At 37.7% G+C, this 262,755-nt stretch overlaps 8 protein-coding genes and 1 long non-coding RNA gene across 21 annotated transcripts; 5 read left to right on the top strand and 4 right to left on the bottom strand.

The window, feature by feature from the left end:
• Nucleotides 1-17,734: 17,734 nt before the first annotated feature.
• EFCAB1 (EF-hand calcium binding domain 1) lies at nt 17,735-29,314 on the top strand. Its single transcript, XM_039357700.1, has 6 exons — nt 17,735-17,893; nt 18,194-18,349; nt 22,685-22,789; nt 26,257-26,408; nt 26,743-26,847; nt 29,046-29,314. Exons 1-6 carry the CDS (start codon nt 17,836-17,838, stop codon nt 29,094-29,096), a joined length of 627 nt encoding a protein of 208 aa, XP_039213634.1. The 5' UTR covers nt 17,735-17,835; the 3' UTR covers nt 29,097-29,314.
• Nucleotides 28,269-32,303, bottom strand: RBM48 (RNA binding motif protein 48). Of its 2 annotated transcripts, none has more exons than XM_039357693.1 (6): nt 32,028-32,303; nt 31,080-31,270; nt 30,757-30,902; nt 29,602-30,143; nt 29,309-29,445; nt 28,269-29,098 (listed from the first exon to the last, which is right to left on the bottom strand). In XM_039357693.1, exons 1-5 carry the CDS (start codon nt 32,142-32,144, stop codon nt 29,353-29,355), a joined length of 1,089 nt encoding a protein of 362 aa, XP_039213627.1. In that variant the 5' UTR covers nt 32,145-32,303; the 3' UTR covers nt 28,269-29,098; nt 29,309-29,352. The 2 variants fall into 2 exon arrangements, with proteins under 2 accessions (XP_039213627.1, XP_039213628.1); XM_039357694.1 differs by having other exon boundaries at nt 31,080-31,286; nt 32,028-32,146.
• A 7-nt stretch (nt 32,304-32,310) lies between these two features.
• On the top strand, nt 32,311-77,288 carry PEX1 (peroxisomal biogenesis factor 1). Of its 3 annotated transcripts, XM_039357686.1 has the most exons (24): nt 32,311-32,590; nt 34,054-34,197; nt 36,997-37,080; nt 37,254-37,368; nt 37,455-38,218; nt 39,190-39,309; nt 41,266-41,383; nt 42,076-42,182; nt 45,500-45,594; nt 45,830-45,962; nt 46,947-47,043; nt 50,187-50,357; nt 53,615-53,769; nt 54,030-54,219; nt 54,945-55,111; nt 55,580-55,714; nt 59,641-59,705; nt 60,656-60,798; nt 64,896-64,999; nt 66,043-66,219; nt 68,621-68,851; nt 70,417-70,614; nt 72,985-73,115; nt 76,947-77,288. In XM_039357686.1, exons 1-24 carry the CDS (start codon nt 32,456-32,458, stop codon nt 77,026-77,028), a joined length of 3,861 nt encoding a protein of 1,286 aa, XP_039213620.1. In that variant the 5' UTR covers nt 32,311-32,455; the 3' UTR covers nt 77,029-77,288. The 3 variants fall into 3 exon arrangements, 2 of the variants coding, with proteins under 2 accessions (XP_039213620.1, XP_039213621.1); XM_039357687.1 differs by lacking the exon at nt 36,997-37,080; XR_005558464.1 differs by lacking the exons at nt 70,417-70,614; nt 72,985-73,115; nt 76,947-77,288 and adding an exon at nt 66,680-66,746 and having other exon boundaries at nt 68,621-68,695.
• Nucleotides 77,289-81,658: 4,370 nt separating this feature from the next.
• On the top strand, nt 81,659-98,135 carry LOC120314510 (1-aminocyclopropane-1-carboxylate synthase-like protein 1). Its single transcript, XM_039357691.1, has 14 exons — nt 81,659-82,449; nt 83,883-83,942; nt 84,334-84,404; nt 85,301-85,370; nt 86,302-86,368; nt 86,845-86,942; nt 87,150-87,227; nt 90,162-90,262; nt 91,636-91,722; nt 93,525-93,570; nt 94,523-94,664; nt 95,949-96,091; nt 96,899-97,052; nt 97,726-98,135. Exons 1-14 carry the CDS (start codon nt 82,300-82,302, stop codon nt 97,905-97,907), a joined length of 1,449 nt encoding a protein of 482 aa, XP_039213625.1. The 5' UTR covers nt 81,659-82,299; the 3' UTR covers nt 97,908-98,135.
• A 5,585-nt stretch (nt 98,136-103,720) lies between these two features.
• GATAD1 (GATA zinc finger domain containing 1) lies at nt 103,721-115,848 on the bottom strand. The gene is made up of 5 exons (XM_039357699.1): nt 115,595-115,848; nt 113,061-113,186; nt 111,477-111,536; nt 107,239-107,422; nt 103,721-105,172 (listed from the first exon to the last, which is right to left on the bottom strand). The coding sequence occupies exons 1-5, from the start codon at nt 115,811-115,813 to the stop codon at nt 104,982-104,984; spliced, it is 780 nt and encodes a 259-aa protein (XP_039213633.1). The 5' UTR covers nt 115,814-115,848; the 3' UTR covers nt 103,721-104,981.
• An 85-nt stretch (nt 115,849-115,933) lies between these two features.
• Nucleotides 115,934-151,623, top strand: LOC120314512 (protein lifeguard 1-like). Of its 4 annotated transcripts, none has more exons than XM_039357696.1 (10): nt 115,934-116,018; nt 124,818-125,156; nt 128,055-128,133; nt 129,655-129,708; nt 130,802-130,892; nt 138,145-138,182; nt 138,269-138,356; nt 146,273-146,362; nt 147,467-147,514; nt 148,402-151,623. In XM_039357696.1, the coding sequence occupies exons 2-10, from the start codon at nt 124,829-124,831 to the stop codon at nt 148,549-148,551; spliced, it is 966 nt and encodes a 321-aa protein (XP_039213630.1). In that variant the 5' UTR covers nt 115,934-116,018; nt 124,818-124,828; the 3' UTR covers nt 148,552-151,623. The 4 variants fall into 4 exon arrangements, with proteins under 4 accessions (XP_039213630.1, XP_039213629.1, XP_039213631.1 ...); XM_039357695.1 differs by lacking the exon at nt 115,934-116,018 and adding an exon at nt 120,906-122,416; XM_039357697.1 differs by lacking the exon at nt 115,934-116,018 and adding an exon at nt 123,893-124,439.
• On the bottom strand, nt 151,161-216,716 carry ANKIB1 (ankyrin repeat and IBR domain containing 1). Of its 3 annotated transcripts, none has more exons than XM_039357688.1 (20): nt 216,350-216,715; nt 204,951-205,213; nt 196,876-197,176; nt 187,720-187,902; nt 186,194-186,311; nt 182,587-182,795; nt 179,917-180,005; nt 179,103-179,247; nt 177,546-177,712; nt 173,618-173,706; nt 172,431-172,561; nt 171,959-172,093; nt 170,718-170,804; nt 170,554-170,620; nt 169,405-169,550; nt 166,889-167,067; nt 165,040-165,091; nt 157,383-157,494; nt 154,032-154,165; nt 151,161-153,834 (listed from the first exon to the last, which is right to left on the bottom strand). In XM_039357688.1, the coding sequence occupies exons 2-20, from the start codon at nt 205,136-205,138 to the stop codon at nt 153,124-153,126; spliced, it is 3,243 nt and encodes a 1,080-aa protein (XP_039213622.1). In that variant the 5' UTR covers nt 205,139-205,213; nt 216,350-216,715; the 3' UTR covers nt 151,161-153,123. The 3 variants fall into 3 exon arrangements, with proteins under 3 accessions (XP_039213622.1, XP_039213624.1, XP_039213623.1); XM_039357690.1 differs by having other exon boundaries at nt 153,205-153,386; nt 154,122-154,165; nt 216,350-216,716; XM_039357689.1 differs by having other exon boundaries at nt 153,205-153,386.
• Nucleotides 216,717-216,771: 55 nt separating this feature from the next.
• KRIT1 (KRIT1 ankyrin repeat containing) lies at nt 216,772-260,053 on the top strand. 5 transcript variants are annotated; one of them, XM_039357718.1, is made up of 18 exons: nt 216,782-216,850; nt 218,614-218,689; nt 219,962-220,100; nt 221,643-221,802; nt 222,594-222,683; nt 223,974-224,103; nt 225,053-225,296; nt 225,385-225,500; nt 226,629-226,772; nt 230,347-230,503; nt 231,304-231,411; nt 231,884-232,040; nt 233,311-233,462; nt 236,629-236,795; nt 236,979-237,066; nt 238,099-238,305; nt 256,596-256,712; nt 257,904-260,053. In XM_039357718.1, the coding sequence occupies exons 3-18, from the start codon at nt 219,996-219,998 to the stop codon at nt 257,967-257,969; spliced, it is 2,208 nt and encodes a 735-aa protein (XP_039213652.1). In that variant the 5' UTR covers nt 216,782-216,850; nt 218,614-218,689; nt 219,962-219,995; the 3' UTR covers nt 257,970-260,053. The 5 variants fall into 5 exon arrangements, with proteins under 5 accessions (XP_039213656.1, XP_039213651.1, XP_039213652.1 ...); XM_039357721.1 differs by having other exon boundaries at nt 216,789-216,850; nt 219,977-220,100; XM_039357722.1 differs by lacking the exon at nt 218,614-218,689 and having other exon boundaries at nt 216,772-216,850; nt 219,977-220,100.
• Nucleotides 231,049-233,422, bottom strand: LOC120314521. Its single transcript, XR_005558466.1, has 2 exons — nt 233,285-233,422; nt 231,049-231,341 (listed from the first exon to the last, which is right to left on the bottom strand). It is a non-coding gene; the product is annotated as an uncharacterized LOC120314521 (long non-coding RNA).
• Nucleotides 260,054-262,755: the final 2,702 nt, after the last annotated feature.

The raw sequence follows: 262,755 nt of genomic DNA, 5'->3' as shown, positions 1-262,755 counted from the left end.
AAGCCCAGTGGCAGACAGTAGAGACGCAGCTTATCCCCTCACCTCCTCTTGCATCCACATCAGGGGAGCATCGACCTTCCCCTCTTACACAGGCTTGGTCTCCCGAGCAGACCCTGGACCAGGGTTCCTTGCTGGGATATGAACGGGACCATCTGTCCCTCTTTGACCGAGAATTGAGATTACAGGTCCAAGATTCAATTCCAGCTGCTGAGCCAGGACCTTCCTCAGTATCTTGTGGGTCTCAGGGGGAGGTTACTACAGTCGTCCCTCTCCCAATCCCTTCAGCATCTTTCACGCTGATGGCGGCGGGTCTTCGGGGCCCCGAACATCCTTCATTTACTGTCCAGCTCCAAGCCATGATCTCACAGGCGGTGGTTCAGGCAATGGCGGCTTCAGGGAGGGCCATTCCAGTCCAAGGACCGTCAACCCCCCCCCTACGCCCACGTAAACTAGGCATCCCAGGGAGTATGTGATTTCAGATCACGGTTCTCCACCTCAATCTGAAGGGAGCGAGATATCAGATTTTTCTGCTCAGATTCCGGAAGAAGGCATGTGGTCAGACGGGGAAGACATTCAGGTGGAGGCCACTCCTATGGTAGGGGTGTTTAATCCAAATTCCTTCTATCCTCTTTTACAAAAGGCCTATGTCACCGGAAAAATTGAACCCGTGAAACCACAGACGACCGATCAGGACTCTGGACAGAGTTCTGACCCACTGTTTCTGGAACCGGTCAAGAAGAACCTACAGATACCTTGCCCCCCTATGTTTCTCAAATCCATTCAGGATCAGTGGGGATCTCCTGGAAGTTTCTCTGCTCTTGGGGGATTAGATCGTAAGCTCTTAGATATGGTCCTTCCCTCAATGATGTCCTCGAAGTTCCGAGTGTAGACGAGGCTGTCGCCCCCATACTGTCAGACACCAAAATCCCAGGAGATATGTCGGAGGCCCTTAAGGCTGAGGACAAGAAGTCTGAGATTTCCCTCAAAAGGACCCATCAGGCATTGGCTTGGGCTATAAGAGCCTCAACATCTAACTCCTTTTTCGCTAGAATTGCATTAATCTGGCTCAGGGAATTACAGGCCAGATTATCCCCAGACGAGGTAAGGGTTCACCAGGATGTCACTAAACTAAGGGCCGCACTGGAATACATGGCGGATGTGTCTCTGAAGTCGGTCAAATATTCAGCTCGGGCCATAGCTTCCAACGTGGCCGCACACCGGTTGTTCTGGCTAAAAAATTGGAAGGCCGATACCAGGCACAAATGGAGAGTAGCTGCGGCACCATATCATAAGGGTCGCCTTTTTGGAGAGGCTCTCACTCCTTACCTGACTGAAAACAAAGAAAAGTTGAAAGTACTAGCTCATGTTGTCAAAAAAACGGGCAGACGTTTTTCTCCATACAACCGGCGTCCGTCGTTCAAGTCTGGCTCAGACCGAACTACATGGAGCGGGTATCGGCCCTTTCAAGCAGGGCCGGACCGCTCATCGGACCGGTCCGGCTACAGAGACAAGCCAAAGCCACAATTCCAGGCTAAGAGGCCCCTTCGCGGCAGAGGAGCTCGTCCTTTCCGAAAGTCAAAGTGACTTGAGGCGGATTCCTCCCATTGGCGGAAGACTGGCACTATATTTCCACAAATGGGAAAGTACCACCACGGACAATTGGGTTCTAACCACTATCAGAGACGGACTGTCTCTGGAGTTCCTCACACTCCCCCCTCGGCGCTTCATCTCCTGCCCCCTATCCAGAAATCCCGTGAAACAAGGTCTCAAGGTTTGTCATCTGTTAACCATAGAGGCAATAGAGTGGGTACCCCCAGATCAATGGGGACTGGGTTTCTACTCCATCCTGTTCGTGGTACCAAAACCTTCAGGAGGATGGAGGGCAATCCTAGACCTCAAGGCTCTAAATCAGTACCTAATTTACCAAAAATTCAAGATGCAAACTCTTCATTCTATTCTGGGCAGTATTCGGCCGGGGGGATTTTCTTACATCCATAGATCTGACAGAAGCTTACCTGCACGTTCCCATACATCCAAATCACAGGCGTTTCCTCAGATTCAGGTATTCCAACCATCACTATCAGTACAGGGCCCTGCCATTCGGCCTATCATCAGCTCCAAGGGTTTTCACCAAAATCCTGGCGGTTCTTGCCGCACAGCTCAGGTTGGTACCAGTTCGCGTTCAGTGCTACTTGGACGATATCCTAATCCAGTCGTCCTCGGCACTGAACGCCCGTTCAGACGTGGCACTGACGATCAAGACACTCCAGGATCATGGATTTATGATCAACTTCCCAAAGAACCATCTGATCCCAACAAACCGTTTGCTCCACCTAGGCGCAATAATAGACACCAGCCAGTGCCGAGTTTTCCTGTCTCAGGAGCGTCAGCTCAGCATACATACGATGGTCACCAGGGTGCGCAAGGAGAAACGTGTAACCCTGCTCCTGCTGTCACAGCTGTTAGGGAAACTGATCTCATGTATTGCCATAGTGCCTTGGGCCAGGCTTCATATGAGACAACTACAGTGGTTTCTACTCCCTTACCAGAAACGGGGTGTAGCATGTTTTCCACAGAGGGTGCGAGTCCCACCACAGACACTCACGTCCCTCATCTGGTGGTTGTCCCCAGCACTGTCCAAAGGATCCCTGTTCAGAGAACCAACTCGGGTAACCTTGACCACAGACGCCAGTCTGTTTGGATGGGGGGCACATCTGCAATCTCAATTCGCCCAGGGACGGTGGTCTCAACAGGATCTCAAGAAAAATATCAATTGGTTAGAACTCAGAGCCATACACCTAGCACTTCGCCATTTCCACAAGGAGTTGGTGGGCCGCCATGTGCTGGTTCTGACAGACAACGTGGCGGCAAAGGCCCATGTCAACAGGCAGGGCGGCACTCGATCACGGATTCTAATGTCCGAGGCCCAGTGTCTGGGGTCATGGGCGGAACAGAATCTGTTGTCCCTAAAGGCAGAACACATTTCAGGGGTGGAAAATGACCAGGCAGATTTTCTGAGTCGATCTACGATAGATCATTCAGAGTGGCGTCTACATCCCCATCTCTTTCGGGAGATAACTCACCGTTTCGGTCGGCCCAAAGTCGACTTGTTTGCATCCCCGAAGAACACCCAGCTTCCCCGGTTTCTATCTCGGTACCCATCCCAGGGTTCGGAAGGAGCAGATGCCCTCCGCAGCCTTGGCCGGCGGGTCTTCTATATGCATTTCCACCCCTTCCCTTGATCCCGGCTGTCATTAGGAAGCTGTTACAGGAACAGGCGGAGCTAATCCTTGTGGCCCTGTATTGGCCGAGGCGTCCATGGTTCGCGGATCTCGTGAACCTCGCCGTAGCCCCCCCTTGGCAAATCCCTCCAGAGAGGATAATTCTAACCCGGGGCCATATGCCATCTGAACCCACAGTGGCTACAACTAGCCGTCTGGCATCTGAGCGCCAGTTCCTGATGTGCGGATCTTACTCTTCAAGGGTGATAGCTATGATCCAAGCTTCCAGACGGCCGGCGACGAAACGAATCTATGATGCCACTTGGAAGAACTTCTGTGACTGGTGTACCTGTAAGGGTTTGTCTATCTCTTCTGTCACTATTCCAGTGATTCTTGAATACCTCATGAATGGAGTGGATAAAGGCTTAGCGCCCAACACCTTGCATAGACAGGTGGCCGCTCTTTCCACGGTGTTCACCTGTGCCAACGCCACTCCATTGTCCCATCATCCCAAGGTCCGATCCTTTATGAAAGGAGTCTCCAACACCAGACCTCCGGTAGTACACAGGTATCCATCTTGGGAACTACCTCGTGTTCTGCAGGCACTCACTAGGTCTCCCTTTGAACCTATAAGGTCTTGTCCTCTTCACATTTTGTCCCACAAGGTGGCTTTCCTAGTAGCCATCACGTCGGCGAGACGCGTGTCAGAGCTGGCTGCTCTTTCAGTTAGGGAAGACCTGTGTACCTTCTATCAGGACAGAGTGGTGCTGAGGTTAGATCCCTCATTCATTCCCAAGGTGAATACCCTGTTTCACCGGGCTCAGGACATTGTACTACCAAACTTTTGTCCCAATCCTTCTCACACACTAGAAAAGCAGTGGCATTGCCTAGATGTACGTAGGGCATTATGTCATTACATTAAGAGGACAGCTTCCTTTCGCAAATCGGAGGCATTGTCTCTTTGCACTCAACTTCCAAGGGACAGGTTTCCTCCTCTACTATAGCCAGGTGGATCAAGGCCTGTATCGCTCAATCTTACCAGGCTTCCTCTTTACCTGTCCCAAGCCGCCTGACAGTGCACTCTACTCGTAGCGCTTCCACATCGGCGGCGTGGCAGACTCAGGCGTCCATAGAGGACATCTGTAAGGCGGCTACGTGGTCGTCCCCTTCACCATTCATTCACCACTACAAACTCGACAAGTTTGCTTCCGCGGAGGCTGCGTTTGGCCGTCGGGTTTTACAACAAGTGGTCCATTTCAGCACCGACACTTAACCAACCTGCTTCCCACCCGTGGGATCATAGGGGCTTTGGTATGTCCCTTGCGTGGAGTCTACATTCCTCTACATGCTGGAGAAGGGGCGTTGTCTTACCTGAACGCCTTTTCTCAGCATGAGGAATGTAGACTCCACCCCTCCCTGATTATTACTAGCAGCTAGGTTAGTGTCAGCAGTTCGGAGCCATCTCGTCACACAATCATTCGCTTCGCCCTTTCGAAAACTGGGGCATGGTCAGACCCTGCAGAGGCATCGCAACTTTGATTGTTTGGTCTGATTGGGCTAGAAGACTAAATCAACCCTTGCGTGGAGTCTACATTCCTCATGCTGAGAAAAGGCGTTCAGGTAAGACAACGCCCCTTTCATTTTTCTCTCCAAAGCAAAAGAAAAATCACTTATGAACCGGAGGCAGAGTTCTTGAATTTCCCTTAATGACAGTACTAACTGCCTGGATGTAAAGTCTCCTCTCTCACACCAGTCAAGGTTGTGCATAAAACACTTCCATTTTACCTTCACTTCTCCCACAGGCTACATTTTTTCCAGAGTCTTCCAATCTTTTCATCACTTTGTGATTGATCTCCAGTTTCCCGTTCCTCAGCATGGCTCTTAATGTCTCCTGATTTTGCAGCTGTTACATAAAAGAAAGAATTTTTTTCCTGTTGAACATCCCTTCTATCTCAGTACTGCTGACTGCTCAGAAGCTAGTTTGTAAAAACAATATTTCAGATGAACACACTGAAAAGAAAAACTGCCTTATCAATATTTACACATTAAAGAAAGTGGGAAAGCAAAAACTAGCACCAATAATATTAATATAATAATGATACATCTAAATTCAGCAGAATATTGATTTAAAAGACTTATAGGTCTTTTAAAGGATTTTTAAAACATAGTTTGCTGAACTAATGGTGGATACAATATCTTTAGCTTTACATGCAAAATGACAAAGTTTTGTAGCTATTACGTTCTTGGGCAATAATTTTCTAAAACTCAGTATTAAGCACAGATACTAATGAATATTTGAAAATATATTATTTTCTAGCAATGCAAAGCAACTTATTTTCCTGAAGGCATAAATTGACTGTTGGTTTTGATAGATCATTTATTCAATTAGTTTATGGTAATGAATAAGAAAAAACAATAAAAAATGAGAAGCAAAATCCAAACAGAGAAGGCCAATTTAGAGAGGAGGGAGGAAGGAAGGAAAGTGTGATCGAGAAAAAGAGAAACAGACCAAGAGAGCATGTGTTATATTTTAGTTGTGTAGTGGGAACAGCGAGGCATTGAAGACACCGGTTTGAAATAACAGCTCTTTATTTAGTTCTCACAGAAGCAGCTTTAACAACTGCTTGACTCATATTTCTATGGACCGCCACTAGGCGGTGGCCAATGATTTTAAAGTATTCATTCCCGCCTAAAACAAAGGCTTACAGTCAAGGATTCAGACTGGACAATCAGTTAACCGTTTTTATAACAAACCTTATGCATTGTTTTAATACATAACATTAGTATTCCCTAGAGGTCAAAAGTATCCCCTAGGAATAAAAAAAAAAACTCAACGTGGCAGACAAAATTATATAATCAAGGCCCTGCCCCTTTTATGTGCATTGTGAGCTTTTATTCACTTCCTGGAATGACTCACTTAAGTTCTTTGCAGTTTCAGAACATAGTACTGCTGTCCAAGGTAAGCTCTGGCAGTCTGACGTTTTTAACAAGGAGAAATTTTGTTTTTAATTTGATTTCCCACCCTACTCTTCCCTATAGGCATAGTTAGGATAGTAATGCAGCAATAAAAAGAGAAGTGCTGACATTGGGTTATTCATTCATTTTTACGATTAAAGCTCCCAGGTTTCAACTTCTGTTTGAAATGGTTAAAAATATATAGCACAGTCCTGGACTGATGCTGATAGCTGATATTGGACAAGTCTTCTCTGTAACAATACTGTAAATACATAACAGACAAGCAGATAGAAGGGGAACTCATCAAATTTGCAGATGACACTAAACTGGCAGGAGTATCCAACTTCCCAGAAAACAAACTCAAGATCCAAAAAGATCATGACAAACTTGAACAATGGGCCCTATCCAACAAAATGTGTTTTAATGTGGGGAAAAGCAAAGTTTTACATTTAGGCAGGAAAAATCAAAGGTTTGAGTACAGATTAGGTGAGACCTGACCCAAAAACAGTAACTGTGAGATGGACCTTGGAGTCCTAGTGGGCAATCACTTGACTATGAGCCAGCAGTGTGCAGCAGCAGCCAAAACAACTAATACAATCCTGGGTTGTATAAACAGAGGCATAGAATCGAGATCACTCAAAGTATTAGTACCACTTTATAAAACCCTAGTCCAGACATGTCAAACACAAGGCCCAGGGGCCGGATGTGGCCCGCAAAGTGGTTTCATGTGGCCCGCAAAGCCATCCTGGAAACAGTGAGGGAACGGCCCCCGCTGCCTTGTCCCTGGCCCTGGCCCAGGCCAGCCGGGAGCCAATGTACAATTTTGTGGTGGCTATCTATGCTGAAATGCATTCAGTCTTAGCTCCATAAGGCCGTCTGGAAACAGCGAGCAACCAGCCCCTGCCACATCAGCCCCGCCCCCTGGGTGCATGCTGGGAAGGTGAAAAATGAAGAAATGCACCATCACCTGGAAGTGGCCAGCAAATGGCCCTCGCCTACTTCACATATCTGGCTTGATGGGCTCTGCCCTGGTCCCCTCCCCTTCTGCCAGAGACCCTCAGATCTGTCCCACTCCTGCCCAGGCCCCCACAGGCACCCTTGACGCGAATGATATAGAGCTGGTCACACCCACCCAGTAGGCCACACCCACTCCATCCATGCCCACCCAGTAGGCCGCATCCATCCTGGCCACGCACACCCGAGGGCAACCGCAATGCTGATGCGGCCCTCAATGAAATTGAGTTTGACACCCCTGCCCTAGTAAGACCACACCTGGAATACTGCAACCAATTTTGGTCACCATACTACAAAAAACATGTTGAGACTTTGGAAAAAGTTTAGAGAAGAGCAACTAAAATGATCACAAGCCTGGAGACTAAAACATGTGAAGAATGGCTGCAGGACTTGGGTTTGGCTAGTCCACAGGTCGGCAACCTGCGGCTCCGCAGCCGCATGCGGCTCTTTGAGCCTTCCCCTGTGGCTCCCAGCCTCCTCTGCCTTTGCAGAGAGAGACAGAGACAGAGAGAGGCAATTGCGCTTCCCTGCTTCTCTCTCTTTCTCTCTCTGTGTGTGTGTTTTTGTTTTTGTGTGTGTGTGTGTGTATGTGTGTATGTGTAAAAGAGAGTGCACTCACAGTATTCTCCGTGGAGCTGAAAAGCTTACTGGGCGGAGCTCCTCCTTTTGCTGCATCTCTGCAGGAAGCAGGAAGCAGGAAGGGCAGGAGAGAGCTAGCTAGCCCAGCTAGGCTGACTCAGGAATTCTGGGAGTTGAAGTCCATGAGTCATAAAAGAGACGAGGTTGCTTGTTGGACAACAGTTTGAAGCTTGCCAGGTGAGCAGCAGATAGGAGGGGGGGGGAGAAAGAGAGAGAGAGAAAGAGGGAGGGAGGGAGAGAGAGAGAGAGAGAGGAAAGAGAGAGAGAGAGAGAAAGAAAGAAAGCGGGGGAAGAGGAGTGGCAGACCAAGGGCAGATAGAGAGGGAGGGAGAGAGAGACAGAGAGAGAGAGACCCTTTTGACATCTAAAATGAAGATAACACTGCATATATCCTTTTTTTACCTGTGTGTGTGTGTGTGTATATATATATATATATACACATACATATATACATATACATATATATATACACACACACACACACACACACACATACATACACAAACAAACACACACACACACACCTATAATAAAGGTAAAAAAGGATATATGCAGTGTTATCTTCATTTTAGATATCAAAAGGGTTGTGTGGCTCCCAGTGTTTTGTTTTTGGTGGGAAACGGGTCCAAGTGGCTCTTTAAGTGTTTTGGGTTGCCTACCCCTGGGCTAGTCTAATAAAAAGAAGAAATGGGTGACATGATAGCAGTATTCCAGTATTTGAGGGGCTGCCACAAAGAAGAGGGCATTAATTTATTCTCCAAAGCAGCAGGACAAGAAACAATGGTTGGAAACTGACCAAAGAGAGAACTAACCTGGAATTAAGGAGAAACTTCCTAACAGTGAGGACAATTAACCAGTAGAACAGCTTGCCTTCAGAAATCGTGGGTGCTCCATCACTGGAGATTTTTAAGAAGAGACTAGACCATTTGGGGTCGAACGATCTTTTCACGGGGGTCACCAAACAACGCAGTCTGCCATTTTTCCCCCTTTTCCTTAGCTGTGCTACTCTTGAATAGAGTCTAATTCTATTGGCTTTCAGAAGCCAATAGGAATTGTTCAGGCTGTCTCTGCCCTGCTGAGCCCGCCAAAAGTCCCATTCTGCAAACAGTGCTGCAAGTTGTCTGCAGCGAAGGCGAGCTGTCTGGAAGTTTCCACTCCTCCCTGCTGAGCAACTACTAAAAATGTAAGTAAAAGAGGGCCAGGGGTGGGAGGTGGGAGGCCAGCGGGCGCAGGGAGGGTTGCTGGTGCACGTGGGGCCCGGTGGGTGCCTTACCTCCCTTGGGCTGGGCCAGCTGGTGCCACGCATGCACAGCGCTCCCGGGCAGGGAAAGTCCTCGACTTATGACCGGTTGGGTAGTCCTCAACTTATGACCAGTTGGGTAGTCCTCGACTTACGACCGGTTTGGTAGTCCTCGACTTACAACCGGTTGGGGGTCGTGGCATTAAACAGGTTGAGAACCACTGGACTAGACAGTCACTTGTCTGAAATGGTGTAGGTTCTCTTGCTCGAGCAGGGGGCTGGACTAGAATACCTCTAAGGTCCCTTCCAGCTTTATTCTATTTTAATTCTAATTCTATTCTAATATTCCTGGACTCCTGCCCCTGACAGCATGCCCAAGAGTTGGTAATGTGTACTCCAGTAATATTGGAGGCCCACAGATTCTCCACCTGAGATTATACACTATTCTCATAAATATTATTCTTAAATCCTTACCACAGCCATATTGAACAAATCCATCTTGTTCCTTTTATAAATGTGCTGAACTAAGAGATCATAGCTTGATCTCTTAGATACTCTAAGATATTTTTCAAGTTCACAAACAGGCCATTTACAGAGTTCCTGATCCATAACCCAATCTTTTAGTTACAGAATTATCTCATTTGGATTATGCCTGTGTAGGATAAATTCAAATGGAAATGTGTCATACTGGGATGTATTCTTTAGGGGAAAAGTGCTTAAGTCTTGATAAAACATGGAAACACAGATATGCATAAAAACATTTTTTGTCAAGTACTTCCTAATATGTTTCCAATTTATTTATTTGGCGAGCTTGATGCTATAGTAATAGCTCTAGAAGCAGCAGAAATGAGAGACACCTCTATGCCGAGGTGGTCCTGGAAAAATTGAATCTACCTCTGGATTTAAACTAAGAATTCAGTATTAAATTAATATTTAATTATTATAGATGCTGAAAAAAAATAAAAGACGCCATCAACTTGCCCCATAAGAAACACAATTTCTCCATTTCTGTATTTTCAGGATGAGATCCAATGGAAGAGAATATCTATAGCTCAGGATTGAATTGTGGAGTTCTTGGTACTCTGAGCTTGATTCTTTACTTGCTTACTAGGTAACATCATCAAAGCCAACGTTTGGGGGGTTTGCTCCCACTTTCTATACAGTAATTTGCCCTGCCACTGTTGAGGTATTGCTTTCTTTTAGTTGGTACCTTGATTAGGATATTATATTCTGTTTGGTGTTAATCCCTGCTTATTGGATGTAAGCTGTCAGAATTGATTTATTTTTGCCTTTTGGTTTGCTTCTTAGCTTTTTATATTCTCTTTTGAATGGTGTGTAAATGTGGTTTATCTCTGTCAGTCAATAGGAATGCTGATTAACCACTGCCTGTCAGGTAGTTAGGAGCTGTGGCAGCACAAGGAAACAACAATTAATGATTTTATATCAACACCCTAATTAACAATTTACACACAAACAGGGGCCATATAAATACAATGGATAGAATAGCACTGTGTACATATTCTGGAGAGAATTTTTTGATGATGGGCTCCAGAATGAGCTTGAAAGCTTAGAAAAATGAACTTTGGTTCCGGTCACTGACTCAGATTGAATCGTGTGAATTTTTCTCTTTCTACTGCTTTACTTTGAAGCACTTTTCCTTTTGCTGCATGGAGCTTTCCCCTGAGTGGTGAAAATGATACATTTACATCCGATTTTCCCTGCAAGGATTTTGCATTTTAGTTTTGTATATATTTCTGGTCTCCCCCCCCCTTCTCTCTTTTTTAAAGAGACTGAAACTTTCCATTTTTTTCTATTCACTCTTTGTTGTGGGAAATATTATCTCAATCTTTCCTGCACTCAGTTTGTAAGGGAATATCTACTTCTTTTGTCTTTAAAAGGAACTATCTACATTTTGTTGTGAAAGTGCAGCCTCAAGACAGATTTGGACAATATTAAAAAATGAAAACAATAACAAATTAAGGATTTTGACTATTATACATCGTATATTCTTTACAATGTCGCTCTAATGCCAACTAGAGCTTTTTCATTCTGATACTGCAAAGTTAGTAAAGGTCTGAGACCCAGCTTACTCACAACACAGTATAGTCTAATATGTACATAAAGGGGGGGGGGAGAACACTGCCAGAAAAATGAGTCCATAAGTCTTCAATATTTGCCCCTGTTTTTTTCTGAAAAGAATAGAGAAAAGAAAACAGTTCGTTAGGAAACCTTGACTAATTCACTCTGCCGACTAGTCTTTGGATACTTTCCAAAATATATCATCTATATTCAACCAAACCATGTTAGTTAGGAATTGTAACCCAAGATACCTGGAGGGCATCAGATATAGCCTGACCAAGTGCTTCTCAACAGGGCATCATAGGGAAAGGGCTCATTCCTAATATACTTTGGGGTCCACTATGGTGGGAAGTTAAGCATCAAGCCATAAGGAGGACTAAAGTGGTCTCAAGAGCATTAATCAGATCACCTTGTGAAAGAATAGTTAGCTCAAATGTAGCATCAAGCATGGAGTAGCATCACTCACAGGAAAGAGAGAATTAAGGAGAAAACTTTCATTTCCAATCCAAACATACTAAGCGATAGGGACATTTCTAAATATTTAGAGGGAGAGCAAGGCATGGCAAGGCAGGACAGGGAAATATACTCAAGCCAGGAGTACTAAATCTATATATGATTACAGCCCATATTGGTTAGAAAAAGACAGTGGTGGCGAACCTATGGCATGGGTGTCAGAGGCGGCACTCAGAGCGCTCTCTGTGGGCACGTGCACCATTGCCCAGTCCTAGGCCTTCAACTGGGTTTTATAAAATCTTTTTGCTTTAGGCCTCCGCCACCATGTAGAAAAAAAAAATATATAAACTTTTCGCCATGGGAGAATTGGCAGATGGAGTCACAGTAGTGCAGTCTTCCAAGTGCCCCAGCCACCAGCCCTAGTATAACTCTCCTGTGGCTATGTGGACAGAGCCATGAAGGGGGCCAAATGGCCGAAACCACCAGCCCAGGGACAATGGGAGAGCCTAACACTGGCCTCCAGAATTGCTACCATTGCAACCATACAATGCAGGCAGTGAACAGGGAGTAGGCAGGGCAAGGCTCCGCTGTAGAACCCAAGCAGCAAGTGGCAGAAGAGAGGGAAATCACCGCTGGGCAGGTGATCTGTGGGGTGGGGTGGAGCAGGGAGAAGCAAGGGTGGCGGGGACAGAAGAACGCTCCTACAGTGGTGAGGTGGCTGTTGTGCAGTGGTAGCAGAGGTCTTTCCCCATCACTCCCCCCCCCCGGAGTGAGAGAGACCGGGTAAGGGGGAATGAGCCTCCCCTGCCCATCCTCCATAGCATGGCAGTCCAGCTCAGGAGGAGAGAGAAAGGGAAGAGGCGGGCAGGCAGCCAGGTCATTGAACACGCAGGGGTTCGCCAAGCAGGGAATGGCCTGGCTGTGGGGGCCCTGAGGTGCATCAATGCAGGGCGCATGGGGCAGCTCCACATACACCCTGCCACCTGCCTCACCTCATCCCGTGGCAGTCGCACCAGAGCGCCACATGGCCTCCTGCCCCATTGCAGCAGTGAGCAACCAGACGATAGGATGGAGTGGGCAGGCTCTTAACTAGGGCTTATTTTGGGGGTAGGGCTTATATTAGGCACAAACTAAAACCATGCTAGGGCTTATTTTCTGAGTGGGTCTTATTTTTGGGAAAACATGTAATAACAAATTCTTAAACATATTGCTCAGAAGAATACTGAAATGTTAACTGGAGCTTTTAAATCCATAAACCCTAATATAATTTAACAACATACAAATGAGAACTGCAAAAATTATTTTAAAAATTATTTCAGAAAGTAGTCTAAGGCATGAAAGATAATGATTTAAATGTACATTTAATTTACAAGAATGTACTGAATACAGTCCTGAAAAGACCCCACAGCTACGGTTTTGCAGGACCATGCGTTTACAGCATTAAATAAAATTAGTATTTCTGTTTTATTTAAAAGAAAATGCTATTTTGCCATTTCTGTCATTGAGCTGATTCTGCTTAATATTGTTGCATTAGTATAATTAGAGATGCAATTGGTGATTGTGGCAAAAAGGATAATTAAGAGTCTGTACTGTACAAATCTGTTATTAAAAAGTTAGATAAATTTATTAGAACTTACTTGAAAATTTTATTAATCAGTTTGACAAATAATTTTGTAGGGATAATTTATTTGATAACACTTATAATTCTTATAAGCAGGCTATAAGCAAACACTGTCTTTGGGCATTCTAAAACCTTGTGTAATCTTGATGGGAGTTGTTTCATTGCTGACAAGCTCCTTCATTTTACATTACAAAGTAAAATAAAATACCGTATAGACACTATACCTACCCTGTTAAAAAATCAAGTGCGTCTTATATAAGTGCAGCGTCTTATACACAAAAAAATAATGGTAACCTCCGCAGCCCAGGGCATGCCTGTGTGGGTTCTTTACATGCCGCTGCCATGCCGCTTGGTGCAGGAGCATATCACTGGCCCGAGATGCTGCCTGGATGGGGAGAAAGCTGGCCCAAGATGCCGCCTGGTGCTGGAGGATCGCGCTGCCCCAAGAATGCCACTGGTCCCACTGAAGCCTTCTATGACCCATTTTTCACCAGCGCAGCTCGGGCTGAAGCTGCAAGAGGCCCTGGGAAGCCGCCTCAGTACAGTGATTGACAGCCGAGGGGATGAGCGGGACTAAGCCTGCAGAGCGCCATCTGATTGGAGGAAGTCACCTCCGTTGTGTGATGGTACTGAGAAATACCAGTAATTGGGGGGCATTTTATACAAGGGTGTGTCTTATAGACGGAAAATTATATTATATTGATGCCAAAACATGCTAATGTTCATGTAATCATCAAGATTCAAGCTCAACTCACAAGACAACTAACTGTTAGATCAGGTTCCCAAAATGTCAATATTGACTTCCAAGGGTACATAAAAACATCCAAGGGGTCAACGTTATTGTTCATATTATTAAAGTAGGTTTCATTAAATTATTTTTATGTAATAAATGCTTGAGGGTTGATGAACAATATTAAACTTCATGAAAGAGACAATGAGCTGAACAGCTGGGACACCTGGTTTAGATGACCTCTGCCATTGTCATTGACATTTTTGGCAGCTACAGCACACTTCTGGCTCATATTTAAGTGGTTGTCCACTAAGACCCCTAGATACCTTTAATAGTTAGCGCTACTGAGCCACATACTACTTATTCTATACTTGTGGTTTATTTTTTCTTACCTAAAACTTTATTGACTTGCATTTTGTTGGATGGGACCCAGTTTTAAGTCCATCAAGATCCCTCTTCTAAACTGTTAGCTATTCCCCCCAGACAGGTGTCATCTGCAAATTTGATGAGTTCCTCTTCTATCCTCTCACCTAAATTGTTTATGAAGGCATTGAAGAGTATTGGGCCTAAGACAGAACACTAGAATATCCTAATGGGTGCTTCCCTTCATATAGATGTTATTCCATTGAGGATTACATGCTAAGTGCAATTGGTGAGCGAGTTACAAAACCACTGTAACTTTGTCTATCCCACATTTTTCTATCTTACAGAGAAATAGGTTGTGGTATGTCTTGACAAGAACAAATCATGCCAAACAAACCTTATTACATTCTTTAACAAAATATCTGAATTAGTGGACCAGCATAATGCTGTGGACATTGTGTACCTGGGCTTCAGTAAGGCATTTGACAAAGTAGATCAACCCAAGAAGCTTGGGAAACTTTGAAAAGTGTGATTATAAAAGTATAGTCTAGCACAATACTACTGGGGGGGGGGAGAGATCCCAGAAAAAACAGCATGGTTTCATAGAAAACTCTCTGATAAATTGAAAGAGAAAAAGGACAAATATACAAAACAGAAAGAGGAACACATAATTAAGGCAGAATATCAGCATATAGTCCAAACCTGCAAAGATGAGTCAGGAAAACTAAGGCTCAAATGAATTAAAACTTGCATCAAATGTCAAAATAATAGAAAAAGTTTCTTGCAGCATATAAAAAACAAGAAAAAAGTAAAGAAACAATTAGTCCGGTAACAGAAGGATAGCAATAGCAATAGCATTTAGACTTATACACTGCCCCATAGTACTTTACCTCAGTCTTTAAGCACCCCCTTCCCCCCCCCAAATCTGAGTCATCATATCACAGACCTTGGAATGATGGAAAGCTTACTCAACCCTGAACCTGTTGGGATCAAACTCCAGATTATAAGCAGAGTTATCCTAAAATCTGCATTCTAACTACTGTGCCACCAGTAGTTCTACAAGTATAGTGGTAATATCTTTGGCTCTTATTCAAACAAAAGTCAGAACCCAGAGTCATGTGTGTGTCTATGGAGAAAATAAAATTCAGTCTATGGTATCTCACACTAAAATATTATGTAGTCATTGGATCAAGAATCTCTACCTGAGTCCTGAGAGCCAGTGCTAGACATTGTGCATCTCGCATATACCGTAGTATTTTTCTACATCTTTTATTATTTTCACTCAGAATGTATCAAGCAAGACTGTTGTGCAGTACTGAGGAATGGGGGAATTCTAGAATGCTGAAACTCCACATGTTACATAATCTACTATTCTTTGGGTAAAGTATACATCATCTTTTAGGGTTAAACCATGTGGAAATGAGTTCTAAAGGAGCTGGAAGATATGATCTTGGAGGATCTTTGGAACTATCAGAGGACTGGGAAAGAGCTAATATGGTTCCCATCTTCAAAAAAAGAAAAAAAATGGATCTAGGAGACTACAGATCAACCTGACATCAATACCTGGGAAGATCCTGGAAATGATAATCAAAAAAAAGATCTGCAAACACCTAGAAATCACAAAGCTATTACTAGAAGCCAACTGCTCTCATGTACTAAGATTTCAAGTTCAACCTTTTTGTTCCTCATACTTTGAGCATTAGTCTACTATAAGCATTGGATATTTCTTTTGATCTACCCTGTGTTTGCTTCCTACATTTCCATGGCAGTATGCTCCAGCTGCCAAAAAAGTCGGTGTAGTTCTGAGCTACATCAACAGAAGGGCAGTATCAACATCATATGAACTGCTAGTGCCACTTTATACTGCTTTAGTAAGATCACGCTTGGAATATTGCATCCAATTTAGTCATCATGATACAAAAATGATGTTGCAATTCTAGAAAGAAGGCAAAAAAGAGCAACAAAATTGATTGAGGACTGGAGACTAAAATATATGATAAATGGTTGCAGGAACTGGGTATATCTAATCAGGGCTTTTTTTGTCGTAGAACACCCAGAACGTAGTTCCGTCACCTTTTTGGGATGGAACCTTGTAGGATAGGCAAGGCAGGTTGTATGACATATGTGAGTTCTGGCACTTTTTTTTTTTTTTTTTACAAAAAAAGCACTGTATCTAATGAAGAAAAGGACGAGGGGTAGATATCAGAGAAGATTGACCTGAGGACAAGACAACAAGTAACAAACAGAAACTTATCAAGGAGAGATCCAACCTAGAAGTAAGGAGAAATTTCCTGACAATAAGAACAATTAATCAATTATCAGTGGAACGGCTTGCCTCCCGAAGTTATCGGTGCTCCACCACTGCATGTTTTTAAGAAGAGATTGGACAGCTATTTGTCCAGAATGATATAGGGTTTTTTGTTTGAGCAGAAGGATTGGCTTAGAACAGGGGTATCAAACTGCCAGCCCGTGGGCTGGTTTCATCATACCGAAGCTGCGCCCACCCTATTGCCGACAATGCAAAAAGAGTCACAATCCGTGGCAAGTTTGACACCTGTGGCCTAGAAGACCTTCCAACTCTGTTATTCTGTATTCATTCTGGATTGGCCTGGATGGTTTCTTTTTCCAAGGATGATGTCAGCTCTAAACTTCTAGCAAGATTGAACTTCATTAGTTGAATGGAAAACCACCAGGAAATCCTATAACCGAGGATCAGTGTTTTGGGATCAGCATCCTAAAACACAACAATGGTACTTCTATATTAGCAAGGAATCAAGGATAAGTGTTCAGCTGGACTCCGGGAAAATCTTAGCAATGTCTTTGTTACACAGCAGTTCCAGGCTAGTCCATTTGGGAAAAATGGAACAAATCAAATAACCAAGATCTTTCCTGAAAGGGGAGGGGAGGGAGGGTCAGCTCAAATATTTCAACAATAGTGATGAAGTTTTTTCCTAATTACAGATAGTCCTCAGCTTACGACCACAACTGAGCCCAAAATATCTGTTGCTAAGTGAGACAGTCGTTAAGTGAATTTTGTCACATTTACCTTTCTTGCCAGAGTTATTGAATCACTGCAATTGTTAAGTTAGTAACATGCCTCTTAAGTGAATCTGTCTTTCCCATTAAATGAACTGTTGTAAGTCGAGAACTACCTGTACAATCATTTTTAAAAATCTTCAATTCATGTTCGCTTCCAATTCGATGCGGAAAATGCTTTTGCCTCAAGTCTCTGCAAAAGGCCCAGTCAGGCGAATTGGATCTCCCCATTTTCTGCCTCTCTCGTCTGGCCTGGGATTCTTCCTTACGGAAAATCAGAGGAATGAGCCAGATCAGAGCCCCAAAGCCGGGTTTTGCCTTCTCAGAAGCATAAATAATAAAACGCACCGGAATTTGCAGGTCCGGCCCACAGCTGCCTTTGAGCTCGTTACATCCGGGCCCGGCGGCAACGTTCGCTCTGTTGTTGCCATGGTAACAGTTTGGCTTGTGACAACCGGGCGCAGCGGGAGCCAGAAAGCTCAAAATGAACAGAAAGAAGCTGCAGAAGCTTACCGAGTCTCTGTGCAAATCCGCTAAACATTGTGAGTGAAAAATGGATCTCCTCTTTCCTCTTACCGCTTTAAACCCAGCCGCTCCTGGGTTCATTAATAGATCAGAGAATTCGTGACAATTGTTTTTATATTGTTACCTCGACTGGATAAGATTGAGCTTTCCACCCAAAGATGCTGAAACTACAACTCCCAGAATTCTTTGTCAGCGGAGTAACCTTAATTGAGAACGGCAATATTAAGAATACAGGGGAAATACATATTCAAATTTGTATTCGATGATGAACAAATAAATCTTCATTGTTGATTTTGTTTTACTGTTTCCTTTTGTAGTTAATAAATTTGAAGTGGAATGTCTCATAAAACTTTTCAACAACCTGGATGTGGAACCCAGCGACAGACATGCTGTTGTTGGTTTAGATCGCAACTCATTTCGCAATATTCTACATGTGACATTTGGAATGACAGATGACATGATTATGGACAGAGGTGAGATTAAATCAACGCTCATAAATTATTGTATTTTAAAATATTTTTGAAAAGTTATTTCAGATTGCAGTTTTGAAAACATTTCTATATTGGTTAATTCATGAAGTTTGAAAATCGCATGGAAGTCCAAATTGTTCCAGTTTTATTTAACATGATTCACTGTTCATAATTGATAAGCCTTGAGTAGGATTTATTCTCTGCAATACTGAGTTCTAGTGTAATATTATTTGACCCTCTTGTAGTATTTGGGTTTCTATATCATTTGGCCTTTTTAATGTCTCCACATGTAACAAATAGCAGTAGCTCTAGTAAAATATTTATATTGACCCAGAGCTAGAAGTGCAAATTGTAATTTTAATAAAGATCTGGAAATGCTTCAACTATAGATAATATCAGCTAACTTTGGACAGTAATCAATATTTACTGTTTGTACATTGTTGGGCAATATATGGTGTAAAATATAAAACCTCCTTGGAGTTGAATTTCTCTCTTTGAGACTTCCATATGCCAATATGGAAGAGATTTGCTATTGATTTCTGGGATATTTTCAATTTCCTAGTCTAGCCCTCAGACCTAGTATTTTCTAGTGATCTCCCATCTAAAGCCCTAACTATATTCAACCCTTTTTTGCTTTAAAAAAGGAGAACATAGCAGTATTAAAATGTCATTAAAACTATGTTTAAATGTTATGAAATTGCTTTTTTAAATTTTCCAGGAACTTGAGATTCAGTAAAATTTGAACAGCAGATCTCCATATCATATCAGAAACTTTAATTCAAGCATGAAAGATTATGAAGATAGTCTTCTTTTGCAGAGGCATTGGAAGAATTACTTAGGGGATGTCTGATTTGAAGACTGGTTTCAGCTGCTTAATGATTAAGATATATTTATGAGATTTTTATGATGTAATGTTACAACTGGGGATTACTCTATACTGGAATTCAATATAATGCAAACACAAGCAATAGAAAATAATTCAACCAGTGTCTTAAACTTCAAAAGAGCTGATTTTAACAAACTCAAAGAGAACCTAGGAAAGATTCTATGGATGAAAATCCTGAAGGGGAAAACAACTGAAGAAGCATGGGAAACTCTGAAAAATGCTATCATAAAAGCCCAGTCCAGCACAATACCCCCCAAAAAGAAAAACAAGAAATTTAAGAAGAAACAAGCATGGTTGCACAAAGATCTCTCTAACAAACTAAAAAACAAAAAGTACAAAAAATAGAGAGAGAGACATATACAGGAACTAAGGCTGATTAGACAGCCAGAACATGCAAAGATGAAGTCAGAAAAAGAAATGCTCAGAATGAACAAAGACTTGCAACAGAAATCAAGGATAATAAAAAAAAGTTTCTTTCAACATGTTAATAACAAGAAAAAGGTTAAGGAAATGATTGGTCCATTAGTGGGAGAAAGTGGCAAGTAGGTGACAAGCAACAGGGAGAAAGCAGAACTACTTAACTTGTTTTTGCATCCATCTTTACACAAAGGGAAAAAAGAGTCCAACCTATCAAAAACATTAGTGTAAAAACAGATTAGAAAGATTAACAGATTAGTTAAGATAGGCAAGAAAATGGTAACTACCTGTCCACTTTAGATAAGTTCAAATCACCAGGACCAGATGGACTACACCCCAAGGTTCTGAAGGAATTGGCAGATGTGATCTCAAAACCACTGAACTATATCTTTCAAAGCTCCTGGAGCACTGTGGAACTACCAGAGAACTTTAAAAAAAAAAAAAGGATCCAGAAAACTACAGACCTATCAGCCTGGCCTCAATACCTGGGAGATTCTGGAAAAGATAACTAAACAGTGAATCAGCAAACACTTAGAGGCAAACAAAGTCATTACTAAAGCCAACATGGGTTTGTCAAGAACAGATCATGCCAGACAAATCTTATTGCATTCTTTGATTAGGTGACAAAATTAGTGGACCAGAGGAATGCTGTGGATATAATTTACTTGCACTTCAGTAAGGCATTTGATAAAGTAGATCACAATCTACTACTTGGTAAGATAGAAAAATGTGGGTTACACAGCATCACCATCAGAGGTATTTGTAACTGGCTGATCAGCCATACTTAGTGTGTGGTCCTCAATGGAATTGCATCTACATGGAGGGAAGTTGTAATGGAGTGCCCCAGGACTCTGTTCTGGGCCCAGTGCTCTTCAATATCATCAGTGATTTGGATGAGGGGATAGATGGGAAACTCATCAAATTCTCAGACAACACCAAGCTGGTAAGAATAGCCAACACTCCAACATTCCAAGCTTAAGGTACAGAAGAATCTTGAAAGACATGAGCATTGGGCACTATCTAACAAAATGAAATTCGGTGGTGAAAAAAGGTTCTAAATTTAGGCAAGAAAATGTACAGGTATAGTATAGGGGGTACCTTGCTCAATAGTAGTAACTGTAAGAGGGATCTTGGAGTCCTAGTGGACAATCACTTAAATATGAGCCAGCAGTGTACTGCAGCTGCCCAAAAATTGCAGTGCTAGGCTGCATTAATAGAGGGATAGAATCAACGTCACGTGAAATGTTAATACCACTTCACAATGCCTTAGTAAGGCCACACTTGGAATACTGCATCCAGTTTTGGTCACCATGATGTAAAAAAGATGCTGAAACTTTATAAAGTACAAAAAAGAACAAGAAAGATGATTAGGGGACTAGAGGCTAAAACATATAAGGAACGGTTGCTGGAATTGGGTATGTCTAGTTTAATGAAGAGAAGGACTAGGGGTGACATGATAGCAGTGTTCCAATATTTCAGGGATTGCCACAAAGAAGAGGGAGTCAAGCTATTCTCCAAAGTACCTGAAGGCAGGATAAGAAGCAATGGATAGAAACTAATCAAAGAGAGAAGAACTAAAGAGAAATTTACTGAGTTAGAACAATTAATCAGTGGAACAACCTGCCTCCAGAAGTTATGAATGCTCCAACTCTGGAAGTTTTGAAGGAGACTGGATAACCTTTTGTCTGAAATGGTATAGGATTTTCTGCCTGAGCAGGGGGTTGGACTAGAAGACCTCTAAGGTCCCTTCCAAATTATTATTATTATTATTATGTTATGTAACAGGCAATAGGGAGAAAGCAGAGCTGCTTAACTTATTCTTTGCATCAGTCTTCACACAAAAAGGAATTATAGCACAATATACAAAAAAAGACAAACTAGAAACAAAAATTAAAATAAGCAAGAAAATGGTAAAAGAACGTCTATATGACCTTGAGGAATATAAATCACCAAGACCCGACAGATTACATCCCAGAGTTCTGAAGGAGCTGGCCGATATCAACTTAGAAACATTGTACCATATCTTTTGAAAATCCTGGAGTACCTGGGAAGTATCTGAGGATTGGAAAAGGGCTAATGTAGTTCCCATCTTCAAGGAGAAAAAACAGATCCAGGAAACTACAGACCAATCAGTCTAACATCAATACCTGGGAAGATCTGGGAAAAGACAATCAAGAAACAGATTACGCAAGACCTGGCTCAAATCAGTAACTGTGAGATGGACCTTGGAGTCCTAGTGGATGATTACTTGACTATGAGCCAGCAGTGTGCAGCAGCAGCCAAAAAAGCTAATACAATCCTGGATTGCATAAACAGAGGCACAGAACTGAGATCACGCAAAGTATTAGTACAGCTTTATAAAACCCTAGTAAGACCATACCTGGAATACTAATTTTGGTCACCATACTACAAAAAATATGTTGTGACTTTGGAAAAAGTTCAGAGAAGAACAACTAAAATGATCAAAGGCCTGGAGACTAAAACATATGAAGAACGGCTGCAGGAATTGGGTTTGGGTAGTCTAAAGAAAAGAAGAAATAGAGTGACATGATAGCAGTATTCCAGTATTTGAGACACTGCCATACAGAAGAAGGCGTCAAACTATTCGCCAAAGCACCAGAGGGCAAGACAAGAAACAATGGTTGGAAACTGATCAAAGAGCGAAGCAACCTGGAATTAAGGAGAAACTTCCTAACAGTGAAGACAATTAACCAGTGGAACAGTTTGCCTCCAGAAATTGTGGGCACTCCATTACTGGAGATTTTTAAGAAGAGACTAGACAGTCACTTATCTGAAATGATATAGGTTCTCCTGCTCGAGCAGGGGGCTGGACTAGAAGATCTCCAAGGTCCCTTCCAGCTCTATTCTATTTTGGGATTACTGTCTCATTACTTTTATTGTGTTGTCAAGTCTCAGACATTCAGATACTGACCATATACACAGGTATAGGCAATGTTCATACTCAAGATAAATCATTTAAATACAAATGCCAATTCTGAAATAAAAGAATAGAATAATCTTTGTTTTTCTTTCAGTGTTCCGTGCTTTTGACAAAGACAATGACAGCTGTGTCAGTGTAACAGAATGGGTAGAAGGCTTATCAATATTTCTTCGAGGGACTTTGGAAGAAAAGATGAAATGTAAGATTTTCCTAGTAAAAATTGATTTTCATATTAATTTGAATTTAGGGAAAATTCATTATGAAATACATTATAAATTTACACTATATTGTACATTTTCTATCTGTACATGTCAAACTCACGACGTCACGTGACATCACACGACATATCGGAACTTTTTCCCCATTGCCAGCAATGGGGTGGGCACGGTTTCCTCATGACGCATCCGGCCTGAGGGCTGGCAGTTTGACACCCGAGCTATACGATACATACTGTACAGTCTAATTAGTCTAATTTTTTTTTTTTTTTTTTTTTTTATTGAAAATTTTTACATTTTACAAAAACAAATCCCCTTCCCATACCCCCCCCTACCTCACCCCCCCCCTTCCCAACCTCCCAAACCCTCCCCTGGACTTCCCAGAGCTGAGTACAGGCTTAATTAAAAAAAAAAAAAAAAAAAACTTAAAACACTTTTAAAACCTAAACAAATTTAAATACAATCATCATTCTATATAAGCTCCCTCCAAAAACACAAATTTAAACATTACTTTCTTTGAATATCTATATCTATAATATAAAATCTAATTTCTCCCTCTTTCTTTATCCTAAAACGAAAAAATAAACATACAAATCTTTGTTATACCATTAAAGCTAAATACTCTTAAAGAACTTAAAGTAAGTACATATTTCCTTCAATCTTCATAATCTTCTCTCCTATCCAAAAAGAAAAAAAAAAAAAAACAAAAACTTAAAAAACCTATAAGTCCTAAACAAATCTAAGCACATTTAATTAAACAAATTATTTTGTCTTAAAAATATTAATAATAATATTTAAAAACTAAAAACACTTTTAAATCCTAAACAAATCTAAATACAATCATCACTCTATATAAACTCCCTCCAAAACCACAAATTTTTAAAATTTAAAATATTAGAATCCACTCACTAAAATAAGCAAATTATAATCCCTTCAAAACACAAATTTAAACAATATTATCATTAAAGGTTCAAAACTTAAAACAACAAAGTTAATAAACACATTAAACATTTCAATCTTCACCAATAACTAATTCCATCCGTAAAAAACTACATCCTTATCAATCTCAATTATATTAGTATTATTAATTATTCACATTCCAGTTTTTTCCATTCTCCATTCTTCCATTCTTCCATTTCCCTTCTCCATTCTTGTATCAAACTCGTAAGAAATGCTGCAAGTTCTGCCTTAGGAGACTGCTCCAAAATTCCTGAATCTCCCATCGACTCCGAAGCCAATAAGGGTTCCTTAAATTCCTCCTTGTATTGATCTTTACAATTGTAAGTTGTACAAGTTATCCTCTGCCCGTTCCTCTCTTGTTGATGCCCCTCAGACTGAGATTTCCCAGTTTCCATTTCAGGCAACAATTCCACCCTTAAAGATTGCTCCAAAGACTTTGTAGGTCTAACATCTCCCAGAGATTCAGAAACCACTAAATATGAAACTTCCTTAACCTTCTTCTGTTGCTGCTTTTCTTTGGGATTATATACTGCACAAGTTGTCTTCTGCTCCTCAACCTGGACTTGTTGAGGCCTCTCACACAAAGATTCTCCAGTTTTCATAAATATAGGCTCTTCAAACTGTGATTCTACATTCTTTTCTTCCAAAGCTTTAAACTTAATTGATGGCGATGCACATACCCCCAGGACCGAAGTATAAAAATCTTTTGCTTGAGAAACAGTATTAAGTCTATAACATGTCCCCAGGTAATTCACCACCATTCCAATCGGAACATCCCATCTGAATGAAATTTTTCTCTTTTTAAGTTCATTTGCTAAAAAAGCAAACTCCTTTCTTCTTCTTAAAATTTTAGATGGGATCTCTTTAAAAATTATAACATCTTGTGAAGCAATTTGAAATCTCTTCTTATAATAGGCTTGCACAATTTCATTGCGTAAAGATCTTTTACCAAAGTAAATTACCACATCTCTTGGCAGATTCTTCTGTGCTGCCACCACAGAGTTAACCCTAAATAATTTTTCAATTTCATTAAGTATTCCCTCTTTTTCTTTATTCAAAATCAATGCAAAGTCCTTTGCAACCATCTCCTTCAGATCTCCTTGCAAAGACTCTCCCAGGCCTCTAATTCTTAAGGCATATTCCATTTGTCCATATTGAAGCATAAGAATCTCATTTTCCATTTCTTTTTCCATACTTTCAATTTTCCCCTCCATTATGTCCACTTTTTCAGCTACCTCTTCCACATGGGAGTTCACCTTTTCAAGAACAGAAGCAACACCTTCTAAAGCCAAAACAAAATCTTGTCTCAAGATCTTATTGTTTTCCTCTAAAATCTTTTTCATTTCTGCCCTAATTTGAATTATAACATCTCCCATCATGTCTTGCAAGTCCTTCATAGTTATTAGCTGACCCCCAGAAGAGGGTGAAACTGTTGATTTAGAAACTGTAGAAATCCCTGGACGCTTTGGAGCCATCTTAAAGAAAAACCTTTAGTCCTTCTTGAGCAATTATAAAAATTCCTTCAAAAATATAACTCCCTCCAAAGAAGGTCATTATAATAAAAAGAAAAAAGGGAAAAAAAGGAAGAGAAAAAGAATTAAAAAAAAGTTTTACTCCTTCTTAAAAATTACAAAAAATTAAACAGAAAAAAAGTCCTTCAAAAAAGGGTCATTACAATAAAAAAAAAAAGGGAGTTCAAAGGAAAAAAAAAGGGAGAAGGGGAAAAAAAAAATAATTAAATAAAAAAAGTCCGTTCCAAAAAAAATACTTAGAGATACCAAAAACAACCATTCCAATCATAAGGAAATAAAAAGAGAAAGGGAAAGGAAAGAAAGAAAAACACCAAAAAGCCTGCCGGTCAGCATTCTAACTTCCAGAAAAAAAAACACCGAGGAGTTTGCCGATCGCCATTTTACTTTCCCTTTCAACAAAGAAAAAAAATAAAAAGAGAGAATAAAAATAGAAACAAATCTTAAAACTTAAAATCCAAATAAGTCAAAGAAAGCAAAAACTAAATCCTCTACTCAGCTCTGTCCATTTAAAAAAAAAAAACTCACCAGTTCTCTTTAAGCACGGAGGTGTTTGCGGCGGCTCGTTTTGTCCCTGAGGACAAAAACAGCTGGGAAGCGGAGACAAGTCTGAACTCCGTGGGAGCACTCCTTTCACCCCCCCAAAAAAAAAAACTTGGGGGGTGCGAAAGAGGCTCTACCACTATTCAGACACTCTCTACCCCCCCCCTTTGCCCGGGAGGGGGATTTTGAACCGCTGAACAGCTGATATCTGCTGTTCATAGCGGTTCTTACACTTACCCAGGAGGACGGCTACAAAGTAGCCGCCATCACGCACGCAAAATCCACCGGAAGTCTTTTCTAGTCTAATTTATTACTAAATACTTAGCCTTCTTTAACTATAATTTAATTACTGTTATTTTCAATTATCTGGAAGGCATTTTGTTGGACATATATGCAGTTAATGCAGTTATCCCTTTTAGACTGCTTTGAGGTTTATGACCTGAATGGTGATGGATATATTTCACGAGAAGAAATGTTTCATATGCTGAAAAACAGTCTGCTAAAACAGCCATCAGAGGAAGATCCAGATGAAGGAATTAAAGATTTGGTAGAAATAACACTGAAGAAAATGGCAAGTATAATAAATTTAAAAATACAACTTATCGGATTTAGATAATACCAATAATTTACCCAATTAACTCAGTTGGGCTTCATTTATACACTTAATGGATGAAAAAACCCAAAATGAAATAAATAAATCAGCAATGCCAAATTAGAGACTGGAACAATACCAAAATAATATTTTTAAGTAGATAAATTACAGTAGGAATTATATGAAATATGACTGGCATGCCAATAAAAAAATCATGCATGTAATTCAATTATAATTTAGCCCCAAATAATTATATATATGGCTTTAGTCTAAATATAGTGATTATATGGGTTTAAAATATCTTATTTCATAGGACTATGATCACGATGGCAAAGTCTCTTTTGTGGATTTTGAAAAGGCAGTAAGAGATGAAAATCTTCTCTTAGAAGCATTTGGGCCATGTTTACCTGATATGAAGGTACTTATGAAGTCTATATCTAAGTATATTAATAATCAATTAATTTATTAGTAATTTTATCACGAACAATTGCTTGAATGCTATAAAATTGTATTCCTGTTCTATGTTTGAACTAAATTTTCTCAATATAAAACTAAAGTTATTAAACTGCTTTTTTCGAATGGTCACTGAATGAGGCTAACCAAAATCATTATATATGTATATGAGAGACTTTTAATGCTGATCGTCAAGCAATTGTATTTCAGCATGCTTTAACTAGTCTTCCCTTTGATCTAAAATAACTTTAGCCTAGGATTAAGCGACTATGCTTAGCTATGCTCTATCTATAGATTATACTTCTCAAACCTGAATATACATCATCAGTATGCCACTTCTGACTATTTTAACCAAAAGTTCTGGATTTGTTTTAGCCAAAGTATTTGCTTTTTCTAATTTTTTGGGAACAGACTATTTTCTATTTTTTCTGAACAATGTGAACAATGGCTCCGTCAGTTCATGCAGCTACTGGTTGATCAGATTCAAATATATAAATACATATTGAACAGTGAAATGCTTTTTATCTGAAAGGAAGATTTAATTTTTTCCAGATAATCTATCTACTTGCTATTAAAATTCTTGTTCTTATTGTTTAACTGTGAAACAATGCAACATTTTTTGAACCAAGGTATCTCAAATGCATCCAAAATGTGGGACATTTGACTCCTGTGGAATTGAAATTTGGCAAATCTTATAAAATTTTATGATATAAAAATTATCATAAAACAGATATCATATACAAAAAGTCATAAAACATTTATGGTGATATTGTTTGACTGTTAAATAGCTCAACATATGCTATTTTCAAGGCAAACACATCTCTGAATGTATCCAACTTTTCCAGTGAAGGCAATGCATTAAAATTTCTGTCATTGCTAAAGATTTTGAGGAATTTCTTACTAAAGGAAAAATCTCAAGAGATGATCCAAAGGATCACAGGTTATCTAGTTTACTGTTAAGGAAAATATCATCTAAAAGATTGACCAAGTAAGGTAATAAGGAGACATGTTTCTGGGGGCACGGATAGGGGATTAACTCTTATAGAAGACGAGGTGGCGCAGCAGTTAGAGTGCAGTATTGCAGGCCACTTTAGCTGACTGTGTTCAGCAGGTCAGTGGTTCAAATCTCACCGGCTCAAGGTTGACTCAGCCTTCCATCCTTCCGGGGTAGGTAAAATGAGGACCCAGATTGTGGGGGGCAATGTAAATATATATATACATTGCTTACTGGTGTACACCGCTTAGAGAGTGCTTGCACTTAAAGCGGTATATAAGTCTCATAAATAAATAAATAAATAAATAAATAGATAAATAAGACATATGTTTTGTATAAAATATGAAATACTTCCATGTATTATCAGTACTCTTGTAGAAACAAATCTGTTATAAGGTTGACTATTTTAATCATTCATTTAGGCTTTTGACTCTTCTGAAAAAGTACATCATCAAATACTAATGCGATGACTTACAGTGTAGGAACTCTTACAGTAAATTTCTTGTAATAAAATTTTCAATTAATGCAATTAATTTTTTTCCTGCGGCTATATTAATGTCTTGTTATATAAACTGCCTAACTACATGCATTTCTGAAAACCAGAGTGTTTCAAAAATAAAAGCATCAGAATATCATTTATGTTTATGGATCATTTGATACGAACAAAAATATCAATGTACAATAGACCCAGAGAATGATGTAACTAGCTTCACATACTTAGGGAAATCTTGATCTTTTTATTTCTCAAACAATCAGAATTTTGGCAAATAATTTCAATAAAATATGATACAACATGATTATTATTACATTTTTATTCCATCTTTTTGTATAAAATACAAGGGGATAAACATACCTATATTCCAGTCTCCTATTTTCCCCACAGCTTCAACCCTTTGAGGGAGGGTTGGGCTGAGAGTGACTGGCCCAGAGACATGACTAGCTCAGCCATCATTCTTGCCTAAGGTAGATTTAAAACTCAAAAGTCTCTTGTTTTCTAGGTCAGCATTTTAACCATGGCACCAAACAGGCTCTTAAAATTTTCTATTTAAAAGTGAAATATTGGACTTAATTTTAATATTTTATTAAACATTTCCAGATATATAGACATTGTTCTTTGGACATATGTTTGTTATAGCTTTTTAAAAAAATGTTTATTATTTCCTTTACAGTGCAGGATGTCCTTTGAATCACAAGCTTTCCAAGATGCTCCTGAGTTGTAGATCTGCAAGTAGAATACAATGAATGAAATGTAATATAGCTGGGTAGAGCCAATGCTTGCATGAGAGGATATCATTAGGAGCACAAGAAATAAGGTGATAACATTCACAGCCATCAATAACTTTCAATATAATAGATAATAACTTTAAATTTACAAGAACTGTTTCATATTAACAAATGAAGCCATATTTTTTTGTCTAGAAACAGAGCCTACCTGTTTGTGAGTCAAATATAAATGTAATATGCAAGCAGAAATATTCATATTCGCCGCCTCTGCTTTATTACTGGCTTTGTTTGATTTTCCACTAATAATTCTTCAGATGAACTCAAAGTTTGAACTGGATCAGCAATCTAGTTTGAAAAAGAGAATTTACAGTTAGCATATTATATGCATCTATAATGGAACAGAAGGGATTAAGCTATTGCAAAATAATTCATATATACAAATTCTAAATGATGTTAGAACTACATATTTTCACAGCACTGAATGACAAATTATTGGCCCACCTTCTTTAGTCTATTACGAATTAAGTTTGCTGAGGTGTTCAGTGAATCATCATCCATATCTATTTTAGGAGTTTCTGGTAGCTTTGGGCCAAAAATGATTTCTTCACCATTAGGCTCTCTTCCCAAAAGGGCAAGTTTGTTGTCTTCATCTCTTCTCCTCTTTCGTTCCTGAAGTTGAGTAGTTCGGGGCATGAATCTTGCAAGACCTTCATCACATGCAATCTTTCTTCCTAGGTTCCAGCAAGCCAATGTGTCATGCTCTTTTTGCTGTGGCTTTTTATCCATTCTTATCTTTTGGCTAAAGCATGCAGATGTTGTAGCACAGTGAGGTGCTACTACCAGACTCTGGCAATGTTGTTCTAAAGGAGATGTAATATGTTTCAGTAATAATGTGGAACAGGAAGATTGACAGGGGTCCTGTGTATATGTTGCTGGATTCCATTTGCTAATGGCTGTTGTTTTAGATGTCCATGATCGACAATCCAACGGCATGATCTTTGAAGAACGTATACAACAATCCTGTTTTGTTTCAAGTGATTGCTCTTAAAACACACACAAAAATAATGTGTTATATTAGTGCATAGTAAAAAAGGCATTTTTGAAGTGAACTTTAATTTTGTTAACAATTTACTGTGGTAGAAAATAGAGAATAGGATTTATTTGATGAGAAAAATTGTTTTAATGTATTAGTTACAGAAAAAAATTCCTCCAAACCATCTTTGTTCTGCTATGCTTTGGATGAGGAATTGGAATATTTTAATAAATTACAAGATGTCCATCATTCCGGGATTTTTTTGGAGTTGTGCAAAAATGTACAATGAAATAATAGGCAAAATAAATACATGAACTAAGAAAAAAAAAGAAAAATTAACTACATCCAATTCAAAGTAAATCCTGAAAAAAACTTTTTTTTTCTTTTGCTCCCATATTTTTTTTCACGCCAAACTATTTAGATCTGAAATAATGCAAGAGGTATTTTTAATGAGAATATAAAAAGAAAGAATATAGCTTTTCAAACAGTAAATGTAAAGTCCTCACTGACTTAAGTTTGACTTGATAATACCCTTGGTGAATTAATATTGGAATTTTGGGGGGAATTATAAAAGTTGTTTGCTCTTGCCTTTCTACTGATTTAAAATAATAAAAGCCACAAACCTTTACAACTGGTTGCTTTTGCTATATATTTTCGTCTGTCTTTTAGTTTGTCTCTGGTCTCTTGTACACTCTCAAATTCTGGAGCATAGCATATATGTAACAAACTGCCAAAGAAATTCCGCTCATCCAGTTTTCTTTTGGCTGCCCTAAAAGAGAGCAAGAGTGATATTCAATGTTGTTGAAGTTAAGTTTTCTTTAAATCCAGTAAGTTAAGTTTTGACTATAAAAATAACTGTTGTGGTCTATATAAAACTGATATATGAAAGAAATTACAATATTAAACAAATGGGGGTTTTAGGCACAACAAAAGCAGTATTTACTACCTTGCACTCTGTATTTTTAAAAACTTGATCAAGTACACTTCAGTAAATTCTTCTGCTGGATATCCATTTAGTGGATTATATTCCTCGACAGTACCATATAAAGCAAAAAGTTCAATTAATTCCTTCATAACTCCCAATGCAGGAACACCTTGGATTAACAAATATCGAGACTCTAAATTGACAGTGTAAACCTGAAAAACAAAATTACTTTAATAATGTTTTAATATATGTAAGTGAGCCGTTCTATTTTGAAATTAATTGTTTACAGTAATACAATATCACTACTTTAAAAGAATGTGCCAGAAGTTAAATATTTTAGGATTAATGATCCAGTTCATCCATGATAGTCCTTACCTATGAACACAATTGGGACCAGAATTTCCACTGCTAAGCAATGCAATTTTTAAATGAATTGCACCCGATTTTATGTTCTTCTTTATCACGGTCGTTAACACTGAACATTTTGTGGTCTCCATGAAATAAAAAAAATGTTGACCCACTAGAAAGAGTGCATAGAAGATCAACAAAGGTGATTGGGGGGTTGGAGGCTAAAACACACGAAGAACAGTTGCAGGAACTGGGTATACTAGTCTACTGAAGAAAGGTGACATGATAGCAGTGATCCAATATCCAAGAGATTATCACAGAGAGGAGGGGATCAACCTATTCTCCAAAGCAACCGAGGGCAAGGACAAAAAGTAACAGAATGAAACATATCAAATTGAGATTCAACCTAGAAATAAGGAGAAATTTCTTCAAGGTCTTCCTGTCCTGTTCTGTCCTGCATAGGTGCTGCGAGTGTATATGTAAACAAAAAAGGGAGGGAGGAAAGGAAGGCCAGATCTGCTTTTATTCGGCTCGTAGGATTCCTACGGAGAGACCAACAAAGTATCTATATCACAGAGCACATTTGAAAAGACGAGGACATCGCTAAAGCGAGAGCTTTACCTTCACTGCTCTTGGCCGGCGCCCTTCGCGATACTTAGCGCGCGATGCACATATCGTCTGCTGTGCGTGATGCTGGCAGACGCCACCAACCTCCTCACCAGTGTCAACCGCCGCCATCTTCACTCCCGTAGTCTCTGTCGCCTCTTCAAACCGTCACCCAAGTCTTCCCCGCCCCGAGGGCCACTCAAAGGAAAGGCGGAAATAAATCGATGAAGAACCCGGCGAGGGATCGAAGCGGAGCCCTGGCACTTTATCCAATCACAGCAGGGAAAAGCGGCTGAACGTCCAACGACATTACGCTACTCCAAAAACGGCACGATACGGTGCCGGAAACCGGAACAATAGTTCTGCCAGTCTGATGACGGTCAAGAGTCGCGACGTTTTGTGGTTTTTGTCTTAAGGTGTCCGATTCTGGTACCTGGCCTTGGATGGCCGGAGGTTCGGCTGCCATGTTGGGGCCGGGAGGATTCGGAGTAGCCGCGGCGAGCGTCTCTTTGAGCGGAGTCAAGAACTGCTTTCTGCACTTGCCGCCTGGGCTGGTTTCCTATCTCCGACTGCAGCAGGTACAGGAATTCAGGAAGGCGGACATCAACCTCCATTCCGGGATCGCGCCTCTTTCACGGCGCCTCGTACTCGTTTTATGCTCCATGATTACTGAGGGCGAAGTGTTCGTTCACAGTTACAGCATACTTTTCTTAGTAACATCATTCTGTATTCAAGTATGGGGCTGTTAGCACTTTAGACGAGCCACCGAAGGGGGCTCTTGCCTGGCTAGGGACCTTGGAGGTCTTTTCATCCAGCCCCCTGCTCTAGCAGGAGACCCTTATCCTCTTCATTAGCTGTGCTAAGTAAAAACAGTTATTCACTCGAGACGAAAAGGATATTTGCAGTAGAGGTGCCTGTGGAGGTTTCTTGGCAACACTACAGGAATGATATGTTATTGTCTTTTTCTGAGGATGTTCAATATCACCTGACATAGGATATCTTGGTGCTGTCCCTGATCTTGTTAGTCATTGTGTTTTCGAAATTTGTCAATAGTAGGTGCTGCTGCCCACTGGGGATTACTTGCATATGACATCAAATATTATGAAATTGCTATATTTTTCAAGCATTGCAGTATTGAGAATAATCTGAAATTAATTGTAACTTTCTGCAGCTATTAAATTAATAGGAGTTTTAAATCTGATATAGTTAAATCTGATTTTTTTTTCTGTAAGGCCTGTGGATTTTTTTTCTCATTGTGATGAACACTGTTAAAAATGTATTTTTTTATCATTTGGAAAAATGCCTTATAACATCCAGGAGATGGTATCTTAGTGCAGTGTAATAATTAAGGACTGTGAGGGATGAGTTCTGTATTAACTTTGCAAATACTCTGAAAACAAAGAGCTAAAGCTGAAATTAACAAATTCCAGGCTATCAAACTATTAACTCTCTGATTCAACCCCACCCTAATTCAGTGCTGGCCGGTCTTTAGACCTTTCTCCTTACTCCTTTCCAGATTACTGACAACTGGAACTGGTCTTATAAAGGCTGAATCTAGCAAAGCTAAAAAAAAAAGCCTAAAAGTTTGAGTTATCTATTTAAAAGCCGGGATAAAATACTACTACTACTACGTGGGTTCAGGTCTTATGGTATTTTAAGATCCAAATCAACAAGCATCTTGTCGATAGATGCCTGATACAATAGTTATTGGGGGGAAAAGTTTGATTCTTTGATGTTGCTGTAGTAGGTGATGCTAAGATTGAGAAAAAAATAGGAAAAAATTAAAATCTGTGATTTACAGATCAAATTTGAATACCTATGGAAAAAATATTTTGTTATACCAATTTGATTGGAGCCCTCAGATTGATACCCAAAGGACTTCCTCAATTTCTGGAAATCCTGAATTTATTAGATCTGAACAGTCTAATTTTATAAAAATCCCCACTCTTGCTTGGGCCTTGTCTATATGTATTTATCTGTCCACTTACATGAAATATCCCCTGTTCGTTTAATATAACTTTGTTCTCTTTGAAATTCATAGGATCAAGTTGTGAAAGCTTCTTGGGGCAATCAACCAGTATTCTTGGGTTGGATGGAAATCAAACATTATCGTCAAAGAGAGGAAAACATTGTTGAAATAAACAGACAATTAGCAGAAAAGCTTGGCATCAAAGATGGACAACAGGTTTGAAATGCAATCTTCTATTTGTACACTTAGAGTAGGATATGAAGTTAATACATATGGACTGTATCAGTTTCTAGTTTCAAAATCTGGCTTCTTATTAAATTATCAAATTGTCTACAAGTTATGCTTAATAAAATACCGAGGTCCAGGCAAACATAGTTCAAATGACATAGCTAACTTTTGAAATGATTGTTGTATACATTCACTATTAATTCATTTGCTTTGCACCTGGAAAACAGATACACATCAAGTGCTTTTCTTATAGGATATGCAGACACTGTGCACAAACAAAGAACTGCACACAACAAAGAATATTGCTTGAAAGAAACATGCAGAAATAGTACAGGTAGTCCTCAACTGTAGACTGTAATGGAGCTTGTCCATTACATTCAGAAATCATGATGGCCATTAAATGAAGTGTCCATGTGATCGCTTCATTTACAGAGCCCTGTTCTTTCTTTTTTCCAGTGCAGCCATTAAATGAATAAACAGATTGTTAAGTGAAGCACAGAGTCCCTCAGACCTAGCACAGGCCTCCTAGGTCTGGGGCTCCTAAAATTCTCCCATCTCCTGAGGCCACTTCCCATCCCTTGGAATCCCTGCAGGATTTATATCTACTTAATGCCCCACCATGTCCCACACCCTTGTCATCCCATGTCATCCATTGTGCACTTACCTTTCAAAGATCACTGGAACTTGGGTTAGGAAGAGGAAGAAGGGTAGGCCGCTTTGTTCCTGGCCATGTGGCGCAATCCTGAAAGCTGACATTTGGGGCTAGCCACATTAAATTGTGGGTGCTCTGAAAATGATGGTTGCTTCTGGGATCAGCCTAGGAATGGAGTGGTTTGCCCTCCTTCTTTAACATGAGATCTAGATTGTTCTGATGGCCAGGGAACTTCCCAGAATTTGCATTAGGGAAGCAGAGCAGGCCTCTTCATTCAAAATACAGAATAACAGAGTTGGAAGGAAACTTCTTCTAGTCCATCCCCCTCAAGCAGGAAACTCTGTAATGTTTCAGACAAATAGTTGTTCAATCTCTTCTTAAAAACGTCCAGTATTGGAGCACCCACAACGTCTGGAAGCAAGTCATTTGAGAAATGGTTCTAACTCTCGGAAAATTTTCCTTAGTTCTAGCTTGGTTCTTTTTGGATTAATTTCCATTCATTGCTTCTTGTCCTGCCTTCAAGTGCTTTGGATAATAGATTGACCCCCTCTCCTTTGTGGCAACCCCTTATATAGTGGAATACTGCTATCATGTCATTCCTAGTCCTTCTTTTCATTAAACTAGACATACCCAATTCCTGCAATTGTTCTTCATATGTTTTAGTTTTCAGTCCCCTAATCATCTTTGTTGTTCTTCTTTGCACTCTTTCTAGAGTCTCAACATCTTTTTTATATCGTGGCAACCAGAACTGGATGCAGTATTCCAAGTGTGGCCTTACCAAGTCATTATAAAGTGGCATTAGCACTTGATGTGATCTTGATTCTATCTGCTAATGCAGCCTAGGATTGGGCAATGTGGCTTGAACCCAGAAGTGGATGCTATTTTCTGGTCAGCCTTATTGAATTGTGGTCAGCTCTATAAATAATAACTACTTCTGGGATCACACCCAGGTGCAAAGAGCTTTGCTCTGTTTCTCTAATTCAAGTTATAGAAAGCCCTGTGTTGTGTCAGAGCTCATGTTAAGCAAGCAGAAGTCTATTCGTTCTTGGGCCATGTGGCATAATCCCAAAACTCCCCATCATTTTTAGGGTAGCCACAATTCAATGCAACTGACCAGAAAACAGTGGCTATTTCTGGGATCTCACCACGCAAGCCAGGAATGGAGTAGCCTCCCTCCTTTCCTAGCCCAAGCTCTGGAGATTTTCAAAAGGTAAATGAAGAGAGTGTGGGACCTGATGGGATAGGAAGCAGGCCCACCGAGACCCAGGGTAGGGAGGGAGAGGAAATAAGCAGGGGGACTACTGCAGTGTCCCAATAGTCGGTCATAAGAATGAATGACTGGGGGATGCAGCAGCAGCTGTAACTTCGGAACTGGAATGTAAGTAGCTTTTGGAGGGTCTGCTGTAACTTTGAGCAGCCGCTAAGCAACCAGTCGTAAGTTAAGAACTAACTGTATGTTGAATTATTTTCAATGTATCACTTATACCTCACCAGTTTTGTGACCCCCTAGATGAGATCTTAACTCACCCTTTTGACTTTCTGAAAGAGCTTGAAGACCTGCCTCTGCCACCTGCCCTGGTTCCCCAGTGGGGGCATGTCATTCCGGAGATGGTTAATGGACTAAGATCCCAAACTCCTCCTCATTGCATCTAGCTCCCTTCCTTCCCATCTTTGTCATTTTCTAAATCAATTTTAGTGTTAATATTTACTGTTTTAATCTTTTATATTAGTAAACCACCTACAGTTGCCTCTACATAAGATGGGTGGCATTTAAGTTTAATAAATAAAATAAAATATTAGAATATTTTTGCTTAGGATTCAGTGAGTCAATCAGTGGAACAATAAATAAAAGTTTGCATGTACTAATATTGTTGCCAAACTGTTTAGTTTTTGTTACTGTCAGAATTGAATAAAATACCATTTATTTATTTGAGGATGCCAAAAACTTTTACATTGCCAAAGGGAATAAATAACACTAATTATATGGCCAAAATATAGTTTGAAAATATATATTGTCAGTACAGATCAGTAACCATGTGATTCTTATATCAGATTTTCTTTTCTCATTTAGAATTATTTTCAGTGGTCTGTGTGAAAATTTTGAAATTAACTTAATTAGATTTCTTATCTGCCAGGTATTCCTTGAACCCTGTTCTCAGGTTTTGTCCTGTCAGCAAGTAGAAGTAGAACCAATTTCAGCAGATGATTGGGAAATACTGGTAATTAAAGAGGTTTTTTTTACATAATACTTATATTTTTTCCCCTCTTATCTGTTTCACATTAACTAAACATGCATTTTTATTTGATAAGGCCATTTTTGTGTATACATTTGTTTGCAATCTTCTCAACCAAGATCAGATTTTTTTTTTAACACTCTGTAAAATGATTATAGGAGCTGCATGCATTGTCCCTCGAAAGGCATCTTCTTGATCAAATTCGAATAGTATTTCCAAAAGGTGTCTTCCCAGTGTGGGTTGAGCAACATACTTGTATCTATATCCGAACTGGTAAGTGGTTATGCAAGACTTTATCAGAATTAGAGAGATAATTATAACTTAGGTGTATATATTAACATTTCCATTTTTTATTTTAGTTGCTCTAAAACCCCCAGCTCTTTATGGAAGACTTGAAGCTTGCACAGAGCTTCTTGTATCTCCTAAATTACGGCAGTGTGAAGACAGTTCTGCCATGTTGCCTTCCCTGAAAGATGACATTATGCAGGATGATGTCCCTGAAAGTGAATTAAAACCAAGGAAAAGAAATGAGGAATCACACTCCAAAGAAACAAATAGGCAATTTCAGCAAGATCAGCCAAATGCAAAGGGACCACTGAATGCAAATATTTTTCCAAACATTTGGAATTTACTTGGGAACATTTTTTTTTATAATTCCGAAAAGAAACACGAGCTTTCTGGTGGTATTGATGAAATGAACACTGCTAAAAATCATCTGTTAAATTTGATTCAGGTGGATTCTGTTTTTAGAGTATGTCAGAGGCAGCTTCCCAGCATGAAAAATATGCTGGAAACATGTACATTTCAGAAATATAACACTGTCTTTGTTTTTCCATGGAATGAGGTATTTCCTGTTTTAGAAGCTAATACTCAAGTTTCTTATGGGAAAATTAGTAAACTGCTTTCTCCAAAACAGCAGATGCAACAGTTAAAGTATCATCTAACATCAAATAAAGAGAAACACTTGTCTAATACAGAAGACCAAAAGCAATTTGCTTTGAGTAAGAGTCAAGAATCTAATGAGTTTTCTATTGTGCAAATAATATGGAATGGATTTGAGGATCTAAAGGATGCCATAATGTTCAATAACAATGTGGAACAACTGCATGTTGGAAGAATTTGGGTTAGTGAAATTTATGAAGGATACGGAAAAATCATTACATCAGACTCATTAGCATTTTAAATCAATTTTTGATGAGTTGTTGAATAACATTAGAGAATTAAAATATTTTACCTAAAAACCAAGCTGTATTAAATTGTGCTTATTCAGAATAATGTGCTTATGGTGACTGCTAGACAGCAATCTCCAAACTATAATACATAAGGTAGTGTTTTTGTATTTAGTGAGCATATATCCTAATCCAACTTTAAATAAAATAAATTCAAATAATTTCAATTTAAAAATACTAATTTAGTTTGCTTTATTTACTTCAAATATTTACATATCTTCCTAAATCAAGTTTATAAAGTGGATTAAAGTAGCAAAACAAAAATTAGTGTATTTTTCATTTGTTTTTCTTCACTTAGGCAACATTTATTTCTGCTGCAAAAATAGGGTTATAAGTTAATATTATTGCCATAAATAATGTGAGAGCCAGTTTGGTCTAGTGATTAAAGCACAAGGCTAGAAAAGCAGGAGGCTGTGAGTTCAAGTCTTACCTTAGCCATGAAAGCCAGATGGGTGAACTTGGACCAGTCATTCTCCCTCAACCCAATCTACCTCACAGGGTTGATGTTGAGAAAAAAGGAGGAAGCTGTGCTAGGATATGTTTGCGTTATTTGTGAAAATAATAAAGGGGATACAAATAATTAAACCAAAATCAACTCAATAAATGAAAAACAAAATGCAAGGAATCCCCTTTTTCCTTGAGAGAACTGAGAAAGCTGTTAACATTTTAATTACAATTATAGTCTTTGAATAGCTTTGAAATCTTAAATTGTCTTAATTTATTTTTTGTCAAATTTCTGCACCATCTCACCTAAGTGATTCTACACAAACTCTACTACTACACCAGTGACTGTATCTTATGAAATATTAAAGTTTTTCTATATTAGAGAAGGAATTGTTTACAAACTGTTTATTCTGCACTTCAGATACCTGAGTGGTTGAGAAAGAAGCTAGATATAGAAATGCATGCTGCTGTCAGAATCACGTCAATCAGTTCAGATCCTAAAATTCCAACCTCTCTTAGACTACAGCCTGAACGGATTTTGGTGAGTTTGACCTAATTACTTGATAAACTGCTTCCAGTATCTTATTGTCTACTTGCAGATTTCACTTCAACTCTCCTCACAGGCATATCTGTGCTCTTTTGGCTACCCTGAAAACAACACACCTTGGCAGCAGTGACAATGCCAGTGGTTCTGGGGCTGAAGTAGAAGCCTGGGACCTTCAGCAGCCGGCTGCTGCCGCCCCTAGGCCTCTATTGCAGCTCTAGCACCACCATTGCCACCAAGGAGTGTCACCTCAAGTCCTGCACCTGTAGCTAGCCACCTCAGCATTGCCTCATAAAACCTTCCAAAACATTGCAAAAAGTGCCTGCATGATTTGGAGAAAGGCACACAAAATTTGGAAAAACAGCATTCTCATGAGGTTTTGGAGGACCTCCAAAGCATCGTAAGAAGGGGACATGTGGCACTAGGGAGAAAAACTGTCATACCTAGGGTCAGGCCAGACATGCTTTATCCGCATTGGAAGACGATGGCAGAAGTCGTCATAGGGCAATGGAGCACAGGGCAGCAGGGGCAGCCGAGTCCTTGCACTGTGGAGATAGAGTGGCCAGGGCTTGAGTTAGCATGGGGCTTGAGGTAACACTACCTAGAGGTACTGGTGGCTGAGGTAGAGGCCCAGGCACCCAGTGGTGACTGCTGAAGGCCCTGGGCCTCTCCTTCAGCCCTAGTGCTGTTGCCAACACTATCACCAAAGAATGTCACTCTGCAGGGCAGCCAATAGATGGGGAGGAGGTGGGGGTGGGAGGAGTTGAAGCAACTCTGTGGTCATAAATGTGAGCAGACTGACAAGTGCCTGAATATTGATCACATGACTGTTGTATCAGTTGTAACTTTGAAGACTGGGCATCATTATGATTCATTCAGTGTTGCCATAACTTCAAACAGTCACTGAATAAATGATCATTAAATGAGGGCTACTTGTCACTATATTTTTCTATTAATTTCTGATACATTTATTCTTAGTTCAGATGTTTCATTGGTAGTTATATTTTTCTAGCAACCTCAGTCACATTCAGTCTCAAATTATTCAAAGATAATATCTTAATTATGAGCCATCATGTAAGTGTAATGGATTAAATCTCCCTAGAAGTTGTAATTTTTTTAATGAATTCTTTTTTCCAAAGTTTTTCCAAATGAGTATTTGTATATTATTATTTATACACTTGAATTTACTGAACAATCATAAACAAATGGCTTACACTCCAAAAGTGCTTCATGGGCACAGAAAGCTCTTGGCTTTCCAAAGATTCCTCAATTGCTATTTGTTTCTGCTTTCATCCTTCATGATCTATCTCACAAGTTGCCCACATTTCTCCAATTCTTACTAACAATTTTGTAGTGTGGTGAAGAGAGTTATGCTGATTATTTAAAAGGAGCATGGCAGGAATTCTGCCAATATAACTATGCTCCCAAATATTTAATTCAACAATGTTGGTAGAAACCAGTATGTTTACTTTAGTTCATATGCTGTATTTTATTTTTTTAGACTGTATTTCCCTACAATTCTGAGTAATATCCATTTGTTTAAAGCTATTAAGTCAATGTCCATTTTTGGGATCTACATTGCAATTGGTACCTTGGAAAAACCCAAGCGTTTTATATTCTTTAGTTTCCAAAACAAGCATTTAGAATAAAATTGATGGGATGCTTGGATTGATTGAGGGCTTACTCGCTGTTGATAGAAACATAATGCCAATATGCCCGAAATTGTCATTTGGTATAAAAGGCGTGAACCCTACCAAATTTATATACTTTTCCCCAAAAAAACATCACAGTTCCTTAGAAGATAACAAAAATTAGATCAACTTGTGGGATAGTGTTGTGATTACTGGTAACCCGTCAGCTAATAGGTAACAGAATGAAAAAAGCTCTTCATAAAAATCTTTTTTATTAGAAAAAATATTACTGAATTAAAGTCCTCACCCTTTTTCATTTTAGAATAAAGGAATAAGTGAAGAAGACATTAAAAATGCATTTAAGTTGTGGCTAGAGGATTACATTAGGCTTCCCTTGATCACAGCAGAAACAAGCTATCTACAATTAGCACTTAATTTTGGTAAGCAAAACTCAGCTACAATTGAATGTTGCAGGGTTTTTCCTATAAATCAGTTTTAAAAGATTTAGCCAATTACAATTGGATTTCCGTTAGTTTATCTACATCTAATATATTAGATTAATAATTAATTTTGCCATAAGTATTTTTTGATATTGCAAAGGAAATGGGTAATGTTTTATTTATTTGATAGTAGCACATCCAATCTGAGCTAACTATAAAGGACCTTTCCCTCTGCTCTGTTTAGTCCTTTAAAATTGTTTAGTTTTGTTTTTGTAAGTAATGAAAATGAACACTAAAAATAATATTCACCAGCGATCCCCAATCTTTTCAGCTTTGCAGACTGGGGGGGGGGGAGGGAATGGTTCCACCCGCTGTTCGCATAGGCAAAGCTCCATTTGCAGGTGTGACGGGCACATGCAACTGCCGCTCGCATAAATGGAGTTTTGCATGAATGTGCGTACCCACCCGCTGCTCACACAAGTGGAGCTGCATACACACATATGTTCATATGCACCATTTCCACAGCCCAGTTCCAAACGGGCCATGGATTGGTACTGGGCCGCGGCCTGGGGGTTGGGTATCCCTGATGACACAATGAAACTCATTGTCATACCAACTAGATTTACAAACTTAAAATATGTCATATTTTGTATTGAATAATAATCAGATTAATGCTTATTGTATTATGGAAGGCCTGGAAGACTTTGTCCTCAGTATAATCACTTCTGACACAGAAGAAGAGAAAGCTAAAAATGCTTTCATCCTGAGCCCTAGCTTGCTGCAGAAAGCAAATATACAAGTAAGTATAACTAATTTCAGACAGTTAATAATTTAAAATATTAATGCCACTTACTAAAGATTATTGTTTGTATCTGGTTTTCTTGATATTATCTTAATATAAACAATAAGAAAAATTAAGATGATAATAAATTTCACTATTTAGAAATTTGCAATAGATTATAATATTTGAAGAGAATTCTGGAGTGACCTCCTCATTGCAAAACAAGCTCTTATATTTGAATTTGCTGTTTCTGACTCCATAGTTCTGTAATTAGTAGCAGGTAAAATGTGATGTTTTAACCTGAAGAGTTGAAGTTTTGAAATACAAGGAAATGTGAACCTTATTTTGAATGCAGTATTGTAATTTGAGGTATGCACATCATTGTTTAAGTGCCTATTGTTATTTAAGTGCATCCGTCCATATAATCAAGAAACAAAATCATCCTGGGCAAACTGTGCTCCAGTTCTGAACTTCAGATCTCTTTTACAACGTGGGTAAGACCAACATTTTCAGTTCTTTTTTTAAATAAAGAACATTAAAGCATAATGTGTGTGAAGTCTTAGGGCTTAGTATTTCAGTTCTTAATACTTTCCTTAACTGAATCACTTTTTCTTACTTCATAGGAGTTAATAACAAAATGTATGCTTTATATCAGTGGTGGCGAACCTTTTAGAGACCGAGTGCCCAAACTGCAACCTGAAACCCACTTATACATCACCCGGTGCCGGGGGCATGGCCAAGTGGGTGTGGCCACCAAGTGGGTGCGGCCACCAAATGGGCGTGGCAAGAAAGACAGCCCCGGCCACCATTAATGCTGTGCCGCCGCTGCATGTATTTTAATGCATGTTTATCCTGCCTTTAAATGTGGGACCAAAATTTACAGAAAGTTAGTAAATAATAAATAAGAACAGGCTGCTTTCATTTGAATCATAGATTATAGTGGAGACCTGGAGGGATTTTCTTTCAGTGAAGATGAAAGAAAATATATGAAAGAGAGGGAATAAAAAGCAAAGCAGAAAGGAATAAAAAGAGTGAGAAATGGCATGGAGGTTATAGGTTTCGTGGATCAGAAATAAACAAAACAATTAAATCAGTTTTAAGAGAATAAATGGCAACAAATGGAAGATTCAAACTAGTTTTAAGGGAATAAAAGGAAATAAATGGAAGTATTAAACCACTTTAAACAATAAATGGAAGAATCAAAGCAGTTTATAAAAGGAAATAAATATCAGCAAACACGAATGCTTTAACCAAATTTTTGTAGCCCAGATGTGATAGCCTCCTCAGAGATTACATGCAGTTGTGCAGTTGTGCATTAGAATAGTGCAAAATGTTGGTTTCAAATAATTTTATTGTGCAATAAATGAATGAATAAATGAAGCAACTTTGATCAACCCCCCCCCCGACCTTCCCATTTGCTAACAAAGTTAATAGCACGTGGGAATCCACCCACCCTCCGCTATCAGGTTGGCTTCTCTTAACCTGCCTAACCCACAGTCAAAAGCTGCAGCGGCTCCTCCTCCTTCCTCCTTCCTCCTTCCCCGCCTCAACCAGGAGGAGGTAGGCAGCGCTTGGCACCGGAGCCTTGGCTAAGCTGACAGCTCTACTTCGCTGGAAGCAAAAGCATGGTAAAATAAGTGGGCTTGACCTCTCTAGGCACCAGGCTCCACGGCAACGTAGCTCTGCCCCTTCTCTGGCTTTGGGGGTCTCTTGCTGAAGAGAGAGACAGAAGCAGTGGATAGGCGACTGGCTCGCTTATCAGAAGAGGACGGACGGACGGACGGCAGGCAGCCAGCCCGGCTCACCTGGGCTGTCGCGTGTTGCCTGCAACATTCAGAAAGCTCTTCTTCCCCCGCACGTGCCGCTTCTCCTTACTCCCTGCGCGGCTGAGGATGTGAGACTCCCGCCTGGTTGGCTGCCTGGCTCCGGTTTCCTTGTTTGCCGCGACCCCTCGCCCCAGCCCGCCATGCCAGCTGCTGGGCTGGGCGGGGGGTTGCTGAACCCTTTGCATGGGGTGGCCACCGCCGCTTCCAGCCTTGGTCTGTCTCCGCTGCTACGCCTGCTGCCGGGAAAAATGCCCCGGCAGGAGCTGCCTTTGCCCGAAGGCTGGGAGGAAGCTCGCAACTACAACATCGACCACACCACCAAAACCACCAGTGGGTTGACCAGCGGGACAGGTGAGGAAGGACAGACCGGAGGAGGCCGACCAGTCAGCTGGGGAGGAGCCTGCACTCTAAGGGCGACAGGTGCCTGGAGCAGGTTGTGCCTTGGTAGGGATAGGAAGGGAAGAATTTGGCCGCGGAAAGTACGTGGGCCCGGGAACGCGTGTGCATATTTGTCTGCTCATCAGGTCGCTCTCTCCCTCCCCCTAGTATTGTTCCTGGCAGGTCAGGATGGTTTGAGAGCAATCTCTGAAGATTTGGGCCAGTATTAGGCAGGCGGAGAGCGTGCGGGGCGGGCTGCACGAGGGGAAGCTGGCTGCAAATTTATGGGAAATGCCGGTGGCCGCGGGGTGTTTTCTAGCCGCTGGGCCGGGCTCTTTGGCCTCGGCTTTCCCCGGTGGCCCCCGGCTTGTCCGCTGCGATCAGTGGCAGGCGGAGAGGGCGCGGGGTGGGCTGAACGAGGGGAGGCTGTCTGCAAAATTATGAGAAGTGCTGGCGGCCGCGGGGTGTTTTTTAGCCACTGGTCCGGCTGCAAAATTGCAGGAAATGCGGGCAGGGTGTTCTGGGGCCGCTGGGGTGTCCGGTGCCAAGCAGAGGAAGCTCAGCGGCAGGCCAGAGACGAAACTTACCGCTTTTGCTTGTTCTCTCTCTTGCTTTCTGCCGCTTGTTGTCTGTCTCACTTTCTGCCACGTGCTCCGAAACCGAAACTTCCTTAGTTTATATAGAAAAATTTGCGTGTGCGCAAAGAGGAGGGAGGCAGGAACGGCTCTGCGTGCCACCTGTGGATGCGTGCCATAGGTTCGCCACCACGGCTTTATATCTTCCATTTTTATAGGTGCCTCCAAACAAAACTAAGCTCCAAAATTGGTCCTACCCACTTTGTGTTATTTTGATATCACTGATCACAAGCTCCCCATTAATTGTTCAAAAAACCATTTTTGAAATAAAAAATCTGCCTGTCCACAAAATAAGATGCCTGTTCTTATATTACGTGCTTCTAAACTTGGATAATTGCTATTTTTTATTTTTTTAATCGTATGTCATGACTTCTTCAGGATATTACTTCTGACTGATCAGAAATAAGCCTTATAGAACTTAATAGGACTTACATCAATATAAATGTGGCTTCTCCTTTATCACTTTTTCTGCCCTAACAGTATAATCTTTCTGCAGGTTTTGTTACATCCTATGCCTCCAGGATCCAGTGGTAGTAACTTCCAATATTGTTGTGAACAGCCTTTTCCATGGCTCAGTCTAAACTGCTTAGGGTGAGTCATTTTAATAACAACACAAAGGAAAGAAATGAATGATGAACAGATGAATTTTTAATATTCATTGTGCATTCATTGTACATAATGTTCACCATCTTCATTTTCAGAAACATCATAAGTGTAAGCATACCGTGTTGGATTGCTTTATACAGTATTCTGAAAACACTGGGCCTTTATTTGATACGTAACTTGATTAGGGTGAGATGGTAGTTCTCAATTTTGTTCTTTGCAGAGGAGTGGATAACATTGGATTATCATCTTTGAAACACATATCGCATAGCCTCTTGATACATCCCTTGTCTCAAAAACTAGCTCCCTTTTGTGCTGGACTATGCAGTGGGGGTAATCTAATTACTGGAGCAAAGGTAAATAGGCTTTCAATTTTCCTTTTAGCATGCAGGACATTTTCATTTTATTTATTTTGTCTTTTTATGTCAGGCAGTCATGAAATTATTTCAGTTTGCTTCTTCTAAAGGAGTATTTTATGCAGTTCTTTGACTTGCCTTCATGAGGACTCTTAAATATCAATGTATAACAAAGATATTTCTTTGCTGCATTTAGTATTATGCAGCCTTCTATATATGCCAATAAAGAATAGGGGAAAGTTTTAAAATCTCTTATAGAACCATGAAACAGGTAGTAAATATATAGATGATACTTGATCTTTCATAACCTGGGTTGTGTAAATTCTGCCTGTTCTCATGGATCTGAAATTTCATTGAATTCATATGATTCCAAGGTTTTCTTAGCAACCAGAATAGGTTTTACTGTGACACAGGGAATGCAAACATGAGGGGTTGAATTTGCATTACATAGAAATATAAAAACAGATCTTCTTAGTCCATAAAACAGTAGCTGATCTGGTTCCTTCAGATAAGGGAATGGCAAATAATAAGAAATTATAAGATAAACTAAGTTGAGCTTAGTTCGTACAGATAGATGCTCGGGTGTCAAGGGAGAATCCCACAACAGAGCACTCTGAAATCTCTTTGGAACAAAATAATCCCCATTTGACTAGTTGCCAGAGGCTTTAATTGGTAATAAACTGAGTAGTTACAGTCATTAATTTGATAAAAGCATTGATAGAAAGCATAGGAAAATAAAACAACTGAAATGATATATAATAACATAAGATATTTGAGTTCAATGCTGCCATTACTTAATCAAGCAGATATTTTGCAGGTGGCTGAAGGAATTATAGATTTCTGAACTTATTAAATTTACTCATTTTATCAGTTTATATTAAATTATTAGAATGTATTTTCTAAGAGAAAATTGCCAGTTATAACAAGACAGTAATTTCTATAATTTTCAGTATGAAGTAATTTCAACCCAATTTTCTTTTACAGGGAAGTGGCAAATCAACATTAGCAAAGGCCATTTGCAAAGAAGCATTTGATAAATTTGATACTCACTTGGAAGTGATTGATTGTAAAGCTTTAAGAGGTAAATGATTGCCTTTCTCTTTTCTGTATCTTTTTCAGTGATGGGATTTAGCCGGTTCGTACCGGTTCAGCAGAACCGTTACCTACTTTCTCTTGAGTTCAGCAAACCAATTGTTAAAATGGCACTTGAAAAAAGTGGACTTTGTGTGCGCATCTCTTTCGCACTCGCCCCACGTCCCCCATGCTCTCCACAGCATGCTGCAGCTGGCTCAAGGTGGCCAGCCAGGCACTGGCTTGAGGCAGCATGGCAATTGGTTGGTGGACACACCACGAATGGGGATTCACCATCCACCAAACCCTGCCACTGCCAAAGTGGATTCTGGGCTGCAATGTGTACTGCAATGGAGAGACAGCAAGTGGAACAGCCAACGAGAGGGAAGGAGGAGTGAGGAGAAGAAATAGGAAAAGCAGCAGAGTGAGAAGCGCTGCTGAAAACAGCAAAGTCTGTGTGCCTGCCTGCCACATGCTGGCCCTGCATTAGCCATGCTCTCCACAGTGCTCTGCAACTGATCCGAGGCATGAAGAGCATAGCTGATGGGTGAGTATGTAGCAGGCACACACACAGACTCCACTGTTTTCGGCAGTGCTTCAGTGCCTGGCCAGCCAGGATGGCCCCACTTCTCACTTGGCCGCTTTTTTTTTTCCTCCCCGCTCCATCTTCCCTCATGCCAGCTGCTCCACTTCCAATCTCTCCATTGCAACACATATTGCAACCCGGGATCCACTTTGGCAAACTTTGTGAAACTGCACACGGCAGTGGAGGAATGTGATAGAGCAGTGGTTCTCAACCTTCCTAATGCTGCAACCCCGCAACTGGTCGTAAGTCGAGGACTACCTGTATTTCCCTGCCCAGGAGCGCCACGCATGTGTGGTGCCGCCCCCTGCGCCGGCCGAGGCGTAGCTGGCAAGCGGCAGTGACGGCGCAGGCCGACCACTGGCTGGGCCACCAGCTGGCCCAGCCCAAGGCAGGTAAGGCACCCGCCGGGCCCCTCATGCACCAGCAACCTTCCCTGCACTCGGCCTCCCACCTCCCACCCCTACCCTCTTTTACTTACTTTTAGTAGTTGCTCAGCAGGGAGGGAAGCTTTCCAGAAAGTTCACCTTGCAGCACCGTTTGCAGACTGGAGCTTTTGACAGGCTCACCAGGGCAGAGACAGCCTGGACAATTCCTATTGGCTTTTGAAAGCCAATAGAATTAGACTCTATTCAAGAGAGTCTATTCTATTGGCTTTCAAAAGCCAATAGAATAAGAGGGAGTAGCACAGCTAAAGAAAAGGGGGGGGGGAAATGGCAGACAGCCTTGTTTGGCGACCCCCGTGAAATGGTCGTTGGACCCCAAATGGGGTCGCGACCCACAGGTTGAGAACCACTGTGATAGAGGAACTCATAGGGGAAGAGGGTCTCCCAAGCACCTTGGTGGGCGCAACACGGCTCGGCCGAACGCGGCCGCAGAACAAGTGGGGCGATGTGGGATAGATCCCCCCTCACCTGCCCATCCCCGTCTTCCCTTTCATTCCCCTTCTGAGCCCTTTTCGCAGCTCTGCCCACACAGCCACCAAAGCGGCAGGTGGAGTGCCGGAACCATAAAGTGCCTGCTTTCCAGCTGCCGCAGAGCTGGAGAGCTTGCCCCATCCACCACTGCCCAGATGCCCTCCATTCCCAAAGCATTTCTATGCTAACCTTTCCAACTCTGACGCGGAACTCCATCGCTGCTGTGGGTAAACTTGTGGGACTAAATTTTTTTAAAAATCAATCAATTCCAACTTCTTGCGAAAAAAAGATCGCAGCGGCAGAGGAATGCAACGGAGGAACGCATCAGAGCTGGAAAGAAGGTTAGCATAAAAATGCTTTGGGAAGAGAGGCATCTGGGCGGTGGTAGGTGAGGCAAGATCTCTAGCTCCATGGTGGCAGAGAAATGCGATGGAGCTGGAAAGCAGGTTCCAGCACTCCACCTGCTGCTTTGGTGGCTGTGTGGGCAGAGCTACCCTGAGGGCCAAGTGGCCGAAAGTGCCAGCAATCTGGTTCAGAAGGAGAGTGAAAGGGCAAACCGCTTAAGGGCACCAGGCACTGAAACGAGCCTGTCGCTCTCTAGCAGCTGCCCAGGCCTGCCAGAGAGTACCGGTACTTATGGTAAACATGGCAGCTTTGGTGTGGAAGGGGCAACCGGCATGGGCGCTGCACGCAGGACACTGGCTTGCTTCAGCACGCTCCCTGACCTTTTGGCGCGCTGCCGGCGCTTTGACCTTAGGCCGCCATGTGCACAAGCCATGCCCTGCCACTGAGCGCTCACCACATGCTATAATGTAAGATATCCCCCGAAAATAAGATCTATATTTAAAATTTGGATTGCTAACAAAGAATTAAGGGAGAATGGAATAGCTATTTCGAGCTAATTAGCTCTCATCAGCCAAACATACCCTTCTGAGATTCGAACCTGGGCTGCTTGCACTTTAGGCAGCTGTGTTAACCTTTAGGCAGCTGTGTTAACCTCTAGGCCACAGGCTCTTTCTCACTTTGTCAGCTGTGTCAGGGGAGGAGAATTACCTTGAGTGTTTTTTGATGCACCCTGTCGGCCCAAATATGGGAGAAAGAAATCTTTTGCTTATATCAGCTCAATTTAGAGCCATCCACAGGCAGCAGTTGCAACTGCGACATCATTTATATATAAGATCCAGTCTTATTTTTGGGAAAACATGGCAACATAATCTAGTTTTGTGTACCTCTTTTATTGTTCTTATTTAAGTATTAAATACATGAAATAATAAACTACTTTTCGGTGTATCAGTTTTTTATACTTAAAATGGTCATTAGGGTAGAGAACTGGTTGTTACAGTAAATTATTTGAATCCCACCACTGATCTTTTCCTATACACTATAGTATATAGGAAATAGCGTTTGTTCAACCTAACAATTCTTAAGAATGAAATATATTGAACCATATGATTTTAACCAGTCTTCTGTCCAAATTATGGTTTAATGTTTATATTTTGCCTTATAATGAGTGGGTATTTGTAAGTGAGCAGTGTTAACACTTGTGGATATGACCAAAACTGAAACAGAGTTACATAAGCATACATTGATAACTGCATTGAACTGGAAGCTGGTCCATGTTTTTTCTATCACTGACAATACATAATATTCCAGGGAAGAGATTAGAAAGTATACAGAAGAAGCTGGAAGAAGCCTTCCTAGAGGCAGCATGGAGACAGCCATCTATCATTCTATTAGATGATCTTGATCATATAATGGGTGTTCCCCTTGCTCCAGAACATGAGAACAGTCCTAAAGCAGTCCAGAGCACTTGTCTTGCTCATGGTAAATGGCTTGTTTTTTTTAATCATGCTGTTAAAAGTATTCAAGTATATTAGTATTCAAGTATATTAGCATATCTGATTCTAAATGTCTTCCTTGGTTAAATCAAAATGTGTTGCTTATTGCTTTTAGGAAATAAGCAACTTCTGGAACTATATTCATTAATTGCATATGTTATGGGATAAAGCTGCAATTCATATCCACCAAATCTTATTGTAATTACTGGTTTCTTTTCCTGATATGCTGTAGTTTCAGCTCTGAACTAATGTGTCTGTATACCTAAACTCCCCTAACTTTTTCATATTTCATATGAACTAGTAATGTAATTTTCAACTATGTATTTATTATGTTTATTTCACACCTGACATTCAGGGAAATATTCATAGTGGTGCTGGTCTACCACAATCCAAGTATAACCAAAACTGGTTATTTGGTTAGTGTGAACTAGATGGCAAAATTGTATACCAACTATAACCGATCATCAGCTTTTACATGTTGTGAAAGGGAAATGCCATAACCAGAACTGTAGCTCTATTATAAAACTAGTCCTCAACTTAACAACTGTTCATTCAGGAACGGTTCAAAATTACAGTAATGCAGAATGAAGAGATTTACGACCCCCTACCTGTACATATGGCTGTTACAGCACCCCCATGGTCACGCGATTGCAATCTAGGTTCTTGGCAACCTGTTCACACTTAAAATGAGTTGCTAAGCCCTATGCGAATATGTGATCACTATTTGCAATCTTCTCTTCTGGTTTCCTCCGAAAGTCAACAAGGAAGCCTTCAGGGACAGTTACAAGCCTTTGCCACACAACTGTCTCTGGTTCCTGAGGCTAGCTGGAAAAGGTCCGTCAAGCCCCATTTTGAGATGGACCTTTGCCAGCCAGCTTCTAAGAACAGAAAGACTGTCTGCTAGATTGATTATGCCTCACATGGGTGGCGGACTCCCTCTAAGTGGCCTCACTCTCAAAGACTCTGGGTTAAAAAAGGGCTATCCACTTTTCGGAAATAAGTATGAGAATGAAGAAAGGAAGAGAAGAGAAGGAGAGGAGAAGAGAAGAGAAAATAGGAATAGGATATTTTATTTGGCCAAGTGTGAGTAGACATGCAAGAAATTTGTCTCCAATGCAGAAACTATAGAGCAGTGGTTCTCAACCTGTGGGTCGGGACCCCATTTGGGGTCGAACGACCATTTCACGGGGGTCGCCAAACAACGCAGTCTGCCATTTTTATCCCCCTTTTCCTTAGCTGTGCTACTCCCTTTTATTCTATTGGCTTTTGAAAGCCAATAGAATAGACTCTCTTGAATAGAGTCTAATTCTATTGGCTTTCAAAAGCCAATAGGAATTGTCCAGCTGTCTCTGCCCTGCTGAGCCCGCCAAAAGTCCCATTCTGCAAACGGTGCTGCACCAGTTGAGTAGTCCTCGACTTACGACCGGTTGGGGGTCGCGGCATTAAAAAGGTTGAGAACCACTGCTATAGAGATAATAAATATTGCATTAAATGGCTTTTTAGCCAGAAAGCTAGCAAATGTAACATTTCTAAAGGCTATCGCACAGAGGGGAGGGGAGCTGCCTATCTCTCCCCTCCCTGCCTGGACTAGGCTAAGTCCATGGGAGATCTTTTTTCTTCCAACCATTTTGAGAGCAAAATGCTACTTGTAATGTAGAAAGGCACAGTCCCTCCATCAGGCAGTGCTATTAATGAGGTTGAGCAAAGAAGTCCCTCTGCGAAACAATCCTTCTGTTCTCAAATGTTGACTTCAAAAGTCCATGGTGAGACCCAAGAGGGATTTTAATCCAGAGTGTGTGCTTCATGGCACTTCAAAGTTCTCACACTTCCAGGACTCCATTTTTGCTTAGTATTTGAGAGCATCCAGGTTGCCTGTCAGATGAACCTCATCCCACGTGGGTCAGAGTCCCTCTATAATCAGCCCTGTCGCTCTCAGTTGCTGGTTGGCAATGCCACCCTCCCCCCTTTCAGAATGGTCCCTTATGCTAGCTTCCCAGGAAATCCAGTCTTTCTGAAGCAGAATAAAGGCTTTTCCCTGCTTCAGAAATAATCCTTTTGAAAGGGGGTGGGGCACTAAATCATGATTAAGGAAATGATAATTTAGCTCCCTTATGAATTGAAATGGATGAGTAGTGTTAATAACATGTTTGCATCTGGATGCACAATGATACCAAGGTTAGGAAGTCAAAGTGCAAACATTAACAACTGGAGACACAATGTTAAGGTATAATCCCAAGTGTAGGGATAAGATCTTCCTTTTTCTCATAATCAGAATGTCTTTGGCCAGTGAAAGGAAGCTTGAATCTTTAGAATCCAAGCTCCATTTCTCCAGCCCACTGGAGGAATTCCCTTCTCTTTTGACAGGCAGCTCTTTCCATATGTCTATTTAATGACCTACACCAGTGATGGCAAACCTTTTAGAGAACGAGTGCCCCAAAACTGGCCCCACCCCTGCTCTACTCTCTGTCCCGCCCCCATCCCCCACCCCACCTACCCGCAAGGCCACTCACCCGCCTCCAGGGCCCGCCCCAGATCGGCCAGGCAGCCCAGCAGCGCCATGGCAGCCACGCCCTCTGCCTCCGCCCCGCAGCATCAACTGTGTGGGATGGGGTGTGAGGGCAGAGTCTTGTCTATGCTGCCTAGTTGCCATGTCCTTGGCTGCACTGCTCTGTGTAGGCCACGCTCAGGGGCGACTCTCCTCCAGGGGGGCTGCTGGTGAGGGGGTCGTGGGGGGAGGCGAGGCTGGGGCAACGGCACGTGTGTCCACAGAGAGGGCTCCGAGTGCCGCCTCTGGCACACGTGCCATAGGTTCGCCACCACTGAGCTACACAGTTGCTTAGCAACCACACCTGGGAGAGTCAAGATAGTGAGCAAGGCAATCACATGGGTACTTTGTTTAACGACTGTCCTGATTTGCAACTGTAACAGACCGGGTCCGTTATGGTTTTAAATTGAGGACTACTATAATTGATATGTTATATATTGTATCCATATTTGACAATATAATAAATACACAAAATGTATTAGTATTTATTTATGGTGCAAAATTAACATACTGTATAGTTTGTAGGTACATGGGACAAATGTCCATTAGAAACAAACAGATTACATAGTTTCAACGCCAGAGGTCTTATGGAACAAGCAGTGAACTTTAAGAAGTTCTTGTGAAAAAAATTAATGGTCATATAAATTCTATGTTATATATTTGAATGCATAAAAGTTGAACTTTTTTTAAAATTCTAGTTCTGAAAGAAATGATAAAAGAAGTTACTTCCATGCCCAGTTTGATTGCACTTATTGCAACGAGTCTATCTGAGCAGTCCCTACATTCTTCCATCATTTCTACTCAAGGAATTCATATATTTCAGTGTTTCCAACATATTCAAGTTCCAACTCAGGTAAAAACCGTAATGCAGCTTGATTCAGAAGTTATTTAAAACCACAGAATCTTATTCTGATTAATTTTACTTGAAATTTAAAATATGATAAATGAAATGCTTAGAGTTGCATTTTTATCAACTTCCAAATTTAGTTCTTATACTTATGTTTAAAATTGATGCCATTTGTCTTTGTCGTGGTTCAGTTTTTTGTAGCTGGCATAGAGATAAAATTGAAGTTTTAAGGAGCTTCCTGGCTAAAATTGCTGTTTTTTTTTCAGGGGCAAAGATATGAAATGCTTGAGTCCATAATAAAAAACAAATTTGATTTCAGTTTAGAGAGATTCTGTGATCTTGATCTCCATCAGATTGCAAAAGAAACAGAAGGATTTGTAGCTCGAGATTTTACAGTGTTAATTGATCGTGCTGTCCATTCATGTATTCTTAGGAGGAGAACTTGTAAAAGAGAAGGTATATGTTGTGTGGTTTTATTCTAATATACTTTAAAACATTTAAAGGATTTTTTAATGCAAAGCCATTAAATGTAGAAAATAAAAAGAAAGAGGGTTTTTCTTTCTTTTATTCAATTGTGTCTGATTTTTGGAGACTGTCTGGACAAGTCCCTACATTTTTCTTGGCAAGCTTAAGAATTAAAATAATGTAAGATTGCATTCATATGCTTATTGAAGGCATAAATACAAAGATATTGGATCGTTTCACAAATGGAACGTTATGATATCCTTTGCCTGAACTGCTGGAGCAGTCCCTCTTTACAATTATAGTCATTTACATCTTGCAGATAAATTGTAGGGTAAGGAAGGGGTTCTTAAATTTTGTAGAGCATTAATCATCCAACATAATAAATAAAGTTGTCTGAACCTCAATAAAGGAAACTGTTGGCTTTGCTCTGACATGGCTTCAAATGCAAGAGCTATTGAAAGAAAATTCCAGTATTGGTATCCCATTCATAGCTCTATCCAGTGCCAACAGCTCAGTCAAGGCTGTTCATGTTCAGATGGAATTGTGACTCTATCCAAATTTGCTTGCAATCGTTTAGGTGATCACAATCCACAATTTCGAAATCTCTAGGATAAGCCATTAAACTAGTTAAAAACTTCATGGTATGAGATATTCAGAAATACTTTGTATGTGGCTTAATATTCTAATGTAATACATGTTCTTCTCTGTTTTAATAGATTTGGTTCTATCAACTTTAGATTTCCAAAAAGCTATACAAGGTTTCACCCCAATATCTTTGAGAAACATTAACCTCCATAAACCTCAGAATTTGGGCTGGGATAAAATTGGTGGTCTTAAAGAAATACAGCAAATACTTAGAGATACCATCCAGTTACCTGCAAAGGTATTTCTGTATCTGTGTTTTTGTAATCCAAGACAATTTCTTTATCATTCTATTTTGTATGTGAAGAATGAGAAAGATTTCTGAAATGTCTAACTTAAGAAACATCTGTTTCATAACCAAAAAAGGGCATGGGTATGTATAAGTTGCATAAATAACTGGTAATTATTGGGCTAGTTTATAATGCACATTAAATCACATTGAAGTAAATGCAAAAATATTTATCCTCAATGGAAAGCAAAAACATTTTTGTTATGTTTGAAAGAAATATAATTAAATAAGAGTTCTAGTTGTTTAAAAGAAGCTTCATTTTTTCCAGAATTGTTACTTGTGGAGATTGTTATGCAAATTCTATTGATAATTAGGAAATATTCTAACAACACACAGAAACACAACAAGAGTCAAATGAATGTTAAGCAGAGTTTTTGTACTTTTAAAAGCAGGTAATATTTCTGATATTTCTATTTTCAGTATCCAGAATTATTTTCTAATCTGCCCATACGGCAAAGAACAGGAATCTTATTATATGGAGCTCCAGGAACAGGAAAAACTTTATTAGCAGGTGTTGTTGCCCAAGAAAGTGGAATGAATTTCATCAGTATCAAGGTAATAAATTGAAGTTTTATGTAATTCCTGAAAGTACTAAGATGTAATTGATTGGTTTCCAAGTAAAATACGTAATATTTGTCAAGTAACTAAAGCCGTTTTTTAAAATCTGTAGGATGCAATTTTGAATCTGTTTTGCAACCATCTGTGTATACAATTAAGGTACATTACATTGATTATAGAAAGGCCTTTGATTGCAATCATGTCAAGCTAGAAATACAGAAAATTGGTGGCAGAAAAAGACACAGTAGTTCATTTTATCAGTCCTTCGAGGATTTTTTGTTCGTTTTGTTTTCTTTTTAATTTATTATTTTTTAATTATTAATTATTATTATTTTTATTATGGTCTGTCCACAATCAGCCACATGTTCAGAGTGAATTTGGCATTTTTGTCTGCCCATCAAATCCTTCCCAAGTACCTGGGATAGGCAAATGTGTGGCTGTTTGATGGGGTTACAGATATTGTCACAGGATGTATTTATTGTATTTTATTTTATTGTATTTTATTATTTTAGTTTGAATTTGGAATTAAAATGCGGAATGTGCTGAGAAAAATGGGCATCTCAGAACATGTATTCTCCTTGTGAAGGACTTATGTTCAGGTCGGGAAGCCCCACTACAGATAGACCATGGTGAAACAAACTGGCTCCAGGTTGACAAAGGAGTGCGACAAAGCTGTACACGTTCTCCTTATTTATTCAACCTATGTGTTAAATATACATTAAGTGAAGGTCGATTGTAAGAAAATAGCTATGGTTTTAAAACTAAAAGAAGAAACATCAATAATCTGTGCTATTGTGACAACACTTCCCTGATAGCCAAAAACATAGGTATCCTCAACCTATAACCATTCAGTCAGCAACCATTCAGAGTTATGGTGTTGCTGAATAAATAGTTGTTGCAATTGGTCTTCAGAATTGTGGTTGTCCCAGCGACCCCATGGTTACATTATCACAATTTGGCTTTATGATAACTTGTTTGGACTTAAGCCAGGTGGCCAAGTAGTCAAAATCATGTGATTGCCACTTGTAACCTTCCCTGCCAGCTTCCTCAAAAAGTCAGTAGAAAGGGAAGGGCAGAGAAGATCACAAATCGTTGGGGCAAGTCCTCCCACTTGTGCACACTTCCTCAGTCCTCTGTGCTTGTGCCATGCCAGCCATTCATGTACCCCCTTACCTCTATGCACCATTCCCAAACCACACAGCACCTGTCATGGACTTCTCACTTTCTTACACCCTCTCTGATCTGCATAGCATCTTTCACTCAGCCTCCCAACCTGTGCAGTGCCACTTATACACCTCTCACCACAACCATACAACTGCGTGGTACCTCTTACACACTCCTCGCTCCCCAACTATGCAGTAGCTCATTCACATCTTTGTGCACCCTCCTCATATCATGCTGTATCTCTCATATGCCCTTTCCAATTTATACAGCACCTCTCACACAGCCCTCAGACCTTCACACACCCTCCCCAATCCACATGGCTCCTCTTATACACTTACTCGTACCCTTCTCACTCCATCCCCAATCTAGAAGCAGGCATTTACATGCTTGTTCCCTGCATGCTTCCCCAGACTTAAGTTGTAGGAAGTTCGCAAAAAGTTGCCTTACCTAGCAGCTGAGAGATTCAGTTAACAACAGCACTAAGTGATGAAGTCATCCTTTACAACCACATTGCTTAGCAATGAAAATTCTGGTTATTTATTTATTTAATCCATGATGGGAATAGAAGTTAAACCTATATACACAGTCCACATAGTTATTGTATAAGTAAAACCTCTATGGGGGTGTAGCAATGGCCTCATAACCAGATGTCCAGTTCAGCTATCTAGGTGATCACCTCTGGCGTTGCTTCATGCAGAGCAACCATGAAGGCCTTGAAAAAGATATTTAAATACTGTGATGTGTAGATAGACAGATGGATGGATGGATAACCCTTATTATCATTTTTTTTACTGTGGGCACAATGGCACACATTAAAAATGAAATTTAGTTGCTTGCTCTCGAAGTGTACACATACATAACACACATTTAAACATACTATATACAACATATGTATAGACTACACCCTTATATATAAGTAACATATAAATATTAATCACTGTCCATCTTGAATACATAAAGGAAGGAGGAAGCTTGAGAGTTCACAAGGTTAATACTGTATGGAACAAAACTGTGACTGAATCTGGATGTTCTGCTTCGGATACCATGGAGCCTCCTCCCAGAAGGTAACAAGGAAAACAGGTCGTGAAGAGAATGTGTGGTGTCCCAGACAATCTTGCAGACCCTGCTCAAGCAACGCTTATGTGCTGTGTCCTGGGTGGGAGGGAACTGCCAATGATCTTTTCAGCCATCTTCATCACTCTCTACACCGCCTTCCTGTCTGAAGCAGGGATGCTTCCAAACCAGACTGTGATGCTGTATGAGTCATGGAAGCCTTGTGACACTCTACATAAGTGAAAGTTGGATTTGAAGAAGTGTAGAAAGAGTATTGATGGTTTTGACTTCAAATGATAGTGTGGAGAGCCAAGAAAACACAGTGATGGATTAAGAGAGTCCTAGTAGACAGTCACTTAAATATGAGCCAGCAGTGTGCTGCAGCTGCCAAAAAAGCCAACACAGTGCTGGGCTGCATTAACAGAGGGAAAGAATCAAGATCACGTGAAGTATTAATACCACTTTACAATGCCTTGGTAAGGCCACACTTGGAATACTGCATCCAGTTTTGGTCACCACGATGTAAAAAAGATGCTGAGACTCTAGAAAGAGTACAGAGAAGAGCAACAAAGATGATTAGGGGACTGGAGGCTAAAACATACAAGGAACGGTTGCTGGAATTGGGTATGTCTAGTTTAATGAAGAGAAGGACGAGGGAGGACATGATAGCAGTGTTCCAATATCTCAGGGGCTGCTACAAAGAAGAGGGAGTCAAGCTACTTTCCAAGGCGCCTGAAGGCAGGACGAGAAGCAACGGATGGAAACTGATCATGGAGAGAAGCAACTTAGAACTAAGGAGAAACTTCCTGACAGTTAGAACAATTAACCAATGGAACAACCTGCCTCCAGAAGCGGTGAATGCTCCAACACTGGTAGTTTTTAAGAAGAGATTGGACAACCATTTGTCTGAAATGGTGTAGGGTTCCTGCCTGAGCAGGGGGTTGGACTCGATGACCTACAAGGTATCTTCCAACTTATTATTATTATTGTTATTATTATTATTAGGAACAAATCAACCCAGAGTTCTCACTAAAGACACAAATGACTAAGCTCAAATTATCCTACCTTAAAAAGAACATGCAAAGACTTTCTGGAAATGGCTGTAATGCCAAGAAAGGAAAGAGAAGAAGAGGATGACTAGCAGCAAATTGGATGGACTCAGTTAGGTGCCAATGGGTGCATCATTTAAATATCTGAAAAAATAGATTATGGACAGATTATCATGTACATTATCTATCCATGTGGTCGCTAAGAGTTGACAGTGATGTGATGTCCCATAATCATCAGTCAATCAATGCAAGGAAATTGTACAGGCAATTTTCTATAATCATGCTAGCAAAACTCAGCAGAATATTGAGAGTAACATCTATTTTAATGTAGATCTATTGCCTAATTGTATAAAATATTTCTATATAATTTATCTTTTATATATTGATTTTTCTCAGTAATTTTAACCTATCCCAGTAGTTCAAAATTTAAAAGTACTGCATTATTGTTATATTTATGACTCAAAAGAATCCTTATTCTTATTTGTTCCTCTTTTGTCATCTTTGAGAAGTATGAATCCTTGATGTTTGAACATTATAGTAGAAAAGTGTGTTAGAAATATTTTAAATATATTTAAAATCACTTACTAGTGCAATTGCTTTTCATTTGTACTATAATAACTTAGGTTTTTGGAACATTTACCATTTTGTTTTTTGCAGGGGCCAGAACTGCTCAGCAAATACATTGGAGCAAGTGAACAGGCAGTTCGTGATATATTTAACAGGTTGGATTCAGAATCATGGTGTTGTTTCCCGATTTTTTTATGATTATTTGCTAAAGGGTGAAGTGAGAAAGATAGGGCAAGAGGGCTATGAAAGAGATGAAACACAGCTAGCCCTTGACTTACAGCCATTTGTTTAATTATAGTCTAAGTCAGTGGTAGCGAACCTATGGCATGCGTGCCTACGGTGGCACTTGGAGCCCTCTCTGTGGGCACACGTGCCGTTGCCCCAGCCTTGCCTTCCCCCATGACCCCCTCCTCACCAGCAGCCCCCTTGGAGGAGAGTCACCAAGGACATGGCAGCCAGGCAACGTAGACTAGACTCTGCCCTCATGCCCCATCCCGCACAGTTGATGCTGTGGGGCGTGGGCAGAGGGCATGGCTGCCATGGCGTTGCTGGGCTGCCATGGCGATCTGCAGTGGACCCTGGAGGCGGTGAGTGGCCCTGCGGGCAGGTGGGGTGGGGGACGGGAAGGGGCGGGTCAGGGCAGGGGGTGGGGCCAGTTTTTGGGCACTCAGTCTCTAAAAGGTTCGCCATCACTGCTCTAAGTTATGTCACTAAAAAAATGACTTATGACTGTTTTTTACACTTACAACCATGGTCAAAATTCAAAAGTTTGACAATTGGCATATTTTTGTAATAATTGCAGTGTCCCAGGATTATGTGATCACCTTTTACGACCTGACAAGCAAAGTCAAGGGGAAACCAGATTCACTTTACAACCATGTTATTAACTTAACAACTGAAGTGACTCACTTAACACTTTCACTTAAGAAATATCGTAAAATGGGGCAAAGCTCACTTAACAATTGTCTTGCTTAGCAATGGAAATTTTGGGCTCAATTGCGATCATAAGTTGAAGACTACCTGTATCAGGATTTGCTAATTTCACATTTTCACTTTTAGCCAATGATATTTTGTTTCTCCAGTCTGAAGTGTATTTATATTGCAGAGCTGAAGCAGCCAAGCCATGCATACTTTTCTTTGATGAATTTGATTCTCTTGCTCCTCGAAGAGGTCACGATAACACTGGTGTAACTGACCGAGTTGTTAATCAACTGCTGACTCAGTTAGATGGTGTAGAAGGTTTAAAAGGTATGTATGTATTGTCCCAGACCAATCGTAAAAGCAAATTAAATATAGTAAATACAACAATAACATTACATTGTTAAAAATCCTGAAACAGTAATTTGAAGGTGCACTAGATAGTTTCTAGAAACCATGGTTATTGATAAAAATTTTTGCAACCTTCTGAGAATTTAATTGCAAAAAGGAAGAGCATAAATCTCATAATCATAAGAGTAGTTCAAATAATTGACAACTGGGGTTGTGAGTTTTCAGCCCTAGTTTTGCATATAATAGGCATTTGAATAACATAACTGCAGCTTTCATACATAAGTTTAGTCTATCTGCTAGGTAACATTTTCAGTGGGGTTTTGAGTGAAGAATCTTGTTCGTTTATATTGGTCCTGGCTGGTCCGTTGGCCTTGTGAATGGGTGACTGATTGAATCACAAGACTGGTTGAATCACAAGACTCATTCTGATCTTGTGATTTCTGACTGGTTGCTGTGAGGTTTAAAATTCAGCTGGTGAGGGGCAGTCAGTTCTATCATTGATTAGTGATTTGGGTAGTCCACTTCCTTATTAGTTCGTATGCTGGTTCTAGTCAATGTATTTGTTGATAGTCCCATTGGTAGAATGCCAGGCTTCGATAAACTTGCATGCCTGACAGATTTTGGCGTGGCCAATGACTTCCTTCCGTGTTCTGTCTTTGATCTTTATAGGTTCCTGTCTGAGTATGAATGTGGGTTTGTGGGCTATTGTTATTCCAAGAGATTCCTGAGAGATTAATTTTTTTAACCTGAAAAGGTGAAATCAGGCCTGTCAGGTAGAGATTCATCAAGCCTGAACATGGGGTTTGCTGCAATGAGATATACTGTAGATAGAAATACAGTAAATAGATTCATTTAATAACTTTAAATTTAAAAAAGTCTCCAGTCCCTTGTAGCTGTGCCAAGGTTTTGCAATTCCAAGCGCTCTCTTGAATTTAAGAAAAGCATAAAATGACATAGTATTATAAAAAACAAATCTGTCCCTATTCCTCAGCCTTATCCTAAAGTCACTCGCAATTACTACTACTAAATTTGGAAATTGGGAGATGAAACTTAATTATTGTTGTTGTTGTTGTTGTTAATTGCGAAGTTGTGTCCGACCCATCGCGACCCCATGGACAATGTTCCTCCAGGTCTTCCTGTCCTCTACCATCTTCTGGAGTCCATTTAAGTTCACACCTACTGTTTCAGTGACTCCATCCAGCCACCTCATTCTCTGTCGTCCCCTTCTTCTATTGCCCTCAATCTTTCCCAGCATTAGGCCCTTCTCCAGTGAGTCCTTCCTTCTCATTAGGTGGCCAAAGTATTTGAGTTTCAACTTCAGGATCTGGCCTTCTAAAGAGCAGTCGGGGTTGATCTCTTCTAGGACTGACCGGTTTGAACGCCTTGCAGTCCAAGGGACTCGCAGGAGTCTTCTCCAGCACCATAGTTCAAAGGCCTCAATTCTTTTGCGCTCAGCCTTTCTTATGGTCCAACTTTCACAGCCATACATTGCAACTGGGAAAACCATGGCCTGGACTATACGCACTTTTGTTGGCAGGGTGATGTCTCTGCTTTTTAGTATGCTGTCTAGATTTGCCATAGCTTTCCTCCCCAGGAGCAAGCGTCTTTTAATTTCTTGGCTGCAGTCCCCATCTGAGGTGATCTTGGAGCCCAGAAAAATAAAATCTGTCACTACCTCCATTTCTTCCCCATCTATTTGCCAGGAATTGAGAGGGCCGGATGCCATGATTTTGGTTTTCTTAATGTTGAGTTTCAAGCCAACTTTTGCACTCTCCTTCTTCACCCGCATCAAGAGGCTCTTTAGTTCCTCTTCACTTTCTGCCATTAGAGTGGTATCATCTGCATATCTTAGGTTGTTGATATTTCTCCCGGCAATCTTAATTCCAACTTTTGATTCATCTAGCCCTGCCTTTCTCATGATGTGCTCTGCATATAAGTTAAATAGGCAGGGCGACAGTATACAGCCTTGCCGGACTCCTTTTCCAATTTTGAACCAATCAGTGGTTCCGTGTCCAGTTCTCACTGTTGCTTCTTGACCCGCATATAGGTTTCTCAAGAGACAAATAAGATGGTCTGGTATTCCCATCTCTTTAAGAACTTGCCACAATTTGTTGTGATCCACACAATCAAAGGCTTTAGCATAGTCAATGAAGCAGAAGTAGATGTGTTTCTGGAATTCCCTAGCTTTCTCCATGATCCAGCGTATGTTGGCAATTTGATCTCTAGTTCCTCTGCCTCTTCGAAATCCTGCCTGTACTTCTGGTAGTTCTCGATCCACATACTGCTGGAGTCTAGCTTGTAGGATTTTAAGCATAACTTTACTAGCATGTGAAATGAGTGCAATGGTGCGATAGTTTGAACATTCTTTGGCATTGCCTTTCTTTGGAATTGGAATGTAAACTGACCTTTTCCAATCCTGTGGCCACTGTTGAGTTTTCCAAATTTGCTGGCAAATTGAGTGTAGCACTTTTACTGCATCGTCTTTTAAGATTTTGAATAGCTCAGCTGGAATACTGTCACCTCCACTAGCTTTGTTGTTGCTCAGATTTTCTAAGGCCCATTTCACTTCACATTCTAGGATGTCTGGTTCGAGGTCAGTGACCATCTCATTGTGGTTATCTGGGATGTTAAGCTCATTCTTGTATAGTTCTTCTGTGTAGTTTTGCCATCTCTTCTTAATCTCTTCTGCCTCTGTTAGGTCTCTGCCATTTTGGTCCTTTATCATGCCCATCTTTGCATGAAACGTTCCCTTCATATCTCCAATTTTCTTGAAGAGATCTCTGGTCCTCCCTATTCTGTTGTTTTCTTCTATTTCTTTGCACTGTTCATTTAAGAAGGCATTCTTATCTCTTCTAGCTACTCTCTGGAATTCTGCATTCAATTGGGTGTATCTTTCTCTTTCTCCTTTGCCTTTCGCTTTTTTTCCTCAGCTATTTGCAAAGCTTCCTCAGACAGCCATTTTGCTTTCTTGCATTTCTTTTTCTTTGGGATGGTTTTAGTTGCTACCTCTTGTACAATGTTGCGAACTTCCATCCATAGTTCTTCAGGCACTCTGTCTATCAGATCTAATTCCTTAAATCTATTTGTCACCTCTACTGTATATTCATTAGGAATATGATTTAGTTCATACCTGAGTGGCCTAGTGCTTTTCCCTACTTTTTTCAATTTAAGCCTAAATTTTGCAAAGAGAAGCTCTTGATCTGAGCTACAGTCAGCTTCTGGTCTTGTTTTTACTGACTGTATAGAGCTTCTCCATCTTTGGCTGCAGAGCACATAATCAATCTGATTTCTGTGTTGACCGTCTGGTGATGTCCATGTGTAGAGCCGTCTCTTGGGTTGTTGGAAAAGAGTGTTTGTTATGACCATCGTATTCTCTTGACAAAATTCTATTAGCCTGTGCCCTGCTTCATTTTGTACTCCAAGGCCAAACTTGCCTGTTATTCCGGTTATCTTTTGGCTTCCTACCTTAGCATTCCAATCCCCCATGATGATAAGGACATCATTTTTTGGTGTTAATTCTATAAGGTGCTGTAGGGCTTCATAGAACCGGTCAATTTCATCCTCTTCAGCACCAGTGGTTGGGGCATCGATTTGGATTATTGTGATATTGAATGGTTTGCCTTGGATTCGAATTGAGATCATTCTGTCATTTTGGGGATTGTATCCCAGTATTGCTTTTCCTATTCTTTTATTGACTATGAAGGCTACTCCATTTCTTCTGAGGGATTCTTACCCACTTAATACATAGATTCAAAGCAAACTTAATACATAGATTCAAAGCAATCCCAGCCACTATTAATTTGGATGATGTGATTGTACGGTGGAAAATAAACCTCTATCAGAATCTGATTAGTTTGATCAACTCTCAGAGGAATAGCCATAACTAATTGTTCATACAAAATAGGTAGAGTATGAAAGTATAGCATATCAGAAATTAGATATACCAGTTAATATATATAATTAAGTAGATAAAGTATAATTAAAATAAAATTAAAATGTAATTATTACATTTTCATGTCTGATACTTTCACAAAGTTGGCAGATTTTTACTAAAAATATTCTTCATTTGATTTTAGGAGTTTATATATTAGCAGCCACTAGTCGTCCTGATTTGATTGATCCTGCTCTTTTGAGACCTGGTCGATTGGATAAGTGTCTATACTGTCCGCCTCCTGATCAGGTAAAGAAATAAAATACTATGCCAGATGTTACATTAAGGAAAGCTTGTTTTCCTCTGTAAAATAAAAAGGCAGAATGAAATATATTTCCTAACAATCACTAGTATTTCATGAAATCAGTGATAGTATGCTCTTCTCTTAACCCAGGGGTCTTCAAACTTGGCCCTTTTATGACTTGTGGACTTCAACTCCCAGAATTCCTCAGCCAGCGTGCTGGACCAAGTTTGAAGACCCCTGTCTTAACCTGTTGTATGCATAAAATCAGACTAGTTATTACATAATTATGACCTCCAAGTCTACTGATTGTATTACCATCTCAGATGTCAAGCACGCAACCAGGTCATTATAACCCAATGGCTCAGGCTTTGTAGATACTAATAGTTTTAAATAGTGTTCAAAAATTAAGCCTTAGTATTAAATATTTTAACTGAAAATTTCCATGTTCTCCAAAATCTTATGAATTCATTTAAATTATTCCTAAAATGTGTCACTGTCACAACACCATACTCTTAACATTTGATAAACTAATTGAAACATTTTGATTTCCAGATTTATACCAGATCTTTTCAATTGGGTTAGGCTCTGGATAGGCCATGCTGTGTTCTTTTATCCAAAAGTGTGTTTTTAAAATACAGTACTGTATAAATATTCTTACATATCATCTTTAATACAGTGCATCACAGGACAATATTGACATAAATGGAGAAGCTGCAGTAGCATATATGTTTCTAAGTAGAGACACAAAGTTTAATTTCACTCACTAAACATTTTGTTTCTGTAAGTAATATTGGGGATGTAGTCATAAGAAAGAATGTTATATCTTGTCAGAATTTTAAGTTAAAGATTAATCATTCTTATTTAGATCTAGGTAAGCTTTCAGTTGAGAAAAAAAAAATGGAAATGTTTTTACGCTACAGAATAAGTCATTTATTTCCTGCATCTTTCTGTATGCTACAGCAAAGTCCCTTTTCCTAGTAGTTGACAAGTATTTCTAAGGATAAGAATCCTTTCTTTTAATAACAAAGTTTCTTCTAATTTTCTAAAGGCTTCCCGATATGAGATTTTAAAAGCTCTGAGTCATTCTCTTCCTTTGGCGCATGATGTGGATTTTCAGTATTTGGCAGCAAAAACTGAGCATTTCACTGGGGCAGATTTAAAAGCTTTATTATACAATGCCCAATTAGAAGCAGTGCATGCTAACGTGAACTCAGCTTTGCCCCATGTAAGTATATTGAAATATTAAAAAATTCCTTAGCCTTTGGTTTATAATTTCTAAAATGAGGCAATGGTTGGGAAAATCTCAAATATATAGGAGCCAGAACATTTAAAACGTACTTTAAATGTTAAGAACATTTTGCATTTTTAATATTTCCAAAATATTATTTTGATTTCCCTGCACTGTAAAATAGTTATGAACTCAAGGTGAGTATCGTAAACATTGGCTTTGAAACACAAATTTCATACAAATTTCTATGAAAATTCCAACGATTTAAAAGCCTCACTCATAACTATTTTTGTACTGAATATTGTTCCACCGCTTAAAGCACTGAAAATATGCTGGCAGTAGAGTTGAAGAATTTATTGCACAGCAGCAAAACATAAAACATTTCAGTGACAATGCAATGTGATTGTATTCCCTGATTGAGATATTTTCCCTCCTTTCTGGGACTGACCACATACAGTAGTGTCTACAAGGAGCTCAAAACAGGCAAGATGGCAGATGGAGGTTTGGAGTTTGGATCCCATATGGTATATATACTGTTGATTACATATTATATGGTGAATATAATGCTTTTTTACTGATGTGTATTTCTGTTTTAGCTTTATTTAATAATGGGATTTCTTGATTTTAATATTTTCTTTCTTAGTCACTTCAAATAAATATACAAATACAGTATACATCTTGCCAGCTTACCTATTGAACATTTATTTTCTTGTTGCTTTGAAATGTTTTGCTGCTTATTCAAGTAGCTTCTTCAGTCTGAGCAAGTGGCTCAGACTGAAGAAGCTACTTAGATAAGCAAAGAAACCAACAAGAAAAAAAGTTCAGTTGCCATGAATCAACTTCCAGACTATTGATAGCTATTTACAATTGTTATGCTGAATGATATTCAAATCTGGCATAGAATTGCTTTCTAACATATAAAAATTAATATATACAGTACATTAATATACTTATTTTATTCCAAATTGTTTATAGCTCTAGACGTTTATCCAATGTCAAACTGTTTGTGTACGTGATCTCCATATAGTTTGGTCAGTCTTTAGTCCAACAACTTAATATTCTTTTTTAAAGAGGAGGTTAAACATAATTAAAAATAACATAATTTGTTTGGGAAATATTATTTACTATTTGGCGCTAAAATTCTGAGCAGTATTATTTAGTACAGGATATAGAATAAAGAGCAGAATTGTTCACTATTAAATCTCTAAGCGTGCTTTTCTGCTAATTTATCAATCCTTATTGCTCTGCAATAAACAGACACCTAGTTTTATTCAGTATTTGAAAATTCACCAATTATCTTTACTCTGTTTGCATATTATAAATAAATTCATAAATGTTTATATTTTCATTTTTCTAAATTTATGGAAAATATTTTAATCCAAGGCAGGTGTTTTCTTACAATACTTGCAAAGGTTTTCATATAAAATCAACAAGTGCTGAACATTTGATTTTTTTTTCTAATTAAAACCTAGTTCATGCTAATTAAGAAGACCCATTGATATAGTCAGATATTTCTGTTTGATATACCTTTTATCTGTGATTTGATCATAAGATTTTGAAGGCAATTTGTAAGATTGTTAAAATAGAATTAGCAATTGAAACTGAAACAGCAATAACACAAATCATACCAGCAAAGAGGAAAATGTAAAATGCTCAAACATGAGCATTTGTATTTAATGTTATGGTATTCATGTGGTTTTTATGTTTTATCATTGATATTGATTTACTTTTTGATTGTGAGCTGCCCTGTGTTTAGTACAGTATAAGATGGGTGGCTATATAAATGGAATGAATGAATGAATGAATGAATGAATGAATGAATGATTTTATCACCTAGTCCAGGGATCTTCAAATTGGGCCCTTTTATGACTTGTGGACTTCAACTCCCAGAATTCCACAAGTCATAATAGGGCCAAGATTGAAGACCCCCGACCTAGTCCAAAGCCTAGAAGGGAAGGAGGAGACCATTGTTTCTTAGGGAGGAGATCATATGTTCTAGGACAGTGGTTCTCAACCTTTTTAATGCCGCGACCCCCAACCGGACGTAAGTCGAGGACTATTTAACCGGTCGTAAGTTGAGGACTACTCAACTGGTGCAGCACCGTTTGCAGAATGGGACTTTTGGTGAGCTCAGCAGGGCAGAGACAGCCTGGACAATTCCTATTGGCTTTTGAAAGCCAATAGATTTAGACTCTATTCAAGAGAGTCTATTCTATTGGCTTTCAAAAGCCAATAGAATAAAAGGGAGTAGCACAGCTAAGGAAAAGGGGGAAAAAATGGCGGACTGCGTTGTTTGGCGACCCTCGTGAAATGGTCATTCGACCCCAAATGGGGTCCCGACCCACAGGTTGAGAACCACTGTTCTAGGAGATTCTGATTTTATTTATTTTCTCCTCAGGAGACAGGTTCCAGCTCAGATAGTGATCTTAGTCTATCTTCAATGGTTTTCTTAAACCAAAGTAGTGGGTCAGATGATTCTGCCAGAGATGGAGAAGGAGGCTTGGAACAATCATTAACTTCCCTTGAGCTGTGTGACTTGCTTCCTGAGGATCCAAGGTCTAACATCTATCGCCTTTACTTTGGCAGTTCCTATGAATCTGAACTTGGCAATGGAACTACTTCCGAAATGGTAACTTTTGCACTTTGCTTAATTGCTTGTTTTCCCATTGATTTAAAAATCATACAATTGATTTGGAAGGGATATTTAATTTATCCAAATAAAATTCAGGTTTCCTTTTTTTGGAGTGATAAAATAAATAAAAATAATTCCATGTGTATAAAATCAACAGAAGGAAATTTGAGTTTGCTTCTCTGGATCAGTACTTGTTCAAAAAATTTTGTATTCCACTCAACACTTTGCATTGTTGGGACCAAAAAGTTGCATATTTTAAAAATCAGTAGACCTTTTTGTATTTGCACTTTTCCTCCTCAGCTTCTATTTCATTTTAAAAAAGAAAGCTCCGCATTGAATCTGTTTCCCTGAATTGTTGATTGAAAAATGCTGTAACATAGAACAGTAATTCAGATAAAGAACATACAGTATATCAAATGCAACAGGGGTCTCCAATTCCCGGGCTCCGGTCTGCTGGGAACCGGGCCGCTGAAGCAGCAGACGAGCATGCAGTGCTCCATTTGCATAAGCAGCAGGCATGCACATGAAACCATCCCTCCCCCCCACTACCATGGCCTGTCCACAGAACCAGAAAGGTTAGGGGCTGCTGAAATACAATTAGGATTGGTCTTTTCCTAGATGTTTGTGCTATACAATGAAAATAAAAAAACTATACAAAAACTGTGATTAAAAATATGGATATCACTATGTATACAATACTAGTTATCCAAACTAGTAAGACAATGTGATATTATGATCCCCATTGATTATATTAGCACCTTTAAGTGCATAGATAGTACTAATACAAATAACTTTCATTATAGACTTTTAAGTAAATTTAAAATCTTGATCAACAATCTTTTCTAGCCATCACATAGTTCTATCCAGCTCTTTTATATCTTTTCATAGATAAAATAAATAAGTTGTTCTGTTTGACCAACTACAGTTGCTTTATGCTTTGAGCAAAGTGGTGAGAAATTAAGAAAGTGAGTTGTTTCTTCTTGTCTTTCACTGTTTTTCCTATTCTTTTTGTCCTAATGCACTCTCTGATATTTCTGAATATGATCAAATTATCCAGTCTCAGAATGCTCCTCTGTTTCCTACCCTGCAATTTGCAAATTCAGCTGACCCTACTCTTTTCCTTCATTACTTTTTCTGTAATAGGAGGTGATCTTTGGTATTGTAGTGCCAAACCACATCAAAACATTGAAAATCTCTTCTAGAAGACTCATCCTGGAATGAGACAACCCTAACCTCAGAATGGTCAGATTAGTACACTCTGGGAGAAGAACGGAGTTCTCTTTTGGAAAACAGAACATTTAGGCACTAGAACATTTAAGATTTACATTTTTTTGCTTAACTATTTCCTGCAAAAGAATATAAATATAATATATTTATATAAATATAAATCACATATTCATATTTTAATTATTTTGCTTAAAAATGAGTAGTTGGATAAAACATTTCCAAAAGCTTGTCTTACTGAATATTCATTATGGTAAAACTTTTATTGAGATATTAATAACTTAAATGACAGGGCTAACTGTTTTTAATGTATAACTTTCCCCTTCTTCTCTCCATAGAGTTCTCAGTGTTTTTCAGGATCAAACTCCATAAACTATGAATTAACCAGCCTAACTCTGAAGGATTTAGTATCTTCTCAACCTTCAACCTTAAGAACTACTTTACAGGAAGGTTTCCAAGAATTTAATCAGGAACAGATAGAACAACTCAGGGCAGAAATCAATGCCATCAAAGCTAACTACAAAAGCATGAACGGAGTATGTGAAAAACTATAATTTTCTTCTCATAGAAATATTTTTATTTATGGTGTTACTATCTTTGAGTCTGTAATTACAGTAAAACCATGGCCTAAACTATGTTTTCACAGCTTCAGTTTATAAACATGTTATCTTAATTCAGACATTAAAACAAGCATTTAAGACTGAGCATTTGTTACTCATAAAGATTCAAATTAGTGTAGTGTATTGACCAAATAAGAATTGGAATGTCTTTGAAGTGAGGGAAGAGGAATTGTCTGCCTTTTAATGTGGCTTTAATTTTTTCTTTCCTTCTGGATCAAATTATTTGTTCCTTTGTTTTTCTTCTCTACTTCCCTTTCTCTTCCCAGTACAACATCTTTCTATATATCCTATCTCAATACAGCTTTCTTCCTTTTCTTTGTCTCTGCTGAAATGAGAAAGAGAAATATGTGTGTATTTGTATGGTTGTATGACAATGAGGACAGAAAATTAATATTTGTAATTAATTGACATCACCTAGCTGAAACTGACAGCTATGCAAGATCGTATCAGGTTAATAACTGAAACGGATACTGGTAACTTCACAAATATTCCATGTTATTTCATTGTTGCCAAGGAAATAACATGGACTATTTATGAAGTCACAAAGAATCAGGGTTTACTCAAAGAATTTCTTTTTAATTTTAATTATTTTTTTTGTATTCACCCTTCTTTTGGGGAAGAGAGTTAAAAGTAGCTCTTGGCAGGCATATATACATATACATGTGCAAATGTATCACAAGCATATATTTTCTCCATGATTGCTGTTCAGCTAGAGTTGTCAACCCTAATTTGATAAGATGGATAAGCTGGCTATTGCACAGGAGTTATTTCATAACTGTGAGGTTTGTCAACAAATATCCTGTCACATCAGGCCATCATATAGAATTCTCAGAAATGTTCAGAGGGAGTATTGAGTAATCCCACCTCAGCTGCCCATTTCACCTGGTCTCACAACTTTACTTTAGTCCACGTTGTCCATCTGTCCTAGTTTTTAAATTGGTTCTCAGTTAAGAGCTAAGATAACAAAAGTGCACAGATATTCAAAGAACAACTATTCATTGACTATTTTTCAACATTTAACCCTTATCTGGGCTAATAATCCAAGATATTTTTCAGCCTAAGACAAAGAATAAAATACACATTTCCCACTTCCTTTCAAAAATATCCAACCTGATTGCCTTTTTAAAGTAAGATTCAGCTACCAGTTGGAGTACCACTTGTCTCTGAATATCTACCAGAAATAAATGCCTTACTCTATATCAGACATGTCAAACACAAGGCCCGGGGGCCGGATGCGGCCCGCGAAGTGGTTTCATGTGGCTTGCGAAGCCATCCTGAAAACAGTGAGGGAACGGCCCCCGCTACCTTGGCCCTGGCCCAGGCCAGCTGGGAGCCAATGTACAATTTTGTGGTGGCCATCTATGCTGAAACACATTCAGTCTTAGCTCCACAAGACCATCTGGAAACAGAGAGGAACCAGTCCCTCCCGCGTCGGCCCTACCCCCTGGGTGCATGCTGGGGAGGTATCATCCTTTGTGAGAAATGAAAAAATGGACCATGCCTTGGCACTTGCCCCAGTCCCACCCCCTTCTGCCAGATCTGTCCCAGGCTCCCACAGGCACCCTTGATGCGAATGATGTAGAGCTGGCCATGCCCACCCTTAGGCCACACCCACTCCATCCACGCCCACCCAGTAGGTCGCACCCACCCTAGCCACACACACCCCCTGAGGGCAACCGCAATGCTGATGCGGCTCTCAATGAAATTGAGTTTGACACCCCTGCTCTATATAATGATGAGACTGGTTCTTTTACTATGTATTTTCAGTTCCTAGCCAACCTCCCAAATATAATATTTCTAACATGCTCATCTCCATAGTTAGGCAAGAATGTTATTTTTTTCTGTAGCTCTATAAAATTCAAGTATAATTACCTATATTGCACTGAAAATGGGAGTGACTGCATCAGTGAAATGGTGCTGATAATGGAAAAATACATTTTTAAAGGTGGGGCACTTCTTAAATAAATGCTAAAATTAAAAGGAAAGCATAGTTTGGCTACAAGTGCCTTGACTGTAGTGCTACTTGAATCACTACAAGATTATTCAGTGTCACTTTTATTATCATTATGGTAGCTCAGGATAAAATGTTTAGCAACTTGCTGTCTCTAGTATAAACCTGGATTTGACTATAACATTTGGAAAATATAATCTGTCTTAAAACCATGTTTGGTAGAATCTTCAAGCTCAGTTGTCATTATCAGGCGAATTAAAAATTTAGTTTTTTTTAAATATTTAAATTTAAAATTTTTAATACATTAAAATATTTATCCTTAATTTGTTTTCCAGGAGGAAGGTGCTACTTGCATGTCATCAGTAACCAAGAGAACTTTAAATATTACTCAGATTCATCTGATGGCTGCTCTTGAAAGTACAAAGCCATCCATTAGTCAAGAAGACTGGAATAAGTTTGCTGAGCTGTAAGTATCTGAGGAACATATGAATTATTCTTTTTAATGTTGTCTGTAAAAACTCTGAAAAACTGATTAATTTACTCTATTTCAGAAAGATCAGAAACATATTTAAGGATCTTAAAATTCACAGAAAAATATGCATATATTTGTACACATACATGCAAGGACAGACACCAACTCTTGTATAGCTTTTCATCCTGTAAAATTGATTTCATGGTGGCACAGATTATGATCACTGTTTATTATACAATATATATAGATTCAGTGTTTTGTGCAAGGTTTGACTAGAATGTTTCAGAGAATCTAGGCAAGGGGACAATCTTCCTATCAATTTCTCTTGTATAGACATTCAAAAAATGTTCCCATTGTATTCTCTTCCACTCTCAGAATAGCAGAACTATGAAGGCCGTTTCCTTTCTTAACATTTGTTATTTGTACGTTCAGTCATTTTTGGCTTTATTCTACAACTTGCATTCTTTCTTTTTGCCCTTGGGATGTGTGTGTGTGTGTGTGTGTGTGTGTTTTAATTACATGTGGACTTTGTCTTTCATCTGTTTTGCTTAGGGCCTCAGAAGTGGAGTAGAAAGTGCTCTAGCGGCACTGAATTAATAATGAACAGACATTCCAGCTGTATTTTATACCTTATTGACTATTGTTCATTTGCAAAGCTTTGTTTTTCCAATACCAAGAATACTTGTTTGGCTCATGTTTCTGATTTTGTAGCACTGTCAGTGGATCTAACTAAGTTGATATTATCTAGTTAAGTTTCAGCAAATTCCATCCTTAAGAATGTTTTCATAATTATTGGTGGAACATATAATAATTTCACTCCATTGCTCTTAAAATTTTGGATCTCAATGATAGTAAAGTACAATAAATCCTTGGCCATTAATTTGAATGAGATTGGTATTATTCACTTAGTTTTTAAGTATTTATATTAGATTTAACATACAAATACAATATAGATAAGTAATCAAGATTTTAAATCTACCTCCAAAATTGAAATCCAGAATTTGAAAGTTAGATTAAAGATGCCCATGCACCCCTATCAATGCTATTGCTATTAAGAAAAGGATCCTACAGATATCTGAGCTGTGAATATTCTGGTTTTGTGAAACTAGAAACTATAGAACTGAAAAGTCCATTAAAGCCACGAGGTCTAGTTCCCTGCTTAGTACAGGAATCCAGTTGAAGCATCCAGGAAATACGACTATCTATTTCCCTATCTGTGGTCCGACTAAATCCAGTGGATGTAAGTCTTTTACCAATCCACATTTTGGACTGTTGTTAAAAAGTTTTTTTTTCCTCCCAAGATTCAGTTTAAATCTACTTTCCTATAACTTAAATATATTATTTCTGTACTCTTGGGGAGAGAGGGACAGAGAGCAGGACTTGGCTTTGTTCTGGTGACAGCCTTTCAAGTATTTGACTAGTAGTGTTATCATATCCCAAGAACTGGACCAAGCTGGATATCAACTATCCTGTAGCTCTGCACTTGATTTCTGCAGTTTGCATCTTCTGCTATCTGGCTATCTTCATTTTACTAAATAGCCCATAAATGAATCTTAACATTTTATCATCATTGCTCTAGCCCAGTAATGGCAAACCTTTTAGAGACCGAGTGCCCAAAAACTGGCCCCGACCTGCCCACCCCGCCCTACCCCACCTGCCTGCAGGGCCACTCATTGCCTCCAGGACCCACCGCAGATCACCCAGGCAACCCAGCAGTGCCTTGGCAGCTACACCCTGTGACCCTGCCCTGCAGCATCAACTGTGCACGATGGGGGGTGAGGGCAGAGTCTTGTCTATGCTGCCTGGCTGCAATGTCCTTGGCTGCGCTGTTCCGTGTGAGCCATGCTCGGGGACAACTCTCCTCCAGGGGGGCTGCTGGTGAGGAGGGGGTCGCGGGGAGAAGCAAGGCTGGGGCAACGGCACGTGTATCCACAGAGAGGGCTCCGAGTGCCGCCTCTGGCAGCCGTGCCATAGGTTCGCCACCACTGCTCTAGCCAGTTCTCTTCGCCTTGAGCTAATTATTTGTGACTCAGAAAGTTAATGTCAGAATCTCTCTAGGCCATTGCTATACTGCATCTGTAAAATATTGTTGCTTCAATGGATGCATAACATTGACTTTGATCTTCAAGATGGCACCATCCCAGTGGGTATTTGCCCCGATAGTCCTATTTTCCTCTAACCAGTTGATACTAATAACTTTGTGATCACTTCCTATTACTTGAAAACTTCCCAGACAACCAATAATTGTTTATGTTGATACTACAACCTACTCCACCTTCATCAGCTATTCAATTAAGCTATCTCGAAAACTGTTTTCTTCCATTTTCTTCTGTGCTGCTGCCGTTTATTCTCCAGTGCTTAAATCTGTTGGTTTTGCTTTCCAGGGCACTGATAGGTACTTTAGGATTGGATATGACAGAAACCATCCATGGAATTGGAAGATTGTCAGTTGTGCTGCAGTTTTGTTTCTTGATTGATAGGCTTACTGTATCTTAATGTAGGATATTAATGATCCTTTATTACCTACCAAGATATCCAATATATGAATATACAGTATACGGTCATATATGACAGCCCCTTTCTATGTCAGAAATTAAATTGCACTGTCTCCAGATCAGTGATTGGATATCTAGCCACTCCATTAAGACATTCCTTGCAATTGACCATGTTAGGATTTCAATTATACTGAAATCCTGGAAAACCCATCAAGTGGGTTTGCTGATTATCTTCCTGTACTATACTGTCATCCCTTTGAGGTATGCCAGGTGAGGGAATAATCTCCACAGGAAATGCTCTGTTCTTTATTGATGTAGGTTATAGTAACACAATTTTGAAAGCCAAAGAGAATTAAGGAAGAGCTGGTTTGCATTTCTTTCTTCATTCCCAGGGTTAAAATTAAACTTAAAATTAAGTTTTGCTCACTGTCCAGAGTCATCTTAATAATTCTTTATGTGCATAAAAAAAAATCAGAGCATACTATTCAGCTGTAACTCTCATTCTTCATATTGTCACTGAGCAATTGTGCCTTATTAATCAGCATGTACTGTTGCTTAGTGCCTATATAATAGTGACTCTGAGTGCTGGAATATTCTGATTGATATTCTGAGTAAATTCAGAACTCATATGAGAGGCAAACACTGCTCAGATGTTCTCTTAAATATTAATGGTTTCATATGAGCAGTTTGTCTTCTTCAGTTCTGGACTCTTTTGAATCCTCTTTCAAGCTGGGATGATCAGTAAAACCATAGAAATACTTGGAGCCAGACTCTGCTCTGCTATTCCTGTGAGGAGGGCTTTGGTTCCCTTCATTCACAGTTGCTATTTAGCGATGACAGACAGTTATATTTCAACCATAAAGGTAGTCCTCAAATGCAGGCCAGTTGCCAAGTACCCAAAATATGGTAAAGTGACTACAGGGGCTGTCAGAATTTTAAGCCTGGGTCATAGGTAGTCCTAGGGAAATCTGCCAGAACTCCAGTCCTAAATCGAGGTGACTTGTATAATATTCTAGCTTCAGCTCAGATATTTTTTAAAGTATCAGCCCTTTTCTTTGTAACGTACAATAATTTTGATTATTATTTTATGTTATATTTTTACTATTTATTTTTTAATATTAATTATAATGAAATATTTTTATCTACTCTGGATTTCTCAATAGAAGCTGGAAAAAAACAGTAGAAACATTTCTGTGACTTTCAAAATGCAACAGCAATTAATTAAAAATAACCTTGGACTGGGTTTAACCTGAACCATTTACTTCATACAGCATATTCTTCGTACTAATATGCTCCTGTTTTCTTTCTTTTCTTTTCATTCTTTTTCAAGTTATGAAAATTTTCAAAATCCAAAGAGAAAAGAATCCAGTGGAGCAATTTTCAAACCAGGACAAAAAGTAACATTAGCTTAGCTGCTGTTAAAGTAGTAGTAATCATGCTTACTAGTAATTTTCTGGCAAAGTGTTTATTTGTTAAATTGTATCTATGAACAGTCTATGTTACTATTAACATTTTAAAGAACATTTGTTTACTTGTTAAATTTTATCTATGAATAGTCTGTTACTGTTAATATGACAAAGAACATTTAATTATTAATTATTTCATGATTATTTTGCATCATTATTTTCAAAGTATGTTTTACTGAAAACTATTAAAATCTTTTGAAATATTACTTTTAATTTGTATTTAGTTTTTTTCTTCTGGGGGGGTTGGGAATTTTGGCTTAGTCATTCTCTTGCTCTAAAATTAAACAATTTAACAACTGGCAGACTTCTTTGAATAAATAGACTTATTGCATTTAAACAAATGTGTAAATGAAAGCCTAATTCTTTATCAATATTAAAAAAAATATTCTAAGCAATGGCTTTCTAAATCAACTCACCAATTTTTGTAGAGGGCAGATTATTGTAATGGAAGACTTTGAATACCTGCTGAAAAATTGATTCATCCAAGAGTGAGGCATCTGACAGATCTTGCTGACGATTTCATTTTTCAAATGAAAATAAATTTAGTCCTGTTTATCAGGGAATATTTGGTATGTATTGAAATTATCAGGCTCTTTGGATGAAAGCAGTTATGCCATGTTGGTAGTTCAGATTAATTGGAGAAGAAAATCTGAGAACTGAGGGAAAACAGGTTTGAATGAATCAAAGTGAAGAGTGATAACATACTGCAATGTAGTTTGGAAATCTAAAAGAAGAACAAGGTGAATAGGGCTAAGAGAGTCTGGAAAATGATACATGGAAGTAGAGATACAAATGAGCTCCATGAAATCTCCCTCAGATAGGTGCTCTGGGTGTGTACAATGCAATCAATATATAAACAACATAAATTAACATTAAAATATTAAAATCAATGTAAGATTAAAAATGTTTAAAACTACATAACATTATAAAATTTCAAAACATTATCAAAAATTTCAAAAACGGGACAGCTTCTGATGGAGTCAGCCAGCTGTACAGTTGCATGGTCCCCTGTGCCCCCACGCAAGTCTGTGATTTATTACAATCTAAAAGGCACCTTCAAACATAAAAAGAGTTAATATTTTTTATTGGCTATAGCCAGACAGGTAGAAGTTGTTAAGGTTCTAGAAAACAGGAAAGGATTTGAATATTGCTATATGAAAAAGCTGGTTGCCACAAAGTAAATCACTATAAGATGGTTTTTATCTACTTTCATCTGGTGGAAACAATAATGGATAACAAATTTCTACTACCCAATTCATGGTTTCTGGATAATATAATTAAATAAAATTAAATGTTCTTGCTTCTATATATTGTTATATAGAATATTGCAATATTGTTAATTCTTAATTGTTAATAAAGTTTTAAAATTGTTTGGTTTTTATTTCATAAATCTTCATCAAAACATAAACAAGCTATATTTAGCTTTGGACAAATCTCCCAAACGATGCTAGTGGTATCAGCATTACTTATGACACTGTACCTCCACAGGATGTAAATTTATGTCAGTGTCTTATTTCAAGCATGGAGCCAATTATTTCTGCACAACAGCATCTGTATCTGATGTAACCAGCAAGTCAGCATTCCATGACTAAATCCCTGTATCTCACACACTGTTCATGTGATAGGGCAAACCATAAATTCAGTTTCTCAGTATTTATTTCAGTCAGTAGATACTGGCATGCTATCTTTTCCTTTCACTGATCTAATGGCCTACGCTCTTCTCAATTGACCTAACCAACTGACCGTAAATAACCTTTCCATTGCTAGCTATTATTTTTTCTCAAAAATTAGCTTATTAACTCATGCAGACACTCATTTATATTGTTGCCTTTTTTATAATCGGTCATTGAAAAACAATTCTAATATCAAGAATCAACTCAGTTGTTACATCCACTTATATTTGCATCTATGGTTGGCAATTATGTCAACAGCTGTTATAACCACTTATATTTGCATCTATGCTTGGCAGTTATGTCAACAGCTGTCTAAATTTGTAATCAAGATTTTTATTGTAATTAATTGAAGTGTTTAATAAAAATAGTAAAAACTAAGATAAACTAAAACAAAATGAAAAGTGCAGAAAAAAGGAGAAAGAATAAAAGTAGAAGAAAAAAAGGCAATAATAAAACGACTTCTAACTTCATCACACCAAGCATAAACTAATATGCTAACTTTTCACCCTTTTTTAAAATTACAAATAAAAAAATTCTTTTCCTCATAGTCTAATTGTAACATATACACAATCCAAAAATATTTTTTTCAGCTGTGGTTCAGGAAAAAAATCTATTTGGAGTTTACCAGAAATATCAAAGAAATAATTTATCCCTGGTCAAATAATCCAACTTTATATTTCTTTTTTTTTCTATGCACAATCTTGACCTTTCAATCATTCCTATGGCACCACAGAAATTAATATTTCATTCTTTGCATTTAAAAGGAAACTTAAAAGTTTATCAGTTGAAATCTTTATCATTTCCAAGATTCATATTTCAGTAAGCTGCTTCAGTAAAGAAATGTTATTTCCAAATTAGCCATTTTAATCTTTTCTGCCTAGTTGTTTAAATTCCTTCTAGTTTTCATCTGTAAACTTTCTGAAATCTCAGTAATATGGGTTTAGTTCCATTTCAATTATTTCCCTCAAGTATATTATTATATATTTGTTTTTCAAATTGTATAGCAAAGTAACTAAAATTCCATTTTTCCCTGGAATTTTAAGAAATTTTGTTCTTAAAACAAAAAAATGCTTTTTGCAATTGTGTATTATTATTTATTATTATATGTGTTATTACTATAAATGCTTAAATCTATTTTTAAATTTCATAAATTAGAAGATAAGTCCATGTGTTTTGAAGATTTTTAATATCCATAAAGTGGTTAAATTAAACATCTCTGAATGTAATTAGAAAGTGAATTTGGCTGCTTTAATGTCCTTATGAAAGGCTTAGACACTGCTAAGAACAAAAATGTTGTCTTCTCTCTGCAGGATTCCTTTTCTGGAGAAATTTGAAGGACCAGTGGATTTCACTGATTGCATTGTCTCTGCTCATTACAACTGTCATTACATATGACTCATTCTGGAAACCCATGTAATAAATATTTTTTAAAACAAAAAAATTCATAGTAACTGCATACATATTTTCAACTTATCAAGTGATAGTCTTAATGGTTTTAAGTTATAGTTGGTGGATATTTTGCAATGACATTAGATTGTTAGCTAATTTGCTGGCTAAGTTGCAATTGTCTTATTGCCAGGAAGCATGCAAACTCAATTCCATGGAAAGATTATATAAAAGTGGATTTTTTGTTTCCTACTTGAGTAGTTCTTAAAGGATTTTAGATTTCAGACCAACCTGCTTGTCTAATCTAAATGTCTGAGGAGATTCTCATGATCCAGCTGATAGTTGCCACAAAGGTAGTTTTTTTCAGAAGGCCAGAACTAATCCTTCCAATCCAATTGCTTTCTAAAAAAAAGCACCTTTGAGATCTCCAAACTATAAATCACCTTTTTATTCAGTAGCAAATTGTAACTGATTGTAAAATATTCCGCACTGCAAATAATAATTCCACTTATTTTATTCTATCCCGTTCCCTATTTTCATGCCTATCAGAGATTTCCTTATCATTCCTAACGTAATATTCTTCAAGGACAGAAGGGTAAGAATACTTTTTCTACTCCTATAGGGATTATTTTTCCTAGTCAGTTATGTAACTAGTGGAATTATCTATCATGCAAGATAGATATCTGTTTACACTAGCTATGTTGAGCTTGTCCAGTTTCCAAAAACAAGTCAGCTAGCTCAAACTGGAAATGATTACTATTTGTTGAACTTAAGAATCTTTAGATGTGATTCAGCAAAATTGCTTTATTTAGCCTAGTGATTCAACAAAGCTGCTCATGATATATTTGGAACTATTAATAATTATTACCTCAGTTCTAATGATAAAATCAGACAATAATGCAATTTTGGTTTATTTACAATATATGTGATGGGTGTGCATGTACATGTTTCCATGAATTAACTTTGATAAGTTATAAAGTAGTATGAAAAACAAAACAGACAGCATTGATGAAGTTAGTATTATTTCTATCTAGGTTTCCATGCTCATTCCAACTTGCTAAAAATACAGTCATTGAACATTGCTTGAGGGAATAAGTCACTATATAGTGCAAAAGCGTCGATATGTTTTTCTGGAAAATATAAAATAAATATTTAAAATACAAACATATGTTTTATTAAGCAAGAATGCAATCCTCTACTTAACCGATTAATTATGTTTCAGTCAATATTTTTTCTTGATTAAACTACTTTCTTCTCAAATTTACAAGTGAAGATTAGGATTCTGAGTATTTTGCTGCTTGTTTATCTTTTCCTTATCTTCTAGACATTCTTATACCACTAACAATTCTTAAATAATAAACGAAGAATTTAGAAACGGCTCAAAATATACCTAATCCCCTAATCTTAAATGCATTTATGATGTGCATTTATCCTTTCCTGCCAGCTCGAGATGTGGTATCTGCAGTGCTTTTTTTATAAAAAAAAAAAAAAAAAAAAAAAAAAGTGCCGGAACTCATACACGTCATACCACCCGTCTTGCCTACTCTACAAGGTTCCATCCAAAAAAGGTACCGGAACTCCGTTCTAGGCCTTCTATAAGAAAAAAAAAGCCCTGTGTCTCTGGCAATAAATGCAACCAAATATAGCCATAATTCAGCGGTCAGTTGCTCGAAATGTCACTCAAGCTTTTCAAAGTGGACCGACCGACGCATTTCAAAAGCGCCTGGTTTCCGCGAAGTTATTTTGTTGGCGGTGATGGTTGCTGGAAGGTAGTATTTTTTTGATTAGGAAGGAGCTAATCTGGGTGGGTAAGACTTTTTTCCATTCTGTTCCCCTGCAACAGAAGAGACAAGCCGCAGAAGAATCCGTCCCGCCGCTCAGCATCTCTTTTGCGCCTCCACAGGACGGACCAGAGTGACAACATCTCCCCTCCAATCCCCGCCAAGCAAAGCCGGGAGGCGAGGGGCGGGCTAACCGGAGGCTTCGGCCACGCCCTCTAAACCGGAAGAAACCGGCTCGGCCATTCAAAACGGCGTCACCGCCGCAGCTGCCTTCTGAGGCGGATTTGTTCCTTTCTTTTACCCGGCATTGCTGGCGCTGCCTTCTTTCTTTTGCCTGTGAGCCTCAAGCCGGCCGGGGAAGTCGCCTTTCCCACTGCATGATGACCGACTTCGGCGGCGGCGAAGCACCCCATCAGGGAGAACTATCTGCTCGCGGGGTCCGCATCGCTGAAGGCTGCGTGGGGCTCCTGGACAGAGGCTTCGATAGGTATCTCGACGACCCTTTTGACGCGGACCAAAACCCTCAGGTGACCGCGACATTTAAACCCGCTCTCGGTGGTTTGCAGCATTTTCTGGGATATTTGCGTCGCATCCTGGCATCTTGGGCTGGAGGAGGGGGAATATAAGTCGTCTTTGGGGACGGATGGATGATCTTTAAATGGATATCCTTCCTCTCTGAGTAAAATGTCTGCGGGAATAAAATGGTGGGTTTCAGAGGTTTTCTGGCATGTTGGAAGGGCCTCTGCCGGGTAGGTATTACGTTTTCAAGGAAACAAGGGAAGCCAGGACTTAACAGAGCTCTGTGATCCAGTTTTAATGTTTTTGTAATGTGATGGAAAAACAAAAGAGTACGCAACAGGTTGTATAAGTTGACTGTGGTTTATTGGAAGTTTAAGGTGGGATGGAAGAATGTGTGGAAGGGGGGCCTTGTGTGCAGGTAGTGGAAAAACTAGAATGAACGATGCATATTCAGGTAAGACTATTAGGTAAATTAGGTGAACCTAATGATGTAGGCTTTGAACTATTTGGGGAGCAAAGATATAAGAAATAAATAATGGAAAACGGAGAGGCAATGAAATGATATTTCACATATGCAAGATGATGTGAATAAAGACAGAAGGAAGGCCTGGAAATGTGTGATGTGCGATTTTTCTCCTAGAGGTGGAGAAATAAGGCAGTTATTTTACTTCCAAGTTATCAGAAGATGACTTGCAAATTTATAAAACCCATGAAGCTTTTCCCAAATTAATGCCTCCTAAACTTGTGGGATTTCTATTCTCAACCTTTGCAGCTAGTGTGCTTATAGTAGAATCAGTGCTTTTTTTCTAAAAAAAAAAAAAAAAAAGGTGCCAGAACTAAGGTTCCATCCAAAAAAAGGTGCTGGAACTCGGTTCTGGGCATTCTATGGGGGGGGGGGGAAGCCCTGGGTAGAATTATCTCAAAGGACCAGGCTAAGGAAAGCTGCTATAACAAACCAAGATATTCAAGAGGAGAGAATTGGTAGCAGCTGCAGTTTGTTTCAGCTGAGCTTTATTAAGTAAGATGCAAGTCTGGTTCAATCTGGTTAGTTCCAGTATCTCAAATTAACCCTGTGTCTGATATCCATTAGAAATATGTTCTTAATCAACAGAGCAATTGTTTAGGGCTGGAACATTCTTACTGGATCTATATATAAGACAGTACTGTCTGTGCAAAAGTTTATAGAGAAGAGGAAAGAAAAATTAGATAAGTTGATTTTAAAATACACAAAGTAAATAATTCTATCTTTGAGAATCAGATAACTAGTTGCTTCTTGTCACCTATGGCAAGTAACATGTAATATTTGCAAATCATTTTCATATTGCTCTTTGGTTTAGTAGACTAACATCTCTGATGGGAAAATGTATTACTTTAAAACTTTGCCATATGGAAATGGAAGATGATACTGGTGACTTGCTGAATTTGTTATTTTTATTCTCAGGGCATTTTGAATTTTGGAACAAGTGAGAACAAGCTTTGTTTTGATTTACTACAGGAAAGGGTAAGTTTGGATTCTTATGAAATGTGTAGGTTTCTAAATTTTAGAAATATTTGACAGATTGGTGGCTATGATTTACTATGTTTAAATAATATAATATTGACTATATGATGCACAATAATATGATTACTAGATTGGAAATAACTAGTAAATAATCAGGTGGAAAAAGATAATTATTGACACACATTGTTGTATTGTAATTTCTTCCTACTGATAATTTAGGTAAGACAGAATTGCCATCAGATTAGTCTGTTGGGTACAGCTCTATATAGTTATTAAAAAAGTAAAATGAATTGAGTTCGTGTAAATGAGCTCATTTACATATTAAAAACATGTAAATCAATAGAATCAAGTGACATAAGTATTGTCTCTCTTTCTTTAAAACAATGGATAGCTTTCGAAACCTGACATGAATTATTTGGAGCCTCATTTACTCCAGTACTCGGATACCCAAGGCATTAAAAGGTACAGTATGAAGAATCATTTCCCAACTAATAAAACATGTTTTCAATCAAATTAAATTATCTATATTTCTAATTCCACCTGGAATTAGGATATACTGTGTGTACGGTTGCTATTTCTATCTTCACAATGTGTGGGATGCACAGTAAAAGGCAGGGAGGTGGGATTCCACTGATATTCCATTGCTTCCTAATAGTAATGGTTTTGTAATAAAGTTGGGTTTTCTTTCTGTGGATATATTGAAACAAAAGACTGGATAAAAATACGAAGATTTAGGTTCATATTCTAATTTATCATCATCTAGGTTGAAGCTTAAGCAGCTTTTCAACCCTATTCTACATTATGCACTTATAATTACTATGATCATTTGATAACTATTAATGAACAATAATGGCTATTCAGTAAAAATGATTAAAAACTATAATATTTTTAAATTAATAATTACATATATTCAATGTTTTTTTCTGAAAATATATTTCTTGTATGTTCCAAAAATTTAATTTTAAATTTGATAGCTATTGTACTGGATTTGGCCTCCTGTTGTAAGAGCTTTTTCAGAACTGCAGTTGTGGTGATACATCCTCAGTAAGCTTTTGAAAAGTCTAAGAGTATTAATCTTTTGCTCTTCTTTGTTTTTAATTCTGCTTCATGCTGTTACAGATATTTTTGCTTTTAATGGTTCAAAGAGGGAAAATGAACCAAAATTTAAGTTTTTCTGTTCTTGCCGATGTGAGCTGCCAAGGTCTTAGAAAAATTTCAAATTTATGCTCGAGACAAAATCTGCCATATAATGTTTGAATGCTAGCTGTATAATTTTCCATATAACAATAGATGAAATGTTATGGCAAATTATTTGATTAATGTATTAATTATGGAAATATATTAATTTTAAATTTTAGCTTCCGAGAAGAAATTGCCAAATTTCTTACTGAATATGCAAATGCTTCAGTACCACTAGATCCAGAACATGTAAGATGCAGGGATATTCTTTTCTTTCTTTCTTATTGGTAACATTTGATGAATCTTATCTAAAATGTCTTTTTTAACAAAGTTGATTAAATTTATTACTTTTAAATTGGTTTGGAAAATATGCTGGGATATGTCACAGTATTTTTATGCTCAAACCAATGTCAAACTATTTAGATAATTTTTAGATTCTTAACTTCTTCAAGTAATCAGTCCCAGCATAGATATATTTATAATAATAATTTGGAAATAATATTCAGGTTTCTTAACATTTCTGAAAATGTTCTATTTCTGTTCGAATTATTTTCATTCATAGCTCTGGTACCATCACCTTTCATATTTAGCATACTTTCCTATCAAATTAGCATGGCGTTCTCTATGGTTGCCTATCCATTGTAACATGAAAATATTAGAGGTAGTACTTACTTACTGACTGCCTGGACTGTTCAAAGTTACATTGGTTGGTAAAAAAACAGCTTTGCAATCCTTACATTAATGTCTGTCAGAGCAACTTTTGGTCTCATGATCAACATTTGGGTGTTTCACAACCAACATTTATAGCTGTCATACATCCCACGACCACCATTTGCAAGCTTAACAAACAAGCAAAATGTACAGAGAATACAGCAATGAAATTGTGAGTTGTAATCATGTGATGTTTTGCTTAATTACTGCAGTGATTTGATTAATAATGAAGTGGAAGTGACATCATAAAATAGGCATGTCTCATGAATTTTCACTTGGCAAACAAATACTTAGCAATGGAGTTGCCAGTCCCAACTGTGGTCAGTAAGCAAGGACTAACTATAATACCAAATTTAATAATTTCAAATAACATTATAATCTACCAGGCATTTATTGTTGTTTTTAGACTGGTCCCTTACTATTTCAAATGATTAGCAACGTTGTTAATTTTATCTTGTCATTTGTCTAGATTATTGTGATGAATGGCTGTTGCGCTGTCTTTGCAACTCTTTCAACTGTGTTGTGTGATCCTGGAGGTAAGACAACTTTAGTTTGCATATGTATGTATATGTTTGTATGTGGTTTTGTACAACTTATTTGTACCATAATAAGTTCCAGAGTGGTTTTTTTTTTAAAAAAAAACATATCTTTTCCATTGGCTGATATCAAGAGATAACTTTTTCTGTCAGGTAATATTCACAGTTAACACCACTTCTGTGCTTTTTTAAAAATACTGCTAAAATTAAATTGTTGGTGTGCACTCTTAAATACCTGAATGTAATTCTAATAGTCTCCTTAGTTAATGGCTTTTCAAAAAAAAATGAAAAAGAATAAAATACTGCTAAAATGTTTAGTAAGCTAAAAATAGCATATTAATAAATAATGTTTATTTAAGAACCATTAGGACTTATGGGACACTATAATTAAAATGAAGCAAAATAATATAGTGCTTATAACAGCTATTAAAAGTGTACTGAAAAATATTTGTGTTTTCTTTGTGTTTTTTTTATAGATGGATATCTAATTCCAACTCCATATTATGGTGGCATAAATTCCAAAACTTGGCTATATGGTGGGATGCAACCTGTTCATGTACCATTATTCAGTGAGGTATTCTTTTATTAAATATAAATAAGGAAGTGTTTCATTGTATTTATCCCTTTCAATAGAGGAAAGTTCTATCAGCATGCTTCTATATGCCTAAATCATTGACTACATTGATATTTCCTCATGTTTGTTCAGGTTTATTTTTATTTTTTTTTAGTAATAATTGCAATATCTTATTGAATTACTAACATTTAGAGTTTTGGATTTTAGGTAGCTGACGAAGGAAGCCAACCTTTTCAACTAACAGTTGACAAATTAGAAGCTGCGTACCAGGGAGCCAGGGGAAAGGTAGAAATATTTTTGTTTGAAATTCATATTCTAATTTTAGATGAATACTATTTCTAATGGATTTTAACCTTTCTGGTAAAATGCATCCTGCTAAAATACAAGAGAGGCAAATGTGTGGAAAAGTGGGGAATTGATTGAGAAATCTTTTTTTATTTTTATTTTTACCCTTCCTGTATTGCCCCTGTTCTGCCCAGCCTGTTAGCCCAGTAGGCACATTTGGAATTTCTAGAATATGTCATGAGTGCTTTCCCCAAATGGCTGAATAATAGCTGAATATGGCCAGCCACAAAATAGGCCACTAACACAACCATACCTTCTATCTTTAGGATGATCCTTTATCTTTTTTTTTTTTCAAAGTGGAAGAGGTATTTCCAGACAAACTGCTATGCAGCTTCAGCACACCACTTTTATTTTCAAAAATAATAATACAATAGTGGCTGGTGGATGCTTTTCATTAAGCAGCCTTTCAGTTATTTTTAAATTTTAAAAATATCCCAAATATCCTAAAATATAAAGTATTAACAGGAAGAATCGTGTGCAGGTGTCTTGACTCATCATTCCCAATACTTCCCATAGTTCACGGAGGACCTCTGGGCTTCTGAAAAGAGCTAAAAGAAGACTAGAGCACCGCTGGAGGAAAACGAGGGATAAATCCGAACAGACAGAGCTGCTATTAAGGCCTACCTTGCAGAAAGAGCAGTGAAATACCATTATTTCTCCATTGTCCAATGTCCCCTTGCAGCCCTGTTCAAGATCACCTGGTCCCTCCTCAGACCTGAGGGCTCAGATGATCATCTCCAGGCCATGCAGGGAAATTTTTGGATGGATCCGATGGACAAAATTGCTCTGATTCATTCCTACTTGGAACCAACCTGTGATGCCTGTTCTATTAGAAATGCCTGGGGAAAAGTCTCACCTTGTTATTTGGGAATGGTTTGATCCTGTTGGACTTGAGGAAGTGAATAGGGCCCTTGATGCTGTCAGGGTAGTGACTTCTCAGTTAGAACCCTGTCCCTTCTGGCTGGTGAAAGGTGGATTCAGGTGGATTCAGGCAGTGATAAATTCTTTACTGTCCAGGTGGGCATTTCTAGGACCTTTCAAGAAGAGCCCTGCTTTGCCCTCTCCTCAGAAAACCACCTCTTGATCTCATCTCTCTGAACAATTTTTGTCCAGTTACCATCTTCCCTTTCTAGAGAAGATAGTAGAAAATGTGTGGTGGCTTGGCAGCTTCAGAGGGTCCTGGATGAAACAGATTATCTTGATCCTTTCCATTCAAGATTCATGCCTCGTTATGAGATAGAAACAGCATTGGTCACACTTGTGGATGGACTCTGGCATGAACAGGATGAGAACAGTTCATCCATCCTTGCCCTCTCAGTGGCCTTTAATACCATTGACCATGGTATCCTTTTGGGTAGGCTATGAGGTTGGAATTGGGCAGTGCAGTTTTGTGATAATTTGGCTCCTTTCTCCAAGACAGGTCCTAATCAGTGTTGATAGGGAGTGAGAGACCCACTTTATAACTGCTCCTTTATGGTTTGCTGTCCACTCCTTTTTAACATATATATAGATCCACTGGGTAAGATGATCTGCCACCATGGAATGAGTATGCTGGTGATATTCAACTTTAAATCTTCATCCCCAGTGACCCAAATGCATTGCCCTCTCATGGTGCCTGAAGGCTATGGAGGTCTGGATGGGGGCATCGGCTTCGTCTGAACCTTGGAAAGATTCTGCAGCTTTGGGTGAAGCTTGGAGTGCTGGAACTTTAACATTTTTAGCTCTGGATGGGGTTGCATTGCCACAGACAGACCCAGTGTACAACTTGGGGATCTCCTGGACTCAAAGAGCAGGTGGCAGTCATGACTTGGAAAGCCTCTGCACAACTTTGTTTAGCCCCTTCCTGGATTGGGATTCCCTACAGCCTATCATCTCATTCTTGGGGTATTGCAACATGCTGTTGAGGGGTCTATCCTTGTAGACTATTTGGAAGCTACAGCTGGTACAGAATACAGATGCATGACAGTTCTTAGGTTCCTAGGATGACCCATAGTTGCCAGGTTGTTTTTAGGTCCAAGGTGCTGGTTATCACTTTTAAAGCCCTTCTTTGCATGGGTCCAGGCTACTTGAGGAAATTTGCAACCATTCTTTTGGCCTTCTGAAAAGGTGTGAAGAACTGACTTGGGGCTCCAAAGGTAGTGTGTCATTCTGGAGATAATTAATGGACTCGATAAGATTCCCCCCCATGGACATCTTGCTCCCTTGTTCCCCCATCCTTTTCAATTTTAAAATAATTTAAAGTTATTTATTATTTTAATTTGTATTGGTTTTTAATGATTGTAACACACCTAGGTAATAGGAGTCATTGTCTGGAACTGCAAATTTCAGGATTGTGAAGTGTGAACACTTCACACAATTTTTTTAAAACCAGTAGAATTTTTACTAACAATAAAATAACTAAAATTTCAGTAGCCCACTGTATATTTTTGTGGAATAGTATGTATTTTCCTTCTTTTGATTATTAAAATTATTCTCACTGTTTGAAAAAATGCCATGTATTTATTTATACAGAAAGTTTTCAGGTTTTATTTATTTTCAGTTATTTTATTCATTGTTTTTAATCTAGAATCAATTAAAAATAAAAATCCAAATGTTCTTGTTGGCTGTAACTAGGTGAAAGCAATATCCATCCTTGGACTTTCTGAAATTTATGTTTTTAGCCACTGATAAAAGCTAAGAAGAGAAAAATGCTGCAATTTTAGATCATTTTCTTGAGTTACAGAGACTGCTGTTGCAGAAATAAATATGCATGTAAACAGTCTATTGTTTTCCACACGTGACTCTTTAATAAAGGAGGGCAGCGTTGCAGACTCCATCTGCGAGTACGCTTGGCATCATGTTGGCGTCTCCGACTATCAGTTTTTCTTTTTTCAGGGCGTCCGAGTCAGAGCATTAATCCTGATCAACCCTCACAATCCATTAGGGGACATTTACCCAGCAGAGTTACTGAAAGAATGTCTAGAGTTTGCGCACAGGTTTGCGTCCTAGCGCTATTTATTTAGGCTTTAATTTTCCATAGTGCATTTCAGTTATGAAAATGATTTTGGCAATTTCCCTTCATTTGGCAAGTGTTAAATAAGGTTATTTGGCCTACTTAGGAAGTATATTGAGGCAAGAATTTGTCTTCTAAGATATACGTTTTGTGAAAAAAATTAAGAATTCTTCAATAACTAATTTATGAAAACATAACAGTGATTATTAATGTATGCACTGCTAGGGCAAAGTTAGTCTGGTTAAAACTCAAATGCCTGATGTATGTATGCATGTCTACATATGTCAGAAATTGAGTAATGGTCATTGCCAAAATCAATAGTAATACCATTGTATAATATATTAAACTCTAGATTTCAGAAGTATTTTGATAGCAATTTATGAATTGGGGATTGAGAAAAGCTTCTAATTTTAAAATTAGAAATTTAAAAATATTTTAAAACCAGTAAATAGAAAGCTATATGGTATATAAGTAAATATATCTTTCCCAAAGAAGGGCGTTTTGTTTAAAATAAAAACAAAAATAAAAGTTTCCAGTTGCCTCATTTTATTGCAGCATATTCAAATAGTTAATTATCTTTGGATACGTTGTTATAATGTTCATTTAATTTATACACTATACCTTTAAATATGTCCACAATTCTTAATCTTACTTCCAACTAAACTTTGTTGATTATAGTCAGAGAGACCAAAAAAAGAAGAAACAAACAGAAAAATCACTAGTACAAAAAGTAGATAACAAAGACAATGATAATATCTGAAAGCCATCAAAAATATCCAGGCATTGCGCTGCAGACTAAATCAAGCAACTAATGAATCGCTTTAAATTATTTCAGAAATATCTAATGGAATAATGGTTCTACGTGCTGTATAATGCTACCTTCCATCTTTCAGTGATTTTTTTTTTTAATTTAGCAGCTAGATTAGAATAGCTTAAAATGTTTCAGAGCTTTTTAAGGCTCAAGATTAGTGTTTTTCCATCCATATGTCTTTATAAATATGGGACTACATTTGACATTCATTAGAAATAAAATTCTTAGTTAACAGAATGTTTCCAAGAAACAGTTTTTAGAAAAACTAAGTAGCTGTTGATACATTTCCAGAAATTCAGGAATATTTCTATCAGTAGTAGACTTATGAATTCTGTGAATATTAGAATTAAGAATTCAGTTTGTTATGTATGTTGTGGCTTTCACCATAAAATGTAAGAGTTTCCTAGGGTGCTTGAGTGTTTTTAAATAGGTTTTTAATACTAGACTTACAAATAATATGTTAAGAACTACTACAGTAATGAATCCATGAATCAAATGAATACTTGAAGACTTTAAAGAGTCCTTACATATTTTTCTGTATATAGGTATGAGTTACATGTAATAATGGATGAAATTTACATGCTGTCAGTATATGGTGATACCACATTCACAAGCATCCTTAGCTTAAAGAGGTAAGGACACCCTTTCTAAATATTTAAGATATGTATATATATGTGTTTCCATATTCATAAATAGTTTTTATGTCTCCAAATGCGTCAAGCCTACAAGATAGATTATGTCAGGAAACAAATTCCACAGGAATCCTAGGACTATACTTTATTGAGACAGGTTATAGTAACAAAATTTTGCAAGACTTCCAATGAAATTTTCCTTTCTCCCTTCTTATATCCCAGAGATTCAGGCGGGGATCAGTCTCTTTCTAATATTTTCCTGCGTTATCCAGGAATATTCTGCACTTATTATAACAGCTTCTGGATAATTTCTCTAAGGTCGTCTCATCGGATATCTCTGTTTCTCAATTTTGTCAAGTTAAGAGGTGTGGACTGGCTGGGGAATTCTGGGAATGGAAATCCACACCTCTTAAACTTGCCAAGGTTGAGAAACACTGCATACTTTTCCAGAATAGTATTTGATGTAATATCATATATATGATTCAAGAATTAGTAGACTTTTCTACCCATTCTATTTCTATTGTAACAAAATGTAAAGTAAAAACCAAGAACATTGATATTTGAATTTTAATAATAATATTACTAAATGTACTATTTAATATTAAAATTAATCCTGGTAAAAATCTATTACAAAGTTTTGCCACGCCTATCTCATTGATCTTCACGACAGGGGACATTCATATTGAAAAGACAGTTTCTTTACTGTCAGACCCACACATTTTAAGGGTTTAAAGAGTAATGCTAATATCAATAAGCAATTAGCAAAACTTCTTATTCCAGTTGCTCTACTCTGTATTGGTTGCAACTTTTGGATACTCAAGTGTGTGCTGCATTCCTTATGTAGAATATGTGTAATTTTCATCCTGCAAAGGGCTCATGAATCACTGAAATGTAAGTAAGTATATACAGTAAGGTAGCCTTAAGATCTATCCAGACTCTGATGCTCTGATGTTGTCATATTCATTCCTGGAATTGGAAGATGTTATAGATGGATAGAATAAGATGAGAAGCAACAGAGTGTTAGCCATAAGAGTAGAAAAGATGTACAAAAAAGCTGAAAAACATGAGGACCCAGCTCTACATATAAATGCAGAATATTTTTTTATTTATTTGAAGGAAAATAATTTTTCCTGTGTATTTATAACATTCCACATTTTCATACAAAATCCAGGTAATTCTCACTCAGCTAGTGTTTGGGGCTTGGAAGCTCCATCCTTAAAGTAACATAGTTGTAAGCCGAAAAACCACCCACTTGGTGACAGCCGTTCCAACTGCCAATTTTTTAAGCAAGGACATTACATGATTGTGACTTCTGCTGGCTTCCTCATTGATTTTGCTTCTGGGAAATCAGCAAAAGTCACAAATTGTGGTCATCTATCCATGGGACACTGCAACACTCATTAAGTACAAATTCTAGTTGTCACTACAACTCATGGTAAGTTTGAAGACTGAGTAGTTTATTAAATAAGGACCACCTATAGAGACAAAGCTCATAAACAGAGTAGAGTTCACTTTATAATGCTATATTATTGTGGTTGTTAAATGAGGACTACCTATAATTCCTATATATATTAAACTTGTATTGATTTCTGCACAAAGTGCAGTTTCAGTGGCCCTCATTATTTGCAGTTTCATTACATGGTTTTACATATCTTCAGTTTATAATTATAAACCACTCCTTTCTAATTCCTGTGAGTAATGAGGCCACTTGTAAATGTAGCAGATTTTCTCTATTGCGGTATTATTGTCCTTATAACTAAAGTTTTTTTTAATGTATATTTTTTGTGAATATTTCTTTTTAGTTTACCAGATCCAGACCGGACTCATTTTATGTGGGGATTTAGCAAGGTAGGTTAGAAATACTTGATATCAATGTCTATTCAATATGTACCTGAGTAATTAAAGTGTCAAATTTTTCTCTCCCATATCATTCAGTTTACATTGTAGAAAGTATTATTGTTACTGCTATTGGTGAATCTGGAGTTCAGACTTTTGTCTCTTACTGTGGTATGACAGACCTGGGCAATCTAATTAAAACCAAAGCATAGTTTAATGTCTTTTAAAAAAAATCAAAAGCATCCTCAAAGAAAGTGGTAAGAAGACCTCCCCTCCCTCAGTTTTTCATAATATTCAGCACCTGCAGCAAACCACAGGTGACACACAAACCACATTCTTGTGCACTTATATCCCAGTGTGTGTACAAGTATGTAAGCAGCTTTTCTTGCATTCTGATTCCACATTTTAGAATTTGAAGTTTCCTTATGCCTACCCCTAGAATGCTGTGCATATATTTCTGGGTATAATAGTTCTTTCAAAAGCAGTTGTTTCTACATCATCTTCATAGTTATTCATTGTTAATAATAACCTTTGCTGATAAATCTCTGATACCATGAAAATATTTTAAATTCTCCTGTGTTGCCCTCCCAAAGCTGCTTTGTCTGAAGTTAGGTGGTCTAGAAAGACTGCTGCCCTCAGACAGGAACTGTGGGGTTTTTTTTCTCTTTTTCTAAAGATCTTTGTGGTGGTCGCAGCCAAAAATATTTCTAGTGCTATTAATTTAATGAGATCAACTTAGGGCGAGTTATTAATAAAATCTGCTTTGAATTATTTGTGCATAAAAAGGTAACAATTTATTTTTTAAAATGCAAACTTTTGGATTATATAAATGAAATTTGAGAAATTCCATATTTTATCAGAATTAGAAATTCTGAATATTGATTTACTTATGAATATGCATGGGGCACTGCCATTTTAAGTAGACTTTAAATTACATTGTTCTTTATTTACCTATCCCTTCTAGGATTTTGGCATGTGTGGTATTCGAGTTGGAGTATTATACACCAGAAATCATTACATTAGGAAAGCAGTTAATCAGCTTGTGGTTTTTCATGGGTGTTCTGGTCCTGTACAGCATGTTCTCCAACAAATCCTTAAAGACAGAGGTGAGACAAACCTGAAAATGTGACTGCATATTCACACACCCAGCGTCTAAATAATGAACCTAGAGCCAGTTTGGTATAATGATCAAAGGCTAGAAATCAGGAGTCTGAAATCTAGTTCTGCTTAGGCAGAAAGCCACCAGAGTGGCCTTGATCTGGTTTCTCTCTCTCTCAGCCCTGGGAAAGAGGTAAAGGCAAACTATTTCTGGAATCCTGCACGGAAATTGTAGGGGCTTGTCCATGTAGCTGCCAGGAGTCAACAGTGACTCAAAGGCCAAATAAATAAAGTAAAAATGAATTCTGATCTTTAGAACAATAGCTGTTGAATTCCAGAAATTTAATAATCTATCATCCTAACTATGGCCAAACTATGATTTGGCAAGCATTATTGTATTCAGTAGCAAGTTATGTAACCAAAATTCACACTGGAATCCAGCTAAAACTCAACTGTATTTTTCTAGTACCATTAATGTCATTGTAATTGGTTGATATTATCCACGTTAGTGATCTTAATTAGAAAAATAACAAGTATGTTAAAATGTCACATTACTTAACCCTCAATAGCATGAGTTTTTGAAGCTAAACTATTACATTTAAAACCATGAGCTAATCAAAATTCTCCTACATCCCTGCTCATAAATTCTTACCGAAAGACCAGATTATACAGGGATTGAAAATTTAAGACACTAAACCAGGAATGCCAAACTGCCGGCCCATGGGCCGGATGCATCATGCTGAAACCGGTCCTCCCCCAAGTCGCAATATGTTGTGCAATGTTGTGTGATGTCGCGAGTTTGACATGCCTGCACTAGATTGAAAAACTAGAAAAAAAATTTAGAATGTTTATTTTAAACATGTAAGTTTGCTACCTGAATACTGTGCAAGGCTTTCTCTGCTTCTTCCTGCTTTAGTTTGTGTTAAAACCTAAGGTAGAGGACAATGTATAAATTCCATTCCTTTTTTTGGAGCATGGAAATTATTTATAGGCTTATTTCTCTTCTGAAGAGAGACACATTTAATCCTGGTAATAATACATTTTATGTGGCAGTTCAAAAATTTTCAGTAACGATGCAGAAATTCACAAAAAAATTGGAACTGGTTCCCTAAATTGTATGTGCTAAATTTGTGAGGCAGGGGAGAATACTGTACTCAATGCCTTTCACAGAGTATTGTCAAGTTATATATAACAGATTTATGAATTTATGCTAACTATTCAGAAAATGCTGTGTCTGAAAAGTATAAAAAAAAGGAAATCAAAATGCATTATCATTTGTATTGTTTTGACAGACTGGCTGGATAATGTCTTTTTCCCAATACATAAAAAAAGGTTAAAAGAAGCTCAAAACATTCTCATAGATGGTCTTGCAAATGTTGGAATACCTGTTTTTAAAAGCTCAGGAGGTTTATATGTGTGGGCTGATTTCAGGAAGGTATGTAAAAAAATAATAAATATCGATTGAAGAAAAACAACTTCTATTGACCATTTGAAAAATAAGGATGAAACTCTTGATGTTTTAAAATGATAGTTGATGTTTCTGTATCAATCATTCAAAATATTTTAAGATGGTGGTGTATAAAATACTTTGTTTCAAAACATTTTGAACATGAAATATCATGAAGTTTTTCACTATGGACATTTTGGAAATGTTCCAATCTCCAGAAAGAAAACCCACCAAAATAATTAAAGTGTTCTTGTTCTATGTTCATATTCAGAGTGTTAAATGAAAATTTGCATTTGTAACATTTTAAAACATTTTGCATATCCTACACTATTGAATATTGTTTAAACTCCTACGATTGTATTATCCTTATGTACAGTAATTCGCATACAGAATCAAGACATATACTTTTAATAGTAAATTTATATAATGGACTAAGTTGGGGGAAAAGTGGGAGACCTGGGAATTCATTGATAGGTAAATTAATTGAAAACTTTGATCAGATCAAAACCAGTTTGGTCTAGTGATTAAGGTATCAGGAAACCGTGAGTTCTAGTCCTGACTTAGGCATGAAAGTGAGGTGGGTGACTTTGGGCCAGTCACTTTCTCTGAGCCAAACCTACCTCTTAGGATTGTTGTGGGGACAATAGAAGAAGTATTAAGTATGTCTGCCATCTTGAATTATTCATAATAATAAAGGTGGAAAATAAATATTTATCTTTTTATTCTTTTCATGTAATGTGCTTATGTTAATTGTAATTATTTTATGTAGCACAATTCACTTTCATGTTGTTTTAGTTTTTAAAAACACAGACATTTGAAGCTGAAATCGATTTATGGAGGAAGATTCTTGATGAAAAACTTCTTATTAGTCCTGGGAAGGCCTTCTGCTGTTATGAACCTGGATGGTTTAGAATAGTTTTCTCAGATTCTGTAGATAAGATTATTTTGTGTAAGTTTTGAGTTCTGATTCTTTTTCCATTTATGCTATTCCTCATTCCTGATTTCAGCTATAATCAATCAGATCAAGACTCAATCAGAGAATATAGTTTAATATCTTATTATATTGCTCATTCAAAAGAGCATAAACATAAAATGAAAAATATTTTAATGTATCTATTTTTGTTGATGTATTTAATACTTCTTGATCATTTGAGAAAAAAATCAGATAGAAAATTGATTAATGCTGTAAATGAAGTAAGAATTGTAAATAAAGATCATATTACTTGATTATACTAATTGTATGTTTTTCTGAATCCTTAATTTGTATTTACTAAAAATAAGTCAAAAGAATTTGAAAAAAGCTAATTATTGTTTTCTGAATAGCTTTAAAAAAATTAATACTGGGATATAATTGAAGTTATATGATCAGTTTCAGATCAGTGTACATTGCTGTGCGTTATAATTTAGAATTTTCATTTCCAACACTTCTCTGCGATGAGAGGCTTTATCTATTGGAATAATCCTGCTCATTCTAATCTAATGAACCTGGGATTTTATACTGCATACCCGTCCCTCATTGCAATAAATTAATTTTAGATTTGCTAAGCTCTTTGTTGAATGCACAAACACAATCTTGATATAAATGCATTCTCTAAAGTTAATTATTCTCTTGGTTTTTATAGGCATTCAGAGACTTCAACAATTGCTTTTTGACAAAATGGATGAACCTGTTACTCTTTGTTCATCTCCTGAAAGAAACACATGTATTGAGCCAGAAGACAATGTTTCGGCTAATGTCATAAATACACCAGTGGATGATATGTCAGAGGGTTATTCACAGCTAAAGAAAATAGCTGTTTTCTAAGATCTGTACTGCTAACACAAATAACCTGTTTTTCTGTATCATGTGACTCCCTTTCCTCTTTATATAATCTGAATATAGCATTTACCTTGTAGTTTGTAATTTATGGTTATTAATTTAATATCAGGACTATTACATCTGAGAATGATGGACTTCCTTAAAGTTCCTCTTAATTGAAGTATTTTTTTTCCTTATTGCATGCTGAGGTAAATTATATTGGAAAGCAACCGACCATTTTTGTCAACTGTATTTCTTTTAGAGAAGTTCCAAGGCTTGAAGCAATGCTTCTAATGGCAAACAACGAGTTGGAGAAAAGCAAGTTGGTGTGCTGGTGAATAATTAACACATTTCATTCATTTTCAGTCTGTTTAAAATTGCTTTTACATATTTTATATGAATTTATGCTGGCAGACTTTCATTTTTTTTCTTTTTAAAAGTTTTATTGATTTTCTAATTTTACATTTAAGTATTTAAAAAGCAACATGGTGGCAGGGTTAATCAATAATTCAATAACATACAAGTGTCTTTAGTACAAATCTCAAACTACCACATTAAATATTTCCTCTCTTTTTCCCTTAGTATTTAGTATCTCATGTTTAAACTAATACAATTCTTATTATATCAAGTAAAAATATTGTTACATTTATCAATAGTTTTTAGCTTATACATGTCCTAATTGCTTTAACATTCAATCTTTATAAACAATCAATATCCTGTAATTAGTTTTCCCCAATTTTTAGTTTCCCATCAATATTTAAATTTAACATTTAATATTTATAATTTCCAAGTTTTAGGTAACCAAAGTTTCCTTTACCACAATTCATCACAAAACCTAATGTTCAAGATACATGCATGTCCCATCTATTTGAATATATTCTATTTCTTACCATCTTACATCATCTAGTTGATAATACAGTATAACATTCTTATTTTCTACTAATTTCTAAATGTCTTAAATTTAATGACCAAAATTTCCCTTATTTCAATACTTCCTCTTTTTCTCTTAATATCTACTATCTCATATTTAAACTAATACAGTTCTTATTTTATCAACAAGGTAAAGACATGTTTATTACATTTATCAAATTTTTTTAGCTTATATATATATATATCTTAATTACTTTTACATTCAATCTTTATAGACAATCAATATCCTATTTGTTTTCCCCAATTTTTAATTTCCCATCAATATTCAGATTTAACTTTTGATATTTATATTTAAATGACCAGTTTTCTTTAGCTCAGTTCATAGCATAATCTAGTATTCCAAGTACACATCTTCTCTGAATATATTCTATTTTAATGACATAACATCCTCACTAATAAATCAAAACCCCAATTTTCTTCAGCCTTATTCTAGCTTTCTTTCTTTGCCAACTCGCCTTCCATGTCCGTGCTTTTAAATCATCAAATAAATCTCCCTCTGTTGTTGTATATATTATTTGAAATAAGAGACCATCCAATCACCATTCTTTTGGAAGGATTAACAAATCGTCTTTCTATTATTCCATCTCCCCATAGTTGACGTGGAATGTTTATCTTCCCTTCGATCTGCTGTTCTTCTTGCTCCTCAGATTTCTTCTGGTTTATATAGGAAATCTTTTCCATTTTCAGTGTTGTCAGTCCCTTTTGTGGGTTTTCCATTAACTGTTTGTTTGTCCATTAAATCTTCAATCATAGTGTTTGATTGTTCCACTTTTTCTATTGTGTTCTGTGTAGTTGATTCTTTAATTGTAGTCAGAGTTAGGATTTGAATATCTAGGCCGACATCTTGTTCTTTTCTATAGCGTCTTATTTCATCAGAAGCTGTAAGAATAGTTTTATGAATTGCTTTCAATATAGAAAGAATCTGTTCCTGATCTTCATCCATATTCTCTTAGTGGTGTATTAAATTAAAAGCTTTACAATCAGGATGAAAATATTTTTATCACTAGGTATAAAACACAGCTGAGCTTCTCACAGCTGATATCTGCCAAGGTTAATCTGGGCCTCAAGCCAGGTCTATTTTAGACAATAACAGGTTGTAGTATCAGATTTAGCCACAAGATGTCACCAATGCCATTTAAAGTTTTTTAAGTCCAAAATTTTTATAATTCTTTTTTCAATTTTACTTCTTTTTTGTAAGTAAAAACCCAAATCTTCAATAGGGATAAGAAATCTTTTGGTCCCCAAATTTTAGAAACATATAAATCCAGTTAAAATAATGTTAGTCTTTCAGCGTTTTAAACTCCCCTGGATAGTCAGTCACTGCTGCTCTTAGAGGGTGGGATAGGATTTCCCTTTCCTCTCCACAGGGGGGAAAATACTTTGGGCAGTTTATACAGGTAAAAAAATTAGGATTGAAGAGAGGTTCAGATCTCACCGTCTCATCCGTGCTGCTTTAGAAATGTCTGGTGGTATGTTTGACTTCGGCTGTCTGCAGCCTAGTGACAGGCCATATTTCTATGGCCAGTCTTTCATCCGCCAGTTTGGAGGGCTGCCCCAGATCAAACAGACAGGCTACTGCCCTCCCGCGATCACGCGAGGATTCCCTCCTCGCTTGTCATCCCTACAGGGCAACTTTTGACCCTTTCCAGGGTCCCCCAGCAGTACGAAATCGAACACAGAAGATGGAGCTCACCTTCCAGTGTCTGCAGCGGCCGTGATGGCAAACCAGAAGTCAGGACTTTCATTTTCTTTTAATAATTCCCATTTGTCCATTTTACCATCTCACTTTGCAATATTTGAGTTTCACTGATATCCAAGTCAAGCATATGTGAATACAATTGTTAATAACATATTGTGGACTTTGTATTGATCCCTTTATTTGTAAAATATTAAAACCAATGTTTAAAATATTGAAGCTTAGCCTTCTCGATATGTATTGTATTTTGCTTTCTAAGAAAGTTCATTTTTTCTGTTTATCATTCAGTTGTGTTCTATAAGTGTCCTTTTATGTTAGGCTGTTCTTCTGGAATCAGTTCTATTTATTTTGCAACACAGCTTTGTATTTTATTTTTAACCAGATGACTAATTTATGAAATGTATAAAGCTTGAAAGGAAATTTATCTACAGCAATTAAGAATATTGGAGGTCATATACAGAGTTATGCTTAGGGTATCAAAGAAATGGAAGTAAAAGGATTCCACTCCAGCATGGTAATCCTTTGATTACAACTATTCATTTAGCAACCATTCAAATTTTCAAGGGGGACTTCTGATGAGTCCTCAGAGTTCCAGTCATCACAGGATCTGGATATTTGCACCAGGATCATGATTACATCACATTGAGTCATAGTCATGTGATTAAATTTCTGATGTACTTTGCCAGCTTTTTACAAGCAAAGTCAATTGGAAATCTGGCAGGAGGTCAGAAGTCGCAATTACGCGAAGTCCTCATTTAAAACAGCAATTGGAGCTGTTGAACTTGCCATTACTAAATAATCTGGTCATGTCATTCTTAACTATCATGTCATGTAACAATGGAGTTCCCAGTTCCAACTGATTGAAGATTACCTAATAACTTCAAAACATTCTGACTAAAATAAGAATCAAGACAAGTTTATGCCTGCTAGCATTTTAAAAGTTTTACTGAATAGTGGTTAAAAACAAATGTGATTTGCTCAAAAAATGGTTTACTTGAGTTGCACATAATTAATGTACCTTTCAGCAATGCAATGGAGAACCAATTCTACTCTTCCTTTTTTAACAGTAGGTATCACACCTTAAATATAGAGAAGTTGGATCTTAGGTTGGTAAAATATGAAGATCACTAATTTACTGTAAAAATTGTTAGCTTGCAATTCCTTGTGTTGCATCTTCAATGCATTTCAGACATGCAGTTTAAATAAATTACTGTACATTGTTAAGCAAAAAAATTGTTAATTTTTTATTTTTAAAATGTTTATGTACATTTTAAATTTTTTAAAAAGTTTATACTGCACCAAATTTGTTTATAGTAATGCAGAGATATTAAACACATAAAAGTTTAAGGCTAATATTTTGAAATAGCTGAAGAGAAAAACAATTGTTAAACGATAAGAGTCAATATTTCTCAAATGTTTTCATCAAACCAAACATGCCAGTTAAAATGCCAAAATTTCTTTTGATGCCACGATTACAATACTATTTTATCAGATGAATTTATCTGTCAAAGAGTCTCATAATATTAGAACTGTCCTAGTTAGGCAACAAAAATCTGAGCAATTGCTGAATGACAACAAATAGGTATGGAAATCTGCTTCCGTGAAAGTGTTACTTAGCATGTGAATTTAAATTCTTGTGATACAATGTTTCAGCGACAACCACTAATGTAGATTAACACCAGCATTTATAATTTCATAAGTACATGGGGAAGCAGTGGGACATTGTTGGGGTATCAATTCACACTCAGCAGTGCTTGCATATTATGCCAAATGCAAACTTCCATATTACTCAATATTTAGCAAAGGACTTTCTCTAGAAAGCTGAGAAATTTGATTAGGCTTATTTAAATCATTATAGTCCAACAGATGACGTGAATCCTATATTAGACTTGGTTTATATGCCTGAAAAGTGCGAGGTGTCAAATACGTATGTATCAATACTGTATATGAATAATTTGGAATTAATTTTTCCCTGGACCTCCACTGAAAGTTGGATGTTGCTGCTAACATGGATCTACTGGCTTTTGTTTATACTGCATTCTATTTTATGCAGGCTTGATTGGTGGAACTGCAACACTAACCAAGGTCTTAGAAAATACTAGAGCTATAAACACAACTTAACACTAAATCAGGGACTTTGTTGAATGTGGATTTTTCTCCAGTTTTTTCTCTTCTATTCTGCTCTCACAAGGTACTGACAGTCCACTACCTAGACTTTTTTTTTCCTTATCAACAACTGTTAAGTCTGGATGTTATGTGGCAAGTGCCTGTCTGTTTGAATTCTATAATCCCAGAGCACTGTAGATTCATTTTCTATTTTTTAGTCCAGGGGTTCTCAATCTGGTCTGTAGGCCCCTGGGGGACTGCAATGTCATTAGAGGGGGTCTGCGAAGGCTTGAAAAAATGTTATGATTTAAATCTTAGTTAAGTCTTGGTGATTCATGACATAGTCCGTGGCCACAAAAAGTATTTAAAGGGGGTCTGTAGCAAAGAAAAGATTGAAAACCACTGTTTTAGTCTGTTTTGTTATCTTTCCAATTTTTTGCTTGCAGGCAAATGGTATTTCTTGTAAATATTCTAATGCAGGGGTGTCAAACTGGCAGCCCACAGGCCATGCCCACCCTGGCTCCGCAAAGGCAAAAAAACATTGATACATTACGATACGTCACAAGACGCAATTGAGTTTCACACCCATGTCTTAATACACTGTTGTTCCTACTTTGTCATGACATTGCTAGTAGTCATGTTGTCAGTCTTCATTTGGCAACTGAAATTTGTTCCAGCTACTCAGTCATTAAGCCATATGCTTGCTAATTGAAAAGTATAGGACCATGATTGGGTTTGTGATTTTCCTTTTGCTTTGTTTTTGCTGCATCAGGGAACAACCCCAATTCCAACTTTGCAAGATCTTTTTTTTTCCCTCGAGAAGTTGAAATTGACTGATTGAACCTTTTTTTTTTTTTTTTTGCACATGGCGGCGGAGGCCTAAAGTGAAAAGGTTTTATAAAACCAGCTGAAGGCCTAGGACTGGGGCGATGATGCGTGTGCCCAGAGAGGGCTCTGAGTGCCACCTCTGGCACCCGTGCCTTAGGTTCGCCATCACTGCTCTAGTGTATTCATCCTACATCTATTAGAATCTAGATGTGAATACAGTCCATTTATTGTTTTATATAATGATACAAAAAAATAGATCTGGATTTCTTAAAAACTGTTTATGAATAGTAGCAGCAGTATAAAAAGCCATTTTGATGTTAAAATTAAACCTGGTACCAAATAAAAATGGAAATAAGATGAAATTGGGCCACAATTTAAACATAGTTTTTCAATTATCTACAATTAAATGGCTACATACAACATACCAAGACAAAATTATATGATTTAGAATATTTGCATCATGTTTCTGTATTATCCAAGTTTAACAAACCATCTGCATTTCTGAACTACAGTGTCTAAGGCAAATAACTATAACTTGATAGAACTTAAAATAATGCTCTGGATGCAATTAGAACATCATCAGGGATAGCTATTCAGCTGTCTCTTAAAAGATACTTAGCACGTATCCTTATTTTAACAATAATTTTACCACTCCAGCTTCCACCTACTCATTTCTATTAGCCACAAAGATTTAAGATAAAGAAGTAGAAAATTACATTGCCCCAAGCCTCTAGATTACCCTTGGAATGAACCAACAAAATATCCTTTAATATAGCAGTCCCCAATCTTTCTGGCTTGGCAGACTGACAGAGGGGCGGGGGAGGGAGATGGCTTCACACATGCACACACACTTTTACAAATGCAGTTTCATACATGTGCTGGCCCACCACTTTCGCAACATGATTCTGAACAGACAGGAGGTTGGGGACCCCTGTTTAATACATCACAAGAATAAAAAGTTGGTTCAATAATCCCCATTAAAGTTCTGGCATAAGCCATTACCAAATAAAGTGCCCATTATAATGGCATCGTGCTTTTAATTTTACAATTAAACCTTAATTTTATCTTAAAATCACCATGGATTTTCTGTAAGGGAGACTTTATAACTATTTTTCTCAGATAAGGATAATACAGAACATATGCAACAACAGAAATATCAATTTTTTTCCATGTTTTCAATTAAACATTTTAAATAGTGTTCTGATATATCTGTATCAGATAAAATGGTTTTCTTCCATTTTCCTGTAATTTCAGCTCACTTTTTTAATGAATACTTGTCTCCATCCCTCTGCCTGATGATCAAATTAAATACAAATTATGTACACAGTATCTTAATGTAAGGGCACAGTTTTAACACATCAGAAATACTTAAAATATTCATTTATCTAGATGAAATCATATTTTTTGAGAAAGAAAACATAGCTTCAAAAATGAAAAATTGACAAAGGCAGAAATTTAAACAATAAATAGAAGTCAGATGGCAATCTAAAATATAAATAAAAGCATTTTCTGAAGAGAGACTACAAGCTGCTACTAACAGTTTCCTTGATTGAAATTGCTGGAGTAGGTCCAACATGAGTCCAGATATAACCTTTTTCTGGCCGAGTAGGAATTGTAGGAAAAGGAGTTGATCGAGATTTGAAATATTCTGAAGGTGCATGACAGACAAATTCTAAGTACTCTATTTTTCTTGGAAGATCTTCTTCTGGTCCTAAAAAAAATATATATATATATTTTCCAGACAGTGTTGTGATATATATACCTAAATCAAAAAGCACAAAAGAATCTTGGGGTCTTCTTGGATATACAGCTATTGCTCAATGAGCAGGTGGCAGCTATGGCCTGGAGGGCCCTTACACAGGTTCATTTTGTGTACCAGTTGCACCTTTTCCTGGCACAGGAAATTCATCAGGTAGTCCCTTAACACCTATTGCAATGAACTCTACACAGTGGGGCTCTTGTACTTCCACCTGCAAGCTACAGCTGTTCAGTTGCATGAGCAGTAACAACTTTGTTAACTCCTTTGTGTCATCACTGCTACAGGAGCTACATTGGTTACCACCTGACTTCCAGGTGCATTTCAAGTCCTTTATAGTTAAGTCCTGGTTATCTGAGGGATTGCTTATCTCTAATTCTTTCTGCTTGTCCAATACAGATAGTCCTCATGACTGATTGTTTAGTGACCCTTTGGAGTTACAACAGCTTCAGAAAGGGTGCTTTATAAAGTTCTTCTAACACAGTGGTTCTCAACCTGTGGGTTGTGACCCCATTTGGGGTCGATCGACCATTTCACGGAGGTCGCCAAGCAAGGCTGTCAGCCATTTTTCCCCCATTTCTGGCGGGTGCCTTACCTCCCTTGGGCTGGGCCAGCTGGTGGCCCAGCCAGGGGTCAGCCTGCTCTGTCTCTGCCGCTTGCCAGCTAAGCCTCGGCCGGCGCAGGGGGCAGCACCACGCATGCGTGGCGCTCCTGGGCAGGGAAAGTCCTCGACTTACGACCGGTTGGTAGTCCTCGACTTACGACCGGTTTAGTCCTCGACTTACAACCGGTTTAGTCCTCGACTTACGACTGGTTGGGGTCGCAGCATTAAAAAGGTTGAGAACCACTGTTCTAACGATTATAAAATGTTGAGCTGCTATAGTCACGACTCTGATTTGTGAAGATTTTTTTACCAGTTCCCCCCCCCCCCCCGTTTCTGGCAAAAACCTGCTGATTTGAGAGAATAGCTTTGGACTTGGGAATGTATGATTCACTTAATGACTGCATATTTCAGACTTATAGCCCCATGGTTCACTTAATGACTATCATAAAATAATTGTAAAATTGGGTCCAGTCATGCGGGGATTTTATTTAAGATATCACAACTTAATAAAATTCTGGTCCTAATTGCCATCATAGGTAGAGGGATATTCTATGTGTGGGCAGAATGGCTGTGCTCATACTCTAGGATCCCTCAATGGAAGATTGTAATCTTCTCGGAATGAGAAAGCAAGCCTGCAGCAGCATTCCCCAGAGATACATATAGTACTTCCTCTCCTGGAATTTGGAAAGCTAAAGATCTTGCTTTGTTTCCAGGCCTGGGGCTAATGTATTTGTATGGACCCCATTATGCTTTGATTTTTACAGTTGTTTTTAATTTGATTGTCATATTTTATGTGTTTTATTTAAGTGTCTATTTGGATTTTGTAAGTTGAACAGACCATTGGAGTGGGCAATCATAGTAGATTTAATAAATAATTTAATAAATAAAGCAAATAGACATATTTATAATATAGAGCTATAACCCTGTTTTTGCATAATTATTCCAGATGATTTTAAAAAAAAGCAAAGACTATGTATTCATCTTGTTATATTTTGGCGCCTTATTTTTCCAGATTCCTTTGGCTTGAGATTTATAAGGCTGATTGGTGGAAAGCTAGTCTTTCCTGTTCTTCCAGATCTGTAGACCAATGTCGAGTATTCTTAGTTGCTCTACTGGCTGGGAAATTTTAGGAATTGAATTCCATATATCTGGAAACTAAGAGATAATTAAAGGTTGACATACGCTGCTGAAAATTATGTATAAACTGATCCTGTTTAGTAGCATTTTTGCCTTAGCACATAGAAACATTGAACAGAAGAGGCTACTGTCAAATAAATATGTTTCTAATGCAAACATATCTTCTCTAAAAAGATAGGCCTGATTGTGCCTTTCTAGGGGAGAAAAACAAATTAACTTTGAAGCTGTACAATTATCCACAGGACAAGCCAGACGTAATATTTTAGTCCTTGGAACGTACCTATTATGTAAGTTGCAGGATCAAAATAGTCTTTTGGGCTTGCTGTAGTAGGAATGAGCCATGTTAAAGCTGCACTTTTTTCACAGTATTGGTCTTGAATAAAACCTCTAATCTGAGCATAGTATGTTTTACCATCTTGCTCATCAATCACTGAAACAACATCTCCAATTTGATAGTATATTCCCTAGAAAAGATACAGATTGTTAAAAATGTAAAATGAGAAAGCTTAACTGCAGCTGATAGATTCTGTTAATTTATACAAACTGCCTTTTATCTACAAAAAGTTTGTAGCCTCTAACACAAAAATTGCCTAAATATAGTAAATATTTAGTCTCTTCCAACAAGAATTGATATTAGTCCTTAAGAGATAAATGTAGTTTGATAAAAACAGCAATTGCATGTCATCTGACAGAAAGAACAGCATATTTGATTGATTATGTGTCATCAGGCTAGATCAATTTCCAGCAACTATACAGTCAAGATTTTCTCCAGGATGATCTGTCGTCATTTGACCCTTCAGTCTTCCAATGATACAACCACTGTGGCAATAATTGAGTCCACCTTGGTGCTAGTTCTCTCATTATGTCCACCTTTCCCAGAATTATAGTCTTCAAACAATGTGGCCAAAATTCAATAATTTAAGCATAGTCATTTTTGCCTTAAAAGAATTCTGGTTTATTCCATGATGCATCTATTTGTTTTCATGGTTATCACTGTGTTCTGAAGAATTTCCTCCAAAATTAAATTTCAAAAGGATCTGCCTATCTTGATTCTTCAGATGTCAAGCTTCAACTTCAAGTTTCCATAAAGTATTATAGAGGGAATATAATATTTTTAGATATAGACACTGGATGTATTTCTAAGCTCCTCATTGTTACCCTACTAAATGCTGATATATGGCATATTTCTTGACTGCTTCCTCTATTGATAACAGTCAATCTAAAAAGAGAGAAGGTATAAAGTTGGTTGCTATACTTTTCATTAGTTTGATTGTCTTTATAAATGTAGTTTGATTTTTTTCCACTGTGCTCCTTTACTTTTATTTCTAGAGTATGTGTATCAGAATAGTATCATCATTCTACAAACTATTAATGCTTCTTCCATTTTTAAAATCATAAGAAATTTTCTTCAACCCAGTTTCCCCAATATAGATTCAATATATAGGTTGAAAAAACTAAGGTGTATACAGTCTTATCTCCCTCTTTTGCCAATAGGAACCTGTTTCATAATGGTCCTTACAAGCAGTGGCTTCATATACTATGTGTAATTTTTTCATGAGGATGAGATATTCCAAAGATCTCCAAGTGAATCAATGAGACAGTTACGACATGGCTGATGAACTGACAAAGGTGGACCAACAGAATCTCTCTGGACAAGAAAAAAATGAGACATCTCCCACTTATGCTCACAACAGTTATCCCTTGCAAGAGACTGTGAGACAGCAGTTAACGTGCAGGTCTAAGCAACAGTAGATGAGGGAAGCTATCAAATTCTCAAGACAGCAGAGCCTTTAAGAACAGTGGGTCTATCTGACTTCACTTCCTAACCTTGGTTTTATCATTTCAAAATGTTTGAAAAACTAAATAAATGGATAAAGCTAAATAATAATTGAAGAAAGTTTAAAACAAATTAAGAAACAAAATGAACTTGGAACATAGGGATTTTTGAAATCACAAAATAAAAACGTATTTGTGGGAATATAAATTATTTAGTCTGTAAGAAAAAGATGGTTGGTTGAAATTTGAGAATAAAGAAACAGACATTTGAGATGTTGCGATTACAGAAATGGGACAGTAGAGGGGACTAAAGTTCCAGGCAGGAAAAAAGAAATAAAAGTGAGAAAAAATGCTGTTTTTAATCCTTAAATAAAAAGAAGAGTGAAATTTATAAAATGATAAATAGAGGTATAATTTTAAAGAGTTTTTGAAGAATTTGGAGATGAACTTATAATTAAATTGACAATAATAATTTCTTCACCTAATAATGCAATTTTGAGGACTCTATAAAAGAAGCAAAAGATGGAAAACTGAACATAAAAGAACAAAATAAATCTTATTACTATCATAAATATAAATTATAGACCAACAAGACGAAGAGATGAAACAAATTCCAATCAATGGACAAATGTTGGAAAATAAATAAATTGTGGCTTATAAAACAAGGATTGTTACAGAATGGAAAAACAAATGATGAGCCGAGAGATGAAAAATGATCTGGGCAAGGATTTATCATTGGAATTTTTTTTTATTTTATCTTAAAAAACGGGGTTCTAAAGACTTGAAAAGAAAAAGAACAAAGCTGAATTATTTTATCAGGATTAAAATAAGAAATATCTCTATAAAATTCTGAGAACCCTTTGTAGACTTTTTGCTGATAGTTTGACAGAAATGCAATGTTTTTTGGATCTATAGATGAATGAGAAAATGTAATGGAAACAAATGAATACTTTTATGATCAGATTAACTTGACCATAAAAATCCACTTTATCTGTTATCAGTGATTGGAGCATAAGCTTAATAATTGTCATATTAAAAGCTAAATCACAAATTCTAATTAATATTATTCAGTCTCCAAATATCATCTTTGCTATATCCTTCCTAATTATGAAAGCAAGGTAATCCTTTTGGGGTTTTTTATCCTATATATTAAAGTGTTCAATTTCAGTCCCTTTCAATTTACTGATGCCTAAGATAATATGTAATTGATTCATTTCTTTTTTCCTGTTTTAAGTTCTTATGTTCACACTTTTTATGTTCTAGCTTTCCACATTTATTCGGTTATGGGGTGGAAAAATAAACACTTAAGGGGCAAGTTATAAATAATTGTGCAAAGTAATTTAGCTCAGCAACCATCAGATAAAAGATCAAAACAAAAAAACATTACACTCCTTCTGTCCAGGATATCCCTGCATTACCGGACTAGATGTTTGATCAGCTCCGATTGTGGGAGTCACATGAATGAATGGACAAATTATTTAAGAGTGAAACTATAGGTATGAAATGTTGTATTTTAATAAAACTTAATTCATTAGAATTGTATGCTTGTATGCTTAGAATCACTAAAAGATCCTAAGATAGTCCTTTAACTGCTATCAGAGAAACAAGTCCCATTGGGTATTTTGTCTTAATAAATTTATTGCACCTTTACCACAACTCTGCAGTATAGCCATTTCAAAGCAACTTGCAAACTGTTGATCAAAGCATTTGTGAAAGACCTAAATGTGTGCGTGTAAAGGGGGGAGAGGAACAAAAGTAACTGCCTCTACATGGGACTTTTAAGATTAGACCCAATTAGATTTTGGGAGAAAATGTCATGCCTCCCACTTATAAGAAGTCATCCTAGTCTTAAGGCCCAAGCATAGCAAGATTTTTTGGGAGGGGGCGTATTTCTTTATTCTTTAATAAAAAAATACATCATTACACTTTAGAAATACATAGTCCTGGAAGTTCTCAATTCATATCATAGCTCAGCCATGAATTTTCCAACCACTTTATTCAAAATATTGTCATATGTGGATACTCACACAGTTCAGTAACACTATACTACCAAAACATAAACTCACTATACTATAAACTGTAAATTCATTATCCAGTTATAGGAACATAAATACATTTTAATCATATTTAAAACATGGAATATAATCATTCAATAATGTATTTACTATAAGAACTCTTATATACTTGGATCCTTGAATAGGTGGAGGACATCCTAGTTCTTGCAAACGTCATGTTTGAATTTTCACTCATGCAAATTAAAACCTCTTTGTGCAACTACTTTAAATATCTTTTTAATTTTAGAATGTTAAATTCTATTCTTTTAGAGAATCTTAGAAGAAACATGTAATTATGACACAACCTTTTTGGGAGATTCGTTAATCCGCAGCTGGAAAGAGCCAGAAAAGCCCTATTAAATCAAGACTTGCACTCACAGTCTTAAATTCCAAATCCTATTTATGTTTTTCATAATTTTTAAAATATATTCTGACCAGACATTTTCACAAGTGATTATAAATTCCTAAATCATTTAAGCAAGTAGATAAACTTCATTAAGTTCTTCCACCAACATATAAATCGTTTTCTTTGTTTTTTAAAAACCTTTTGCTTCAATATTCTTGACCTTTAGCAGTGTATTTATTTAACAGTAGCAACATTTCTAAGACTAAAAGTGATTACGGATGCATTCAGTTGTACATGTGTGGAGATAAATACTATCTTTTTTTAAAAAAGTCAAAATCATACCTTATAGAAGATAGATTCTGCTGTAATTATTGTGGCTACAGATTCTGGAGCTTTGATGGGCTAAAAGAAAAAGAAAAAGGTTTATAACTGAACAAAATTATAACAAAAATGCACCTAAAGTTGATGCTGGCTAGTATTACGAGGAAGTATTTCAAAATATAAATCTGTAATCAAATCAAACATTACAGAAACTGCATTTCAAATTGCCTGAAAACCATTTACTAGTTTATAGCAGAGCAGCTACATACATCTGTTTCAATAAATGAACACACAATAACAAAATAGATTATTACTGGAGTTTGTAAATTCAATAACTTGGATGCAGCTTATATTACTCTTAATGTGTTCAGATATGAAATTATAATCTTTAGACATTTGCGGTATGTAAATATACTGTCCTGTACAGAAGATGGACCTGTTAGAACACAACTTGAAGGTGACATTAAACAAATGTTAGATCCCAAAGACAAGAGCAATAGTTTGATTTTGTTAGCCTGTTTGAACAAGAGAATAAATAAAACAAAAATAGCAGCTGAATTAATATAAAATATTTGGAATATGAAATAGATTACACACAAACATAAATACAAAAAGAACATGATCTAATTAATTCATATTTCATTCTATTACATTTTTGACATTTGAATTAGTAGACCAAATCTGTTATAAATAGTATATCAAATATATTTGGCATGTTGATGATTGGCCCAGATTCTACATTTCCTTCCATGAAGATAAGATGTACTCCTTATGCAAACCTTTCTTTTATAAAAATTACTAAATTTCTAATTTAACATTTTGTGTAAAGTATTGTAAAAACTTAAGATTTTTTGTCTTTTAACAACTCTGTAATTCCTTGCATTGGGGTGGAGTTCGGGCGACTGAATAGCAGCACATAGGTGGAGTTCTGGCCTCACAATTAGGAGGCTGTGAGTTCTATCTTAGGTAGCAGCAAATATTTCTCTTTCTGGCCAATCAGTAGCTGTCTTCTATGAACTCCGTGTAAGCATCAGAAAGGGCATCTGCCCAATAAACGTTTGAGTTCCGTTCAGTTGCCCCAACTGTAAAAGCTTAAGAATAAAACTTCCTTAAATAATTGCTTATTCAAGTCACCTCAACAAAGATTTCTAGAACCTTTCCTTAATTGATCCCTAATTCATCCAATTCATCTCATTTTCCATATAGACCAGTTCAAAAGGTACCATTTCCATGGGAATACAGAGGAAATATAATTGTCTGTAAGTGAATTCACTCAATGAACTTGGGTCTATTTTCAAGCATGTAAATCCAGTCACAGTGATTTGCAAACAATGGTTCATAGCTTAGCAGTACATGAAAATAATAATAGTTTGGGGCAATATGTATACCAATGAATGATCATCCATCAAACTTTAATATCTACATATCATAGTATTTTAAACCTGTACATATATAACTATATATATATAAATAGAATTTTAACTATTTTTCTGCAGATAACTGTTAACTATGTAGAAAACACAATATGTCAATACATTTTTAAACTGTAAGTCTTACTGATATTAGTAAATGCCTAACAATAACAAGAGTCCACAATCACCTTACATTTTTTAATTTGAAAATATGCCTTCTCCCTTTTCCTTTAGTGGAAACCTTTTTCTCAGCAGCAGGAGCAGATTTATATTTTGTGTTCCTTAATCGAGCAGATCTTCTATGAATTTCTTGTTTACTCTATAGTATACAAAACAAGAAATATTTAGAAAGTGTTAGTCTGAATTCCATTTACATACATTCCTATATGTGTGTGTATGTATGTGTGTGTGTGTGTGTGTGTGTGTGTATATATATATATATATATATATATATGTATGTATGTATGTATGTATATGTGTGTTTGTATGCATGTGGATAGATAGACAGGCAGACATAGAAACGAAGTATAACAGGTGAAAAAGAGTACAAAGTTTATGTTCAAAACTTATTTACTTAAAAACACATCTTAGTAATTTCAAGGAAAAATATGTACCTCATTGGTTAAAATGACACAAGAAAACAAGTCACAGTGCCAGCAGCTTTAGCAATTCTCAGAAATCATTTCCAATCACTTTCTTGCATTCTGAGAAATATCCTACCTCATGTTCACTGTTTGTAGGTCTGTCTATCTAAAACAGGCCTTTTCAACCTTTTCACCCATTGTATCACTTTTAGGATATGGCAACATCAGAATACCACCAGTCGCCTAGCAAGGTGTCAAAAACTTGATGACCAAAAAAAAAAAAAAAAAGGAAAAAATTGATAAACTACAGGTAGTCCTCAACTTATAACAGTTCGCTTAGTGACTATTCGAAGTTACAATGGCACTGAAAAAAGTGCTCCCCAAGCCACAGCTGAGCAAGATGCCTGCCCACCCGACCCCGCTCTTCTTCCTGTCCGAGGTTTCCATTGTTGTGAGCATTTCTGTTGAGGATTGGCAACAGGGGTGGGGTGGGGGGTGTTTGGTTTTTATTCCTCCCATCTGCTGGATGGTTGCAGCAGGTTTTGGTCACTTCACATGACCCTGGGATACCGTGACCGTCATAAATATGAATCAGTTGCCAAGAATCTGAATGTAAATCACAAGACCCTGGAGATGCTGCAACATTCCAGCTGATCAGCGCTTCTTCTGGGCTCAGCAGAAACACCAGGATCAGTGCTGCTTTACAGCTGATTGGTGCTTCTTCAGGGCTCAGCGGAAGCACCAGGATCAGCGCCAAGCTCCAGCTGGAGCCTGGCACTGATCCTGGTGCTTCCACTGAGCCCTGACAGCCCTGCAGCTCCAGCCATCTCTCGCTCAGGCTTGTGCAGTGCGGCAACCGATTCAACTCATTCCCCTTCCCCACTACCACTTTTCTAGGATGGTTGCGTACCACCTGCTAGGTGCCAATGTACCACAGGTGGTACCCGTACCACTGGTTGAAAAGTCCTGATCTAAAACATATGATTATCTCACTACCTTCAAAAGATTCTCTGTGGCCTACAAAAAAAGTTCATTAACAGCCAGAGTACAAAATGAAAAATTAGTTAACAATTTTTATAGTAACAATAAACCAGCACAAGACACAAAAACAACAAAAACATCCCAAAATACTAGTTTCTCTAAAACAGTGGTTCTCAACCTGTGGGTCGGGACCCCATTTGGGATCGAATGACCATTTCACGGGGTCGCCAAACCACGCTGTCCGCCATTTTTTTCCCTTTTCCCTAGCTGTCCTACTCCCTCTTATTGGTGGCCACACCCACTTGGCGGTCACCACAACATGGGGAACTGTATTATGGGGTCACAGCATTAGAAAGGTTGAGAACCACTGCTCTAAAACAACTTAACTTTTCAGGGTTTTTGAAAGATTAACAAAGGAGGGGATGATCCACAGGGAGGCCATTTCTACAAGGTTGGTAGTGTCAAAGAGTATATTTACTTGTGTGTGGCTTAGTATATGAAGTCAAACAATTGTGGTTATTTAGTAAAAAAAAAACCTCAGATAAGCTAACTTGAGTTGGCATCCTCAACCCCATGACTGAGATTTATTCCCAAGTGGAAGGGCCCTTATTCACAATTAACCCCACACATATACACATACCCCACACAACCCTACACTTATGTGAGTACACATTTGTGAACTTAATAAGACTTATTTCTGAGTAGATACATATAAACTTTGAGTTGAAAATCCCAGTAGATGCAATACACTTTTCTCAATTTCTTCAATCATATTTTGGACTAACCTCGACCACACTTTCCAAAGTTTAGTCATTTATACTTAAAAAAATGAGTTGTATCTTTTGGGTGTGCATTTATTTACAGTACTTTCTGTTGCCGTCTTAGCGTTGGGAAACCGCATGTAAACATTACCACTAAAGCAAACTAGCACGATATAACGGCAACCCGGAATGAAGGAATATTTTAACGTATTTTTAAAAATAGTTTTCTCGCTGCTTGGGAATTGAGAAAATCGGTAGTCGAATGCCTGGAGGGCTCCAGTTCGGCGGGAGGAGGTCGGGGCCCGCAGCCTCAGAGACAGACCAACCGGCCAGCCCTAAGGCAGCACCTCCTGGAAGCAAACCGCGCGCGGCAACCGATCGCCTCAGGGCGGCTCCCTCACCTGCTTCCCGCCGCCGCTATTCCCGCCGCCGCCCCCGCCGCCCCCGTTACTGTGCTGCGAGGCCGCGGAGGTGCTGGCGTAGGAGGCTGCCCCAGCGGCGGCCGGCCCTGAACGGCCCGTGCAGTTGTTGCAAAGGATCTCGCCCTGCCCGCCTTTCTTCCACATGGACGAGGAAGTGGTGCGGCAGACGCTGCACGTCGGCTTCAGGCCCAGCGGCATCCTGGCGCCGGCCCGCTTGCTCCTTCGGTTCCTGACACTCGGCCCACCCGCCACGACGGCTCGGTCGCGGAAGCGGCGCCGAAGGCGAGAGGCCGGCGCTGCTGAGGAAACGGAGGGAAAGCAGGACGCCGCCGCCGGAGAAGCCCGCCCCCTGCTGGATGCCCAGCAGGCTGCGCGAGTCGAGGCTGCGGGGGCGAAGCCTGAGGTGTCTGTTAAAGCCGGGAAGGGGTTGAGGCTCCCAGGAGAGCCGAGGCAGGCCAGCCGATCGTGAGGAAGCTTGTTAGCAACCAGGTGTACTACCTGGAATTTTAGGCTCCACTATTAGCCTTTTCATAAAGATTATGTTAGCATTTTGGCATGGCATCCATGCCGCCTTTTGAAATTCAGGAAATCATGTTTTCTTTTTAGCCAAAGTCGATTTTTTCATGTGCAAAAACTTGTCTTTTCAGCAACTAAACAACAGAGAGCATATTCTGAAAGTCCTTGATGACACTTGCAAATCTAAAAGATACAATCCAGACTGGGAAATTTGCCACTTGGAATGTTATGTAGAATCAATGTTTTTTTTCTGTTGTTCAAATCTTGACATGTACAGGTAATCCTCGACTTACAACCATAATTGAGCCTAACATTTCTGTTGCTAAGCAAAACAGTTTTTAATGAGTTTTGCCCCATTTTATGACCTCTTTTGCCACAATTGTTAAGGGAATCACTGCAGCTGTTAAATTAGTAACCCAGTTAAGTGAATCTGATTTCCCTATTGACTGCTTGTAAGGTTTCAAAACGTAATCACCTGACCATGGGACACTAACTGTCTTAAATATGAGTCAGTTGCCAATTGTCTGAATTGTGATCACATGATTATGGGGATGCTGCAACAGTCATAAGTCACTTTTTCAGTGTTGTAACTTTGAATGGTCACTAAATGAATTGTAAGTTGAAGACTACCTGTAATTGACCTCTTTTATTGTTTAGATCATTTGCTTTTATGTACCCTATAAAAATGCTTGAACCCCTCCCCATAATGGCTTGCTTTACCTGCATACATGGTGATTTGCAATTTTGGAAGGCAAAGAATCTCCTTTACAAACATGAAAATGTCTCTCAAAGTTAGAGTTCACATTCTTATGAACTCCATGTCAAAGTTGGGGTGTATGAGTTTCTAGGTAACAAACAGAGCTCATTTCATCACCTGCAAATAATTCCTCATAACCTGTGGCTACCTTAGGGAGCAAGTTTTTTACCTTCCAAAGGACATGATGAGACCTGCTGAAAGGGAATTCTCATTGGCCACAGAGTGCTGACTTTTTTTACAATTAGCACATGAACAAAACCAACAATAAGATGCAATTTTGCATAGAAAATGTGCATTTTTAGGATCAGTTCCTCTTTCTTATTTGATTCAAAAAATAATTAGCCCATCCCTGAGGGAAAAAAATATCTCAAGGCAAATTCCAAGATAAAGTAGGAATTTTTAGTAAAATGGCAGTAAGGAAGTGTGTATAATATAGACATTCTTTCATTTTAATAAGTTTAATATGGTAAGTTACGTTTAACCTGGGTTTGTTAATTATACTTTTTATTTGAGGGAGTTTTATTTTACTCTATTCTTCCATTATCTCCATGGTGATCACAGACTCATCCAGCTCCTGTGCAAAGCTTATTTTTATGTTTCATACTAAATCAAACAATACAGGTGAAATTTAACAGCAGAGAATTGATGATTAAGAAAAGGAAAGTCATTAAAAGAACAGCAAATTTTAAACAGATAAACCAACATCTGCTTCGACCCCAGCAATAATATTGAAGAACAACTTTGACATTCTTGATAATTATACTCTGGCTTATATTAAGCTGTTTAATTTTGGCTTTTGGTCTGCCATTTTAATAGGCAAGCAAGATATATTACAATTATAGGGCTCAAAAGTAAATTAGTATACCACAGGACTGGCTGGGTGCTTTTAGCTTTTTAGAGAAATGTGAAATATTCAGCAGGACTTTCAATGAGAAAAGGAAAAGGCGTTTAATACAGAGGATGGACCACTGCATGCAAGAAATAAGGACTGGGTGCCTAACTGAAATTTGTTTCTTCTTCATTGTCTCCAAGCTCTATTTTGAATTTTTTTTCCAAAATAAAATCAGGAGTTGGGAACAGAAAGCACACCACACACAAATTAACAGGACTCTATAATTGACTTAGATCTTTAGATAATAATAACCATCACTGGAAGAAAGCTTACAGAAGAGTCTGCATCAAAGCCTTGCTAGAAGCAGTATTGTTGCGCTATTAATAGGAATTAAGTCTGAACATTAGTACTTTAGCTACAGGCTCACATAATTTTTAAATTTCCAGAACACAAAACAGTTTTTCAAATTGACTGTTTTTTATACATTTAAACATAGAAATCTACACAGGCAAATGCTTACAAACATTTGGCTACTTATTTCCATCAATATTAACACTGTCACTGTGAAATCTTTCTCTAAAAAATAATCACATTTCCTTGTTTGTTTTTGTACACAATCTATAACAGCGCTATAAGCGCAAAGAAGTGCTGGGGGCAAGAGAGGCCCTGCCCTGGTGTAATGACAGAGAGATTCATGTGGAACTCATTCAAACCATTCAATAGGGACAGAGATAATCAGTAACAAACCTCTTGCTCTATTAGTTGTATATTTTTAAATAAAACAAAGGATATTTATTCTGATTGTAATGGCACAGTACACTATTTATCTACCAAATCCTCATAATACTAAGATGTTTCAAATTACTCCCTTGCAATCATCACCTTAATCTTTCCAATTTACTTATTACTCTACCCTGAGCAATATTAATCAGAAAAAACAATTACAAATTGCAATGGCAAATTAATTCACAAAAAGGAAACTGCTATAGCTTTAAGATCTTTTTCACTTTTAACACTAAATTGCACACACATGATTAAAAATTATTTCACATGTTTGATGTAAAATACATCAATTAAAAGTTCTCCATTCTGATCAATTTTGCTTACCATATTATCCAAAAATCTCTGTCGTTTTCTGTTAAGAAATATAGCTACTTACTCATTCCAATTTGAACTGAGAGCTTTCCAGCATCCTAAGCCTGCAGACATTTTTCTAAATAAGGTTGTTATACTGCTGCTATGGTAGTATCAGCCTCTTTTTAGTTAGTGCTTTTTATGTTCTTTTTGAGATTCTAGTGTTCACAGACTAGTTGATTCTCTCACAAAGTAAGTAGTCTGAGGCTTCCCCCTACACCCATATGCTTCCTCTTGAATACCATCAGAACTGATTACACGTAATCCTCATTTTACAACCACAATTTCTATTTGTAAGTTTCTATTGCTAAATTTCTATTGCTAAGCAAGACGGTTGTTAAAAAAGTTTTGCCCCATTTTTCGATCTCTCTTGCCACAGTTGTTAAGTGAATCACTGCAGCTGTTAAGTTAATAACACAGTTGTTAAGTGAATCTGGCTTCCTCATTGTATTTGCTTGTCAGAAGTCACAAAAGGCGATCACATGTCATTGGGACCCTACAACTGTCAAAAATATGAGCCAGTTACAAAGCATCCAAATTCTAATCATGTGGCCATTGGGATGATGCAACTGTTGTAAGTATAAAAACGGTCATAAGTCAAATTTTTCAGTATTATTGTAACTTCAAATATTTATTAAACAAATGGTGTAAGTTAAGGATTACCTGTACAGCTGTTTCTCCATCAGGTGAAGCATACATAATATTGTGAATCTCACACTCTCACAATAGGTTTTCTTGGTCCTACAATGGATCATGAGCCCCAACAGACTCCTGCTCCTTTTCTTTCCCATTTTCTTATATTTGTGTTCTCTAAGGAACTACCAGCTAGCATTTACCTCCTCCTGACTCCTTAATTCATGGGTGTCAAACTACCAGCCCATGGGCCGGATGCATCATAGCAAAACCGTGCCCACCCTATTGTCAGCAATGGCAAAAAAGTAGTGACACGTTGCAACACGTCACGTGATGTTACAAGTTTGACAACGCTGTCTTAGTTCTTCACTTCCTTTGAAGACAGAGAGTGAATTCACCCTCTTTCACCTGTTCTGTGATAGGGGTGGACCAATACAACCCCAGAACACACTGCTATCCCGTTGCCCATAGAGTTGGAAAGAGTTGGAAAGAACCTAGAAACATTTGAAAAAACTTAGATTTGAAAGAGAAAGACCTTTGCAAAATGGCTTTTACATGTCTCCTTACAATGGCAATACAAACAACAAGTAGTTCAGGCAAAACTTTATTAAGAGGCAGTTCAGTCTTTATATAAAGCACAGATGTGCACTTGAATTATAGGATGTATCAGAAAGCAAAATATCAAACAATAAAATACATTGGTCTGCCATGAAGATTTTGTTATAGGTTAGACATGAGAAAAGGTAAACACCATTAAAATATGTTATGCTTATTTCTTTCAACACTTGCAACTTTACTATAATTAGGGACTTCAGAATACAACTGTTTTGTTTAGTTGATGGCCCCTGAAAAAGTTTTTGCACCTGGAAGGAAATTGCTTTGGCTCAAATGAAAAGCATGGTTTTCTAAACTTCATGTCACTTTGCCATGTCAGAATGCCAATAACACTTTTATTGTAATACTAATAATAAAGCTTAAAATTTTACATAACAGAGAAAATACAGAAAGGTGTTACATTGCTGCCTCTACATATTGTAAAGCACATTTTCACCTTTGAATCTGATGTTCTGTACAGCTCTGCTAACAAGATATGATCACCATCTGAGCCAAGGCTATCTGCCATACTTCTCAACTTCCTGCTTTTATGGTTCCCAGTAGAAAGAAAAAATAAACAGTTGGTTAAAAATCTTCAGTGGCATGACAAAAGAAACAGTTTTGATTTTGAAGTTTATAGTAATATAAGCTTTTACTAACAGAGCACAAAGATAGATTAGTATAGGAGAAACAGATTTTGCTGTTTTTGTGCCATTACCTTTCCCCCATGTATTTTTCCTTGGCTCTTGTAAGACTCTTTTATCAACTGTTGCTTTTAGAATTCTCCTGCTTGAAACTTCTGTGTATTATGTTGCCATAGTGTCTTCCTGAAAATCAATGTAGCAACCATCTATATTTTAGTAAGTAATCTTAATTTTAATGATGCATAGTATTATCTGAATAAATTTCCTTCACTTCTTGTTTTGAACCCTACAACTCCTTCTAACCTAAAGCATTTTCCTATTGATGAAAATGCTATATTTTGCATTAATTTTAACATTATATGTAAGAAGCATTTGAAGAAACTTACATCTGTTTTAATCTGTATGTAATTCTATATATAAAGCTTAGACCAATAGTTCCTATCCTGTGATTAGGAATGTTATAGTGGACCAGACAACATCCTTGCCAAAATAACATTTTAAATGACTGAATAATGACAAAGATCTTGGGAGACCATCCTATCTTGCAAAGATTTGAACAAAAATATTAATGTCTATGATGATCGATCATTTATTATCTCACATGATTTCAGGTAACAACATTAAACATGTTATTTTTAAAATTAAGATTATTTGAGACTCCTATGGAGGAGATAGGGAGACTGCCCTGCAGTATGGTGGGTTTTAACGGTCTGCATAAATAAAAGATTGCTAGCCATTGGCAAAGAAATATTTAAATGTTTTATTTATAACTAGCTTTTCAACTATGATGTGTAAATCTATTGGAAGAATTTTTTTCTTTTGATTTGTTCCTTGCTCAGATCAAAACATCAGTTTCTGTAATTCAAAATTAATAAGTTTATTTAGCACTTAGGTCAAAAGCATTGAGCAACCTTCTTTTATGTTAAATTTGCACATACCTAATTCTAAAATTCTTAGGTTTAATTGCTCTAATAAGGAATAGCCTGATTAGTTTCTGTTCTAATTGGTACAGTGTTTTCTCTGTTGCCTCATTCTTTCCTTATCTGTCTATGTCAATCTCTCATTTCTATGTAGTGGCAAACCACTAACTTCTCTTCTAAAATCATGTTTGTTTAGCTTTTTAATAACTACTTTCCAATATATCCAATATTTGCATACTTGAATTGTGGTTTCAATATTGCCAGAAAGGCACTAAGTGTTACCTTCAGGTGCATAAAGTTTTTTTCCTCCAAGCAGGCATTCTTTATTTTTTTTAATCATAAAATATAAAACTGCTTACTTTTTTTAGATGAAATTTCCATTAGATTCACATTTCACACAAATTTTAGAGTACTTTAGCTTTTCCATTACACCACTATGCTCACTATTGTTTCATTTCATCTCAAAGTTCAGTAAAATACTTTATTTTTAACTGGATTATATTTAAGTCTATCTTCTTGGAAAGACAATGGTAAGAAGGTATTAATCCATTAATTTCTCACCACTAGCCTATGAGGCAGACTAGATTAAGTGTGATTTTGCCCCCACCCATCCTTAATTTTTAATCATAATCAACTGGCTTTCCGGAAAAAAGATGCTTCCTCTTGGTTTCTGATTTATGAAAAATAATGAATTTTAATTTTCATTCTAGAAAGCTTAGAAGTCAAAGAAGAACCTCAAAAAGTTAAAATAAAATGAATTGATTTCAAAAGGTAAAGTCTACACTGGAAAGCTTTACCTTCCTGATTAAAGAAAAAGTAAAAACAAATGAAATGTCTATGTTGAGTGGGAAATGTTTTAGGAGGAATGATGTAGCTTCTGCATTCACAATCTTCTAACATACTTCTGTTGAAAGAAAAGTCTTCATCATGGTCCCAGTCCAAGCTGGGGATAAACAACATGGCGACTGCTTTAGAAAGAAGGTTGCAGTTTATTGAAGAGCCAAACAGAAAGATGGTTCTGGAGAAAAGAGGAGAGAAAACGAACTTAGCACATGTAGGGAGTAGGTTTTTATACCCTCTGGAGAAGTGGTTCTCAACCTTTTGAATGCCGCAACCCCCAACTGGTCGTAAGTCGAGGACTGCCCAACCGGTCGTAAGTCGAGGACTACCTAACCGGTCGTAAGTCGAGGACTACCCAACTGGTCATAAGTCGAGGACTTTCCCTGCTCGGGAGCACCACACATGCGTGGTGCCGCCCCCTGCGCCGGCCGAGGCGTAGCTGGCAAGGGGCAGCAACGGCGCAGGGCGACCACCGGCTGGGCCACCAGCTGGCCCAGCCCAAGGCAGGTAAGGCACCCGCCGGGTCCCACACGTGCCAGCAACCTTCCCTGTGCCCATCGCTGCCCCGCTAGCCTTACCTTGGCCACCGCCCATTTGGGGCGGCGGCAGGCAGGCCCAGGCGCTCCTGGGCAGCCACGGCAAGCGGCAGCGACGGCGCAGGCCGACCACCGGCTGGGCCACCAGCTGGCCCAGCCCAAGGGAGATAAGGCACCGCCGGGCCCCACGTGTGCTAGCAACCCTCCCTGTGCTCGCTGGCCTCCCACCTCCCACCCCTGGCCCTCTTTTACTTACATTTTTAGTAGTTGCTCAGCAGAGAGGGGTAGAAGCTTCCAGACAGCTCGCCTTCGCTGCACACAATTTGCAGCACCGTTCGCAGACTGGGGCTTTTGGCAGGCTCAGCAGGGCAGAGACAGCCTGGACAATTCCTATTGGCTTTTGAAAGCCAATAGAATTAGACTCTATTCAAGAGTGTCTATTCTATTGGCTTTCAAAAGCCAATAGAATAAGAGGGAGTAGCACAGCTAAAGAAAAGGGGAAAAAAATGGCGGACAGCCTTGTTTGGCGACCCCCGTGAAATGGTCGTTCGACCCCAAATGGGGTTGCGACCCACAGGTTGAGAACCGCTGCTCTGGAGCCTTTTGTTTAGAGGTTATTTCCTGTTCCTGTTTGAGGCTTTGTATTTCCTGTGTCATGTATTTTGACCTGTGTCCCTTTGGCATCTGTGAGTTAATCCTATTATGTCCCAAAGGTCATATCCTGCTTCCCTGGTGCTAGGGCTAATGACTCTTAGAGTTTGGGTGGGGTATGCAGATTTTAGGTTTCTTTGTCTTCCTAAGCTTCTAGCTCCAACTTTCCTGATGGTTTGCATCTGCGTTTGTACAGAGCTGGCTTCTGCTTGGGGAAGGCTGACTTGTGGCTATTAAGAAAAATTGGGCATGTTTTTCTATCTCTTTAAGATCCTTGGAGGAAATATATTTTTCTGCCCTTTTTAATATTTCTTTCTCTGGGGGGCTGACTTCCCACACTTCTAACCCAAGGTAAAAAATTAAACCAGCCATGGAAGTGTCCTAAATCTTTTTCTTGAAGTGGAAGGTAAAAATACTGCAGGGAAAGAGCAGAGAAACATCAACACCTCTATTCTTAAATTATACTTTGACAATTTAGAAAAGGTGAAAGCAATCCAAATAACAGCTTAATCTGCCCATTGGTTTACAATACTTTATTTAACCTAAATTATTTTGGAGAAAAACAGATTGCAGTTGTTCTTGGTTAATGATAGTAATTTGGACTGAAATTTCCATGCTAAGTGATGCAGTTGTAAAGAGTGATATCACATGACCACATTGCAATTCTAACATCCTCATTGCCTTTCTTAACTGAATCTCACCAGTTGTTAGGCAAGGACTCACCCTGATTCCCAGCTTGCTCCCTTCCACTCAGGAGTCTGGGTAAGGTAAGAAACTGTCTCCTCTTTATCTCTCCCACCTGCCTATCTCTCCCCATGTGTACCTTTTTGGCTACTCAGGACTCCACTGCCTCTGCTGCCCTCAGCTGCCCTTTTCCATCTTCTGCTGTTGATGAGGCATGCTCAGGCTGGTCTTGCTGCCCTGGTCAAATAGCACACAGCCTTCTTGTGAGGCTTTGGAAGGCTTCAAAACCTCATAAGAAGACTGCACATAATCTCAGGAAGAAGGCCTGGCACAGCTAGCAGATGTCTTACAAAGCGCCAGGCTGGGCACACTTCATCAGCAGCAGGATGAAGAAGATAAATTTGAAACTGAGTTTAAGAACAATAACCATTATAATGAGTTTATTGGTGTTCATTCTAAAGGTATAACTGGAATGGAATTACCCAAGATGGAAAATAATATAAGTTTATGTGGAGATATAGCATACATCAAATACCAACATCCTGGTGGTGATTCTCCAGACGTCCCAAGGACAGTGAAGCAATTTGTAAAGGAAGATATTTTACCACAGAGTAAAGAGAGAACAATTGCTCGAGAGACTTCATCAAAATTTGAAAGGGTTCCATCACATGTAAGAAGAACAAAATCTTCTCCATCGTATGGTAGACGTCCAAGACGTGGACCATCACACAGAAGACGCCAACACATGGTAAATGTTATTGAAGATTCAGGTCCATTTGCAGACAAAGCTGTTCGCAGAAGTAAGTGGCAACAATCTATGGCAAGAACATATAGGGAAGAACTGATATAAAATTCTTTATATCAGGTTGGTAATGGAATGTATGTTACTTCAGGTTGGAAGATAAAAATCCTCTTATTTCTTCCCTTTAGATTCACCTTCCCAGGAATAGAATTGACTTTAGTAAACCTTATCTAACACTTTGTAATATTCCTTGTAATCTACAATAACAAAGATTATTCAGAGATAATGGGTATATTTTGAACTGGATGCATTCGATTCAATTGGCTGTAAACGGTCATATTAAAGTTCATGAAGTAACAGGAATTTGAACCATTCTGAATTTGAAATAATCGAAGTTCAGCTCTAAAGTAGCTGTTCTATACTTAAACTATTCAAAGTTACTATCAAACTTGAAAAGAGACATTTTGAATTTCAAAGTTAAAATTCAAAATGTTTGCACACCCCTAGTACGATTTTGCTTAATACCTAAGTGGAATCTAGTTTAAGTTTATAACTACTCTTTGTTTCTGCTTACTTGCTTACCTAGTGATGAGAAGTGAACAGACCATTGCAGCAAGAAGGGGAAGGACAAGAAGTTCAGGAAATAGAAAGCTAGAAAGCCGCTGCATTCCCACATGCACATACATTAGAGCAGGGGTGTCAAACTCAATTTCATTGAGGGCTGCATCAGCATTGCGGTTGCCCTCGGGGGGGCGGGGGTGTGTGGCCAAGGTGGGTGCGGCCTACTGGGTAGGCGTGGATGGAGTGGGTGTAGCCTACTGGGTGGGCATGGCCAGCTCTACATCGTTTGTGTCAAGGGTGCCTGTGGGGGCCTGGGCAGGAGTGGGACAGATCTGAGGGTCTCTGGAGGAGCCTCATTGTTCCTCTCAGGCCATGCGGGGTGGGTTGGATGGTAGTGTGAGCTGCTGGGCGCCCTGGACAGCAGAGGTCAAACACCCAGCCTGGCCCTCGAGCACCCGCGGCATCAAGCCCAGCCCCACTTCCCCCGCTGCACTTACCTTCTCCTCAAGGCTGCTGCTGCTGTGCTTGCTCTTCTTACCCAGTTTACTCATGATGGGTACAAGGGCAAAATCAGAGGGGGGCCCATTCCCTCTACATGAGAGGAGACCCAGCTTTGTATCCAAAGCTTCCTTAGCAATAGGATGGGAGACCCCCAGGATAGGCCAGGAGGTGGGGGCAAGGGGATGGTGAAAGGGCAGCAGGGCAGGACTAAGGCAGGATTTTCCTCAGACCCTCCCTCTCCTTCTTTTCTTCCTTCCTTCCTAAGTACAGAGTGATGGGAAAATATTTGAGATGAGGGAGGGAGAAAAACAGGCCAGGGCCAAGGCAGTGGGGGCCATTCCCTCACTGTTTCCAGGATGGCTTCGTAGGCCACATGAAACCACTTCGCAGAGTGGTTGACATGTGTGCATTAGAGAATAGTAGATATGTTTTTGTACCTTTGACAGTGCTGATTTCTTGACATTTATACTATGCAAACTTTGAATTCATTGTTTCCACTCCTATTCCTTTTTCAGTATTTTTTTTTGGGGGGGGGGCAGTATCAGAAAGTGAATTTGCTAATATCTAGCCATTCTAGTAACTCATTCTTTGTGATTCATGCTTTGCTATATGGCACACAAGCAATCGATCAAGGAAGTACAGAAAGTAGTTTATTGATGTTCAATCTCTGATATAGATACCCTTAGAATTTCACTAGAATAAAATTTTAATAATGTCTCTTTCATTTCCACTGCCAGCTGCAATGTTGTTTGGCAGCAGTCAAAGATTAATCCATTCATATCCCATCAACATTATTTTTTCATTTACGCAACAATTTCAAGAAACAACATAAGCCAAAAAAAGAAGATACAAAACATTTTGTTTTGAATTCAGCAAATGCTGTTGCTTATTCTCAGCATTAATTAATTTCTTTATGCAGAAAAAAAAATACAGATAGTCCTTGACTTACAGCTGTCCGTTTAGTAACTGTTTGAAGTTACAACAGCACTGAAAAATGTGACTTATGACTATTTTTCACACATATAATCACTGCAGCATCACCTGATCAAAATTTGGTTGTTTGGCAACTGGTTCATATTTAGGAGGGTTGCAGTGTCTCAGTGTTACACGGCCCCCCCTTTTGCAACCTTCCCACAAGCAAAGTCAATGGGGGAAGCCAGATTCACTTAACCACCATGTTACTAACTTGACAACTACAGTGACTCACTTAACAGCTATGGCAAGAAAGTTCATAAAATGGGGCAAAATTCACTTAACAGATGTCTCACTTGGCAACAGAAAATTTGGGCTCAATTGTGATCGCAAGTTGAGGACTACCTATAATCAAATAAATAAAAATAAATAAATCAAAGCATATTTTAACCATTTTCCTGTGTTGTCAATGGAAATTATGGGTTTAACAACATATTCCTCTTATGCATCTCAGTGAGTTACACCTATTTGCTATCCCCTAGTTCAGAGATCTTCAAACTTGGCCCTTTTATGACTTGACTCAGCATGCCTAGCTGAGGAATTCTGGGAGTTGAAGTCCCCAAGTCATAAAAGGGCCAAGTTTGAAGACCCCTGCCCTAGTTGATTCATAGGACTGATAATCATAGAAAGAAAACAACGGCAGAAACTTTGCTGCTCTTCATCTAAGAAAGTTGTTGAGCACACAATTGTTCAGTGTCTGAAAAAGCAACTGAGGTATATTACATTTGAAAGGAATAACCTGTGGGAACAAAAGAGGTTCTTATTTACATTATCTAACCTTACATATTTGGTGAACTGAATAATCCATGGATTTATTAAAATGGTGCCATTTTTGCTTTCTGGATACCTTTTAACTTCCAGACAAAACTTGAATGCCTCATTTGTTTTAAATAATAATCTGAAATTATTTTTGTTTCCTTAGCCTTTCTTTGGAAATTATATCTCATGTTGGCATTTCAACTGGGTTATACTGATGCTATAATATGTATGTTCATCTACTGGTAAGTGTGCTTTATTGCAGCTGTCACCAACTTGGTGCCGTCAGGATATGTTGGGGCAATAACTCTCGCGGGTACCTAAATTTAGCAGCAACTGGTTCCAACAATAATGCAGTATAATATTCAACTCATTCCATTACATGGGAGCTCCTAAATACTGCACACCATCGAAAAAACAGTGTTTTGCTTGCAGCCAAATATGCCACTTGCGGTGTGCAGGAGATCTATCACATGGATAGATCTGGTCACATCAGTGTGATCAGCATGCCTTGAATGGTTGAGGGTTGTGTATATTTTTGATATTATTTGCCACATTGCAGAAGGTGCATTTTCTCCCAGCCTTCAATTGTTCCAAGCGGCATGCTCTTAGCCAATTGTTTTCTAATCTTTGACATGTGAAAGTCTAATCTTTTCATCCTTTTCTCATTTTCTCTTCCCCCATATTATATTTCATTTTAGTGGATTCAAGTATTTCTTCTCTTACTGTGAGGGAAAAACACCCTTTGCAAATAACAAGGTGCAACTTAGGAAAAGATAAACAAGTTAACATGAAGCAAAGTGACTAACAAAGTTATTCATTATAGAACTTTCATGTTTTCTAGGATTTGAATAATGGGGGGAGGGATCAAATGTCTCCTGTTCCTTGTCTTTCCACAATATTCACTGCTTGAATTGCATCTGGGACACAAGGTCTATTATTCAGGTGATATAGAGAATTATGTGCTAAATAGTTTATTCCATTATTCACAAAGTAACAAAGGTAAATACATTTCCACTAGAATAACAGAATAATAGAAGTGGAAGGGATCTTGGAGGTCTTCTAGCCCAACCCCTGCTCAAGCAAGAAACCCTTTACCATATCAGACAAATGTTGTCCAATCTCTTCTTCAAAACCTTCAGTGCTGGAGCACTCACAAATTACCCCAAAATTATGGATGTCAAATTTTAATTTGAAATACAATTTTAAATGCAGAAAAATGCTCCGTTATACAGAAAGCACCATTTAAATATACATAATGGACTTATGCAAAATCTACACTTACAAATTTATATCTGACAGTTTTTCTCCTCTATCTGGTTAAAAATTATATTCTGCTACTAAACAATTGCTTTGTATGAGCAGCTGATTTTTGTTTTCTTTTGATGGAAAAAAAAATCCAACCTATCTTACAGGGCTACTGTTATGGGAAAAAGTAGGAAGAACATTACACACACACACACACACACACACACACACACACAACCTTTTGTTGACAGAGGTGGATTTTTTTTAAAAAAGTAATTTCTCCTATATAATTATTTAAAATATAATAATTGTAAAATGTTTTCTGTAAATTAAGCTCCTGATGATTAACATGCTTTCTGTTGTTTTATTGCATTTTGAACCTCATTATTTTTAATATTGTTTAGATCCCTACTGAATATAAAAAGGTGAGATGGAAGTATTTTAAAATGTATTGAATAAATTACTAATTAATTCCATTGTATCATTTCTGTAACTATATTTGAATTTTTTTGGTCTAGGAAATACCTTAAAATATGGGTTCGGAGACGTCCATGGTTTTGCTATTCTCTCTTGTAAGTATTATATATGCAACTGTCAATCATTAAAATCTGCTCCTTAGTAAATATATATTATTTCATAGAAAAACTTTAAAAAAACAATATCCCTGAACAAGCAAACCAACAACTTGTAGTACCAATTGTATCTGCAGTCTGTAGGCTAAGAAACATTACTTAATAATATTAAGCAAATATATTGTATGTTTGACATAAGATGATCACCTATCTAAAATTTCATCAGAGTGTTTTTGATTATTATGAAAATAATCAGAGAGAAGTGGTATACTCAGTAAATTGGATTGCAAGGAAAGTCATCTTGCATTAGCTCAGTGTCAGGAGATTCTACCCACATTATTTTATTGGTAGCAATATAGAAGGGATTTGCAGTTTTTTTTCCAAATGTATCTTTTACTTCCAGTCTAACCTACAACTCTTAATTACAGGACGCCATCCACCCAAGTTCTAAGTATGTAGAGTCAGTCCTGCTTAGCCTCAAAAATTAGCCAAGGTCAATTAGATGCGGAATTAAATTAACCTTTTAGTTGAGTTATAATACAGAGATATTCTTATAATAATCATAATAGAGTTCTAATACCATTATGAGATAGAATCTCTGTCTTATTGAGATTTTAAAAATGGATGCCAGTCTGCTAACCAAAACGAGCAAGGGGTGATTCTACTCATGTCAAGCTTTCATGTCCTCCAAATCTACCATGGAAACTCAGTCAAGTCATTGGGGCTGTATGTGTGAGTTTGAAAAGTGTCCTTTCAAATTTCCACTGAGAGAAGCAGTTCTATTTATAGGAAACCTGCATCAATTATTAATCCAATATGGTTAGACTGAAATTTGGAACTGATGTTTGCTCTTTGAGAAATGGTGTGTTTACTGTAATATCTTAAACTTCATCACTGCATTTTTTTTAAAGAAATTTAAAGATCTATTCAGTTTATATTGTTTTCCTTTAAAGGCATTTTATTGGATTATTAAATGTAAATATAATTTTATCTATAATTATTTATTGAATGTTAATTTTTTATTATATCAATTGTAAGATAACAACAGGGCATTTTAAACTCTATGATAATAGTATGTTTATCTGATTTTTAGACCAGCAATCCTGCTAATTGTTATTGCCTTAGCATGCTGTGATCAAGCCCGAAGAAAATTTCCTTTGAATATCATTTTATTAGCATTATTTGTAAGTATCTCTTGAAAGTAATGGTCTATATTAATGATATTTTAATATCAGTTTATTATATACAGTATGTCATTGCTACCTTTTGCTGCACCTAGGCTCTGCAATACTTTATAATTTGAATAATGTTCTACTTGGTTTTTACAGTAAAAATGAAGACAGATAGAACTGTCTAGTGTGATATTTTCCATTCCAGACTGAAATGTGCTGGACCAGAATTTCTGCCAATATCGCCCCAGGTCCCAGCAAGCTTGGCTAATATGGCACCAGGATAGAGAAAGCTAATCTAATTCGTATAAAGTTCAAAACAATAAAACTCTGTACTTCCTATCCTACAGCTATTTTCACCCCCAATATAAGTTTTGAGGAAATGCTGTTTCATCCCCATATTGCATATAATAGTAATTATGAATATGCAGTGTGTTGGCATAAACAGCCTGAGAATGTTCATTAAAGTTGTCAAGCTGAATTGGTTAAAAAAATAATTTTCTGCCATAAGTGGTTTTTACTCTAGCATGTTATAAATTATATAACTCATCATGACCTTAGTACTTACCCAGAGTCATATCTTAATTACTAATAGGTCATAAATCACTTCAAATTATTTTTGTTTACTATTAGTGGTGCATAAGGATAACTGCATTTTATAAATGATTGCATCTAGGAATGCGCCTGAAACATATAATAACTACGAGTATTTGACTCTGTTGTCGTTTGCACTTTTTCAAGTGAATAATAACAAACTAACAGAGTTGGAAGGGACTTTGGAAATTTTCTAGTCCAACCCCTGTGTTAAGTCCTGGGAGCAATGGCGAATGAAGAATACACATGTCTCTGGAACAGCTCTTTATTGTGCCTATTTCAAACCAACAACAACGAGTAAAGGCACGCAGGCCTCCTTTTATACGTCCCCATTCCCCGGACAAGATGGCAACATCTCTAGGCACTTTTTGCACCTTGCGCATGTGCGCTCGGCCGGCGACACTCAGTCTGGTTCCGGGCAGCTTCTGCAATTGCCCGGGAAACTTGCAATGTCCCGAGCCTGCATTTGCAGGCTCAGGACACAACACCCCTCCCCTCTTAGCTAGAACACACACAGTACTTGTTCTTACAATCCATACAAGAATATAAAATAATATAGATATAAAAAAAATAATTTCTTTTCCCATCCCACAGACACTCCATTCTACTACAACTTGTTTGCCACTCTCTAATGTGTGCTTTGCAGGTTCTATTGCTACCCACATAGGTTCCATCTCCTCACCATAGACTTGTTCTTATGCTGACAGGAACTTTACATACTCATCTAGGTGTTTAGGAGGGGCCTTAACCCGTTGGGACCTATGCAGGATTAGGGAGGTTGCCTGGCCTGACAGCTCCCCTGCCCGACTGGACAGACCAGGACTTGACCTTAAGGTGCCTGGCCTACCAGCCCGTTTGATGAGCTTGCTAGACCAGGACTTTTATGCACAGGTTTTGCAGGTGACCCCTGATAGGGCGTACCGACAGAAATGCCAAAGTTTCCTCCAGGCTCTGTGAGAGCAGCTGCACTCTCCCAACCTTCTGAGTTGGCTGAGGATTCCAGAACTACTCTGGATGGTTCCTGAGAACCTATGTCCTTGAACCCGCGACCATTCTTGGACTTGCCCTGTGACACAGGTGTGTGTAAGGGGCCCCAGTATTCGGCGGATCCCAAGGTCATGCCTGAGGTGCCAGAGTCAGGAGTAGCCTCCCTGATCGTTCCCACTCTAGAAGACTTCCTTCTGGGAGCAGTTGCGGAATTTGGCCTGCCCCCATGCTGTATTGCCAGTTTTCTTGCAGGATTCCTGTTTGGAGCACTTGCAGAATCTTGAGATGTGGGATCACTGACCTCCTCAGCGACCAATAATGACTGCTGAAAGTGATCCCCAAAATGCACTCTATTACCTTCCTCCCCCCCCCCCCAGAGCAGAGCCAGGAGCGGAAGGGTGAAACTCCAGCCTCGCACACAGCTGATCTATGTGCCACTGAAGAACGCAGCCGTCTTCCAGGGACACTTCATAAGACAAGGGCCCCGAGAACTTGCAGACCACAGCTGGTACCCAGAGATGACCAGGCCCGTAGTTCCGAGTCCAGACCGGAGCACCCACTTGCAGGCTCCTTGGTGCCCTCGGATGAAACACCTGAGATGCCCCTCCTATCCATATGCAGCCTGTCCAACTTAATAGTAAGCCGGCGACCCCAACGAAGTTCAGCAGAGCTCTTCCCGGTGGCTGTGCAGGGTGTGGTGCGATGTGCAAGAAGAAAGTCTGCTAACCTGTGATGCCAGTCACTGTAAGAGTCTCTTAAGGGCATCCTTGGTGGTGCGCACCATACGTTCAGCCATTCCGTTGGTGGATGGGTGGAAAGGAGCAGAAGTTGCATGGCGGATCATGTTGGCCTGGAGGAAAACCTGGAACTCAGAAGAGGTAAATTGAGGACCGTTGTCTGAAACTAAAACATCTGGAAGGCCATGAGTTGCAAAAATACTTCTCAGCACCTGGATAGTCTTGGCAGCAGTAGTGGAGGACACAGGAACAATCTCTAGCCACTTAGAATGGCTATCAACAACAACCAAGAAGAATTGCCCCTGAAAGGGCCCAGTGTAATCTATATGTACCCTGGATCATAGGGTTTGAGTTTCCTCCCATCTATGAACTGGGGCCTGAGGCATTTCAGGCCAGGATTGTTGGCACACATGGCACCCATGTACTTGAGCCTCAATGGCTTTATCGAGGCGAGGCCACCACAAATGGCTGCGTGCAAGTGCCTTCATCCTGACTATGCCAGGATGTCCTTCATGTAAAGAATGCAGCACTCTAGTCCTCAATGAGGTAGGGATTACTACCCTAGTTCCCCATAGCAGACAACCCTTGAAAGTGGACAACTCATGTCTTCTTTGCCAGAAACTCTGAAACTCAGTATCAGGGCATCTATCAGGCCATCCTGACAACACCCATGAAAAACGCATGTGAACGTGTGGTCAGTGGCAGTTTCTGCAGCCACATCCCTTGCATTGAGGGGAGACTCAGGCAGCTCTTGAATGGACAGAATATTAATGGCTGGAGCAGGATCAGGCTCCAGTGTTGGAAGGGGTAATCTACTCAGAGCATCAGCATGACCCATTTCCTTTCCAGGCTTGTGAATTAAAGAGTAGTCATATGCTGACAGGAAAATGGACCAACGCAGCATACGAGAAGAAAGAATATGTGGGGTCTGTTTGGTCATAGTGAACAACCCTAGCAGTGGCTTATGGTCAGTGTAGACCATGAAATGACAGCCGTATATAAAATCATGAAACTTCTTAATGCCAGCCACAATGGCCAGCGCCTCCCTGTCAATCTGAGCGTAGTTCCACTCAGCAGAAGACAAGGTTCTGGAATAATAAGCCACAGGGACCTGTGTCCCATCAGCCAACAGATGGCTAAGAACTGCCCCCACTCCATATGGAGAAGCATCACAGGCAATGCAAACAGGTAACTGCTCATTGAAGTAAGCCAGTACAGCATTAGAAGTAAGCAAGGCCTTAACCTCATTGAAACTTTTTTTATGGACCTTAGTCCACTGCCAACAGGCTTGCTTGTCTAAGAGCCTGTGCAATGGCTCAGCTATAGCAGCTTTGTTTGGCACAAAGGCATGGTAAATGTTTAGTAGCCCCAAAAAGGCTTGTAGTTCCCCTTTAGACTTAGGGCTTGGGGCCTGCTGAATGGCCTTTAATTTAGCTGCAGAAGGATGGATACCTTGGGCATCTATCCTGAATCCCCCAAAATCAGTAAAATTGACTCCTATCTTACACTTGTTCTTTTTTAACTTGAGACCTGCTTCCCTAAAACGCAGCAAGACAGCCCTTAGTCTCTCAGCCAGGTTTTGAGGTGATTCTCCTGCAATGAGGACATCATCAAAATATGGACAGACTCCTGGAATACCCCTCACTGTGCTCTCCATAATACTCTGGAAAATGCCAGGGGCTACATTTACCCCAAATTGCAATCTCTTCACTTTAAAAGCTTCTCTATGAGTCACAGTCGTCTGAGCCTCAGCAGCTGCCTCATCAACAGGCAACTGTTGATAGGCTTGTGCCAGGTCAAGCTTTGCAAAAATACGCCCCCCCCTTTAGGAAAGCCAGAATGTGACTTACTACAGGTACTGGATAAGCATGTTGCTGTAGTGCCTTGTTTAGTGTGCACTTGTAGTCCGCACAAATACGAATGTCCCCATTAGCCTTTAAAGGCGTTACTATGGGGGTTTCCCAAGGACTAGAATCCACAGGCTCTAGAAAGCCCTGCTGGAGCAATTTGTCTAGTTCAGCATCAATCTTGTTCTTAAGAGCAAACGGAACTCTCCTAGGCTTGACCCTAATGGGTGCAATGGATGGATCTAATCGTAGTGAAACTGGAAGCCCCTTGTAGGTTCCAAGCTCAGAGCTAAACACATCTGCAAATTCCTTGCAGACTTCTGCAAGACTAGACGTTTGCAAATGGTGCAGCCTCATGACCTGAATTCCCAGAGCCTCAAACCAATCGAGTCCAATAAGACTCGCACGTTCACCCCCAACAACCAACACATCTAAAGGACCCTCAAAATCCTTGTACTGTACTTTAAGGGTGGCCTCCCCCTTAACACACACCTTAGAATTCTGAAAGTCTGTAAGTATCACAGTGGATGGCCTGAGTTTCACTCGAAGGCCACTGCTGCTGCAAATCTTCCTGAAAGTGTTGAGGGAAATTATGGAGAGAGCGGACCCAGTGTCCAATTCCATGGATAAGGGAACCCCTTGCAACTTTATTTTAAGGGACAATTTCTTTTTTAGGGGTTTATGTGTGCCTGTCCTCAGAATATTTCTGCGTGTTGCGCAGAAACCCACCCTATTTTGGCTGGGGACCCTGGTACCTTTCAGATGCAATTCTTCTTTAGGTTGTACCTTCTGACGACTCAGACATACGGCTGCAATGTGGCCTTGCCTTCCACAGGCCTTGCAAATGGCGAACCGGAACCGGCAGTCTGCTCTTCTATGGTGTCCTCCACATCCGAAGCATTGTGGAGTTATTGAAGCCTTTTCTGTGCGATCCCTCTGTCTCCTTCCGGCTGCCTGGTAGAGTTTATTCATCTTATCTTCAGGAACCTCTTCCAAATCTTCTTGCACGTTCTCCTGGTGGACAGCAACAGTCTCTGGAGAGCTTCGGGGTGGCCGCATGTTTTTTACTGCTCCGCCTGCTGCTTCCTCTGCTGTAACTTCTTGCAGAGCATCTTGGAATGAAATGTCTTCTTTTGTGAAGATCCTTTGCTGTAAGTCTCTATTTCTCAGTCCACACACAAAACGATCACGCAGTCTTTCCTCTAAATCTTTAAATTCACATGGTCTGGCTGCTCGCCTCAATGCTGCGATAAAGTTCTTAGCAGACTCTCCTGCCCTCTGATCCCTTTGTTCAAACATGTGCCTCCATGCAATGACAGACAGCTTGGGCTGAAAATGTTCCTTTAGAGGTTTATTTATGTCTGTATATGTTACACTTTCCAGAGAAGCAGGAGCCATGAAGTTTTCAGCAATTTCAAAGGTCTCTTGGCCGCATACACAGAACAATGTGGCAGCCTTCAGCCCATCTTCATGAACTTGGTTAATCCTAAAATAGTTCTCTACTCTTGCAACATATGATTCCCAACGTTCCGGGTGTGCAACATCGAATTCTGACAAGCGGCCTATTTTCGCCATTGTAGTTCATGCCTCACCACTCGCTTCTGCAGGGAAAGGGTTTCTCAGCCAAACTCACTCTCCAGCGACGCTGTACGGGCAGGATAGCTGCTGAATCTAACGCCGTTTTCCCTTCCAGGATTTCTTGTGAGTAAGTCTTAAAACTTCCTTCTAGCTTCCCTTGTTAAGGATCCCACCTTCGTCGCCAGTGTTAAGTCCTGGGAGCGATGGCGAATGAAGACTACACATGTCTCTGGAACAGCTCTTTATTGTGCTTATTTCCAACTCAACAACAACGAACAAAGGCACGCAGGCCTCCTTTTATATGTCCCCATTCCCCGGACAAGATGGCAAGCTCTTTAGGCACTTTTCGCGCCTTGCGCATGCATGCTCGGCAAGCGCCACTAAGTCTGGTCCCGGGCAGCTTCTGCAATTGCCCGGGAACCTTGCAATGTCCTGTGCCTGCATTTGCAGGCTCAGGACAAAACACCCTGGGTATACCATTCCAGAGAAATGACTGTCCAATCTCTTCTTAAAAACCGCTAAGGATGGAGCGCCCACAACTTCTGGAGGCAAGCTGTTCCACTGATTAATTGTTCTGATTCTCAGGAAATTTCTCCTTAGTTCTAGGTTGGAATTCTGTTTGATAAGCTTTCATTTGTTACTTCTTGTCCTGTTGTCAGGTGCTTTGGAGAATAGGTTGACCCCCTCTTCTCTGTGACAGCCCCTCAAATATTGAAAGACTGCTATCATGTCATTCCTAATCCTTCTTTTTGTTAGGCGAGACTTACTTAGTTTGCAACTAAGTGTTTTAGCCTCCAGCCCCTAATCATCTTTATTGCTCTTCTCTGCATTCTTTCCAAAGTCTCAACATTTTTTTGGACTGTGCTGACCAAAATTGGATGCAGTATTTCAACTGTGATCTTATCAAAGGAGTATATAGCAGTACTAATACTTCACCTGATCTTGATATTATCTCTCTGTTGATGCAGCTTAGGACTACATTGGCTCTTTTGGCAGCTGCAGCACACTGCTGGCTCATACTTATGTGGTTATTCACTAGGACTGCTAGATCCCTCTCAGAATTACTGTTGTTGAGCCAGCAGTGTTATTCTATATCTGTACAAGTGGGTTTTCTTGCCCAAGTGTAAAATCTTACTTTTTTCACCACTGAATTGCACTTTGTTGAATAGGACTCAGTGTTCATGTCTGTCAAGATTCTTCTAAAAAAACATTGGTTTTTCTCTCCATCTGCACATTTATAACTTCCCATTATGTTCTCTCATCTGAATCATTTTAATAAGTATATCTCTTTTTAGTTTAACATAATTTTACAAAACATACCTGTATAAATATTGTTAAGTGCGTAGGATTTTTTGGCTGGGAATTTACATGTAAAAATTCTATATGGTAGAATGAATTATAGGTTTTTTTCTGAATTGGAAAATGAAGAATTTCCTTCAGGAACAAATGCAAAAAAAAAAGATATTATGTAAGATAATAGTAATAATACATAAGTAATGCAATAAAACTTATTTTTATTTTTAGACAATCCTTATGGGTACATGGCTTGGATCCATTGATGCGTAAGTTGTTAATGAATAAATTGAATTGCATTGTGTTGATGTGGTTATGAATGTCATAGAAATATTTATGTGTTCTTGGGTTTTAGTTTCTTCGATGCAGATACTTTGATGTGGACTGTTGGTTCTACTTCATTAGTGACATTGGGACTGCATTTTTTTGCTCTTCAGACAAAAGTAAGCAGTCACTGTTTAAATATCCTATAGAACTATTTGAGATATGAACAATTAAATCACAATTAAAAATCAGGTATGTTCTGTCTCTTGAACTACAGTGCATTCAGAAAGTATTCAGACCCCCTTAATGTCTGTCAATTTTGTTATACTGCAGCCTGATTCTACAATTGTTGAAATTCATTTTTTTTCTCATTAATCTACACTCAGTACCCCTTAATGACGAAGTGAAAACAGAATTTTAGAAATGTCTAAGAGTGAATAAAGAGGTTCCTATATTGTCTTGCCAATGGGAGTGTCTTAATTTCTACAGCAGGAATGTCAATGAGCCTTAAATTATAACTTATACAACAAAAATAATATTTATAGTGCATTGGACACTATTAAAGGTCTCAGAAAAGGATTCTCTAGGAAAGCATTTTGTTGGATAATGCTTCCTTAAAAACACATGTTTTACAATATCCTATACTTATTAAGTTTTGGGAGAAAGTAGTGGAATATATAAATGTGAATGTGTAACAAAAGGTAACATTTACAGAGAATAATATTTTCTTGAATCGCATTCCCAGCACATGGAATTTGACAACTGGGTAACGCAAATAGATTCTCTGTGTCTTTATTATAGCTAGAAGAGTGACATTCAGTCCCATTTACTCAGTGGATTAGAGACTTGGTTATACTTGCTACTTATGAGCTGTTTGGCTATAGATGTGGAGTTTGTACGGATAAGTATAATAAAATATGGGACTCATCTATTCAAAATATAGTTAAAAATTACGATAGTTATTATATATTAGAAATACACCCACGCACATATGTATGTATGTATGCATGTGTGTGGGTGTGTATGTATTTGTATGTATGTATGTATGTAATAATAATAATAATAATAATAGTAAAGTTGGAAGGGACCTTGGAGGTCATCTAGTCCAACCCCCTGCTCGGGCAGGAAACCCTACACCATTTCGGACAAGTGGCTGTCCAGTCTCTTCTTAAAAACTTCCAGTGTTGGAGCATTTACTGCGTCTGGAGGCAAGCTGTTCCACTGATTAATTGTTCTCACTGTCAGGAAGTTTCTCCTTAGTTCTAGGTTGCTTCTCTCCTTGATTAGTTTCCACCCGTTGCTTCTTGTCCTGCCTTCAGGTGCTTTGGAAAATAGCTTGATTCCCTCTTCTTTATTGCAGCCCCTGAGATATTGGAATAATGCTATCATGTCCCCCCTTGTCCTTCTCTTCGTTAAACTAGACATACCCAATTCTCGCAACCGTTCCTTATATGTTTTAGCCTACAGTCCCCTAATCATCTTTGTTGCTCTTCTCTGTACTCTTTCTAGAGTCTCAACATCTTTTTTACATCGTGGTGACCAAAACTGGATGCAGTATTCCAAGTGTGGCCTTACCAAGGCATTGAAGAGTGGTATTAATACTTCACGTGATCTTGATTCTATACCTCTGTTAATGCAGCCTAGCACTGTGTTGGCCTTTTTGGCAGCTGCAGCACACTGCTGGCTCATATTTAGGTGATTGTTTACTAGGACTCCGAGGTCCCTCTCACAGTTACTACTATTGAGCATGGTGCCACCTATGCTGTACTTATGCATTTGGTTTTTCTTGCCTAAATGTAGAACCTTGCTTTTTTCACCATTGAATTTCATTTTGTTAGTTAGTGCCCAGTGTTCAAGTCTGTCCAGATCCTTCTGTATCTGAAGCCTGTCTTCTGGAGTGTTGGCTATTCCTGCCAGCTTGGTGTCGTCTGCAAATTTGATGAGTTCCCAATCTATCCCTTCATCCAAATCATTGATGAAGATGTTGAAGAGTACTGGGCCCAGAACAGAGCCCTGGGGCACCCCACTACACACTTCCCTCCATATAGATGCAGTTCCATTGAGGACCACTCGCTGAGTACGGCCGGTCAGCCAGCTACGGATCCATCTGGTGGTGGTTCTGTCTACCCCACATTTTTCTATCTTGTCAAGTAGTAGGTTGTGATCTAATTTATCAAATGCCTTACTGAAGTCCAAGTAAATTATGTCCACAGCATTCCTCTGATCCACTAATTTTGTCACTTGGTCAAAGAATGCAATAAGATTTGTCTGGCATGATCTATTTTTGACAAACCCATGTTGGCTTTTAGTAATGACTTTGTTGCCTCTAGGTGTTCGTTGATTCGTTGTTTGATTATCTTTTCCAGGATCTTCCCAGGTATTGAGGTCAGGCTGATAGGTCTGTAATTCCCTGGATCCATTTTTTTTTCCTTTTTTGAGGATGGGAACTACATCAGCTCTTTTCCAGTCCTCTGGTAGTTCCCCTGTGTTCCATGATCTTTGAAAAATATAGTTCAGTGGCTCCGATATCACATCTGCCAGTTCCTTGAGAACTCTGGGGTGTAATCCATCTAGTCCTGGCGATTTGAACTCATCTAGGCTGGACAGGTGCTCACTAACCATTTTCTTGCCTATCTTAATTTATGTTTCTGTTTTGTTTTTTATGGCACTATTTTTGATAGGTTGGTCTGTTTTTTCCCTTTGTGTAAAGACAGACGCAAAAAATGAGTTAAATAGTTCTTTCTCCCTGTTGCGTGTCACCTTCTTGCCACTTCCACGCACTAATGGACCAATCATTTCCTTCACTTTTTTCTTGTTTTTTACATGTTGAAAGAAGCTTTTTTTGTTATTTTTGACTTTGGTCGCAAGCCTTAGTTCATTTTGAGCCTTGGCTTTCTTCACTTCATCTTTGCAGGCTCGGGCTATTTGCTGATATTCTGACTTAGTTATGTTCCCCTCTTTCCACTTTCTATACTTGTCCTTTTTATCTTTCAATTTGTCAGAGAGTTCTTTATGAGCCATGCTGGTTTCTTTTGGGAGCTGTTGTTTTTCCTCTTTGTTGGTATTGTGCTAGACTGTGCTTTTATTATCTCATTTTTCAAAATTTCCCAAGCTTCTTGAGTTGTTTTCCCCTTGAGGATTCTCATCCATGGAATCCTTCCCAAGCCCTCTCTAAGTTTATTGAAATTAGCTCTCTTGAAGTCCAAGACTCTAGTTTGACTGTGTTCTATTGCTTGTGCTTCTATAATGTTGAATTCTAATATTGCATGATCACTTCCTCCCAGGGTTCCTATGGCTTCAACACCGTCTATCATTTCATCTCTGTTAGTGAGAATTAGATCCAAAATGGCTAATCCCCTAGTTCCCTTCTCTACTTTTTGGGAGACAAAGTTGTCTGCTAGGTTTGCCAGGAACCTGTTTGATCTTCCACTTGGTGCGGAGTTTGTCTCCCAGTTGATGTCAGGGTAGTTAAAGTCCCCCATTACTATTGTGATGTGCTTCCTACATACCTTAGTTAGCTGACTAGCAAAAAGTTCATCTATTTCCTCTGTTTGGTTGAGTGGTCTGTAGTATACACCTATGGCAATGTCATTTCCCCCCCCTTTTATATTGACCCAAATGCATTCAAGACAGTTTTTATCATTGTTGTGCTCTATTTCTGTGGAGATGTAGTTATTTCTTATATAGAGAGCAACTCCACCTCCTCTTTTATTTGGTCTGTTTCTTTTAAATAATTTAAATCCCTCTAGCTGTGTGTTCCATGTGTGGGTTTCATCCCACCATGTTTCCGTAATGGCAACAATATCGTATCTGCCCTCATTAACCTGAATTTCTAGTTCACCCTGTTTGCTGTTCATACTCTGTGCATTGGTGTATAAACATTTGAGTCCTTTGTGGGTGGCCCTGTGTTTCCTTTCTACATAACCTGTGTGGTGCCTGAGTTCCCCTATTGTCTTACCACCTATTTGGTTAGTGCACTTTATGTGGCACTCGCTATTAGATGCTTCATTTTGCTTGATAGCAAGGTTGATATTCTTGTCCACACACACATCTATGCTACATGCACTGATAGCCCTATAGTTTTTAAATTGCCGGGGACAGGGTTGTTCCGTATCAATTAACTCCCTGTCCCCGCTGTTTAGTTTAAATTTCCCTCCAGAAAATCTGTGAATTTATAGCCGAGTAACTCAGTCCCTTTTTTTGATGGATGCAAACCATCTCTTTTGTACATCTTTTGATTGGACCAGCTACTGACATCGTGACTAATATATCCAAAGCCTTCCCCTTTACACCACTCCTTTAGCCACATATTGAATTGTGCTATGCGCTGGCCTTTTCCGTTTTGCTCCTTATACACTGGTAAAACCTCTGAGAAAGTAAGCCTACAGCCTATTCTGCTAAGTTCCTTCCCCAAGCTCTGGAAATCATTCTGCACAGAGAGTACATCTTTTTGGGACAGATCATTAGTGCCAAGATGTACAATAGCCTCCACATCAAAGTCCTTGCTGCCATTCTTGATTATTTTAGAAATACGCTTCTTGTCCCTACTGGCAGTAGCACCTGGAAGACACCTGACCTCTTTCAAAGCCTCTGTGTCCTTTCCTAAATTTACATCCCTTATAATTGAATCACCTACCAGAAGGTAGCTTCTCTTTTTGGGAGCCTTTCTATTCTTGCATGACTGATGTGCAATACCTGATTCACACTTCTCCCTGTCAAAATCTAGTTCTTCATCTCGGACCACAATCCCCTGCTTATTTGAGTTATCTTCACAAATACCTTTACCTGTCTCCTTAATGTCCCTATTAAGGTCAGCAAGGGCACTGTAACTGTTGTGCAGGGACACAGCGAAAGCTTTGTGTTTATGGTTCACAGCTCTCACCCTGCCAGATCCCACGGTTGTCCACACTGCCCTTCTCCTGCAGGATCTTTGTGGTAAAGGGGGCTGATAGCACGGAGGCTTACTAGAGTAGAGGGGCTGAACTGGACACCTAATTTCTGCCCGAAGAGCACGGATTACAGACCCTAGGTAAATGATCTGTCCTTGTAGGCTAGTGATTTGTTTACAGATAGGACAGTTTCCAAGTTTGAAAAGGGTACTGCGAAAGACAGCTGCAAAGCAAGTGTTGCACTGAACTAAGCCAGACATCTTAGACAGAGGGGATGTTAGACACACTTGCCCTGAATGTACTGCTACTGTTTGTGATTTTTAGTTATATAATTATATAATTCGCGCGCCATTAGGCGCGCGGGCCGCTACTTTCCTGGTGGATTCTCCCAAAACTTACAGATTAAGCAGCAGCTGAGGCAATACAGCACGTTCCAGCAGCCCGACCGGAGTTGAAATGGGGTTTAAATAGAGTATAATACACTATAAATATAATGGAGATCCAATCAGGGCCTCGCTACTTTCCTGGTGGATTCTCCCAAAACTTACAGATTAAGCAGCAGCTGAGGCAATACAGCACGTTCCAGCAGCCCGACCGGAGTTGAAATGGGGTTTAAATAGAGTATAATACACTATAAATATAATGAAGATCCAATCAGGGCCTCGCTACTTTCCTGGTGGATTCTCCCAAAACTTACAGATTAAGCAGCAGCTGAGGCAATACAGCACGTTCCAGCAGCCCAACCGGAGTTGAAATGGGGTTTAAATATGTGTATATATATATATATATATATATATATATATATATATATGTAGGTCTTTGGTTGTTCGGGTTTTCTCCCCGCGTAAAATTGGAAGTGTCTTGGTGACGTTTCGACGAAGTCCCATTCGTCATCTTCAGGCTGATCCTCCATAAACACAACATCAAAACAGCATTCTGCACAAACAGAAAAATATCCACCATCCTTAGAAACCCCAAAGATAAAATTGAATTAGAAAATCAAGGAGTATACGAAATCCCATGCACCACTTGTCCCACCACATACATCGGACAAACCAACAGAAGAATAAGTGCACGCATTGAAGAACATAAGAACTCAGTCAAAAAAGAGGAACCAACATCTTCCCTGGTCCAACACCTTAAAGCCACAGGACATGAAATTGACTTTAAAAATACCAGAACCATTGCCAAAAGTGAACATTTTAATAACAGAATAATCAGAGAAGCCATCGAGATAGAAAAACGCCCACACAGCATGAACAAGCGAGATGATACCTCCCGCCTACCAGCCATTTGGAAACCCGCCCTTATTGACAAACGACTCCCTAACACAAAAAATGATACCAGACCCACACTCACAAAAACCACACAGGATGTCACCACCACACATCCACGCAAAAAACAAACCCAAAGCCACACCGATGACGAGGCACGACCACAAACCAGAAGCCAGACCACAGCTGCATCATTAGCCACTTTAAACCCCTCCAATCCATACATGAAGCAAACTGACACCCTCCATGAAGAGGAGGCACGACCACGAACGCGAAGCCAAAAAATAGCAAGGCAGCCCAAAATCTTAAACCCCTCTGCAACTCAGACTAACTGAGCACAACCAAACAGAACACTCCCCCAGCCAATCAGAGCACAGCCAAGCCCCTAACCATTCAGAACACACCTCCACCCAATCAGAACACAGCCAAGCTCCCACCCAATCAGTTCATACCCCCACTGGCAGTTAAAAGGAATAAACAGCTAAGACCACACATTGCTGCTCAAAGCACGAAGCTGAAAGCACCAGCCTGAAGATGACGAATGGGACTTCGTCGAAACGTCGCCAAGACACTTCCAATTTTACGCGGGAGAAAACCCGAACAACCAAAGACCTACATACAAATACCCGCGAAAACCTCAGAAAACAAATATATATATAATTATATGTAGAATTGTAATTAGATAATTATATGTAGAATTGTAATTATATACTGTTAATCATTGTAATGTCATATTTTTTCTATTATATTTTTAATATATTTTTTAAGCACCATTATATAATTTTTAAATAATATATATGCCTTTGTTTTTATTTCTTTTGTTTTTCCTTTTCCTGTTATTTTAAAAGCAATAAAAATAAATAGCACTAATCTGCATTTTTATAGTAAGGTTATTGAATATTACAATTACAAGAATAAAAAGTAGTATGTTCAAAAGGTTGTTGAACAAGTAGCTGTTAAGTGAGGTGTTTGTTTATATTTTGAAAAATAACAAAAACAAAATTTTAAAAATTATTTCAATAGAAATGTTTGGATTCATCTTTTCCTGAAGTATATTTATTAATATTAAAATAAATTCTGTAAATTCTGAGAGTTGAATCAAAGGAAAGACTACTATATAGTGGAACTACAGAGAAAGGAATGCATCCAAGATATAAAGTGGCACAGAAGATTTTTATTAAGACTGTTTAGTTATTAATGGTCCCAAAGCAGTGGAAGGGAACCTTGGGGATGTCAATTTAGCCATCTGTTTTAGATCTGTGTCGCTCCTGGTTGGTTAAAGCTTTCTGAGAAACATGTAATTGGATCCAAATAAAGGTGATTTCATCTCTTGAGGCAATGATACTGGCCCTTCTTCCTCAAAAAACCATCATTGGACGCACAAGGAACATATCTCTGGTGGGTTTAGAGCTTTGAGAGATTCGGAAGAGCTTTAAATCCACCAGAGACATGCTTTTTATGAGAAGCAACTGTCTAGTGCACTTGTGGAAAGTCCTGTCTTTCTCTGACCCACTCAACTGCTCTTCATTCGGCTGTAGTTTTGGGTACCACTCTTAATGGAGCTGTCTTGCATTCCTCATTTCTTCCCTGGAAGTTGCCTTTTAACAAGGTGCTGAAGGCCTGGTTCTTCCACCTTAATGAAATGATTGTGTATGTGTGAGTCATCTGTCATTCCAGGTACAATGTTCTGTTTCAATTTTGTATTGAGTTGACTGCCATATAAATTTAAGAAATAAAAATTTAGCAGAGATACTAAGTTTGGTAGGGACTCCAGTATATTTGTTAATAAACCAATTATGAAAATGTTGTGATGAGTATGAAATGGGATTACTTAAAATTTTTCCTTGTATGCATCATGTTATTCAAATATTCTAGGTCCTAATATTTGTGAGATGACAAAAATATGTTGATTCTATTGTTGCTTCTCTTCAGTGGCAACTTACCATCACAAATGGAATATTGCTAGTCCTGTTGTTTTCATTAACCATTACTGGAGTTCTTTGTATCTTTATGCAATCACAAGTAAGTGAAGTACTTTCATTTTTTTGGTCTCACAACTTTTTTGTTTTACCTATTTGATTCTTAATTTCATAAACTGTTTCCTATCTTGTTAAAGGCTAAGGAAGAATGCAACTATAATCATTTTAGCTTTTATACTGTAATTACGGTTGCAAATACTTTTAATTCTGTTAAATCAGCCTTTGGTTTTCCAAATTCAGCTGTTTAGTCTCCTGGTACAGTGGTATATATGGCACTGTCTTTTCAATGCATATGGAGGCAAATTTTGATGATTTTTTTTGGCTGGAAGACTAATTATAGTTTCATTGGAAGTATTGCATTTAATTTTTATATGTGGAATTTTTACTGAAAGCACATGAGACACTTCACAAAAGGTAAACATATTTGGGAAAAAGCAAGAATTGGTAAGCAGGTAAATGTATAATGCCAAAAATAGTTTAATGCTAGCTCTCTAGCAAGAAGAAAGAACCTGTGGAGCAACACTCTACATCAAATAGATAGAAGGGTGACCCCAATATGGCATATTTTTGGAATAAATTAAGTGCTCACATGCAAAAGGTGGGCCAGGAAGCTAGCATGCAACTTCATATAAACAAATTATCTGGATAAGAAGTCCCATCATGGTAAATTAATTGTTAACTCCCAAAGGGGTAGATACAGCATATGAAGAACGTCACCACAAATCTCACTTTAGGACCAATTTAGTGAAGTGTTGTCCTATTTTACCCTTACACAGCATTCCAATGAAGAAGGGTGGAAACATCTGAAGGTATCAAACCATCAAGAAAGGATGGTACAAAAACAGTCATTACCACAGGGCCCTCATCTGACACTGTGAAACCCTCCCCCACCCCGTTTTCCCCTGAAGTATTAGGACATGTTTGCAGAGCAGACATAGATCATTGGTTCTGTTCATTTTAAAAGCAAAAGAATAGTACAATTCTTAGACAAATAGCTTCAACTTGAGTCTATGTCAAATCTTTAACCCAAGGAAAATACTTGCCTTCTAGGGAATGGACAGCAAATCATATGGATACTACTAAGTTTTAAGGAACCCTAATTACTTTTGTTCCTGCTTAATTCTAATTCAAAAATCTTATTTTGCAGTTGACAGTAATATTTTATTCTGGTGTTGGAACACTTCTTTTTGGCATAGTAAGTCTTTAACTTAAATTAGCTACAGATCGAATCTGTACCACATAGAGCAGTGATGGCGAACCTTTTGAAGACCGAGTGCCCCAAAACCGCCCCACCCCTCCCGCCCACCTCACCCATCCCCATCTGCCCACAGGGTCACCCACTACCTCCACAGCCCGCCACAGATCACTCAGGCAGCCCTGCAGTGCCATGGTAGCCACACCCTCCACCCGTGCCCTGTAGCATCATCTACGCACAAGGTGTGAGGGTGGAGTCTTGTCCCTGCTGCCCGGCTGCCATTCCTTGGCTGCGTTGCTGTGCGTGGGTTGCGCCCGGTGATGACTCTCCGGGGAGGCTGCTGGTGAGAAGGGGGCCGTGGGGAGAGTCGGGGCTGGGGCGACAATGGCATGCGTGCGTGCCCATAGAGAGGGCTCCGAGTGCCACCTCTGGCACGCGTGCCAGAGGTTCACCACCACTGACATAGAGTGAGAGGCAAACAGCACTATGCAAAACTGAAACTCATTACAGCATGTTTCTGTAAAAAAAATGTGTCTTAAATGATCATCTGAATTAGGTCATCAAAATTTATGACCATGTCTGTTTTGCTTACTTTCTAATGAGTTTATTTTCTGAATATAAATCTTAAGATGATATCATTGTATTAGAAGTTCTAACAATAATTATGACAAAAAGGGATTGTTTTTATTAATAGAGAGCTTTACCACATTAACATATTAAGATCACTTAACTAGATCTTTGAAGATTAAGGTGATAAAAACAGTTAATTATGCAAACTGTTATGCTAAGTAATTGCTTTTAAAATAAATTATATCTTCTGTGAGAAGTGACAGGAAGATTTAGTAACTTAAATGCAATAACTGTATTTTTCTTTTGTTTTTTAAAAGTACCTATTGGTCGACACACAATTAATGCTGGGAAAGAAGCATCATTACCGCCTGAATCCAGATGAATATGTATTTGCAGTATTGAATGTCTACATTGATATTCTCAATATGTTTTTATTTATTTTGAGATTTGTTGGTTTCATGAAGTGAACAGTATGCTATGTAGATTGAATAAAGAAGATTGTACAAAAGTAATGGTTTCAAGAGAACTTCCAGGCAGGAAAAAAAATAGAACTATGAAACATTTATAGAATTTATGCCATAATAACACTACAAAAATTTGAACTGAACAAATATAATTCACATACAGTTAGTCCTTGGTTGATTACCATTTATTCAGCTAGTCCCCAAAGTTATGGTTGATGCAGCAGTAACATGATAAAAATTCAGCCATTTACAACTTTAGGGGCATTTCAGCTCTCCCACCCATCTCTCCTCCTCCCCTCCATCTTAGTCTTTTTCTACTATCCTGCTCAATGGCACTTCTTGCTGGTGCTGGCAGGGGTGGGGATGAATTGAATTTTGCACAGTGGCATAGGGAGTGCTGCCTCAAGTGACAGTCAACAGCCCTCCTTATGCCACTGTGCAAAACTCAACTCATCCCTGTAGGGAGGGCTGTTGGCTGTGGCTTGAGACAGTACTCCCCAGTGGCAGTAGTAGTGTGCTGGAGCGGACATAAAGGCCCAGGAATGGTGATGGGCAATTGATAGAGCTGAACGTCCTAGTGCTGCCACCACTAAGGAGTGCTATTATACAAGATGGCAGAGATGGGGGAAAGATAGGCAGATGGGGGAAGCTGAAGAGGAGGAAGTCCCTTACTTTACCAAGGTTGGAGGCTGACAGGGACTAAGCTGGGAATGGCTTGGCTTGGTTTGGTTCCTCACCTAAGGACCAGTGTTAAGGACTGAAACAGGGACTGAAATTGTGAAATTGTACTTTTCAACTGCATCACTTAGACCGAAATTCTGGTCTCAAATACCCATATCAACCAAGGACTACCTGCAAATGTAGTATAGAAAATGTCACAATGTAAATAAAACTATCCACATATATGTAATATTTGCGAAAGACTTAAGACATTTTATAATCTAACATTAGAATAAAGGTTGACACCAACTTTATTCATTTATCCTTCTTATAATGTTTATTAAATCTGTTAACAATAAACATTTCAAATGAATGAGTGATTGATATTTCAGGGCAAATTTGCACTTCAATCAGTATTCCTTTCTGGTTTCAGTTTAAAAAATGCACAAGTAACTGAGATTTTTCTAAGCAGAACTGTTAACAGTGCTAATTTATTTTCATTAGAGTTTCAGCTGTTAAATGCTTAATTATTTTTGGACTATTTCTGTTCAAAGTACCTATTTCCAATGTTATACAATGTTTGAAATACAGAATAGTGGGTTTGATCTCATTCCTTTCTGCATTCAGATGTTTTCTGCTTCATGGCGTTTGGTTTGGTTTTATAGGTAGCCCTTGACTTATGGCCATAATTGAGCCTTAATTTTCTGTTGCTAAGTGAGACAGTTAAGTGAATTTTGCCCCATTTTACAACATTTTAACCACAGTTAAGTGAATCACTGCAGTTGTTAAGTTAGTCACATGGTTGTTAAGTGAATCTGGCTTCCACATTGACGTTGGTGATCACGATCCTGACTTGCTGCAACCATCATAAATATAGTAAATTAGTTGCCAAGCATCTGAATTTTGATCATGTGACCATAGGGATGCTGCAATGTATGTGTGAAAACTAGTCATAAGTCACTTTTTTCAATGCAGTTGTAACTTTGAACAGTCACTAAATGAATGGCTGTAAATTAGAGGACCACCTGTATTGCAGATGATGTTTGTTCTTTACACAGAAACAAACTACTTCTGTGCAGCATAAGAATTATTAGTGAAACCCTCTACTAGAAAATCTCAGCAAATTGTTGCATACCAGTGTGAACTTTTTTTTATTCCAAACACCATTCTTTCATTTAAAATAATATTTGGTAAAGAAATACAAGGGATAAAAGGAATTAGTTTAAGTAATAAATGTTTAATCAAAATTTTTACATATTATTAATAGCATTCATTTGGCCAAACATCTATACGGTTGTAATATCCTACTGTATATAAAGTGGGAATGTATCAAGTATATACTATGAAAGTGCAAATACCATTTTCAAGATTATAGTAGTTTTGTTTTTCTTTATAAAATTAATTGGTTTACAAAATAGGCTTGCCAAACTTTCTTTCAGAATTCTAAATTCAATTAGTGGGATGGTCTTAAATTTTTAAGTATCAAGAAAATACAAATTTAATATGCTAAATTTCATGCTCAGAATAAATTTAACAATGGAGTATACTTCACAATTTAAACCAAGTTACAGAAAACCATAACCCACAAATTTCACTATCATCACAGAAAGCACTCTTACATATCTTCTCTTAGCTTTGCAAGACATCTTAATGCAATATACAAAACCATGTGATATTCTATTTGGAAATTAAAATTCAAGGAAGTTGTATGTGTATTTAAAATATGTAAGACCAATTAGTGATGATAGTGTCTTCAAGATTTATTTTAACTTAGAAAGGATTCTGTAATAGCTTTTTAAAGAGATAATTTTCCAAGACTAGAAAAAGGGATTCAACACCAATACTTTCAGGACAGGTCAGTTAGAAGCCAAGCTAGAAAATATAATGGAGGTACAGCATATAATAACAGAGAAGCAGACTACTCCTTCCAAATAAATGTCAAGAAACAAGAGTTTTTTAAAAATGGATTAAATAGTTAATATTTAATTTTATGAGCCACAGGGACTGCAAGATCCCAACAGTTATGCTTAAATGAAGGATTTAACACTTTTTTTGTAACACCTAGTAATCAATATATATACCTTTTCTGCCATCCAAATACCTTACTGTACACAATCAGTAGCAAGTTTTTGTATCAGACATAGCAGATCTCTCATATCAAGTCAAACGAAAAAGAAATGGACTGTTTCATTCATTTTTGCTTCTGTTAACCTAGATTTTGATTATATGCAAGCAAAACAGTAATTTAAAACAATTACTTCTAGTTAAAGTTACAATCTGCATCACTAATTTACAATGAGGTTTTGATGTTCTTAAGCCAATTTCAACAAAACTTTTCTCCACAGTAGGACACTATTAGGGAAGATTTGGGGGTTGTTTTGTTTTTTGTTTTTATTTTTTACAAAATATGAAACACCAATCATACACTAAATGAATATTGTGTAGTTGAAAAGAATACATTGTAGTGTTTATTATTTCTGAAAAATGTTAACATTTAAGGTATGATATTCCCTGCGCAGCTATAGTGTCTACAAACAAGGAATTTGTCTGAACAGCTGAATTTCATGCCCACTTTGCAGAGTGCCTGTGTTGGAAACACACACTTATTCCTGTGTTTCACTCTTTTTTCAGCTGAAGTTCATACAACTTCACAGAGTGAAACAAGTAGGCTGGATGGAAATACAGGAGGCACACACAGATACTGACATATGCTGTACTGCCCTCAAATGCATGCTGACAAAGATAGGGTAGGGAGAGAAGGAGAAAAATAAGGCTCTCTGGAATCCTATGGGGATCCTTCTATGTGTGCATGCTATACCTGTACGGGGAAGGCTTATACCCTATATAGGTACTGAGTGGAAAGGAAAGGCCATGAGTGGTTTTATGGAGGTTTCTGCAGTTCATAGCATAGTATACTCCAGAATAGATAACTAATATTCATTTAACTGTGGCAACTATCTATTTAGCTTAGGCAAAGGCACAGTAACATGTTGTTTGTGATATTATTAATATTTCCTGGGTTGGGGGGTGGCAAGGAGGCTGTTTCTAGCTTATGGAAATTGCAAACTTGGTTGTTTTGTAAAATGTTACTGTTCAAAGCAATTGCACTCATAGTGCATAGAATGAATAGAGAAGATTGCACTTCTGTTAAAATGTCTTTTCAACTGAGCCAACTTGGCTGTTAAAAATAATGTCTTTAATAGGAGAATTAGATTTAATTAAGATAAAATTATTTTAATGCAATCATAATGTTGATAAATATGAGTGAAATTTGAAAAAGCTATATCTATGTGTATGTGCATGTGTATGTGTTCTTTACATCCCTAAAAATAATTAGTATAAAAAATAATACTGCATATTTTTATGTTGATTTGCTGCTCAGTTTGGCACATCTGTACTGGTACATAAACATGAAAAGTTTACTCTAATTAGAAAAGGTTCATTTTACTTCAGTTCATACTATTACTGATTAATTGGGGAAAGCAAGACATAATTTTAGTGCTAAATCTTTTTAAAGGATAGGACAAATGAGAGAAAAAGGAGAAGATGTTTTCTTTAAATGAAGAAAGGAAGCCTTTAATCTCCCCTTTCAAGTTAAGGATCATCAGCCTAAGGCTAAATAGATAATGCATTGTGTTTGGAACATGGAGTACAAGCTTTCTACTTCCTCCAAACAAGCAAGCCACGTTACTGTCCAATGAAATAGAAATTCCCTGCAAGGTTCAAATAAGCTTCATAAAGAACACCAAGGAAATTTCTATTTATCCCATTCTGGTAAACAACTGAGCTCTGCTAGTGTTGGTCAAAGTTTCCACTATATATTGTACCATTGGTAACCGCCTAGTCATTTTGGCTCCACAAACAATTCATGTTTTTTCAGACTTTTTGTGATTATACCAAATGCACATGTTCAGCCTATTCAGCTGAAGTTTTAGATGTCTGACACGAAACATCTGAATTTACAATTTGGCTGCTAGTGTCTCCAGAAGCATCTTCACTTGGTGGAACCGTTTCTCCATAACTAATGTCTCCAGCAGCAGCACCTTCTTCTCTTTGAGTGCCTTCATTTTTGATGGCCTCTTCAGAGGGTGCATTTTCCTCTAGAAGATCTTGTCTTACTTGTGGCTCCTCCATTAACCTCTCTTCAGTACTGGGTTGCTGTGAATCATCATCTGCTTCTGTAATTGCGGAAGGAATGAGTGCAATACTCTGAGGATTCATGTCATGGAACCAAGCCATTATGTTTCCAAGGAGATTTTCATTTATATTAAGATCTTGACTACCTGAGTCAGATTCACCAGATGCTGAATATAAGCCACTTCTTGTATTATTGAAAGTGCGAGAACTAAGATGGTCTGTCAAAAACTGATCATTGTCTGCACTTAATTTTATCAGGCTATCACCAAGTTCTAAAAGTTCAGTGCTACTTAGAGCTGCTCTTGGATTATCTACATTTACTGGGCCAGATTCTAATCTTGTAGGCAAAGAAGTACCTATTGCTCCTAATGAAGCTTCATTAGTCAGGAAGTCTCTAGTTTCATCGTCAATAACTAGGCCAGATTCTTGCAATGATAACTGAATAGCAAGAAGTATGTTTGGATCATCTTCATCCAAGGAACTCAGAGCCTATAAGAGATATCAAAATTAAGAAATGCCTATATACTGTATGCCAGTATAATCACTAATAATTATTTTGGCTAAGATTCTGTTTGAAATCTTACGTAGTCAGTTCTATAACTAATATATATTTTCTAATGAAGTTAGAAGATAGATAGATACGAGCTAAAGAAATAAAATAGTAAAGAAAAGATAAAGGACTATACCTGCAGAGAATCCTGGTTTTCAGAGCGACTAACAGGAGTATAGTCATGAAGAGAAGAGCTGTGAAGAATACTCATGGAAGCTGAACTCACCATGGAATTACCGTGTCTTCTGTTACTGCCAGCTTCTTGAGTATCTGCTCAAGCAAAGTTTACAAATTAATACAAGGAGCTTACTTGTCTCTCTCCCCCTGCCTTTTAATCCATTGTTTTTATGTGAATTGTGAATTGAAGTGATGCTACTTGGGACTAAAACATTTCTCTCTCTCTCTCTCTCTCGTTCTCTCTCTTTCTTTATCTCTCTGTCTCTCTCTCTCTCACACACACACTCCAAATGTTCTTTTAATAACTTCAGAGAAGGAAAGCCTTCAAGTCAGTCTTTGATACATGGTGACTGCTTAGATTAGCTCCTCCAATTTTCTTGGCAACGTTTTCAATTTCCCCATTGCCTTCTTCCTAGGGCTGAGAGAGAGAATGACTGGTCCAAGATCACTCAGTTCTCTTCGTGCTTAAGACTAGAACTCATTAAGCTATATCAAGGTGGGAGGTGGCTTGAAGAATTATACTGAGAAATTGGAAATGTAGTATTATTTCAGATGTTAAGGAATGATTGTGGGAAATGTGTGATCTATCTGTTCTTGAAAAGAAAAATTAGTATCTTCTATTTTTAGTATTTAGTAGTATATAAATAATACTACTTTAGTATTTAGAAAAAAATAGCATTTTCTACTAATCAAAAAATAAAGCAATATGTGTTACTATGTTAGAGATTTTGTGGTATTTTACAACAACATTTTGTACTAATAATATTACAATATTGTATGAGTAAACCAGTGAGTATTGATAAGTATAAAATTTCTTTTTCTTTTCTTTTTTTAGTTTGTATTGTTGGTTGGTTGAGATTTAATTTGTATTCTTGTCTTTTCTATTTTTTATTTTTTGCTTTGATGTCAATTTTTTTTAAAGTTTAAAAATGGTTCTATTATTTAACATTTTGTTGTTGTTGTTAATTGCAAAGTCGTGTCCGACCCATCACGACCCCATGGACAACATTCCTCCAGGTCTTCCTGTCCTCTACCATCTTTTGGAGTCCATTTAAGTTCACACCTACTGCTTCAGTGACTCCATCCAGCCATCTCATTCTCTGTCATCCTCTTCTTCTATTGCTCTCAATCTTTCCCAGCATTAGGCCCTTCTCCAGTGAGTCCTTCCTTCTCATTAGGTGGCCAAAGTATTTGAGTTTCAACTTCAGGATCTGGCCTTCTAAAGAGCAATCAGGGTTGATCTCTCTAGGACTGACCGGTTTGAACGCCTTGCAATCCAATCTTCTCCAGCACCATAGTTCAAAGGCCTCAATTCTTTGGCGCTCAGTCTTTCTTATGGTCCAACTTTCACAGCCATACATTGCAATTGGGAAAACCATGGCCTGGACTATACACACTTTTGTTGGCAGGGTGATGTCTCTGCTTTTTAGTATGCTGTCTAAATTTGCCATAGCTTTCCTCCCCAGGAGCAAGCGTCTTTTAATTTCTTGGCTGCAGTCCCCATCTGAGATGATCTTGGAGCCCAGAAAAATAAAATCTGTCACTACCTCCATTTCTTCTCCATCTATTTGCCAGGAATTGAGAGGGCCGGATGCCATGATTTTGGTTTTCTTAATGTTGAGTTTCAAGCCAACTTTTGCACATTCCTTCTTCACCCGCATCAAGAGGCTCTTTAGTTCCTCTTCACTTTCTGCCATTAGAATGGTATCATCTGCATATCTTAGGTTGTTGATATTTCTCCTGGCAATCTTAATTCCAACTTTTGATTCATCTAGCCCTGCCTTTCTCATGATGTGCTCTGCATATAAGTTAAATAGGCAGGGCGACAGTATACAGCCTTGCCGGACTCATTTTCCAATTTTGAACCAATCAGTGGTTCCGTGTCGGTTCTCACTGTTGCTTCTTGACCCACATATAGGTTTCTCAAGAGACAAATGAGATGGTCTGGTACTCCCATCTCTTTAAGAAATTGCCACAATTTGTTGTGATCCACACAATCAAAGGCTTTTGCATAGTCAATGAAGCAGAAGTAGATGTTTTTCTGGAACTCCCTAGCTTTCTCCATGATCCAGCGTATGTTGGCAATTTGATCTCTAGTTCCTCTGCCTCTTCGAAATCCTGCCTGTACTTCTGGTAGTTCTCGATCCACATACTGCTGGAGTCTAGCTTGTAGGATTTTAAGCATAACTTTACTAGCATGTGAAATGAGTGCAATGGTGCGATAGTTTGAACATTCTTTGGCATTGCCTTTCTTTGGAATTGGAATGTAAACTGACCTTTTCCAATCCTGTGGCCACTGTTGAGTTTTCCAAATTTGCTGGCAAATTGAGTGTAGCACTTTTACTGCATCGTCTTTTAAGATTTTGAATAACTCAGCTGGAATACTGTCACCTCCACTAGCTTTGTTGTTGCTCAGATTTTCTAAGGCCCATTTCACTTCACATTCTAGGATGTCTGGTTCGAGGTCAATGACCATCTCATTGTGGTTATCTGGGATGTTAAGCTCATTCTTGTATAGTTCTTCTGTGTAGTTTTGCCATCTCTTCTTAATCTCTTCTGCCTCTGTTAGGTCTCTGCCATTTTGGTCCTTTATCATGCCCATCTTTGCATGAAACGTTCCCTTCATATCTCCAATTTTCTTGAAGAGATCTCTGGTCCTCCCTATTCTGTTGTTTTCTTCTATTTCTTTGCACTGTTCATTTAAGAAGGCATTCTTATCTCTTCTAGCCATTCTCTGGAATTCTGCATTCAATTGGGTGTATCTTTCTCTTTCTCCTTTGCCTTTCGCTTCCCTTCTTTCCTCAGCTAATTGCAAAGCTTCCTCAGACAGATTTAACATTTAAGAATGTTAAATAAAAATAAAAAGACAGATTTCCAAACTATCAAGATATATATTTTAGATGAACAACCAAAATAGAAGGCACCTGAAACTATGTTTTATTCTTTTCTAACTAGAAAGGAGGAAACGTATCTGATTCTCAGCTTATTGTGAAAAATAAAATTGTTTTTCCATCTTTATACAACCTAATAAATTCTGAGAATCCCACATTTGTTAACTCTACTGTTATGTACTACTAGTCTCTCTAATTTTCATCTTGAAAGCCAGAAATATGCTATCTCTTTTTAAGTATTTCATTTTCTTTTGAGGACTTAAACAAGGGATTGTCTTTGGAAATTAATATGGTAATCAGGTTAACGAATCACTTTTTTGCTTGAAAAAGAACTGAATGATAGCCCTCCATTAAATTTCTGATTAAATAAAAGAAAATCAAGCTAGTTTAAAGGAAAATAAAACTCTAGAAAACGTTACCTAGTGTACTCTCACTTGGATCATCAGGATCTGGGGCATTACTCAGCAGACTCTGCACATCTCCACGTCGGCGCTGTCTGTGTCTCCTCCGATACTGAAATTCAGCATATTCCTGCATAAACCAAACGTTACAAAATACAGGGAAGCATGCAGTAATATATTTGGAGCACAACAAACAGCACACTTAATGGAAAAAAAATACTCCCTGTGATTTTATGCATTATAAAATCACCTGTTTCATAAAAAGTAAATAACTAAGTAGCAACCAACACCATGCAGTTTTTGTAAATAAAACTTCAAAAATACATAAATTTGCTAAATAAATTCAGTTAATATATCAATGAAGCTGCTGCTGCTGCATGATTGGTTGCATTTTTATTATATATGAATAAAAATATTATATATATATATATATATATATATATATATATATATATATATATATATATATATATATATAAAAATTTGGATTGCTAACAAAGAATTAAGGGAGAATGGGATAGCTATTTCGAATTTCTTAACTCTCTTCAGCCAAACTTACCCTTCTGAGATTCGAGCCTGGGCTGTGTGCATGTTAGACAGCTGTAGAAGGCCACAGGCTCCTTCTCACTTTGTCAGCTGTATCAGGAGGGAAGATTTCTCTAATATTATAATATCTTAAGCTAAATACTTATTATCTATCCAAATTCAATATCCTTAAAAAGTTGAGGATATATTTGATGTTGGGGATAAGATTTCAATATAAAAGACTGAGCCTGCATTAGTGAAACTGATATTGTATGTTCTTATTCTTCTTTTACCCTCACTGATACAATGTAGCAGATTAGATGAACAGACTTTTGCTTCCCTTCTACTCTTTGTATAATAAAATAAATACTGCAAACAAAAATTGCCTGGTAATGTCTCTGTTAAAACACTCAACAAGTACACCAGCTCACTGTTCTTTGCTTATTAATTAATTATCAAAATAATCTGCAGCAGTTTTAGCGAGTGTCATATTGATAAATTATACCTTTGGATTAAGTATCCTAGCAAACTCATGGTCATGATATCAATCATATTTGGAAATAATATTCAGTTGATCTAATCATATTTTCCATTAACTGCTTATTATGTGATGTGAAAAAAATCTTGACTTACAGTTCTGTGAAATACTGGAACAATTTTATTCAAAATGAACAGGGTGACAATTGAATTATTTTCATTCACTTTTTTTTTTGCTTTGTCTTGGTTTTTTTTTTTTTTTGAAAGACCACCGAAATCTTCAGCCCAAATTACTTTTAAAGTTTGCCTAGTCCTAACTGACAAGTATTCTTTATTTCAAAAATCAAGAACACAGGTCAAAAATTTGAGCACACATCCACAATTGCAATGGAATTCAATGGGGGACATATGAGTAGTCATTGTAGACCTAAGATATCAGCAATATTTATTTGTTGTCCAGAAATGTTATATATTTCACATAAGCCTAATTAACTTAAGTTTGTTACTAATTCAGACTGTGGTGCTAATGGATTGAGGGGGGGGGTTGAAAAAATTATACATTATAATATTATTTCTAATTAATATCAGAATCAGATGCTGTCAGTGATATAAAATGCATGAAATAGTTCAGAGGAAATTCTTGGGGAAAAATTGTTAGTTTAGTCAATAATAAGAGTTCTGAATTAGACAATCTTTTCATTTAATGCTTCTAAGGTGATTTTTTTTTTTTACTAGTTTGTTTCAACTTTTCAAAATATTCTCATCTTAAATACTGATCAAATTTAGCTTAGGTAATATTTCATTGTTTAACATTATATAATAAACAGGCTAATTCTCAAACAAAATCATTAATTTATCTCATACCAGTTATACAGCAGTGCAAACTTCAAATAAGATTTACTGATTTTGAATAATTAAAATGTTTTATTGCAAACATTTAATTATTGGGGGAAAAAAGCCAGCCAGTTTATCTGAATATAAGAAGCAAACTATAGTCTTGCAAGCATAATGCTATCTAGTGACTATAAAAAGGAAATATGCATAAGTATGCAATTGTATAAATCACAAAACAATCCTAAAGGAAAGAATTGAAGAAGAAAAACCCCTTCCTCTCTATCCCAGTTAATTAGCTTCATATTTTCATATTTATATTTTACAGGCCTGGAATTAGCAAGATTTATTTTTTAATTTCCTTTTCATTTTCCCCCATTCTTTTGTACCTGCTAATGACACATTAGGCTGGGGCTACTTGGAATCTCATAGCTACATGGAAAGTGTTTTTTTGATGTTCATTTTTCCAGTTTTTATTCAGTCCACTGTGCTATCTTTCACAGTATGATGAACTCGTTCATATAAATGATGGTGCTAATTGTAAGGCACAGATCAAAAACAAAATGCTAAAGATAAAAGGGCATAGTCAACTATGCTTTTACACATGTGAATAATGCTCCTGCATAGTAATTGTGTCAGAGTTGCAGCAGTCTTTTTTGCTGGAAGCACTCACCACCAAATGGATACACTTGATCATAGTTTCCACCTGTTCCTTTAATTTCCCAAAATTGGCTCAGCCCTTGAAAAAAAATGAGTCCTTATGAGATGTCAGGAGAGGAGATTATAGCTGAATGATTCCAGAGATGGCTATCTGAAGAACTACAGTCAGAGGTAAGCAATCTGTATTTTTAATCCATAGTCTCTGTGGTTCTTTTGTAAAGATAAGTAACAAGCTTACATTAACAGAGATACGAGAATATGCTCAAACACATAAGTACAAAAGAACACTACTTTCTCAAATTTTTTTCTGTAATTTTTTTGGCAATAATATTGAATGAAAAATGTAGCAGTTATTTACATAAGCCCAATGAAAAGAAAATAACTTTGGAAAAACTTTCTACAAGAAGATCTCTGCTTGCAAGGTAGCAGATACTCATTTTGCAAAATTGAGAAGTAAGATTAGCCAACTTTGATAGCATATGAATAACCAAAGCAATACAATCCACACAAAAATCTAATGTTCTACAAATATCTAGGATCTGATGTAAAAGAAAATGAAGCAGGTAAGACAAGTAGCTGATAGAAAGCAGAAACAAATTTGTGAAGAAACATTATATAAAACCAATGTTTAGTTCTTGTAGTGGTAGAAATAGGGATGATCAATTCACAAGGGCACACAACCAAATAGCCACCTTACTATCACCATGTAACTTTTAATAAAAGATTCTTGAAAAGTAAGCGAAATTAAATATTGAAATATAGACTGTAGAAAATAATTCACAGGTCCTAATAAGATCAGAAGTAGACTAACTCATCCAGTTGGCTACATATGAGTAATGGGTCCTTTTAAGCTAAAGCCAGGATTTTCATCACTTTCTTTGAAAAGAAATTGGTGGAATACTTCACTAATACTAAAGGGAATGATCTTTTGAGATAACATACTAAAATTCTGATATTCAGTAAGAACATCTAATTTTTGCAGCAATTGAAAAGTTGTATGTGCCATTCCATGAAATATCTGACTAACATCAACTCTTGGGATTCTGAGAAATAACTTTAAATGCTAAAAGTGGCCATCACTGTTAAAACCACAGGAGGACGAAGCCTTGCATTTTAAGGGTAAACCAAATCTAGCCTATTCTCTGGTATATCCATACAGTTTAAAATATAGAACAAGAGCTATTTTATTATTTATTTCCTTTCTTTACAAGAATGCCACTTAGATTTTATCAGTTGCTTCTCTAAATGCAGTGAAAATAAATCCTTGGAATGCAATAAAATTAATCTCCTAGAATTGGGGGAAAGTACTGGAAAATGAGATTGCTGATGATTTGACCACCAGAACCAGAGATCATTTAAAAACATCATCCTTGGGACAAGCTTAGAAATGCTCAATTCCAGAATGGTCTCTCCCAACTGGATAGAATGTCTGAGAAGAATATTAAAATTAATTCAAGGCAAATTGATTTGATGGACAATTTAGGGCTTATTGATATATACAGACAGAATCAGCAATTCAAGAAAATATACCTCCTTTTTCTGAAAAACAGGATGCTTTTCCAGGATAGATATGATTTGGATTTTGAAGAATCTGACTACTATACTAAGGTTTCTAAAGTAGGGATACAACCAAGACTTTTTCAGATCATAATCCTGTAAGTTTGTGGGAAAAAAAATCCAGTTCTTAAGTTTCACAGAAATAAGAAATAGTGGATGATTTAAATATTATATATATATATATAATTTAAATAATTTAAATAAAAATACTGATTTAAGAATTGTTTGGGACACAAGTAAAACTTTTATCAGAAGTTATTTTAGACAATATAATAGACAAAATAATAAAAGAAGAGGCAGAAGAAAGCATAAGCTATTTTGGATGATATAAAGAGACAAGAAAAATTAAATAAATTTCCACTCAAGGCAAGTATGTCTTAACAAAATAAAACTTCTAAGTTATATTAAGAGTTAGAGAAATGGAAATAAAAATGAACTATGTAAAGCAATAAAACCCTTGAGTTTGCAAACAAACCAGGGAAATGGCTGACATATAAATTACAAGAAAATAATGTTGTAATTTCAAATGGAAGATACTGTATTAATGGATAGCATAACAATACAGAAGCATTTCATCAATATTATTTCATCTTGTATAATGCAAGTAACATATCTCTGGAGAACATAGATGTAGTCCTAAAAAACAAAATTTACTGAGGATTACAGAAGAACAGAAACAAATTATGAATGGATCTATAACAATAAGGGAAGCTACAAAAAAGATTAGCAGAAAAGGTGCCTGGATTGGATGGATTAGTAGGTTCTTATTATAAATGTTTTGAGAATGAACTTTTACAACCTTTACAAAATACAATGAATATCCAACAGGGAACAAAAACAATAGAAAGTTGGAAAGAGGCTAATATGGTAGTAATACCTAAAGAGGAACAAAATTTGGCTTTAACAAGGGTTGATATAATTAATGAATAATGACTAAAAGTTGTTTAAAACAATTCTGACTGATAGATTAAAAGTAATTTTTGTGAAATTTATTCATGAGGACCAATATGGATTTTTACCTAAAATACAGTTAAAGGACAATACTAGAAATGTGTTGGCGATTTTGAAATATTTGGCATAACATAATGAAAAATAAGCCACTTGATTTTCTTAAATGTGTAGTAGTCCTTGGATCGGACCTTCTTGTTCAAAGTTTCAGAATAATTTGAACATGGCTTTCTTGCTCAAAGTTTTGTAAGATAATGAACCTTGGAAAGAACTTTATAAAATGGGTAAGATTGATTTATACTTCACAGGAAGCATGAATAATTGTTAACGGATATCAAACAAAGGACACAGAAAGGAACAGGGCAGGGATTCCCACTGTCTATCTTGTTTATTTTGGTTTTTGAAATACTGAATTATAAGACAGGATAAGAGATTGAGGGAGTAAATTTTTAAAAAAAAAATCCTTACAAGTTCTGCAGGTTACTTTGTGTTGGTTTTGGAAGTCTTCTTAGCAGCATTCATCAGACAAAATTGTCTAGAATGCATAAAGGCACTTCAAAATTACATTGGAAATGTGAACAGTAACAAGAACATTTCATCATACTTGGTGGATATGTAGAAAATTTTGGATTCAAATACACTGATTCAGAGGATTTTAAGGGACAATTGAGACCAGAAATTTTTATTTTGGAATTGATGAACAAAGATTGGAAAAAGGTCTCAGAACTTGGTTTTTTTCTAATATGATAAGTACAGCCAGATTATTGTACTGTATTTATAGTTTTAGCAATACCTACAATGGAAGATTGGTTTATGAAGATGATGAAGATGCTCAGATGGCCAAACTGATTTACTTGATTAAGGAAAGGATATTATGTTTACTGTTGACCGGAAATCCTTTATGGACTTTTTGCATATAACAGAAAAAATGAACTTATGGTTTATGGTTTTGATGATTAGATATGAAATTATAGAAAGAGAGTCAAGTTGAGGATTTAAAAAAAGAGGTAAATTTATAAATTGTACTTATAACTGCTGTAAAGAAGATTGAATCCACATCTTATCATTTTTCTTTCTTTTCTATTTCCCCCCATTTCTTTCACTTTTAGTTTTTCTTTGATTTCTTTTTTCTTTCTTATGTATATTAGTTAGTATCAGTTTTTATCTTCATTTTTAAAATTTTAAATAAAATTATGAAAAATAAAGAAATGCTCAGTTCCAAAATAAATAATATCATCTCCAGAGAAAAGGTTGCCATAATCATCATCCATCCCTATTTTCAGACATACAATTCCTTCAAGCTTGTTTAATGAAGCAATGGCAATGTATATAAGACAGACGAGACAAAGAGACTGTCTATAGTCAGAATACTTCCTGAAGGCTACTTTATATGACACAAACTCTATTTCTTGAATGGTGTAGGGTGGAATGGAGTTAAGTTCAAAGTTGCATGCAGAGTAGACAATACATTTTTAAAAAGAAAATTTTTAAAAAGATGCAACTAAAAAAAACCTGTACAATTGTCATCCACAAAGGAAAACAAGAGGAAACAAATGTTCTCTGAGAAGAATATCCAGATGCAATTGCTTATTTTGCAGTAAAAAAGGAACTGCCCAGAGATGGGTAGAAACTACAGTCAGGAATATACATGCTGGGATAAAGATACTCCTGCCAAAAGATCTTCCACAGCACTAGATGTTTCCTGTATTTCAATTTTTTTTTTAGTTTATCTGAATATAATACAAAATACAAAAGAAATAACAGGAAAACAAGGGAGGGAAAAGGGAAGGGAGTAAAGTGTAGGGCAGAGGGAAAAAAAGAAAGAAAAGGCATTGATTTTCTGCCTAGATGTTTCCAACATGAACTCTGTGCAGGAGCATCAACTTTATGGGCAAGATACCAAGAGCAGAAAAAAAAAAAAGATAAATATCTTGGCCATCACACGACAGATGTAAAAAATATGTTTCTATGATACAAAAAGCAAATTGAACTTCTGGTAATCTGGTACAATGTTACATCTAGCTTTTTTGTTTGTGATCCAATGCCTGTGCAGAAAAATAGTTAAAACTTGTCTTACAGTAACATATTTGCACTCATTCAAAGGGAAGATTTTTAAATACTTATAACTTAAGACTGTAGTCAAATAAGAAGCATTAAAAAGAAAAAAAAATGAAAAATTATGTACCAATAGTATAGCTACATAGTAAACTCAATTCAGGAGCCAGCTTGGTAAGTGATTGTTGTTTTGTGGTACACCGTTGGCAAGGTTGCTGTGCCATGACAACCTTAAGTGCAGCTTTCATTTTCTAACAATCAGAAGCAAGTAGTGAACTTCATTTGCAAGGGATGGAACACAATTGCTCTCATTTGTTTAACTAAGTTCAAAATTTTATTTCAGTTGTGACAATTATCACCATTTGCCCTGCCAGAGTTCAAGTAGACCTTGAGAAACTGGAAGACCAGGGTGCCCGATCAAACCCTTAAGGATAGAAATTCACTGCTGGATAGAAAAAAAAACATCTTGCATTGTAAATCTACAAAAAATAGAAAGCCTATCCACACCTTGCAAACTTTTATACAATTTGCAACAACATTGGGAAGCTATTCATGCAAAGTGAAATTCCTTAATCATTTCTGTAATAAGCAAATTTATATAACTAAAAATGACAAAAATTACCTCAGGGGATGCAAATCCTAAATATTCCCAATCCCATGTTCCACCAGCAAAGCTATAAATTAAACATACTTTGTTATTGGAGAACAGAATTAATTATGAACAACTTCCCTTTAACCAGACAATTGAAAAATTATTTGCTAATTAGCTATTTATATAATTTTAATAGCATTAACAAGCCAAGAAAATTAAAAATTGCTCAAGATTTCAAATTATCAATCTAAACATTCATTCATTGTATGGACACAAAAACATCCCACTCAATCCAATTCCACCAACTTCTTTATTTGAAGCATGGGTAGCCAGTGCTAAGGCTACTTCCTAGGCTAATAACTGCAACATTTTAATTTATTTATTTATAATTTCAACCCTCTTGGATACCACTAATAAAGACTCTGGGTAGCTAGCAAGGATTAGAATAGTAGAACAGTTAAAACAAAATTCTCAAGATGTGGGAGAGGAGGAAATGGAACCAAACAATTCAGTAACATCAGCCTTACATCCTGCTTTCTTGAAGGCAAACAAGGTCAAGGATCTGTGGATCTTGGAGGAAATTTTCTGCTAATGCCTCAGGAAAAGGTATACCATACATAAATATTAGAATGGACAATAACTACTTTGAGAACCTGATAGTCTAATGCAATATTTGAATCAGAAACATTAAAAATTATAATTCAACCTTCTATGCCTTGTGCTGAAAATGAGTGGTTGAAGTAATATTTTCTTCTCTGAAGCAGTTCAAGAGAGCCTACTAACCTTGTTAGAAACATTTTCATGTTTTTTCCTGTCATGATGATTAATTTTCACGTATAATTCTATTTTCAAGGTACTACCTTCTCATTTATTTAATTTATTTATATAGCTGCCCATCTCACATATCTGACTCTAGGCAGCTTACCATAAAATAAATAAGAATGCATAAAATATGCAATATAGAAAGTTTTCCTTCTCCTATAAATAATATTTGATATAAAATATTTGATTTAATATGAATATTTACTACGACAATAAACTTTATTTACTAAATGTATATACTGTCCACTTCATATATATGAATTTGGGCAGCCCACATTTAAAACAGAGTGAAAACCAACTAGAGTTAAAATAGCAAAAATGTTATCAAAATAGCATCTGAAAAGGCATACAAACATTCAAACAAGCCATAACACAAGTTCACCTGTGCTATCAGGGCCCCAGGCTCTATGACAAAACTAGGTTTTAACGACCTGTGAGATATCAGCAGGGTTAGGGCAATTAATAAGTTAATCAGACTATCTAGCATATTTATCAAATACCACAGAGCTCTAATTCCTAGTATTATCATGATTCTGTACTCAGAAAAAAGGCAACAAATAAAATTCTGTGTTTCATAACACAACACATATATACAGAGGCATTTCCACATACATTTTACTTCAAAGTTCCTAAGGAACAATTCTGCACTGTCACCCCTAGTAAAATGGAACATGTATAACTCTTCTCCTTATTTTAATTTTAGTCACAAGCACCAATGCACTCCATGACTTAAAATAATTAAGCAATGAATGATTAAACCAACATTGAAAATTTTTTAAAAATGAATTATTTAAAGCAAACCTGTGAGAGCTATTTATTCTATTTTTCTAAGTCATGGATAGGCAGCCTGACCTTTCCAGATGTTTTATACTTCAACTCACATCAACTCAGCTAGCATTGGCAATATTAAGAGAATATAAGAAGTCCAAAACAACTGGACATCATCAGTTTACTATACCTTACTCTCAGCAAACAAGGTTGTAAGACAGGCTTACCATACTTGGTACTTACAAATTGTAGCTCTTTTGGGATGCAAATCTCTATTTTATGGGATTACCTGCGCCTTGGAGCTTCTGGAGAATCAGCAGGAGCAACCCCACGGGCTACAGAGGCTAAGAACTCTTGCCTCTTCTGTTGAACAAGGCAAGCTGCCCGGATGATTTTATGGCGAGGAGTACGAAGATAAGGTCTGTTCACTTTTTGAGCAAGATCTTCTGTAACCATTTCAAGGTCTGTCTATAATAGAAAATAGTATCTATAACCAACACTTTACAAGGTGAATAATGGTGCAATTTCCAGCAAATATATGCCATAAAAATGCCTGCTAAATAATCATTAATGAAGACAGATACAAATAAATGCATTCCTCATTATAATGGTCAGGGATACATCTAAAATTAATATGGGTCCAGTGAAAAGTGGAGGTTTCAATGACATTATTTTATAACTAGGTAATCCACTTAAGCAGAAAGTATTACAACAATACAAGAATGCACTTTTTACTATACCAATAAAAGAATAGGAACTCCTTTGAGTCTTAAGATTGGCAGACAACATAGCAAGAGTCTAATAAGTGTAATCCCTTTGAAACATTTTTAAAAGCCACTTATTTCTAAAAAATGCACTTCAAAAACTTCTATAAGAAAGAAGAATATCCATTTAATGTGGATTAAAATTTATTAATGCAATTTACAAAACATAATACAGGCAAAAATTCAGTAAAATGACTGGTTCAATCTATTAAAGATTGAACCAGCTGAGAATTATAAAATTATACCAGCTGAAAAGAGCTGGTTACTGAACTGTAACGTTTGCACATTTATGAATGTGCATATCTGGGTTCTGTGTTAGATTCATATTTAGCTAGGTTATTAAGTCCGTTCATAAAAATAAATCTATGAGATAGGCTGGGCTAAGAAAATGGGGCTGATTCAAGCTTATCTGGTGAATTAGTGTGGGTGAAGTTAGATTTGAACCTGTTTCATAATGTTCCTAGGGCCTAGGCATGTATGGTGAACTTGTGACATGCCATTATGTTTTGGGTAACATGCCAGCATTCCCAACACCCAATAACTATTCTCAAAAACATGCCCTGTTCTTGTACAATTTTTGCAGGTTGCACAAAAATGTTCTTGTATGGCCTCCAGATCCCCTGGAAACCATACCAGAAGCTTCAAAAATTGTGTAAGAATGGGATGTATTTTTGCATGATTTTCAGAAACTGCATAGGCTATAGAACATCATTCTTCAAAGCCACCTTAAGATCAAAGGCCTCATGTGACCCAAAGCAGTCTTGAATAAGCCACAGGAGTCCTGGGAAGTAATGGGTTATAGGGGCAATCCCACCATTCCCAAGGCTGGTGTACTTTGGGAACGATGTGAGGCCGCTTTTCTGGGAGGCACTGGGGCTGAAGTTAAGTCATGGGTGTCTACTTCAGGCTCATCTTTGACCCTGCTGCCAAGTGCCACAGTTCAGGGTGACTTAGAGTGGAGATGGGGGAGATAAGAAAATTGTTTCTGTCTTGTTCAGAGGGATGAGTGTGATACACTAGCAGGGTCAAATCTAAATTTTTGATGCATTGAGCCCAAAAGGTTGGCCATCATTGTCCTAATCCAACTTCTTAACAATTACACTGTATTGATAAGAATAAAACATAATAAAATTGGATTCAATGGAGTCTTCATATAGTGCCTTGGACAAGCAAAGTTTTTATTTTTCGCTATTAAAGTTGTTTTTATATTATATTTCTATAATGCCAAAGCAAGGTCAGTTTTTCTACCTATAGAACTGACAAAATATTTGCAATAATAATCAAAACACTAGCAGTAAATAAGCTAAACGTGTTTGTAAGGCACAACTAGTTTATAAAGTCATGCCTTGAGGAGTGTGGGATGGGGTGCAGAATGCCTAGCCAATTCAACTGTCTGAGGTCAGAGTCTTCCTATCAAGCAACTAGTTAAGGTTAGTGGTGAAGACCCAAGCAGCGCTGAAGCATTATCTTCCTATGTGATTTTTTATTATGAGATGGTAGAACAGCTGGGAGAAGTCATAACTGGTAGCAGAGAGCATGAATAGGTCAGGATACGTTTTGGAAAGCTAGTGTAGTAATGAGGGCTCAAAGCAATGCTTTAAAAGCTGCATGGAATGATTTATTTGGTCAAGGCTGCATAGTAATACCTGTTTGTGTAGATATACTCTTACAAACAAAACCCAAAACTATTTTCTAAAAGGTATTCAAAAGCTAATGCAGAGCTAGAATTATTGGCCATGCCTATAATATGATACAAAAATGCTAAAAGGGGAATAACAGATAAGGGTATTGCTATGGCAATCAGAAGAGTAATGAAGATTCTGTTGGGAGTTCTATTTCATACTGCACACAATATATTCCATGGGGTTGCGATGGGTCGGACATGACTTCACAACTAACAACAATAACATAGCGCACTTGCAAAAACAAAACAACATAGGAATTGCTATTTTCTGAGTTGGCTACGTAGGCACAGAATCACTTTGTCTGAATCTTGATAAAGAATTGTAGAACAAGAGCCACCACAAAATAATATATTTACCTGCATCAGTTCAAATATTTCTTTCTTTGTGCTTTTTGGCTCTAGAAAGAATCCATAAGGATAAGAACACTTCAGAATACGTCGAGTTTTGAGGAGTTCTTGTACTGCATCTTCAATGAATGTGGTATCAGGACAACTTCCTTCTGCTGCAAGAACATGTTTGGGTATTGCAAAAAACTACTTCAACAAGCATAAGATGTCTTCTGAATTAAACAAAAACTATTAATAATATATATAATTAGAATGGGTTCTCAGAGTTGACTTCAAATAAAAAAAAATACTTGCAAATGACTATATTCACTTTCGTATTGATGGTATTCTGCAATTGGTAAAATTAATTATGATAGCCATCCAAAGCAAACAGATATTTCAAGATATAAACATAACTGGTTTTCTGTGACTGAAAAGTGAACAATTCGTACAGTTATATAATGAATCTGAATTCAATGAAGAGACTTTTAAGTGGATAAATTTTAAATTTTAATTCTATTCTTAACAATGCTTTATTTCTTCATTCAAATATTTATAACTTTTTCTATAGCAATAAATGGCTGGCACAATATTAACAATTACTATATGAAACTGTAAACAACCTGCACAGAAACAGAGTAAGTTCTGACCAGTAGTCATTCAGACCAAAATTTTTGGTAAATATCCAAATTTTTTCTTGTAATTGAGAAGGAAACAACAGCACTGCAACTAAAAATGCCTTTCCTTATAGCCATACGTAATGTATAGCTGTGGTGAATACAAAAGAAAATCTACCTTATCTTAAAAAGGACAGAAGTATCTAGAGAACAATGTGTCCTTAAATATAAAAAGGGAGTATTTAGCTGGGCAAAAATATTTTGGGCTTTGTTCAGACTAAAGCATCAATTCAAAGAGAAATGCCGAAAATGCATCCACATGCATCCAATATACTAACGCTAGTATATTGTATATCAAAGAGAGATTTGGAATGAGATTTAGTTGTTATAATTTTGTTGCCGAGAATATGACATATTTTTAAATATGCCTAAAATGCTATGCTATATTTAATATAATGTATTAGATCATTAATCAAAAATAGTTGGCAAAAATAATTAAATTAATGCAACATTATTATTCTGAGTCCTAGACCATACTATAGAAAAAAACAAAGGCACCTACATCCACCAAGAGCTCTACTTAGCTGCTCCATCTTTTCTTTGGCTGTTTTGAGAAGGCGTTGTTCCAACTAAAAGAAAAGAAATAAAATGAAGAAAATATGAAAACTTCATATTTTGAACAAATAAAGTTGGAAAGTGATTTAACACAACTATTTGTAATCATACTTGATAGCTGAGCTCATGGTTTTTAAATCTTGTATAATAGTGCATAAATCTGTCAAGTTCTTGAAATCTTTTGTGTTTCTTTTCAGCCTGAAAAAAATATTTTAAAAAGGAAAAAATCTGATTTTAATTTCTCGTCATAAGTAAGACCAAGTATTCCACAATTCTTAAATTATGTACAATGGAAATATACTCTCATACAGTAACGAATATTGCACAAATAAATTAGTCATCTGAATTTAACAGACTAAATAGTGTATTTAAGAGTTTCAAAAAATTTATAACAATTTTGAATCAAAGAAACTCACGATGCACTGGCAGTGTTATATTAAATTAGAGTTTTAAAAGTCAAGCAAGGCCAAACATGTTGATTCTGTCTGGATACAATGCTCACTCCATTCTAAGATGAGATGGAATAGTGATTCGATAATGATTTCCTTAATTATAAAAGGAGTGTTCTAAAAAAAAGATCAGGTTAGGCCTCATCTACTTATTAACTAGAGATTCTGCCTGAATAGTTTACAAGAGGCACTTGCTGACTACAAAAACACAAGGTCTCTTTTTAATTCTGTAGTCCAATATAGTAGACCTAAAAACTGAAGCCTCCTCCATCTATTTTCTATATTGCCGCTTTCAATATAATGCAGATGGTAGGATATTTTAACAAACTCAAAATATATACCAACACTCCCTTGCTACAATTAATGAACTAAATTATTAAGGGGTTTTTAAAGTCAAAGTAATGCAACTATTACTATGAACCATTAAATCAAATTTGGTTGTTGGTAAAGGATATTCTGGCTTACATTTGAAACAGATTTTCAAAAACAATGATTCAGTTCCTCTCATCACAAGAAAGGCTTTAATCTTTTACTTGACATCTGTTTTTTATACCTTTAATTTTGAATACTGATAGAAAATTTGGCTGGCTTTCAATTACACTTGATTTTGACCTTTGCTTAAATTTCTGATATGCACAGAAGACATGGGTAAATAATGTTTATGAGGCTCATATTTTGGAAACAGATGAATGATGAATATTTAACTAACAAAAATACTTTTTAAGGTTAGATTTAACATCATCTTAGTTCAGCTGAACATGGTACTTTTACCTAATATTACATGTCTAGTTATGAGTCAATTACAGTTTAGCACAATGTATGAACCAGCCACTACATTCAAAACAAGAGAATAACTTATAATGATAATAATAATCTATTCCTGAAAATAAGTCATTTTCGTACCTCTGCTGTCATTTCTTTAGATTGTTCTTCTACATGTTGAATTACTTCATAGCGAGTACATCTATAATATCCTCCAGTAGAAGAACTATGTTTTTTCCATTCTTCAAGGCATATCCAACAGAAATCATATTTGCACTAGAAAGGGAAAAGATTTACATACAATATTCTGGTATATACTATACTACACTACAAATGGAATTGTATATGTGTTGATGTCTTTAGTAACATGCCTTTATCAATCCTTTAGCAAAGTCTAAAACTGATAAATTATTAACTAAAAATCATCTGGAATTATTATCTAGAATGTGATTTAGATAAATGTTGCTTTTTATAACAGCATACTACCCTAAAATATGGTTTGGCTGAACTGTGCCTGTCTTTCTGAAAACACTAAATATACCTTCTGGTTCTTTTTATTTTTCTTTAGACATTGGGACTAGGAGTGTCATTACCCTGGACAATATTTGTTCACCTTTGCACACTGCATGTGGTTGCATCCTTCATTTTTCTGAATGGGAGATTTACAATTGGCACATGGTTTGGAGTTTGTGAGTAACCATAAGCAGTTGGCAGCATCTTCATAAGCTTCACTAACTCCCACGACTTTGAAGAGGGAAACAAAAATATTAGGTGCATATAATGTTCATGTAATATTTTCTTAAAACAGAAGGTTCACTGCACTTCCTATTTTTTTAAGTTTGTAACCTAACATTAAAAAAGATCCATTTGTGGGACCATCCCTCAATGTTCAAAGGAACTTTGCATTTCAAAGATAAATCTAACACAGAATTTAATTGAACTTGAAAACCATTTGAGCTTATAATTTCATATTTATGTGACACTGACCGCAGGGGTCCTGCACTTCTCCCACTTCTCCCATCTGCCTATCTCTCCCCCCATCTTAGCTGCTCATCCAGTGCACCAACGAGTGCAAGGCTGCTGTGACACAGGAGGCCCAAGCCTACTCCCTACCCATTACATGCAAGAACCTATGCCAGTTACAAGGCCCAGCAGCATGCATAAACTGCTCCACTTACCCTTTCATTTATTTGCAGCTACTGGCAGATGCGTCCAGCCAATGCAAAGCATGGCCTTCCTACAAAGACTGTCTTGTGTCATACTGCAAGTGGACATCATAGTCATGATACTTTGGAAGATTCCTTTTCCAAGTCACGTGATTTGGAGGAGTCTTCCAAATGATTGTGAGAATGATGCCAGCTCTTGCGATCATTCAGAAGGCTAGAAAGAGGATCTTTCTGAGCAATCAGCTTTACTAGCTTTCTACATTTTCAAGGCTAGAAAGCTAGCAAAGACAAAAAAGGAGTCTTCCAAACAATTGCGAGAATGCTGCTTGCAGAATGATGAGATGGCCTCTGTAACAAGGCCAGGCCTCATGTCAGCAGGGTATGCTTGTCAGCAGCAACAACAAACTCCCTCCCGCCCAAAAATAAATGGAGCAATTTGTGCATACTACTGGGCCCTGCAACTGGTAGAAGACTCCCAGGCATGGCGGGATGGGGGGGAAGAGGTCCAGGCCTCCTGGTCCACAGTAGGTTTCTATGTACGGTACCAGTGGGTCCTGTAACCTGCATGAATCTTACAACATATTGCATACAGTTTCTATAAAATAAACAAAAAAGATACAATGGACATTCTTACGCTCTTCAGGTTTCATTTCTGTTATTTTCTGCAGCCAGTTTTTCCAAGTTTCACAATCACAAGGTTCATGAGCTTCACCTAAACACTCCCTAAAAATAAACAAAGGGTTAGAATAAGGGGAAAACTAAATTTCACATTAAAACAAATGAAACACTTACTACAGAATTTTTGAGAATAATTGTAAAAAACTGATTTTTTAAAATCTATTACCAAAGTTCATTAAGCTGGCCAGGTGTGAACTCACATACAAGAGCCCTGCATCTACAGAGTGTCCTGTCTAAAGCCCAAGAAGATTTAGGATGGGAATCCTGCCCCTACACAATGTATGTTTAGGCATTGCTCCCTTCATTTCTTTCACGCCTTTCATAAGAGGCGTGAAAATTGAGGTGCCTAACATTGAGATTTTCCTAAAGTCAAGAAAACTCTACAGTCTACACAGTGCTGTAAGCAACCCAAAAGATAAGAACTGAAATATGGCGTAGAAATGAACAAAGCTCTCTCTTGGACACAAATGAAGCCTAGTCAGAACAGAAGTTTACTTGCTTATATTTTATCTATTAGATATGCATTCTGTGTTTCCTCAAGACAGCTTACCTGGGAGGTCTCAATTTATTTTACCCCCATGACAATACTGTAAGACAGAATGGCTGAAACAGAAAGTGATTGGCCCAAAGCCAGTCAGTCAGATACCAAGGTTAATTATTGACTTGCATTTTAACTTCCTTGGTTCTAAGCTAATACCACTATAACACACTGCTTGTTAAAGACAGACCAAATATTAAATATCAGCTCTCAAATAACAGGCCAAATTTATATGACCTAGGTAGGATTCCCAAAATTATTCAAGGCAGTTATTCTTTCTATTTCATCCATCTGCTAGGGCATAATTTTATCTTTTTCTAAAATATTTGAAAATCAATTGAGAATTTTGATAATATTTCATATAAAGAGTTGCTCATTTGGTCAGGTACGGATTGGCAATTAAAGTCTTTTGATTTGTTAAGGCAAGAAAATATTTTACAATCATGGTTTCAATATTTACAAATAACGGAGAGATGGAGGATAGATAAGAAGGTGGGAATTACTTTAACAGATGAAAATTTGGTAATTCAGATTAAAGATCAGAAATTTGCTCATATCAAAAGAATTTATAATGAGTTAATAAAATTGGATTCTGAAACAGAGTTAGTAAAAGATTGTATGATCAAATGGGCTCAGAATATACAGGAACCGATCTTATTGGATTCCTGGAAGATAATTTGGGTTAGAAATGTTAAATTTACTCAGGCACAAAATTTAAGGGAAAATTTTTATAAAATGTTTTATAGATGGCATTTGGATCCTAAAAAGTTATCTTGTATGTATTCTAATTTGCAACCCAAATGTTGGAGATGTGGTTCCTTGGATGCAACTTATTTTCATGTTTGGTGGACTTGCAAAAATATTAAAGCTTTTTGGATTATGATTTGGTGGATCATTCAAAAGGTTTTTAAAAGGAAAATTAAATTTACTCCCCAATTATTTCTTTTGGGTATTTTTGTGGATTTTGATGTTAAAGAAACTATTTTAATGCTGAATTTAATAACAGCAGCAAGACTATTGGTGGGTCAGTATTGGAAAAAAGATTCTCTTCCTTCCTTAGAAGAATGGGTATTTAAGGTTTCTAATTTAGCAGAAATGGCTAAAATTTCTGCTTATTTAAAGGACCATTCACAAAAGAGATATGTTTCTGTATGGAGAAGATGGATAGAATATGTTCAGAAGTATGGAACAACAAAGTTTCATTTACTTTATGAATAATGGATTTTTATTAAATTATGAATTGAAGTTTGCAGAGAGTTAAGGGTTATTATGATTTTGGTTATTGGATAAGTAGTAAACTTAAGTTGATTATGTTTAGTTTTTTGTAACCCTGTACTGAGCTCTGGGAAGCCGGGGGGGGGGAAGGGGGTGGGGGGAGGGGAGAGTATGGGTAGAATGTTCAATAGTTCAGATAAGTAGGAATAGTTTTATATTTTTAAGATTTTTTTTTTTTGGGTGATAGAGGATTGCCCGGGCATTTTCCCCTAGACCGCATCCGATTGAGAAGAAGAGGAGAGGGATAAGTAAGTAGAAAGATGGAGGAGAGAGGGAGGAGAGGAGGAGAGTGAGGAAGAAGAAGGAAGGGGGAAGTAAAGAGATGAGAGGGGGATGCGGTTTGGGGGGAAATGGGTGAGCAATGCCGGAATTTGTGTGTTGTAATTTATCTTCTTATGTATCTGAATTTTATCTGATTGTAATGAAAATAAAATAATAAAATTTAATAAAAAAATATTTGAGAATTATATAAATGATACTTCTGAGCATTTGCAAAAAATAAACCCCTCTCCGCAATCTACATGCAGATTGGCATCATTTGCTATTTTTCAGGAGTGAGTGGGAAACTCCACAGAAAAAAAGCAGAGAGATAATTCTCCTTTTGCAAGTTTCAGCAACCACATCTTTTTGGAAGAGGAAGGAATACTTAAAAACTGGTTAAGCAGCAATATTATGACAACATATACACAGTAGGGCTATTTCCCCCCCTCTATCCTTATTCAAAATTCAATCTCACAGATCAGTTTAGGAAATTTTTTATGCATTATGAAAGAATAGCAGGTGCCTGATGGACAAAGAAATGTGACCATGGCTAGGAATACTCAGTCTTCTAGATACTAAAAATATGTATTGTTTGTTGCAACTACAATAATACAATCTTAATTTTCAACATCCTGGTTTTCAATATCAATTTACAGTAATATATATTCCTTACATCAGAGGTTGATAATATTCGGACATGCAGGTAGTCCTCAGTTAACAATGACAACTTAGACCAGAATTTCCATTGCTATGAGGTATGGTCGTAAAGTGTGACAGCATTAAATTAGCGATGATTATCCCAGCAACCCCAGCTGCCATTGTTAGGTGACAATTCTGGATGATTAAGTGGCTTTCAACAAGCAAAGTCAGTGGAAAAGTTAGGAAGTTCACAAGCAGGCAATTGGCTACTGAGTGCAGAAGAGTGTCGCAGAACACACACAAGGTGGGACTTGGGGAGGATGCTGTAGACAGGGACAACATAATGAGGCTTGGGTGGTTGCTCCAAAGTGCAAAGAACTAGTGTGGAGCAAAATAACTGGCTGCTATAGGGTGCAGAAGTGGATGGTGTAAGTGTACATGGAAGGCCAAAATGAGCTCAGTAGGGCTTGGGAAGATCCAGTGTGTTATGAGTGCGACAGGCTTGGGATTAGCTGCCCCAGAGTGTAGGATGGACTTGTGTGGTGCAAACATGATAGGGCTCAAGGTGGCTGCTGCAGGGTGTTGGAGGCTGTATGAGTGGCTGGTGGGGTGCAATGGACCTGTGGCCGGACTGGAGCTGGTTGCTGCATGGTGGAAGAAACTTACTCGAGTGACTTGCAACCTTCCCTGTCAGCTTCCCCATTGACTTTGCTTGTGGGAAACCAGCAAGGAAGGTCTCAATCGGGCAATTGTGTGACTGTAGGATACTGCAAGCATTGTAACTGCAAGCTGGTTGCCAAGTGCCCAGATCACAATCCTATGGCTGCTGGGATAGCCAGAACTTTGATGGAGAGTCATAAATACCACTCATTCAGCGCTGTTGTAACTTTGAACAAATAAGTGATTATTAATCAAGGACTATCTGCACTGAACATCCAATTAAAAAGACCACTAAAATCTGATAATTTTTTTATTCAACTATTGAACAATTTTAATTAAAAACATTTATTTAAATAAAATCAGAATGTTGGAGATATGTAAAAATATATTTACAAAACATGAATTATGTCAGCTCCCCCAAGTGTTAATTATTTTAATGCTTATGCATGGCTTTCAAAACTAGTCCAAACTTGCAGTAAAAATTCCAGGATCAAAATCAAACAAGCATTACCAGCAGAAAAGATGTCCTTTCCCACAATCCACAGCGGGGGCTCTTAATAACGGGAAACTAAGTGTTTCTGAACCAGTTGTATTAGATCCTTGTCTTGTTAGCCTGACTGCTCTTTCACAGGCTGGTGTAGGGCACCATTTAATAGAAGGATTATTTTCAACAAAGGCCTAAAAAGAAGATTTAAAAAATGGAACTGGAAATTAGTTTCCATTATGAACTAAATCTTTCTATAAAAAACTTATTCAGTTGTTGAAAAAGCTGAGTAGTCTGAAGCAGCTATATGGTTTAAAATAACTGTTAAGAATAAAAATATATCAAGCTAAATAACTTTACTGATTTTAAACACATGTCCCAAGAATTATGTAGTACAAACATTATGCATATTAAATTATTAATATAATTTAAAAACAAAACATTACAGTGATAGGAAACTTTGATAAGATTCACCTGAGAGCGAGCTACTGAGGACAGAGTAGGTCCTGTGTTTATTAAGTAAAACTGTAAAATACCAACATACTAAATTATTTATCGTTCTCAGTGAATGGCTGATTTAAATGCAATCAGTCAGTCAGTCAATCAACCAATAAAATAAATAATTGCAGTCAGACAAATTGTTCTCAGCTAATAACTTTCTAAATTACTCAATGGCTTGTCCAAAGTTTATAGCACATGTCAAACACAAGGCACACAGGCTGGATCTGGCCCGTGATGGGCCCAGATTTAGCCTGCCAGATCACCCTGGACATGACAAGGGACTGGCTCTGCTGGGCTGGCCCTCCAAATAGGAGGCAGAAGTGCGGGAGCTGCCTATCCTATCCCAGACACGGCAGCCATGGGCAAGCAAAGACAGATGGGGTGACAATGACAGGTTGAGCTACCTAGGCGTGGCTTGTGCACTCAGCTTTTGCCATCTAAACCCATCTTCCAGCGAGTGCCCCAGGAGTTCAAGGGCAAGGCTAGGTGCCTGCCACCCAGGGCCCCTGGTAACCCGTGCTGCCATCCGTGTGCTTCATAGCTACCTGAGAGGGTTGGCGAGGCTACTCTGGTGGATCAGGCCCTGGCGTCTGCCCTGATCCTGACCCCTTCTGCCAGAGACCCCTGGATCCCTCCTAGGCCCATGTGGCACTCACAGGCGCCCCCCAACGCAAGCAATGGTGAGTTGGCCATGCTCACCACAGCCACACTCACCCAGTAAGCTGTGACCATCCAGCCACACCCACCCAGTCATCTGTGACCACTCCGGCCATGCTCATCCAACCCCCTGAAGGCAACCACAATGCTGATGCGGGCCTCAATGAAATCAAGATTGACACCCCTGATTTATAGGATGCAAAACTCAAAGAGAACTTTAAAAAATATATATACATTCAATTATCAGAGTACTTTGGATCATGACTAAGTGAACATATAAATTATTTTCCAGCGTAGCAGTCAAATACTCTGATGTTTTTGTGGAGCAGCAATTATTTGCTTGCCTTTCTGAGAGATTTCTTGTCAATTTAGAATAATAAACTCAACCAGATGGTTAAACCACATTCTCATAATCACACAGTTTACCTTAATATCAAACTGTAGGTAGCGTTTATCCATCTCCTTGGAAACCACACTTTCTATTATCTCCACTGGAACAAGCTGAAAGCAATCATATGCTGGGCAAAATATATTGTGAGCTTCACCCTCTTGAATCTTCATATTCAAAAACCTATTAAATGTATATTAAGATTGAAAAACAAATATTAACTCCCTCAAAGATACAGAGCAAAATTAACTTTCAATAATAGTTTATCTATCAGGACTATCCAACAATTTGTAGTTAGACAAGTAGTTCCAAATGTTTTTTTCAACCATACTAGAGGTGGTCAATAAAATGAAGAATATACTTATAAAAGATTCACATGGCGTTGTTTTTACCATAGTAAACTTTCTATGTTTCAGTCTTATGAGAAAGTCTACAGCTTGGTGAAAGTCTCACTCACAAGCACAAAACTTTGATTTGATCTCCCTTCTCCCTTTCTTTTATTGTTTCACTTGCTTTATGGTGCATCTAATCTTTTCATCTTTAGAATAAGCCATCTTCTAGATGGTGATTAGCGAGCCTGGAAAAAACAGGCACCATCATTAATGGGGACGATTAGTTCTAGCAAACAAAAGCCAGATTGCAAAAAAGAAAAAAGAAAAAGAAAAGAAAGATAAATACACTCAGTATATTCTTAATTAATTACATTATCAAATTTTCTAAATTAATGTAAATGAATAGGATTTATTTCTGATGATAACTAGCATTTATCTATCAAAATTCTTTTAAAATATAAGATTTAGACTGTGGACCATCCAAAATAGTTTTTAATAAAGAAGTTAAATTTGTACTTACGCTTCCCAACACACTCTACAAAACTCATGCCCACAAGGCATATCTACTGGATCTTCAAAGATAGAAATATTACACATACAAATTTCACACTGCAGATAAAAAAAACAGTTTAAAATTAGTCTGTGTATTTAAGATGGTCTGTTCTGGTCCAAAGCCTTTTCTAATTGCTTCCATTTTATTAATTTCATTTACCTCCTACCCTTAGTCTGATGTTGCTGAAATGTGAGAGTAACAACATGTTGAGGTTATGGTGGTGGTGAAGAGATGTAGTTGATGAAGATAAAAGTAACAACTTATATTGATTGGTTCAAACATTTCTAGCATTTCAAAAGAGCAGTGAACAAAAACCATTCTGTAAAATGTTACTCTGTTTTTTAAGATGAACAATTAGACTTAACAAGGTTATATTTTCCAAGGCTTAGAAATTGCTATTCTAATTCAACTAAACTATCATTGTTCTATATTTCTGAATCCATGAATAGCCATTTTTACATTGGTTGAAAGAAGGCTTATTTATCAGTCTCACTGATAAATCAGATGTGCTATTCTTCCCTGAAGGAGAGAAATCTAATATAGACACTGCATCCACTGCTAACATTAAATTACCACATTACTGCCATGCTCTGTTTGTGAAGTAGCCTATCAAGGCAATATGTCCCCCGAATGTAGTAGCAAGGATTGTGAGTAATGCTTTTATTTAATGTCATCATCATCTCCCCCACAGCTTTATTAGTTACCCATTATTTTCCAGACTCTATTCCAAGTTGAGTAGGCTCTATAAAGCTTTCAATGGTTGGACCCAATTACTAGAACTGTGTACTCTGGTCTGTCTTGCACTCTTAAATGCTCAGTGAGTCACTTTTTCCAAGTCTTAATAATAGCAACCAACAATGCCTTTTCTTACAGATAGTCCTTGACGTATGACCACAATTGGGTCTGGAACTTCTGTTGCTAAGTAATGTATGAGTTGTGCCTGATTTTATGACTTTTTTTTTTTTTTGCTATGGTCATGCAGTCATTAATGAATGTGGCTTGCTCCACTGATTTTGCTTCTCAGAAGCCCCTGGGAAGATTGTAAATGGCAATCACTGACCCTGGGACGCCATAATCATTGTAAATAAGTGCCCGTTGTCAAGTGCCTGAATTTTGATCATGTGACTATAACAATGCAATGGCAATAAATGTGAGGACCAGGTTGCAAATCACTTTTTTCAGCAGTATCTAACTTTTTAAGAGTTATTCAATGAACTACCAGAATTGGAGCTCTCTGGAACAAGTACTTTTGAAATTAAGAGTATTTCCTTTTTGTTATGGTTTAAATGGGACAAGAGTACATAAGTCAAGACCATTTATACACAGGCCATTTATACATATTTAAATAGTGTTTATGTTTGACACTGATAAGGCAAATATGAAAAAACATGATTCCAGAACTCATTTTAAAATGGAAAGTGTGTGTGTAGTATTAAACAGGGACTGTTTTTCAAAGGGATTTTCCAATTATAATGAAAAACTTTGACATATTAAAAGTAGCATGCTCTTGCCGATATATGCAAGACGACATAGTAGTAGCCTTCCTCATCTACTGTACCAGAGTATTAGCAGACTGACTTTTAAAATTAGATAATAATTGCTGTAAGGTAAGAGGGAGACATAAAAAGAAAAGAAACAAGAAAATCTAAATATAATGAAGGAATTACATACAATAGAAACTAAAATTCAAATTTTCAATGGAACTAACAAGGACATTGTGTAAATTGTCAAATATCAGACCTCACTGCAAAACTACCAGAATGAAACAAAATATAGTACTTTTCTTTTCACAAAAAGAAGTAGTCAAAAAAGAGCATGAAATTAATATTAAAAGGAATTTCCATTGTTATGGTTTTCACCTTTTCTCTCTTAAAAGTACAGGCAGTCCTTAATTTACAACCACAATTGGAATTGGAATTTCCATTCTAAGGGCAGTCATAAAATGAGTTATCTCATAATGGGATCTGATTTTACAACTATGTTTGCCATGGTTGTTAAGCAAATCACATGGTTACTAAATGAATCACACATTAGTTAATCTGATTTCCCCAATGTCTTAAGCTGGTGGGAAGGGAAGGGAACATATGATTTAAACCTCTAATGATATCTGCATCTCAGCATAGAATTAGGAGTATTTGCTCACTACATCTCATGTGTTTGGTTCTGCATACAACGGTATTGCCTAAGCAGAACTAATAAAGCTGCAGTTTAATAGCTATTCTTTTTGGTCAAAGTGAGATTTCATTCTACTACCTAATATAAAAAAAATATTGTTGCAGCTACTTAAAAACATGACTGTGAGATATTTAACAACTTGGAAATGTAGCGTAATCATGTAATATTACTTGCACAAATAATATATTGTTGTACATTGAATGCTAGTGTGGTATACTAGTTAAAATGGTGGATGAAGAAGCAGGGAGACTGAAGTTCTTGTTCACCTCAGACACAGGTTACTAGACGACCCTGAGTCAGTCATGTTTTTCCAGCCCAATATACATTATTTTTGTAGGAACAAAAATAGAAGGAGAGAGAACTCTGACCACTGCCTTGAGCACCTATATAGAACAAAGGATACAAATCTAATAAATACAATATTGTATCATTCTAGAAAGTCATTTTAAGAATGAAACATACCATAGTTGTCTCAATGTCCCCTGGTGAGAGGCTAATTTCATCTGGAGAAGTAATAGAAGAACGAGTAGTCCGAGGAGTTCTTGGTGAAGGAAGTGTATCCCAGGCATTATATCCACTTGGGGGTGGTGTTGGCATTTGAACACCTGAACGCTGGCAGCAGTTTTCTGGATTAGTCATCCAAGCTTCCAGTAATTTTTCCCTGTCCCAATCTTAAATAAAAAGTGTCAAGAAAGTAAGATAAGCAATAATCTTTCAACAAAATGTCATAGAATTTTAAAGTATAGATGTTATAATTTTACACATACATACATGCATACACAGGCATATATAATTGTGAGGAAAAATCTTCAGAAGAATTTAAGATAAGATTAGGAATAAACACAATATTATATTCAGAGCAGCTTTCCAGCTCTTAAGACTATATAGTAGAGATCACAAAGTGAAATTCTGTCTGCTAAAATACTGATTTATTGAAGGAAGGTTTTTTTAAAAAAGAAAAATGGTTTTTGACTTTCAAAACTGTTTTTATTTTAAAGAAAAATTGGATTCATCTTGATCTTGAAAATATAGGTAGGCTAGGACAGTAGGCTAATAAGAGAAATTGAAAAAAAGCATTCTGGAATAAGACAATGGCAAACTGCTTTTATTCTGTTGTCAAGGAAACACATGGTTGTGTCCAAGAAATCATTAGGAATTAAATTTAATTCAATGACGATTTTTCTATTATATATGTATATGCTGGGTAGATCAAATCAAACTTGATTTTTAGGTTAGCTATGAGATAAACTTGGTCCAAGATTGGGGATGTGAAGAGTGATATATTTCTCATAGCAACTTAAGAATGGAGTGGAGTGGAGTGGAGTGGAGTGGAATGGGATGGAATAGAATAGAATAGAATAGAATAGAATAGAATAGAATAGAATAGAATAGAATAGAATAGAATAGAATAGAATAGACAGAGTTGGAAGGGGCCTTTGAGATCTTCTACTCCAACCCCCTGCTCTGGCAGGAAACCCTATACCATTTCAGACAAATGGCTGTCCAATCCCTTCTTTAAAAATTCCAGTGTTGGAGCATTCACAACTTTTGGAGGCAAGTTGTTCCACTGATTAATTGTTCTAACTGTCAGGAAGTTTCTCCTTGGTTCTAGGTTGCTTCTCTCCTTGATTAGTTTCCATCCCTTGCTTCTTGCCCTGCCTTCAGGCGCTTTGGAGAATAGCTTGACTCCCTCTTCTTTGTGGCAACCTCTGAGATATTGGAACACCGCTATCATGTCCCCCCTTGTCCTTCTCTTCATTAAACTAGACATACCCAATTCCAGCAACCATTCTTTATATGTTTTAGCCTCTTTGTTGCTCTTCTTGCACTCTTTCTAGAGTTTCAACATCTTTTTTACATCATGGTGACCAAAACTAGATGCGGTATTCCAACTGTAATCTTACCAAGGTATTAAAGTGGTATTAACACTTCACATGATCTTGATTCTATTCCTCTGTTAATGCAGCCTAGCACTGTGTTGGCTTTTTTGGCAGTTGCAGCACATTATTAGCTCATATTTAGTGATTGTCCACGAGGACTTCAAGATCCCCTTCACAGTTGCTACTTTTGAGTAAGGTATCACCTATACTGTACCTATGCATTTGGTTTTTCTTGCCTAAATGAATTTCATTTTGTCAGATAGCACCCAATGTTCAAATCTATCAAGATCCTTCTGTATCTTAAGTCTATCTTCTGGAGTGTTAGTATTCCTGCCAGCTTGGTGTCATCTGCAAATTTGATGAGTTCCCCATCTATACCTTCATCCAAATCATTGATGAAGATGTTGAAGAATATCAGGCCTAAAACAGAGCCCTGGGGTACCTTACTACATACTTCGTTCCAAGTAGATGCAGTTCCATTGAGGACTACATATTGAGTGCAGTTCGTCAGCCAGTTATGAATCCATCTGGTGGTGATGCTGTCTAAGCCACATTTTTCTATCTTATCTAGTAGTTCATTTTGAGCCTTAGCTTTTCTCACTTCATCTTTGCAGGTTTGGGCTATTTGCTGATATTTTGCCTTAGTTATGTGCCCCTCTTTCCACTTTTTATACTTGTCCTTCTTGTCTTTCAATTTCAAAGAGAAAACATTTTAGTTTTAGAAAACTAAAACACAGACTAGATTTGTGCTACATGATATATTGAATTATGGTCAGATTTAAGGTGTTGTCCAAACCAGGAAATAATTTTCTCTTGTGATCTAACTGTTTTGAGCTAGTAATAAATTATTCCAGTTTTTAATTGAACCAATTTACTACACTCTGACATTTTGCAACAATGATGTGAAAGCCAACTTTATTAGATGCTGTTCAACAATTTTTTGATTGATTTGTGGAATTTTATTGTTTTATATATAGGCACAAAAATGCATAAAAGTCTGCTTTTATTCCTGCCCACTATTTCTTCAGTTCTGATCAGTTTTTTCTTTGTTCCTGGCTCATTCGCTGATTTATAACCATTGTATAAAAAAAATATCAAATTTCAAGTATGTCCTGCTACATGGTTCCAAAACTATCTGCATAAAGCAAGAGCATTTAGATCACAGAATTTTGGTTCTGTATAGCTAAATAGTTGTTTTGCTTAAACCCAAATAAAGAGTTGGTTTTTTAACATACAAGTATTTACATTTCATGTGATCAAGTGAATGAAGTTAGTTTATATACTACTAAGAAACAGTCCTCTATAATTTAGAGCAGTTTGTTCTCAAATCTCAACTTGAGTACAAACTGCTCTAAATTTGAATTTGAGATCTCATAAAGTTTGGATTTACAGTTATTTATGATTACAGTCACACTTTTTTATTTGTTACAAGTACTGATCACTTTTTTATGTTCTTGCCTTGAATTTCCACATAAATGAGATCAATCATCCAAACCTATTTAAGTAAATTAATCTAAATCTCTAAAATTTGAGTTAATTCTTTAAAGAAAGTGACTAAATCAAATCATGATCCAAATTAAAAATTAAAATGGACATAAATTTTCATCCTTGCTACAAACTTCTTAAGAACTGTTAGCTTAAGTTGATTAATCTTATCTAATATATTTTATTCTTCAAGACAGGGATAAACAATTTAACCTATTTCCCTTTTCTTGCAGCTAAGAATTCCATAAAAGAGATACATCTGCAATTAACATAACTGTTAGGTTATACTCCATGGTGGGATTCAATAATATGAACAACTGGTTCTCTGTGTGGATGCCGCTTCTGAAGTCCATTCTGGGCCTGGGCAACAAAAAATTAGTTACTGGTTCTGCCGAACTGGTGCGAATTGGCTGAATCCCATCACTGGTTATACTTTCATAAAGAGAGGACTTCTTCTTATTCAGAAGAAAATGATTTCCAACTATTTTTCCATGATGGTCATTAAAATACTAATTATAATCTCACCAGTATCAACATTAAAATGATTTTATACTTTACAACATAAGGAATGGATTAAATTATCAGAAATGCAAAATCAAATAAAGTATTTAAGCAATTTGCGTTTACAACACTCTGTCATTTTTATTAGAAAAGCAGAGAAAAAACATACTAGCATATTTTGTTATTAAAGTTTTGCTGATTACCATGAGCTCGCAGCAAAGCTTCGGCAGTAAATAATGGTGCTTGCAGCATATCAGCAGATTCTACAATCAGCATATCTTTGAGCTTTCGAAGATCCTGAGGTCGTAGTCCTTCATATGGCTATGTGATGGAATGAATAAGGTAATAAAAATATTTTATTTATAAGTATGTTTCAAAATGAACTAGAAAATATTCTTAAAATGAATTTTGTGGCAACTATTCAAGGCAACCTAGCCTCCACATTTTTCTACACAATAATCCTTTATTATACCAGAGACCTGAAACTGATTTTTGAAGCCCTCAGAGCCATCAAGCCTGTCCATTTCAGTGGAAATTGGAATAAAAAGCTATTTAAATATAAATATGAGTTTTACTTTGAATATTTTTTTTCGATACAAACATGAAGAGACAGAAGGAGAAGTTTGGTCCTGATTATATAAATATAGCTTCACTGAGTGTCCACTATCATCCTGGCCAATGCAAACATTCCCCTATAAAGTTTGTACTTGTCCTTGTAACCAAAACTTTAATGCAAATTGGTGGAGGGCACATTTAGAAAATTGTTGCTAAAATTTAAAGTTATATGTAGTCAGTGTAAGAGTTTAAGATTATGACTTTCAATTTTTAGCCAATCTGAATAATAAAGAATCCAAAAACACTAGAGTAGTGTTTCAGCATATATAAGGAGTAACAATTATTTTTCAGATTTTTTTAAAGAAAACAAATGGCTCCTAGAATGTCAAGTTTAATTCCACTTTAACTCTTTTAAAGAAATTGGAGAGTTAAGACTGTAATGTTGTTATACATATCAGAACTTTAACAACTACTGCAAAGCACCCCAAGGCACAAAAGAGATATATTTCTTAAGATTACACAGGTTTGCAAGTATATTATGCTGCTTTCAGTTTTTACTTGGTTTATTGCTACCTTTCAGAGTATTATTAGCTTTTAACATAATAGAGCAAATCAGGGGTCCCCTACACCCGGAATGTGGACTAACATCTGTCCATAGCTGCCAGGAACCAGTCTATGCATATGAGTAAAACCTCATCCGCACAAGGGCGGGATCCAAGCAGTGCATGAAACCATGCCCACTGGCCCATGGAAAAAACACACTCCAGGAAACCGGTCCCTGGTGACCAAAAGATTGGGGACCATTGGGTCAAATAATGTTACATTTGGTATTTATAAAGTACAGATATTTGTGACATATTTCTACATATGTAGTCTGAAAGGGATTTGAATATAGCACATGATATAATCAGTTCAAAGAAGGAAGAGGGAGCAAATCACATTAAAAACTCCGCTTTCCAAAAGTCTCTGTAGAGTTTGTGTTTATTAGAGAATGCAACAGCTAGATGTATAAATCAAGTTGCTATAAAGTAGTTCCTTGTGATTCTAATACACAAGCCCAAGAGCTTACAATAAACATTATACAGTTCTCTAGTGACTCAGGCTTTTTCTAATAAAAAGCACATTAAGAAGATACATATTTGGCTAATATAAATCATTCTTCATTTTAATTTACCTCCTTTTTATCTAAAGCAGCATATTCCGCTTCAATACTTTCAGCTTCAGGATCTCGTGAAAAAACCATCTGAGATTCTAAATTGAGAGCTAACTCTTTGTGGTGCTGCTTCTCTGCGCAGTCACAGGGAGTATCTTTATTTTCATTTTCAGCAAACAAGTCTCCACCATGTTTTACAAGAAGCTGAAAATTAAATGGAAATATCAATGTCTTTTTTGATACTATGTATAATACTATAGAGCTGTGGTGGTGAACCTATGGCATGGGTGCCAGAGGCGGCACTCAGAGCCCTCTCTGTGGGCACGCGCGCCAACGCCCCAGTCCTAGGCCTTCAACTGGATTTTATAAAACATTTTTGCTTTTGGTCTCCGCCATGTGCAAAAAAAAGAGGTTCAATTAATCAATCAATTTCAACTTCTCACGGGAAAAAAAAGATCTCGCAAAGTTGGAATTGATTGATTGAACTTTTTAGTCCCACCCAATCTGCCGTTACCACCGCAGCCACATCCACCCAATGGGCCACACCCACCCGGCACTCGACGGTACATAAGTGGGTTTTGGATTGCAGTTTGGGCACTCAGTCTCTAAAAGGTTCGCAATCACTGCTACAAAGAGTCAAGAAATTTCAAGAGCCATTTTCAGACACTATAGGAGAATATGAAGCAATTACTTTATATGATAGTTTTTTTTCTTTCACTATGATAGTACAACCAAAATGTTTAAGAGAAGTGCAAATTTAAGGTGGCTACTAGAATGTGTTGATTTAGAGGTTTAGATTTAGAGCCCAGGCCGCTGAAGTAGCTGCACTCCGTGTGCAATGGACTGTAACCTGTCTTGGAGCCAGTAATGACTCAGCTTGATACGCTGCGGCAATGCATGCTCTAATCCACCAGCCAATTGTGGAAGAGGAAACCTTCCGACCTTTGGAGGAAGAGTAGAAAGATATAAAGAGGGCTTCAGATTTGAGGAATTCCGCCGTCCGTGAAATATAGTACCGAAGTGCTCTACGGACATCCAAACTATGCCATTGCCGTTCCAGAGCGTGCAATGGGTTAGGGCAAAAATCCGGCAGCACTATCTCCTGTGATCTGTGGAACAGATAATTGACTTTTGGGACGAAGGTAGGGTCGAGTCGAAGGATCACTCGATCCTGGTGGAAAACGCACAAGTCATCCCGGATCGAGAGCGCTGCCAATTCGGAGATGCGTCGTGCTGATGTTGATTGCCACCAGGAATGCCACCTTGTGGAACAGGTAGCAAATGTCACATGTCCTTAGGGGCTCAAAAGGCGACTTGGTAAGAGCTCAAAGGAACCGTGGTAACTCCCACGAAGGGTACCTGTGCACGGTAGAGGGTCTGGTGTTAGCGGCCCCTTTAAGGAATGAGCGGAGTAAGGGGTGATGACCCAATGTCCCCACTGAGTTGCATGTGAGGACCCTGGAAAGAGCGGCAACCTGTCTGTGCAATGTGTTTGGGGCCAAGCCCCTCTCCAGACTGTCTAACAAGTAATCCAAGATACGGGCAATTGTGAGTTCCGAGAGCAACAACTGTCGCTTGGAGCACCATAATCAGAAGTTTTTCCATGTGGCCTCGTAAATACAGTTTGTGGAAGGATGGCGAGAGGCCTGGATTACTGTGATGACCCCTGGTGAGCAAAGCTCCCTTGTTAAGATGGAGCGCTCAAGTACCAGACAGCTAACTGGAGCCATTGGGGGTCCGGATGGAGAATAGCTCCTTGGTTGAGAGAGACCCGTTCCGGAGGAATCCGCCAAGGGTCTGCAAGGGAAAGGCTCATCAGATCGGCGAACCAAGGTCTCCTTGGCCAATAAGAAGCCACCAGGAGTATCTCCGCTCGCTCCCGAAGAAGCTTGCGTATTACCACCGGGAGAAGAGGTAGAGGAGGAAAGGCGTAAAGCAGACCCTGCAGCCATGGGCTCTGAAGAGCATCCGTCTGTTCCGCCCCTGCAGATGGGAACCGGGAGAAGAAGCGAGTCAGCTGGGCGTTGGACAGGGACGCAAAGAGGCCCACAAATGGAAGGCTAAAACGATGACAAATTTCCCTGAAAACCCTCGGGTGGAGGCGCCATTCCGAGTGAGCTACCGTTGTCCTGCTCAGAAGGTCGGCCTGGATGTTCGCTTCCCCTGAAATATGATCGGCCTTGATGGAGGCCAGATTGTGTTCTGCCCAGGATCCCAGTAAGAGAGTCTCGGTCAAAAGAGTCCGAGAGCGGGTACCCCCTTGGTGGTTTACATGAGCCTTGGCAGCCACATTGTCCGTGAGGACGAGTATATGACGCCGTGTCACCAGGTTGTGAAAGTGACGAAGGGCTAGATGGATGGCCCATAGTTCGAGCCAATTTATGTTGTGCCAGAGGTCTGAGTTGGACCAACGGACCTATGCCCACTGTGACCGAAGGTGCGCTCCCCAGCCGAACAGGCTGGCGTCAGTCGTGAGTACTATCCGGTCCGGCTCCTTGAAACATGACCCTCTGAGCATGGCTGGAGATAGCCACATGAGGGAGCGCAACACCTGTTGTGGAAGTCTTACCCTTTATTGGGAGGCACTGAGGTTCTGCCTGTGGAAGGGGAGCATGAACCATTGTAGTTCCCTGGAGTGGAGCCTGGACCACGGAACGATTGCTATGGCCGAGATCATCTTCCCTAACAATTGGGAGATACTGGCAAACGTTACTGACCGACCCCTGCATATTTGGAGGACTGACTCCCTTATGCTGTTCTTGAGATAAGTACACCCGGCACTCCACCGTGTCTATGATGGCCCCGAGGTGTAACAGCCTTGTTGTGGGGATCAAATAGCTCTTGGGAAAGTTTACCGAGAACCCGTGGTCCTGGAGCAGCTTTACCACCAGTTTGAGGTCCAACATGGCGGACTGGGTGGACGATGACTGCATTAATATGTCGTCCAGATAGCATTGGACTCTGACTGGTATCATCCTTAAATGAGCTGCCAGAACTGCCAGGATCTTGGTAAATACCCTGGGAGCCGATGATAGGCCAAATGGGAGCACCCAGTGATGCTGGGCACCCTGGATGAAAACCTAGCGGCTTGGAGGGTTGTGTCTGATGCATACTCAGTGGCTGCCACCTTTTTGCTAAGGTCCTGGTGTGTGCGAATATACTCCGCTGGAATCTGGGCTTGGAGTCTGGAGTCAGCAGTGGGCAGACCTATTGAAAAATGAGGTGGAGGTTGCAGCCCTGATCGCCCATGCGATTGCTTGTACGTTCTGTGATAGGTGGATTCGTACTTGCGGTCCTCAGCTTTGAGGGCCTCAGAGACATCCCTGGAAATGGCGGTGGCCGATACTAGGAGACCTAAAGGCTCGTCCACGGCCAGTACCTCCAGAGCCTCCTCCAGATCTTTGGCAACATTGTACAATTTTTTGTCAGTGTTACCTGGGAGGGGAAGAGAAGCCGGAGATGTCCACTGTTTCCGGATCGCGTTCAGAAACAGAGAAGGACAAGGGATGCGGTGTTGAGCCGCCACCGGTTCGATGAAGTTCGGGTCCGCCTCCGAGTCTGAGGGAATGGGGGTCATTGTTGATGAAGGCTCAGGCCCAAGATGGGCTGTGGATGTGGCCTTACGTAATAAGGTGACAAAGAAAGAAGGATTGAAGAGGCCGCTGAATGAAGGAGCTTCTGGAGAAGGTTCCTCCTCTTCAGACATTGGAATCCCCTGTTCAGTGTCAGGTTGGTGGAGGTAAGAACCCTCAGAAACTGATGACCCAGATGGGGAGGAAGGATTATAATAGGCCTTAGTCACCGGTTGTTGGACAGGACAGGGAATGGTAGTCACTGGCCTGGAAGCCTGTGCCCTGGCATCAAGGGCTCGGTCTACTGCTTGCACGATCAGTAAGGCTAGGTGGTCCTCCGTGGGGAAGGAGACCGGCTTGCTTGGCTGAAGTCCTGCCGCAATAGGGGTGAAGGTGGCCTCGGGAGTACCCTGAGGAGCCTATGCAGTAGTGGATTGGGAAATGGGGAGAAACTCGCCTGTCCTGCACTGTGCAGGGGAATGTAAAGATTCCCCCATTGATCAAATGCCCAGAGGGGAGGTTGGAGTCCCCAGGGATAAATCAAAGGCCAACTCTTCGGTCTGGGATGTCTCCAACCTAGCTTTTTTCTACGCCTTGGAAAACTCCTTTTCTAAGACTTGGTGTCGCCGGTTGGCCTGTTTGTTCTTTATAAGATTTGACGGTAGATCTGACCTTGGTTTTGGCTGCCATCTTATCAACGCCCTCCAGACCCGGTAGACCCAATAAGGATGGCAAGATGCCCTTTGAGGAAAGGACAGAATCCTCCATTCTCCGATAGCACAGGAACATGATAGGGGGCTCCTAGTATCTGGAGAGTATTACATGCTGGATAAGGACAGGTGCACTACAGGGTACGCCTGGAACCCAGGTACAGCCTCTGCATGGATAAGGACAGGCGCACTACTGGGGACGCCTGGAATCCAACTATGGCTGTTGCACAGATAAGGACAGACACACTATAGGGGGCACCTGGAATCCGGCCTTAAGTAATGTGGATAAGGTCAGGCACTCTGCAAGGGGTGCCTGGAATCCGGATGAAGCCAAATTGTATGAATATTGTCAATGTGGGAACCAGGAGACACCAAAACCTGAAAAAAGGGGACCCAGGGAAACCTAGATGTACAGATTATCCAATCAGATTTCAAATGGATTGGAGGCCCGTGGGATTGGTGGTGACAAGAAGAGATTGCGCTCTAGGGGAGCCTCTAGGCTCTGTAATTTCCTGAGAGCAGGCCTCAGTTCGGAATAGGCCAACCCTGTACACAAAATGGCAGCTGACTATAAAATGGCGGCCTGCCAATCTATAGTGGGTCTATTCTAGTTGTGTCTGCTTCTCTTTGAACACCTCCCCCCAGTGAGAGCCCCCGCTCTGATTATAGTTCTCAGTGGTGAGGAGGAAGGATCCCCTTCCTCTTTAATCCCCGAATTTGAAAGGGCCTACTGAGACTACTCGGTCCAAAATGGCGGCCACACGTGAGGGCAGACTCCAAGAAGCAAGCCCGACCCGAGAATCGATCCTGGACAGGGAGTGCGGTCAGTGCGGAAAAGGGAGAAAATGGCCGTTTTAGTCCCACTGAACAGCTGCTTCGCGGCTGATCGGCGCTACTCTCGTGTGCGCGCACCCCCTCTCGGAGCAAAACAGGCGATCGTAAGGTTAAACAGCGAAAAAACAGAGCCGAAATTGTTTGACTGGCCTGGATCTGCCCACACAACTTCAGCGGGTCCCAAACGAGCTGGGAAGGTGTTCTAATGCACGTGGGAAGAATCTTTGGCCTGTGAGCCTCCTCCGTGAAAACAGCCACCGGAGCCGCAGTCACAAGCTCCGATGGAAATTTACTAATCTCTTCAGCTGGTTAGGGCTAACAGCCATTAGTCCCGAGCCTATTCAGTGAGTAGAGAAAATTTAGAGAAGGGGAGGGAGAAGAAGGGGCGAGCCCCTTCCTTAACACGAGCTAGGTGTACTACCCCCAAATAGAAGAAATTGGGGACAAACTCCAAGTTCCTGAATGGGAAAGGAGTGGAGAATTTTGTAATGGTAAAACCAAATTTAGTTAACTACAACACTACACAGTTACTGGGGAAAGGAAAATCCACCAATGAAGACTGTACCTGCCTAAGAGCCAAACCTGCACGTCTGTCCTGGGCAAGATCAAGTCAAGACTGGGATCTCTATGGTCCAGGACGGGCGTGGCAACTTTGGCTGACTTGATCTGATTGGGCAAGAATACAGTCTAAACCGATTGGTGGATTCTCCATCTCCAATGCTGGTGAAGTCTAAGTTTACCAGAGTGGAAGCAAGCAAGAGCTTCAAGAAAGCAAAAGGTTTTGGTTGGCAGCTGCTGACATAGCATCAGTTCCACTGGCTTATTATTTTTTATCCACTGACTTTTTAATTCATTGGGATTTTTCAGGAAAATAGTTTGGAAGACTGTTTCTGGAGGCTTAATGTTTTTATTATAGCCTGGAATGTGATCTGGGACAATGTCATTGCCGAATTACTGTACATCTGCATTAATATCCTAGGAACTGCTTCTTGCAAAGGACTTTCGAGACAGCACTGGGTTTGAACTTTGGGATCTTGTCTTGTTACATGGGTGAAAGCAAAAGCTTCAAATCTTCCATTTTTGTGCTTCCTTATTTGGTGAGAGCAAAGTATGGCACCTAAGCGGCTGATCTAACCTGAATGTTCCTTTATCAAAGGGCTGTGGATTTCCTTGGGAGAGAGAAAAGTATTAGCTAGGAGGTGAAGGAGGTCATGGAACAGGACCTTGATTGCAATGCACAAAGTAGATATGGTAGGTAATGTTGGGAAAAGCAGATTCCATACCTTTATATGACTCCCTCCTTCTGGATCTTAACCCTCACATCAAGAGCCAGAACCAGTTCTTTGGATTCCAGGGGCTCCTGTACAACTATTAAATGCCAGAACTCCCTAATTTCACTATGCATAAAAGGGCAGACCTAGCTAATATTACCAAAATATGGAAGGGAGAGAAAGGGGGAAATTACACTCAAAAATCTGGCCAAGGCACTAATTTTTGAGCAATCTGTATTCTCTTTGAAGGATACTGTATGTTCTCTTCATGAATAAGGTAATGGAATAGGAAGGAGATTTTAGATAACCTTGGATTTACCTTCACTCCCCAACTTTTCTCCCTAGTGAAAACATTCATTATTAGATAGAAACAGGAATACGGAAATTGCAGGCTCTAACTTTAGTTAAACTCCCTTTTTGCTTTCAAGGTAGATCAAAGTCTTCCCCCTACTTAGGAATGTTTTCTTTATCAGCCAGCTTCATTTAAGTGCTAACAAGCAATAACTTCTAGAAAGTGCTATAGTGATTGGGTCATATTCCAGCTATTTTTTTTATCTCTCCTATAATGGAGACTGTAAAAAAAATATCAATGATATTGTACACTTCTTTGTTTCAAAAATGTATCAAAATTATATTAAACTCCAAGCTTGCCACATGCAAATGGACCCAGTATTTAATATTAGATTAAATGGTGCTCTAACATTTTTCAATATAGCATCAAGAAACTTCATGCATTGCAACTGAGGGTAAGTCTTCTCCAGCAGTTCACTGACATATATGTATCACTCATACCTCATGTATTATTCATGTCATACTTATGCTCAGATTTAAAAATCTGTAATTCCTCTAGTAGTAGGGGACGTGAAAGGAGCTTCCCCAAAGAATGTGTGCTATTAACACATTTGAGTGTCCCCTGGGCAACAGGTTATAGCTGGCTAATCCTTTCAATCCAGAAGCATCCAAATATAGTAAAGTGCTCATTTGTATGCAATTAATTTTGCTAGTTTCTGGGTAAGATCTGTTAACTAGTACATATTTTAACCTGATATTTTATATTTTTAATTTTATGTCATTTAGTGTGCCTTATTTTAATTGTGATGCTTCTGACATGAGTAAACAAACATCTAATAGTAATATGGCATAGTAGTTTAAGCTCTAGCATGTGTAATCTGTAATTGTCACTACTCAGACTTCCTTCTACAATTTTACTTTTAATCAAACATTATTTTTAGCATTATTGCTCTTTTCCACAAGCCAGTTTTTTTTTCAAGTGATTCTCCAATAAAGAGCCACATATTAATATCACTTTACAATGCCTTGGTAAGGCCATACTTGGAATACTGCATCCAATTTTGGCCACCACGATGTAAAAAAGATGTTGAGACTCTAGAAAGAGTACAGAGCAACAAAGATGATCAGGGGCTGGGGGCTAAAACATATAAGGAACGGTTGCTGGAACTGAGTATGTCTAGTTTAATGAAGAGAAGGATGAGGGGTGATATGATATCAGTGTTCCAATATCTCAGGGGCTGCCACAAAGAAGAGGGAGTCAAGCTATTCTCCAAAGCGCCTGAAGGCAGAACAAGGAGCAACAGATGGAAACTAATCAAGGAGAGAAGCAACCTAGAACTAAGGAGAAACTTCCTGACAGTTAGAACAATTAACCAGTGGAACAACCTGCCTCCAGAAGCGGTGAATGCTCCAACACTGGAAGTTTTTAAGAAGAGACTGGACAACCATTTGTCCAAAATGGTATAGGTTTTCCTGCCTGAGCATGAGGTTGGACTAGATAACCTCCAAGGTCCCTTCCAACTTATTGTTGTTGTTGTTGTTGTTGTTAAATTTAGCTTTAAAAATCTTGTGATCAGATTGAAATCTTGGCCCTTTTTCAGGTCTCTCACCCTGGCTAAATAAACCTAGTCAAAAAGGAAATGACATCAATGTAACATAACAAGAAATTCTAGAGCTGCTGGAAACACTGAAGTATTCCTGGCTTCTCCATGGTAACTATGTAACTTGAAGAATCATCTAAAAGTTGGTATTTAAGTTTAAATTCAGAGGTTACACTTCTATAACTAAGATAATAGAACATATGGAATGCCATAAGGTATTTTAAAAATAGCTACTGAGTTGATGAAGCAAATCTGTTGAAGTTAAACAGTGATTGAATGGAACCTCATTCTAAATTTGATATGTATTACCTGTAATTCCATACAGAAGCAGGATATAAATGTATAAAAATGTAATATAAATTATGGCTCTTGATGTAGTGTGTCTTTAGTGTTTTAATACTCTTAAATTTTTAACATTGCCTGATATTTATAACCTTGCTTATTTTTTGTGCCAAGTATGTTTTTTTATTTACTTCAGCAAGTATTTACAGTAGTCCTCAACTTAGTGACCATTTGAAGTTACAAAAGCATTGAAAATATTGACTTATGACCAGTCCTTACACTTACAGTTGTCACAATATCCCCACAATCATATGACAAAAATTTGGACTTTCGGCAACTGGAATATATTTACAATAGTTGCAGAGACCTGGAGTCATGCGATCATCATTTGTCACCTTCCCAACTGTCACCTTCTAAAAGGCAAAGTCAATGGGGGAAGCTCATTCATATAACAACCATGTGATTCACTAAACAACTGCAATGATTTGCTCAACAAGTATAGCAAGAAAGACTGTAAAATCAGGCATAACTCATTTAACAACCATCTTGCTTAGCAATGAAAATCCTGGTCCCAACTGTGGTCATAAATCAAGACTACCTATATATGAATTTTTACCTCTACACAAGTTTTCATTCCTGAGGCAGCAGCATAGTGCAAAGGTGTATTTTTTTTGTTATCAATAGCATCAATGGCAGCTCTTTCATATTCTCCTTGATCAAGCTTTGCTCCTTTCCATTTTAAGATCATCTGTAGACAATCTGCTCTTCTGAAATCATCTTCAAAGGGTCTTGTCAGGCGAGGTTGAAGAGCTCCATCAGAAATCATAATCTGAGGTCCCATACAAAGCAAGTGCATAGAAGTTTCATTGTGCACATTTCGTTTATTTGGGTTCCCATCTCTCACAAAAAGGAAAGTCCTGTACAAAGAAAATAATTATGTAATTGGAGGACAATTTTTACTATTCTGATTTTTAAGCAACTCTGAATTATATTTTTCCTATGCTACTGAATTGAAAATATTTCAGGAAAAAAAATAAGTAGTTCTTGAATTATTTCTGCTAAGACATGCAATTAAAATAAGTACTGAACTTTTTACTAATGTGATTGTTCCAGGATAGCTAAAATAGTGAAATCACTAAAGAGAAAAGGGGCGTTGGTCTTACCTGAACGCCTTTTCTCAGTACGGAGATGGATAATCCACGGATGGGTTTTCTCTGTCTGCCTGCTCTTGAGACCAAGTAGCCAAAGCTTGACACGCCCCCACTTCCTGTGGAGTCCATTCTTAACGAGGGCGAATTGGCTGATGATTGACGAGGTATTGGCTCTCAGCTCCCTACTAGCGGCCTGCTGGCCTTGGGGTGGGTGTGGATTATCCATCTCCGTACTGAGAAAAGGCGTTCAGGTAAGACCAACGCCCCTTCTCCAGTACAGGAGATGGATAATCCACGGATGGGACGTACCAAAGCCTCACTGTCCCAAGGGGTGGGAAACAGATAAGGCCGGTAGATTGATCTCTGAGACAACTTGCTGGAGGACCCTGCTACCAAAGGAGGCGTCCGCCAATGCAAAGCGGTCTATCTTGTAGTGTCGTATAAACGGGGAAGGCGAGGACCATGTCGCGGCCCTGCAAACTTCCTCGATTGACGCCTGGGTAGCCCATGCCGCCGAAGTTGCAGCGCTTCGGGTGGAATGGGCCGTGAGATGACTTGGGGGCGGCAGGGATGATACATTGTAAGCTTCTGCGATACAGCTTCGGATCCACCTTCCAATGGTGCCCGCGGAAACTTTCCGCCCCAAGGTGCCCGCTTGGAAGGACACAAATAGGGCCTCCGATTTGCGGAAGGGTTCTGTACGCTTTATATAACGCCGCAAGGCTCTGCGGACGTCCAATGTATGCCACTGCCGCTCCCGGTCATGTGTTGGATTTGGACAGAAGTTTGGGAGAATTACTTCCTGTGTCCTGTGAAAGAGTGAATTCACCTTCGGTATGAAGGCAGGATCTAACCTAAGGACCACCCTGTCCTTGTGGAAAATGCATAGGTCGTTTCTGACTGACAGTGCGGCCAGTTCCGAAATTCGTCTGGCCGATGTGATGGCAATCAGGAACGCCACCTTTAGCGACAGGTGTCGCAAGGAAACGGTCGCCAATGGTTCAAATGGTGACCGAGTGAGTGCGTGAAGGACTCGCGGTAGTTCCCAGGACGGGTACCTGTGAATTACTGGAGGTCTGGTGTTATAGGCGCCCTTGATAAAGGCGCGGATCCTGGGGTGGTGAGCTAAGGGAACCGAATCCGTGCAGGTGAGGAGGGTGGACAAGGCCGCCACTTGCCTGCAGATGGTCGCGGGGGCGAGGCCTCTGTCTAGTCCCTCCAAGAGGTAATCTACTATCTGAGGGATGTAGAGTTTGTGTAAGTCAAACTGCCGTTCCCTGCACCAAAGGCAAAAATTTTTCCAAGTGGAGTCATAAATGCGGTTTGTTGCCGGACGGCGTGAAGCTTGAATTATGGTAGTGGCCCCAGGAGAGAATAGTTCCTGTGCCATTATCTGGCGCTCAAGTGCCAGGCGGTCAGTTGTAACCATTGGGGTTCCGGGTGACTGATGGTTCCCTGGTGTAGGGACACTTGATGAGGGGGAATGTTCCATGGGGGCGACTGAGACAGGTTCATCAGGTCGGCGAACCACGGTCTCTGTGGCCAATATGGTGCTACTAGGATCACTTCTGCCCGCTCCTGAATCAGCTTTCGGATGACCGCCGGTATGAGTGGTAGTGGGGGAAAGGCATAAAGCAGACCCTGAGGCCACTGAGTTCTCAGAGCGTCCGTCCCCTCTGCTCGCGGGTTGAAGTAACGAGAGTAAAATCTGGGGAGCTGGGCATTGTCTGATGATGCGAACAGATCGAGGATCGGGTACCCGAACTTGCGGGAGATGTCTAGGAACAAGTTCGGGTGTAGCCCCCACTCCGAAGGGTCCACTGTGGTGCGGCTTAGGAAGTCCGCTTGCTGGTTGTTGACCCCCGATATGTGTTCCGCTTTTAGTGACTTCAGATTGGGCTCTACCCAGCTGAATAGGAGTCGTGACTCTGTCATCAGGGTTTTTGATCTGGTCCCCCCCTGCCGATTGATGTGCGCCTTGGCTGCTACGTTGTCTGTTAGGACTAGAACGTGGTGGCCTCTGATTCTGTCTTTGAATTGTTGCAAGGCTAGGTGGATAGCCCTGAGTTCTAGCCAGTTGATGTTGTTTCTCAGATCCGTGGCGGACCAACGTCCCTGTACAAACTGGGAGTCCAGATGGGCTCCCCAACCATACAGACTGGCGTCTGTAGTGATGGTAACTCTGACTGGTTCCTTGAAGGGTGACCCCTTGGTCACGGCCCGAGAGCACCACCAGCGTAGCGCCCTGCGGATTTGTGCCGTGACCCTGACTAGGTGGTTGGATGCGCTGGTGTTCTGCCATTGGTAAGGGAGCAGAAACCACTGTAGTTCCCGTAGGTGGAGCCTGGCCCAGGGTACAATGGCTATGGCCGATACCATCTTGCCCAATAATTGGGAAAGTGTTAGTATCGGAACTGAACTGCCTGTGAACCCAGCGAGCCAGTTCCCTGATGCCAGCCACCCGGTCTTGGGAGAGATAGACCATACAGTTGGTTGTGTCTATCGTGGCCCCCAGATGCAGCAGCCTGGACGAGGGAACTTTCTGGCTCTTCTGAAAGTTTACTGAGAATCCGTGTAATTGGAGGACGCGAATGGTGGTCCTTACGTCCGCCTGAGCTGTCTGTAGAGATGTTGCTTGGATTAGTATGTCGTCTAGGTAACATTGGACGCGTATTGGGATTTTTCTCAGTTTGGCGGCTACCACTGCTAGTATCTTGGTAAATACCCTGGGTGCCAAAGATAGACCGAAGGGGAGAGCTCTGTATTGGAAGTGTTTTCCCCCGTAACACAAACGTAGGAACCGGCGGTGGTTTGGGTGGATGGGGATGTGAAGGTAGGCTTCCGTGAGGTCTATCGATGCCAGGAAGTCTCCTTCTCTGATGCTTCCCAGGATGGACTGAAGGGATTGCATCTTGAATTTTTTGTATGTGATGTAGCGGTTGAGGTTTTTTAGGTCCAGGATTGCCCTCCATCCTCCTGAAGTCTTTGGAACCACGAAGAGGATGGAGTAAAATCCTCTGCCTCTGTATTCCGCTGGGACCGGTTCTATGGCTTGAATGTCCAACAGGTGTTGGATGGCCTCCTGCATGAGTTTGCGTTTGGTGGGGTTCCTGGAGACCGAGCAGTTGATGAGTCAGTCTGGGGGTGTGACCAGGAACTCCAGGGACAGCCCGGACTGGATGGTTTGTAGTACCCAGTTGTCCGTGGAGGTCTGCTCCCACTGGTGGAAGAAGTGAGCTAGTCTTCCTCCAATGGGTGGGTCTATGTAGGAGTCATTTTGTCTTCCGGTGCGGACGACCCGTTCCACGAAAGGGTTGTCTCGACTGGTTTTGTTGTCTGAGCTGGAACCCCGGTCTGTCGTAGGGGCGGCCGTACGGTTTGTTCTGCCTGGGAGTGAATGGCTTGGGTGCCTGACTGATAGGCGTGGTTGTCGGTTGGCGAAAGGACTGCCTACGAAAGTAAGGTGTGGTACGTTTGTCTGACCTTTTGTTCAAGTGTGCCATGACCTTCCGCTTGTCTTTGTTCTCTACAAGATAGGGGTCCAAGGCCTCCCCAAACAGACCGTTGCTTGAGTAAGGGGCGGTCGCTAGCCGCCACTTAGCCTTGGTGTCAGCTTGCCAGTGTTTTAGCCATAGCATTCTCCTGGCAATTATGTTGGATGCTATGGATCTGGATGAAAAAATGGCCGATTGGAGCGTTGCGTTTGCAGCGTATTCCGTGGCTGCTACCATCTTAGCCAGGTCCTGGTGTGTTCGTATATCCTCCATAGGAACTATGGTTTGTAGTTGTTGCAACCAGATGAGGGTGGCCCGGACAAAAAAGGAGGCCGAGGTGGCTGCTTTGATGGCCCATGCCGCTGTCTGGTGGGTTTTGCGAAAGGCTTGTTCCCACTTTTTGTCATCTGCCTTAAGGGCCTCCACTAGGTCCCCAGCCATGGCTGTCTGGGAGACCAAGGGGGTCCAGGCTTCATCTACTTTAGGTATTTCTAAGGCCTCATTGAGGTCTGTGGCAGTGCTGTATAATTTTTTGTCCGTACCACTCACTGATGGGAAGGAAGCGGGAGAGTCCCATGGCTTCTTGATCCCTTTCAGGAAAATGGCGGGGCAAGGTATATGGTGTTGCGTTGTCACCTTTTCTACGAATACGGGTCTGGATGTGGTGGCCGGTGTCGCTTGCGGCTGAGAAAACTGATCCGTCCCCATGTCCGCAATGGCTGTGGCCTTGCGTAGTATCGTGAGGAAGCGGTTGGGATTAAATAATCCCCCTGAGGGGGGCTCAGGGGGAAGTTCCTCATCCTCTGACATAGAGATCCCAGGTTGATCCTCCTCTTGTGGTGAAGAATAACCACTCATGGAGGACTGGGCCGGGGAGACGGGTTCCTGAATGCCTGAGGACTCTGAGGGGAGTTCCGAGTGTGGCATGGTTGAGGTGGAGGGCCCCTGGTCGTGGTGGGCGGAGCGCTGTGCTAGGGCTCGGTCCACCACTTTGGTTAATAGGGCCTCTAGCCGTCCATCTGCCCAGATGTCCCCTATGTCATTACCTTTGGGTGTGGTGACCGCAGGTGGAGAGGTGGACTCAGTGGTTGTGCCTGCCGCCGTGGTTGTTTGTTGGATTGATGTAGATGGCGGATCCAGTGGTTGCGATGTTCCTGGAATGGACCACGCGCTCTGGGTTGATGTGGATGGACCCAATGGTAATTCCATCTCGGTGGCCGCTATTTGAACCAATTCCAATTGGGCCTGCCTCTGCGCTCTGGAGAACTCCTTCTCCAGGGCCTGGTGCCTACGGCTGGCTTGCTTTTCCGCCAACTTGGAGGGCCTCTTGAGCGAGTGTTTTGTCTTCGCTTTGCACTTGCCTGCCGCCTTCTGGTCAGAAGGTGTGTTGCAGCCGTAATTGGGAGATGGAGGGGTCGTGCTCATGGATTGAGGCAACGAGGGTCCCTCCATTCCGCTTGAGCAGTCCCAGAAAAACTGAGAAGACGCTCAGGCAGGCAAGTATTGGCGGGAGCGAAATTGGAACAAGTACCAGGACTGTTCCCCTGATCACCCGACCACAACAAAAATATTCTCTCTGGGCTAAGGTCACGGTAGCTGAGGGAGGTACCGAAGGCACGTTTGGAACCACTCTTTGGGTTCCGCCCGGAGGCCTTAGGTGACCAGGCAACGTGCACCAGTAGAAAAAGGAAAAGGGAGGCAAAAAATATCAGTGGCGACCTCAAAAGGGTCTGTAGGCCTGACTTAATACACAACAAGGTATCAAATGGCGGTCACCTAGAGCGGAATTTATTCTTATTAATATTATTACTATTATACTAATAATAGGAACAACAATAATAATAAAATAATAATAATAACAACAACAACAACAACAATAATGGTGATGATGATAATATTGTGTGTTCTGCCTTTAGGCCTGTTGGCCCTGAAAAAAAATTTTTTTTTAATTATTATTATTATTATTATTTTTAAAATTTATTTATTTATTTTTATTATTATTATATTTTGTCCTATTATTATATGTATGTATTGGGGGTGGAGCGCTGGCTGTGCGCTCCTATTCCGCCTCTATCAGTGCTTCCAGATATGATGTGGAGCTTCCTTAAGCTTGGTTTGCCTTCCTCTGGCAAGAGATGGCAGCCGCAGCTCGTTTCTCCCTGAAAACGGGCTTTGCGGATCCCAGGAGGGAGCTCCGCAGCCTCCCAGGAGCTGCTTGTGCCCGGGGATTTAAATTTGGCGCGCTGGTGACGTTTTAAGGGAATCCCAGTCAGGGATTGTCTTTGTTGCCTGAAAACGGCAACTAAAATGGCGCCCGCGGTTGCCCTGGGCTGCTAGGGAATCTCCGATGATCCGAATTCAAGTTTGAATCCGGACCTGGAGATTGTTATTTTTTCCCCCAATCTGAGGAAAAAATCCCTTGGAAGGTTGGGGAGAAAAGCTCAGCAAGTGGTCTCGGCTGATGCCTTTCCCCCCCCCCTTTTCCACCTCCAAAGTCCTGGGGCTGGCCGGGATCCGTGGGGAGTTTCCCCCCCCACACCCCCTTTTTCAATTTTAATATAGGATCAGGGATGATCCCAAGGAAAACTTAGTGGTTGGGGAAAAGGTTCAACAAGTAGTCTCCTGCTGATGCCTTCTTCCCCCCCTTTCCACCCCCCAGAGCCCTGGGGCTGGCTGATATCTGTGGGGAAGTTTCCCTCCCCACCAATCCCCTTTTTAATTTTAGGTTTGAGATCAGGACTGATCCCCAGAAAATTTTGTGGTTAAATTCCTATAGGTGGCAATTTTTTTGGAAGGGGAAGCCAATTATCAAGGTATAATCAATCAATGGATTTCTTGTCTAACCTGATAAGCTGAGAGCCACGCCAAAATGAGTCTTCTCGAGCAGGGACCAAGTTAAGAATGGACTCCACAGGAAGTGGGGGCGTGTCAAGCTTTGGCTACTTGGTCTCAAGAGCAGGCAGACAGAGAAAACCCATCCGTGGATTATCCATCTCCTGTACTGGAGAATTTTACATACAGTTCTGATATGTGTGAGACAATTCACAAGAAGAAAAAATAAATTAAACAGTAATTATACTTTCAGATTTTTAACATGAACTTTGGTCTTTTACCAACAAATCACAGTTGTGAATAACCAATCACATATTATTATAGCACACAGCCAACATGCTACAACTGCATATCAGAAGAAAAATATGTACACAAATATAAGAAAAACTATAAAGCATCACTTGATCATGGCTATACAAAATACTTCTGCAAGGACAGAAAAATGTAAAAGTAATAATTTTCAACCACTTTTAAAATGAAGAACTTTAGAGATATAAAACAAGTTGTAATTTTAGTATGTTTAAATGATAAATTTACATATTATATCAAGCTATAGACTGTTGAATAAATTATAAAAAGCCAGAATTAAATAATATAGATAAGCAAAGCAAAGAGCAAAGCTATCACCACTTCTTTGGCCAATTTCACATTTTTCACCTTTGATTTATAGACATCTTGCCTTGCATTTTTGTGATTTAAGATAGATATTTGCATGAGGCACAAGAACAAACCAAGAATTGTCCACAATTCTAGAAGTCAAGTAAGTCATTTCACTGACCATCTCACTAAGCTACAACTACAGTCAATAACCCAAGAGCAAACTATGTTTTCAAACAGTGCTTCATGTCCTAAAACTTTGGCTTATTGCTAATCCGCCACAAAATAAAACATTATGGCTTTGTATCTAAGCATATATAGAAATCTAGTTAGCTAAATGAAAAATACGGAAATAGCCTTCCACTTGACATTTTAAATGAACAGAATATTATGTTGCCAGGAGACTCTTCCCTGCTTCCATGCATCCTATTGATACATTTCATTGTGTTCATTTCATTTATTTGGGTCTGGCAGAAATCCTAATCAGTACTGTCTATGCTTTATGAAATTACATTTCCACTTCAAAAATAAAATCATGTAGGAACCATCTGGTAATAATGTAATTTTATTGTGTGTCTCACCAAAGCAAGATGAAAATGTACATATACAATGCTCACCCCAATATTCGATTCATCCCATGCCTAGCAGCATAATGTAATGGAGTATTGTGTTGGTAAGGTTCTCCATAAGAAATATTAGGATCCAGAGATTCTTTTAATTGAGGATTGCTCTCATATATTTGGCAGGCCAAATTTTCATCTCCATTGATAAGTGCTTTGCGGAACTTAGTAGTTGTATTTCCCATGTTGATATTAATAAGCGTGCTTCTTTTGTGTCTTTTCAATCACCTGGGCTGAAGGTCAGTAGCATGTTTTTAAGTCTGAAAGAAAAAAATAGTATTCCAATTCTACTGAAAATTTTGAATAAGGTTTTGTCAAAACTGGTTATATTGAATAATTACAGTAAATCATAATCTAAAACATCATTGACTTTATCTAGACAAAAGGGAATTCTTCTAGCTATTTCTACACAGTTTTAAAATATATTCTGTTAAACTATAACATCTTTACTAGAAAAACATAATAAAATATTATGTCCAAAAACACACTTTGAATTCTAACCACTGGAAAAAGCAATATAAGCTTCCATCAAATTTATTCTGCAACAATACAAGATAATATGCTAATTATAGCATAGTTACTGAAGAATTAAAAGACACTGAAATTGAAAATTGGAGTGTACTGGGCAAAATGTTGTTTAATTCAGTTAATTAATTAATTAAAATGTTGTTTAATTCAGTTAATTAATTCAGCTAATTGAATTAGGAAATGCTAAGTTTTACAATGACTTCTACCAGGGCTTTTCAACCAGTGGTACAGGTACCACCTGTGGTACATTGGCACCTGTTAGGTGGTACATGACCATCCTAGAAAAGTGGTAGCGGGGGAGGCGAATGAGCTGACCCGGTTACAGCACCGCACAAGCCTGAACGAGAAATGGCTGGAGCTGCAGGGCTGTCAGGGCTCAGCGGAAGTGCCAGGATCAGTGCTGCTTTCCAGCTGATCGGTGCTTCTTTGGGCTGTCAGGGCTCAGTGGAAGCACCAGGATCAGCGCCAGGCTTCAGCTGGAGTTCGGCTCTGATCCTGGTGCTTCTGCTGAGCCCTGAAGAAGCACCAATCAGCTGTAAAGCAGCACTGATCCTGGTGCTTCTGCTGAGCCCAGAAGAAGTGCTGATCAGCTGGAATGTTGCAGCATCTCCAGGGTCTTGTGATTTACATTCAGATTCCTGGCAACTGATTCATATTTATGACGGTCACAGTGTCCCAGGATCATGTGAAGTGACCAAAACCTGCTGCAACCATCCAGCAGATGGGAGAAATAAAAACCAAACACCCCCACCCCATCCCCACTGCCAATCCTCAACAGAAATGCTCACAACAATGAAAACTTCAGACAGGAAGAAGAGCGTGCCCGGGTGGGTAGGCGTCTTGCTCGGCTGTGGCTTGGGGGGCACTTTTTTCAGGGCTATTGTAACTTTGAACAGTCACTAAGCAAACTGTTGTAAGTCGAGGACTACCTGTACTTTATCACTTTTTTCCTTTTTTGGTCATCAAGTTTTTAACACCTTGCTAGGCGACTGGTGGTACTTGGATGTTACCATATCCTAAAAGTGCTACAATGGGTGAAAAGATTGAAAAGGCCTGCTTTACACTACTATGGAATTATCATAGAGAAAAATTATGTGTATTTGGATGAAACACTGTGTCTTAAGTAAGAATTTTCATGGCAAACACTTTGAGTAAACAGATAAGCCTTTTGTAAGCATCACATGCTCTTTGCAATGTTTTAAAGTACTTTATTGGTTTTGTGCCTTTTTGTTCCCAGAAAGTTTAACATAACGTTCTTAGAAAAGGATTCCTACTATTGTACAAGACCAGAATGTTGCTACAACTAATAATTTTATTCTGTGATGATATCATAAAATTGAGAGATAATTCAGAAAATCTGAACAGGACGTGCAGACCATGGATGTGTGACCATACTTTCTCTGCCAGAATGGGGTTGCAATGATCATAGCAGCTTTGTGCCACAGAAGTTATTTGGGTACAATAAGGTTTAGTTAAAGTTGTTAAAGTGCATCTTCTATGTATTTCTGCCAGAATTCTTCCATAATATTGTTTGTTGTTTAATCTATGCTCATAAAGGCAAACTAACACCAAAAGACAATAGCTGAACTGAAGAAAAACAAAAACTAGACAAACAAAATGAAAGAAATTAATCTGAAGAGGCAAAGAATTACAAAGATAACTTTGGAGAAACAGTATTACAAAACCATGTTTTAGGTCTGGGAGTCAAAGAAAAGTTTTGAAAGAAATTCAAACTGACTCTGCCTTAAATACTTGAGTTATAAGAGAAAAGAAAACAAGGTCTGACTTTCAGGATTCTGTCATTATAGCCTAAGCTAATAAAGTACAGTTCCAGTCATTATCAAGACTGTCTCCTTCCTGTTCCATGCTGAAGAGCTGACAGGAGACTAGACAAAAGCAGGTTAGACTGGAAAGCAAGGAAGTAAAGTTTGAAGACGAAGACATTACTTAACTGTGGTCCTGTGCCAAAAGAGAAGCTAATATTCCCAACATTCCTTTTCATTATTTTACACGGGATTTAATTAATCAATCAATCAAATTTATAGATTACTCATTTCTCTCATAGAGCAACTCTGTGTATAAAAACAAAAAGTTATCAAAGAATAAATATAATTTGCTGGCATTATCATTATGATTATATTAAGAAATATATTGAGTAATTGCTTTCTATCAACATCTTATAAATATATGGTTCACTTTTACATTACAATGAAGCAATATAATCAGGTTATGCTACTTAAAGATATTTCCTGTCAGGACATAAAATTTAACAAAATAAGAGAGACTTCATTTCAGCATTTAATGGAATATAAACACTAAGATAATAGCTAAAGTTACTTAAAAAATAGGGAGGAGAGCAGATTGATGGAGCTTATTCCCACCTTAGAGATAGCCCTTGTTTAACAATGCTAATTGAGTCTCCAAACTCTGTTGTTAAATAACACAGACATAGGTCAAAAAATATTGTGACTGCTGCATTTATTTCTGGCAGTTCTGGCTGCTGTTGTTAAGCGAGGATTGTTTGGGTCATTAACTGAAGCCCTCACATGACTAGCTTCCAATTCCTATTGGTTTTGCTTATTGGAACCCAGAAGAGAAGGTCAAACATTATGATTACAGAACTGCAAGACACTGTGACAGCTATAAGTACAAGGTCTGCTCATAACTACCAATCACAGTTGCAGTCATACATCTGAATAGTCACTGAATGAGTAGTTGATAAATATAGATTAACAATAGAGACTAGACAAATTCCATATTCCATAAACAGTGTACACTATCACAAAACTGTATAAAATTATGATTTTCTTTTTATGAAAATCTCAAAATATAGTAATTAACTCCATTTACTATATCAAAGTAATGACCCAGTTTGTATTACCTAATTCACCTTACTAGGATATGAATAAATGTTTGCTATGCCTGCAAATCCATGGCATGAACTGTAGTTAAACTAGAAACTATCAGGTTCATAACAATTTTCTATTTTATCTGCATCAAGAAACCCAGATCAATGAAAGTCATTCTAGCTTACTAAGGCAAAATACACACATTCAAAAGAGGTCAAAGTATCTTCTATTCCCAATAACCACTGTCATTTGAAATAGTGTGTTATTATGAACCCGTAATATAACATGTGAAATAGTACTAAGTCACACTCTGGCAAGAATTTATCACAATAAAATTGAAATATAATGAATAGATAAAATCTTGACTATGGTTTAAAATAGCACCAATTATCTCTACTAAAAGGGAAATAAATAACTATTGAACCCTATTATGATAGCATTTGCTTTAAAAGTACATATACAGGAAATCTAAAAGTCACATAATCAAAATCATTATTGACTAAAATTCAGAATATTATTTCAATTTGGTTATATAACAAAAATGTTTTATATTGAACTACGAAATAACATAAAACAATGTAATATTTGTGAATGTAACCCAGAATTCACTGCAATTTATTGGCATTGCATAGCAATACTATACAGAAATAAGGTAATTAAAATAAACAATTAGAAATACTTGACTTCAGATCACAAAAAAAGATTCAGCTATATTAGTATAGGACTATAAAAGCGGAAAAAAACATTTGAGAGCTATTTAGCAACTACAGGATGCATTCTCTTACCAAGTATTAACTTCAATTTGTGCTGTTGTTGCTGTTGCCAAGCAGCATCACTTGGGAACTCAAGAAGAATGATGACACTAAGTACAGTATTTCCCTTTCAGAAAAAAAAATTAACCTGAACAGATAGTTTATTCATTAAGCAAATATTTTTTAAGAAGTACACAAAATATCATAACATTTTAACTTATCCAATTGCAAATAGAGACAACAAAAATGAACTTTTTCCCAGTCTACTGGTGAAAAATCCCCTTAACCTTATTCTGAAGATGTTCTTTCTGCTTTTTCATCCAAATTAGCTGATTTCGTCAATGCTGAGGAGCTAAGCAGGATTAGACCCAGGTAGTAATTGGATAAAAGGCCACCTGGACCTTAAGCAAAATTAGAGAGCTAAAAAAAACTTTCTGGAAAAAAAGCAATTGGCAAATTGTGTCCACATTTGACAAGAAAACTACCGTACATGCAGTAACTGGGATTTATGTGCCATCAAATTGTTTTCAAAGCTGTTTTGTTCTGAGTTATATGATTTTCATTTCATGAACATTCCTAAATTACATATATACAGGTAGTACTTGCTTAACAACTGCCCTGTTTAGTGACTGTTCAAAAGTTTCTACAAGCACAGCTGCAGAGGGGGCTAGCAGCAAATAAGTTATGGAGGCAGGTACCATCTTAGGTTCCTTTCCGAATGGATAAGGAGCATCATTCTTCGATCACTAATATGTGACAACTTGTTAGGGTCCAGCACCAAATGGATTGTGGATGTTATTTGTTTCTTAGGCATGAAATTAGTAAAGAGTTACACATTTAATAAAGAATATATTAACCAAGAATACTCTGCCAAGAGGAAGCAGATATATCAACAGCCTTAAGAAACTTGAGTTGAAATATAAATTATTATGCCTAAGTATTCTATATTATTCCCCATTAGCTATATTATTGTTGCCAATGGCATATCTTTGTTATTACAGTGAAATATCTATTAAAGATGCACTGACTACATTAGCTCAAGTTAATGAATTACTAACGAGGAAAGGTTTCTTCCAATGGACAGGAAGAAATCTTAAGTCGCAACTTCTACTTAGAAGAAGAAATGCTTAATCCATTTCCGTTGTTTTGAAATGTACTTCACAATAGATTCAATTACTTTTTGCGGTCTCCTGTAAGGAGTTTTATAATTTTTATTGAAAAATATTTCCTTGACCCTTTTTCTCTAGATTGGATGGTTAGTAATAAGCCTACAAAGTCTGCATTCAAATGTAACCTGAATCTTAGGAAGGCAAAGGAGCAAAGATGAAGTGCGTACATAAATATAATGCTCAAAAAATAAAAAACCAGTAATAGTTTTTGCATTTAGCACTAACACTTAATCAATCTATTGAAATAAATTTATTTCTGCAGTAAATCCATAGCTGGTGTTTAGCGCTATGCTCAAATAATTGCTGCTTTACTTCAGCACTTTTTCCCATCCAGTTTAGCCCATTATCACAAGGACTTGAGCAATCCATGCTGCTGTACCAGCTAGGCTTGAAAATTTTTAAATGTTTAAAACAAAACAACAACCAGAAACAATCACATGTAACAAAACAAAAATCCAGTTGCAATGCTCAGAAGAGCTCAGAATACTGAGCTGTTTCTCAAAACAGCTAAATCTAAGTTTATTGGGGGAAATATCTTTGGAATATATCTTTTGTATTGAGTTTAAAACACTGAAACTGCTCTGAATTTTTCAAATCCAAAACATTTTACATTGACTACAAACTTTGTTTAAAACTTTCATATAAATACAGGTATATTGGATTTATATGCAGAACAAATTACTGTTTTAAGTTACCTGTGTCTGTCAGAATCCAATTATATTTCATCTCTAGTTATCGACTATGGAAAACCCCATTTCTGCCCTCTCTGGATTCTGTCATAAGATGAAGGGGAAGGAGGGTGAAAAAAGGGTTTTTATGGCCCTCACTTCTTTTGGTACAACTTCAAAAGGGACTGAATGTGGATACCACCAAAAGGACTAAGCATAACAATGGGGTCATCAGCTTTCATCTACTCCCCTCTGAAATCTCTCTTCTGCCAGCAGTGAGGAAAAAGGGGGTGGAAATGTAACGCCTGGGATTGACACTGGAAGGATGGTGGGGTTGCTGGGAACACCTTAAAACCTTGAACCATAGGGCTTGGCCCCAAGTCCTGTCTAGAACGCCTGCAACCATTTTCTCTTAATAAAGATGCCTGTTGGAAGAAATATTCCAAGAGTTCTGTCTTCTTAAGATGCAAAATGGGGTGGGTCCTTACAGTGTCATTGTATTATATGAATTGTATTATATGTATTGTGATCAGCATATTTTCTCGTGGAAAAGTAGAATATGAGGCCAATGAATAATAATGTACTAAAGATGTTTATTTTTATTATATCAGATTGCTTTTAGAAACAGAAACAAACATCTATGTAGTAATAAAATTACACGAAAGATGTGTTCTATGCTTTTTTACCTCCAACAACAAAGCAATCTCTATTAACTTAATGCCAAATCTGGAAGTATTAACAGAGTTAATTTATGAATTTATCCATAAGTGATACTCTGCAGTTATTTAACTTTTAAATATCACTAAAATATAGGGAAAATATATGTATCTTTTTAGTTAAGAAAATTGGGATTTTCATATTATCACTTATTAGTTTTGAAAACAAAAACCCTTTGTAAAGCATATTATTGTATTCACCATATGATACTCAAAAGTATCCAGCAAAACTGCAAGTACTGAAAAAGTTTTTGTAAATATTCAGTCCAAAATAATTTCATACAATTTGGATTTATCTATTTCAAATTTGTAGAACTCCCCTACTTTAATGATATAATTAAAGAATGGTTGCTGATATGATATAATTTTCAGCTGAAAGGATGGTTGCTGAGATCACAGAGCTGCTTTTTCAATAAATTTTCCTTAGCAATTGTATCTTTCATTCTAAATAAGAATTCTGGCAAATTTGAAAATGCTAGTATATTTTGAATTTCAATTGCAACTCTTAACTCATGTTCTGACCAAAACATTGGAATGTACAAAAATAAATTTTGCACATTTTATATTCTAACTCTAAATGTCTATTAAGTCTGAAACAGGATATATAATTTGAATTATCATATAAATCAATAGATGCTTCATTGCATTTATTGGTGAAAAGAACTTTTAACTTCAAATATGCAGCTTTGCAGACATACCGTATTTAAATTATTACCCTCAGAGCACTTAATCAGAAAGTACACATTTTCAGTCAGCATTATATTATTAAATTGAAGATTCAATACCAATAGTCCTTACAACTATTCATTTAACAACCATTTGAAATTACAATAGCATTGAAAAAATGATTTAAATGGTCACTTAAGAAATGATCCTTCAAGGATTTAAGTGGTCCTTAAAAAGTGGTCACAGGACCCCCACAGTTACATGATCAAAATTTTGGCAATTGGCATGTATTTACAATGGCATCCTGGGACCATCTGATCACTTTTTGCAACCTTCTCAGCCAGCTTCTGAAATGGAGGAAGCCAGATTCGCTTAACAACTGCATGATTCACATTACAAATGCAGTGACTTGTTTAATAACCATGGCAAAAAAATCACAAAATTGGGCATGACTCACTTAATGAGTTAACAATGGGAATTCTGGTCCCAATTATGGCTATAAGTTGAGGATGATCTGAAAACAATTTAGATTTTGTAATAATTAAAAAATTGGGTTCCTGAATGCAGGTATCTTTTAACTGCATTCCAATAAACTTAAAGAGATAGAATCACAGTTTCAATACATTTGTTCATCTCACTGCCAAATAATCAACCATTAGTTTAAAAAATCAAATTTTATTAGAAATTTTATTAGTTTCTGTGCTTTTTAATAGTAGTTCTAAACTTTCTGAAAAGTTGCATGATTTGAGTTGAAGAATTTAATAAATATTATAATTTTAAAGCAGGAAAGTGACCTTAGTTTTTTTTAAAAGCAATAAAAGCTAAAAAAATAACATGCTATTGAATGCTGATATATTTTCAAGATGTTGGTGATCAACAACAAATAAACATTAAAATCAGCAACTGTGAGGGCAAAATCTTTCCTTGTTTGTATTCTGTGAAGATTCATATTTTTCCATTTTTATCCATTATCCAGGTATTCAATTCTATTTTTTCCAGATTGATTAGCATGAAATAGATAAAGTTCAAAGTTCACCATGTTTATTATCATAGAAAAAGGAAGTTTTTCATTTTCTCTGTATTAGATTATTCAACAATATAGCTAAGTATTACAGTATTAGCATATGCTTTGGATAAGAAGAATTGTGTGTTACATCTTCTATGTTAAACAGTGCATTCTGTTTATGAGACTGCTATGTCATATGATTCACTTCTTTAAAAGAAGACTCAATTAAAAGGACAGTTCTGATCTTCTGCGTTTATTAATAATCTATCCCAGTAGAACGAAGCAAAAGCAGCCACTTTTAACTATTAAAATCTCTTAAACACTAACAGAAAGACATTTGTTTATAGCTTTTATTGTTGATGCTTTGAAATAGTATTTTGAGGAAATACTAAATAATTACAAAACACAGAAAGTATTCATATTTATTTTTTTAAAAATATCTTAAGTAAAACAAAGTGCTTAATTTTCAATTATCCAAGCCAATATGCTGAAACTGAAAAGCAGTGATCTTTTGAAAAGATCCTCTTCTTTTGCACATTCTTCATTAAAAAGCAACAATGTATTTATAAATTTTAAAAATTACAAAAGAAATATAAATTGTTTATACACACACACACAAACATACATGCAATTAAATCTGTGTAAATGTGAAATCACAAATTTTAGATAATATATGATATATAAAAATATATTCATGTAAGTTTTATATATGTATCTGATTTAATTATCTGATTTAGCTATTGTTTTCCTTCCTTGATTTTTAAATTTTTCCTCTTTTCTTACCTTTTAAAAAAAGTATTAGAGACAAAACTACCTGGTGGTTCAGAATTTTTTATGAAATTATAATAAGATTTAAAGAGTTGGAAAGGCTATTTGAGCTTCTGAGTCCAACCTCATTAAGCTCAGAGATCCATACTAAAATGGTTCCCAACAGATTTTATTTATTTTTGCCCATTTCAGTCCCTAAAGATAATGCATGCTATAGAATATTAAAAGACAGAAAAACAGGGTAATAAAACGTAACTCAAAATCAAAACCAAATAAATCAGCCTAGGCTTGAGATAGTTTGAAATAAAATTATAGAATTTTATGGAATTAACCTGTGCGTGCAATTGCAATAATCACCAACATCTCCAGCACTTCCATTGGTGAATATGGATGTACATAATATGTTGTTGTTCAGTTACCAAGTGGTATCCAATTCCCCGCAACCCCATAGTAGGTATATGCTTAATTATATCTATCATTAAGGAATTTTTTCCTAACAATCAATCCCTTACTGAAACTTCAATAGCCTCCGCTATATGGTAATAGGGAATAAGTCTCAGCCTTCTTTTGTATGAAAGAAAAGTGCTTTATTGCTTTAGTTGTGATTTCTTAATGTTATATTATACCAACTCTCATAGAAAGGATTAGTTTACAGTTTGCTGCACTTTTATTGCTTTTTTCTTTATCAGTTATAGTTTAATTTTTTTCTGAAAATGTGGCACTCATAACTAGATAAAAGATATGTTGGTTGGATAAATGTGTAATATAATTACTTCCCATACTTTGGAAACTACCTAATTTAAATGTAATTATGCTTAGCAGCCATTCAATTTTTTTGGAAATTTCTAAAACATTTTCCTTTTTCAAGCTTTTCAGATAAGGTCCCTTTCGTTTAACCACATAAAAGTTTCAATTTAATCCCACAACTTTAGCCATAAATTCCCATTGTCCATTTTGGATTTACCATCTAGCTGAATACTAGCTGAATTTAAAGGCAGCTTTTAAAAATGGACAATGAAGGAACATCCTATTAAAATGTCTAAGTGATTCAAATCTAAGATCCTGTCCTCAGACTTTTGTTTGTAGAGAATAATGCTACTAAATACATTCATGTCTAACAGCTGTTTCCATAAATGGGGGGGCATACTTAAAGATCAATAATAAAAATAGGATAGCTCTAATCACAATCTGAATTCTGTCAATAGAAATAGAATGAAATAGAAAAATAATAAGTTTTTCTTGAACTATTCCATAATGTAACAGAGAGAAATTTGATTTGCCTGTTTTGAAAACGACTTTGTTTGCATAGAAAAGTCAAAGTTAGCAGATAAATTGAATCTGTCACCTGGCCAATTTTGTAAGAAAGAAGTGGGAATTTATGGAAAATATTTCACACTAGCCCCTTACATAATAATTTCCAAGAAATCTGTGCACAGACAGTAGTCCATTATCAATCAGTAAATTAACTTTCTGCTACTAATTTGATGCATGTCTTTCCATATAAAAGACCACATCCTTCAATTCGTTGCTAATTAGAATCAATTTAGAACCTGTCCATCCTACATTAAAATTTGCCAAAATAGATTGGAAATCTTTATTTTACCTGCTAAACTTACACTGAAAAATAAAGCATTTTCCGAGAGGGGAAAAATAATCTACCCTTCTTCTGGATTACTGTTTAAAAGAATAGTCCGAATGGGGTGGTGGTATTTCCAACCCTGCTGATGGAAATCTCAGCCAAACCGCTCTGAGGCAAGAGCTAAGCCCCGCATTTTCTGAATCGGACTTTCTTCCACCCGCCTGGGTCTCCACCTTCCACGGGCCTTCCATAGTCCCACAGACCCGTCCAACTCGCCCCCCCGAACGCCCTCGAAAGGCAGTGAAGTTTCGGCTAGGATCATTGTATTACAGTGTTGTTGTTTTTTTATTAAACCTTGAGGCTAATCTGCCTACTGGGGCCGAGATTTGCAGTTTCCCCCCGGCCTTGAGCGTCTCCTTCCTAGCGGTAGCTACAGGGAAGGGGCATGAGAAAGAATCTGGGGATGGGGAGGAAGATACCAAGGAATACCAAGGAATACCCAAACTGCGGTTTTTAAATCCCAGGCGTATCTGGGGTCGAAGGAGGAAGACGGAACGAGCATCCTCACGCCGTTCCCCTCAGCAACGCTTCCCATCTGCTCTAGGCGCCTCTAACCTTCTTCCATCCACCCCTCAGCGCTCCTGGGGCAACCTCTGCCTGTGTCCCTGTCGCCCCCCCTCCACACAAGCGCTTACCGAGCTGCTTTTCCCGGGCGATCGGCCTGCTTTCCAGGCACCGAGGACAAGGTAGACAGCCGCCGCCGGCTTCCACAGAGGGAGAATCAGGAGGTGCGGGAACGAAGCCAGATGAGAATCGGAGCGGCCGCTCAGGAGCGTCTCCTCTCCCCGCTTTGTTCCGCGCAAGCGGCAGGGCTGCTCGTAAGGCTGCCTTTCGGAGTGCCGATCCCGTCCGCGGCTCTCTTTCCTCAGTCTCCCCTTCTTCTGACCGGCCCTCACAGCCCCAACTTAAGCCGATCCATCTCCGGCAGCCACAACAAGGCGACTGCTCCTCCCGCGACCAGCGGCGGCGCCCATTTATCAGGCCTCCGACCCGGAACCTTATCGGCCGCCGGAGCCGCACGGGAACCGGATCTAATGCCGGCTAAATGGGTGGGAGTAGGGCGGAGCCCCGCCGGAGAGAAGCGAAACCCGGGCTTGGAGGATGCGCCTTTTTCTGGGAAGTCTCCAGGCTTAGTGGTAAGGAAAACCGAGAGTTTCCAAAGCTAGGCGCTCCAGGGCTTTATCTCGCTCTCTGTCCCTTTGGTCCCGCTGCAGATGCTCGTTCAGGTAGCCAATCGGCGAGCCTCCGCAGCTCCCTCCCTCCCGAAATCGGTGGTCCTCTTATTAAGGACCACTTGGACTATCTTTGCGTTGGGGATGAGTGGATCTTTCCGACTGAGACCAGTATGGGTTATTGTTTGAAATCACTGCGTGCAGGAAAAGAAATAATAATAAAAATTGTGTTCGTATTAATATAGCCTGTTCAGCACTGACAATGCTACCCAGTTTGGGTAATGAAACATCTGCAAGAAAACAAGCAAGCTCAGAGGGCACCAAGGACCCCGCAGTTACTGATTTCTACTAAGAAGTTACTGAGCGCCAGTTTGGTGTAGTGGTTAGGGCAACGTTCTAGAAAGCGGGAGATCTGTGAATTCTAGTCCCACAAAGTCAGCTGGGTGACAGAAGTATCTTCACTTTCTCTCAGCCCTAGGAAGGAGGTGATGGCAAACAATTGAACAAAACTGAACAGAAACCCCTGACAAGAAAACTGCAGGAATTTGTCCAGGCAACTCAGAGAATGATTGTATCCTGTATCTATAGGGACTCCTCTTGTTAAACACTGCTTATGACCATGTACTTGCAGTCTGTAATCATCCATTCTAAGAAAAATTGCAGCACTATAATTTTGAGAGCAGCCTGTTTAGTGGAGGAGGCCATAAGTTCTAGATCCACCTTAGGCATGAAGCTAGTCACTCTCTCTCAGCCCTAGGATCGAGAACCACAGATGAAATTTTGCCCAAAAACCCCTGCAGGGACAACTGCAATTGCCAGGAGTCAAAAACTGAATAAAAAATCTTTATACTACAGGTAATCCTCGACTTATGACCATAACTGAGCCCAATTTTTTGTTGTTAAGTTAGATATTTGTTAAATGAAGTTTGCCCCATTTTACAACCTTTCTTGCCACAGTTGTTAAGTGAATCATTGCAGTTGATAAGTTAGTAACCTGGTTGTTAAGTGAATCTGGTTTCCTCATTGACTTTCCTTGTCAAAAGGTTGCAAAGGTCATCACATGACCCTGAGGCACAGCAATGGTGATAAGTACAAACCACCTGCCAGGCATCTGCATTTTGATCACATGGTCATGGGTCGTAACTGTGAAAAATGGACATGTCACTTTTTTCACTGCCATTGTAACTTTGAAAGGTCACCAAATGAACTGTTGTAAGTTGAGGACTACAATGATTGTTCTACCACTCAGAACAGAAATTTTGCTTTGATACAGAGTTTTTGTCCACCACAATTACATTTAGGGGGGGACTTTTATCATCAGTTTCTAATGAGCCTATAAACTGACCTTCTATTTTAGTGTTCTCTATAAAGATATCTTAATGCTGTTTTAATGTAGCCTTAACTCTTAATTCTCTCTAATTGACTGATATAAAACTGCAAAAGAACTATTGCCCAGCAATGGAACAAAATAATATAGACAATATAAACCAACTTGTGGTTGATCTAGATGCTAAAATGTGCTACATATTAATATGGTGGCACTCTTAAAAAACTGAATAAACTCAATCTCAACCCTGTGTCATTTTCAGATCAGGCATATGACACATTGCTAACAGCCTTTTGATAGTTATATAAAGCAAGAGTCCCATTTGACAATATAGGGAAAATATAACATCATAAATGGCAATTTCTCCCATTTTTTTTAATAATTAAAGTATCTTTTCTAGAGTTGAGAAACATCAAAGGGAGTCTGCAAGAAGAAACTGACAAATCAAAAGTTTCAACTATATCATGGCTTCAAAAGTGGGTAGTTTTGCCTTTTAATCAAACTATGGATGAGTGTGCCCAGTTAGCTAAGCCTAAGCCAAATAACTTACATCCTGGCTTTCATTGTGCTTTTTTATGGGGATAAAGATCATAATTTGAAACAGATAGGCTTGTAAGAATTGTAAGGCCTTCTAAGACTTAAAAGCAGTCAAACCTATTTTTGATCTTAAACAATAGTTTTCATGTTCTTTATCTTAAACAGTGAAAAAATATGCCACCAATTTTTTTCAGTAATAGGTAGGAGGGACTGACTCCAAAAAAGGGAGCTTGGAACTTTTGAGTCTTGACTTGTGTATTGTGTAAATCTAATCAGATATTTAAATTGTAGTTAACCAAACTTAGGGTTCATTTGCATGAACCTATATTTACCAATGTAAAAATTTATGTTATAAATCAACAGTTGCTTTGTGAGTAATTATATATGGCATTCTGCATCATAGTTTATAATCCCACTCCACTGAAAATCTATTCTGTATTTACATTTAAAAATGTCATGCCTTTAATAAAATAATCTATAAAATCATGCTATAATAAATAATAAAATTGTACAAGATTTTGTTAGAATAGTCCAAATAAGATTGATCTGTCAAACACTGTACTTTGGTACAGTATATATATTTCATTTATAATCTTTTTAAAAGATAACTACTTTGACTTTTGAGTTATCAGAATGTTATAAATAACATAATTTCAGACTTATATATAATATCTATAAGTAGATATGGGACTGATTATTTTTGCCCACATGTAGTTATTTTCATATCGGAAACTTGTAGCTTGATATTGAAAGCATCGCATGAAAATCAGCTTTACTAATCATAATGAAATTGTGTTTGCTTTAATGAGATCTTCAAGCAGAAAGGCTGACTGCAGAAATGCAGCACATGGAGAATTTCATATATCCGCCTTTTGAAATAAAGTACTTATATGAAAGAGTGCAGTCTTTATATCTTTATAGGAAGGGAGTAATTCAGTCTCTTCCCCTCCAGTGTCTAGTAATATCAAAAATGAAAGCATTAGAATCTTTCCAATCTGTAGTTAGCTCACAAACATCTGTTGCAAACTGCAAGCTTTATCTTAAAAAGGATACCAACCTAGCTTTAGAAACCACAGATAGACAGTTTCCTTTTGCATATGATTTGCAAGCATATGATTTCATGTAATATTCATGTAGATTAAGAAGGACAGAGCAATTGAAACACTGCTGGTTTTGGAACCTTGTTTTCTGAATTTAATTATTATTTTCAGTTGATTTTTTTCCAGTAAGAAAAATTAACAACAAATGATGGGAAATCCAGAAACTATAACAGAAGCCTATGTGGCTGTCATTCGTCCAAAAAATACTGCAAGCCTCAATTCTCGTGAATATCGTGCTAAATCCTATGAGGTAAAATAAGGGGGCCGGAGTTGACTTTAATGAAAAGAATTTTTATAATTACCAGTAATTACATGTAGTTATCAATATATCATTGGTGGGATTCAAATATGTGAACAACTGGTTCTCTGTGTGGATGTTGCTTCCGGAAGTCCATTCTGGGCCTGGGCAACAAAATGGTGCGAACTGGCTGAATCCCACAATATATCCATAATGTTTCTTAATGCAAATAAAAATTCAGAAATATTTTCAGGTGTTAGAATGATTTCCTTTCCAGCAATATCATTTCCATCATAAACATTTTTGCCTGCATAAGCCATCCTTTCATAAGTTGGGGATGATTATATAATTATATAAATGGCTAATTTCTCAATTGTAATTATTCAATCATAATGGTGGGTGATACCACAGATGTGACTTATGTAGATGACATTGAATTTAAAGTATAAAGTTGCTCCTTATTAAAGGTAATAAAACAGATATGAGATAAATGCTTTGAAATTAGCATTGTGGTTTTGCTTTATTTTAGATTTTGTTTCAATATTAGATATTGCATTTATTTGTTTTTATTTTTATTTTGGGGAATATTTATAATATCTCTGGTAGCACAGTGGTTACAATGCAGTGTTGCAGGATAACTCTGCCCGCAGCCTGGAGTTCGATCCTAGGGCTCAAGGTTGACTTAGCTTTCCATCTTTCCAAGATTGCTAAAATGAGGACCTAGATCACGGGTGTCAAACTCACGACATTACGTGACGTGTCACAATGTATCGTGGCTTTTTCCCCATTGCCAGCAATGGGGTAGGCACGGTTTTGGCGTGACGCATTCAGCCCATGGGCTGGCAGTTTGATACTCCTGGCCTAGATTGTTGGGATAATATGCTGACATTTGTAAACTTCTCAGAGAATGCTGTAAAGCACTATGGAGCGGTATATAAGCCTAAGTGCTATTGCTGTTGCTCTCTCTCTCTTTGCTTTATTATATAGTTCTTCAATAAATTTAAAACCATTTAATTGTGATAATAAACTAATTTCAACCATAAACTTTTAAAATATTGTATTTGAAGCAAATCCATGCTTAATGATCAGAACTGGCTGAAACAAATAATAGTGACAAAAGTTCTATTGCAATGTATTTTGACAAATTAAAAAAAGAAAATGTTATATTTTTTTAAAAAAAAAAGATTTATAGAAAAAAGTAATCTATAGTTGATTTAGGAAAAAACAAGTCTTGCTTGTAAGCATGATGCAATACTTTTGGAATATGTCCAGAAATTTCTTGACATAGTATTTAGTTACTTCTTTCATGAAGTGTATATATTTTTGCTGATAATTTCTCCTGACATTACTTTTATTGCATTTACTTTACATGCAGTAAAATATGTCTTATTCTACCATTGCTAGTTTGAACTTTTGTGAGTTATAATTTCCACAGGAGAATTTTGGATTGGGAAAGATTAGTCTATATCATCCCAAACGTTAGGTATAAGTGTTAGTTTTTAAAATTTATATGGATTTCTGTGTTTCACTAATATTTAATTTTATCATTGCAAGATTTTGTTACTTGAGGTTCCCATTGAAGGACATAAGAAAAAGAGAAGGAAAATGTTATTAGAAACTAAGATTCAGGAAGGCAGTGATATAACCCAAAGCATCCTGGATTATATACTAGAAACCACCAAACCAATTTCACCAGGAAACCAAGGGATTAAAGGTAATGATGGCTTTAATATTTGTGTTCTGTGTTTTCCTATAACCAACCATAAAAGAAGAACATTTCCAAATTCTAACCCCATCAGTTAATAATCCTGCCTCATGCTTGGTAGCATTCAATCCAACTAAAATATTATTCTAATTCTCTGAATGCTTGCTAGAAAAGATGCATTTTGATTTCTTTTTGCAATATAAGATGATTTTTTCTATCTAAAAGAAAAATGAAAAGTTCTCCTGCTTTTAAATACCCTTTCTCTTGTCTTTTCTAATCTAATTTCAGATGCTTTGAATAAGTCCTGAAATGTTGATATATGGCCAGAAAGTACAGAAAAGAAGCTTTTATAATATTTAAACAGCTTAAGTCCCAGTTAAAACCAATACTTTCTAATGTGTCTGGAAAATATAAATAGCTAATATGCTCTTTGTGTCTTATTCCTACATTCATATAGATGGATGTATTTTTAAAATTAATTAGAGTTTTCAAATAGTATTAAAGGTAGTCCTTTGTAAGGTGTGTTACAGCCATTTTTCCTAAAGATAACCAACTATGTACAGTAAATCAAGTGGCAGGATGATGTCATACTTGATAATTATTTAAAATCATCCATGATCTGATAACATTCACAAACATTTTTATATCCACTGTTACTTCCAGATCCTCGGATTTTTCAAGAATATTTCTTGAATTCTAAATTCCCAGGCCATCAATATAGTTTTCAGTATATTTTACATGTGGTAGAAAAATACTGCTTCAGCTATTTAATTGACAAAAAAAATCTTATTTATATGAAGGAAAAAGAGTTCTGCTAATGAAGACATTTCCTCTTGGTGAAGACACAGGCAAGGATGCATCTCTTTTCGTTGTACCCACAGTTGTCAAAGGTAAGATAAAAAGTGCATTTTAAAAGTACAGTTGTTAATCAAAAGTTAGAAAATACGCTGTATATATGTATTGCTTCTGTTGGAGAATTTTTTAGAATTCTCTCTATATTAGTTTTGATGTGGCTTGTGTTGTTTTTTATTTGTTGATTTTTTGCATGGCTGGTTGTTTATGTTTATGTGATACAGGTGAATAATTCACCCATGCTGCTTATTTAATTAATCCCATTACTTTGTTTTGCCTAAATGTGCATTTTATAGTGTTTATGAAAACACGTTTATGTCTCAGTCTTTATTCTTTATTGGTTATCTTTTACTAATCTCATTAGAATCTTTTTGTGAACTAAGCAACGGAGAAGAAAGTTTTATGCCAGTAGTTCCCAATATGTAGGAAGGTACTACAGATGATTCTTGTGCAGGCATTTTTTATGCACATCTAAGGATTTCCTATTTTTTCTGTGGTGACTAGTGGTACTGCTGCTTGCTGACTTGTGTGGGAGACTTTAAAAAATGTCAGTGATGTAATTATCTGTGTAAAACATTGATTCACAAACATTACTCCAAGTTGTCCATGGAGATTCTCAATCATCCAGGCTATAGTTATACCAAAGGTGGTTTTCCAAAACCCAATTGGACTTTCTTGGTTTTTTCCTTGAAAACTTTTCGCTTTTCATCCAAGAAGCTTCTTGGATGACAGAACCGAAGAATCTTCTTGGCCTTTTGGATGACGTTACTCCAAGTTCCAAAAAGAGGTTTTTGTCTTAAAACAAAGATGCTTTCCTTAATTTCTTAAATTATAGTATTTTTACTTTACCAATTTATATTCTGGGCTATAATTGTTTTGCCAATACTTAAGTTTGTTAGAGTATTTTAAGTTTACTACCAATTATCATTCATTGGATATTCATCTTCCCTAAAACGATTTGTTTGTTGTTATCTTTAAACTAGGAACTTTGGCTGTTTCTTTATTAACATCTTAGAGCCATAAGCCACATTTTTTCTTTTTGTGTAGATATTCACACTGACAGAAAAGAAGCAGGAGCAACCAAGAATCCATATTTGGTTAAAGTGATACTTGAAGATTTACAATGGCAAATTATGAGGCCTTTGTAAGCAATTTTTTCCCCCAGAAATGAATTACTGCAGTTGGATGATACGGCAGTAAAAGTATTTCTGTACAGTCTAAGGAGAATATGTTGAAAAATATACCTACAGAAATAAAAGTATATGTAAAATGTAAAAAGACAGCTAAAAGAAATTGCTTTACATTTTTAAAAATTCTTTTCTTTATAGATAATACAAAATATATTTACAGTCCTGGATGCCCAGTTTTCTACTGTTTACAAGACATCATGAGAGTCTGCAGTGAATCAAGTTCTCATTTTGCTACAATTACAGCTAGAATGTTACTTTTCTTAGATAAGTAAGAAATGTTTTGCAAAAGTACTTGATTTTAAAATTCTCTCTCTCTCTCTCTCCCCCCCCCACTCTCTCTCAGTAATTAACTTTTCTGAGATACCTAGTGCCTGGTGCATGGAATGGAGAAATGCATTTTGTATCAAATATGAAATAAAAAATATGGGATTGAAATTCAGCTGAACTTTTCTGATCCAGTTATAATGCAGATGAATGAAACTCAGAACACTTTAATAATTATAAGTTTCAGCTACCCCCCCCCCGACCCCCCCAACTCCGTGGAGAGGTCTGAGAGGGCAAATGAGGTGAGGCGTCAGTGTTTCTTATACCTTCTTCATGAATCAGCCTGCCTGTCCTCCTTACCCCTAGCTGATGGAGCTGTATGCTGCCACCTTTGAAGTCCAATGCAACATATTCCACAGGCTCAGCTGTCCCATTTGGGAAAGTAAAAGGAAAGGAAGCTTAGATAGATATGATGTAATATTGTTGAGTAAAAGGGCAGCAGCCAAATGGTGATGTTATTGTGTCTGAATTCAAGTATGACATATCCAGCTGGCCTATCCATTCCTTACATCTTGCTGCTACCTTTCTTTCCCCTACTTCTCCATAACTGCTGTCATCATATCCTGCCATTAGTGGCTTTGGGTTTTTCCCATTCTTCTCACTCTAAAATACTTCTGGTTGGAGCATATATGTTTCAGATCCATGCCCTGATGAAATGTTTTAGTCTAAATATGAACCATCCACAAATAGTTGTTCCATGCATGTCCCTAATGTATTTATATGTATATTCCTGCCAGAATTCACACTTTAAAAAGGGCATGTTAACAGAAATATTAACAGTATATGTAAAATGATCTCTACCATTTATAGGTGGGGCAGTGAGGGGCAATCATCCTGTTTTTTGTCTGATTATAAAGGTAATATTGATGAGTCTAACTCATTCTTTTCTGCAGATGGTTAGAAGAACGGCATTCGCAATCGCATTCAATCCCAGCTTTATTCAGACCATCTCCTTTAGAGCGAATTAAAACAAATGTTACAAACCCTGCCTATGCTGTTGAACCCGGACAGAGTGAGAGTTCCCTTCACATGGGATACACTGCGTTGGAAATCAAGAGCAAAATGCTTGCGCTAGAGAAGGCGGACTTGTGTATTTACAATCCTTTATTTGGATCTGATCTTCAATACACCAACAGAGTAAGAAGAAATAATTATTAATACTAGTTTTGGGCTTAATATTTTCATTTTGGGCTTTAAACTTTTTAAAATTCTGCAATATTTCCAGGTGGACAAAGTGGTTATAAATCCGTATTTTGGACTTGGAGCTCCAGATTATTCAAAAATACAGATTCCAAAACGGGAAAAGTGGCAGCGCAGCATGAGCAGCGTGATGGAAGACAAGTACTATGTTATTTTTATTCATTTTAATTATTTGTTTTTGTTTTAACCTGTCATAACTGACTCTTGGTGACTTTATATGCAAGTGCTCTCCATGCTGTCCTGACAAGCACAGCTTCTTTCAATTGTTGGATATTCATTTTTGTATCATGTTTTATATCAGGCATGTCAAACTCACGACATCACTTGACATTGCGCAACGTATTGCAACTTTTTCCCCATTTCTGGGAATAGGGTGGGTGCGGTTTGGGCGTGACGCATTCAGCCCACGGGCCGGTAGTTTGACATTCCTATTTTATATTATCAAGCCAGTGTGTTCTTTACTTGCCTCCTTCTTCTTGTTTCACTAACCATTCCTAGCATCATTGACTTCTCCAATGAATTTGTATGCATAACATGGCCAAAGTAAATCAGGTGTTAGCTTCTAATGATGTGTCAGGTTTTATACAATTCAGCATCTCTCTGTTGGTTGCTATGGCTGTCAATACGCAATAATTTATGCTAGCAGCACAGTGCAAAGGTGCCAATTTGAATTATATTTTCATACAAATAATTTTCATTTTCTTTTTTAAAAAAATGCCTTTAATAAGCTTATTTATTGATTTTATTATTGCTTTTGGTAGGGTGAAAGCTCTTTGGGGAAGAGGAATGGCACCTAAGTACCAATACCTAAACAAACTCTACTGATACAAAAATTTACACAGGATCACTCGTAGTTAATATTTGAATAGGAGCCCAAAAAGAAATTCTAGAGCAGTAAACTAGACTGGAAAGTCACAAAAACATGCTAAAAACAAACTGTTTCTAGTGCTGCCAAAAAACTATATACTGTAGATGAGTCTCTGAAAGCATTGGAAATTGAATTCAACATGAAGTAAACCTTTCTTATAGATAATATACAGAACGTACTTTTAAAAGGTTTTGTCAAAAGTGAATGGATTTTTAAAATGAAACATGTTACTGAACTAGATTTTTGAAATATAAATTTGGCATGTAATTTGTTCAAGTGTATTCACTTGTACCCTGCATTATAAAATTGATTCATATGCTATTTTGTGCACATTCATATCATATTCTGACTGCTTTCTATTGGGACACAATTTAAATATTACATTTTTTTATTCCTTTTAGGGAACGTCAGTGGGTTGATGATTTTCCTCTTCATCGCAGTGCTTGTGAAGGTGATACTGAATTACTGAGTCAACTTTTGGATGAAAACTTCTCAGTAAATCAGTTGGATAGTGATCACTGGGCACCTATCCATTATGCATGCTGGTGAGTTCGATGCAGTTGCAGATCAATCTAGAATTGTTCAGAATTAAACTGATTTTAATATGGAAAAAATTCATTGCAAAGCTTGTGACTAAAGTCACAATGCCATGTTTGGGTCTCCTTCCTGCATTACTCCTTGAGTGCCAAAATAGAGCTGATCCAACAGCCATCCATCTCCATCTCTGATATAGCCAAAGATTCCTGGACGGAAAAGCATGTCAAGTTGTGATAGATCAATAAAAAAGAATTGGTCTTTTAATGGTGTAGATCAGCCACCAATATTCCAGGTTAACAGGAAAGTTACATCATCATTCAAAGATAGTCAAATGGTTTAGATTTGATTTTAGTGAGCTAATCACCTGAGATCATTGTATTTTGCTGAAGAGCCAATGGGAAACAACCAAGCCTCCTGCAAGAATTAACTTATCTCATGCAAATTTTGTAATTGTTCCTGGGGATCTTGTTCTTAGAATACAAAATCAGCATAGTCCGATAAAGTTTGTGTTGCAAGGACATTTTTCAGCTACAATTGGTGGATAGTTCTTGCTGTATGCTGTTCTGCACAGTTGGATCAACAAGATATCTGCCTCTTGCCCCCTGTTTGCTGCTTATAAACCCAATTGTATATAGCAATATCACTTAGAGTTAGACTTATATACCAATTCATAGTGCTTTATAGCCCTCTCTAAGCAGTTTAGAGTCAACATTTTGCCCCCAATATCTTGGTGTGTTTGAAAATCCCCCCCCCCCGATCCCCTACTAGCTCATAAGAATTTGAGGAGTTGTGGACTGGAAGACGACGTCCCAGCCATTCTGTTCTCCACTGAGGGGGAGACACTTTGTGTCAGCAGTTGAGGAAACAAAATCTGTTAGCGGCTGAGCTGCAACCACTCTTTCCAATAGTTTTCCTCAGATTTTCTAACTTGTATAGAATATTATTTTATTTGTCTCTTGGTAAAGAGTCAAAAGTGCTGATAAGTCCTGCTTCAGCTGAGTCTGGAAAATCTTCATTTAGTACGCAACTTTTTTGCCATTGCCAATAATGGGATGGGCGCGGTTTTGCTATAATGCATCCGGCCCGCGGACTGGCAGTTTGACACTCCTGATTTAGTAGATCCAATTGACTCCCATGGTCTCACTTTCTCAAATCCAGGGGTAGTGCAGTGGCTGCCTAGGAGTCATCTGGGACTAAGATGGTTGCTTGTTATAGCTGACCTAGAATTGAATAGAAGTTTAATCTTTTTGTGATAAAAGACTCTGCTGGACAAGATTTGAAACCAACCTAAATATGCTATCTTTTTAAATAACATCAGTAGGATGGTAAGTTGTTGAAAAGAAGAATCTGTTATGATTTAAGACACTTGGGAGCCATTCAGAAGCACATAGATCTATCTGGCCAGGCTGGCTGTATGTTGGCTTAGAAAAATTACTATTGCTGTCTTAAAATTACAGCATTTGATAGTACAGCTATTAAAAAAAATGCTGAGAGCAGTCTATTGTGTTTGCCATAAGCAGTTTGAATTACGAAGATTCTTCTGTAGCAGCTGAGGGAACTTTAGTATGTGTGAAGCTTACCCCATTTGTGTTAAAGTAGGGGTGTCAAACGGCCAGCCCATGGGCATATTTTATCATACTGAAGCCGCACCCATCCCATTGCCGGCAATGCAAAAAGAGCCGCGATACATCACGACATGTCATGTGACGTGGCAAGTTTGACACTTGTGCTTTAAAGAATATTCAGGTACTGTGGCATTTTGTCAGATTGTTTTACTTTTTCTTTACTTACTGCCCCAGATAAAAGGGTTAAATAGGCTGCTTTGATAGACATGAATAGTCCAGTATGATACTTTTACATATAAATTTATATACTGTATATCCGTTCATGTTTTATGGCTGAGGACTGCTCAAATAATGGAGATCAAAGTTTAAGCTGTATGCAGGCATTGTTTTGCCATATAGTCTATTGAATTTTCCCAGGGGAACTTGTTCCTCTTCTGATTTCAGCTTTTATCTTTAAGCTTGTTTTTAATTCCCAAGGTTGGTAGATGGACTAATTAGCTGGAATGAGAATCCATGAGGGAATCCTGACTCCCATTTTGTTCTTCCCTAACAGATAGGAATGTTCTGACAGCTATTGTTTTTCTGTTTCTGTTTGAAGGTTCCATTCTATGGAATTAAATTTGATTGAAATAAAGAAGCATCTGTTTTACTTACAGATCCATGTCTTGTAAAGCGTTCTATCTTTATTTGGCTGATCTCTGTAAAGAAGAGTCCAGGCTTATGACATATCACTTCTTTCTTTTCCCCACATCATTCAGGTCCACAAAAAATTCTTTATCTAAGCTTTTACCTTCTCATTTGTTTCACCCAAAGTAGTATAAATTGAATTTAAAAGATAGTCCCATTAAAAATTGCTAAAAATTAATGAGATAGTTAAAACAAAAGGAGATACAAGAAAATGTGTGGTACTGAGTGACAGCTTTGCTTCCCCTCTGCTCTGAGTGAATATTGCTGTAGTTGATTTTGTGAAGTGGGCAAAGTCTACCTTCCATATCCCATATTGGGAAGTTTGAATCCCATTAATAAGATTCCAGGAGAGATTATTGTGCTACAATGTAAATCCAGTTGAAGCCATATTGGATATATGTCCATCATCTACACCAGACATGTCAAAATCATGACATCATGTGACGTTGTGCAACGTATCAGGACTGTTTTGCCATTGCCAGCAATGGGATGGGCACAACTTCCACATGATGTGTCTGGCCCGCGGGCCAGCAGTTTGACACCCCTGATCTACACTTATATACTATCCCCATGATAATAATAGTATTTCAAAAACTTCTGATGATATTTATTCATTGGTGGTGAAAAGATGTTCTGGCAACTCAAGTATAATTTGTTTTGTGGAGTCTTGGCTAATCTCACCTGGTTGTGAGACTGCGTTGCTGCTGTTAAGAGCTGCCTTCCTGCTGTAAAATATCTTGAATCTTTGTTGAGAATGATGGAGATTCCTTTTTTTTTTTAGCCATTTGCAGTCAGACAAGAATGGTAAGGTATTAATTTGTCTGGGCCTCATAGTAGAAGCCTCAACATTTCCCTGTGGCTTTTTATAATTTTGGTTATATTCACTACTGACCATTAGAAAGAATGAGATAATTGATTTTATTCTTGTTGGAACGTATCAGGCATAGATGGCTGCCTTATGCTAGGTTGTATATATGTTATATGTTCAACCCTTTACTGGAATTTAAACTCAGAGGCTGTGAACATTTTATTGAAAAATTTGGATGTAGTGATAGATAAAAATATCTGGCCTTCTTAAGATATTGAAAAAAAAACTTCATTTAGAATCCTAAATAAAGGCATAAGCAACTTATTTTTTATTAGATTTCACCTATATTCTGAGGAAGGCAGGGTATTCAAAAAATCTGTTGTGTTGTTTGGATAATTGATGAGCACATATTTTATGTATTTATTTTTATTTTTTTCATATAGGTGCCTATCTCACAAGGAAGTGACCCTAGTTGCATAAAATAAAATCCTTTATTTTCTTCTATTTCTTTTCTTTCGGCAGGTATGGAAAAGTAGAAGCAACACGAATGCTGTTAGAGAAAGGAAAGTGCAATCCAAATTTGTTGAATGGACAACTCAGCTCTCCTCTTCATTTTGCTGCTGGTGGTGGTCATGCTGATATTGTTCAGATTCTCCTAAACCATCCAGAAATTGACAGGGTAAGATTTTTTTTTGCCAGCTGCAGGTAAACTTGCTTAAAGGGATACATTTTGTCCTTTGAATTACAAAAGTAGGTGTGCTTTTCGGTATCACAGTGGTATACTAAAAAGTTAAGATTCTAAAGGAAGAAGCGAACTTTCCTGTGGTATTTCTGATTTGCTATCGCTACAGTAAAGATTGACATCATTGCTAGCCTTTGAACAATATATGTAATTGACCTTTTCCCAGGAAGAACTGGAAAAGTTTCAAAAGTGCTTTTATTTACATTTAGAAGTGGTTTGAACTTCAAACCTAAAAGATCCAGATCTTAATTGTTGGAAATGGAAAGCCTGATGAGTATGAGACATTTAGATGATAACTTAAGAAGGCTTTTGGAACAGGAAAAGTATTGTACATGTTGCAATTCTTACCCAAACTGCAATAATAATATAGCAGATATTTTACAGGAAAGCAATCTCAAGTACAAGTCCCTGCAGTTCTACAAATGGATGGAAAAGACACCTCTCTGAAATCCTGGAGAGATCAGGAACTTTTGTTATGTTGGAAACACCCCCCCCCCCAAAAAAAAAAAAAAGAAAGAAAAGACAATATAAACATATCCAAAATCTTATAAAAATTACTTTTTGTGACTATTTTGTGAGATTTCAATGACTTTTTAAAAATTATTAAATAATAGTGGTGTAAAAATATATGTAAAAATTCCTGGGTTAGATAAACTCAAGTCTCACTAAAAGGAATACCATTTGATTTTATATTTACAAAACTGTATTTTTGAAAGTTGTCTTATTTCTGTTTATAGCACATCACTGATCAACAAGGAAGAACACCACTGAATATCTGTGAAGAAAACAAACAAAATGAGTGGAAAAAAACAGCTATGTTACTTAAAGAGGCCATTAATAAACAAGTAGGTATAATGTTTCTAATATTATAATATCTACATTTTATAGGTTAAAAAACGTTTATATCAAGTATAATGACCTATAATTTAATTGACTGATTTTAGACCACTATAGCAAGGCCAAGAACTAAAATCTCTGTTAAAATTAATAATGTAATTTAATAAATAATGGTTTTCTAAAACAGAGCAGGCTGTTTCTTTTGCATTTTAATTTTATTATATTGCTTTCTATCAGTATGATGTGATTTCAGTAGATTAAAACAAACTTTTCTGAAATTCTTGGAATTTTATTGTGAACTCTACTAATGCTTCTCCTGACTTTGTGCATAGAAAACGGGATGAACGATCATTCTTGACCTTGTCTTGTACTTTGGGGATGCTCATACATTGTAAAAGGGAAAGTTCCGATAACTATGTATTTTGTTTTGTTATTAATACTATGCAAAATTTGCTGATCTTCACCTTCAATTTTCCATAGTATGAAAAAGTACGAATTTATCGAATGGATGGTTCATATCGTTCTGTGGAATTGAAATACGGAAACAATACTACTGTGCAGCAGATAATGGAAGGCATGCGTCTTTCTCAAGACACACAGCAATACTTCACTATTTGGATCTGTTCTGAAAACCTTAGTAAGTAATTAAAAATGCTTTAATTCTTTCTGAAACATGTTGATTTTAGAGTACATTTTTTCTTTTACTTTCAATAGTTTCAACAGCAGTAGAAATTGTATACAGGTAGTCCTTGACTGTGACCACAATTGAGACCAAAATTTTTGTTACTAAGTGAGACAGTTGTTAAGTGAGTTTGCTCCATTTTATGACCTTTCTTGTCACAGTTGTTAAGTGAATCACTGCAGTGGTTGAGTTAGTAACATGGTTATTAAGTGAATCTGGCTTCCCCATTGATGTTGCTTGTCAGCAGGTCACAAAAGTTGATCACATCATCCGGGAACCCTGCAGCCATCATAAATATGTATCAGTTGCCAAGCTTTTAAATTTTGATCAAGCAACAGTGGGGATCCTACAATAGTCATAACTGTGAAAAACAATCACAAGTCACCTTTTTCAGTATAATTTTGAACAGTCACTAAATTAACTGTTATAAGTCGAGGACTAGCTGTACTTAAATTAATTTTTAATGGCAACTGGGCAAAGCCCTTAAATCTTATAAACTCAGTTTGAATGACTGTAGAAGCTAGGAAGATCCTAATGACATTAATAAAAAGAATGACATTCTTTTTGTTTGACATGATTTGAAACAAGAACGTGGAGATTCAGATTCTCACCAATAAAGATAGGAGGAAAATCTTATTCAGCTGAGCAGGGTTTTTTTTTACACAAACTAAAAGCTATAATTTAAAATAAATATAGGTTTTTTAAGCAAACTGCAAAAGCAATTCAGGCTTTGAAATTAGTTGTGTAGTAAAAGAATAGAATTTACTTTAAAACTTAGTGTATGGTTTGAATATAAGCAGTACATTTTGGACCTGTTAAGTGAAATTAAATTCTATTTTATTCCACTCCTGATCATGAAAGAAGGATGAGGATGGCTTAAGATGAGACATTTCATGCCATTTTTCTTTGTGTACCAGAAATTAAATTATACTTCATAGTGAAAATATTATCAGAATTTGTGGGAAAAAAAATGATCAGCCCTATTTCCTCAACTCAAAATGGAGCATTAATATGACTTGCTGGTATGAAAAAGCAGAATTATGAATTACAAATTTTATATTGATTCAAAAAGGTGATTTCATTTCCAAGTATTTAGAATTTAAATTTAACTTGAGGAATAATTTTTGAATTCCTTCCTCTTTTAATCAGTATAACCTTTAAAGCTAAAAAGCTGTCAAATATATGACTTTGGTATGTACCTTTAAATAGAGCTGTTGTTGTATAGGTCTCCAGCTGAAGCCGTATCATAAGTCTCTCCAACATGTTCATGATTGGCCTGAAATACTCACTGAATTAACAATCGTGGATCCTCAGAGGGAAACACCTCAGCTGTTCTTGAAAAGAGATGTGAGACTACCTTTAGAGATTGAAAAAAAGGTTGGCATTACAAGTTACTCTATGTCACATGCAGGGTTAAAACCAGAGTATGAAACTGGAAGCCAATCAGTAAAGTGCTGTCTGAATGTTCCAGAAATTATTTTATGCACACACTTGACAAAACAAATGATCTTGTTAAAAAAAAGAGGATGGGATACTTCCTACGCATCAGACTAATGAGCTATAAAAACCGACTACTATCATTAACTACTAATTTTTGTTTGTTTGTTAAATATTTGTCATCTGCTGATTTTTAATCAGTTTGTATATTTGCTTTTTTAATAACTACAAAATTATTTGTGACTTTGAACCAAAGTGGCATACCGTCAGTCTTTTGAAATAGGCCAGGTTGGGAAACAGACTCCACAAAGATTACTTTATTGTTGCAATGTGTAGTAATAGAATCTTGAAAGCTCTGCTCTCATATACCAAAAGGAATCAAGGTGGGACAGTCTTAGGTGTTTTTTTTTTCAACCTTTCCTCTCTTTCAGGGCTAAGCTAATGTAGCCACTCTTACAGCCCCTTGTCAAGGTTATCTTGGTACCACTGTATAACCTACACATATTCCATCTGTAATGTATAAAAAAAATCCAGATTTCACTGATTTTAATTATTATGAAACATCAGTTATTTGTGGTTATTTAAATATATACAGTTTTTAAAATGCAGTAATGTGCAGTACATCTTCTGAAGTAAATTTGTAGGATTTATTTCCTGAAAATATATATATATATATGTGAATATATATGAATATATATGAATATATATGAATATATATATATTCATATATGAATGAATGACTGCAACAACAAGCTGGTTATTGTTTTTTCTCCAGAAGTATTTATATGATTCCTCTATTATACAACAATTTTTAAAAAGCTAAGAAATTAACTTTTATGATAAGATCAAACTAATTGTTTCCCTCTATTTTTTTATAAAGTTTTTTTGAGTTTTATAAGGTTAGGGAAGGGATGGGGTCAGTATGGGGATTGAGGTTCGGGGTGGGAATCAGGATTGGGATTGGGACAGGAATGGGAACAACAATGGGGTTGTCCCCCATTAACATTTTCAAGCTTTAGTAAATAGACTATTGTCAGGGCACATATATTCAATAACACTAATTAATATAATAGTAAATAGCTATGATGAATATGATAAACAATAATCATAAACAGTATCAGTTAGTCAATACATATCATTCATCTTACTAGTATATATTCATGATAACGTATCACATACATTTCTCACTAGTTCGTTTTCCTAACCATTGGTAAAAATTATTCTATGTTTTGAAATAAACTGAATCTTCTTTCTCTTTAATCTCTAAAGTTAATCTATCCATTTCTGCGCATTCTAAAATTTTCATAATTAAAATCTGTTCAGTTGGTAAATTTTCATTTTTCCAGTATTGGGCAAATGCTATTCTCGCTGCTGTCAATATATGCAATATTAAATACTCCTTCTCCTTCTCATACTTGGCTTCTAGTATTGCTAACAGAAACAGTTCTGGTTTAAATTCTATCTGTATTTTAGTCATCTTTTCCAACCATGTATGAATCTTAAGACAGATTTTTTTGCTCTAGGGCATAACCACCAGATATGGCAGTGATGGCGAACCTTTTAGAGACCGAGTGCCCAAACTGCAACCCAAAACCCATTTATGCATCGTCAGGTGCCGGGTGGGTGTGGCCCTTGGCTGGGTGTGGCCCATTGGCTGGGTGTGGCCAATTGGGAGGGTGTGGCCCATTGGGTGGGCGTGGCTGTGGTGGTAACGGCAGACTGGGTGAGACTAAAAAGTTCAATCAATCAATGCCAACTTTGCAAGATCTTCCCCCCCACAAGAAGTTGAAATTGACTGATTGATTGAAACTTTTTTTTTTTTTTTTTGCACACGGCGACGGAAGCCTAAAGCAAAAAGGTTTTATAAAACTCAGCTGAAGGCCAAGGACTGGGGCGACAGTGCACGTGCCCACAGAGAGGGCTCTGAGTGCTGCCTCTGGCACCCGTGCCATAGGTTCGCCACCACTGAGATATGGTAATAAGTACCTGGCTTTTGTTTACATTTCCAACAATTATTCGAAGTGTTTTTAAACATTTTCGCTAGTCTTACTGGTGTCATATGCCATCTATAAAACATTTTATACAAATTTTCTTTATACGAAGCTGCTTTAATCAATTTAATATTTCTATCCCATAACTTTTCCAATCTTCTAAATCTATAGAATATCCAAAAAAAATTGCCCATGTTATCATTGTTTCTTTTACTTATTCTTCTTTCATCTTCAAGTTTAGAAGAAATCTGTAGAGTTTCTTAATCAGGTTTTCATCTGTTTTTAACAATATTTGATCAAATTCTATATGTTCTTTATAAAATCCCGTTGTCTTTGCATCTTTTTAATATCTTGTTTGAATTTGCAAATAAGGCCACCATGCTAAGTCAATACCGTCATTGTAAATCTTGTCCATCTTTCAATTTTCCTTCTTTCTCCAGAATATCTTTGTAAGTGATAACTTTGTCGTAGTTAATTAAATTTGGATAAGCAAAAGCTTCCATTGTTGAAAGCCACTTAGGTAGTTTAATATAATTTTTTTGTTTTATTCTTTCCCATTCTAAAAAAAGTACATTCCTTATAGAGTGGTTTTGGAAGTATCTGTGTGTGTTATTTTTCCTGTATCATAGAAAGGCATGCCAACCAATTTGTAAGTCATGCTCTTCTAGGTACAGTAGTCTTTTGTTTCTCAGCGTTATTCATTCATTCATTCATGGTAAAATGGCTGTTTGATAATATAGTCTCCAGTTCAGGAGTCCAAATCCTCCCGTCTTTAGCTTCTTGTAACATTTTCAATTTAATTCGTGCTTTCTTCCCTTGCCAAATAAATCTCAATATTTCCCTCTACTGATAATTGACCCAAAGTGCAAAACATCTGATCATTATTTATATTCCACTTTGAGCATCTGTTTGCTTTAATTAGCTGTTAGTTGCTTTGAATCTTAGATATGGAGTGAACTTGGAATTTAAAGAATGAATATATTGGCTTGTTACTGAATATAATAACATAAACGTGATTTCACAAATTCAGTATTTGAACTTTGGCTTAATTTGACAGTGATTCAATTATATATACATCGATCCATATAATATATCTTTACTTTACATGTTTTCAGATTGAAGATCCACTGGCGATTCTTATCCTATTTGATGAGGCCAGGTACAATTTACTGAAAGGGTTCTATGCCTCCTCTGATGCCAAGCTGATCACACTTGCAAGCCTTTTGCTGCAAATTGTCTATGGAAATTATGAAAGTAAAAAGCACAAGCAGGGCTTCCTAAAGTAAGTGCATTTAAATTACTGATATTTCATTGTTTATTTAATAAAATGTTCATAAAAATGTACTATGATATATTTTATATTTGAAACTTTTAGTGCATATTATTTCTCACTTATCTCTTTCTTAAGGCAAATATGTTTTATTTTTTTCAAGTGTTCTATAATATGTCTGATTTTAATTTTTAGTGAAGAAAACTTGAAATCTATAGTACCAATCACCAAATTAAAGAGCAAGGCACCTCACTGGACAAATCGAATTCTTCATGAATATAAGGTAAGAAGCTTATTATAATGTTATAATTACAACATTATAATTTCAGAAATTCAAGCCCTTTTGGAAAAAATAGCAAATCTTATGGAAATTTAAAACAGAACTTGCCTAAAACAAAAGTACTGTATGTAAGTCATTTTTTAAAAAATGGAATGGGTTACTACAATTAGAGTATTATTTTGTGATCACACTGAACACACAAAGATACAGTGGTGCGCAAAAGATTAACCAAAATTATCAGGAAGATAAACTGTAGGAAAAATTAGAAGATTTGATGACTCTTGAAGTTGTAGAACTAGATGATCAGAGGAGGCTAAGTTGTTGAAGATTCAAGATTTTTTTAAAAAAATACTAATCTAGAATCTATATAATAACTATCATATAATGTGGTGATGATCACTAATTTAGAGTTCTTGAAAGCAAGTTATTGGAAGATAAGCCTGACTAAATGTTACTTGCAGATCACAGACACAACCTGGAAGAGTATGCATATGGATGCTGGTTTTTAGGAATGAAGGCAAATATATTATAAGTGTCCCAGGATAATGTTGCAGGATCCAATCTGAGTCGGTCACCCAGACCAGAGATTTGTTCTTCCAAGCTTTCCGACTCATACTGGAGCCCATCCTCTCAGGGAACTTCTCAGTCTCCAAGATGTGGAGATTCTCAGCTTCTCAATCCTGGAGACTGAGAAGTCCCCTAAGGATGGGTTCCAGCACAAGAACCAAAGCTTGGAAGAACAAACCTCTGATCCCAGTGACCGACTCAGATTGTATCCTGATTTTTATGATTTTATGTATTTCCTGCCAATGTACTGAAAAAATACAAAATCTTTTGGTTTAACATTTAGATCAATCCACAGCTTATTAGATACAGAATTTAATTTCTTTAACTGTTTATGCTTATTTGAAACTCAATAGCACATTCATTTTTACATGGGTTTAAATTTTTTTAAAGCTTTTAAATTTCAGATAAAAGCTAAAACTATAAAACTAAAACTATATCCTTTGCGGGCATGTCAACTTGTATTTCCAGAGTCTCAGTACTAGCGAGGGTGTGAGTAAAGAAATGCATCATCTGCAACGCATGTTTTTGCAAAACTGCTGGGAGATTCCTACATATGGAGCTGCTTTTTTCACAGGACAAGTATTCACAAAGGCAAGCTCAAGCAATCATAAAGTCATCAGAGTTTATGTAGGCATAAATGTCAAAGGGCTCCACCTTCTAAATATGGAAACAAAGGTATGCGTGGTGTTTTTGTTGCAATACTTATTAAGCATTATTGTTGAATACAAAGGATTTAGAAAGGTGATATATAGAAACATTCAAAGGCATTTCTTTGACATTGGTGTTTCTCAAGGTCAGCAAGTTTAAAATGTGTAGATGTCAACTCCTAGTATGCTGATTGGGGAATTCTGGGAGTTGAAGTTCATACATCTTAAACTTGCTACATTTGAAAACACTGCTCTAGGATAATTCCAAATTAGTTGACAGTTTCCTAAATGTAGTATGAATGTTACTGATATTAAGTTAGCTAGATGTCTTGCTGTATATATTGATTGAAAAGGGTGAACAAACCATTCCAGTCACAACCAGCTTTTAGAGGTATACAATTTTAAATGAAAGTGCAATAAGCATGAAATCAATCTGTCAATAGTTGCAATCTATTCCCCAAATTAAAACTATTTCCATTTATAAAGGGACAAACATCCCAGGGCTTATTTGAACAGCTAAGCCTTTATAGACTTTCTGAATGCCAAAGAGTGAGGAAGCCATTTCAATATCCAGTGGAATGCTGTTACAAAGGAAAAGAACAGAGCTAAAGAATCAATGCTTCTGTGGCTCCTGAAAACCAAACTCATGAGTGACTCATGAGTTTGCAAGAAAACAACCAAGATTAGAAAGCTCCAAGGACCCCACAAACAAATAAACAAACAAACGACCCAGGGAGAGACTACTTATTTGACCTTATTCTTTGGAAAGATATTATCCAGAATAAATAGTCCTTCAGATATTCATGATCTGAACCCACATAAGGCTTTCAAATTGGCAGCCTGTGCTTGAATTGCAGTCAGAAGCCAATTGGGGACCAGTGCTCCCAAAGTAATGGTTGATATGTGCACAAGAAGGAGGGTTGTGACTACTTGGACACTGCAGTCTGGATCAGTTGTAGCTTCTTAAAGACTTATGTAAAAGCCTCTAGCCATAGCTGCCTCCTGCTTGTTGTATAGGAATTGTGGATCTAGAAAGGTTTTGTACCACTACTTTATATTGTTTTTTTAGCTAATTTAATTTAAATTATATTGAAAATGCTACTCATGGAAAGAAAAAAGGAAGTTCAGTAGAAATAGAAGGATTTCCTCATATTTAGTGATTTTTCTTATCTTGAATTAGTTCTTTGTAATTTATTCACCAATAAAAATTTGTTTCCTTTGAAGATACTTCAGACTTTAGAAATTATTTCCATTTCCATTTTTGTTTGTTTTTCAAGCATCCATTTCTTTTAATGAAATAATAACAATACTACAGAAAATATTTATAGTTACTTTTAAAAAGTGAATGTAATATGGCCAATATGAATTCTTTTATTAAAAGCTTTACAAATTTATTACAATATAAACCCCCCCACCCCTCACCCATTCCCCCCTCCCCCACTTCCCAGAGCTGATTACAGGGTAACAAATAAACAAACATAATCTAATTAACATAAACCAACGATACTATCAATCAAAACCATAACACACTTTAACTCCTTCTCAAAACAAATATTAACAAATTAAAACAAAAATAATAATATAATTAAAACTATTAATAATTATCTAAAATCTACTCAAAAGCAAGGTAATACTTTTCAGTTTCATATTTCTTTTGAATATAATCAATCCATCTTCTCCAAACCATAATGTATCTTTCTTGTGAATGATCCTTCAAGTAGGTGGAGATTTTCGCCATTTCTGCTAAATTAGATACCTTAAGTATCCATTCTTCCAAAGTATGCAGTGAGTTTTTCTTCCAATATTGCCCCACCAATAATCTTGCAGCTGTTATAAGATTCAACATCAAATTGATTTCTTTAACATCAAAATCTACAATAAAACCCAGCAAAAATAATTGCGGAGTAAACTTTACCTTTCTCTTAAAAATCTTTTGAATATTCCACCAAATCTTAATCCAAAATCTTTAATATCTCTATAGGTCCACCAGATATGAAAATAAGTTGCATCTAAATTTCCACATCTCCAACATTTGGGCTGTAAATTCGGATACATGCGAGACAACTTTTGGGGATCCAAATGCCATCTATAAAACATTTTATAAAAATTTTCTCTTAAATTTTGCGCTCGAGTAAATTTTACATTTCTAACCCAAATTGTCTCCCATGTATCCAATGAAATTGGATCCTGAATATTTTGCGCCCATTTAACCATACAATCTTTAACTAACTCCATTTCAGAATCCAATTCTATTAAGGCACTATAATTTTTTTTTATATGAGCTCGACTTTGATTTTTAATCTGTTTTACCAAGTTCACATCCTCTAAAGTGATACCAACCTTTTGATCTATACTCCATCTCACTAACAATTGATTATAATAAAACCAAGAATATACAATATTTTCTTGCTTCAACTCGGTTAAGGGCTTTAATTGCCAATGCTGCCCAACCAAACTAAGTAATTCCTTGTAAGATATCTTATCCAAATTTACTCCCCTAGATACTCCCTCTATCACGTGTCCAGGAATCCCCCAAATTGGAATTTTATAATTTAACCTATAATAATATTTCTTCCAGACATGCAACAAGGCACTTCTCAAAATATGGGTTTTAAAAACGTGATCAACTTTTTATCATAAATTAAATACGCGTGCCATCCATATAATAAATCCCATCCCTCAAGAGAAAGAATATTTTTATTTGTTAAGTTGAGCCAATCACTAATCAACGTTAAAGCCACCGCATCATAGTACAATTTTAAATTAGGCGCCTTTAGTCCTCCTCTTTCCCGTGTATCCTGCATAATTTTAAATTTACCTCTCGGCTTTTTCCCTGCCCAAATGAATTTGTTAATCCCCTTCTGGCATTCCTCCATATTAGCATCTTTTTTCAAAATAGGTATCATCTGAAATAAAAAAAGAAACTTTGGAAGTATATTCATTTTAACTGCCGAGATTCTCCCCAACAAAGATAATTGTAATTTTTTCCAATCATTTAAGTCCTTTTGCACTTTTACCCATAATGTGTCATAATTATTTTTATACAATTTAACATTAGAAGCTGTTATATATACTCCTAAATATTTAACCTTTCTCACTATTTCAAAACCTGTTAATTTAACCATAATATCCTTTTCCTTCATAGACATATTTTTCACTAATATTTTAATCTTATTATTATTTACCTTAAAACCAGAAACCTTCCCGTACTGAATTAAAATTTCAACCAAATCCCTAACCGAATCTGTCGGTTGAGATAATGTCACAACCAAATCATCAGCAAAAGCTCTCAACCTATAATCATTCTTATTTATTTTTATTTCCTTTATACAAGGTGACTCCCGAATTTTGATAAGTAAAATCTCCATTGTTAAAACAAATAACAATGGTGATAAAGGACATCCCTGTCTTGTACCCTTTTCAATTTTAAATGCTTCTGTTAATCCTCCATTAACTATGATTTGTGCAGATTGTTGTTGATATATAGCAACATTTGGGGTCGAACGACCATTTCACGGGGGTCGCCAAACAAGGCTGTCCGCCATTTTTTCCCCCTTTTCTTTGGCCAGGCCCCTGGCACCCGGTGATGTATAAGTGGTTGGGGGTCACCACAATATGGCGAACTGTATTATGGGGTCGCGGCATTAGAAAGGTTGAGAACCACTGATATATAGCCTTAAGGGCAGATGAAAATTTGTCCCCAAAATTCATTTCCTCTACTACTCTGAATAAGAATTGCCAATCTAATTGATCAAAAGCTTTTTCAGCATCTAAAAAATCAAAGCTGCGGGAATTTGATTGTTCTTGTCTAAATATTCAATTAGATTAACAATTTGTCTAACATTATATTTCATATATCTTCCAGTTATAAATCCAGATTGATCACTATGAATCAATTGCTTCAAAACTCGCATTAATCTATTTGCCAATATTTTTGAAAAAATCTTATAATCTCAAAAGAGATATAGGCCTATAATTTTTGGGCTGAGTCAAATCTTGGTCCTCTTTTGGAATCAATGATATAAAAGCCCTTCTCCATGATGGAGGTACCTCTGCTCCCAACAAAATATTATTAAAAAGTTCCTTCAATGGTTCTATCATTTCTTCAGATAACATTTTATAGTAAATTGCTGTTAATCCATCTGTACCTGGAGCCTTACCAACTTTTAATTGTTTAATTGCCCAAATAATCTCTTCAGAAGTAATTAAACCATTAATCTCATCTCTTTGATCAATAGTAAGTTTAGGAAAATGTGATTCCTGTAAGTATTTTTCTATACCTGAAACTTGTATGATTTCACTAGCATATAACTTTGAATATAAATCTAAAAAACTCCTTTTAATCAAATTTTGTTGATAAACTTCTTTACCTTTATAATTTATTTTCTCTATAATCCTTGATTTCTGTTTCTTTCGTAGTTGGTAAGCCAACCACCTACCAGGTTTGTTTGCGTTGCAAAATGTATTATATTTCATATACCTCAAATTAATTGCAATCTGATCAGATATTAACATATTAAATTGCTCCTTAAGCAAGATAATAGAAGCCTTTAAATTATTGTCCAATGGATTTAATGTAAGAGCCTTTTCCTTAGATTTAATCTCTACTTTCAATTCTTTATGTTTCTACATCTGTTTGCGTCTATGCGCATTGTTCATATGAATCAAGACCCCTCTCATATATGCTTTATTGGCATCCCATACCATTGGCATTGAAGTACCCTTATGCATATTCAAAAGAAAAAATTCCTTTAAATAATCTCTACATCTCTGTACATTCCCCTCATATCTAAATAAATTTTCATTCAATCTCCAAGTCCTTCTATTCCCATCTTCAGTAGATAACTCCATCCATACAGGACTATGGTCTGACAATATTCTAGGGAATATCTTAGCATTCTTCACCCTAGAAAAAAGATCATTAGTAATTAAAAAAAAGTCAGTTCTGGAATACGACTGATGCCTGTCCGAAAAAAAAGGTAAAGTCTCTTTCTTTCATATTCCATTCACGCCAAATATCTCTAAGTTCCAAATCATCCTTCAAATCAAAAAAAACTTTAGGTAATTTTGCATGATTAGGAGATTTGAAAGAGCCCTTCTTGTTTTTGCTTGAATCTAAAACACCATTCCAATCTCCCATCATAATTACTGATTTGTAATCCAACTGAATTATTTTATGATGTATCAATTTGTAAAAATATTTTTGTTGCTGGTTAGGAGCATATAGTCCAATGACGACTTCTCTTGCCATTTAATAATAATTCAATAATAACATATCTTCCTTGTGGATCAGAATCAATTAGCTTCGGTGATAAGTCTTTCCTCACATAAATGACTACTCCTGCTTTTTTCTGCGGCGCACAGGCTGTAAAGTGTACTCCCAGCCAGGAATTAATCAAATATTTTTCATCCTTTAAAGCAATATGAGTCTCTTGCAAACATATAACATCATTATTATGTTGTTTCAAGTAGTAAAATACTTTCTTTCTTTTCTATGGTGAATTCAAGCTATTAACATTCCGTGTCAGGAACTTTGCCATCTCTAGTGGCTTGAAGCCTTTGGAACACTGCATCTAAATCTGTAGTTGATGACTTCTTCAGTCTTGTTCCTCCCACTGGCTCAGAGGTAGCCGCCTGTGTTGTAATTCCAATATCTACCTTTTGTTCTTTTTCTCTGCGTTTATGGGCTGCACTGTTCCCTTGGATCTTCTCTTATCTCCAAACACTGTTGCATAAATTCAACCAACAACTCTTCTCCTGTTGGTGACATTGCTCCTGCAGCCAATTGTCCTTCAAACTTACATTCATTTCTTCTAGATCTTGGAGATGGTGGTGCACCTGCCTTCAGAACAGAAACGTAAAAATCTTTTGCTTTTAAAATTGTATTAAGTCTATAACGTGTTCCAACATAATTCACCACTATGCCAACATCCCATCTAAATTGAACCTGTCCTTTCTTAAGCTCCTCAGCCAAAAAAGCAAAATCCTTTTTTCTAAGAATTTTTGGAAGTATCTCTTTTAAAATTATAACATCTTGAGCTGCAATTTGAAATCTTTGCTTATAAAAAGCCTGTATAATTTCATTACGAAGTGATCTCCTGGAAAAATAAACAACTATATCTCTTGGTAAATTTCTCTGCTTCGCAACCCATGAATTAACTCTAAAAAAATTTTTTATATCTCTCAACATTTCTTCAGGATCACATCCCAAAATGGAGGCTAATTCTGCTGCAATTTCTTCTTTCAAATTCTCTTGCACATTCTCCTTCAACCCTCTTATTCTCAAAGCAAACTCCATATCTCTGTATTGTGACATTATAATTTCATTCTGTGCTGCATCCACATTATTTTCAACTCTTTCAACTGTTCCTTCTAATCTTTCAACATTTCCAACCACCTCATCCACCCTATCATCCAGGTGTTCTACGTGGGCCGCAAGCCCCTGAAGAGCCAGCACAATATCTTCCCTCATTTGATGATTTTTCTCCTCCAAAAGCTCTGCTGTCTCAAACTTAATCTTTTGCACAGTTTTTTCCATAACATCCTGTACAACATTCTGTACAACATTCTGTATATCTTTAAGTGTGAGTACTTGAGATGGGGGAGAGGGTGGAGAGACTTAGGCTTAGGTTGCTGTATAGTCTGTGTTACTGGAGAGGAAATTGAAACTTTAAGAAGAGAAGAAATTCCATGGCATTTTGAAGCCATTTTTTTAAAAAAAGAGATGAGAAAAAAAAGAAAAAAATCACTTCTTATAACAAAATAAAATAAAGGGGTAATAAAAACAAAAACAACTCCCCCTTACTCAAAAAAAGAGAAAAATTCTTTAAGTAAGCAAAATCTGTTACATTATTGAAACTTTGTTGCCAAGTAAAAGTAAAAGTCCTCAAACAAAGAAACGGGATTCCTCCGCCATTTTCCCTTTCACTCCAATCGTTAAAATAATAGCTGGAGAAGACAATATTTCTTTCTCGAGTTAAAGTTAAAATTAGCACAGTTCTGATGCTCCTGAATAGCTCCGTCTGCTTTAAATTTCACTTACAGTTCTTTCTTATGTAGCAGATGTGGAAGCAGCATCTAGCTTCGTTCTCCGCTGGAGAATAAAGGCGTCTAGAAATGCGGAGTTATTCTGGACTCCGAAGGAGCTCTCACCCTTCGTCTCCCAAAAAATAATCTCTGGGAGACTAGAGGAGCTCGACTTCTATCCAGAAAAAACTCACCTTTTTCCTTTGCCCGGGAAGAAAGTTCTGAGCCGCAAAACAGCTGATAGTCGCTGTCTTGCCAGCTCTTACACAATCCCGAGACGGGCGGCTAAAAAAAAAGCCGCCATCGGTGCAGCAAATGCCACTGGAAGCCGGCCAATATGAATTCTTAATACAGTCACATGTTTTATCTGACAATTATCTGAAAGGCTTTAGATATTGGTACCAAGCTAATATTCTGTGCACATCCTTGATATGGCTAGTTTAATTCATGATGGACCCTGGGTTGTTTGGTTCAATTCATAGGAAAAGAAACTCTAAATATTAAAAATCCCAAGATCATATTTTCTTACTCGAAAGTAGTCAGTATTGACCCCCAATGATTGATGGTTTTATCCAAGGGTAAATGGCTGGAAGTTAAAAAGATGTTAGTAGATGATTGGGAGTCAATAGGCAATCAATAAATCCTGGAAAATCAATAGGGATTATTTAGTCTATGGAGTTTCTGTTGAGTTCCACCCCAGTTCTTAATCCTGAATGTGAGGTCATTAATGATGAAGCAGTGTTATTCAGGATTGAATGATCAGCCACCAGCTGATCATACTCAGCCTTGAGTATTTTCATATAATAAATGTTTGGGGGGTCAATAATGAATCTGAAAATTCATGAATTGATCAACTGAAGATTTTGGGGATTCCTGACTTATAGATAAGCTTTCTATTCCAGGCAGCACAGTTTCAGGCATTGCCAAAAGCACAGGTTTAGAGGGGAAAGATTTAGTGGGGAAAACATTTGTCCCTTTTGGCATCAGAGTGTGAACAATAGTAATTTTCACCTACTAAGTAATTTTCTCCTATAAGCAACACATTAAGCTTACTTCCCTAACTGGCTCTGATGTATAGGGGATGCTACATTATCACACCCAAAGGATAGAATTGGCTCCTAGAAAAATCAGTGAAGAAATGGAAGAGGAAAACAGATTAACATAAGAGAAAATAGTTAAATAGCACCCATTTGCTATACTGCACAAATATATTTTGTTTTATTGATTTTTTTAAAAAAAACAAGTTTTATTGATTTTTTTATTTTTACAGCAAGGTGCTTGAGAAACAATGTGGTGATGGGGTAATCAATCATCCAAAAACAAAATCATACATATATAACTCAGGTTAAATCATTAGAAACTCCCTCTCTATTTCCCTCAAATAATGTAATTGTTAGAGAATTTTAATTTCTCTATTGGTAAAAAAATAAATCAGAAGCTCTCACAGTTGACTGCATTTAGCTGATTCAAAATAACTTTATATTTATATAAAAATATTTACAATACCATTCTTCTTTACAGCAACATAGCTTAACGAAGACTTCTTACAGAGACAGACCAGAGACAAAACTTGAGACTGGAAATCCAGCTCCTAACTCAATACTCTTTTTGCACAGACTCAGTAGCACTTTCTTCACATTGGCTGACTGAGTTACCACATGACTCTTCCTGTTCATGAATATTCCAACACTCCTCCCTTCATGACAGGAAGAGACATCAGACCTATTGACTTAATACATTCTTAAATTGTGAAAAACCTTGTGCCACTAACCTGGCCTTATACTGTATATCATTATTTGGCAATGCATTTTTCTTATATACCCACTTACAACCCACAGCTTTGGTTCCCTGTGGCAAAGTCACTGATTTAAATACTTCATGGTCTCCCATGGATTTCATCTCTTTATCCATGGCCTCCTTCCATTTTTCTTGTTCAGCTTTTGGTAATGCCAACACCTCTTTATAACTTCTTGGCTCATACCACACATTGCAAACCTTTACCTTGCTAGCAGAATACCTGTCAGGCGGAATTCCTTTGTTACATCGCTCTGACCTACGTGGTATTAACTGCTCCTGTGTCTCAATTCTTTCTGGCTTCATGTCTTGTTCAGCCTCTCCTCCCTGAACATTGACATCTTCAATAATGATTTTTTCATCATTAGATGAATTATTGTCACTAAACAGATCACCGTCATTAAGTGAGGCATACCCAGAATTTGCATTAATTCTGTCCCAATTTTGTTCTGCAAAATTAGCAGACCTTGAAATTATAATTCTTTTACTTCCATCGCTAAAGCGATATCCTTTTGACCCTGGCTCATAGCCCACAAACCTGAGCTTTCTTGCCTTTTGCTGTCCCTTTCTTCTGATTGCTTTTGGAATATGTACCCATGCAGTACTTCCAAAAATTCTCAAATGTGCCAGTGATGGCTTTCTCCCATATAGAATGGCATATGGAGTATTATTAATGGAGGAACTCCACAGCCTGTTAACTATATAATTGGCAGTCAATATGGCTTCTCCCCAATATGACCTGCTCATACCAGAATCCTCCAATAATGAATCTTTCATTGTTTGCAAAACACCATTCCTTCTTTCAGCTACACCATTCTCTGCTGCTGAGTAAGGATTTGTACGTCTGTGTCTTATCCCCAACTGCCCCAACCATTGTTGGAATTTAGTTGACATAAATTCAGTACCTCTGTCAGTTTGCAACTGACACACTTGTTGTCTGTACCTTCTCTCTACAAAACTTACCCACTGTTTGAATTGTTGTAGCACCTCTGTCTTTGCTCTAAGCAAATAGCAAAATGAATACCTGCTATAATCATCAACAATTACCAGTGCATATTTTGCTCCTCCCAAACTGGCTTGCATAGGTCCCACCAGATCTACATGGACCAGCTCTAGAACTCTTTTTGTTTGTCTTGTGCTATATTTACTAACTGGGAATGCCTTTGACTTCGATGCTTTGCATACTGCACAGTCCAAATATGTTTTGCATCCCTTCAAATTTAGCCCTTCTGCAAAATCTTGCATTTGCTGTAAAACTTTAAAGCTTGCTTGGCCAAGTCTTCTATGTAGAAGATGAACACATGAATCATGCTCTGCAATATTCTTAAATATATGGGAACATTGAACCTTTTGTCCCTGCAATACATATAGGTTATCTTCCTTTATGCCTTCTGCACAAATATTCCCATTCCTTTTGATGAGACATTTCCCATTTACAAAAATGACCTCAAAACCTTGTTTGTTTAAATTAGATACACTTAACAAATTATGTTCCATCTCAGGTACACAAAGCACATTGGTAAACTTGGATTCCAAATATGGAATTTTTACATCATGTAATTCTTCTGGCCCAAACGAGGCACACAACTTTCCTTAAATTCCATTGCAGCCATTCTGCTAATTCTGCCTTGTTCTTATACTTTCTAAACACAGGCAATTTCTTCCAGCTTTAAATTACAATGCAGTCCTTAGTAAGCTCTGGGCCCATAACCTGTTAGAGAATTTTAATTTCTCTGTTGGTAAAAAAATAAATCAGAAGCTCTCACAGTTGACTGCATTTAGCTGATTCAAAATAATTTTATATTTATATAAAAATATTTACAATACCATTCTTCTTTATAGCAACATAGCTTAACGAAGACTTCTTACAGAGACAGACCAGAGACAAAACCTTGAGACTGGAAATCCAGCTCCTAATTCAACACTCTTTTTTGCACAGACTCAGTAGCACTTTCTTCCCATTGGCTGACTGAGTTACCACATGACTCTTCCTGTTCATGAATATTCCAACAGTAATATATTCAAATTAATGTATTTTTCAATAAAATTCTGTTAGAGAATTTTAATTTCTCTATTGCTAAAAAAATAAATCAGAAGCTCTCACAGTTGACTGCATTTAGCTGATTCAAAATAATTTTATATTTATATAAAAATATTTGCAATACCATTCTTCTTTACAGCAACATAGCTTAATGAAGATTTCTTACAGAGACAGACCAGAGACAAAACCTTGAGACTGGAAATCCAGCTCCTAACTCAATACTCCTTTTGCACAGACTCAGTAGCACTTTCTTCACATTGGCTGACTGAGTTACCACATGACTCTTCCTGTTCATGAATATTCCAACACTCCTCCCTTCATGACAGGAAGAGACATCAGACCTATTGACTTTACACTTTTTCCATAGTGAACATTAACCAGTGGTTTAGTCATCATGTCTGCCAAATTATCCTCAGAAGAACAATGATGTAAACTAATCAATTTTCCTTCCCTGACACTACAATACTTAATGTCTACATGTTTAGCTCTGCTCTTCACCCTGTCACCAGTTGCACTTTTTATACAGGCAGCATTGTCTTCAAATACCTTTACAGATTCTTTTACATTAATATTTAAATCTTGCAACAACTGTACATACCATGTAACTTCAGAACACAATTCAGATAAAGCAATAAACTCTGCTTCCGCTGTTGAAATAACAACAGTTGTTTGTTTTCTGGACTTCCATCCAATCAGAGTCCCTCCAAACAATATTATAATCCCAGAATATGATTTCCTTATGTTTATGTCATTTGCATAGTCACTATCGACATAACACTTTAATTTCAATTCCTCAGTAATCTGTATTTGAAGACCCAAATTTATAGTTCCCTTTAAATATCTGAGAACCCTTTTTACACCCATCCAATGTAACTTTGTAGGTGCAGCAGTAAAACGACTCAAAATGCTTACTGCGCAAGCTATGTCTGGTCTGGACCACTGTGATAGATATAACAAACTCCCTATTGCTGAGTGATATATCTCTTGATCACAGGTTTCACTTTTGTCCGCACTTAAACTATTATAAAAATCTGCACTCATGGATGTGGGAGCAGTATTGCAATCTTTCATATTATATTTCTCCAATAACTGCTCAATTTTTCTCCTTTGACTGAGAATATAACCACCTTTTTCATTTTTTTGGTTCAGCTTTTGATAATGCCAACACCTCTTTATAACTTCTTGGCTCATACCACACATTGCAAACCTTTACTTTGCTGGCAGAATACCTGTCAGGCGGAATTCCTTTATTACATCGCTCTGACCTACGTGGTATTAACTGCTCCTCTGTCTCAAGTCCTTCTGGCTTCATGTCTTGTTCAGCCTCTCCTCCCTGAACATGGACATCTTCAATAATGATTTTTTCATCATTAGATGAATTATTGTCACTAAACAGATCACCATCATTAAGTGAGACATACTCAGAATTTGCATTAATTCTGTCCCAATTTTGTTCTGCGAAATTAGCAGACCTTGAAATTATAATTCTTTTACTTCTATCGCTAAAGCGATATCCTTTTGACCTTGGCTCATAGCCCACAAACATGAGCTTTCTTGCCTTTTGCTGTCCCTTTCTTCTGATTGCTTTTGGAATATGTACCCATGCAGTACTTCCAAAAATTCTCAAATGTGCCAGTGATGGCTTTCTCCCATATAGAATGGCATATGGAGTATTATTAATGGAGGAACTCCACAGCCTATTAACTATATAATTGGCAGTCAATATGGCTTCTCCCCAATATGACCTGCTCATACCAGAATCCTCCAATAATGAATCTTTCATTGTTTGCAAAACACCATTCCTTCTTTCAGCTACACCGTTCTCTGCTGCTGAGTAAGGATTTGTACGTCTGTGTCTTATCCCCAACTGCCCCAACCATTGTTGGAATTTAGTTGACATAAATTCAGTACCTCTGTCAGTTTGCAACTGACACACTTATTGTCTGTACCTTCTCTCTACAAAACTTACCCACTGTTTGAATTGTTGTAGCACCTCTGTCTTTGCTCTAAGCAAATAGCAAAATGAATACCTGCTATAATCATCAACAATTACCAGTGCATATTTTGCTCTTCCCAAACTGGCTTGCATAGGTCCCACCAGATCTACATGGACCAGCTCTAGAACTCTTTTTGTTTGTCTTGTGCTACATTTACTAACTGGGAATGCCTTTGACTTCGATGCTTTGCATACTGCACAGTCCAAATATGTTTTGCATCCCTTCAAATTTAGCCCTTTTGCAAAATCTTGCATTTGCTGCAAAACTTTAATTGCATGGCCAAGTCTTCTATGTAGAACAGTGGTTCTCAACCTTTCTAATGCCGCGACCCCATAATACAGTTCCCCATGTTGTCGTGACCCCCAATCACTTATACATCACCATGTGCCAGGGGCGTGGCCAAAGAAAAGGGGGAAAAATGGTGGACAACCTTGTTTGGCGACCCCCGTGAAATGGTCATTCGACCCCAAATGGGGTCCCGACCCACAGGTTGAGAACCACTGATGTAGAAGATGAACACATGAATCATGCTCTGCAACATTCTTAAATATATGGGAACATTGAACCTTTTGTCCCTGCAATACATATAGATTATCTTCCTTTATGCCTTCTGCACAAATATTCCCATTCCTTTTGATGAGACATTTCCCATTTACAAAAATGACATCAAAACCTTGTTTGTCTAAATTAGACACACTTAGCAAATTATGTTCCATCTCAGGTACACAAAGCACATTGGTAAACTTGGATTCCAAATATGGAATTTTTACATCGCCTCTTCCAATGACTTTTGCTTTCTGGCCATTTGCCAAAGCCACAGCTTCTTGTGCTACTGGAACAAACCTGCAAAATAATTCAGAGTCATTAACAATTGTTTGACTTGCCCCACTATCTATTAGCCACTTGTCTCTGTTGTTGCTATTGCAAACTTTTGCAACACCAAAATGTTCCTTTTGCAAAGCAGTCCTTTTTCCTTGTACAAATGTCTTTTTTTGCAAATTGTAGCAAGTCTTTTCCCGCTGAGCAGCTCTCTGCTTGCAAAATCTCTCCTTTGTTGCAATTTGGTCCGGGTCTGATCTGCTTGTTTCTTCTCCTCTGGAGACTTGCAATCTGGACCCCCTCCTCAGTAATTTCTCCTCCTCATGGTTGCTTCTAAAATGGCGTTTTTCTTCTTCATTAAGCAAACATGCCTTTAAAGCCTCAAAATTTAAGTCTTGCTCTTCTTTACACTCAAATATTGCAGAAACTGTGTCCCAGGTTTTATCTAAACTGTTCAACACCAATAAAACCTTCTGGGACTCAGGGAATTTAATCCCACGTTGTTCTAAGTCCAAAAATAAACTTTGCATTTTATTTAAATGCTGTTCCACAGATTCACCTGGTTGCAAACAGGCCCTGTAAAGTTTTCTTGACAATTGCACTATATTGCATGCAGAAACATTCACGTGCACAGCTCTCAATTTCAACCAAATCTTTGCAGTCTTTAAATTTGCAACATTTAGAAATTGATCATCATCTAAATTCAAGGTGAGATAAGCCATAGCTTGATCATGGCTTTTCTGATCTGCAGCTGCAAATACTTGTGGTGGATTTTCAACAATATACCACAGCTCTTTAGCTTTCAGCAAACATTCCATTTTTGCAGCCCACACAATGTAATTCTTCTGGCCTAAATGAGGCACACAGCTTTCCTTAAATTCCATTGCAGCCATTCTGCTAATTCTGCCTTGTTCTTATACTTTCTAAACACAGGCAATTTCTTCCAGCTTTAAATTACAATGCAGTCCTTAGTAAGCTCTGGGCCCATAACCTGTTAGAGAATTTTTATTTCTCTATTGGTAAAAAAATAAATCAGAAGCTCTCACAGTTGACTGCATTTAGCTGATTCAAAATAACTTTATATTTATATAAAAATATTTACAATACCATTCTTCTTTACAGCAACATAGCTTAATGAAGATTTCTTTCAGAGACAGACCAGAGACAAAACCTTGAGACTGGAAATCTAGCTCCTAACTCAATATTCCTTTTGCACAGACTCAGTAGCACTTTCTTCACATTGGCTGACTGAGTTACCACATGACTCTTCCTGTTCATGAATATTCCAACAAATTCAATCAGTCAGAACAATCATCAATAACATTTCATCTGTATAAATCCAAATCCTGTTTTTAAGCTTTACTATTTACAATTACCATATTCCAATTTGGCTTTTAGATAAACATATTATTAACACTTCAGGTGTCCTTCCTTTCCCTTTTTCCTTATCATAATCCTTATCTCTAAAATATACATATTATTTCAACCATAACATTCTTACATTTTCTACAAGTATTCTATTTTTTAATCTAGTAACTCATTTATTAATACCATTTTTTCTTTTATCAGAAATCCCTCTTATTCTCCTTTCATTACAAAATAGCTATCCTTCCTAGAAATAAGAATATTACTCCAAAAAATATATTTCTACTCTATTTTAAATCTATAATCTATCAATCAATCTCTACCTATTAAAAAACTCTTTTAACCCACTCAATAAAATTTAAATCCGATCCAAATAATTGTTATATCCACAACAAACATATTAATATAGAAAAACATCTTCTTATTAAGTTCACATATTTTTTTATTGAAGAGTTTTATAAAAGTTACAATATAAACCCCAAAACCAACCCACCTTAACCCCCCCTCTCCCTCCCCCACTTCCCAGAACTGAATACAGGGTTACAATTATAATAATCATAATCTAACTAACATTAACCAACTATACCAATAACCAAGTCCATAATGCGCTTTAACTTCCCTTTAGCATAAATATAAACAAATTAAAAGTAAACATAATAATAATAAAAACATAAGCAAAAATAATATTCTAATTATTAAACTAATTCTTAAACAATACAAAATCCAAATTGTTAAACAATACTAATACTAAAAATAATAATAATATTCCACTATAATAAACTATTAATAATACTCTAAGATTTACTCATAAACAAGTGGAACTTTTTAGTCCCATATTTATTCTGAATATAATCTATCCATCTTCTCCAAATCGAAATGTATCTTTCTGGGGAATGATCCTTCAAATAAGCAGAAATCTTAGCCATTTCTGCTAAGTTTGACACTTTAAGCGTCCGTTCTTCTATAGTAGGCAAGCAATCCTTCTTCCAATATTGCCCTACCAATAACCTTGCTGCTATTATGAAATTCAACATCAAATTAGTTTCTTTAGTATCACAATCTGTAATAACACCCAGTAAAAATAATTGTGGAGTAAACTTTATCTTTCTCTTAAAAATCTTTTGAATGTTCCACCAAATCTTAATTCAAAAAGCTTTTATATTTTTACAAGTCCACCAGATATGAAAATAAGTACCATCCAAACTACCACATCTCCAACATTTGGGCTGTAAATTAGAATACATACAAGACAACTTTTTAGGATCCAGATGCCATCTATAGAACATTTTGTAAAAATTTTCTCTTAAATTTTGGGCCTGAGTAAATTTTACATTTCTAACCCAAATTACCTCCCATATATCCAGAGAAATCGGTTCTTGAATATTTTGGGCCCACTTTACCATACAGTCTTTAACTAATTCCATTTCCGAATCCAATTCTATTAAAGCATTATAAATTCTCTTTATATGCACTCGATTTTGATCTTTAATCTGTTTTACCAAATTCTCCTCCATTAATGTAATACCAACCTTTTGATCTAACTTCCACCTACCCAACAATTGAGTATACTGAAACCAAGACTGTACAATATTTTCTTGCTTTAACTCAGCTAAGTTCACATATTTGATTAATCTTTATTCAATTAAGATCTCTAAAGCCTTATTTACCCGTCAAGTAAAATTTTAAATCACATTTTTAAATCTAACTCTGACTTTCTTCCTGTGCCAGTCCAGTTTCCATAATAGAGCTTCTATATCGTCGAGTCTCAATATTTGAGTGAGGGTACTTATCAATACTTCAGTCTGGGCCAAGTTCTCTTTCCCTTCTTCCAATATCCTCTGTATAGTGTAGATAGTTTGTTTCCGTGTTATAGTCACAAGTTGATTATCCACGATGTCAACTATTCTCAGTAATTCGTATCAGAGCATCAGTTCCTATTCCTTTTAACACTGCAAGTGTCTCAGTTAGAGTCTTTGATCTTCAAACTTCTCCATAAATTGTAGATTATCATCCATTTGCTCAGTGACTTGTTCCTCTGTCTCCTTAAGTTGTGTATATTGCTGCATATAGGCCTCTCTAGAGCTAGTTCCTTGACCTGTAGATTGATCCATTAGGATTTGAGATTCAATTTGTGGTTCAGAGATGTAATCTTTAATGTTTCTCCAGGATTTCATATATACTTTGCTTCCAAAATTGCTTCTAATATAAGTTCATAATTAAGCTGTGGGTGAGATTCCTCCATTTCAGTGGTGAGATAGTCTTTTATTTTTTTAGAGGAGGCTATATTTACTAACAGTCAACACATACAATCAGCACTTATCCACCTCCACAATTACTAGTAAGCAACTTCACCACCCAGCTGTTTCAAATCCTATATCTTTTTGCTTTTATCATTATTTGAAGGTCAAACCCAATCTCAAAAAACAAAGAGCAAATGTAGTTGCAGTAATAGTTTTCGCCACAAGATGCCCTCAGTAAGGTGTGAAATCTCTTTTCCGGCTTCCAATAAAGTTTCTTTTTTCAAACAATAAAGATTTATCCCTTTAAAAAAATAAATCCAAGAAATAGGAAAACAATATTCTCCAGCTTAGAAAATAGATATAATAATAAAGTTCTATGATAGGGATTTTTCCAGGGCCCCAAAATGACCAAAAATAAAAATAGTCAATAAAAGTTAACTTTGTTTTTTCTTTTGTTAAAGCTCTTTTTCCCAGATGGGCAAAGGCAGCTCTTTCAAAGTAGGGAAATAATTCCAGAAGACTTTTAACAGGAGAGTAGTTAGGGCAAAGAGAGAGAGGGAAAGGTCTCATCCAGATCATCCACGGTGGTTTCTTAACGCTTAGATGTTCTTTTGACTTTTGGGTGGTGCAGCTAAATGATCGGCCATGTTACTGGCCGATCTTTTCTCCGTCAGCCCTGAGAAGCTGCCTCGGACCATGGAAGGAGCTGCCGCCTCCAAACACGATTGACGAGAGTCCTCCTCATTGGTACTCGCCCCTCCAGGGCGACTTTTCACCCTGATTAAGGGTCTACCAGCAGAGGGAAAGCAGCCAGCGAAGAGAGGAGTCTCTCCGCTCAACTGCACATGCCGCAACCCGGAACAAGAAGTCATATTTTGTTTTATTTTAATGTGATAAGTTGTTGTCATTGTTGCTATTATTTATTAGATGTGTTTTAGTGACCCTATTCCAAAAAATCTTGAATGATTAACTTATCTCAATTCAGGACAAATTCTGATTTGTCATTTTTTTTTCTTTTGTATTTTTTATATTCCAGGCTTTGCTCATAAGTTTAAAATACGGTTGCTTTATGTGGCAGTTGGGAGATGGCGATACCTGTTTTCAAATACATAGTCTGGAAAATAAAATGAGCTTTATAGTTCACACCAAGCAGGTATTTAAATTACACAGTGTCCTCCCTCTAATATTCCTTAATGTAAATCTTCTCAAATTAGAAATGTATAGTTGACTGGAGCAAACATTATTAGGTTAACGTAAAGTTAATATAATCATTCGATCAGACATGTTCTGGCAGCAGTATAGAAATATTCTCAACTATAAAAACATAATAATAAAAATGAATTCAGAATAGTTCATGCAAATAGTCTGCATGTACAGGCTTGCTTTGCAAGGCTTATAGATTATGAAGCTGTTTGGAAGCACTTGAGTGGTTAAGGCTGGATAAATTGTTAATGGCATTTTATATAACCTTATACTTACCAAATGCCAAACTATGCTCTAGAAAAGATTTCAATTTGCATAATTTAATATTAATCAAAATGCAAACAAACCCTGGCTTTACTTTCAACAGAGAGGATATAGATGATGTCCAGCATTTAAACAGCTTACATTATTTTGCTTTTCCTTCCAAACTGTTTGGCGTGCATATATTCTAGCTGCTGACAGTAATATTCTAGCTTACCTACTGGAAATGAAAGAATTTGGAAAGAAAACTCCACTTAAAACAGCAGATGACACAATGTGCTTGTCTTGTTATGCCCAAATATGTGGGGTATCTTTGTGCTACTCATCAAAGAAGACTGGGTTTTGAATCATTGGCAATATTGCCTAAAGTTGTATGTAGCATGCTCATCTGCACAATCCTCAATTATCAAGTTTATCCTTGAGACAGTTATGGAACTCTGCTCACTTAGCTTTTGTCTATCCCTTTAACCTTTGGAAACCCCTTGAAATATTTTACTATCATCCTTAGGGATCCCCCAGGGAACCTGCAAGGTAGTTGTGATTGTAGTTAGGTGATTGTTATTCTCCTACAATTTTGGCTTTTTTATGATTTTATTTTTCTTCATGTTTCCGTGTTTTAAGAATTGTTTTAACTATTGCTTCATTGTATGCTACCCAAAATCATACGTAAGATGGACACCCATATGGATTTGCTAAATAAATAAAAATGTTAGAATACAGTCTCTTTTAAGAAGAGACTGGACAACCATTTGTCTAAAATGGTATAGGGCTTTCTGCCTGAGCAGGGGGTTGGACTAGATGACCTCCAAGGTCCCTTTATTATTGTTGTTGTTGTTGTTACATGGCTTTTATTACTATTTAATGTATTTTTCTTTCATAGGCAGGTCTTGTCATAAAACTTCTGATGAAGCTAAGCAGTCAGCTGATACCTGAGAGAAGTGATTAAATTAAATGGGGAGCAGTTGCATTCAAATGTTCCAGTTTGATTAATTGAACAGGATAAAAGACATTGCCTGATGGAGGTCATACAAAAATGCCATGTTCATTTGTAAATTTATGTTGTACAGCACTATTGTAATATAATCATTTAAAGTACTTGGTTTGTAAAGCTATAAGAATAATATTTGTGCATGTAATTAACAGAAATTCAGGAAATAAAATCAAGGCTATAATTCTAGGTACAGACATGTTGACTAGGGAATTCTGGGAGTTGAAGTGCAGATATCTTAAAGATGTGAAGCTTGAGAAACACTGCACTAAGAAATTAAAGAATAAACAACATACCTGAGTAAACATGTTTTAAATGGGTTTAACTCTGTTCTGTGTTATTACGAATATGTTCTATTTCTAGATTGCACAATAAACTGCAGGTTTCACTCTATAACAGTAATGGAGCACTTATGACACATGTCAAAGGTCATATGTCACAATGTTTTGGATGACACTCCAGTGTTCACCAACATCAACAACTATTCTCAAAAGCATAATTTTTGGAGGCTGTAGAGACAGAGAGAATGGGGTGTGCTCTTATGCAACTTCCAAAGCCATTAGATGTCATGTGAAAGGGCTGTGCTCTTGTGTGGGCTTTAGAGCAAAGATGGGCAATTAATTTTCCCAAGAGACCACAGGAGAAACAGGGACTGTTTCACCCCTCTCAGGGACCAAACAGGGATAATCAAAGGGCAGGTGGCTTGCAGGCTGTAAAATGCCCAGTTCTGCTTTAGAGTCTCCAAACATCGCATAAAAATGGGGTTTAGAGAATGGTTTCATTTGGTTTTCGGAGTCTGCAGAGGCATGGAAAAGCATTCTACAAAGCTGCTTCAAGAATGAAGGCCTTATGCAACCTAGAGCAACCTTGGGTAGGTGCACAGGGGCCTATCAAGAAAAAAGTATACTGCCTGAAGATAAGAGCACATGGCAGATTCTGGGGACCTCTGGGCTATGGGGACAATCGCACTGCTCCCCAAGGCTCACGTTTCTTGAAGAACAGGATTAGGCAGGCTTTATGAGTGGCACCTATGGCACTATTGCTGAAATCAAAGCCGGGGCCTCTATTTCAGGCCCAGTCTTGGTGCTGCTGCTGAGTGCCACTGTTCAGAGTGGCCTAGATGCGTCAGGAGAGAGGAAGACAATTGTATCTCTTTTATTCGGTGTGTGTGACATACAAGTAGAGTCAGGTTAGGCATTTTTCTGAGTTTTTGACACATTGAGCCCAAAAGGTTGCCATCACTGCTCTAGGAAAACCTCAAGGCACCGGCAATTCAATATAAATCTCAGAATTTAATAAATCCTTCAAAATCATAACATTTAATGTGACAATATACAGTGAATGCTAATTATTAAAACATCTATGAAACATTTGCATGGGATTTTTCTAAATTCCTTCTTATTTCTGGTGGTGTGGTTAAAATGTTGGATTATGAATGGGAGATACATATTCTAAGTTGTCCACAACCAGAGAATTTGACTGCATAATTTCATTATTTTTGTCTTAGGCTAGTCTACCTCACAGACTCTTGTTAGAAAAAATAGGAGGGGGTGCCCTCATTATACCTTCCTGAGCTCCAAAATGAATGGTGCAACATCCATCTCACATAAATAAATACACAGATGCATAAACTATATGTAATTTGTGAGATATGGGAATCTCTAGGGCAGCATTAGTTCAATGTAATTGGCCACACATTGGTATCTGAAAGATATTACATATGTTGAATAATTTATGGAACATGTCAACAAGAGTTACTTTACATACAATTTGAAATATACAGTCCTTATATACTCTTGCTGTATCAGATAATAATTCTGTTTTTAAATTATGTTTATGAAATACAGCATTTAAAAATATTTGTACATAAACTCAAGAAATGTTTTTTTAAATAAAAGTGTTTGATTAAAATATGATTTGGTCAATATTTAGCAGTGTTCCAATATCTCAGGGGCTGCCACAAAGAATAGGGAGTCAAGCTATTTTCCAAAGCACCTGAAGGCAGGACAAGGAGCAACGAGTGGAAACTAACCAAAGAGAGAAGCAATCTAGAACTAAGGAGAAACTTCCTTAACCAGTGGAACAACCTGCCTCCAGAAGCTGTGAATGCTCCAACACTGGAAGTCTTTAAGAAGAGACTGGACAGCCATTTGTCTGAAATGGTGTAGGGTTTCCTGCCTGAGCAGGGGGTTGGACTAGATGACTTCCAAGGTCCCTTCCAACTTTATTATTGTTATTGTTATTATTATTATGTGATAATAGAAAGTTCCTTTATAAAATTAATTTTATAATGAAACTTAGGTTTAATGGACTACAAATGCTGTGGATGAACTTTCCAATTTTTTTTGTCATTTTAGATCATTTGTGGATGTCATTTTATGTCATTTATGGGTGGCATAATGTATCTCTCCAGCAACTAGGATTAACGAACATTCCTTCCCTTTAATTTAAGTACATAAGTTCTAATTACAGTATGTCATTTTCACCCATATGGATCATCCTACTAGCAACTCCTATGAAATGTAGTATAGTAGGAATATCCGGCTCTTATCCAAACAAAAGATAGAACTCAGTCATTTGGTGTAATTTTCTGTGCAGAAAGTCAAAAATCAATCTTTAGTATCTCACACTAAAATGTTATATAGCCATTGAGTCAAGGATCTCTGCCTGAGGTCTGGAGAGCCACTGCTAAATATTGTGCAGCTCACATATGGTATTTTCCTATGTCTTTTATTATTCTTACTCAGAGGTCAAAATGTATCAGTCAAGACAATTGAGCAATGTTAAAGAATGAAGGAATTCTAGTACCAGAATGCTGAAATTCTACATTTTCACCCTTTTTGGTGAAAATAGCTGAACTCCTAAGTAAACCATTCCTGTTTGCAGCCATTGCTCTAGTGCAATGTTTCTTCAACAGTGTTTCTCTGACTTGGTCATAAATATAACTACCATCAATGTGGCCAGCATTGGATTAGAACTGTGTAAATTTATGTTTTTATCAAAGTTTTTAATCTTTTAAAATTTAAATTAATAATTTTCCCCTTTCCAGTTTCTGCATTTCTGACATAAGACGAAATAAGATAAATCACTCCTGTTGGCAGTCATTGCTCTAATGCAATGTTTCTCAACCTCAGTAACTTTAAGATGTGTGAACGTTACCTCTCAGAATTCTCCAGCCAGGGAAGTTCACACATCTTGAAAGTGGCTGAGGTTGGGAAACACTTTTTAATGGTATGATTGGTAGGCATCCTATGGGCAAATCCAACATTAATTTCAAATCAATTTCAAAATCAAAATCAATTTCAAATCCAATATTAAGATGTTATATTAAAGTACCACTATATATGGGGAAACAAATAAGACTTGGCTATACCAGCAAATTACAAGAATTAACACATACTCTAAGCCAGTGGTTCTTAACCTGGACAATATTGCCCCCCAGGGGGCGATTTCATTTTTCAGGGGGGCGATGGAATGAAAAGGGGCGATGCGGGGGCGAAGGTACGAAAAGAGGGTGATATGGGGGCGATGGAGCGAGAAGTTTTGGGGACACTTTTGAGCCTTCCCCGGCGGCTCCGAGTCTCCGCCATTTGCAGAGAGAGACTCTCATGTGGATTTGTCCCCTCGCAAAGCTCCTGATTGGCCCTGTGCCTGGGTGCCCTGCCCCCTAGAAGAAGCACCGCCAGGAAGTCTCTTTCCCTGGCTGGCCCTGTCCGAGGTGCACGTGGCCGGAGAACCATGCGGGGAAGCTTTGGGATCCCTGCTGGGAGCAGCCTGCCAGAGCCCTAGCTGAGTGGGCCAGCCTTCCTGCAAGCTGTGGCCCCAAGGGAGAGCAGCCCCTGCAATCCCCAGCTATAGGATCGTTGGCCCAGCTGGCCGGGAAGGCGTGCCGGAGTCCCGGTTGCTTTGTCGGCGAAGAATGTGAGATGAGCAGAAGATGGGGGGGAGAGAAAGGGAGGGGGGAGGCATTTTCCAACCAGCAGCAGAAGAGCCCCAGCTGGACCCGCGGGAGCGCCTCCTCCTGGGGCCCGGCACCAACTTCCTTGCCCTCCTCCTCCTCCTCTTCTTCCTCCTGCTGTCCCCCTAGGTGGCAGTCCGGGCTGGGGTGGTGGCTGGTGGGGGCATTGCTCCCTGGGCAATGCTGGTGGGTCGTGGATCACCGGGAGTGCCACGCAGTGCGGAGTGGCCCCAACTCCTCCAGCACGACGGAACTACCAGCAGCACGGGAGGCTCCAGCGTTGGTCCTGGCAGTAGGCAGTTCATTGCTCCAGTTCTGACTGAGGACGCTGGCAGCACGGGAGAAGGTTTGGTGATGCCTTTCGTTCTCTCTCTCCTCACCTGGAGAAAGAAGGGGGGAGGGAGGGAGAGGAAAGAGAGAAAGAGAGAGGGAGAAGGGAAAGAGAAAGAGAGAGGAAAGAGAGAGGAAGCGCAAGTGCTTCTCTCTCTCTCTCTCTCTCTCACACACACACACACACACACACATACACTGAGTGAAGGAAGAGGACCGGCAGACCAAGGGCAGAAAGAGGGAGAGAGAGGGAGGGAGGGAGGGAGGGAGAGAGAAAGAAAGAGAGAGAGAGAGAGACCCTTTTGATATCTAAAATGAAGATAACATTGAAGATATATACCGTATATTCCGGCGTATTAGGCGACCTGGCGTATAAGACGACCCCCGAGTTCGACGCCGGGTCGCAAGACGATTGACGCTGAGTCGCATATAAGACAACTTTCTAGGCATGCGACT

Source organism: Crotalus tigris, unplaced genomic scaffold (genome assembly GCF_016545835.1).
Source record: "Crotalus tigris isolate CLP2741 ecotype Arizona unplaced genomic scaffold, ASM1654583v1 scf7180000018940.2059657, whole genome shotgun sequence".
In the NCBI taxonomy this organism is placed as follows: Eukaryota; Metazoa; Chordata; class Lepidosauria; order Squamata; family Viperidae; genus Crotalus; species Crotalus tigris.
Note: the sequence above shows the minus strand (reverse complement) of the source record. Positions and strands in the feature narration are given on the sequence as shown.

Coding starts and splice junctions, on each gene's coding strand:
- EFCAB1 (XM_039357700.1), top strand. CDS start 17,836: ATGAACAGAAAGAAGCTGCAGAAGCTTACCGAGTCTCTGTGCAAATCC. Junction 18,350..22,684: donor TGACATGATTATGGACAGAG/GTGAGATTAAAT, acceptor TTTTTCTTTCAG/TGTTCCGTGCTTTTGACAAA. Junction 26,409..26,742: donor AAATAACACTGAAGAAAATG/GCAAGTATAATA, acceptor CTTATTTCATAG/GACTATGATCACGATGGCAA.
- RBM48 (XM_039357693.1), bottom strand. CDS start 32,144: ATGGCGGCGGTTGACACTGGTGAGGAGGTTGGTGGCGTCTGCCAGCAT. Junction 31,271..32,027: donor GCCGGCCAAGAGCAGTGAAG/GTAAAGCTCTCG, acceptor TTTGTTTTTCAG/GTTTACACTGTCAATTTAGA. Junction 30,144..30,756: donor AAAAGCAACCAGTTGTAAAG/GTTTGTGGCTTT, acceptor GTGTGTTTTAAG/AGCAATCACTTGAAACAAAA.
- PEX1 (XM_039357686.1), top strand. CDS start 32,456: ATGGCCGGAGGTTCGGCTGCCATGTTGGGGCCGGGAGGATTCGGAGTA. Junction 45,595..45,829: donor CTCAGTCTAAACTGCTTAGG/GTGAGTCATTTT, acceptor TGTTCTTTGCAG/AGGAGTGGATAACATTGGAT. Junction 59,706..60,655: donor GTTCGTGATATATTTAACAG/GTTGGATTCAGA, acceptor TTTATATTGCAG/AGCTGAAGCAGCCAAGCCAT.
- LOC120314510 (XM_039357691.1), top strand. CDS start 82,300: ATGATGACCGACTTCGGCGGCGGCGAAGCACCCCATCAGGGAGAACTA. Junction 86,369..86,844: donor TGTGTTGTGTGATCCTGGAG/GTAAGACAACTT, acceptor TTTTTTTTATAG/ATGGATATCTAATTCCAACT. Junction 97,053..97,725: donor TGTAGATAAGATTATTTTGT/GTAAGTTTTGAG, acceptor TGGTTTTTATAG/GCATTCAGAGACTTCAACAA.
- GATAD1 (XM_039357699.1), bottom strand. CDS start 115,813: ATGCCGCTGGGCCTGAAGCCGACGTGCAGCGTCTGCCGCACCACTTCC. Junction 113,187..115,594: donor ATAGCGGCGGCGGGAAGCAG/GTGAGGGAGCCG, acceptor TGTATACTATAG/AGTAAACAAGAAATTCATAG. Junction 111,537..113,060: donor ATATTTTCAAATTAAAAAAT/GTAAGGTGATTG, acceptor TTTTTCTTTTAG/CCCATCAAAGCTCCAGAATC.
- LOC120314512 (XM_039357696.1), top strand. CDS start 124,829: ATGGAATTACCCAAGATGGAAAATAATATAAGTTTATGTGGAGATATA. Junction 125,157..128,054: donor AGACAAAGCTGTTCGCAGAA/GTAAGTGGCAAC, acceptor TTGTTTCCTTAG/CCTTTCTTTGGAAATTATAT. Junction 138,183..138,268: donor TGGCTTGGATCCATTGATGC/GTAAGTTGTTAA, acceptor CTTGGGTTTTAG/TTTCTTCGATGCAGATACTT.
- ANKIB1 (XM_039357688.1), bottom strand. CDS start 205,138: ATGGGAAATACAACTACTAAGTTCCGCAAAGCACTTATCAATGGAGAT. Junction 197,177..204,950: donor GGGATGAATCGAATATTGGG/GTGAGCATTGTA, acceptor TTCTTTGTACAG/GACTTTCCTTTTTGTGAGAG. Junction 169,551..170,553: donor AAGTAGAGCTCTTGGTGGAT/GTAGGTGCCTTT, acceptor ATGTTCTTGCAG/CAGAAGGAAGTTGTCCTGAT.
- KRIT1 (XM_039357722.1), top strand. CDS start 219,996: ATGATGGGAAATCCAGAAACTATAACAGAAGCCTATGTGGCTGTCATT. Junction 231,412..231,883: donor AAGAGGCCATTAATAAACAA/GTAGGTATAATG, acceptor AATTTTCCATAG/TATGAAAAAGTACGAATTTA. Junction 236,796..236,978: donor CACAAGCAGGGCTTCCTAAA/GTAAGTGCATTT, acceptor TTTAATTTTTAG/TGAAGAAAACTTGAAATCTA.